Below are 212818 nucleotides of genomic sequence, written 5' to 3'. Positions count from 1 at the left end.
CCAAGAGCTCCCACGGGCCAGCCCTGGGATGTGAGCAGTGCTCTGGGCCCTTGTAAAACAATAAACAGTGCTAATGAGCAGCACGGAAATGTGCAGAGACTCGTAAAGCTGCTGCTCTGGAGAACGAGTCACCCTCTAGGGCCAGCTGGGGAGAGGCTCCCGAGGGACCCAGGGATGGAGATGGATGTGTGACTGCTGTGCTGTGGGCACATCCCGGGGAGGGCAGGGCAAACCCGGCTCCTGAGCCAGCCAGGGAGGAGCTGGGCACACGCAAATGAGTGCCCGCAGCGTGCCCAGACGTTCATCAGCGTTAATTGGCGGCAGATGGCTGATGAGACACGGGTGGGCTCCAGCAGCTTTTGTCTTTCTGCTCTGGCGCACCTGAGGTGACATTCCCAACCTGAGGTGACATTCCCAACCTGAGCGTGAGCCACTCCGGGTAATTAACAATCTGGGTGATGACCATGACTGTGGAGCTCCGAGTTCAAGGCTGTTGTTACTGTTTTCCAAGGAAGGCCGGACATTTCCTCTTAGCAAAAATCCGGTGAGCTCGGGCAATTAGTTTTTATTTCAAAATGACAGTGTGCGAGCAGCACGGGCAGCCGCAGGCAGGCACTTCAGGCACTCAGAGCTCTGAAGAGCAATCGGTTCCTAATTCCTGATCTCTCCTCGCTCTCTGTCAGCGGGAAGCCGCTCCCCTTGTCCTTTAAAATCCCTTTGTCCTTTAAAATGTGGATGTGGCACTTGGGGACACGGGTTAGAGGTGGCACTTGGGGACACACGTTAGAGTCGGCACTTGGGGACACACGTTAGAGTCGGCACTTGGGGACACGCGTTAGAGATGGCACTTGGGGACACGGGTTAGAGGTGGCACTGGGGGCACATGTTAGAGGTGGCACTTGGGGACACGGGTTAGAGGTGGCACTTGGGGACACGCGTTAGAGATGGCACTTGGGGACACGCGTTAGAGGTGGCGTTGGCTCTGCTGGGGGAGCAGCTGGACTGGCTGGTCTCAGAGGGCTTTTCGGACCCACGGGATTCTGTGATTCCGCGATCCCGGGCTGGTTCCGGGCCCGTTCCCGGTCTCTATCCGGGACGCGGTGCTAGAGGGCGCCCGGGGCCCGCGGACCGGCACCGGCACCGGCACCGGGAGCTGCCGGGGCTGCTGCTGCCATCGGGGGAACACTGGAGCAGCGAGACGGGAAAAGGAGAAGGAATATGGAGGAGTCAGGACTGGGTGACGGAGATGGTCCCTGTGGGGGTCACTCGGGGGGTGTCACTGCCCCATCCCCGGGGATGTGACAAATCCACGGATGTGGCACTGGGGACACGGGTTAGCGTTGGGCTCGGCAGGGCTGGGGGAATGGTTGGACTCCAGCTCCTCAATGGTTGGTCTTTTCCGACTCCTACTGATCAGAGTGATTATGTTTCTCAAGGAACTGGTAGGGTGGAAGAGAAAATACACTAAAATGTATTTAAGAAAATAGTTTATAAATAAAATGTTAGCTTAATTCAGCTGACTTGGCTAACACATACTGTAACAACTGTTTTTGATTTTTTGTTACAAAACAGGCTCAAAAATAAAGAAGCTGGTGCATCCTGCAGCTCTCATGGGTATTGGCACCTCCACGAGGTACAGTGGATGGGTGCTAGTGGGGGCAGAAGGCTCCCTGTCCTGGCTCCGATGCAATTTCCAGCTGTGCAGAGTTTCCCCTCCATGGGCAATGAACACACCTGGACAAGAAGGTGCCTGCGTGGCTGCTCATGGACCTGCACCTGGCGCTGTAGGAGTTTTTCCCTGTTTCCTGTGCTGGAGAGGGGGTGCCACAGGGCTCCAGGGCTGTCCAAAGCCATCTGCAGTGGTTTTGGCATCTGGAGGCAGCAGGGGCATTCCTGGTCGGCCACAGCTCTGTCACGTTTTGCTGAGCACGGTGTGTCTGGGATGTGCTGGGTGCCTGCATGCAGGACGGGCAGAATGAGCAGCCTCCTCACTGGGGTTTGGATTCTGCTTCAAGCAAACAGTGTTGGGAAACTCTCCTGTTCCCGCCAGGGGGAGGATCCAGCAGAATCCCTTCCCCATCACGAGCCCTTCCCAGCCTCCCAAGCCCAGAGTGCATTTTCCACTTCCATCATTTTCCCCAGCTGCTGTCTTAAAACCCATCCCAGCTCAGCGGCAAGACTTTCCTCCAAGATGAAAAATCGTGATTTGATGTGAACAAATGATTTTCTCGCTGCTGTGTCAAGGTTTTCTCTCTCCTTGCACACTCACTCAAGTATTTCCTTGCTCGCTGCCCTCATTACTGCTTGGCAGCCCTGGCTTTTGGGGGAGAGCCCTTAACTTCATTCCATCAGCTGGATTCCATTAGCCAGCTAATCTACTGATTACAATCCACACACAGGATATTTTCTCCTTGCTGTTATCTGAAAGAATATGGGCATCAGTACAAAAGAAAGGGAAAAGAACCCTACAAAAAGCAATTTACAATTGAGGGAGCGGAAATAAATATATCGTACTCACATGAGGAAATAGTAACCATGGAGCTATTTTGGGCACAATACATCATGCAAGGGATGATGTGTCTTTCAAGTACATTTCAAGCCCAACATTCAAGGCACAAAATGTTTTTGGAAAGCAAATTCTCACATACGTTAAGCACCATGCCAAGGAGGGGGGCTGGATGCTGTCAGGCTTTGCATTTCAGGTTTGTTCAGAGTTTGCATACAGGAAGCCAGAGCCTCAGCAGGGCGATCCCAAAGCTAAAACCACGCAGGTGCTGATGGATTCTGTTGGATCAGGACCATCCTGGGTCAATCCCACAGGGCAGAGCCAGAGTTGGAGTCTTTTCCAACTTAAATGATCCTGGGTGGGATTCACAGCCCACAGTGGATGCACTGCAGTGCTGAAGGGTCAGTCCCTTGTTCCCTAGAGAATCCCATATACCCAAAATCTCAAATGCCTTCAAAAATCCTACATGATTCAAACCCAAACCATCATCCTGGCTAACCCTTCTCTGTCCTGACTAAACAGGTGAAACACCAACAAATCAGAGTGCAATAATCAGCTGTCACTGCTGTTCCACCCTCTCCAAGTGGGGCTGGGTTTGGGGAGATGCCCTCTGCAATGAGGCTTCCTTTGGTTGAATGGAGATTTTATTTTAGTTATATTTTCAAATCAGAAACATTTCAGTTCCCTGGGAGATGTTGTGGGATGATGGATTGATCTCACCAGGTCTGAGGAACAGCCAGTGCCCGGGGCCATTGCAGGGTGAAAGTGACATTGAAACCTGACAGATTTGTTGTGTTTGATGCTAAAAAAAAAAAAAAAAAAGCACTGCAAAGTACCTGCCTCGTTCTTCCTCTCTCTCCGAGGCACCCGAGTTACCTGCTGTGTTACCTGGGGGTGTGACACACACCTTGCAGCCCCTACTGCATCCCACAGCACAGCCTAGGGAGGGCTCAGGTGGCCACACCGCCCTGTGTGCCCGGGCACTGGGACACAATTCCCCGCCGCATTCTGTGCCCTGCCCGCTGTCTGGGCTGCCCCCACGGGGATAACCCTTTGTTCCCGGGGATGCTCATGTTCCCCGGGATCCCCGTTCTCCCGGAACAGCTTTGTCCCGCGCCATCCCCCTGCCCTCAGGACACCCCTTCCCCACGGGATCCCCCTGTTCAAGGACACCCCTTCCCCACGGGATCCCGCTGTTCCCAGGACACCCCGGTTCCCCAGATCCCGCCTGCCCCCCGGGACACCCCTTTCCCAGGGGACCCTCCTGCTGCCGGCCCCGCTCGCAGTCCCGGTGCCCCGGGAGCCGCGCGGTGCCCGCGGTCCGGGCCGGAGCGGGGGCGGCCCGGGCTGGAGCGGCGCCGTGTTTCCGCCGGCCGGGAGGCGGAGCGGGGGCGGCCGCGGCCGGGCGGAGCAGCAGCGGCAGAGCCGAGCGGCGCCGGGCCGGGCCGGGGCTGTCAGCGCGGCGAGCGGGGCCCCAGCGGGCCGGGCCATGGCGGGCGGGCGCTGAGGCGGCGGCGGAGCGCGGCGGGGCGGGCGGCCGGGGCGGCGGCGGCGCGCCGGGGCCATGCCATGCCCGTAGGGAGAGATGCCTTTGGGAAATGGAGCCGCCGGAGCACCGCGCAAACATGGCGCCCCGCGGCTGCCGCTGCCGGGCTGGTGCCTGCTCTGCTCGCTGCTGTGCGGGGGGCTCGCCGCGACCCCGGCCCCCGCCTGCCGGCCCTGCGCCCCGGGCTGTGCCTGCGCCGCGCCCGCCTGCGCCCTCAACTGCTCGGCCCGCGTCGGGGAGAGCCCGGGGGCCGCCGTGCCCCCCGCCGCCACCGCGCTGTGAGTACCGGGCACGGCCGGGGAGCTGGGGATAGGCCCGCGCCGGGACGTGGGCAACCGCGTGGCCTGCCGGGTGTACGGAGCGGGGAGTTCGGTGGTCGGGAGTTTGGTTTGCGGGGTTCCGTGCGGGGAGTTCGGTGGTCGGCAGTTTGGTTCGGGGGGTTCTGTGCAGGGAGTTTGGTTCGGGGGGCTCCGAGCCGGAGTTTGGTTCCATGCCGGAGTTTGGTTTGGGGGGTTCTGTGTCGGAGTTTGGTTCGGGAGGTTCCATGTTCGGGAGTTTGGTTAGGGGGCTCCGAGCCGGAGTTTGGTTTGGGGGGTTCCACGTGGGGAGTTTGGTTCGGGAGGCTCCGTGTTCGGGAGTTTGGTTCGGGGGATTCCGTGCGGGCGGTTTGGGTTGGGGGGGTTCGTGTTCGGGAAGTTCTTGGGGAATAACGGGAGGAGGGTGTGCGGGAGCGAGTGTTTGAATAAATTGGGGGGTTACACGCGTTTTAAAGCCACCCCGAAAGACGCAGCTCACACGTAACAAGCCTTTCTCCGTGGCTGGGATGACAGATGTGTTCGTGTCTGGTTGTTGTGGGTAGGTCAGTGAGGCGCGTTCGTGAGTGGCACTGCAATGGTCCATGTGCTCTGTCACTGAAATCAGCTCGCTGCCTGACGCAAGAAACAGACGCAGGGGAAAAGTTTGGTTTTCCATAGGGAGCAGCTTTTCAGTTCTTGACGAGACAAAAGCATCGAGTGATTCATATAAGAAAGATGACGTGGGGCCTGGTGTGGTGCACAGATCTCACATGAACTAATTTCTGGTGGTATTTCGCTGCTTGAAGGGTCTGCTTCTCTATTTGGATATTCTTAGCTAAGCTTCCACTTTTAGTGTCAACACAGAGATACTGCAGAGGTTGTGGAGTACCACAGTAAACATACATTGTAGGTTTCACAGGCTGTGTCTGGATTAACTTCAGGAAAACGTGCACATCTCTAAATCCAGCAGCCAAGGTGTTTTCCAGCTCTTTTCTTGCTAGATATATTTAGACTTCTGCAAACAAACCAGCCATTGTTTGTTGCAGAAAGTCCCTAACTGGAAAAGACTGGTTTTTATTAAGGAGGTTCTGGATTTCTGTTATCTGTTGTTGCTTTGAGATGGGGCTCTGCAGCTCCCCAGGCTGCTCGCTGCTCACTGTGGAGCAGCCTCCTGAAGGCTGTGATGATCAGTCCTTCACTCGGCTTTTTGAGGATTTGGGGCTATTACAAAGTGTTTCTGTGGTTATTAATGTTGGTAGTAAGTGTTTGAGACTATGTTATTGTTGTTCAGAGGCGCTGAGTTGTAAAAGCTCCCAGAATGTTTTGGGTATTGTGCAGTGACAGATGGAAGTGGGACGTAAAGCTCTTGCAGGTGAACAAAGCCATGGGAAGGGGAAGTGCTCCAGAGCGATGGATGGTGTTTGTGGCACCGTGTTCTGATTGCAGAAGTGTTTGTGTAGGGCACAGAGCTCGAGTTTGGAATTCAGGCTGTGGAGTCATCCCTGTCAGGCAGCTCATCACTCTGTGTGTGCTGGCTGGAAATGTGTGCTGGTCCTGTTCTGAGGGCTGGGCTGAAGTGGGTTTCTTTCAGGTTTACTGCCCTGTTTGGCCTCCTGGCGATGGCAGAGAATGCAGGTGCACCCACTCTTGTTAAAACCATGAAGAGTTTACAGATTGATTTCTGTTGGGATGGAAGGGACTCTGCTCATGGCTCCATGAGGTTATGCAAGTGGTTTTTCCTAATAATTTCACATTCCCCTTGTTGAACACCGACAGATAAATAACGTTTATATATTCTCTCATTAGAGGAAAAATTATTTTTTAATATCTCAACAACCCCTTTTTAAAAAATTAATTATTCTGGAATGAAAGCAGCCTTTAGGAAGGCCGAGTTCTGAAAATTCCCAACGCCAGAATTCCCGGCCATTTGCTCGCAGCAGCGCTCAGCAACTGCGATTCCGAATTTCTGGCTGTGGCAGGGAGGCCTAGGAAATGAATTCCTCTTGTATTCTGACGTTTTAGACGGGGCAGCCTTGAGGAAATCAATGCCAACCGCGGCCGCGCTGTTACCAGGAGCACGGGGAAGTGTCCCATCCAAGGAATCACTAAGGAAATGGTCTCTGCTGCTCGCAGACAGCACATACCTCGCTGGAAGCGGTCTCCAGGCAGAGCGAGTGGGGATATTGGCCCCTTCCCATGGCCACAGTCAGGTTCTTGAAGTGTAACGCAAAGTCTGCCTGGAACCAGGAGCAAGGGCTGTTTTCCCAAATAATCCGCAGTGCGCAACACGCGGATCTGGACTGGGGGAGCGAGGCTTGGAGTGGCAGAGTTTGCACTTCTGAGCTCCTGCATCCCAGGAATGCTCTGATCCATCTCTGTTCAAGTGCTTTGCTCTCAGCGCTACTGGATTTTGTTCATGTTTATTTGAGCCTGAGCTGTTTCTTGAGCTTTCATCGCTTATTTCGTTCCTGGAGTGGAAATAAATCTCATCGAGGCTTTCAGACTTTCCCTTGCAAATGCTGATTTCTTCTGACACCTCTTCGGTGTCGTGGCGGGTTTGAAGTGGAAATTAGAATCTCGATCTAAAAGGATGAGAGTGGAAACTTCCTTTATTTTCCCCTCATTAGGATGGAGTAGTGTTTGTGGATAGGTGAGAAGGAGAAGCTGGGATCAGAGGAGCTCTGCTGTTGCCAGGCTCCTGCAGAAGTGGGGATCAGAACTCCCATCCAAAACCCAGTGGGGTTTTTTGTGGATTTGGCAGTGAGCCCTGGGGTTGCACTGCCCAGCCGGTGACTTCACCTAAATAAACCTTAAAATAAACAGATCCTGTGATTCAGGAACCTGCAGTCTGGAATTTTAAATTTCAAGGGTCAGCAGCGATTGGTAGATTTTGATATTATTACATGAGGCAGGAAAAGCCTTTTCAAGGCTTGGGGTGTCTTCAAAAGCCATGAGGGGACAAAAATTTCCAGTTTAAATTAAAATCTAATTCAGGTAAACCCACAGGCAGTGGAGTGTCTGTACAGTAATGTCCAGGCCACAAAAGCAAAATAGCTCTACTGCCGTTCCTAGAAAAAACGGAGACAGCCTGGAATGTCATTCTTGTAGGGAGCCATATCCCAGCGAAAACAAGGCTGCGTTTCTCTTTTGTGAGAGATTTTGGAAAGGGGAAAAAGGCCCAAATGAGGTGCTAGATAAATATTTTGCCAGCGAGATTCTTTCAGCCTGTGGAAGGGACCAGCCCCATGAGCAGCTCGTTCTATAGTGTGAGTGTGAACAAGGAGGCGATTCTGTGGGGTGGTGTCGGAGCAGAACGGGCTCCGCTGTTAGAGAGGGCTGGGCTGTTTATTGTGCTCCTTCCTAAAGCTCCAGAGAACTCTCAGTGCTGCTCCCACCACTGAGAAACTTTTTAAAAATGAAAACTTTTTCTTAGTGGTGTTTCAGAGTGTATTAAGAGAAATGTCCAGCTCAGGAAGAACAGGCATCCACCGGAGAGGCGGATTTGAAGGCGCTCCTGCTCTGTGGCAAAAGTTGCAATTGAATAATCCCGAGCAGCATCAACATGTCTCAGTTTTGTGATCTGTAGTGTGGTGTAGCCAAGCCTGCAAACCCCAGAAGTGACAAACCCCCACGTGTTAAAGAACTGTAATTAAACCTCTTGGAGCCCCACGAGGCAGGACTAGTGCTGGTGGAACTCTCTGGGTTTCCTCTGACACCTGGTGTGGTTTTTTTCCTGTGCACTGTTTACACTGATTTTTCCCTGTGTTTCCTGACATTTTGAAGTTTCCTGGTGGTCTCTTTCTGTGTGTTGCCTTTTCCTGGTTGGAGTGAAAGTGAGGGCTGCTCCTGCTCTTCTCCTGCTGGCAAGCCCCCGGCAGGTCTCTCTACGTCTCACTCAACTGCTTTCATTCTGCTCTCACAAAGAGTGGATTTGAAAGAAAACCACTCACTCAGAAGGTAGAACTCATATGGTTTGTTAGTGCTTCTCTGCCTTTTATCCCGTTTTAATGGGATTCCTTGTTTTATCTCTTGTCATGCCATGTTTTCCACGCTGTGGTTTCCACAACGCGGCTCGGCGTCATCCTTTCCCCGTTCCTCCAAGCTTTGTTGTCCTTTGATTGATTGTTGCAGTTCAGCTTGATTTTGTGTTTTATTTACTCCACATGTCCCCAAACATTTGTCTGAGTTGTAGTAAGTGAGTAGCAAAGTGAGCAGGGGAAGAAGGACAGCTCGGGAGCAAAGCCGTGCATTCCAGTGCCAGGGTGGAGCGGGCTGGGAGCTGTCTGCATCTTGCTCTTGATGTGAGGAAAATGCATGGAGCAGTGTGGGCAATAGAATGGATTTTGGGGGACACAGCACTTGTGAGTTAGTCCCTCCACGGCCAACAGCAGGATTTTAGGCAGTCTCTGTCAGGCTCAGAGGGAAAATTTCCCGTCTCTTCCCCAGTGGAAAGTTGGCAGCTCCGCTCCCGGCTGTGCTCACGGTGCTGTTGCTGTTCAGAGGAATGGCTGCTGCTGCTCACCAGCCCACCCTTTTCTCCCCCCACATCAAACCAGCCTCTTCTCCCTCCCCGCCATCCCTCCCGTCTCTCCAGCCCTTGCTGAAATGTGGCTCCAAGGCTGGAAAGCCGCGGTGGCTGCGGAGCTGCCGGCCACGCTCCCCTTCAGCCGCACAGATGAGCTGTGCTGAAGGTCACTGCCCTGCCCCAAAGGAGGGTGGTGGTGTCCCACCAGACCTCTCCAGCCCTCATTTCTCTGCCTTCCTTTGCAGTAAAGAATGAGCCTGTTTTCCATATCGAATCCCTGCTCTTTACGTAGACGCTGAAGCGAAGTTGGCATCTCTGTTTGCCAAAACTAAAAATGTCAATTGAAACATAATGTTAGTTTTTTTGCTTTGCAAAGGGCACAAAAAGCAAAACTCATGTGATTGCTGCCATTCACGTTTATTTAAAGGATAGCTGTCATCAGGAAGAGCATCAGAAACATGCAAGCTGTAGCATTTGCAGTGTATTTATAGGAACCGTGACCAATAAAGAGATTTTGTCATAGAATCACAGAATCCTGAAACAGTTGGGGTGGGAAAGGACCTTAAAGAGCATCTCCTTCACTCCTCTGCTGTTGGAAGGGATACCTTCCTTTGGACCACGTTGCTCCAAGCCCCAATGTCCAGCCTGGCCTTGGGCATTTCCAGGGATCCAGGGGCAGCCACAGCTGCTCTGGGCACCCTGTGCCAGGGCCTGCCCACCCTCACAAGGAGGAATTTTTTCCATATATCAAACCTCAGTTTTTCCTCTTTGGTGTGAACCCATTCCCACCTGTCCTGTCACTACAGGTCCCTCTCTGGCCTCCCTGTGGCCCTTTAGATACTGGAAGGTGCTGTGAGCTCTCCGTGCAGCCTTCTCCTCTGCAGGCTGAACTTCCTCAGCTTTCCAGCTCTTCCCTTTCCCTTGAAAGATCACATCCTTTTTGATGATGTGCAGATAAGCAAAACACATAATTAAACCAATTCCTCAGCCAGCTGTTTCTGCTGCATTAACAGCAAAATAGTTGCCCTCAGGTTAGGAGCAGGTAAATCTCCTCTCCTTCCTGGCATCAGGCCTTGGAGGAACCTCTCTGAGCTGAGCTCGGCAGAGAAGTTTCAGACGTGGCATATGGTCCTGTGTGACTGTGTTTAACCTGCTGTCATGTTGAATTCAATTAGCAGCCCGTGCTGAGGCAGTGTGATGGGCTGGGTTGTGACAGGACTGGATGTTCATTCACTCTGTGGTAGCAGATCTCCCACCTACGGCATTGCTGGGTGCTGGAGCGTGGCCCTGCCGTTCCTGCAGGCCGTGGGTGCCTCTGGGAGCTGGGGGGATCCCCATTTCTCACTGCAGCAGTGCTGGCAGATGCTCTGGGGGACCATGGGCTGTGCTGGCTGTCCCAGCAGCCCCAGCCTGCAGCAGCTTGTTCCAGCAGGGCAGCCTGGAGTGACACGGGGTCTGGATCCGAGCCATGACTCCACCAGCTTGTTCCTATTCATCCAAAATTGTCCCTGGCCACCACACCATGGCCTTGTTTCTCCTGGTGACAGCTGGCAGCTCATTTTGCGCCAGCCTGTGCAGACAGCTCCTCGTGTGGAGAAGCACTCTGGGCTCTGTATCATGCAGTTTGTGTGTCTGTGATGGAGTCAGAGGGTCTAACCCTGGTTTGGAAGGGACATATCCAGGGTGGGTTTGTAGCCTTCCCAGAGCCTGTGCTCACCTCCTTGGACAGAGCTCCTGGTCCTTCAGAGAGCTCCAGGAGAGCTGGAGAGGGACTTGTGACGAGGGCATGGAGTGCCAGGACAGGGGGGAATGGTTTCACACTGCCAGAGGGAACGGTTGGACGGGATATTGGGAGGAAATTGTTCCTTGTGAGGTTGCCTGGAGAAGCTGGAAATTACCCAGGCCGTGTTGGACAGGGCTTGAAGTGCCCTGGGGCAGTGGAAGGTGTCCCTGCCATGGCAGGGGTGGCACTGGATGGCTTTGAGGTCCCTCCCAGCCCAGAGCATTGGGTGATCCCCTGGTTCTGTGGTGCTTGCAGATCCCCAGCCATGGCCTCTTCCCAGCTCCATTGCAACATCCCTGGCAGCCCCTCAGCCCTGGGTCCCTCAGGATCCCTGTGGCTGCTCCGGGCTCCTCTGGCAGGGACAGCACCAGCATCCAGAGGCAAGGGAGAGTTTTCCCTGCAGGGACAGGCAGTGGCTCCTCTCTGTCCTGCCCCTGGCCTGGGGGATTGGCAGGGATGCTGTGGAGCCCTGGGACAGGGCTTGGGGGTTCTGCTCCTGCTGGGAATGGTCTCTGGTCCTGGTGGGAATGGGTTCTGATCCTCCTGGAATGGGTTAAGCAGGCTGCTCGGGGTTCTGTTCCTTTTGGAATGGGTTAATTGGTCTCCTGGAAATGAGTTAAACGGGCAGCTGGGAATGGGCTCTGTTCCTGCTGAAATGGGTTAACTGGGCTGCTGGAATGGGTTCTGTTTCTGCTGGAATGGGTTAAGTGGGCTCCTGGAATGGGTTAAGGGGCTCTTGGAATGGGTTCTGTTCCTGCTGGAATGGGTTCTGTTCCTCCTGGAATGGGTTAACTGGGCTGCTCGGGGTTCTGTTCCTGCTGGAATGGGTTTCTGTTCCTGTTGGAATGGGTTAAGTGGGCTGCTCGGGGTTCTGTTCCTGCTGGAATGAGTTCTGTTCCTGTTGGAATGGGTTAAGTGGGCTGCTCGGGGTTCTGTTCCTGCTGGAATGAGTTCTGTTCCTGTTGGAATGGGTTAAGTGGGCTCCTGGAATGGGCTCTGCTCCTGCTGGAATGGGTTAACTGGGCTGCCGGGGAATTCCGTTCCTGCTGGAATGGGTTCTGCTCCTGCTGGAATGGGTTCTGTTCCTCCTGGCATGGGTTAAGGGGCTCCTGGAACGGGTTCTGTCCTGGCTGGAATGGGTTAAGGGGCTCCTGGAACGGGTGCTGTTCCTGCTGGAACGGGTTAAGGGGCTCCTGGAACGGGTTCTGTTCCTGCTGGAACGGGTTAAGGGCTCCTGGAACGGGTTCTGTTCCTGGCTGGAACGGGTTCTGTTCCGGCTGGAACGGGTTAAGGGCTCCTGGAACGGGTGCTGTTCCTGCTGGAACGGGTTAAGCGGTTCCCGGCCGAGCCGTGGGAGTGGCGCTCCGCGGAGCGGGCCCGGGGTGCGGGCTGAGCCCTGCGGAACAGCTAAGCCTGGGAAAGCGGAGCCCGGCCGGGCCGTGTTGGCCCGAGCTGAGCGTTTCTCTCTCAAACCACGCCTCGGCCAGGGGTGGAGTGAGGCCGGGCTGGAGCTGCGGCTTTGGGTTTGGGGCAGGTTGGTGACAGCGTCTGTGTGCTGTCCTGGGACGTTCCTGCAGTGACAGCCCCAGGGTGGTGAGCTGGGGGTGATCCCTTCGTCCCTAAAACCGTGCTGGGAGCGCGTGGATCCCTTTGGGACCTGCAAAAAAAAAAACCCAAAAAACCGTGATCTTTTTCTTTTTCTTTTTCTTTTTTTTTTTTTTTTTTTTTTTGTATGTGTATTTTTGTAGCACAAAAATGCTGCTTGAAGAGGCACTCCAGAAGTGCCTCTTTTGGTATTTTGGTATTTTTTGTATTTTTGTACCTCTGTGCTCACCCGCTCGTCTCGCAGCTGGCTGGGTGTGTGTGTTAGGGCTTGAATGCAGCCTTTGCACGTGTGGTTTGGAAAAATCCAGCTGTTCATTCCTGCCTCTGCTGCCGGTGCTCCCAAATGCCACATTTCCAGGAGCAGGATGCCCATCCTGGCACAGGGGACCTGGTGAAAGGCTCTGAGCTCTGGCAGAGCCTGTGCAGGCAGTGTGGTACTCAGCAGAGTTGGGTTTCACCCCTCCCCAGATGAAAAAAAAAAGGTTTGGAGAGCTTTGTGGAAAGAGTGAGCTTGCAAAGGAGGAGTTTGGATAGGGAAAGAGCAATCAAGTGGCACCTTCCATGTTTCCTATTGCTGTACCAGCTCTGGGGTCTCCTGGATTGGTTCAGGCATAGCAAAAGGGCAGCTCTTACCTGAGACCTGATCCAGGCAATCCTGCAAAAGCATCAGCTTGGAGCATGGGCACTTGCCTTTGAGGCTGGCAGAGCTGCTGCCATCCCAGCCTCCCCAGTGATGCACAGTGACTCCGCAGGGATCTGTGTCCCAGAACTGCCCTCACAGCTGAAATGAAATATTCTCCCATTCCCTAAAGCCAAACACAGCTCTCATCTGAAATATGCTGCAGAGTGATTCCCTGGGAGAAGAGTTTCCATTGGAAAATATCCTGGCTCCCAGCCATGCTCTGTGCAGCAGTTGTGCAGGACAGCCTGCTGCTGCTACCTGGGTGATTTTCTGGAACAGGACTGCTAACACAAGCAAGAGTTGGTGGAGCCATTAGTCAGGATCCCTTCTGAGCTCCTTCACTACACAGCAAAAAGGAGATTCCCTGTCCTGCCAGCCTCTGGACACAACTGCAAACAGAGAGCCACTGCCATGAGGAAAGTGGCGTTGGCCAGAGATTCATAAGTAATGAATTAAATATGTGCAGAGCAAAGGTTCCTATTGGAGTGTGGGAACATTTTTACTCCTGCAGAGGGAAAACATGAAGTCAGTGGCTTTATAGGCTGAGCTCTGCCACCCCTGATTGCATGGATCGGTGCAAAGGCTGGATCAGAAGTCTTAAAAAAATTACTGTAGACAAAACTGAGGTGGGAAAACAAAAGCTGGAAGAAGCCAAGGGTTAGGCTTTGTTGGTCTCTGGGTTGTGTTAAGAAAATTCACTGTAGCTGGTATCTGTGGTGGGTTGTGTTCCTTCAGCAGTGAGGAAGGGCTTTATTGAAGGAAGATTAAAGGAAAGCTGCTTCTGTGTGCAGGAGAGCTGTGCAGGGCACAGCACAGATCAAGCAGCGCCCTGGAGACAAAGCTGGAGCTGTCTGGGTGGCACTCGAGGTTCTGCTGCGCTGACACAAGACAATTGCCAAGGTTTAATTGAGAGGGAGGACACACCCTGCTTTCTGCAGGGACTGCCAGGAGCATCCCTGGCTCCTGGATCTGGGTTTTGTACAACACAATAACTTCAGTAGCCCAGCAGCCAGACCCCGAGCTGCAGAGCCCTCTGTGTGCTCCCTCCTGTCCCTCCCTGCATCCCGTAATTAACCATTGCTTGGGAAGCTCTGAACCATTCCCTGGAAAGATCTGAACCATTCCTTGGAGAGCTCTGTGCCTTCCCAGTGCCTGCAGCACAGTGACCTGGCAAGGCAGCAGTGCCACTGGCCTTGGGGAGTTGAATTTCTGGTTACATGCACAGATTGCATCTGCCACAGCCACAGATTTAAGTGGCATTAACTTGGGTTTGCTGCGCTTTGTGTGTAGTGCCCTGTGCTGTGCAGCCAGTGGGAACATTTCCCTCTGGATCAGTGTCTTTGCAGCAGTTAAAGGGTTAATTACAGCTGGCCATCAGATCTCTCAAGCAAGCCAGCAGAGCCCACTGTTGTGCTCTGTGTTCCTGTGGATTAGCCAGGCACATCCAGGTCTTTAGCTTGAGCCTATCACTTCAGAGGGAGCTGGGAGAATTTGGGAATTCCTCTCCCAACATGGGAGAGTTTGGGAATTCCTCTCCCAACATGGGAGAGTTTGGGAATTCCTCTCCCAACACAGGAGAGTTTGGGAATTCCTCTCCCAACACCCATTCCTGCAGGACCCACAGCTTCCCCTGAGCTAGCTCCGCTCTGGCTGCTTGGGAAGGACATTCCAGAATCATCAGAGGATCTTTTCACAGAATCCCGGGGTCATTTAGGTTGGAAACACCTCTGATCTCAGTGAGTCCAACCTGTGCCCGCTCCCCCTTTGAGGATGGATGCTCCTCTCACAGGTGGGTGCTCTGATCAGCCCCTTCAGCTCCCTGTGCACACTGAGCACAGTTCCCCCGTTCCCCGGAGCAGCTCCTGGAGCTGCTGTTCCCTCTCCTGCTTGCCCTGCAGCAGCCGTGGGGGCTCCTGTGTGTGCCCTGGGTGCTCAGTGCATACCTTGGCTTGGCAGGGAGCCGAGCTACTGGGGGCAGTGTTGTCTAAGGGCTGGAGCAGGATTCCTGCTTTTGTTTGCAGCCTGACCCTGCTGCTGCTGCGGGCTGGGCTCTCAGGGTTCCTCTGCATCCCTCTCCTGACTGAGCCGTGGGCTGAGGCTCCACTGAGTATTGCCCTGGTTGTTGATGGGAATTGGTGCTCCTGGAGTGCTTCAGTGCTTGGCTGCCCTGGCTTTGTCATTCCTGCTTGCCTGGTGCTCTGCTCATCCTCCAGTGAAACATCCCCAGCAGCTCTTGGGAAGGTGAATCTCCAGCCTGAGCAAGGTGAGCATCAGGGCAGCAAAATGGAGATGTGGGCTCACTTTGACAGGATCACTGGGACCCTTGGTCCTGCCTTCCCACCCCTGCTTGGCCTTCAGCCTCTTCTTCCTCATCCTCTGCACCAAGCACAGCCTTGTGCTGGGGGAGCATCCCCAGTGGCAGGTCCTGGAGCAGCAGGGTCCTACTGTGTTCCCATGGCTGGAGAACATCAATTTTGCTTTTAAGGCATCTGGAAAAGAAGCAAAGATTAGTTTTCTGCCCAAGTTGTACTTTTTGTTCAGGGCAGAGCCATCAGTTTCCCAAACAGAGCCATCAAGCCCCAGCTGGGGGGTCAGAGCTGTGTGCAGTGCAGGGAGCAGCTCCTGAGGGGAGTGTGGCTGCATTTCAGTGTTCCCATGGAGTTTGGGATGGCAGGGAGGGCTCCCATCCTCCTCCTGCCTGCAAACCCACCTGTGCACTTCTTGGAGTCCTAATTCTGGCTGCCTCACAGGCTGTGTGGCAGGAGAGTCATGGAATAACAGAATTGTTAAGGCTGGAAAAACCCTCCAAGATCCCTGGGTCCAACCATTCCCCCAAGGCCACCACAAATCATGTCCTCAGCCTTTCCTTGGAGACCTCTGGGGATGGTGACCCCACCACCTCCCTGGGCAGCCCCTTCCACTGCCTGTCAGCCCTTTAATGAGGAAACTCCTGCTGCTGTCCACCCTGAGCCTCCCCTTCCTGTTCTCCAGCCGGGTGAGGCTGCAGGAGCCCCATGGCCAGGGCAGGGGAGGTGCCTGGGGTCACACAGGCAGTTTGTGTCCCAGCCCTGCCTCTGCTGAGGTGCACAGCGTGTGACAAACACGCGGGCTGGCACGTGGGGCCGCTGTGATGTGGGGTCCTGTGCTGTGAGGTGATGGGCTGGGGCTGCTCATGGACCCAGCTGGCCCTGGAGCATCCTCAGGGTGCTGGAGCTGCATCCCCCGTCCCATCCTGGCCCCAAGGAGGGCACAGCACGGCTGAGGTGTGGATTGGTGTGGAGGGGGAGTAGCAGCAGCTGCTCCCTGCATCCCTGTGAGGAGCTGGCCCTGCTCCCGTGTCCCTGCAGGTCCCTCTGTGGTCACCTGCAGGCAGCAGCACCCGTTTGGTGGCACAAGGTTCCATCCTGGGCCCGTGCCGGGGTTCTGGATTAGTCATTAGTGCCCTTAGTGGGTTGTAGCTGAGAGCCAGAGCCAGCACATCACCTGAGACCCTGCACAGCACTCAGGGGGACCATTTGGTGGCACAAGGGGAGCCAGAGGGGACCGTTTGGTGGCACAAGGGGACCTAGGTTCCATCCTGGGCCCGTGCTGGGGTTCTGGATTAATCATTAGTGCCCTTAAGGGTTGCAGCTCAGAGGCAGAGCCAGCACATCACCTGAGACCCTGCGCAGCACTCAGGGGGATCAGGTGCTGGCCCAGCTCTGCTGCCCAGCTCTGGGGCTGCCAGGAGGGAAAGGAGGCAGTGGTTAATTGGTAGGATGGAGTTAATCATCCACTGAATTCCTCGGCTACAAGCTCTCTCCTCAGTGTTTTTTCTGGTGCTGCTGCTGGAAAGGAAATGGGGCTATGTGGAGCAAAACCACACTTAGCAGCTCACAGTAGCCCTGGTGTGTGCAGGATTTCTTGCCTTGTGCTGAGGGTGGAGCTCCCCTCTGAGAGGAGACGCTTGGATGATCTGAGCAGTGCTGGGATATTTGATATATTTGATATATTTTCACCTTTCTCTTTGGGTGCCTGGGCCAGGCCCTGGAGGAGGAAGTGTCTGCACTTTCACTGCCTGACACCCAGGAAATATCTGTATTTTTCTCACAGTAGTCAATCCCCAACAACTCAGACAAAAGTGAGAGAAGGTATCTTAATTAATAAAATAGCAAGGATGCAATTTCTTACAAAAGTCCAGCTCTGGCAGCCCAAACATGAGTCAATTACCTCTCATAAATCTTGAGATTAAAATGAAACAAAAGAAGGCCCAATGCTGATGCCTTTTGTGGCTCCCATGTAGGAGACACCTGGGAGCATCTGTGTCTCACTGAGGAGATACAGAGCAATAATAGATTCCAACAAAATAGAAGGGAAGGAAAAAATAGAGATTATAATTTTTGTCATGATTCCAGGAGACAAGGGAACCCACCACTTCTTTTAGGACAAAACTGAGTGTATTTTCTAATTGTTTTTGGGGTAAGGATGAGTGATGTAGAGCCACGTACCATGGGACCAGGTACAGGAATTTGTCACATGTGAGTGAAAAATAACCCAGTTGCTGTTAGTCATGCTGCAGAATGTGTTAGCAGCTCAACAATGGCCTTAAACACTGAGTGGGATCCAATTTAAACCCATAAAAGTGAGGAAGTCTGGACTTGGAGCCCGTTCTTGTACCTGTGTGCGCAGCTGTGCGTGGAGTAGCTGTGGCATAAACAGCCCAGGATGGTGTTGGGATTTCTTTTTACTCCATTAAACAGTTGTCATTTGTTTCCAAGGGTTGGATTTTATTGCTCCTCCTGTTTCACACAGCAGGAAATTAAAAAAAAGCAGCCCAGCACACAAGAAACAAATGCAAATTCTTATTTGCTCAAATTCGGCTGAATGTAGGAGCTGGGGCTCCAGGTTGCTTCACAAAAATGTTTTAATGTCTGATGATTCTGAATGTGATAAAAAGATGTGAAGTCCATGCTCAGGCCTCTGAGTGGTGACTTAGAGGTCTAACCGTGGTGATTCTATGATTTGCCTTTTTGTGTTACATGGGAGCACCATCCGGAGCACAGAGCCCTTTCTGCAGTTCCAGCCCAGGCTGAGCATGGACAAAAGGTGGTGACCTTGCTTCTGGTGCCTTTCCTTCTCTCTTCCCACCCCTGGAGGTGTCCAAGGCCGGGTGGAATGGGGCTCTGAGCACCTGGTGCAGTGGAAGGTGTCCCTGCAGAGCAGCCCATGGATCGGCAGCACCGTGGAGGTTCAGTCCTTGTGCCTGTGTGGGTTACACAACCCCTGTGCACAGAGCCAAGGCAGCAATGTCCTCTTGGATCTGACAGGAAGAGGGGTGCTATGGAAACCTAGCTTGTTGTTATTACATGGGAATGAAATTTATTATTTCTCTCTTCTGCCTCGGTTTGTGATCACGCCATGCAGCAATTTTTAGCCTTGGCAAGAAGGTGGTTTAGCATCAGACCAGAGATGCAGCTTAACTCAGTGTCTGCTGCAAATCCTCAGTGCTGGGGCTGAGAGAGAGGGCAGATTCTCCTCCTGCTGATTTATGAGTGTCATCCTTCTGGACGCTGCTGTGGTGGCCAAAGTTTGCCAGGGATGTTTACCCAGAGCTTGCAGCATGTGTGTGGAGCTGAGGAGGGAGCAGGCTTTGGTGTCCTGCCGATCCCAGCCTGCTCTGGAATCCCTGCAGGGCTGGGAGCAGGGCACAGAGCACTCTGCGTGCCCTGGCTCCTCGGGGCACCCTGTCTGTGCCATTCTGTTTGTCTTGGCCTTGCCTCGGTGTTTCCTTGCTCTTCTTTCCCTTTTAAACAAAGCAGATTTGCTGGTGGTTTGTGTGTGCCGTGAACAGCCTCTTGCACAATCACCCTGGTGGCTTTCTGCAGAATAGGGAAGAGTGATTTGGGATTTAATCATTAAACTGGCACGGTCCAAGACAGTTACCTGAGCCTGAAGTGAAGCATCAGCCTTGGGCTTCTGTTTTAACCAGCATGAATCGAAACAACAACAACAAAATCAATCTGTTTTACTGTAGGAAAAATGTCCAAAGTTCCCCAGCACAGGCCCTGGGTTGATTCACCTGAACTCCAGGTGTTTACTGCTATAGATAAGTCCAATACCTAAAGTCTCCACACATCACACAGTGAAAAACTCACCAAGAAAGGGCACATGAACCACGAGAGACCCACCAGGGCAGACGTCCCTGGAGCTGACAGACTGGAGTGTGTGAGGTGTTCTGTACAGCAGTGTTTAATGGGATCAGGAAAGGGATCCCTCCCAGCAGTATTTGCAGGTATTAAATCATTAAGGAGATTAGCAGAGTTGCAAGACCTTTCTCTTTTTTCCCCTCTAGACAGTTTATTCCCCATACTGATGTTCTTATAAAAGGATTAGAGGCGTTGGTGCTGTGAGAGAAGGGAACAGGCACTGTGGTGATCCTCCCTTTGACAGATCCCTGACAGGATTGCAGTCTGAAGTGAATGGAATTATCCTTCCTCTGATTCCTCAGAGAAAAATCACAGAACAATGGAGTGCTTTGGGCTGGACCTTAAAGACCATCTCATTGAGGGACACCTTCCACTAGAGCAGGTTGGTCAGGCCCCATCCAGCCTGGCCTGGGACACTCCAGCTGAGAGAGAACCAGAAATGTGCATCACCTGCACGTGCTCTGACTTTAGAGCACTCTGAGGAGCAGATTTAGGTGGGATATTGGGGTGAAATTCCTCCCTGTGAAGGTGTGGAAGTGCCCAAGGCCAGGCTGGATGGTGCTTGGAGCACTCTGGGTTAGTGGAACGTGTCCCTGCCATGGCAGGGGGTGGAATTGGATGGGCTTTGAGTTCCTTTCCCACCCAAGCCATTCCAGGATTCTGTGAGCTTTACAGGGATCAAATGGTTTTCTGTCTCCCAGACCTGTTCTGAAGATCTCTAGAGGGGCAGCTGAGGCCCAGGCAAGCTGCTCCTTTCCTCTGTACCTACCCTGGGCCTCTGAACATCAGCGTTCTTGAAGCAGAAATATTCTGACTGCATCACAGAAGACTTCCTAATGCTGAAAGGAAGCAGCCCAACCACACACGTTATTAATGCCAGAAACATGCAAATGGCTTTTGTACGGGAACCAGCAGCTCTATATTGGGTTCTAATTGGGTTTTGTTTTCAGAAGGAAGATATTTAAGGTTCTATACTGAACATGCTGCAAAAACATTGAGAGCAGAGCCCTCCAACCCAAACAACCACGTTTGAAAAAGGCTGGGGGAGCTCGAATCAGGGATTAGGGGAAGCCTGTCCTGTGGCATCTCCAGGCCAGGTCCCTGTGCTCTGTCTGTCCCTGGCTCTGGGCTCTGCCCTGCCCTCTGATTTACAGCCCTGAGCATCCACCAGAGCTGCTGCTTAAGGAATTCCTCGAGTGTTTCTGTTCCAGTAGGGATTTGTGGGCCTGACTTTGAGTTATGGAGCCTTTGTGCTAGAGAGATGTTTACAGCTAAACTTGGAAGCCCTTTCTCCCTTGGATTCCTGGAAACGCTGTTATCTCAAGCTTCAGGAGGGACTTCTGCACAGAGACCACCCAGGACTCAGAGCTACCTGTCACCAGAGCACCTCCCTGCCCCTGGAATTGGGCATGGCTTGCACCTGGAAGGGCTGGAACAGCAGAGATGGAGACATCCTCACCTGCAACGTTTCTGCCTCATGTGTGGTGCCTTCAGCCTGGTGGGCAGAGAGTTCTGTGCTTGTTTCTGGGGGTGGAACATCCCTCCTGAGGGCCTGCAGGATTCTCCCTGGTGCCTTTCCTTCCTCCCTCCCCTGGAGCTGGCTCTGCATCCACTGCTCTTGGTGCTCCTGCTTTCCTTCAGAGGCTTTTTAAAATTTTATTTTGTGCATCAGTTGCATTGTTATCACATTTGCATCCTGCCAGCTAGTGATCACTGCACGAGGAGGGGACACCGTCCCTGTTCTGTCACCTGCCCCGTGGCCACGCCAGGTGGGCCACCACAAACCAGTTTAACCAGCAAACCAGTTTAACCAGCAAGCCTGTAGGGCCACAGTGGGAAGCAGCTCCTCTTGCTGCTGTGACAAATTGCTGCTTTTCAGAGGGGATGGAGAAACACCCCTGGTCTTGTCTCTCCTGGGATTTCCCTTAGCACAAGAAAAGGTTGGTCACCTGGAAGAAATGTGGTCCCCAAGGGGATGTCAGCAGTGGGAGCCTGGCTCTGTCCTGGCTCTGGGGGAGGGCAGGGGAGCTGGACAGAGGGATCTGATCAGAGCAGGATGGACAGGGGGATGTGGCCAGAGCAGAGCTGGACAGTGGGATGGGACTGGACCAGAACTGGACAGAGGGATGTGGCTGGAGCAGAGCTGGACAGTGGGAAGTGGCCAGAGCAGGATGGACAGAGGGATGTGGCCAGAGCAGAGCTCCAGGCAGGAGCTGGCCCAGCGTTACATAACGCACCAGAGACACGTTCAAGTGATTAATTTGAGGCTCTGGCAGCCGCTTCCCTGTAATAATATTTTAAACATGACTTTTCCACTGGCCCTTGCCAGCGATCGTTACTTTGCGCTGTGGAGGCTGTAAAATTTCACTTCAAGGATGGGTTTCACTCCCGTTACAGAATGTGTCTGGAATGTGCAGATGTTTCCTTCGGGGAATAGGGAGCCAATGGGCTCTAACACATCAGCCCTGCGGGGAGGACTCAGCGTGCTGAGCAGCCCTATTCACAAAATCCCAAACAAACACTCGCACACACAGCGCCCATGGAGGTGCCCGGCCCTGGGCATGGAAACCCAGGCTCTGCTGGAGCCCAGGGAGGTTCTGGGCTGGGGTGGTCACAAAGGGGTCTCTCGGAGGGTCCTACACAGTCCCACAGATTCCTGACTTCTGGAGGGGTTGTGCAAGCTGTGGCTGGCTGGGTGCAGATGAGGTGGTTTGGGATGATGTGGTCGCTTCCAACCCAAACCATTCTGGGTTCTGTTGGTTCTGAACTGGAACAGGGCAGGGTTAGATGGGAAGAAATCCTTGACTCAAAGGGTGATGAGACCCTGGCACAGGTTGCCCATCCTTGGCAGTGTCCCAGGCCAGGTTGGACAGGGCTTGGAGCACCCTGGGTTAGTGGGGAAGGTGTTGGGATTGGAGCTGGATGGGCTTTAAGGTCCCTTCCAACCCAAACCATTCTGGGTTCTGTTGGTTCTGAACTGGAACAGGGCAGGGTTAGGTGGGATATTGGGAATAAATCCTTGACTCAGAGGGTGGTGAGACCCTGGCACAGGTTGCCCATCCTTGGCAGTGTCCAAGGTTAGGTTGCACAAGGCTTGGAGCACCCTGGGTTAGTGGGGAAGGCGTTGGGATTGGAGCTGGATGGGCTTTAAGGTCCCTTCCAACCCAAACCATTCTGGGGTTCCATCATTAACCTCCCACAGGTATTCAAGGGTTGTGCATGTCAAGGACAAAGCAGCTGCTGTGGATGTGCCAGAATTAGAGAAAATGGGAAGATGGGGTTTAATTGCACAAAAAAATAGATTGCATGGAGAGCGGAGAAGGCTGAAAATTGCTTTTTATGGAACAGCTTCAAATTAAGGAGCTTCAAATTAAGGCTGTAACCATCCCTGAGGGATATGTGGTAGGGCTGGTCCTCTTTTAATAGGATGATACAGCAGAGCATTAATATTTTTTACTTCTCTAATTTTCTCTTTCCTTATCATCTTCAGTGCAAAGAAGGGGAGAACAAAGCATTGGGGCATCAGGTCCTTAAAGAGGAGCCCTTAAAGGGTCAGTGATGGACACAGGGAAAGCTGCAGAGGGACGTGGGAGGGCCAGGACAAGGGGAATGGCTTCACACCAGCACAGGGAGGGTTAGGTGGGATTCTGGGGAGAAATTCTTCCTGTGAGGGTGCTGAAACACTTCCAGGGCACATATTGCCCAGAGAAGCTGTGGATGCTCAAAACTCTGCCTCTGGCATTGTGAGAGCCTGAATAAGCAGTGGAAGCTCTTAGAGAAAATAGATAAACAAGATAGAAAAGAGAAATGTTGGTTGTGATGAGCATGGGCTCAGCTCAGGCCCATTGAACACTGATAAGCAAAAGAATCTTAAAGCAAAGTCTCTGTCCAGCAAAGTTGGGAAGAGTAAAGAGTTTTTCAATTATATTGGGAATTAAAGGAGATAGATGATACTGGTCTGTTAATAGATGAGCATGGTCAAGTTATCAATGAAGATACAGAAAAGGCAGCACTGCTCAGTAAATATTTCTGTTTTCTATTTGGGAAAAAGCCAGGTGATGTATTTGTATCATATGAGGATGATGAAACACTTTCCACTCCAACAGTAACCGGGGAGGATGTTAAACAGCTGCTATTAATGTTAGACCTTCTTAAACCAGCAAGTTCAGAGATTTTGCATCCAAGAATTTTAAAAGATCTGGCTGAAGAGTCCTCTGGGCTATTAAGGCTCACTTTTAATGGATTTTAGGGCCTCAGGGAGATTCCCAGGGACTGGATCAAAACAAACATGGTGCCAGTGTTAACAGAAGGTAAATGGGGTGGTACAAACACTCATTAGCCCAATGTCCTGATTTTCTGTCCCAGGGAGAAACAATGCTGTGCCTAGCATGGCATCAGCTAAAAATTAAAGGGCACGGTGTAATTAGTGGCAGTCAATGTGGAAAATCCACTTATGGAAAAAAGATCTCCCAAACCTCTGCCTTTTAAGTAACTTTGCAGATGGAGGAGCAGAAGATGCTGACGTTGATGTAATACACATCTGATTTCTGCAAGAAGTCAGAATTTGAATTCTGAGTCAAGTTTTTGAGTTTTGACTCAATGTCACATGTATTTGTGACATTGGAATGAAAAAAGGCAACACTACAGATGTTAAAGGGATTAAAACATTGGCTCCAGGATGTTTCATAGAAGGACAGACTTGACCCAAAGGATTGTTTGGGTTGGAAAACACCTCCAGGCCATCCAGTTCCAGCCCCCTGCCATGGGGAGGGACACTTCCCACGAGATCAGTTTGCTGCAGCCCAAACCTTCCAGTGATTCTCAGTGTTTATGTGGGATGGGAGCATCCTCTGGAAGGCTGGGGGTGCCTGCTGGGGCTTGGGCAGGAACAGGAGTGTGGAACCTGTGTGGAACCCAATGATTTGCAATATTTGAGCTGTTGGGATGAGCCATGGGTGGAAAGCACCCCTGGGCTGTGCTGTGGCTGTGGTTGGGGTCTGAACGTGCTGCACTTTTTGCTTTTTTTGCTCCCAGCCCTGCTGCTCTGGGGGTTTTCTGTCGCAGGCAGTGGCTGTGAACCCAGGGCTGTGCTCAGCCTCACACAGCAGCACCAGAGTTTACTTTGGGCTATTTTTAAACATATCAAGCACTAATCTGACGGCCCCAAATCCGTGAGTTTTCCCTCTGGGAGGAAGAAAATAAATCAGGAGGCTCATCAGCTCTCCAGCACAGGCTGTGCTGCAAAACCCTGCTCAGAGTTGGTTTCCTTTGCTCACAGTGCTCTGCCAGGACCTCAGTGGGTTTTCCTTCTTGTCCTTTTCCCCATCAGTGTTTAGGGAACATCCCATGCTGGAGCTGAAGGATGTTGGTGAGAGCCTGAAATGGGGAGCCTCTTAAATGAAATGTTGTTGGTAAAACAACATTTGCTGCTGTTTCTCTGTGTTTCATGAGACATTCCTGTGTTTCTGGATGTGTGTCTGCTATACCTGCCATGAGAGGCTTTGCTGCTGTTTCTCCTAAAGCCTCAATCCTTTCTGAGCTCCAGGGCTTGGAGCACCCTGGGCTGGTGGAAGGTGCAGGAGGTGGAACTGGGTAATCCTGAAGGTCCCTTCTCACCTAAACCATTCCAGAATCCCTGATCCCTGTGAGGGCTGTGTTTTGCTGCCTGTGCTTTGTTTTCCCTTTGTTTGTGCTGCTGGTGCATGACAACCACTGACTGCTCTGTGTGAGGAATGGCAGAGTTATTTCCCAGCTGTTTGAAGAAATGCCTTTTGATCTGAGGCTGCCTTATCAGTCTCACATTCCCTCAGCTGGGTTGTGCTCTGAGCCCAGCTCAGAAGTGGCAGGAAGGGTTTTGCAGGTCTCCCTGGGTTTTGGAGGGTCAAGCCTGGTTTGTGAATCTCATTCTGTATCAGTGATGCCCAAATTGCTCCCCTGTTCCTTTTGGGGTACAAAACACAGATACCCCAGGGGGTTTCCAAGGAAGCATTCAGACTTTAGCAGTGTTTGCAGATGGGATGTGTGCTTTGGAGAAGGTTCCTGGAGTTCTCCACGTCCCCTGGCTCCAGCTCAGTGTCACATCCCTGTGACCAGTCCAGCATCATCCCCAGCCCTCTGCATCCTGTGAGCCCCTGCCTGTGGCTCCTTTCCTGTGCACTGCAGAATTTACAGTGCTAGGGCTGGATAGAATTGGGGTTTTACTGTTTCTCACATCCCTAGAGGAGAGCTGTCCAAGGAAAAGGAATTATTCCAATAGAAAAGCCTCACTTACAAAAGAAATACAAATTGAGTCATAAAAAACCAGGATGCAAAAATTATCTACGCCATTCCCTGTCCCAGTGGTGAGTTAATATCAGCAATACCTAAACATTTATTGAAAACTCTTCACTTTGTGTAAGGAAGATGAAGCACTGAGTGGCTCAGCTGTGTAATCCCTAAATTACAGCTTCCAGAGGGCTCCCTTTTTATGGTGAAATCAGATGTTCCTGGGCTCCCAAAGGCTGATTTGGAGACGTGCTGGGTTCTCAGGAGGGCAGAGCTGGGCACTGGGGTTGCTGTGAGCTGGCACACAGGGCACAGATGAATTTTGGGGGAAGAAGTGTGACCTGCATGGAAAGCACTTGGCTTTGGGCTGCAGTAGCATCTGCTCGAGCTGTGCCACGTGTGCTGGGAAGATAGTTGGGTTTATCACATCTCTGGTTGCTCTGCAGAGTTTCCATGAGGCAGATGAGTGTTTGCAGGGCTGACATTTCCCTGGCTGGAGCTGCAGACAGCTCGTTTGCGTGCGGCGCTAATTGCGGACAGCGGCTTGATTGCAGTGTTTGGGTTCTGGAGCTCTCTGCTCTTCCCCTCCTGGCCCTGCTGGCACAGGGCTGGCTGTGCAGAGCTCTCTCCTTGCTTTGTGCCACCTGAGGTCAGCCCTGGGCAGAGAGGGCAGGAGCAGGGCTGGTGCCAGCCCAGGCAGTGCCAGCTCCTGGTGGCTCAGAGAGTGGCAGGGACCTCTCAGGTTGGTGCCATCCCTGTATCCCCCTCCCTGTCCCCTTCCTGGCCTCCCCAAGCTCTCCTGGTGATGCCCCAGTGCCCCTCTTGCCTTTGGCTCCCTTGTTTGACTGTTGGGGAGGCAGGGATGGCTCAGCTCAGGGTGAGGATGACTTGGAAGGAGCTGAGCTGCTGATGCCCCAGTGCCCCCCTCACCTTTGGCTCTGTGTTTGGGTGTTGGGGATGCAGGGATGGCTCAGCTCAGGGTGGGGATGACTTGGAAGGAGCTGAGCTGCAGGTCCTGGCTTTGGGATCGCCCCGGGCAGGGAGAGGGATGGAGCACAGGGTGCCATGGCTGCAGGACAGCGCTGCCAGAGCCTGACGTCCTGCCTGAGGCCACACATCCCTGTGTTCCAGGCTCCATCCAGGCTCCACAGCCTTATTTGGGAAGGTCTGCGGGGAGCTGCTGCCCGCAGGGCTCTGAGGAGTTGCTCCTGGAGCACAGCTGCTCTGCAGACAGCTCCCACCTGCAGGGAGCCCTTCTGCTGACCCTGCTGGGGCTGCCTGGCCGTGCTGGGAATGCTCCATCCATGGCTGGGACGCCCTGACCATGACAGGGGTGCCCTGGCTATTGTGAGGGTGTTCTGAGTGTGATTGGCATGCCCTGGCTGTGGCTGGGATGCCCTGGCTGTGGCTGGGATGCCCTGGCTGTGCTTGAGATACTCTGGCCATGACAGGGGTGCCCTGGCTGTGCTTGGGATGCCCTGGGTGTGCTTGAGATGCCCTGGCCAAGGTTGGGATGCCCTGGCTGTGCTTGAGATACTCTGGCCATGACAGGGGTGCCCTGGCTGTGCTTGGGATGCCCTGGGTGTGCTTGAGATGCTCTGGCCATGACAGGGGTGCCCTGGCTATTATGAGGATGTCCAGGGTGTGATTGGGATGCCCTGGCTGTGGCTGGGATGTCCTGGCTGTGCTTGAGATGCTCTGGCCATGACAGGGGTGCCCTGGCTATTATGAGGATGTCCAGGGTGTGATTGGGATGCCCTGGCTGTGGCTGGGACGCCCTGGCCAAGGCTGGGACACCCTGGCAGTGGTGCCATAGCTGTGATTGCGATGCTCTGGTCATGTCTGGGACACCCTGGCTGTGCTGGGGATGCCCTGGCTGTGTCAGGCTCTCACAGCCCCTTTCCTGAGCTGTGAAGAGCCTGAGGCCCCAGCCTTGGTTTATTCCTGCAGATCCAAGGGTTTTTGTTGTGCTGGTGCTCAGGGAGAGGCTGGAGCAGGGTGAGGCAGGGCTGTGAGCTGAGGGAGCAGCGTTGCTTCATGCCCTGCTCACGGTGATGGAGTGACCTGCTCGTGGTCCTGCAGGAGCTGGAGAGACCCCTGGCTCTGCTCCTGCCCTGAGAGGGGGCATTGGGAGGGTCTGCTCTCTTCGGGAGAGCACAGGGTGAGCAGAACATGGCAGAGATGCTCATCTCGCCTCGCATTTCCTATCAGCAATCAGGATTTTGCTGTAGGGAGAAAACCATTCCATTTTTAGATGAATTCTTGCGAAAAAGTTTTTTGGGGCAAATTCCTTAGAGAGAGCCGAGGACTTGGGCCAGCGTTTGAAACTCGTAAATTCAAAATGCACAAATAAATTGTCCTGGTGCTGTGACAGCCTTGGGGAGAGGAGGGAAAGGCCCCTCTTGGTGATGTGTGACAGTGTTCACAGGGGTTTTGGATGAGGGAAGAGATGAGGATCTGACTCCATGTTTCAGAAGGCTGATTGATTATTTTATGATACATATTACATTAAAACTATACTAAAAGAATAGAAGAAAAGATTTCATCAGAAAACCATAGAATCAGAAAGAATGATAACAAAGGCTCTGTCCGAGACAGTCCGAGCCAGCTGACTGTGATTGGCCATTAATTACAAACAAACCAACACGGGCCAATCCCAGATGCACCTGTTGCATTCCACAGCAGCCGATAATCATTGTTTACATTTTGTTCCTGAGGCCTCTCAGCTTGTCAGGAGGAAAAACCCTCAGGAAAGGATTTTTCATGAAAAGATGTCTGTGACAGTGCTGGGCTGCAGCTCTTGGGGTGATGTGTGGTGGACCTGGAATCCTTTTGCCTTGGAAAACCCGTTTCAGCATGAAACCAGTAACTGTGGGTGAATATCTCCATGTGCCATTTCCCTCCCGCCTGTGTTGAAAAGCAGAGAGCTCCTGGTGCAGGAGAGGTGTGAGGGTGTCCCTGTCCCTACTGCAGGAGCACAGCATTGCTCCCTGTGCCCAGCACACAGGAAAATCCCTGGTTTTCCAGATTTCCAGAGCCATTTGTGGAAATAATCTCTCTCATCACCTCTGCACACCAGTGCTGCTGCCTCTGCAGTGCTTCCTTGGAGAGGTGCAAGCCAAAAGACGAAGGGAAAAAAGGAATCTGATCAGCAAAAACCTGTAATTTTTCCTGGCTCGGGCAGGCAAAAGCACACAGAGTTTTTCCTGCTCTTTTCTGGAAAGTCTGTTCTGTGTGTCAGGCAGGATCAGCTCTGTGCTGCCTTTTGTTCCTGCAGACAGGCAAGTGCTTGCCATGGAAACCTGGAGGCGGCCCTGGGGCTCTGCAGGGCATCTCTGGGCAGATCTGGCAGGCCATGGAAGGCTCTGGAAGCTCTGGGCTTTGCTGTGCCTCACCAGCCATCCCACGTGTCCCTGTCCTTGTTCTCACTGCTCACAGGGTGTGGAACAGTGGCGGCCTGGCTTGTCGCAGGATCCTGCAGTGGTTTGGGTTCAGAGGGACCTCAGAGCCCACCCAGTGCCAGCCCTGCCATGGCAGGGACACCTCCCACTGTGCCAGGGTGCCCCAGCCTGGCCTGGGCACTGCAGGGATGCAGGGGCAGCCACAGCTGCATGGTGGGGTAAGAAATGGGAGCAGTGCTGGGAGCTGTGTTCCCTGTGCCCTCTGGGGCTTTGCTGCCCCTCAGGAGCCTCAGCCCTGCTGGCGATGTTTTGTGGAGATATAGCCAAAAACTCCACAACTTTGTGAAAGTTGTAAAGCCGGTATGTTTATTATTGCAGTGCCAGACGCATGCGGAGATTGCTCTCCTTAAAAGACGTGTGTACCTCTGGGGGCTTCAGGTCCCTTTTTATCCCCCTCTCAGATACACATGCATACAGTTTCACAGTAGGTTCATACATATTCATTTTTACGAATTTCAGGTGACATTTGCCGCTAGTTCTTCTTTATCAGAAAGAATTCCTGGGTCAGGTTGACCTGCTGTCACAGCAGTCTCTGTCTCTCTCCCCTTATCTCTGTCCTTCACTGAATCCCTGAGCCTAGGCCTTGCAGTCAGGCTACATAGCTATGTTTCAAACTACAGACTTAACTCAAAAATGTACATTTCACCTAAATCAAAATGGATTTCTACCCTGGAAAATTTTCCACTTTGCCTCAGTGTCTCTCAGACCTGGAGCCTTGGCCCTGCTGAGCTCTCAGCCCTGGGGCTGCTCTCCCTGCTCTGCCCCAGCCATGGGCTCCTCTCACTCAGACGTTCTCCGTCTCTGGATGCTTTTCCCATTACTGTTCTGGCAGGGCTCCCTGCACCAGAGGGGCTGGGGAAGCTCTGCCCTGCCTCTGCCTCCCTCCCTTTTGGTGAGATGGAGGCAGAGCCCACAAATGACATAATGAGAGCATGACATCAGCCTTGGCAGCGGGGCCGCCCGTGCTCTGCTGAGCATTCTGTGTTCCGTGGAAGGAGGGAGCAAACAGCAGTGCCCAGACCCAGCCTGGCCACAGCCCCTGGGCTGGCACTGAGGGGCTGCTGGGCGTCACTGAGGGATGGAGGGGTGCCACTGAGCCCTCCTGCTGCCCTCAGTCCTCTCATTCCCTCCCTCTTCCATTGGCACTGCAGCAGCTGAGAAAGGAGCCAGTTCTTGGGGCTTTTCCCCCAGAATTCCCCAATTCCATGGGCAGCAGTCTGGCTGGTGCTGTGTGTGCTGGATCCACCCTCACCCTCTCTGTGTGGCTGTGACAGCTCAGGGATGCACCAGCATCACACAGCGAGTCCTGGCAGGGCTGGGATGGAGCTGAAGGCTCCCAAGGCTCAGGCTGACGCCCTCATTACTGAATATTCCCTTATTTCCCAAAGCTTCACCTTCCTCACTAAAGCACCTCCCTTTTCCAGAGCGTTTGAATCTCTGCCTTAGCTGGGCTGGGAGTGGAGCGTGGCAGTGTGGGGAGCTCTCAGTGACACAGTTTGTGCCCTGTGCTGTGGCTTGGTGAGTTCTGGTGCCCCATGTCCCACAGAGTGACATTGCATGGCTCCATTTGAGCAGCTGTGACTCGTGGCTGCCCTTTCCAGGAGGCGCAGCGTGTTCCCCAAGCCCCCCAAGCCACAGGAAAGGACATTTTTCCCTCTCCTCGTGAGGGGGGCGTCAGGCTGTGTGTGCAGGGAATGTCAATGGAGAGCCTTGTTTGCTGCTGGCTCCAGCTCTGCCTTGAACCTGCTCTGAATTTCCTCTGGCCTGGCAGTGGGCTGGGAAAACACAGTCGTGGCAGTTTGGGAGCTGCGTCCCACAGCCTTGCCTTGCCTTTCATTGCTCAGGGTTTCCTGGTTTGTGTTTTTCTCTGCAGGCCAGGCACCTCTCCCATGCCAGGGAGGCAATGATGGATCCTTTTCCATGCCTGGTGCAGAGGGAGCAGGGGGAGAGGGCAGCTCCTGGCTGGAGGTGGCTCCACCACCATTCCACATCCTCCCAGCTGTGCTGCCACAGCAGCTCTGCTTCCCTCTGTACCCAGCAGGTCAGGGAGATGAAAACTGAGGGGGTTTATAGCAGTTCCTCATGGCATCGTGAGGGCAAGGAAACAGCAAGGAGGTGCCCTGGTTTGTGGGTACCAGGGGGTGCCAGCCTGGCCTGGATGGGGCTCAGCAGGGTCTGGAGACAGGAGCTGGGGATCCCTGGGCAGCACCTGAGCTGGAGTGACAGAATGTCAGGGTTTGGGTTAATTGCAGCCTCCAGGGGTTCAGCCAATGGAGCTGAGCCCAGCTCTCCCCTGGGAGATCTCTGCACGCTGGGCTCTGGCTCAGAGTGGTCTTGAAGAAAATGTTGGTAAAACTTACTGGAGATGAAAATCAAGTGACAGGCAGGGCTAAAATAGACACAAAACTGTTTTTCCTCAGCAACCACCCAGGAACCTGGAAAAGTTGCAGGTGTTGGAGGGGGCTGTTTGCCCTGAAGGTTGAGCAGATTGGGGCTGTCAGCTCTGAAGGCAAAGGTTTGAGGAGCGTTACCTGCCCTGGGAAGGGGCAGTGCAGGTCTGGGGTGATGAGCTCAGCTCATCACCGATCATCACTGATCAGCTCATCACCGATCATCACTGATCAGCTCACCACACCTGATGCCAGCAGGGAATGGAGGATGTGCAGGATGCCATCTGACATCGCCTTTATCAGCAGATAAAGGACAGCAAGGCACAGGAGCCCTCTCCAGCTGTGAGCCACAGCAGTGCTGCCTCCCCAAACAGGATCCCAGTGTCTGGCACCTTCCCCAGCTCCCCTTGCCCCACACTCCCCTGCAGCCAAGGAGCACCTTGGAGGAGGCTCTGGGACATGGCAGAGCCCTGTTTTTGCAGCAGCTAAATGGTTTATTTTGGAGGTTTTGCTTGTCTGGGCGAGGAGCAGGAAGGCATCTGAGCTGGAACTCCCATTTCTTTTCCTTGGACTTGAGGTGCTGCCTGAAAACCAAATGGGTGATTTCCAGGTATTTCAGAGGAGAAGGGGAGTATTTGCACTGCTCTCCCTGTAGGGTGGCTGTTGGGATCGGGTCCTTCCCCACATGGGTGCAGCAGGGCCAGAGGGGTTCAGGGTACAGAAATGCTCAGGGGAGATGGAGCTGAGGTGTCCCCAAGGAGGGTCTGTCCTGGCTGGAGCACCTGGGTCCAGTCCCAGCTGTCTCTGTGTCATCTTCAGTGGGAGCTGGAAGCAGGTTTGGGGTGGCTTTGCTGTCCCTGTGCAGAGTGGGGCTCAGCCAGGGGTGCTCTGTGCTCCAATCACTGGCATAATCTAATATTTCTATTAATGTCCTTTTCTAATGTATTTACTGAGCTGGTGTTTTGCACATTTCTTGGGCTTCTGTATTGGAGTTGCTGGTGAACTCCTCTGAATCCAGCCTCAGCTTGGCAAATAAGTCCCAGACAGCAAAACCAGGGAAAATAAACCTTTCAAAGAGCCATCCATCCCTGTCACTTATCCCCAGTTTCCTGGAATCGCACGTCGTTTTCCTGCCAGTTTGGCAGAATTCTTTTCATTTGGATAAATGAAGTTTAAATATCAGATCAAACCAAGAAATAATTGATTAAGGGGTAGGAATAACAGCTGAGACAGCCAGGAGAAGCGAGAGGAGGTGTTTGTAGGAAAAAGGTGAGGAAGGAGATGGCAAAGTGTGTCCAGCCCTGTGCTCGCCGGGGAGCTCAGCCAGGAATCCATGAAGGGTCAGAACCATTCATGGGCTTGGAGGAAGGGTTTTGGTGCTGCTGAAAGGAAGTTTAGGCCAAAGGAGTTTTTCTGAAAACGAATGGTGATGCTTATTGGGAACAAGTGGAGATGATGAGCGAAACTTTCATTTCTGTGAGTGACTTTTAAATGTGGGGAGGAAGATGATGGGTGAGGAGAGAGCTGGGCTGGACAGGGACATTGGTTTGGATGAGCTGAAGGCTCTTGGTGTTACTGGGAGATTTTTTAAGCAGTGTTCTTTTAGAATGACAGTCTGTCCTGATTTCAAATGGAAAATATTCTTTATTGCTGCTTTTTCTTCCATTTTAAGCTTTTCCAAAGAGAGACAAAAAGTTGCTTAAAATGCAGTTGACGCATCAATTGTGTAATTACTGATCAGGGTTTTGGCATGAGAAACACACTTGGAAGTTCATAATAAATTTGTCTCTGAGTTAATTACTGCTTGAGTTCTAAAGTACTTCTTAATGACTTCTTTGAGCATAGATTAGACTTGAATGTCTTTTGAGAGGATGCATCACATTCGGTACCACGTGTGGCATGGTGTAACTGCTCCAGGTGTGCTGCAGACTGGGGGCACATCCTGAGGCTCCTGGTCTCTCTTTACAGGTTATGTGAGCAGCAAATGCTTTATGGTTTTGGGAAAGGTGTTTTCTTTGGCTGGGAAAAATGCTCTGCCTTGAACACATCCCGTTTCCAGTCAGGATTCTGGCTGGGGTTTGGAGAGAGGCTCTTCTGAGGTCTGCTCGTGGAGGTGTGACAAAACGGGCTTGAATGAAGGCTGAAAATGGATTTTTCTTTTTTTCTTTCCCTAGGAATCTTTCCAATAGCAGGATCAGTGGTTTAGATGTTGAGCTATTCAGAAGCCTGACTTCTCTGGCAAAGCTGTAAGTACTTGCTGTTCCCCCCAGTCCCCCCAGTGCCCCCCAGCACGGCTGAGCTGGGTCTGGCTCGTGTTGCACTGGTTCGCTTTGTTCTTGCTCCACCTCATCTCCCCAGCCCCACGTGCCCCTGTCCATGGGCTCCTTCCCCGAGGCCTTGAGCTGCTCACTCCAGGGATTTGGGAATTATTGGCATTTGGAGCTGGGCAGGGTTTGACCCTCTGCGCTGCTGGATGGAGAGGAGCTCAAGGCCAGAGAAGGAGAATTCTCACAAGATGTCTCTTGGTACTGGAAGGGACCTTAAAGCCCTTAAAGTTCAACTTCCACTATCCCAGGGTGCTCCAAGCCCCATCCAGGCTGGCCTTGGGCAGTGCCAGGGATCCAGGGGCAGCCACAGCTGCTCTGGGCACCCTGTGCCAGGGCCTGCCCACCCTCACGGGGAAAAGCTGCACTGATGAGGAAATTGCTTGTAACATGATGAACTTTTCTCTCTTTTACAGAGATATAAGCCACAACCAGATTTCTACATTAGAAGATGGAATATTTGATAATTTATTTAATTTAAGTGAAATGTAAGTTCATCTCCTTTGTTTCCCAGTTCTTTACTTAGACCTTTCCTTGAAACATCCCTTCCTTTCCTGCTGTGGTGTGGGCTGTGCTGGCTTGGAGAGATATTGGGCAGGTGCCCACCCCAGCAGCTGCTTTTGGGGTGTCTCCAGTTCTTTTCCCAAGCTGTTGGGTCCTGTTGTCCTCCAGTCCTGACCTCCTCCTTGCCTCTGCCTCTGTCTCCTGGTATCTCCAACCTCTGCTGCTGCCTTCTTCTCTTCCTGGCTCCTCTCCCACACCAGCTCTGCTGAGGTTCTTGTCTCTGCTCATGGGCACACTGTCCTGTTGGCGTGGTCACACCTTGGGCCTGGAGCACCCAGTGGTTCCTGCAGCATGGTAGGTCCTGACTGAGCTGTCCAAGTCACTTAGGAGGTTGTCCTTAAGTGATTTGAGTTTTGTTGTTTAATTGAGGTCTTTTGATGCTAAGTGAAGGGAGGTGAGAGGAAGCCACACATCTCTGGGAGGGATCCCTGAAGTCACAGCACAAGTGGCAGTTCTGCCTCTGGATGAGCCAGGACTAGGATTAACCCCAGGATTAGGATTAACCCTGTGCAAGCCCTCCTGGCAAGAGAGAGGAAAGCTCAGCCCCACGCTGTCCCTGAGGACAGGACACAAGGGGCATCCTCAGCTTTGCACTTTGGCTCCCCAGTGGCTCTGGAAGGACACAGACCCCAGGGCTGAGTCCCAGGGAGCTGTCCCTGCTCAGCCTGGTGGCACAGTGCTGCTTTCAGCCCCAGGGTGCTGCTTTCAACCCCTGCTGGCATCAGCTGCACACACAGCTCCAGCTCTGTCCTGCTCACAGCTGAGAGCCAGAGGCTCTAACTTGGATCAAGCTTAGCTACAATTAAAGTTTCCCTCTTTTCATTGAGCTGCCACATGGAAAGATTATCATTGACTTTGCATTTCTTTTTTTGACAGATGAATTTTATTCTCTTAGCTATTTTTTAATGGGGCTGTAAATAGTCTCCCTGAGCAGGAGAGGCTGCTCTCATACCCTGGGGCTCTTGCATGGCAGATTTTTTTAGATATATGATTGTGTCTGTCATTTGCTTCTAATTGCAACAATTATTTGTAGAGTTAAAAAAGTACTTGGAGTACTTGCCTAATTCTAGCCTCTAGAAAAATCACGTTAATTATTGCTTGATTCCCTATTCATTAACTCCTCTCCCAGTTATTCCAAAGCCTTTCAGTGGAGTGGCACAGATGGGAGCAGGGAGGGCTCGGCACACTGCTGTAATTAAGGCTTAGCACATGTCACATTAATCCCTAACTTGTTCTGATCTCCCTCTGACAGAAACTTAAGTTGGAATCCATTTGTTTGTGACTGCAAGCTGTCCTGGCTGCCCCGCTGGCTGGAAGACAGGAGAGTGAGAGTCCTTGAGGCATCAGACACGAGATGTGCCCACCCCCCCGAGGTGGCCAACCTGTCCCTGTTCGATGTGCTGGTCCTCAATGCCTCCTGTGGTAAGGAGGGGCTGGGATGGGGCTGGCTCAGTGGGACTGGGGGGCTCGGGGGCACCTGGGGCCTCCTCACACCTTCAGTGACCAGATCTGATCTAATGAATCAGGTGTCGGTCACACAGGCTGTGCCCCAAGGACCAGGGCAGCCACAGCAGGGCTGAGCTTGGCCCTGAGCACAGAGCAGACACCACAGGAGTGGCTCTGTGACCTGCAGCCCCAGGCTGTCATTGTCCAGGGTTTGAACAGGCTGACCCCCAGCACTGGAACCTCATGGGAGGTGATGGCACCTGGGACAGGCTGAACTGGCAGGGCTCCACTTTGGGAAGGAATGAACACTGCCCTGACCTACAGCCACTGCTCCAGGGGCATTTTACTGACTGCTTGGCCAGAAGAAATGTCAGGCAGTGATTCTCTGGGAAATGGATAGCCTTAAAGAAACTAATCCTGCCTGGATGCTCGGTTATTCCAGAATAAGAGAGAGGGAGGGAGAGCAAGGGCTCCCTGTGGCAGGCAGCAGGCATCTCCTTTAATTTGGGGCTGTGTGACAGGAGGATGCAGGGATGAGGACCCAGAGCTGTGTGGCAGGAGGATGCAGGGCCGAGGCTGAAGGACCCAGCTGAGGCTGGTGGGAGCCAGCTGGGCTGCCTGCTGAGGCATGGTGTTCCCCAGGACCGAAATCCAGGTGGTGATCGTTCCTCTTCCCCCAGCAAAGCTTGCAGCATCTTGCAGGAATTATCAAAGGGAAAAACACTTGGCGCTGTTGCTGCTCTTGATAATTAGTTGTTCCCTCTTGCACTTCTTCAAGCCAGTGTGGAAACAATAATGTGAGGCTGCCTTCTGGGTAATTCAGTGTAATGGGAGTAGGCTGGGACAGCCTGCCAGCCCCTGCCAGCTCTCAGTGACCGGCAGGGGATGAGGAATGGCCAGGCTGGTGGTGGAATCAGAGCAGCTCCCGTGCCGTGCTCCTCTCCGGGGACTGCTCTGAGGAGAAGTGGCTCAGCATTTGCAGGAAGGCCGTGGAGGAAGCTGGACAGCTGGATGGGTTTGATCTGGGAGGATCACAGGGGCTGGAGCTGTTGGGATGTTTGGGGGAGATGTTGTAGCAACAGCAGCGCAAACGTGGCCGGGCCACGTGGGCAGAGGGCGAGGGAGAGAGAGGCCCTGCCTGGGTGTTTGTGGCAGGGAAATGTCCCAGCCCTGCAGGCCAGGGGACTGAGCTGTTCCTCTGGGCCTGGCTCTGTGTCCATGTGTGTCCCTGCTCCCTGTCCCAGCTCGTGTTGTTCCCGTGCATCCTTCCCATGGGCATCCCTGGGCCTGGCATTGCCTCCTCTGCAGTTCCACATTTTCCTGAAAGGAGGGAGATTCTTGGCTCTCCCCATGGAGGAAGGTGTCTGGTGGAGGGTCCATCAGTGTCTCCCCACTGTGCCACTGCCCAAAGGTGTTTGGTTTTGGGTTTGCTGCTGGAGGTCCCAGGCAGCACATGGTGAAACGTTCTGCACCGACCAAGCCACCAAAGGACATCCTTTTGTCATGGTCTCACTTGGAAACAAGTCCTGTGGGCTCCTCTGAGTGCCAGACTCAGTGGCTCCATGTCCCATGGGAGTGTCAGGCTCTCCAAAGCCCCGTTTTATTTACTGAGTGCTGCTGCTCCATAAATCTGTGTGACTGGCTTGTTATTTCTGTCATCGCTAATTAGCATAAAGAGTTTGGAAACTGTTGCTGGGGGATTAAACACTTCCCAGGCAAGTCTCAAAAAGGAAACACTTAGAGTAGGAGCTGAGCAGGAGAATTCCATTCCCAGGAGTGTGGGGTGGTTCTCTTGGAGGGTCTCACCAATCCATGGCATCCCAGAGTCTGTTTTGCAAGAGGATCTTCTGTTCTGTCCTGCAGGAGCTCAGTACATCACGTGCCTGACAGGAAACTACACCGAAGAAGCTGAGCTTGTCATCCTCTTCACGTCTGTGCACCCTGGGAACCTCACTGAGGAGACCTGCAGTGCCCTGTGTTACTCCCAGGACCAGGAGTACGGGGCTTTCAGCCCCCAGGGGCAGTGTTTGTGTGGAACTGCCCACGGAACGAACTCTTCCTCTGGCTGTTTGCCGTTTTGCACTGAGCATGTGTCTGGGCAGGGCTGTGGTGGCCCCTCGCTCGTCCCCTCGCCCTTCCAGGCCCAGCTGCCTGTGTCTCTCACGGGCCTGCAGCCCCGCTACAGCCTGCAGCAGCCCGTGCTCCTCAATGTCAGTATTCCCATCGCTGCCAGCACTTTACTGTGGGACTTTGGGGACCGCACCGAGGTTCTCAACACCACTGCGCACTCAGCCGCGCACAGCTACGCCTTACCCGGCCGCTACAACGTCACTGCCACGCTCCTGCTGGGCTCCAGGCTCCTGCAGGAGCAGGCAGAGGTGGAGGTGGTGGCTCCACCCCAGCAGCTGGAGCTGCTGTGTCCTTCCCTGGTGGTGGCCAACGAGAGCCTGGACATCCGGATCCGCAACAGAGGAGGCACGGGGCTGGCTGTGCTCTACGGGATCACTGCGGGGCCTGGAGAGCTGGCCAGGGGTGAGCAGGGCTCCTGGGGGGCTGGGGCAGGTGGCTGTCTTGGTTTGGAAAGACAGGAGGCTGCTAAGGAAGGCAGGAGCCTCCCCTGCAATGGAAAATGGAATCCCTCCCCATCTTTCTGAATTGCTATGAATTTTAAATTAAGGGGCTCTCAGGCAAAGATATGGGAGCAGGAAATAACAGTTCTTTAATAGGGAAGAAAATAAAAGGATAAAATAAACAGTGCAGTACCCTAGAACAACACTGCCAGAGTCAGAACCCAACCTGACACCCTGTGGGTCAGGGTGTTGGTGGCAGTCCCATTGGAATTGTGGCTCAGCCCTCCTGCAGTGTCAGAGGTGGTTCTGTTGGAGCAAGGATCCTGTAGGGAAGGATGGATTCTTCCTCTGAAGATCCAGTGGGAGAAGAGGCAGCTGCTGTTCCTCTGTGGAATCCCATGGAGAAAGGCGTGCTGGTGTCCCAAAACCTCTGGATTATATCTGGGCAGCAATGCTTGGCTCTTCCCTCTGGGCTCACATCTCCCAGTGGGATGCTGTAGTTCTTATCAGCCATGCAGTGACATTCAATAGCTGTTATCAGCTATGTCCCCTCCCGAGGGAGGTGTGAATGTGGTCACTCAGAGAGATAAGGCAAACTGCCCACTTGACCAAAGATAATCTGCCATACAGATGGTGACAGAATCCTGCCTTGCAGTCTGGAACAGTGGCACTGCCTCCTGGGTCCCCTCTGCCTGCAGTCCCAGTGAGGGCTGGCTCCTCTGGGTGTGCTGTGTCCCTGGCTGAGCTGTGTTCTGTGCTTTAACAGCAGTGGTGGGATGTGTTGGCTCCAGGGCTGGCACATTCCATTGCTGCGTGGCCCACAGAGAGGACATCACCCCTGTGTCCTTTCTGCAGCAGTTCACCCCATGTGCCCCCCTGAGGGGCTGGTTTTCCCGGGGAACAACCACTGCTACCAGCTGGTGGTGGAGAAGGCGGAGTGGCTGGAGGCGCAGCGGCACTGCCAGGAGCTGGGCGACGGGGACCTGGCCTTTGTCAGCAGCCCCGACATCCAGAGCTTCCTGGTTGCTCATGTCATCAGGTGAGTGAGCAGGGCAAGGGCTGGCATCACCTGGGCACGGGGTTTGGCTTCCTGAGGGCAGAGGGGTCTGGGTATGAGGAGATGGAGGGGGTGAGGCTGCTGAACACGGAGGGGGAATGAGCAGAGCTCGAGCCCTTCTGGACTTGGATTCTTTCCTTAAAGGCTCTGGAGGGAAGAAGAGGAATGGGAAGAATCACAGCTGGGAATTGAGGGATTGGAGGGCTTTGTGTGCCCTGTGTTTGTGCCTGTGGGTGCCTCTGAAATGTGAAAAGGGATGCTGTGCCCTTAGACACGGCTGCAGCCAAAGCCCAGACCCTTTCCCCTTCTGTGTCTCGCCCTGGGAAGCAGCAGTGCTCCTCTCCAGCAGCATCTGTTCCACCTCAGCACTGGCCTTTATAAACAGGGAGTGCTGCAAGTGTCAGCCTGTGATTAAACCCACCCCTCGGAGCGCCCTTTCTCCAGCCAGCCATTCCGGGGGAGGGAGCACAACCAGCAGAGCTCTCACAGCCCTTGTCAGCGCTCCCAGCTGCAGCTGTGCGAGATGGGCTCCTCACAAACACATCCCAGAAAGCACATGGAGCGCAGCAGCTGCGTGTGACGTGGGCTGTGGGCGCTCCGGCTCCAGGGCTGGCAGCTCCTTCTTCCCAAACTGTGCCCCTGCCCTGTTCCCTCACACGGGGCTGCAAACTCACATTGCAGACGTGTTCTCTGCTCTGGGGAGGGAGCCTGTCCCTCAATGGGTGAGGAGCTGGCCATGGGATGTGGCAGGGAGCTGGCCATGGCTGCTGGGATGTGACAAGGAGCTCGGATGTCACATTGAGCTGGCCGTGGCTGCTGGGATGTGGCATGAGCTGGGATGTGACAATGACCTGGCCGTGGCTGCTGGGATGTGCAGCAATCGCGTGTGGAGCTGCTGGAACCACCAGGCTGTTCCCCAGCTGCTGCCCCACAGCCTCTGCTCCCCAGCCCCCTCCAGCCCATGTGTTTATTTTATTAATCCATGCAGATAAACATGGGGGAGGCAGCTCCAGGATGTGATTTCCCTGCTGATAAAAGGCGAATGGGCCGAGCTGCAGGCTTTTGGAACATGCAGCTTCTTCCACAGTTTCTGATGGGAAGATGGCAGAAGCAGGAGACTGTTTCCCTGTTTTAGGGCACTGGGCAGGTCTCCTCTGCCTTGCTGCTGGAGTGGACTGCCCTCCCCATGTGCTGGGCTGGTCCCTCCCTGCCTGCAGAAGCAGAGGATGGGACCATGCAGGGCACCCCACTCTCTGGGCAGCACTGAGAGCCCTCCCAAGCCTCCCCAGGCTTGTTCTGCTCCTCCTGCCCCAGCAGGGCAGCTCAGTCCTTCCCCACAGGCAGAGGAGAGCTCACATCTTGCTTTATAGAAAGATTATTCAGAGTCCTCCTGTTTCCCCTGCAGTGCAATGGGCTGGGCAGTGGGGCAGAGTGGGAGCCAGCCAGCAGCTTGTCTTTTAGTTATTCCTTTCTTTCTTACTTTTTGATTTTATTTTTCTTTTTTTCCTAATGACTTGCAGTTAGATCATAGCTGGAATTAGAAGAGAAAAATCTCCGCTGAGTTTTCCTGATGGCAGCAGGCAGGCAGTTTCCTACCCTGCTCTCCCTCATTCCCTGCCAGTGGTTCAGGAGCAGAACACAGCCCTTATTTATTTTTTAATCTCATTTGCAGTGAAAACTACTGATTCATGGAACAAGTTATTTTTGTCATCGTTTTTCAGCATGACCTCATGAATCATTTCATCTGGCCTTAGCCTGGGGGTGGAGAGGCACCAGTTAGCACCAGTTATCTCCCCAGTCTGCCTTGGTACCACCCTGGGAGCACTCTGGGGCAGGCAGGGGCAGGGCTGGATTGATTTCCACCTGCAGGAGGGAGCGTGGAGGAGCTGAGAGCTCGGGAGGGCGCAGGGTGTTAATATGGAGAAGTTAATAGGAGTTAATATGGAACAAATGCTTCCCTTTCTGCTGGCTGAGATTAGAAACGGCTCTCCAGGCTCTTTGTGGCCATGAGAGACCTTTCAGCACTTTCCACTGGGTCTGTGCTGGGATTGAGCCAGTTTCCAGATGGGGCAGGGACATTTCATGTCTAAAGGAGCCTGGCAGTGTGTGAGGGGTTCAGCTGCCTGCAGTGCTCCAGCTCTGCTTGTCCCCTCTGCCTGCTGCTTTCCATGGTGCCTGAGGAGCTCATAATGCCCAGGAGCTGCATCCAGGAGAGCTCCTAGACCTGCTGAGCTTTAATCTTCAACTGGGGCCAGCCCCACCTGCAGGGGAGAATGGGCTGGTGGTGGATCCCCCAGGTGTGCACAGGAAAAGCACAAATGTCCTGAGGGATTCAGCTGTCCTCAGCTGTCCCAGGCAGCTCTGTGTGACCACATCATCCCTCTGGGGTGGTGACTCAGGGCAGAGTCTGGCAGGGACATTTGCTGACAGAGAGCAAGTCAACCTGAGCCATGGAATCATGGAATGGTTTGGGTTGGGAGGGATCTTAAAACTCATCCAGTTCCACCCCTTTCCATGGGCAGGGACACCTCCCACTGTCCCAGCTTGTTCCAGGCCCTGTCCAACCTGGCCTTGGACGCTTCCAGGGATCCAGGGGCATCCACAGCTGCTCTGGGCACCTGTGCCAGGACCTGCCCACCCTCACCAGGCTCTTGGGGAAGGCTGGAGGAGAGTGATGCTGTGCAGCAGAGGGGCAGTTCCTGAGGTCCTGCTGGTACAGTGGATATACTGAAACTCTTCAGTAATTAAAAGGCTCCATGAAACACAGCCCATGGCACCCCGATGGAGCTGCCGTTATTTTGTTAATATTTTTAGAGAGAACCATAGATGGCAGCTGTCCCAGCTCTTTCTAATACTCATGATTTCCTGAAATCCACCCTCCCCCTTCTCTTTTTTTTTTTTTTTTTCCTTTTTTGCAGGAGCCTGGATGTCTGGATCGGATTCAATGATTTTGCAAGCCCTGGAGCGCAGCAGAGAGGGGAAGGATTCAATCTGGAGAGCTGTCAGAACTGGCTGCCTGGAGAGCCCCATCCCTCCAACGCCGACCACTGCGTGCGCATGGGCCCCACGGGCCAGTGCAACACCGACCTGTGCATGGCCAAGCACAGCTATGTCTGCGAGTACAAGCCACCAGGTGGGCTCTGCTGCTGCCCCCAGGGCTGGCCAGGGCTCCCCTCCCTGCCTCTGGCGTGCAAAAAGAGGGGAAAAGGGGGATATAGAGGGATAAAGAAGGATAAAGAGGGGTGCGTGGAGAGGCTCCTCCAGAGCATCACCACAAAGCGAGTGTGACTTGCAGCAATAGTCCCAAACCCAACTTCTAGAAACCCAACTTCAGCCCAAAATGAAGAGTTTGGCTTACTCCCATCTTTGCCATGAGCAGAAGGAGACAGGGGAGCAAAGTTCCAAAAGGAAGAGTTTGGCTTGCTCCAGTCTTTGCCATGAGCAGAAGCAGAGAGGGGAGCAAAGTTCTGAGGCAAAGCATTGGAAATAGCTTCTCGCTCTTACTTAAGCAATCTCTGCTGCTGCCAGGATCTGAGGCCGTGCTGCTGCCTTGGTGGCTTGGTGTCCCCCATTGTGTATTTTGGGAGATGTTGGGGTGGCTCAGAAGTTGATTAGGTGAGCTGTGATGTGCTGTGGAGGTTTGTGGTTATTCAGCTTTCCAAATCTTCCACACAAGTAAGAAAGAGAAGTAGGATGGACATGAAACAGGGGAGAAGGTTTATTTAAGAAGGAAAAGCCGTGGCCAGAGGGGCAGCAGCAGCTGGCCAGTCCCCAGAGAGCCAGCAGTGTTTGGAAAGCAGTTGGTTGTGGCCACATTGCCCAAGAAGTGCAGGGGCACAGGGAGGATGAGAAGGTGCACCTGGTGCTCAGAAATTCCAGGCAAATAATGAGTTATTGGAAGGGAGAATTACTTGCACAGTTCCTAGAAGTTAAAATTGCTGAATGCTGCAAGTGAAAACGTTATTTGTGCTGGATGAGAGAGAAATCAAGATACCTGTAAGGAGAAGGAGGGTACAGGATTATGGAGCTGCTGCTCTGCTGAGTGGTCCAAGCCCTCTGCAGCTTGACAGGGTGGAGGGAATGGCCTCAGGCCCTGCTGAGCCTCACAGCTTTGTCCCAAATCTCCTTTGCAAACAGGAGTTCTCCTGAACGCCGAGAACTTCTTTGAGGGGGACGCCGCGCTGGCCCCACGGGAGGCCCTGAGGAACGTGAGCGAGGCCGTGGCAGCAGAGCCGTGGCAGGCTGAGGAGGTGAGGGGGCTCTGCTCCTCCTGGGCTGCCCGGGGAGCCCTGGGGGCGCGGGCAGGTGAGAGCTGTGCGTGTTCTGCAGGTGCTGGAGTTCCCAGAGCTGCCCTTCAGGCACCACGGCTTCCTCACTGCCCTGGAGTTCGCGGCACAGGAGCTGCACCAGCCCGTCCAAGTGAGGTTCCAGCTGCACAGACTGCTGGATGGAGAAGGTGAGGATGCTCCTCAGCTCCTGTGGGGCTGGTGGAGGTTACACCATCAAATTTGGGCTGGCCTTGTGGCCCCTCTGCTCCTCTGACCCCTAAAGTCTCAGAAGTTTGGTTCTGTTTCTGGAGGAGATCGAAGTGTGGGACCCACAGCCTTGGGGCAGTGGTTATCCTGGAGAAAATAACAGGGAGAAACCTCTCTCCATGCATGAGGAGAGTGTGAGGACCATGTGGAGAAGCTCATTAATCTTCTGAGCTGTACTTTTTGCTTTGTGAAGACACATGTCAAATGGGGAATGTGTTCTGGTCCATCTGGCCCCACGGGTTAACAAGGAAGAACATTTTCCTGAGCCCATTTCTTCCTGATGGATGAGATAATCTAAAAAGCCTTTTATTCCTTGTACAACAGCTCAACAGTCACAGTTTTGGCAACAATTAATTCTGCAGCAGAATGTTTGTTGTAGCCGTGGGGTTGGCTGGTTACTAAAGGATCTTTTCTGACACTGACAGGCTGATACTTTGACATAGAAACATTAACTTCAGAAAAGTTGCTTAATGTGTTTTCAATGTCAAGGCCAGCTCTTGCTTTCACTTGGACCGGCTTTCGCTGTAGCACTGATCCTTTCAGATTGCAAATTGGTACGTTCTCATTGGAAAAGAGACAACTTTGGGTTTAATGATCTTGGTGGATTTTTCCAGTAAAAGAGGACATTTATGTAGCAGCAGGATGTGCTGCAGTTGCAGCTTTTGCTAAGAGTGGAGCCATCACCAAAATGGAAAAAAGGGTGAATTATGAGGAGAGGAGTGCATTAGTAGTGTTACTCACCAGAGCGGCTATCACTGATTTCTCTTTCACTTCTTCCAGACTACCAGGAGGAAAACAATGCCACAGAACCATTCCCCAGTGCTCAGGATGATGGGAACTGGACCCTGCTGGAGTGTCCTCCTGGTTTCCAGTGGTGTCCTTTGACAAACCTGTGCTCATCCCACAACAGCTGCTGCAATGGGACCGAGTGTGCCAACAGCTCCTTTGGCAGCAGCCCTGCCCCTGGATCCCTGCAGCCCAACACCAGCCAGCCCAGCTATCAGCTGCTCAAGGAGTTCCTCTTTATGGTGCCAGCTGGGCCCTCTTCCCAGTACCAGGTCAGTGGTTACTGCTGGGACCAGTGGGTGGGTGAGGCAGGTTTCTCCTGGGGGTTTGGGTGAGTTTGGGTTGTTCCCCTGTGGCAGATGGAGCCACTCAATCCGAGTCCATTGGATTGAAAGAATGTGCCCATTGGCACAGGGGCTGTGGGCTCCCTGCAGTGCCCTGCTGTGCCTGGGGTGCTGGAGGGTGTCCCTGCCTATTCAGGGGGTGGAACAGGATGGGTTTTGAGGTCTAGGATGGGTTTTGAGGTCCCTTCCCATCCAAACCATTCAATGTTTCCATGTCAAGGCTGTGCAGATTCTACAGGCTATTCCCATGGCATTAGCACAGTGGAGATGGAGCATAAAGCTGATTTCCCTGCAGGCACATTTGATTCAGAGAGGCCAAGGAGGGTTGGATGGTGACAGGTTTCCCTGTGCTATGTTGGGATCTGCACCTTTTCTGTTGGTCCCACCTGGCAGGAAACCCAGCACTGTGCCCGGGCAGGAGCTGGCTGCTGACTGCTCTTAACGTGAGCCATTAACCCAAACCCTCTCCTCTCTCTCTGCAGGTCCCATTCAGCAATGAGAACATCTTTGTCAGGCCTGGGGACGTTTTCAGCATCCGGCACAGCGCAGCCCCGGGCTCGTTCCTGCAGTGCCAGCGCAGTGCCAGCTCCGTGGCCGGCAGGAACTCCTCGGGGTGGGCCCTGGGGCCGTCCCCCAGCCCCGTGGGTGCCCCCAGGGCTGGCAGCGCGGCATGCTCCGTGCGTGTGCGCTACGCTGAGGAGCAGCTGGTGCCGGTGCTGAGCCCCGGGAACGCGGGGCTGGAGCAACCCGGGCACTACAGGCTCCGTGCCAGCGTGGACAACGGGCTCTTCCGTGCCAACCTGTCCTGCTCCTTCCGCGTGGCCTCGCGCGTGTCCGGCCTGCGCGTGCTGCACCCGGCCCCGCAGGGCTCCAGGGTGTACCTGCCCACCAACCACACCTGGCTGCTGCTCAGGCTGTCCTCGGGGACCAACGCCACGGCCAGCTGCCTGGGGGACAGCCGCAGCAGCGTGCCCTTCGTGGCCACCTGCCCCGCGGCCGTGGCCGCGCTCTGCGCCAGGGAGAACAACGACACCTGGTTTGCTGTGCTGCAGCTGGGCGGCCTCGGCGAGGGCCTCAGCACCCACGTGCTGGTGGCAGAGAACGCCGTGAGCTCGCAGAACATCACGGTCACCGTCAAGGTGGAGGAGCCCATCCGCGGGCTGAGGGCCACCCCCGACCCCGAGAGCAGAGTGCTGCTGAACACGAGGGTGGTGAGTGCTGGTTTGCTGCTGCTCTGGACCCTTCCCTGCCCTGGGGGCGTTTGTCCCTCCCCTGGGGTGTTTGTCCCTCCCCTGGGGGGTTTATTCGCCCCTGGAGCTGCCAGGGTGTGTTTGCCTCGGGGCAGGGGGCACTGCTTGCTGCTAAGCTGCCAGGCCGGGCGCTGCTGCAGGCACAGCATGTGGCACCTGCACTGGTGCTGTCCAGCAGGAGGGCAGCTCAGCTCACCTGTCCCCCTGGAGCCCCTGAGGCAAGGCAGGGCCTCCTGAGAGGGGTCACTGCCTGTCCAGTGCCCCGGGACACTAGGGACCTTAGGAGAGGCCAGTGCCTACTTTGTTTTGCCTTGTCCAGATAGTTGTTCCTTGAGGTGTTCAGATTTGCTCTGCTTAATCCTTACAGCAGCTGGCTGAAGCTGTAGAGATGTTCCACCCCTCCAAGTCTTGGAGTTTGCAGTCTTTTTTTTTCCAGTCCCCCATCCCCAGAGCTACAGCCTGGGAAGCTGCTCAGTAACTGCCCCAAATGCTCTGTACAAGCTCTGGCTGCTTCTGGCAGATGCTGTGCCTGCACCTCTTGGTCTCACCCTTCCTGCTGCCACAGGCTGCTCAGGAGGCACTGCTGGAGTGAGGAGGGACCTGCCCCATCCAGCCCCTTCAGTCCTTGGGTCAGGCACCATCCCTGGACGAGGGTCAGAGGCTCAGCTTACAGGTGTAGCTAAAGCCAGACTCTTTCTGCAGAGATTTTAGAAGGTTTTTTAGTCAGCAACAGGGACCTGATCACAAGAGCAGAGTGCTGGGCTGTGGGAGCAGGGAGTGTGGGGTCTGCTCCCAGCTCTGCTGGGGATTAATGGAGTCAGGGTCTGCATTTCTCCATCAGCAGCAGAGCCACAGATGATCTGTCACCTCTGTGCCATGCCCTGAGGGCACTGCAGCTGTGGGAGCCTCCCAGTCTGGCTCTGCTCCCTCTCCAGTTCAGCTGGAGGTCTCTGGGAAGTGCTGGGCATGCTTTTCTCTTGCACTAGTGTGAAATGTTCTCGTGCCTTTCAGAGCTACATCCCTGTGATGGAGGCTGGCTCAGATGTGACTTTCCGATGGACAGTAGATGATAAGCCATCTTTCACTTTTTACAATGTTGTCTTCAACGTTATCTACCAAAGCCCAGCTGTGTACAAGCTCTCGGTAAGCCAAGGCCTTTCCCATGACACCATTTCACCCCTGGCTTTCCATCCCATCCCACAAACTCCTCAGGAAAAGCAGCAGGGAGAGAAGGCAGAGTTGAGTTGAGGTTTTCACTGTGCTCATTTGCTGTTTCTCATGGAGCTGCTCTTGCAAATGCAAATAGTTTCTTGTACTCCTACATTGCTGTGCTGTGCTCCTCCTCTGTGCTTTCTCCTCTTTTCTCCAAGCTCCCCTTTCTGTTCATGGAGTGTCTGTGTTTCCCCAGCAGGAATGAGCAGGGAGCCCCTGCTCTGGCAGGCAGGAAATCTGGATTCAGAGCCTGGCAGAGGCAGGGTGCATCATGAGACTTCCATAGGCAGGCCAGAGCTTCTCCCACGAGCTGCTGTGTTCTCTGTCCTGCTCTGTTTCTCCTGGTGCAGACTGCAGTGCTGGCTTTGCCACGGCCCCTGAAGGAGGGAGCAGAGCCTGGGCCAGGGGAGCTGTGTGTTGTGGGGCAGGAGCTGAGCTCTGGCCAGCACTTTGTGTGTCCTGCCCTGCTCTGGTGCAAGGTGCTGGGTCTGCTCTCAGGGTGTCCCTTGGCCTCCTGAGCAGACACCAGCCCAGCCCTGAGGCCATGCTTGCACTAATTTGCTGGGTGCAGCACTAATTTGCTGAGGGCAGCACTAATTTGCTGGGTGCAGCACTGTGCTGAGGGCCTGGGCTGCTTTCACCTGCAGAGCTGCCAAGGTGCTGTTGGCCTGGGGGGCTCTGGGTTCAGTGCAGCACATCCACAGCAGCCCAGGCACGGGCTGCTCCTCCCTGCTGGGGTAGGAGGTCTGTCCCAGTGGGTTTGAGCCACTCAAACCAGCAGCTCAGTCCTGCTGCAGGTGAGAAGGTGAGGCTGCTCTGTCGGTGTTACATGCCTAGAAAACCATGAGGATTCTGCTCTATTTCTGTCATGTCTCTTCTTGTGTCTCTTTCCCTCCTTTGCCCAGCCTCTGTCCCTCTCTGTGCCCACCACACCAGGATCCTGGAGCTGCCCTTGCTGTGCTTGGTTTTATGAGCCTCTCCCCTCCCTGCTCTGTGCTTGAAGCCATTTTCTGCCACTCTCCTGAGGAAATTGGGTGGCTCCTGTCCCCTTGGTGGCAGCAGGTGCCTGTGCTCAGCAGCTGGAGCTGCAGGGCACATTGGAGCAGGCAAAGGGGCAGCTGGCACGTTCAGAGGCAAAGGATGAGAAGCTCCTCTCCTTGTCCTCTTGCTGTAGCACCAGCCCTTCCTCAGACTGGCTGTAGAGCTGAATACGTGGCCACTCTCTCTGCCCTGACCTGCTCACTTCAATCTAGCAAACCCCACTCTGAGGGCAGCAAGGGGACCCCAAACCCGTTCTTTGTCCCTTGTCCTCTCCAGCTCACCGCCTCCAACCACGTCAGCAACTTCACAGTCAACTACAACGTGACGGTGGAGATGATGAACAGGATGAGGAACCTGACCGTGGTGGGGGCCCTGCCCGTGGTGCCCCAGAACAGCAGCGTGGAGTTCAGCGCCCGCGTTCACGTGGACTCGGCTGTGGAGGCTCTGTTCCTGTGAGTCCTGTGCTGCTTGCCCAAAATTAGGATCCTTCTGTGCACATCTAACCTTTCCTGCACAGTTTCTCTTCCCAGGGCCAGCTGGTCCCTCTCAGCTGCTGTTTAGTTATGTGAAATCTCTGTGAGTGGGGGTCAGTCACACACCTGTAATTCAGGCTGAAATCGTTTCCATTTAAAGTGTTACGACACTGCTTTAATTTGGGTTCTTCCTCCTCCTCCTCCTCTCAGCACAGCTGCTTGGTACTTGGCATTCTGTTTCCTGTGGTTTTTTTGGAGAACCCAGTCCTGACCTGAAAGACAAGCCAGGATTGCTCTGGGATTTCTTGGATTCTCCTGTTGTGCAGTGTAACGTGGTTTGCTTGTTTTTCCAGGTGGGATTTTGGAGATGGTGTCCAGGAGACATACCTGTTCAAACCTCCCTACAACAAGTCTTTCCTTGTTCCTGATCCCAGTGTCCATGAGGTTGTCATTGAGCACAACGTTTCACACATCTACCAAGACCCAGGTATGCTCAGCAAGGCTCTTTGGGGAAGAAGGGGCTCAGGCATTTTTGGTCTGAGGGGTGTGTACAAGACACTTCCAAAACACCCAGGGCTTGTAAATCATTGCCTGATTCCTGAGCAGACAGCCAGAGTGACTGAGTGTCTCCAGCAGTTGCCATCCTCTCTAACCCTGTTTCCCAGGGAAGTTTGGCCATGCTGTAAGCAGCAGGTCCACCACACTCAGCCCCTTTTTGGGCAGTCTCAGCAGAAGGATGAGGGGCAGGCAACCCCCAGGCTGGTGGGGTGGGTGGGCAGCAGGAGGGGTCAGTTCTGTGGGTGAGCAGTAAGAAAATCTTTTATCTCTACCTGTTGGACTGGCTCCTTTCTTGATGCTGGTCCCCATACACACGACCTGGTGTAATTCCTGCTGGTTCTGGGCTGGAGCAGGACAGCCCAGAGTGTGCACAGCACAGGAGCAGAGTGTCCCCTGCAGCCCCTGTCACACTCCCCACCCCATGACAGCACTGTTGTCAGGCATGTCCTCACCCTGCCCTCGTTCTGCTCTCTCCCAACGCAGGAGAATACGCCCTGATGGTTGTTGTGTCCAACCAGTACGAGAACCTCACCCACCTGAGCGCAGTGCAGGTTCACAGCCCCCTGGTTGCCGTGCAGGTGGAGGCAGAGCAGGATGTTCTGGTGGTGGGCCGGCCGGTCACCTTCCGAGCCACCGCCCTGCCGTCCCCGTACGGCGTGGTGTACACCTGGGACTTTGGGGACAGCTCCTCGCTGCTCACAGAGCCCCAGCCCACAGCCGCCCACAGCTACCCCCGCCGAGGGGTGTACAACGTCACCGTGACAGCCAACAACACCGTGAGCAGCGTGGGCACCGTGGAGTGCTACCAGGTGTTCGAGGAGATAACGGGGCTGCGTGTTTCTGCTGACGAGGCTGCAGAGCAGGGGGCACCTGTCACCGTCAACGCCTCCGTGCACACTGGGGACAGCATCACTTGGATATTCGACATGGGCGACGGGACAGTGCTGAGGAGTCAGGTGCCAGTGGTGGAACACGTGTACATAAAGGACATCAACTGCACCATGAACGTGACAGCCGTGAATCCTGTGAACTCCGTCTCCCAGGCGGTTCCTGTCCGGATATTTGTCCTGGAAATACTCAAAATAGAGCCTACTTCTTGCATCCTGGAGCACCCCGACGTGCAGCTCACCGCCTACGTGACGGGGAATCCTGAGGAGTACATCTTTGACTGGACTTTTGGGGATGGCTCCTCCAATGTCACAGTCAGCGGGGACCCTGTGGTGATGCACAACTTCACCCGGAGTGGCACGTTCCTGCTCACCCTGACCCTCTCCAGCAGCTTTAACAAGGCTAACTACTTCACCAGTGTCTGTGTGGAGCCAGAGATCCTCAACGTCACCCTCCTGCCCTCCAAACGCTTTGTGAGGCTCAGGGAAGAGACCTCCTTCCAGGTCAGTGCTGTGCCTCCCTACCAGTACCGCTACCGCTGGGATTTCGGCAACAACGAGTCCACCAGGTCCAGTGGCACTGAGGTGACCTACACGTACAAGAACACAGGGGTCTTCCTGGTCACAGTGACCGTCTCCAACAATGTCTCTTTCAACAATGACACGGCCTTTGTGGAGGTCCAGGAGCCGGTTGGGGTAGCAAAGATTGAGTATAACGGGACGGATGTTCTGGAGCTGAACCAGATCTACCTGTTCTCTGCCAGCATGAATGGAACCAAAGTGAGTTACTGCTGGGACTTTGGGGATGGCACTGTCCAGCCTGGGCAGGTGGCCACCCACTCCTACAACAGCACAGGGCGCTACAGCATTACAGTGATGGGGCAGAACGACGTGAGCTCCAACGAGACCACCATTGATGTCACGGTGAAGCGGCGGCTCTTTGGCCTGACTGTGAATGCCAGCAGGACGGTGGTGCCACTGAATGGCTCGGTGAGCTTTGTGGCCACCCTGGTGGCTGGCACTGCCATCCGCTACTCGTGGATCCTCTGTGACCGCTGTACTCCCATCCAGGGCTCCTCCACCATTTCCTACACCTTCCGCTCTGTGGGCAACTTCAACGTCATTGTCACGGCCGAGAACAAGATCAGCTCACTGCAGGACAGCATCTTTGTCTGCGTCCTGGAGCAGATTGAGGGCCTGCAGGTGGCCAGCACCGACCTGGTGGAGGACTTGTATTTCCCAACCAACAAAACACTGCATTTGCAGGCCGTGGTGAGAGAGGGCACAAACATCTCCTACAGCTGGGTGGTCCAAAGGGATGGCAGTGCTGTGCAGAACTTCACTGGGAAAACCTTCCCCTTGAGCATCCTGGAAGCTGGGAACTACACTGTCTACCTGAAGGCCACCAACATGCTGGGCTGTGCCACTGCTAACAGGACACTGGAGTTCATTGAAAGCCTTGGTGTCCTAAAGCCCTATGCCTTCCCCAACCCAGCTGCTGTTAATGCCTCTGTGAACATCAGTGCCACCATAACCAGTGGCACTGGCGTCATGTACGTGTGGTACCTGGAGGATGGCTCCTCTCCTGTCACCTCTGAACCCTTTATTATACACTCCTTCCAAAGCCCTGGGATGATTGAGGTCATTGTGGGAGCAGAAAACAAGCTGAATTCAACCAATGCCACTGTTTCTGTGTGTGTGGAGGAGGCCATCGAGGGGCTGAGTATAGGGACAGCAGAGCTGGACTGTAGGTATGTCTCCTCAGGCTCCACGGTGGTGTTTGAGGGGGAGCTGCAGAGGGGCACTGAAGTGACCTGGCTGTGGGAGGTGCCAAATGGCACACTGAGTGGCCAGTCCGTGGCAGTCGCCTTCCCCACGGCGGGGTGGTACACGGTCCACCTGAATGCCTCCAACGACATCAGCTGGGCTCTGGCCAGCAGGAACATCTCCGTGCTGGACAGGATTCAAGGTCTGGAAGTCGTCGCCAGCAAGAAGGTGGTGGAGCCAGGAGAGCAGGTCACCTTTGAGATCAGGATGCTGTCAGGTACCTCTGTGAACTACCTGGTGAGCATTAGTGGCGACTACTCTGTGGTGCTCAACAGCTCCAGGTACAGCCACGAGTTCACCAAGAGCGGCGATTACCTGGTGACCGTGACCGTGCAGAACCAGATCAGCATCGCCCACGCCCAGGTGCTCATCTCTGTCCTGGAGCCCATCCAGGGCGTCAGGCTGCTGAACTGCTGCGAGGAGGGCATTGCCACGGGCACGGAGAAGAGCTTCAGTGCCCGCGTGGGCAGCGGCTCCCGCGTGTCCTTCTCCTGGCAGTTCTGCCTGTGGAAGGAGCGAGGCCGCTCCGTGGTTGCTGCGTCAGGAGACAGAGTGTCCTATGCTCCAGAAGCTGCAGGGCTGCTGGAGATCCACCTCACTGCCTTCAATGATCTGGGAAGTGTCAACATCACCAGAACCATCCAGGTGCAGGACCCCATAGTGCAGGTGTCCCTCAGTGCCACCAATGCCTTTGTCAACAGGACGGCGCTGTTTGAAGCCGTGGTGCTGCCCAGCAGCAGGAGCGTTGAGTTCTTGTGGAGCTTTGGGGATGGCTCTTCCACTCAAACCACCAGGGTTGCAGTGGCCAACTATTCCTACCTGAGCCCTGGGGATTACCTGGTGGAGGTGAATGCCACCAATCTCATCAGCTTCTTCATAGCCCAGCTCACTGTCACCGTCAAAGTCCTGGAGTGCGAGGAGCCCGAGGTGGAGCTGGCCCTGCCACCACAGGTGGTTATGAAGAGATCCCAGAGGAACTACCTGGAGGCACAGATTGACCTCCGAGGGTGCTTCAAGTACCAGACAGAGCACCTGTGGGAGATCTACCGAGCACCCAGCTGCATGAACCTGGATGACTCCAGCAGGATCCGGCTGCCCAACGTCGACGTGAACAGGCCCCAGCTGGTCATCCCAAAGCTCGGCCTGGAAGTTGGGAACTACTGCTTCATGTTTATTGTCTCCTTTGGAGACACCCCGCTGTCCAAAAGCATCTTTGCCAACGTGACTGTGATCCCGAGCAAGCTGGTCCCAATCATTGATGGGGGCTCGTACCGTGTATGGTCCAACACCCAGGACTTAATCCTGGATGGGGAGAAATCCTACGACCCGAACCTGGATGATGGGGAACAAACCCCCTTGTTGTATGAGTGGTCCTGCACATCCTCCTCCAAGGTAAGAGCAGCCTTGCCCAGCCACAGTGACCATTTAGGAGCTCCAGCTCCTCCACAAACATGTCTGGGGTGAAATGGTGTCGCGGGAAGCTTTTGTGAGCATCTCTAACAGAGCTGCTCTGGCAGGAGGGTTGCAAACGTTCAGTTCCCAGCTCAGGATGATGATACAGAAATTGGTGTGAGGTGTGGTGCAGTGCAGTGCCCCTGGGCAGGGCAGAAGGGCTGGCTCTGAGAGGGAGACATGGGCATTGCTGCTTCCATGGCATTTTCCTCTGGTCCCCGCTGTCACTGATGCTGTTTCTGTGCACTGAGAGTGTTACGGAGCTGCTGATGCAGCCTGGGAGCTCAGGGCTCTGGTTCCTCTCCCATTAACAGTTAAATGTCTCTAATGCCATCAGGGGACAAAGTTAGACTTTGGAGAGGTTGAGTGACCATAGCTTGTGGTCACTAGCAGGTCACTGTCCTCGTGCTGCAGTGATCTGACCCTGCACTGATGGAAGGGCAAGGGAGACCTGCCTGGCAAATCCCCATGGGAATCCACCTCAGCAGCATTTTTGATTGAATGTGGAACTCTTTTGCTTGTACAATGTCATGTTTTCTATCTTTGTCTCAAATGTGAAGTGTGTGGGGGTTGGACTTTTTGGTTTAATGTGAGCTTTTTGTGTTGCTTGGCAATGTTTGTAAGGTATTTAATGAAGAATTAATTGCTGTAAACTACAAATGTGAAACTCAGATGAAATACAGGAGTATTCCAACTACTGTTTACTAACCTGAAGAGTAGGATAATGTGTTTTATTGTCCACACACGCCCTGTTTCTCCCACCCTAGTGGTGGCACTGCACAGCAAGGTCTGTGACAGTGACTCTGTGTGGACCTGAATGTTTTGGCTGTGGACTAACCCGATGTGCACCCTTACCAAGGAGGGTTTGAAAGTTCTTTTCTCCTTGCAAGCAGAGCTCGGCTGCAGGGTGCTCTCTGAATTTCAGTGCCAAGGAAGGAATTGTCACAATTTCCAAAGCTCTATTAGAGGCAGATGTGGAGTACACATTCGACCTCACCGTCAGGAAGGAAGGGATGAGTCCCGAGGCCACCAACCAAACGGTACGTACCACACTCAGCTGTCACCTTCTCTGTGTGGGACAGCCACCTTTGAGGCACAGAGTCTGGGATGGTTGGGGTGGAAGGACCCTAAAGATCACCCATTGCCATGGCAGGGACACTTTCCACTGTCTCAGAGTGCTCCAAGCCCTGTCCAGCCTGGTCTTGGACACTGTCAGGGATCCAGGGGCCGCCACAGCTACTCTGGGCACCTGTGCCAGGGCCTGCCCACCCTCACAGGGAAGAATTAGTCCCTTTCCCAAGGAAATTTCTATAGACAAAGGAAACTTCCTATCCCACTCTTCAGCATTCCCAGCTCTTCACATGCTACAGGCTCTGCCCTCATTTTACCCAGAGAGCTTCCTAAGAGCCAGGGCTCAGTTTTACTGTCAATAATTCCTCTCTTCTCACCTTCCAAGCTCTTTTAGGGGAGGGTTTTTTCAGGGCACGTTGTTTGTGTCCCACAAATCCCAGGGCTGAGCTCACCCGCTCAGTTCTGTCGGGAACATCCATCGTGGTGCAGTTGGCAACTGGAGATGGACTCAGGCTGGAAGTGGAAACTCTTACAGCCCGGGTTTGAAACCAGAGCTGCGGGATGAAAAGAAAAAAATGAAATTGATAGTCTTTCAAGGACATTCCGTACTATCTGGTTTCCATGCAGGAGCACAAAACAACGCTCCCAGTGTCGCAGGAAATGTGCAGATACTGGCGGGATGAGCAGGGCTCCAGCGCAGGGCTGGGGAATATTCATCCCCTTTTAAGGGTCTGCCATGTTAAACAAGGTCTTCATTACTGTCTTTGAATTCATAACACTCATTATGCCAGGGCAGAGGGCTCAGTCCAGTGCTGGACAAGCCCATTTCTTCAGGGATTAAAGGAATTTAGACAGAGCGCAGGAGTCAGAGTTCAGCTGCTGTTGTGTCTGAGCCACCGGTGCCTCTGGAGCTCCTCGAGTGCTCTGCCAGGAAGGTGTGGTGGATGTCTGGAGATGTGCAGTCGGATTCCAGCTGGAAGCCTGGAACAACGTGCTGCTCCCTGGAAAAGGTGGTCCTTCCATCCCCACCTGGCAGCACAAGCAGGGTTTGCTGGGAATTCAGCACCAGGGACCAGAGGGCCATTTCAGAAGTCATTTATGTTGTTTAAAAGTGTAAATAAATAAATCCAGAATAACCTAGATCGGCCCAACTTGGTGTTGGGTGGCCCTGGCAAACCACTCATGGAACTGGGCAGTGTGAGAGCGGAGATGCAGCTTAAATCTGACCCCAGATCCTTTGGGAATCCCTTCCTGCTGTTCCTTAGCACAGACTGGGCTGGTGCAGAGCAATTCGTCCCTGCAGCACCAGGTGCTGGGGTGTGTCCTTACCTGTTAGGTGTGTGTGCTTTGGTGTCAGACCTTCTGATGGAGCCTCTTGCCTTCCCAGGTGTTCATCAAGAGGGGAGGAGTCCCCATTGTGTCCCTGGAGTGCGTTTCCTGCAAGGCTCAGTCTGTCTACGAGGTCAGCAAGAGCTCCTACGTGTACCTGGAGGGCACCTGCCAGAACTGTCACAACGACTCCAAGCTTGGGGTAAAGTCACAAGGCTTTGCTTCACCTCTGGGGGCTCTGGGAGAAGGGGTAGGCAGAGGTGGAGAGGGAAAGAGAAGTGAGGTCCTGGACCTAAATTGCTGTGGAGACAAGGAGGGGAAGCAATCTCTGGCCACAGGCAGCAGCAGGTGGGCCTGGCTGAGTCCTTGTGGAGTCATTCTAAGCCAAAGCCATGAGTGACCAGGTCTTTCCACACAAAAGCCACTTTTTTTTTCCTATAAGAGATCTGTAAAGTAGTTTTTCTCCCTGCTGATTGGCATTTTGCCCGTTATTCTGATGGTTCAAGCAAAGGTGGTTCAGTCTCCCCTCTTGTGCCCTCCTCTAATTCCAGCTTCCCCTGCAGCCTGTGGAGTGAAGCAGTCTCAGAACTGGAAGTCCTGTTGCTCCCAGAAAGCCCAGCATGTCCTTGCTTGGCATTTTCTGCTTGGTTATCTCACTGTTTCTCCTGTTATCACAATTGTAGGTTTGTGCTATTAACAGTAACCACCCAGGCCACGTTCAGCTTGAAGCACATAAAACACGGTATCCCGTGGAGACTCCACCAGCCCTTCATTTATTTCCTGTGTTTTGTACTCTGTATTATGAAATATTCTGTTGGAGGGTGATGTAATTCCAGAAACTGAAGTAGATCTCACAGTGGAAATATTCCCACCAGACATTTTGGAAAGGTTCCAGTTCTTGTTGCTGTAGCACACAAGACTAAAGCTGAATTATCAACTGCAAATTTGGCAGACGCTCCCACTAGAAATCTGTTACTTTTTATAAAAGACTCAATCTGAAAACATTTTAAGGACATGACTTGAGCTTCAAACCGAACCTCTGGTGTCTTTCCCCCTGCAGAGGTGGGCAGCTCACAGCTTCAAGAACAAGTCCCTCATCCTGGACAGAACAACCACTTCCACCGGCGACACGGGCATGAATCTGGTGCTGAGGCCAGGAGCCCTGCGGGACGGCGAGGGCTACACCTTCACCCTGCACATCACAGACCTCACCACGGGGGAGGAGGGCTTTGCCTCCATCGACCTGCTGCCCAACCAGCCCCCCGTGGGGGGCTCCTGCCGCCTGTCCCCCGAGGGGCCCCTGCGGGCGCTGGAGACCAAGGTGCACTTCGAGTGTGCAGGTGAGAGCCCCTGCTCCTCAGCACCCCCTGCCCCTGCCACAGAGGTTCCCTTCACCCCAAACTGCTGCCCCGGGGTGCTGCTGGCCAGGGCTGGGCTCAGCAGTGGTTTGGACCATGAGCAGCTTTGTGTGCCCCAATTGTGGAGCTCCCCAGAGCAGGCAGGCAGTTTAAAAATTCCTAACCCACGTAAGTGAATGATGGTATCCAGGCCAGGCCAGTTCTTGTGGAAGGGACTGGGTATTTCAGTGCAGGAGAATGAAGATGGTGCCCAAAACTGAGTCACAGTATGTGGGAAGAGTCAGAAGATGAAGCAGTGGGGCTGTCTCTGCTGTGTGGGCTGGATGTTCCCACCAGAGCCACCTTCCCAACCAGCTGCAGAGACAGCAGCAGCGAGCCCGGCGTTGGAAAAGTGGCCTGGCCGATGTCCCGTAGCCTTGGGCCAAGGACTAAGTGCCTCTGGAAACCAGATTTCCCCAAATGATCCGTGGTGGAGATTAGAGCTGTTTGTACACAGTGCCGGGAAGCCACGCTGGGAGGGGATGAGCCCTGCTGCCTCCAAGGGCTGGGCACCAGACTGGGGGAGCAGCAGAAACGTGTTCAGGGTTTGGGGTTCTAACTTTGGTGTGTTTTGAGCTATCCAGAATAACCCTGGAATCAGTTCCTCCTTGGAATGGTGGGGATTTCAGCTCTTAGTGATTGTTTTTAAGCTGAAGTGACAGACGCAGTGGCAGTGCCGGTCTGGGTCGCTCCAAACCCTGTTTGTGCTGCGGGGCTGAGCAGGATGGGACCCTTCAAGCTGTGAGAGGCAGGAGCTGGGACAGGGGCAGGAGCAGGAGCAGGGCAGGGGCAGGAGCAAGGACAGGAGTAGGAACAGGAGCAGGGGCATGGGCAGGAGCAGGAGCAGAAGCAGGAGCAGGAGCAGGGGCAGTGCCAGCTCCTCTGGGGCAGTGCCTGCAGCTCCTCAGGTCCCTGTCACAGCTCCCTGTGTTCCCTGCAGGCTGGCGGGGCAGGGGCAGTGCCTGCAGCTCCCCAGGCCCTGTCACAGCTCCCCGGTTTCCCCCGCAGGTTGGCGGGACACGGAGGACGCGCAGGCCCCGCTGGTGTTCACGCTGCTGGCGTCGCGCCGCCGGCCCGGGCACTGGCAGGAGCTGTGCGTGTACAAGGGCAGCCGCGCCGAGCACGGCGCCTTCCTGCCCCCCGGCTTCCACGAGAGCGGCTTCCAGGTGTCCGTGGCCGTGCTGGTGCAGGACCAGCTGGGAGCCACCGTGGTGGCCGTCAACCGGTAAGGGACGGCTGGGCGGGCTGGGCTGGCCCTCAGCCCGTGCCCGACCTCGGATCCCCCGTCCCAGGTGAAGGGGATCCCTGTCCTGGGTGAAGGGTTGTGACAGTGATCACAGGGGTCTGAGGATGAGGGAAGAGACGAGGATCTGACTTCTCTTCTGATGTGTCAGAAGGCTTGATTTATTATTTTATGATATATATTATATTAAATCTATACTAAAAGCATAGAAGAAAAGATTTCATCAGAAGGGCTAGCTAAGAATAGAAAAAGAAAGAATGATAACAAAGGCTTGTGGCTCGGTCTCTCTGTCCGAGCTAGCTCAATGTGATTGGCCATTAATTAGAAACAACCACATGAGCCAAAGATCCACCTTTTGCATTCCACAGCAGCAGATAACCATTGTTTACATTTTGTTCCTGAGGCTTCTCAGCTTCTCAGGAGGAAGAATCCTAAGGAAAGGATTTTTCATAGAAGATGTCTGTGACAAAGGGGTGGCCTCCTGGAAGAGGCTGTTGGCAGGAGAGGGAGGGGAGGCTCAGCAGAAGTGCACACAGAAAATCTTTGTGGATCATTTCTTGACAGGGAGGTTTTCGCACTGCTTTCATAGATTCATGGAATTGTTAAGTGGGAAAGACTCCTGGGGTCATGCAGTCCCAGGGCTGGGTCAGAGAGGAGCCAGGCTGCAGGTCCATGGTGTTTCTCATGCAGATGGGGCACCAGGGCAGCAGCAGCAGCAGTGCTGCCTTTGTGGGTCACCCCCCTGCCTCCCCTCCTGTCCCTTCCCAGCCCAGCCTGCACTTCACCCAGATCCTCTTTCCCTGCAGCTCCATGGAAATCGGCCTCCCCGAGGGCTTCCCCAGCCTCTCCCACTGGCTCTACAACCAGACTGACACCGTGCTCCAGGGCTTGGTGAAACAAGGGGACCCTCAGCAGGTCATCGAGTACTCCCTGGCCCTCATCACCATCTTAAATGAGGTAACACAGCTCGTTCTGCCCAAGAGGGGCCTCCAGAGATCTTTGCAATCACCAGGAGAATTTTTGGGCCAGGTTTTGTACAACGATCTCTATAGGCAGGGCAGGAATTCGGGGCTATATTCCTGTTTCCCTGCCCAGGAAGAGGCTGCAGTACACCTGGAAGCCAGGCAGGGATGGTCCCCCTGGGCACAGGCACCCTGCTTAGCTGGATAAGGACTGCACTGCAGGTACTAGTGAGCTGCTGAGTGCCAGGCTGTTCAGATAATTGCTAGGAGAGCAGAAGTGATAGTGAGGAAGTTCTGCTGGAAAACCAGCTCGTTAGATAGATCCCTTTGGGGAGAAGCAGAGGCAGGAGATGTGGAGTGCAGGGAACAGGCGACTCCAGCTCAGCTCAGCAGCCTCTGAAACCACTCCTCACTGCAGGAGCATCGGGGGGTAGGATGGTTGGGACGGATGGACACGAGAGATCTCTGCAGCCAGGTCGTGGAATTTGGGGTTTATTGCACAGGGCCTGGGTGCAGGGCCCTGCTGGGATTTGGGGTTTATTGCACAGGGCCTGGGTGCAGGGCCCTGCTGGGATTTGGGGTTTATTGCACAGGGCCTGGGTGCAGGGCCCTGCTGGGAGCTGCCATAGCTCAGAGCAGGCCCAGAGAAGAGAAGGGGAGAGAGGATGAGAGGGTGAGAGAGCAAAAGCATAAGGGAGTAAAAGGAGTAAGAGCGTGAAGTTCCCGTTCCAATACAATAAATCTTCTGTGCTGAATATTCTCATTCTCACTAACCAATCTAGTACAATATACAAATCCTACAGCATTTACATACAGCCTGTAAGAATCATTACATTACCACACTGTGTTACATTTTAAACCCTACAAACTCCTCTTTGGGCCCCTTCTGCCAAGCTGCAGGGTCTGCTCTGACCCTTGGGCCTGTCTGCAAGCAGAGGGTGTTGTTCCATCAAAAGGGGATCACCTTCAGCTGGCCATGCCATTGTTTTCCAGTTGTTCAGTAACCGAGGTATCTCAAGGCTTGCTTTCATTTCAATCTCACTTATAGTTTCCATATTCTCAAAATCTTTTGCCAGGCAATCATATTGATAAGGCTTTCCTGTTCCATCTTCCCCAACACTCACTGTGTTATATCCTCTCCTCCCTGCTCACCTCCTGCTGCTGTTTCCACCCCCAGTACGAGCGGTCGGAGCTGCTGGAGCCCGAGGCTGGGCAGGAGCTGGAGCTGCGCACCTGGACCCGCAACACCATCACGGAGACGCTCAACGCGCTCAAGGTCAACACGGTGGATGACATCCAGCAGATCTCAGCTGCCCTGGCCCAGTGCACGGTACGGCCACCCCACCTCTGCTGCAGCTCCTCAGGGCTGCTGTGCTCACCTGGCTCTGCCCACACACACAGGGACAGGTGTCACTGCCCGGTACTGTGACGGTGGTCACAGGGGTCTTAGGATGAGGGAAGAGACGTGGATCTGACTCTATATTTCAGAAGAAATACAGAATTTCTTCTGAACAGAGAGTCCTGAGCTGCTCCCTCCCCACTTCTGAGCCTGCAAACCTCATAAATCCCTTCTTTCTGTGGGTGCCCGGGTTTGGGGTTGAGCACATCCCATTCTGTGCTGGAGCAGTTTGTTTCTGCCTCTCCCACCTCCTCCTGCCTCGTGACTTGGTTTTGCTGTGGGAGCTTAGGGCTAGAAATAGAATTTTTATTCCACGGGGAAAGCTGACATTCCAGCATTACTCTGTGCTCTGGGCTGGAATGAAAAGCTTAGGAAAACAGAACTCCAGAAATTCCCAGGTGGCTGGGACAAGTGGAGCTCACACATTCCTGCACAAGTGTCCATCAGGGCTGGTACATTCTTGATTTTACCTACAAGGGAGAAGAAAAATCAGAATTAGTTTCTCCTGGAGGGATAAAAAAGGAATCTTGGACTTTTTGGTTATTTCTCCTCCCTGAGTAGGAGCTGCCCTTGGGTGGTTCCTCCCCATAACCCAGTGTCATCCCCACCTCCCTGATTCCTGACTCCAATTCACACAGTCTGTCCTGGCTTCTCAGAGCTTACAAATAAAGCAGAAAAGGGGGAATTCAAGACCTGCAGATGCTGTTTTGATTCTTCACCAAAACATATGGTGAATCACGGCTGAATCCTGTGATGATTAAAAGAAAAAAGATGAATAAGAGCGAGGAAGGGGGTTGTAACAGCTTCCATGTGTTCCTCAGTCCCTCCCATCCAGCCCTGGAGAGTGCAGGGAGCTCCAGGCCATGGCTGGAACATTCTGTTTCTTGGACACATCTGGGAGCAGAGGGAGGGACATCCATCATGCCTGAGTGGCAGGATTCCTCCCACAGCCTTCAGGAGGATTTGGACACTGAAATGGATTTGGTTGTGGCTAAATCCTGCTTCCACTGGAGGTCGTGGAGGGGATGGAGGAATCCCATGCAGCTCCTCCTGCTTGGTTGCTGTGTGTGGTCCCAGAGAGGAGGTGTGCACACCAGGGAAAACATGAATTTAGAATCACAGAATCCTGCAGTGGCTTGGGTTGGAAGGATCAGGGTGCTCCAAGCCCTGTCCAACCTGGCCTTGAACATTTCCAGGGATGGAGCAGCCAAAGCTTCTCTGGGCAGCAATTTCCTCCCTTTATTCCTCTTCCCAACCGAAAAGCATCCTCTGCCTGCCTGTACACTGGCACTTTGGAGTGTCGTGGGGGGCAGGTGGAAGAGTCTTGGGACCACCAACAGGTTGCTGACAGTGTCAGTGTGAGAGGGCAGCCTCTGCTGGCCCCTGCCCAGAGGGAAAGCTCTCCTGAGGGCAGAGCCACTCCCTTCCCTGGGCTGCTCCTGCCCTGTCACACCCTGGTCCCTTTGCAGGTGGCGAGCAAGGAGCTGGTGTGCAAGTCGTGCCTGACAAGGACCCTGAACAAGCTGGAGACCATGATGACCATTCTGCAGGGGGAGACCACGCAGGGCACGGTGACCCCGACCGGCATTGCCGACAACATCCTCAACATCACAGGTGAGCCTTGGCCTCTGGTGGGGACAGGGACAGGGTAGGAGCAGCCTGAGGGAGCTCTCAGGCTCCCTCCTCTGCCATCTGGGCTTTGGCACAGATTTTTAGGAAGTGGCATCTGCCATTTGGAGTGTGGCATCCCAGCCCTCTCTGCTCCCTGCGCTTTTCCCAGGGCTGTCCTGGCTTTGGCAGCTGCTCTGTGGACATTTCCATCTGACAGTTGTTAATATAACCCACTAATACTCCTAATAAGCTCACTAATACTCCAGGGGATTCTCTTTTTAGTAAACAATGAGTAACAGCTATGGCTTCCAGATGCCTGTCTTCCTGGTTGGAGTCCAAGGAGGCTGTCAGACCTCACTGGGGCATCTGGGAGCACTGTGTGGAAATTCCCACCTGGGTGACCTGGGGGAAGCAGAGACACCTTCTCTGCACCCCTGGTTACCTCTGCACTCCCTTCTGAGCGTTGTGCACTTTATAGTGAAGAAGCTTGGGAACATATGTTTCTTTTATCCATTCCCTCCCTCTTTCCTGAGCTGTGGTTCTCTTCATTACACAGGAGGGAAATCAAGCGTGTGGTGATTAAGTATTCCTCACCAAACCTGGTAGATTAGAGAGGCTGCAGGAGCTGCTGACAGCTTTGCTTTTAGCTCTGGGCTATGAACACTCCAGTGAGGAAGGTCATGTGCAGAGGAACAGTGAGAAGACAGCAAGGAAAGCCTTGTCTGATTGCTTTGGAAAGGTGTCAGGGCTTCTGACTGTAGCAGTTATCCAGGCCATTTACCACCTCCTCTTCATGTCTCTCCTGGCAGGTGACCTGATCCACCTTGTCAATACAGTTTCACAAGAATCCAAGCCCCAGGAGCTGCTGGCTGATTCCCACAATTTGCTGCTGGCTCCCAAAGCCTACAACCTGTCCTCCAGCCTGATGCGGATCCTGATGAAATCCCGGGTGCTGAACGAAGAGCCCCTCGAGCTGGTGGGAGGAGAAATTAAGGCCACAGGCAAGAGGTCTGACCCCTTTAATCTGCTGTGCTACGAAAACACACCAAACTGCCAGTTCTCCATCCCCCAGGCCTTCAACTCCACCCTTTCCAACCTGACGGATGTCATCCAAGTCATGTTCCAGGTGGACTCCAATCCCTTCCCCTTTGGCTACATCAGCAACTACACCGTGTCCACCAAGGTGGCCTCCATGGAGTTCCAGACACACAACGGGGTGCAGATCCCCATCGGGAGCCTGGACTCTGAGAAAGCCATCACTGTGATGGTCTCAAACAGCACAGAGCCCGACAATCTCGTGGCTGGCACTGAGGTCATCGAGGCGAGATCGTCCGTGAACCTGATTGTGATCATGGAGAGCAACAACAGGGAAGCAGGACTGCACTTTCAGCTCACCTACAGAGTCCTCAATGGTAGGGCAGACAAATCCATCTCTTTGTTGGTCCTTCCTGAGGGAGGGGAGGGCTGGGTGTGAGGGATAACCAGTGTGGGAAGGATGCTGGGTGCCAGCAGCACGTTTCACTCTGCATGGTCGAGGTTCTGGTGTCCTGGAAAATCTCCATGCCCAGTGTCATCCTTGCTCGTGGGTTCTGGCCCTGAGAAGCCTTTTGCTTTTCCCAGCCCTTCTGCTGAGCCACATTAGCCCTGGAAGGCATTGGGGTGCAGGCCCAGTGGTACCCAGTGCTCAGGGATCCCCTGAGGTGCACACTGAGGGAGCACAGTCTGGAATACCATCTCCCACAGCTCTCTACATTCCTTCTTCCCTGAGCCCCAGACCTGTGGCTGAGCCTGCCAGAAACGCCCTTTCTGTTCCTTCCCCTCCCCACAGAGCATTACCTGGCCAGTGAGCCCGAGCCCTTCATCATGGCCTATCTCCATCACGAGCCCGAGCCCAACGAGCACAACTGCTCTGCCTCCAAGAGAATCAGCCTGGACGCCCTGGCTGGAAGTGACCACAAGCTCTACACCTTCTTCACCTCACCCAGGTGGGAGCAGCCTCCCTGTCAGCCTCAGGCTGTGCTGTGGATGCGTGTGAGGGGTGCTCAGGTGGTCTGTGGAGCCCCTGAGTACCTGCACAGCCAAAGGGTGTGAATTACACCACGTTCACTGGGCTTTTCCTCCTCTCTGAGTGCATCCCTGCCCCTGTGGCTGGAAGCTTTATGTGGTCACACCTCCACCAGAATGGGGCTGGTGTCCCTTCAGGAGGCAGGGGAGTAATCTCCTTGCTCTTTCCTTTCCCCAGAACGGATGACCCCATCCAGAAATACTACCTGAACATCACCAACCACTTCAGCTGGTCGGCAGTGGAGGTGACCCTGGGGCTGTACACGTCCCTGTGCCAGTACTTCAGCGAGCAGGAGAAGCGCTGGAAGACAGAAGGAATTGTCCCCCTGGAGGAGACCAGGCCAGACCAGGCCGTGTGCTTGACCCAGCACCTCACAGCCTTTGGGGCCAGCCTGTTTGTGCCCCCAAACTCTGTCCAGTTCATCTTTCCCGTGAGTACAGCAAAGCAGAGGCAGTGCAGTGCTGTCACACATAGGACAGGTTGTTGTCACCTGGAGCAAAGCCATAGGCTCCTGTTGGTTTCACGTCCAAGCTGGCACCAGCACAGGCATCTGGGAGCCTTTGGGAGGTGCAGATGGGCACAGCTCAGGAGAAGCTGTGTCCCCTGGTTGGGAATCCTGGCTGGAAACAGACCTTTGCAGATGGCTTTAGTCCCCGGCCTGGACACCTCACGCTGTGCTCCCATCCTGGGGAGATGCCAAAGGTTCCTCCCAGCTGTCACCCAGCACTGTTTGATCCCAGGGAGCTGCACCTGCCAGCTGCTCCCTGCTTCCCAGGGGCATCCAGCCCTACCTGGCTGTGTCCCTGTGACGTGAGCAGGAGCAGGGAGCTCCTGGCAGCTGCGGGGCCGCGGCTGTGAGTGGGGCCATGGCCAGGAAGGAGGCAGGGAATGGGAATGGGAACGGGATCCTCCTGGGCTGGCCTTTCAACACTTCTCTCTTGTGCAGGCTCCAGGCCCAGGGCTGAACTACATCGTGCTGCTGACGTGCGCCGTGTGCTTTGTCACCTACTCGGTGGCCGCGCTGATCGTGCACAAGCTGGACATGATCGACCTGCACCGCGTGGGGGTGATCCCCTTCTGCGGCAAGAACGGGATGTACAAATACGAGATCCTGGTGAAAACGGGCTGGGGCAGAGGCTCAGGTGAGCCCACAGCCTGCTCCTGTGTCTGCTTCCCAAAGGGACACCTGTAGCTCACCTGAGATCCCATCTCAGCACTTCACACTCCCTGCAGGACCGAGAGCTGCAGCTTCAGGCCAGGGCTCCCCACAGCATTCCCAGGGTTTATTGTGTGATGATGGGGCAGGTCAAGAGAATGGTTTGGGTTGGAAGGTTCCTCAAAAACCTTCTGGTTCCAAACTCCTCACATGGGACACCTTCCACTAGCCCAGGCTGCTCCACCACTGGCCATTGTGGTGGGACAAGCAATTGCTGCTGGAAGGAACCACCCAGGAGAGAAATCCCCCCATCCTGTCCTCCTTGACTGGGCTGTGGTTGCAGAGGCAGAGGTTGTTCCTCACTTCTGACCCTCTCCTGCCCAGCTGGCCCTTTGCACGGCTCCTTTTGCTGTCCTCCAGGACCCATCACTTTGTTCTGAATCCTTCCCAACAGCAGGCAGGCACCAAGTTTAGCTTCCCTTCAGGGTCTGGTTTGTAGATAGAGCTGTCACAGGCAGGGCTGGGGAGCAGCTGCACCTCGGGTGGGCTTCCCTGAGGGAGCGCCTTCCTTCCCTGCAGGTACCACGGCCCACGTGGGCATCGCCCTCTACGGGGTGGACAACAAGAGTGGCCACAGACACCTGGATGGGGACAACGCCTTCCACCGCAACAGCCTGGACGTGTTCCAGATCGCCACGGAGCGCAGCCTGGGCAGCGTCTGCCGCATCCGCATCTGGCACGACAACAAAGGTTGGACACGGAGGGGCCTGCACTGGGGCAGCTGGCCCCTGGACTGGGGGCACACTCTGGGGGGACTCCTCACTGACTGGCCAGGTGCCACCCCAGGCACAGAGGATGCACTGTGCTGTGCACTGTGACCATAAATGTCACCTCAGGGTGAGCGTGAGGTGGCTGTGCCACGCTTCCCTCGTGGGTGCTGTGCGGTGCCCACCAATGATAGTCATGTCACTGTCCCTGTGACAGTGCTTATAGCTTCACGGGCTTACTCAGGGAATGTGTGCCATGCAGTATTTCCTTTGTGTGCCCCCATTCAGGCCTGAGCCCCTCGTGGTACCTGCAGCACGTCATCGTGCGGGACCTGCAGAGCAGCAAGAGCTATTTCTTTCTCGTGAACGACTGGCTGTCAGTGGAGAGCGAGGACAACGATGGCCTGGTGGAGAGGGAGGTGTTTGCTGCCAGTGAGTGCCCCACACACCCTGGCTTCATCTCACCCCTGCTGCCTGGGCCCCTCCTTTTCTCCAGGCTGAGCCCCTTTCCAGCTCCCTCAGCTGTTCCTGGTGCTCCAGCCCCTTCCCCAGCTCTGCACATGCTCCAGCCCCTCCAGGTCTTTCCTCTTGTGAGGTTCCCAGAACTGACCCCGGGACTGGAGGTTCCTCAGCAATGCCCTGCACGAGGGACAGGCACTGCCCTGGGGTGCGAGCCAGGTGCCATTGGCCTCTTGCCCACCTGGACACAGCTGAGCTCATGTTCAGCCCATCACCCCCAGATCCTTTTCTGCTGGGCAGCTTTTCCAGCCCCTCATCCTCAGACCTGGAGCCCTGTGGATGGAGTGTGGGTACTCTGGAGCTTCTGGGATGGATGTGGCCAGCTCAGCCACCCTGAGCGTGTCCCTCTGTCCCCAGGTGAGAGCGAGCTGAGGAGCTTCTGGCGGATCTTCGTGGCGGAGCTGCAGCGTGGCTTCTTTGAGAAGCACGTGTGGCTGTCCCTGTGGGACCACCCGCCCCGCTCCCGCTTCACCCGCGTCCAGAGGGCCACCTGCTGCTGCCTCCTCATCTTCCTCTTCCTCTGTGCCAACGCCGTGTGGTACGGCGTGGTGGGCAGTGTCCATCTCAGGTGTGTGCAGGGTGTGGTGGGCAGTGTCCATCTCAGGTGTGTGCAGGGTGTGGTGGGCAGTGTCCATCTCAGGTGTGTGCAGGGCGTGGTGAGCAGTGTCCATCTCAGGTGTGTGCAGGGTGTGGTGGGCAGTGTCCATCTCAGGTGTGTGCAGGGTGTGGTGGGCAGTGTCCATCTCAGGTGTGTGCAGGGTGTGGTGGGCAGTGTCCACCTCAGGTGTGTGCAGGGTGTGGTGGGCAGTGTCCATCTCAGGTGTGTGCAGGGTGTGGTGGGCAGTGTCCACCTCAGGTGTGTGCAGGGTGTGGTGGGCAGTGTCCATCTCAGGGGTGTCCCCAGCCAGTCCCACCCTGCCTGTCCCCTTGGGGCAGGACACATTTTCCATCTGCTGGGAAGAGCTTCCTTGCTTGGGTGTGCCCTCTCCATTCTGAGCACTCTGGGACCAGGACATGGATGATGGATGACCCAAACCAGCCTGATTTTGGTTTCCAGGCCCGTTTCCTCTGTGCACATCTGGAATTCCTGGTTGTGCACTGTTGTCTGCTGTTTGCTTGCCGGGCAGCCCCAGGGCTGCTGCTGACCCTGTCTGTGCTCCCTCCCTGCAGCAACGTGGCCGTGTCCAGCCTGCTCCCTGTCAGTGTGGACACGGTGGCTGTGGGCCTGGTGTCCAGCGTGGTGGTGTACCCTCTCTACCTGGTCATTCTCTTTCTGTTCCGGATGGCTCGTGGCAAGGTAAGGAGGGGGGATGGCTGCAGGCTGCTCAGGTGGGTGGGAGGCACCAGGTTGAATTCTGCCTTTCCTGGGGCCTTTCTCCTCCAGCTGAGCTCTGCACTTGCCTGGTTGTGCTGCTCCAGGGCCAGACCCTTCCCTGGCCTCTGTCCCCTGAGCTCAGATCACTGCTGGCCTCTGTCAGTGCCCAGGCACCAAAAGACAGATTTTAGAAGCTGTTTAGGCACCCAAATGCCTGAGGCAGGAGCCAGGAGCTGCTCAGTGGAGCCTCTCTGATGCCTGCCCTGGGCAAAGCTCAGCTGGGCAGGGATTAGCTGGGGATTTATTTACCGACTAGTTAAGCACAATTAGCAGCCCCATTAAGTATTGCAGCCAGCTGCTTGGGGGCTGGTGAGCAGCTCATGGGGCTGATGCTGCTGAGAGCGCACAGGGAAAGCTCTCAGACTCGGGGCTTGTAGCTGGGACAGCCTGGGTGGCCCTGGCTGTGGCATGTGTGGTTGCAGGTGTCTGGGGGGCAGAGGAGATGGCATGTGGCTGGTCTCAGTGGCAGTGTCACCTCTGTGCCCCCTGTGTGCCCTGCAGGTCTCCATCAGCCACACCGTGACCCACTCAGACCAGCAGTCCCTGGAGATCGACAACTACCTGGACTCCTCAATCCTTGACAGCTCCTTCCCCACCTTCCCCGGGCTCCAGGCAGAGGTGAGTGCTTCCCTCCCCGCAGCTGGGCGGGCTCCTGGAGGGCTAGGAGCAGCTCAGTGACCCCTGGTGTTCCCAGCCACTGCTTTGACCAGGCACACACCTGTGTCCTGCTCCTGAAACCTTCCTGTTCCCCACAGGCCTTCTCTGAGCAAACCAAAACAGATCTGTTCCTGGAGGACTCCAAGAGGTGAGTGGGTTTCTGGAGATGGAGCAAGCAGGGCTCCAGTCTGTGCTTTGCTGGGCTGGGTTGGGCTTGGCTCCCACAGCTGTTTCTGCAGTCCCACCAGGTTCCTTTCCTCTGCTCCCCTCATTCCTGACTGTTCCCATTTCCCCACAGCCTGGTGCCCTGGCCCTCCAGCGAGGCCCTGCTCAGCTGGCCAGACCTGCTGAGTGACCCCTCCATCATGGGCAACACCATCCAGAGGCTGAAGAGAGGCCGGGCCAGCCGCCACCTGGGGCTGGAGGCGCCCCTGGCCCCCGAGGAGGACACCCTGTCCCTGGGCATCCACCACCAGGGCCAGCCCCGCTACTTCTCAGCCTCAGGTGAGCCCCTGGCCCGGGCAGAGCTGCTGCATCAGCACTGGCTGCACCCCAGAGGGCAGGGCAGAGGGTTGTGTCTGCTTTTAGTCTGGAAAAACAGAAATCCTACTGGGCAGCAGAGTGGGAGCCAGGAGAGGTGTGTACCCATGGGAATGCTGCGAGCAGCCAGCACTGCCTCACTGGTTTCAAAGCCACAGGGTGGCCCTGAGGCTGTGGATGAAAACTTGGCCTTCTGAAGCAGCTCTGTCTGCCCAGCTCTGTGGGCGAGCTGGGATGGACAGGAGCTGGAGGACAGGGAGCAGGGGAGGGCTGTCCTGGGGGAAGGACATGGCTGTGACCCTCCTCCTCCTCTTCCTCGTCCCCAGCTCCAGCAGGTGCTGAGCCATGCCCTGGGGTGGTGCTGGGGACTGAGCTCTGAGCTCCTGCCAACCCTGTCTGTGCTCTCTCTTCCCAGATGAGGATCTGATCCGCCAGATCCTGGCAGATGGAGCCAGCGGCATCTCCCAGGACCTGGGGCCGTACATGAGGGCAGAAACAGATCTGATCTCAGGCCTGTGAGTGTCTGGGGAGCAGAGCCACATGGGGGCTGAGCTGAGCTGCCTTTGGGATGCTCTCACGGGTCACTCTGTCCCTGCTGGCCATGGCTCCTGCAGCCCCCACAGCCACAACTCACTGCCACCCTTCCAGGAGCCACCTGGAGCCTCCCCTAAGGCCACAGCTGTGTCTCCAGCAGTGTTGGGCACAGTGCTGGGATGAGGGCTCCCTTCGTGGCACTGATGGGAGGGAGAAGGGAATTCTCCCCAAATCCCTGTAGTGTTACCAAGCCCAGGATACCCTGCTGGGCACCCTGACCAGCACCCCCAGGGCTGGCAGCCCCCAGGCACTGCAGAGTGGCCAGCCAGGGGCGGGGAGGGACAGTCAGGCCCTGTCCATGAGACGCACAGCAGTGTTTGTGCCCTGGGACGTGTGTGATGTCCCAGCCCTGGTGCTGGCGCTGGCATTCAGCCCCCCTGGTGCCAGCCTGCTCAGCACAGGGCCAGCAGAGACACAGCTCTCAGCAGTTCCCCCTGTGCCTGGCAGGTCCAGCGTGTTTGGGGAGAAGGTGGAGGCTGTCATGATGCAGAGGCTGAACGACAAAGGGCAGAGCGTGGCACCTCCTGCCAGGGAAGTGAGCAGATCAGCCAAGTCCACCTGGACAGGTACCAGGGTGTGCCCTGGGGTGTGAGGGGACAGGGCCCATTCCGCACTACAGCTCTGTGGGGTAAATGGGAAATAAAACACAAAAAGAGCCTTGGGAAGGGCTGCTCCCTGCCTGGGATATCACTGCTCCTGTCAGCTTCTCTTGGAGCCTGGATCTCAGTGAGGCCTGGGCCAGCACCGTGCTGTGCCAGTGCCTGCGGTGTCCCTGGGGAGCTCTGCTCTGCTCCCTGCAGAATGCGTGGGCTGGTCCCTCCAAACCCTCCCGGGCTGGTGGCAGCTCTGTGCTGGGATGAGCGCTGAGCCCAGCCCCTCCTGTGCCCACGGGCCCTTCGCAGTGATGCTCACACCGCTCTCCCTGCTCCTCCTGCTGCCCCCAGTTGCAGAGCAGACGTTCAGGAAGCGCCTGCTCCCTCCCTGGTGCTCCCTGCTGGCTCATGGCATCAGCCTCCTGCTCCTGGCCGCCGCCGCGGGCGTCTCCGTGTGGATCGGGGTGGGCTTCTCCTCCAGCGTGGCCCTCATGTGGCTCATCTCAGGGATATTCAGCTTTCTGGCATCGTTCCTGGTCTGGGAGCCCCTGAAGGTGAGCGTGGCACGAGCGCACTGACCTGAGTGTGGGATTAACTTGTCCAGCTGATGGTCGCAGTCATGGAATTGATGAGGTTTGAAAAGCCCTTTAAAGTTACCAGGGCCTTCAAGCACCACCCCCGTGTTCGCCACTAACCCATGTCCCCAAGTGCCACATCCATGTGGGTTTTGAGCACTTCCAGGCATGGTGAATCCACCACAGCCCCTTCCAATGCCTGACAAGGCCTTGCACAAAGAAATGGGGTCAGAGTGGGCACTGAATGGTCTCTCCCATCCCTGCATCCCTCAGGATGGGTGGGATGTGGACACCAGAGGCAGAGCTGGTGGCAGGGCTTGTGGCAGGGCTGGTGGCACGTGGTTTTGAAGGTTCGGGTAGGAGCTGTGCCGTGCTAGCTGTGCCAAGGGAGCTGCTGCTGGTGGCCCAGCTCCCTGCAGGCTCAGCTCTCTCCCTGTGCCCCAGGTGCTGCTGGAAGCCCTCTATTTCTCCCTGGTTGCCAAGAGGCTGCACCCAGAGGAGGATGACACCTTGGTGGAGCAGCCCTGCGTGGAGCACGTGTCCGAGAGGATCAGCAAGGTCCGGCCCCCGCAGGGATTTGCCCTCTTCCAGGCCAAGGAGGAGGCCAGGAAGGTCAAGCTGCTGCACAGGATGCTCAAGGTGGGACATCTGCTGCTGCCTGGTGCCCAGGGCTCAGACACATCTGAGTGTGGGCCCTCCCAGTCATGCTGGGATGCTCTGAGTGCTTGGCTCCAGCTCCTGCCTCAGTTTCTCAGCCTCTGGGTCTGATCCAGTTGCATTGCCATTGAAAGCACTGCTCTGCTGCAGGATGGGGATCCAGCCCTTCCATGCCATCCCATTTTTACCCTTTGCTTCCCAGAATTTCCTCATCTACATGATGTTCTTGCTGGTGGTCCTGCTCACCAACTACGGGGACGCCTCCCGCACCAGCCGGGCCTTCCTCCTGCAGAGCTCCATCAAGCAGCAGCTGGGCAGCAACGACTTCCTGCTCATCAAGAGGTGCTGCCGGCCCCTGGGGGGGTCAGGGGGGTCGGCTCCTGGGCTTGTGCTCCACACTCTGTCCCTTAGGAGGTTCCTTGGTGCCCATGGGGAGCTGGGCACTCTGCAGCAGTGAGCAGCTCCTGTTTGTCTCTGTGGTTCTGCTGCTCCCCTGGAGAGCAGAGGGGCCTCTGGGGATTGAGAGGTTTCATTTCTCTGAGGTTTAGTGGTTTCCCCAGTGGGAAGGGGCTGTGGGAGCTGATGTTGATCTTTCTGGAGCTGCTCTAAAGCACAAGAGTTTCTCTGTCTCCAGAATTTACAGCCACAAGAGCCAGAAATGGCATCTTGGCCAGAGTCTGCCTTTCCTCACTCTGCACATGAGTTTAACTGGAATCAATATTCCCAGCTGATTTTCCACAGCCCTGGGAGCTCCCAGTAGCCTAGCCTGGCACTGGGATCGCTGGGCTGAGGCTGTGCCCCTGCAGAGCCCTGGGCTCTCAGTGCACATCAGTGTGGCTTGTTCATGCCCTAAAGCCCCTGGAACTTCGACTCAGCAATGTCACACCTTGCCCCTGCAGGTCGGATCAGTTCTGGGTGTGGATGTCCCAGGTGTTCCTCCCTTACCTGTACAACAATGGCTCTGGCCAGGAGAGCCACAGCACCACGCTGGGGACGGCCCGGCTGCGGCAGCTGCGCCTGCACGGAGGTACCAGGGAGGGAGGGCAGGGCAGGGAGGGTGGCACTGCTGTCACTCTGCCAGGTGACAGTCCTGCAGGGACAGCTCTGGGTGCAGTGGGGCTGAGGGAGGAGCACAGCTTGGGCAGGCAGTGGTTCTGCTCTGCACACATGAACTGGGACAGTGGATCATGGAATGGTTTGGGCTGGGAGGGACCTTAAAGTCCATCCAGGGACACCTAACACTTCCTGGCCTTGGGCACTGCCAGGGATCCAGGGGCAGCCGCAGCTGCTCTGGGCACCCTGTGCCAGGCCTGCCCACCCTCCCAGGGAAGATTCCTTCCCAATATCCCATCTAACCCTGCCCTCTGGCAGTTTGAAGCCAGTGATGTATCCAGAGGTCAGGTCCCCGGTTACCCAAGGCCAGTTGGGATGTCTCTGTTTTCCTCCACTTGTACCCAGCTAATCCACTCTGACCTGGAGGCATGGCTGTATCATGACTCCTAAATTGGACATCTATTTTTATTATTAATATCCATCCTTTCCTGAATCCCTGACTTTGTGCATGCCCATTCCCTCACCCTGGGGCACTGGTGGGGATGGGTTTGGAAGGGTTGGGAGGGAAGCTGAGCTCCATGCTGGGCTCACAGGGTGGTCTCATTGCAGCTGAGTGCCAGCAGAGTGCCCAGGACATCCTGCAGGGCATGGGCAGTGCCCAGAGGAGCTGCACTGACCAGCACAGCTTTGCCACTGCTGACTATGGTGTGGGCTGGGAGAGCCCAGCTGGGAACGGGACGGCGGCGTGGGCACACTCAGCGCCCGACCTGGCAGGGTAAGGCTGCCCTGTCTGCTGCCAGCCCTGCTCCCAGCCCTGCTCCTCCTCCAGGGACCCTTGCACACCTCTCCAAGGTCTTTACAATGCCCTGAGTTGTTCCCAGCCCTCACCTCAGTCCCTGAGCCTGGCAAAGGGGGGATGGACACGGAAATTCTGAATGGCCTGAGCAGCTGCGTTGTGCTGTTCTGGGGCCCAGGGACGGGGGATCAACTCTGCTCCTTCCAGGGCACAGGCAGGGCAGGGGAAGCCAGCAGCCCAGATTTCTGCTCAAGGGGTGACAGCAGGTTGTCCTTCACCCTGGGCAGGACATAAATCACACTTGGTTTCTTCTCTAGTTTGTCCCCAGAGCCATCATCTCCATGCAGCTGTGGGCCACCACAGGGCTTGGGGCTCTTCTGGGGTTGGGAGCACTGAGGTGGATCAATGCACCCCTGTAATCTGTCCTGTGAAATAAATCCTGAGGGGCAGGGTCTGCATCTGCACACCACATCCTGGCCTGCCATGCAGGAGAGCAGCCAGTGTCCTTCAGCCTCACCCACAGCTCCTCTTCCTCTGCAGGATCTGGTACTGGGGCTACATCTCCTTCTACGACAGCAGTGGCTACGTGCAGGAGCTGGGCCCTTCCCTGGAGGAGAGCCGGGCTCAGCTGGAGTTCCTGCAGCAGCACACGTGGATCGACAACATGTGAGTGAGGCAGGGCAGGGAGAGTGTCCTGCTGCCACCTGGGCTCTCAGCAGTGGTGCTGGGGTGTCACAGGGCCACAGGACCCGTGTCCCCCCCAAGAGTGGCCCCTGAGCTGGTGCTGTGCCCTGCAGGAGCCGGGCAGTGTTTGTGGAGCTGCTGCAGTACAACCCCAGCGTGGACCTGCACGTGGCCCTGACCCTGCGCCTGGAGTTCCCTGGGGCCGGCCAGGCCATCGCCGCTGTCACCATCAGCCCCTTCCCCCTGCTGCGCCTCAGCACGGGGGTCACCCTGCAGCTGCTCATGATGGTCAGTGTGGGGCCTCCCCTGCACCCCCTGCCCTCTGCTGGGGGGCTCTGGGGACCCTCACCCAGCTGGGCACTGTGGGCTCGAGCTGCTCTGCCTGTCCCCATGTCTGTCACCCTGCCTGGGTGGGTGTCAGCAGAGCTCTCGTCCCCTGGGTGCTGCCACCCTGCCACAGGGCCACTGGGTCTGGGCACTGGGGGCCTTCAGCAGGGATTGGGGTGCTGGATGAGCGAGGAGGGCAGGGCAGGATGCAGGGGGTGCCCCAGGTATGCAGTGGTGGAACTTGGCCTGGTTTGGGGGGATTTTGCTGTCCTGGGTGCAGTACAGCAGTCAGGGCTTGTCCTCTCATCTCCTGTTACCTTCCCCACTCCTCTTCTCCTGGTCATGTCTCTATCACCTCTCCTGGTGACCTCTCTGTTCTTCCTCCAGGTGTTCCTCATGCTGTTTGTAGTTTACTTTGTGGTGTCAGAGTGTCTGGCCATCAAGAAGGAAGGCAGAGCCTACTTCACCCTGTGGGGCAACTACAGCCAGTGGCTCTTCATCCTGCTCACCACGTGCACGGTGCTGGTGCACCTCAGCCAGGCTACCCTGGCTGACCAGCAGTGGCTCAGGTACCTCAGCAACCGCAGGGGCTTCACCAACTTCTACCAGGTGGCCTTCCTCAGCTCTGTCTTCAGCAGCCTGGCCGCGTCCCTCCTCTTCCTCCTGACCGTGCAGGTACAGCGGGCTGGGGGAGCTGCACGTACCCGGGTGCTGGGTGCTTTGGCCCTGCTGTGCTTGTCACCCCTGCACAGCCCTGCCAGGGGAGGGGGTGGCAGGGAGGCCACTTGTGTCTGTGCTGGGCACTTTGAGTCTCTGAGCCCTTGATTCCCTTGGGGAATTCAGTCAGATGGTTCTGTCTGCAAGGAACCTGCAGGCTGGGGTGTTTGTGCAAGGAACCCTCTGCTGGGGTTTGGGTTTCTCACGTGTTTCTCACCCTTCCTGGGCTGGGGGTATGTCTGTAACTGCCTCCTCTCCCCTCCCAGGCTGCCCAGCAGCTGCGCTTTGTCCGGCAGTGGTCAGTGTTTGGGAAGACCTTCCAGAAGTCCGTGAAGGAGCTGATGGCTGCAGGGGTGGCCTTCGCCCTCCTCCTCCTGGCCTACGCCCAGCTCGGCTTCCTGGTAAGCACCTCTGTCCTCCTCCCTCACAGAGGGGTTGCTGGTGCTCCTGCTGCCCCTTTTCCCTGGCATGACATGAGCAAAGCCCCTGGGCCCCCTGGGCACTCTGTGCCCGTCCTGCCGCTGGCACCTTTGGCCAGGGGCTGTCCCTGCCCCAGCCCATTTGTGGGCCACCCCTCAGGACCCAGGTGGGAGGGCATATTGAAGGTCAGGAGAACACTTTGCTGTGCTCCCTTCTCACACATCTCCTCTGTCCCTCCACAGCTCTTCTCCTCCTCCTCCGAGTCCTTCCGCAGCGTGGGCAGCAGCCTCCTGCTGCTGCTGGCCCTGCTGCGGGGCAGCGCCAGCCTGCGGCCCTGCCTGCCCGAGGCCTCGGGGCTCTGCTGCCTCTTCTGCACCTCCTACGTGGTGCTGGAGGCGTGGGTCGTGCTGCGGCTGCTGGCGGTGGTGCTGATCCACAGCTACCGCGAGATGCGCTTCGAGCTCTACCGGCCCGCCTTCGAGCCCCAGGACTATGAGATGGTCGAGCTGTTCATGCGCAGGCTCAAGATGTGGATGGGCTTCAGCAAAGCCAAGGAGGTGAGGCCAGCCTGGGGGCTCTGTGGAGAAGGGGCATGGTGGCACAGAGCAGCACCCGCCATCCTTAGCCTTTTCCTGCCTCTGGCTCCTTCCTGCAGATGGGTTTCTCTGGCAGGCAAGGGTAGGAGCAGTGGCCACCCCTGGGGGCCCAGGAGAGATGGGAACTGCACAGGCATCAGCTGCCCATTCTCAGCCCCACAGTCCCACGTGGCTTTGTCTGGGATCCAGCCCGTGCCTGTCACACCAGGAATGGCTGGAGCAGCCTTGGAGCTGTTTGGAGTGTTCCCCCTTCCTGCCGTAACGCTGCCCTTTCTCCTCTCCCCCCCAGTTCCGGCACAAGGTGAGGTTCGAGGGGATGGAGCCGCTGCCCTCGCGAGACTCCAGCGACTCCAAGTCCTTCCGTGGCCCCACTCCCAGCGCCGCCTCCGACAGCTCCAGGACCTCCACGTCCTCCAGCCAGCTGGACGGGCTGAGCCTGGTGCTGAGCGCCCGCGACAGCCTGGAGGTGGACGCCGACATCCAGCGGCTCCTCTCGCTCTTCGAGATGCTGCTGGTGCAGTTCGACCGCGTCAACCAGGTGACGGAGGACGTGTCCCGCATCGAGCACCTGCTCGAGTTCTCCCGCAGCCGCCGCGCCCGCAGGAGGCACCGCGGGCCCGAGGGGGGCCCGGAGCAGGGCCCGTCCCCGGAGGCGCCGGGCACGGAGCCGCTGTCGCCGCGCTGTGCCGGGGCCGTGCCCGTGCCCGGGCGGCTGCTGCGGGCCAGCCGCGGGGTCAGCGCGGCCGCGGGCACGGCGGGCAAGCCCTGCACGGCCAGGAGGAAACGGCCCCTGCGGGCCAAGAACCGGGTGCACCCCACAGTCAAGTAACCGGGGTGTGGGAGCGATGCCCTGGCAGGGCTTTGTTGGGCGGGCTGTGCCTGCCCAGAGCTGCCGCGGCGGCTGGGCCGGCCGGGCACAGGGGGCTCCGGCCACGCCGCTGGCACGGCCACCGGCCCTCCAGAAACGGCCCCAGGGAGCGTTCCAGGGGGAGAGACGGATGGGGAGAAGGCCGAGCCTTTCCCCGGGGCGTGAGCAGGTGCAGGAGGTCCCTGCTGGCTCACAGGGTGTTCAACGGCCCCGGCTGCAACCGGCCACAGGTGGGACTGGGGTGGGCACAGGGGGACGGGATAAAGCTCCCCCCCTTCCCTGCTGGCTGTGCCAGGTGGGAAAGGGAAAGGAGAGCCCCAGGCCTTGAAGGTTTGAACCAAGTCTTGGATTTTTGTCGACCAGACGCACTGTGGAGGAAAGCGACAGCTTTCGAGACGGTATTTAACCCTCCTTGTTTTTTAAGCATAAATAGATATATAGAGAAATGCTATCTACACCCAGAGCAGTTAATTTCCAGTATTGGCTACTTTTATCCTCCAGAAATTGGTACTATTATTTGTATTTAAAGAAATCCAATATTTAAAACAAAGGACATTGCAGCGAGCTGGGGACAAGAGACCCCTGGGCTGCCTCAGCCACCTCCGAGTGTGGGGTTCCCAAACTCCCATTGTGGGGTTCCCAACGTGCTGGTGTCACTGAGGTCCCCACCTGCCCTGTCCCCCCACTGTGGCCCCGGGGTGCAGGCGCCGCTGGCTGCTTGGCTTCTCTAACCCAAGGAATGTATTGCCCTAAGTATATGTATTTTTTTTTGGTTTACTTGTTCCTATGTACTGCCCAGCACTTTAAACAAGGCTTTCCTCGGCTACCAGTGACACGTGCGAGCTAAGAATGGGATAATATATCACAAAAGCAGTATTTTGTTTGTTTAAATCATAAACTGAAATGGGCAGGGAGGAGGGCAGCGCAGCCCCAGCTCGGGCAGCAGTGCCAGCGCCTTCCCTGAGCACAAAGGAGGCAGGTGGAGCCCTGAGGGAGTTTTTTTGGGCTCCCTTCAGCCCTGCCAGCTGGGATTCACCATGTGCTGGGCTACAGCTGCTGGGCTACAGCTGGCCTGTGCCATGGGGCCCCCCAGATCTCAGCCTGGGGGTGCCTGAAGCCCCCCAGGGGCTGCCTTGCCCTCCTTAGCCCCATTTCACCTTATGGCTATTGTAAGTAATTTATACGGGGTTTGTTTGGTTTTTAAATGTATATATTTTTGTATGTTTGCTATATTTTCATAGCATCGGTACCGTGTTTGAAACATGTAGATAGGAGACAGAACACTATTGTCAGAGTTATTTAAAGGATGTATTAAGTGCTTCTTCCTGGGAATGTCCCGTGTATATAAGGATTGGGTGTCTGTGTGTGTGTGGTGTGTGTGCTCTCCTGGGCTGGCTCGGGGCAGTGGCCACAGGTGGATGGGGAAGAGCCCCCAGTGGGCTCCTCTGTGTGTTCCAGAACCTGCTCCATGCTTTGGACAGTGAGATGGTGGAAGGAAGGATGAGGGGGCAGAGCTGCAGGGCAGGGGCCTTGGGTTCAGTTGCCTCTGGTGCTGGTGGGCCTGGAAGCACCTTCCCAGGGCAGGGAGACTTTTCCAGGTGGAGAGAGGGGGCTCCTAAAGCACTTCCATTGCTCCATGGCCTCCTGAGCCTCCCCTCCAGCCCCCAGCTGTGTTGGATACTTGTGAAGATTTCATTCCAGTGTCCCTGTGCTCCCCTGGCTGTGTGAGTCAGGGTGGCTGCAGGGGACACTGGCGGCTCTAAAGTGCCTTTGGGACAGGTCTGAGTTACCTGTGGAAAGCTCAGGTGCTGTGCAGGACGGATGTTGTGGAAAGGTTGCAGAGGGATGAGGGCAGGAGAAGACAAATGAGGTGGTGCTCGGTCAGCATGGAGGTGTTGGAGAGCAGGGAGCACAGAGAAGTGGAGTGCAGAGAGGGGAGAAATGCAATCCTGGTAACCAGGACAAGGGGAGAGAGGACAGAGAGGGGCCCAGAAGGCAGGAGTGGGACAGGGAGGTGCCTGCAGCAGGCAGGAGGCTGAGCCCAGGGCTGGGACCAGGTGCTGGTCAGCTTTGTGCTCAGAAAAAACCCTGGTTTTCAAGCCACAGATAGAACACTATTTGCCTTGGGTTTTTTGTTCCTTTACCTTCCCAGGCAGCACAGCACGAGGCTCATGTCCATGACTCCTTTTTGGTGACAGGGCCAGTGCCATGTTCCCAGAGCAAGGCAGTAAGAGGAGCAGTGGTGAGGTGTCCCAGAGAGCTGGGATGTCCCCAGAGCCCACGCTGGAGTCTCTCCAGCTCCAAAGCTCCTTTCCCCACAGCCCTGCCCTGGCACAGCCCGTCTCACCTCTATGGAGCACCAGGGGTGTAGATTCAGCCACCCCACGGGCTCTGTGGGAATATTCAGTGATTGAAACGTCCCAAATAAACCAAGCAGGTCTTGGAAGTGTCTTGAAGAGCCAAAAAGTTCAATTCCTGATGGTCAGTTCTCAGCCGGAGTATCCTCATTAGAAGAGGTTGGGAGCAGGAGGGGCCAGCAGGTCCCAGATGTTTCCGAGCAGCCCTTCCTGAGCTAAGGGGCAGCTGGAACAAAGATGCTCCCCAAATCCATCTGGATTTTTGTTCCCAGTGCCTGTTCCCTGCCCTCTGTGTGTGTGTGGGTGTGACTCGGTGTGTGTGCCTTTCCCAAGTGCTCCTCCTGATGCCAGGGGAGCAGGAAGGGATCAGACAACTGCCCTACTTCCCTGAAGTACGGGGAGCAGCTGTGCCCCCACAGTCCCTGGAAAAGCCCAGCCCTGCGTGGTGGGCAGCACCCACAGCTTCCAGCACTCTCACTTCTGCTCCAGCAGCTCCTGTGCCGGCTCCAGCAGGGTCCCAGGCTCCCCTCCATGTCCCAGCTAAGGGGATTCAGCCATGGAGTTACACCCTCACAGCAATAACTTTGACTCAAAGCCCATCAATCCCCCGAATGTATATTTTTGTGTCTAGTCACCGAGAGATGGTGTCTTATTTATTGCCTTGAATCTCACAGTGATGTATCAGGATCAAGCTGCTTAAATGAAAAATGAGACCCCCATCCATTCGTTCCAAGGGAGAGGGAGGGACTTCTGTAAGTGCCTTATTTTTTCTAATTTTTGTTTTTTTAAAAGAACAATGATTGTGACCAAAATGCCAACAGTGCCTGTCTGGTCAGCATTTCACTGCAAACAAAAATGGTGTATTTTGTAACTGTGGGGATGTTTCTTACAAAATGACAAAGTCAAATAAACACTTGACTGCTAAAACCTGGCTCAGGTGGTTTTGTCCTGCTCCAGCTGCTCCTCTCCACCCCACCCTCATTCTCTCTGCATGCTTAATTTTAATTAAGGTCTCCTGCACAGCACAAGACATTTCCTAAAATCCTCCAGCCTGTCAGGGCTGGTGTTAATGAATGAGCTCACCTGTGGTACTGGGGGTGGCACAAGGACAAAGCTGACAGAGTCCCCTCCCCAGCACAGAGGGAATATCCCAGTCCAGGACTGGAACACAGCCAGGAATCCGTGTGTCCAACACTGCGAGGGGTAGGGGGTGGTCCATGAGCAAACCAGGCTGGGAACTAAACCACGATAGGAGGAAGGATTTATATGGAACTTCCCCAGGATATCAAGACCGCACTGATCAGACAAATATTTTATTTCCTGTATGACTCATAAACACTCAAACACAACGGACACTTGGTGTTCCCACACACCTGCACAGGTGAGGGCTGTCCCTCTGTCCCTCACCTGTCCCTTCACAGTCCCACTTTGTGCACATTGCACTTCATCTCCCTGCTGGCAGCCATTCCCACAGCCACGCTTCCCCCTCATGGAGCAAGCAGGAGATGAAGTTCTCACAGTATAGTCCAGCTTATGAGGTGCCTCCCAGTTGGGTGCTGTAGTGTCTGGTGCCCTCCTTGCCTCAGGATGGGCTGCAAGTCCCATTCCAGCTGTGCCCACCTGCCCTGGAAGCTCCAACTGAGCTGCTTCAGCCTCCCCTGAGAGCCTCCCTGTCAGGGAAGAGGCAAAACTCGTGGGGAGATGATGCCCAAGACTTGGCAGCAGTCAAAAAGGGATTTATCAGGTGCATGGGGATGGGTGAGACACCCCAGCATTCCTGCAGCCAGGGAAATTCTGCAGATGGCCAAAATGAAGACAAATCTTGGGAACTTAAGCAGCATTCTGAGCAAGAGAGAATGCAAATTAACTCTTTCCAGAGCTGGCAGCAGAATGAGTCAGAGCCTGAAGAGTCCAAGTGTTGACAGCCCTGAGATTCAGGGAGGAGCTGGGATTCTGGGGTGCTCAGAAATAGCAACTGGATTTTCAATACTTCATATTTAATTCCCAATAAAGTCCTCAAAAATGCCACAATTCCTGTACCTTCACATGAGGATCTGCAGAGGATCATCCTTTGTCTGCTTCCACCAGGAGCTGCTGTGGAAGGAGTCCAAGGAAAGGTTCTGCAGGGAATTTCCCAGCAGAGAAGCTTTGAAACAGCTCAAATCAAACCAAACACAGTGGGTTGGTCCTCTGGGAGCTTCTGCTGGGAATCCAGTGTCATCCTCAGGGGCACTCAAAGCTCCTGGCAGGTTCACTGCCAAGTCCACATGCAAGGAGCAGCCAGGCTGTGCCTCCAATCCCTGTGTCCATGCAGGTGCAGGGATCAGCAGGCAGGGAACACAATTCCATGGCCCCAGTGTCCCTGCAGGGACACCCTGAGCCTGGCCCTACACAAACTCAGTGAAGTCATCCACGGAGGAGATCAGCCTCTTCCTCTGCCCCGTCTCGTAGCTGGGAGGGGGGTCCTGGGGCATCTGGGGAGGGGGCTTTGTGGGGGCAGAGGGGTGCAGCTGCAGGGGAAGGCCAGGGCTCTGGTACTGTGTCTCTTCACGGAGCTGAAAGGCAACAGAGAGCAGGTGAGCTCCATTCTCTCCAAAATTCTTCCAAATCTCCATCTGGGCAGGGCAGGTTACCAGGACACTGTGGCAGTGCCACTCTGTGTCCAGGTATGGGACACCAGGAGGAATTTCCCCATGGGAAGGGTGGTCAAGCACTGGAAGGGGCTGCCCAGGGAGGTTCGGAGTCCTCAGCCCTGGAGGTGCCCAAGGAATTCCTGGAGGTGGCAATCTCTAGGCTGGGGACAAGGTGGGCATTGGATATCCATTGGACTCAATGGGTTTGGAGGGCTTTTCCAATATCAGTGATTCTGGGATTCCAGGATAAAGCTTCCCAAAGCCCTTACTGCCAGTGAAACTGTTTGACATTGCCACACTTGAACTGGATGATCCTTAAGGTCCCTTCCAACCCAAACTCTGTGATTCCATGACCAGCTGGATTCTAAGCTCTGTACACACAGCCCCCCTGTCACTCTGCCAGCTCTGACAGCTGGTTTCACCTGCCTCAGCTGCAGGCAGAGGCTCAGTCCAGCCCAGTCCCACCCTCAGGGCAGCTGCACTCACCCGGTGCCGCAGCCTCTTGATGTGGCGCAGCCTCGCGATCCATTTGGAGGGGTAGGTGTCCGTGGGGTTGGATCTGCTGTGGTGGACCTGGGAAGCCATCTGGGATGGGAAGGGTGGGGAGAAGCAGGGAAAGAGAGGAGCCACATTAATGTAATCTCAACAATAAAATTAATCAAATTTTTCAGAGCAGTTTGACAGCAACTGCAATCAGCACTGAGTTAGGACTGCTCAGGTGCCAACTCTGGCTTCAAGGTCAAGTGGAAAAGTTGTTTCTTTGCTTTAGCAGGCCCTGCCTGTTTCCCTGGAAGCTGGTGATGGGCCAAGAAGCTCAGGGAGCTGGGGGTACTCACGTTGGCATGCAGGGCCATCTGACGGGCCACAAAGGGCAGGTTCTTGTCAGAGATGATCTTGGCAACACTCGTGTCCACCAGACCCTCCATGTCTTTAGTTTAAAGGAATAAGAAAAAAATATTGTAAGACAGTTAAGAAGCAAAAGGTTGCCAGTAACTAAATATCTAAGTCAAATAAACCTGAGGAATTGTATCAACCAAGTACCCACAACCTCCACAGCTCCCGCTCTAACAGAACCTGCTCTGCAGTTTAACACAACTGGCTCTCAAATCCTGGCTGCTCCATAAAGGTTTGGGGAGAGCCTGTGAGCTCTCACATGAGCCAAGTGTGGCCAGAAACACCTTTGGTAAAACACCTGCACCAGCACTGCTGAACCCCCCATGTCCTCCAGCATTCCAAAGACCTGCTGGAGGGAGGGATCTGCTCTGCTGCTGGCACTGGGTCCTGGGCTTGAACACAGCATGAGCAATCCAGAGAGGGTACGTGAGCAGGGCAAACCCAGATCTAACTGGGCAAACTGGTTCCAGAGAGTTTCTCCTGGAAGTTTTAACTTTTACAACGCAAACCCCCAGCACAGCAAAGGCTGAGGTTCACTCCCACCTTTCCGGCACTGCAGCGTCACCAGGTTACAGTCGTAGTCCAGGGGGGTGATGATCACATGCACAAAATTGAACTGCCCCTGAGGAGAAGCCAATGCACCAGTCAGAAACATTTCCCTGGCAGCATCATGGTTTGAGAATGCCATGAACACACAGCAGTGAACCCACCACAGCCAACAGCTCCCCCCATAATCCCCACACAGCTTTTAGGGTAACACCCACACACATGAGGGTACAACCCTGTGCTCCTGCTGTAACACACCCACGAGGAAAATCCCCTACCTTTATTGTGCCCAGCTTGAAATCCTCTCCAGAATCGTTGTAAACAATGGAAACAAAATCATTCCCCAGGTGCCTCTTCTTGTCACAGCGGTATTTATCCAAATCCTTTGTGGGCATCAGAGTAGCAATGTGGAAAATGGCTGGAGAGGGAACACACAGATCCTTAGGCTGGGCTGGGAAAGCAGCAATGGTCACATGCCAATAATAAAAATACAAACTGTGCTCCTTCAGTAGGTTTGTCCCCGTTTGTGACAGCTGAATCCAGTCCCACTGGATGCTCCAGCACTCTCTGGAGCATGGAGTGAAGCAGCCAGTGGGAAGGACCACAGCAGCACAGGGAGGAGACCCTGGTTAGGGAGGAAAGAGGCAAAAGAGCTTAAACCAGAACTTGCCCTAACTGACCCTGCAGAGCCCCAGGAGGAACTGGACTCCATGTGATGAGCAAAGAGCTGTGCTGAAAAATTTGGGAAGTTCACCATATCCTGCTGGATCCTGGATGATCTCTGCACTGCTTGGTGCTGCAGGAGCTGGGTGACACTGCAGCGACACCCTCTGCTCTGAAATACTCTTCAGTGAAACACAGCAAAACTGACACCACCCTCAGTGAAGAGCTTTTACAGCAGCTGGGGACAGCAGCTAAATCTGCAAACCAAACCCTGCCAGCCTTTAAAGAGCTGATAATTTCACAGATTTACAGAGCAGATCTTTTCACAGAGCACAGTGTTTTATAGAGCAGACCATTATAAACTGGTGTGATGTTTTTTTGTTCAGTAAGGCAGGTATGTTTCGGCCTGAGCTTTCTCACATGGCTTGCAGAGCTACCAGAGAGAACAGGAGGGGATCAGAGCCCAGCACATTCTCCTGGGAAGGAACAGTGAGGATGCAGGTCAGTTAAGGTGAGGAGACACAAACCATCCCTCCAGCCCACCTTGCATGATGTCATCGTGCCAGCAGTAGGTGAACTGCCCATCCTCCCCACACACGTCCAGGCCACCCAGGTAGATCTTGTCAGGCTGGCAGTCCTTGAGCTCGATGAGCTTGCCCAGGCCCGTGAGGAACTCGGTGTAGCGGTAGGAGCCGTGCTCGTTGGACAGGATGGCGATCTCGTTGTTGCTCTGGGACACAGGGACATGCCACGTGTCACACTCAGTGCCAGCAGCACTGCACCAGCACCAGAGACCCTTCCTGGGATCAGGTGACTGCCCCCACAGAAGGGTTTCATTTTTAGCACAGGAAATTAAGGAAAAGGAAGGCTGCTGCAGGAGCAGGGCACATCCCACAGCTGGAGCAGGGAAACCCCACAGCTGGAGTGGTTCCTAACACCCCACAAGGATCCAGACCCCTACACACACTCACCTGGCCCTCCCCAACGTAGAGCACTGCAATCTTGTGTGTGTCATAGGATGGGATCTGATCCAGGAGCTGCACCGACCTCTCAAACGTCTGCAACCAAACCAGAGACCCCACCTGAGCAGCCTGAGAGGTGCCTCCCAACCAAAACCATCCCAGCATTCTGCCAGCTTTAAACAATCCCCTCCACAACCCCAATACAGAGATCTCCCACCTGTGGCACTGCTGGTAGGAAACACCTTTAAACTACAGCACCTGAGCTGGATATTTGTAATTATCATCCGCATTCCAAGAAAGTTACGAGGTTAAAAAAATTAAGGATTTATACAACTCCTTGCCTACCTCATTTGGCAACAAGAGGGGTTTGTTGTTTTCATCACCAAAGAAGGGGGAGTGGTACAACTGTAAAAACACAAAGCTGGAGGAGAGAAGGAGGGAAAAGTCTGTTACCATAAAAAATAATGTCAGTTTTGATCTGTTGGAGGTAAGAACGTTATGTACAGCAGAAAAAATGGGAGGAATTAAAATGCTAACAGGGTATTATTCATCTTTTAGAGACACTCTGAGTGCCTGGACTACCTGCAGTTTGCAACAGACCCCTGTCAGAAGAACAATGCTGCGTCAAACAGCAGCAGCCACACAAATTCCCTGCTCAAAGGCAGGGAATGGAGGAGCAGGAATGCCCTCCACATCTCTGGGGACATTTCTAGGCTCTCAGACACATGATTGTGCAGACATTTGCATTTTACCTGCCCTCAATCAGATGAAAATTGTCTCATCATGCAATTTTGGACAGCTAACAATACCCAGGTTCTATTGCAACCCTTCTTTTCTTTCTTCTTAGGATTTTGCACATTCTATTTGTCAAAATGCAAAACTAGCAATCCACATCATTCACAGCAAAATTAACTCTGTGTAACCTATGGTCAAACCACAGCCCCTAATTAAGTACATTAAGAACAGGAGGAAACTACCCATCTATTTCTTTCACCATTTTGGAGCTCTGTCTCCTAATCCCTAAGTTCATTTCATGGTAGTGTGCTCAACAGGTCTGTATCAGCTCCTGAATAAAGCAGGAGCTTTATTCAGACTAGCACAGGAGTGGCATTCAGGTGGCATGGGCTACTTAGCTCCATATACCACAAATTTTTAGTCACAGAAGTGTTTATGGAGAATAATTTGTTTATTTTAAGAGGTGAGAATTTGAATGATTAATTATTTAATGGGATACTGTACAGCCCCCCGAAGGAGCCGTGATGGAGCATCAGGGGCTCTGCACCCACCTGGGGTTTATCCCAGGGACTTTCTCCGTGTTGGACGCCGCTGCCCTGCCCTTGAAGGCGTCTCTGTCGATCCTCTTGCCCCTCCTGGACGGGGCAGAGTCGGAGATGGTGTAGCCCCGCGGCCGGTGGCCCGAGGGCGAGCGGGGCGAGGTGGCACCCGCGGTGCCGCCGCCCTGCCCGGCGGCCCGGCCGTCCTCGGCCCGGCCCGGCCATCCGCCCAGGCCTTCCCCTTCCAGGTTCCCCGACTGGGATTTGGATTTCACTTCCGTGCTCAGCCTCCGCGGCACCTCCCGCCCGTTGGCGTCCTTGAGCACCTCCTGCAGCGTCTGCAGCTCCGGCGAGGAGCTGGACTTGCTGAGGGGCTGTGAGGGCTGGAAGGAGAGCTCCTCCAGCGCGCGGCCCTCCTCACGCCCGATGGGGATCCCGCCCTCACACAGCTCCTCCGAGCGCAGCGACTTCTCCTCCTGGCTGGACGTGGAGGAGGACTGGGGGGAAAAAAATAAAATAAACAAAAAAAAAAAAAAAAAAAAAAAAAAAAAAAAAAAAAAAAAAAAAAAACACAAAAACAACCAAAAAAAAAAAAAACCCCCCCCCAAAAAAAAGAGAGAAAATATTAACAGTTTTCATGCAATCAGAGAACGCCCGAACGGTTTGCGTTGGGATAGACCTGAATGCTCTTTGAAAAATGCGTATTTTATGACTGGCATTTCGCAAATATTGAATTGAATATTATACGTGTTGTGTTAGAAAGTAATGCTGCATTGATTCTCTTAAATAGTGTGTTAAATATAGTTTTGGGTTATAACAAAATATTAAAATAGAAACTAGGCTATGCAGAGTACTTTTTTAAAAGAAAGGACTTGCAGTGAGATAGCAGCCACAGAACATATCAATCTTTCAGCAAAAAATAATTTATTGCCCTCTTTCAAAAGAAACGAACTTCTTCCCGCCTTGAAGGCACTGTTAGGATTTAGAGGAAGAAGCTGACACTGACCAGACAGAATCCTGTACTTGAATGGAATTTATGCATCATGTATGAGGTGTATGAATATGCAACAGGCTGTTGTTTTTAAGGGTTAATCCTCTGTTAACCTGGAGCCTTTTTTGGGCTTGTGCTGCCCAGAAAAAGGTACCCAGATGTCCATAACTCTTTGTCTCTATTGCCTCATATTTTCCTAATTAAAAATCTCCAAATTATTATTACTCTAATTGTATTACTATTTTTACAACCATTTTACTACTATTAAACTTTTAAAATTTTAAAAACAAGTGATTGGCATTTTTCACACCATGGCTGCTCCAAGCCCCAACGTCCAACCTGGCCTTGGGCACTGCCAGGGATCCATGGCAGCCACAGCTGCTCTGGGCACCTGTGCCAGGGCCTGCCCACCCACCCTCACAGGGCCTGATTCCCTCCTTCTCCTGACAGCCAGAATAAAAGATGACAACAGCAAGGCTCAAGGCACACCAACACTTCCAAGGAAAGGTGTTTGGAAGTCCTTGATAAATGAGGATTTTCCCCTGAACGCCCCCAGCGCCATCAGCGATCAGTTCCTGAGGGCGCCATGAGGGAGCCCATGGCCAATCCCCCCCTGGCTGTCTCACCCTGGGCCTGTCCTTACCCTGCTGTACGAGTCCTGCGCTTTTCCAAACCTCTCCTCGCTCAGCACGTGCTCGGAACACGAGGTCTCGGCGTCCTCGCTCTCGGGGGACTCGGCAGGGGACTCGGCCTCCCTGAGCTCCATGTCCATGCCCGGGCTGCCCTCCTCCAGCACCACGGCCGATTCTAGGGAGACACGGGCACGGCAGCTGAGAGAGGGACACGGGGACAGGCCCCCATCTCTCCTCTCCTCTCCTCTCAAGCACCAGCCTTTTCCCTAAGGGATCTCAACGGAAGGCCATGCCCAGTGAGTGCCCTGGCATCTCCTGGCACGTCAGACTCGCTCCTGGCTGCCCTTTTTGCAGGGAATAAATCACCTCTCCCTCACAGCCTGCCTTTTGGGCCAAGGAAGTGCAGCTGTTTTTTCCAATTTGTTGCTGATGGACAACAGGGCATGGGATGAGGAAACGGGACCTTGGACGTGGGTTACCAGGACAGACAGGAACTACAGAGGTGTAGGAAAGTACGGGATAAAAGCTCACTGGAGACATCAGCTCTCAAAGGGAGCTTTCCTTGTACTGAAATGCAACGCTCCCAAGCCTCGAGGCCTACAAGGAGATCAGAAATTTTCCTAGGAGCCATTTCCTTGCAGTTTGGCAGCTTTCCTAGAACATCTCAGGAGAAGCAGAACAATTCAGCCCTGAACATGTGTGGAAGGACGAGAGCAGGGGTGACAGGGGCACCGGTGGCATCTGCTCACACACACAGAGAGTAGAACCACACTGACAAAAAAGCTCCATGGAAGCCCTGCCTACGTGGAGGATTTAACCTTGGATCTACTCCAGGCACTGACCACAGGGATGAGTCTGACCAAAGGCTCCTCCTGGCCTTGCTTTTTGTCCTGAGGAAAAGGCTGGAGAACAGGAGGCTTCCCATTATGCACACAAGGGACTGGAAGACCAATCTGAAAGGCCCAAGATTTGTTTTCCAAAATAATAACGATAAAAGTAATAAAACCAAAAAATTAGCACACACAAAAAGTATAAAGAAAATCAGCAAAATTAAAAAAAAATATACAAAGAAAAAAAAATCACTAAAGCAGCTTTTCCTGGATTGATTTCAGCTCGCAGGACCAAAGTTATTTCAAAGAAGCAATTAAGAGTTAGCATTGCACACACAAACCTTCTAAAAATACAAAACAAACCAAAAGGAACCAAAACAACGTGCTGATCTGGTTAGCTGTCCAAGCCAGAACACACCTGCAGATACCCAGTGCTGCCAAGCTCCCCTCCTACACCACTGCCAAGATTGCTGGTGCTTTGAAACAGCCCAAGCACTAATTATTCCTTAGGTGGGAAGAGAATAACAGGAACAGGGGGAAGTACAGAAAAATATTGAACTGCAGCAGCTTTGTGTTGCTTTGAGAGGCCTCTGACAGCAGCCAGCAGCAGCTCAGAACACCCCACTGCTCTGCTGGGAGCTTTCCAGTGAAGGAAAGAGGCAGAAAGACATTTGAACCCTCTAATTAAAATCACAAAGCATTGCAGGTTATCAAAGCAATGCAGGTGTTGTGCTCATAAAGTGTGTAATTTGATCTCCACTTCATTTAATTATGAAATAAATTTTACTGAAATGGAGAAAGATTTGACGTTATTGTAGAGCTTCTGAAAGGTAAAATTTAGCAGATTTTCTGCTGAAATATATTTCTTTTTTTATTTAAAAAGCTCTTAACCAGGCTCCATGCTGGCTGAACATTATCCATATATGAAATCTATACATATTATCAGCTGCTTTTATCTTTCTGTGCCCAATTCTGGCAGATCCCTGTGGGCTGAGCAGCTCCAAGGGGAGCCTGTCCTGCAGCACACGCTGCTCTCCTCACAGCTGGGAGCTTTTCCACTGGGCACAACACAAAGCCAATTGGAAAATGAAGCTGCAAATGAAGGATTAATTAACCCAGCCACGTTTTGACAGGTCATTTAACACTGGCCTCATGACTCACAAGCCACCCCAGCTAAAAGTTGCTTTGAGGAACTGTCTGCACTTGCAAATGTTGGATCTGGCTTGGACTTCTTCATGCTAGTCAAGATCCCATTTGTTGAGAGTGATGAGACTGGGGACAGACAGGAGACATGGAAGGGGAAAATGAGGAATGAGGGATACATTTTCTATGAATCAGAGGTGTTCTTCTATGGCAATACTGTTTGGTTGGTTTTTTCCTTAAAGATATATAAATATACCTGCCCAGGATATGCTCCTGTGCAACTTCCCTTGACAACTGGACTGGTACATGGAAGAGAAAGAGGCCACTGCAAAGGGAAATCAAGTGAGCAGCTACATCAAAAGGAAGGAGAGACTATATGAAAAAAATATAAAAAAATTAAAAAGCACAGAGTTTAAAATGTAACCAAGAGCCTAGTTTAAAACAAACAAATAAATAAATGAAACAAAGGAAAGAACAAGCTGGGATAAGCTCACCAGATGCCAAAGGGATACTTTAAGGGCACGAGGTCTCAACAAGAATAAGGAGGAATAAACACATCCAACAGTGCAGGCTCCAACTGCTCCCTTTGCAGAATGCATTTTGTCAGGTTTAAGAACAGAAAATCCCTTCCTGATATCCCAGCACACACAGGAAACCAGGCTGAGCCCTTCCTGACCTGCACAAGGTCACTTTTAAACCCACAGAAGACTCTGAAAAATCTGGGTAGAGACCCACAGAGGTTTAACCTCTAAAGGGGCAGAACAGGCATGTGACAGTGGGACAGCAAAACTTCTTCCAGTCACTGCCCAGCCAGCTCCAGCAAGTCTGGTTAACAAGGATGGGGCCCAAATGACTCCCAGACTGGCACAGGAGTGGCATTCAGGTGGCATGGGTTCAGCTCTCCACTTAGCTCCACATACCACAAATTTTTAGAGTCACAAAAGTGTTTACGGAGAATAATTTTTTTGTTTGTTTGTAAGAGGTGATAATTTGATTTTGGCTCCAATTTTGTGTTTACATGTTCTAAAACACTAAAACACACCCTGCCCTGCTTAAAAGAAAGCTGAAAACTGGCATTTTAACCAGATTTCCAGACAATCCATCCCATTTTCCCCAGCAAAGCCTGGTCTGCTGGTACCACTGCTCAATTCTGATGGTGCCTGCAGTGCTCAGAGCCTCAGTGTTGGATATCACTGGTAAGAGCTCGAGCAGGGACTGCAGAAAGCTTTAAAAACTGCAGCTGTTGGTCAACACCAATCTCCCAACATTAACAAGTTTTTAAGAGGAACTAGCACCACATTAAATAGAGTGAAAATCCTTGGCCACTGTGTTAAATCAAGCCAGCAAATGAAACTCGAGTGGTTCAACTGCAGGCTGAACAGTCCTTTCCAGAGGTGGGTAAATCCAAGAGGATTTGCATTCTGCTGTAAAAGCCAGAGGCAGCCCACTCCTCCTGGCTGCCAAGGGCTGGGACAGGCCATGCCCCAGGAAGCTGCAGCTCCAAGTGCCCGACACAGACTCCCAAACTGAAGACAAATGGAAATGGAAACACTGCATGGAAAGATCCATCCACAAGTGGGATGCCCAGATCAGCCCCAAACAAGTGGGAGAGGGAACAGATCCATGACTTTGTTCATTTTCATTTGGGGAACACACCAACCACACGACTCCTCCAGAGCAGCTCCGTTACTCCCCAGCCTCCTGCTCCCCCACACGCCAGCAGAAGCAAAGAGGAAGGGAATTTTTCCCTTCTAGGGACAAGAACCGCTTGCCTTTCTCAGTGCTGGCCCCCCTGACACTCCCAGGTGCTGTGGCAGCCCCGCAGGGACCCAGCAGAGCCCGGAGCTGGCCCGCCCTGCCCGCAGCCCCCACCTGTGTTGGAGCGCTGCAGCAGCGAGGGCTTGGCCGTGCCCGTGGCCAGGCTGGAGGAGGGCACGGACAGGGATTTGTACAGAGCCGTCTCCCGGTGCTCCTTGAAGCGCTCTGCGGCCATCAGGGCGTTGGAGAGCTCCTGCAGGGGCATGTTGTTGATGTCTGAGGAGAACGGGCTCAGCGGGTTCTCCAGGCTCATCAGCCAGCTTGTGTTGCCTGCACCAGACAAGGGGGGAAGTGTCACAGACATCTTTTCATGGAAAATCCTTTCCTTAGGATTTTTCCTCCTGGGAAGCCAAGAGGCCTCAGGAACAAAATGTAAACAATGGTTATCTGCTGCTGTGGAATGCAACAGGTAGACCTTTGATTAGCTCATCTTAGATATTTGTAATTAATGGCCAATCACAGTCAGCTGGCTCAGACAGAGAGCTGAGCCACAAACCTTTGTTATCATTCCTTTCTATTCTTAGCTTACCCAGCCTTCTGATGAAACCTTTTCTTCTATTCTTTTAATATAGTTTTAATGTAATATATATAATAAAATAATAAATCAAGCCTTCTGAAAAATGGAGTCAGATCCTTAACATAGACCCCTGTGAACACAGTCACAGGGAAGTGGTCAGTACTCCCAGCTCTCCCAGCTCCTGTTGGAAATGCTCACATTGTTCTGGAATACGCAGGTAAAAAATCCAAACAGAGCAAGTTCTGGGTTCTTCACCAGAATAACTCAATTAATTTGCTACTGCAAGTGCTCTGCACTTCACCCCAAGCTCCTCAAAACCCACCCTGGTAACTCACTGCTACAGCAGATTCCCAAAGCCATCCAAAACACTCAGGTGTCCTAATTAAGACCAGGTCAGTTATTTTCTCATGAAACAGCTTTCACTTGAAACAGACAATTCCTGTTAATCTCGTGGAACACATTGGTGTTCAAGCATTTTGACCTTGAACAGGTTGTTGTTCCTTTCCTAAGAGCAAACACAACTGAGCTGCCCAGACTTGTGGCTGCCCCTGCATCCCTGGCAGTGCCCCAGGCCAGGCTGGACAGGGCTGGGAGCACCCTGGGACAGTGGACGGTGTCCCTGCCATGGCAGGGGTGGCACTGGATGGAACCCATCCCATGGTTCTACAGTTTCAAAAGGCAGTAAGCCATAAACAGATTCATTTACAACTAAATGTGGATTTTTCTCCTTCCCCCAGGCTCTGGTCTCTCCCCAGGATCCAGCCCACACTCAGGTACCCACCTGTGGGCCTGCGCACCAGGATCTCTGCCCAGCCCTGGGTCAGCAGGGGCACGTAGGCAGCCAAGTTGGCCTTTTCCTTCTGCAGGGCAGTCTGTGGAGCAGGACTGGCCTTGTCTGGGCGGGCTGCAGCAGGAGCAGGGCCCTGTGTCCCTTGGGATGTTGAGCCACTGGGAAAGTGGGAGGCTGAGCTGTCTAAGGCACCAACACGTAAGGCATGACCACCTGGCAGGACAGACACAGTTCAAGGGAGAGACATGCTTAGTTAGCCCCAAAAGTATCTCAGGAATGAGGCTTTTAACCTCTTCTATCAGCTGCATACACAATATACTGGTTTTATTTCCCTTGTCATTACAATTATTATTGTTACTATTATTTAATTTTAATTATTAAACTTGCCCTTCTCTCAACCCACAAATTTTCTTACTTTTCCCCTTCCAACTCTCTCCTCCATCTCCCTGTAGGGGACAAAGTGAGCACCTGGGTGGGGCTCAGCAGCCAGCTGGGGCTAAACCACAAAGAGAATTTGATGTTCCATGTGTTCTTTATAAACCAGTTTATGTGATTACCAAAGGTCTCCTGCAAAGAGAGGGGAGCAGGAGGAGCCCCACCACACCTGAAGCCAACAGCTCCTGCTACCTGCTCCTCATTAAACACCAGACAGCTCCAAATCTCCAATTAGCTCAGACACAGGAGGCACCCAGACCTTCAAGCTGTGGCAGGGAGAGAGCCCAGGATGGGAACTCACCCGACATGGATCGGACTCTGTTGCGGGAGCTCCTGCAAACCTGCTGCCCAGGCTGGGATTCCAGCTTGGCTGGAGCCTCCTTGGTCTGTCTCACTTGCAAAACAGGGTCTGAGCTGTAGGAAAGGAGATACTGGTGATGTTGAGGGAGGAATCAGGCGTGCTGGACAAATAAAACATTCCTCTTATGCTACAAAGATTTAGCAGTGGTTTAGGTGACTTTGTCGGGTGGAGATTTCCAGAAATGGGAGCAACACCTACCTCGATTCTGGGGTGCTCTGGAATTCTCCAGAGTCCAGGCCAAGCAGGGACCTTGTTCCTGTTCCAACACTTGTAGTGATGGTCACCAGCTTGTTACCAACCAGCCAGGTCTTGGTCCTTCCTCCAGCCAGCAGAAACTCCCCCACGGGAGACCTGGAAGCACATTTGGGATGAAGATTCCTCAGGAGGCAGAGAACAGAGCTGGTGCCATTAACCATGCAGGAGGTGCTGCCTGCTCTCCTTGACACAGCATTTGTGCCACCCCCCCTGGCTGCCCACATCCCTGTTATCCATCAGGATGATGGATGAGCTGCTGCAGCACACGGGGATTATCCTGCAAGGACAGGGAGCAAAGCCCTGCTCCAGTGGATTTGACAGAACCACAGAATGGTTTGGGTTGGGAAGAACCTTAAAGTCCACCCAGTAACACCCCCCCCCATGGCAGGGACACTTTCCACCATCCCAGGCTGCTCCAAACCCTATTCAACTAGCCTGGAACACTTATAAGAATGGGGCATCCTATGGGAAATCCATTCCAGGGTCTCACCACCCTCAAAGTGAACAATTCCTTCCCAATATCCCACCTATTCCTACCCTCTGGCAGTGCGAACCCATTCCCTGTGTCCTGTCCCTCCACCCCTTGCCCCAGTCCCTCTCTGGCTCTCCTGGAGTCCCTTCAGGGGCTCTGAGACCTCACCACAGCCTTCCCATCTCCAGTCTTCCCTCATCTCCTCCTTTTTAGCCAAGATTTTATCAGTGAGGAAAGGCTTCAGAGCCTGAGCCTGCCACAATCCCAACATTTTCCCACCAATGAAGTGAAAAATGAACCTGAATCCCACCCGTGCGTCCCTGACTGACCTCTTGGGCACAGCGGTGAAGTTGGAGAAGACGTATCGAGCCATCATGTCCAGGCACGTCTCTGTCAGCTCCAGGTGCAGGTTTTTCAAGTTGTCATCAGCCTGAGCCATGGAGTTTTCATCTGCAGAGCCCAGGCTGGAGCTGGTGATGGAGGTTTGGATGCGGCTGGAAGAGAAAGTCCCCAGGTGCCCGATGAGATGGCACCACGTCCCTATGCTCACAGACGGTGGGATGCAGCCCCTGCTGTGCATGCATGTGCCAGCCAGCACACCCAGGCCTTGGGAAACAGATTTTGGGGTCAGCCTGGTGCTGTGCTTCCCAGGCTGTCCTTGCAGCGAGTGGGTTTTCTCTGAGAGATCCCAGTGCCAGCGCCCTCTGACGTTGGTGGCCCATGGGCAAGTGCACCAAGCAAGGAGAGAGTGGCAGCTTTGAGCTCCTAATCTATGCTGAGGGCAAGCACCCCATGACCAGCACCAGCTTCCCAGGCAGCAGGTTGCCCATGAGCCAGAAACTGGGGCACTCCACACTTCACTTTACAATCCTGTGCTTTGCTGTTTTCTCTGTTGCATCTCTTCTGTATATTGTTTTTTCCCCTCCAAATTCAATAGCTACGTAAAACCTAATTTAACTTGAAATAGGAAAAAACATTGCACTCTGAACAGGAAACTGGCACAAGAATAGAGAGAAGGTCTGCCTTCAAATCAGCCAAATCAGCAAAGCCGTTTAAAACCATTTCTGTTTTAGGTTGGACTGCAATATTTTATAAAGACAATTCCTCATGTCATTGTAATACAAACTAAGCTGAGGCACAGCCAAAATTGTTATCACGTGGCAACTTCTTCGGCTTCATTAAGGGCAATTATCTGAACTTTTTGTTGCTACCCTTTACATGGAAAAGCAAGAGAAGAAAATCACCTCATGATTAATGGGGAAATCAGAAAATCCTGGAAGGGTTTGGGTTGGAAGGGACCTCAAAGCCCATGCAGTGCCACCTCTGCCATGGCAGGGACACCTTCACTGTCCCAGGGGCTCCAAGCCCTGTCCAGCCTGGCCTTGGGCACTGCCAGGGATCAAGGGGCAGCCACAGCTGCTCTGGGCACCTGTGCCAAGGCTTCCTCACCCTCCCAGGGAAAGATTTTTCCCATAACATGAAGTGTCAGAACTAGAATTGCAATTCAGTCACTTCAGCCTCTCTCCCCCAAACACTACATAGAGCCAAAAATAAAAAAAAATAAACCAAATCAAGTTTCACTGACAGCAATCCTACAGGTTAAGGTACAAATCTTCAGGTTCAGCAGTTTAACACTCAAGAGAAGTGATCCAGAAATATGTTTTAAAAACTGGCATCAATTATTTCAGATCTTTCATTGGAGCAGATCAATGCTTGCCATCAAAACCTGTCAGTCAATCAAATCAATCTCTGAAATCAAATCTTGTTTTCCTTAGCTGTGAAAGCAACAATTCATATGGGCTGAGCACAGCCCTCACTGCTCTCTGGAAAGACAAATCCAGGTTTTTCATGGCATCATTCCTGAGACCAGGAGACTTCACCAGCTCCTTCAGAAGAACAAATCCTAAACTGAGGCCAGAACTAGACTGGAAGGAAGGCTCTCCATGACTCTGCAGAGCTTCCAGAGCCTCTCCTGAGTCAAACCCCTGCTTGAGAGGCTCATGTTTTAGTGAGCTGTACCCAGGATTCTCACTTGTGCAGAATGCAACCTTTTTCCTTTTTCTGTGTGTGGGTTTGTTTGGGGTTTTTTCCCCTTCACTACCTTTACTTTGAAAACAGAATTTTTGATTGCCAAAGCACCAGAGAACGTGGCCAGGTGAGCACAGACACCCAGGGTGTGACGTGGCCTTGGGAAGCCTCGGGATGCTTTCCCAAAACCCTCGCCTGTGCCCGAGGCCAGCTTTTCATGGGATAACCAAGTCATGCAAGCATCCCACATGCAAATCCACCCTGCTTCCACCCACCCTGGCAGCAAAACCTCCAAGGGCCCAGCTGCTCTTGGATTGTCCCCATCCAAAGTGCCTCTACCTGCGGACCACATGTTCAGACACACTGATGCTGCGGGATCGGAAGGCATCAACTGCAGAGGGTTCTTTCAGCTCTTTCACTGGAGGAGAGTTATTCAAGCCTTGCTTTGCATTTTTGGCTAGTCTTAAACTACTATGTGGAGAAGCACCAAGCCCCAAAAGAGGTCACAGAAGGGAGGAAACCATTGTAGGGATGTAGGTTGAAAGGTCACAGTCACAGGGTCAATATTGGGGGATCCCGGAGGGTGATGGAAAATAAAACAAATGCCAAAAAAAAAAAGGGAAACAAAAATTAAAACATACAAACAAGCAGAGCTGAAAGCTTTAAAAAGACAAACCACATTTTGAAAACAAGATTTTAAATGTGCTACAAAACAAATGAAATTAGTACAAGTTAAAAGAAAAAAACTGGTTGAAATGAGAGTTGGAATACTGGGCTGTTCAGCAAAGGCAAGGGCACCTGAGGGCTCCCTGGCACAAATTCCTCAAGGCTGAGGAGTTTTGTGCACTTCAACCCCCTCTTGTGTTGCCCCAACTCACCATGGCTCAATACCTGAGGGCTTCCACAGATCCTAAAATGCTTTACCTGCACTAGGTCACAGCAGTTTTTAATAAGAGACAGGGACCATGACACCCTTCTCTGTCCTCACTAAGCCTGGCCCAAAGCTGAGCTCTCCCCCAAGTCACAGCACACCCAGGGCCTCCCAGAGGTGTCCTTTAGCCCAGCTCGAGGCCCTGGGGACACTGAGCCCCTGTTCCAGACCCTGCCACACTGCAGAGCCAGCAAACAGCCCTGGGGATGCTCCTGTGCCTCAGCCCGGGCTCCAGGGAACCCCCTGGGCTCTGGGCTGGCACAGAAAGGAAATTACTGTGCACACTGGCAAGTGCCAGGAACACGTGGGAGATGACAGCAATTAAGATCCAATTAAGATCCAAGAGGCACTTTAATTAGTCACTGAGATGCACGCCAGGCTCGGGCTAATTTGGGCAGAACAGTTGGTCCAGCAGCTCCCATCCCCAGGGATAAAATGCAGGCACTAATTTAACCCTTCTGGCTCTTTCTAAGCACAATTTGTCTGCCATCCTCATCTCAGTGAGTTCTTACATCTCAGATTGCCACCTGCAGGGATCAGAATTTCTTTGTCCTTCTCCCAACAACCTTTCCCAGATAATTTTGGCCACAACTGCTGCAGAGAGCCCAGGCTCATGTTCAGGCATCATCCCCTACACCAACATCAAGACACCCAGCAGCCCTGGGAACTGCTGGGATCCTTATCCCTTGGAACACCCAGCACCTCAGCTATGGCTGGGAAACCTTCTTTGGGCTTCAGGACTGAAAACCAAGCTCAGAAACTTCTCAGGAAGGAAACTGGAATCTGCTCCAGGCCTTTCCTCTGTGCCCTGGCCAGAATCCATGCTCAGCCAGGCCCCGAGGCAGTGGCATCCTGCCATTCCAGTGCTTTGGGCACTGCCTGAGTACAGCCACACTCCTCAGCAGAGATCTCTGTGGAAAGTGATCCAGCAAAAGCCTTTAGAGACAGTAGTATTCCAACCTGGTAGAATTTAACAGGTTTTTTAAGGGGGAAATAAGAAAAAAAAAAAAAAGATTAGTTGGAATTCTAATTGGAGAGATGAGTGTCAAAAGCCTTCTCTTCCAAGTTTCTGGATGAAAGAGGAGGAGATGGGAGAGATGAAACACAACACAAGGCTTACAGCTGCAGCAGTAGGGCAGGGATGATGTTTCTGCATTGCAAGACTGCTGCAGCCTTGCAGCTGAAGTAGAGGCACTTTCCCCAGGGCTCAGATGCCACCATGTGCTCACTGCTCACAACACTGAAGCAAGTTAAGTGAACCAGTTTAGGTAACCCCTGCAGGTAAAAGGACACTGGAGAAATCCTGAATGCCTTCCAAGGAATATCTTTGTCCCCTGGCAAATGTTACTTTGAATGACTGCTGGCAAGAACAGCTCTGACTTCTGAAGGCTTTGCTTAAAACTGTCATGATGGCTTCAAAAATTCAAAAAATAAAAAAGGGATTGGACAGAAAGCAGCTGTGTGCCAGCCAGTGCACTGACCTGGCTGGGAACACCATGGAAAAACACAGTACTGGCTCTCTAATTTATCCAGGTCGTTGATCACAACCATTTCTCTGGCAATCATCTGAAAATGACTCGTTACAGATCAATCATCAAAAGGAGCTCACACAATCCACATGAACATGGGATTCTGTTATCTCTGGTATCACCCTCTTCTCTCATCTCTGCTAACACTGCACTGACACATCCCAACCTGACACAAGTGTTGATTTTCAGAAGTGAGCACCAAAAGGGCTGCACAGGCCTGCAGGACAGGCAGTGCTGCCTCAGCTGCCCCACCAGGCTGCCAGCCTGGCTGGATCCCAGCCTCTCAGCAACCCCATTAGTCTTTGACCTAAAGAGGTTTACTTTGCTTGCTTACTGCACTGCCAGACGGGGATCAGTACCCAGCCTCCCTCAGGGACACGCAGGGCAGGGCGTGAGCACCAGAGCAGAACACCAAACCCTGCTGGGCTCCAAGAGAATTTACCTCTTTGGCCTCTCATTGAGGCTGGTGCTGCGAGCCCTGAAGCTGTCCTTCTCTGGGGTGTCATCAAAGGACAGGAGCACGTTGGAGCGCAGGCCCTGTGTAGGGACAGGAGGTGACAACATGAACAACGTGTGGCTCAAAATCTGCAGCTCAAAATCTGCAGCCCAAAATCTGCAGCCCAAAATCTGCAGCTCAAAATCTGCAGCTCAAAGCACGAGAGCTCACAGAGATGCTGACAAGAAAACCAGAATTCTGCAGGCTTCAAAGAGAACCTTCAAAGATCTCAGCTCAGTTTGGATCAGGTCCCCTGAGTGCTGCTGGGCTGAGCAGTGCCATTACCTTGGTGATGTAGGGGACAAAGTCCTTGCGGAAGGGCAGGCGGCAGCGGATGAACCACATGGCGATGACGTGGTGGGCCAGGCAAACGATGTACTGGTTAAACCTGCAGCAGCAGAGACACCCCAGCTCAGTGTGCCCTGCTCACCCTGGCACACTGAACTGCTCCTTCACCTACTCAGAGTGTAAAGGAAAAAAAAGTCCTCAAAAATTCTCTTCAAGAAAAACAGGTTTTTGTCCAAGGTGATGATGACCTAGAATTGTATCACGGAAATTACAGAATGGTTTGGGTGGGAAGGGATCTTAGATATCATCCAGTTCCACCTTCCACTGTCCCAGGTTGCTCCAAGCCCTGTCCAGCCTGGCCTTGGACATTTCCAGGGACCCAGGGGCAGCCACAGCTTCTCTGGGCACCTGTGCCAAGGCGTCCCCACCCTCACAGGGCAGAAATATCCCTTCTTCAGGAAAAGCCTGGTGACACCAGAATGAGCAATATCCTATGAATAACCTTGAACTAAGAACTACAAGAAAAGGCTTTCCAAGCTCTGAGTTTCACAGATGACAGAAGCACATTGCTGTGGCCTTACTTGGAGGGGTTGGTGTAGGGCAGGGAGATGGCGAAGACGCTGGCGTACTGCTCTGCCGCGAAGTTCCGGTACAGGTGAGGCAGCCTGGCCAGAGCTGCAAGAGTCCAACAGCAAAACCAGCACAGGTGAGCCCTCAACACAGCCCTTCCACACAACCCTTCAACATCCTAACTCAGTTTAATTTCTAAATTTTTTGTTTTTTCTGAATGATTAGTGACATGGAAGTTAAATCACATCATGCAAGAAGAAAGCAGCTGGTATTTCTGTATGGCTGCACAACACAGAGTGTGTTTCTCTCTTCAGAGCAAGAGCTTCATACAGAAAACTTGTAACAAATGAGGTGATCCAACATTTATAACCTGAGCAAGGGCATCACAGTGCATTCCATATGACCAACATCCCCTCATTCCACACAGAATCCACAACTACAGACACCGAAAAGAAGAACATCACGACTTACTTGACAGAAATTCCAGCAGAGGGATTGCCATGTTGGCCGTGGCAGAAATGTGGGTGAGTTTGACAATGAGGACGGGCAGTGCCTTGATGATGATGTCGGGCATCTCCACGCTGCAGACTGACAGTGCCACCACGCACTGGTTGGCACAGCGGTAGATGAGCCCGTGCTCCAGGCAGTACACGATCTCTCGCTGGCAGGGCAGGGAAACACTCAGCACACCAAAGAACACCCTGACAGCACCCCCTGACTCCTGGCAGCACCCCAGAACACCCTGAAGGTACCTCTGCTGCAAGGTACCCCTGCTGCAAGGCTGGGTGACACAGCCAAGTGCTAACACTGAGCTTTAAATAACGCTGCAGATACCCCAGGCCAAACTCTTATCAGGGAACTCAAATCAAGTAGGTAGTTGAGACTTAAAGTTACTGATTTAACAGAAATTTTGTGTTTATAAGAGGGTAGAATCACTCAGTGACCTGTGAGGGGGGAGAGGTGAGGAGTGAACCCACAGTTAATCCTACATGGAGTCACCAAAGTGTTTTTTCACCAACAAAAGGCAGTGTTACCTTGCACTCCTGTCTCCTAACCAGCTCCAAGGCTAAACCATGCTGTACAGGCTCTGCCCTCCCTGCAGCCTCCCGTGTCCCCACACCTGCTTGGCTTTGTCCAGGTAGTTGTGGTAAGATATCAGTGCTGTCAGCACGGGGACCACAGCCAGGTGCAGATCCGTGCGGGAAAAGCCTTCGGGGGTCCCGTGGAGCCTGTCCGTGGTCTTCTTGTCTGTGAGCTGACAAATCACACAGCCAGTCAGGGCACCTCTCACTAAAACACCCTCTGAAAGGCAGCAGAAGGCACTGCCCACAGCTCCCCAAGACCTGTGTATACCTATATCCATACACATGCATTAAAAGAAACAATTATTACCTATTCTGTACCTAGAACAACCCTCATAAACAAGAGGGTGAGTAAGGATTGACAACCAGCCTGCTAATCTTTAAAATATTATTCTGAAGACAACAAAAAACCACTCAAAAATCCCCTCCAAGCAATTCCCAAGCAAGCCAAGGAGCTGGGGACTGTGCTTCAGTGGCATTACCATGTAGCTCAGTGCAGAGGCCAGCTGGTCTATGTTGCAAGGAGAAGTTAAAAATAGCACTTTATAGCGGAGGGACTCGGGTAATTTGTTGAGAACCAACTTCAGCACCTTCCAGTCTGTCTCCTGCAAAGACAGGAAATGTTAAGCTTGAAAATTTTTGCATGATTTCACTTGAGTTTGGAGGATCAATCAAACTGCAGACAATGTGTCATTTCCTAGGCAGATGTAGGCCTTGTCGTGGTTGATACAGAAAAAGAAGTCACAAGTTTCTCCCTGTCTGTCACCCAGCTCGAGGTGCAATATTGGCACCACAAACTGGAAGAGGAATTATATTGAGATCTGACAGCCAGAATCCAATTCTCCAAAGCACCAGCAACAATTAACTCCCAGAGCAAGCCAAGCCCTCAGCACAGAACCGTGTCCAATGCCACCCTCAGGAACAATTCCTATTTACAGTTTATTGCTGATAAAACATACACAAATCCTCAAAACACCTCACAAACTCGCAGTGGAGAGGTTTTAATTCCAAATGCCCTTTCAGAAGCAGGATGGCCTCTTGGATCTTGTTTAACAAGCTCAGCTTTTGCCCTTGCCTGCTCTGAAGCAGTGCAGGGAAAGCTGTGCTCATTTTCTGAAGAGCTGCACTGCTGCTCCCACTGGTGGCTGTGAAGCTGCACAATCACACCCAGATTTTGAGCAGGAGGAGCAGAAATTGCTTTACAGGATTTATTTAAGATCTCTGGGCTGGAATTTGACAGGCAGCTGGTGCCAGGAGGGGACAGAAAGACGCCAGGAGTGGACACAAGGATGCCAGGAGTGGACACAAGGATGCCAGGAGGGGACAGAAGGATGCCAGGAGGGGACATACCTGCTTCAAACACTGCAGGAGGACCCCAAAGACCATGGAGTAGGGCAGGTGTCCCACCCGGACGGTGCCACCCTGGGAAGGCACACTGGGGCTGCCTGAAGGTGGGGACAGGGTGCCAGGGGGCTTTTTCTCAGAAGCCCTTTTCTCTGCCTCTCTGCAGCACAGAAAGGGAGAAAAATACAGAAAAATACATGTCATTTTTACAGCTTATTCATGTGACCTACAGCACCACCCTGTTCGGGAGTCAGGTTAAAGACTGAACAATGTAATCTGCATTTTCAATTTTAAAAAGCACAGGATTGCTCAGCAGACACACTGCAATCAGCCAATTTGATCAATAAAGGATTTTTCTATCTAATTTAGAAAGATAGCTTTTGGGGTGTGTTACACAACTTTAGACAAGCCATAAAATTAAAACTAGCCAGATTTGTACAAATCATTGAATCAAATTCAGCATGGAACTGGTATGAGGCAAAAAATTGCACATTTTTGGGGGAAGCTTTGTGAGCAGGAACTTAAATTTCATGTCTGAGATTGAGAGCTCTGCAGGTAAGTGATTTGTAAGAACAGTTCACCAATGCCTTACTGGTTCAGACAATCCTAGTCTGTAAATACAGACTGTTCTTGGATGTGGAAGATTTAGAAAAACTGCAGATTGTTACTGATGGAACATTGAGCTCAGCACACAATTTAGTCTGGAAACACAATTTAGTTTGGAAAACAACATTTTAAAAATAAAAATAAATTAAGAAGTGTCCAAGGCCAGGTTGGGTGGGGTTTGGAGCAGCCTGGGACAGTGGAAGGTGTCCCTGCCCATGGCAGGGGAGGCACTGGATGAGCTCTAGGATCCCTCCCAACCCAAACCACTATGTGATTCTTTTGCTAAACACAATGAGAAACCTACACAAAATCACAGAGGCAGTAGGGGCTGAACCTCACTGCTCCATCCTTGTTGGCAAGGCCCAGGCGGTGCAGGGAGTCAGCTCGGAGCATCAGCAGGAAATCAAACACCTGCAACAAGGAACACACTGCAGTCACTCAAACCTCAGCCACTGTAACACTCTCCCACCCCTACATTATATTTTTCCTGGTGCAGAAGGATTTTTAAGAGATGCCACAGCTTGTTCTGCAGGAGGCATCACTGCTGGCATCACATCGCATTTACACCCATGTGAGCCAAGGAACATTAATTCTACTTCTTGCAAGCCCCAGAGCACCCAGTCCCCACCTCTACCCAGGAACCCAGCGGGTTGTGCAGCTCTGGGGGCACAGGGGCTGATCCTACCTGCAGCCTGATGCTGCTGGCCACGGGCAGGCTGTAGCAGAACTTGTAGTGGCGCTGCACGTGCTGGATCAGCATCTCGTACACGCGCGTGGCGTGGCTGGAGGGCAAACTGTACAGCTTGGTCTGCAGCACAGAAACACAGACACACAGCCCTGTCACACCCCTGGGCTGCACTGCCACTTCCAGCAGAAATGCAGCAAAAGCTTCATCCTCGCTGTATGGCTCTGGAAGGAACATCTGCAAAGATCCAGAGCTGCTCCAGAGAACAGCCTGCCCTTCAGCACAGCCCAGGACATGCTGCCCAAACACAACAGATCTATTAAATCCATTCAAGGTTATCAGCTCCTCCTTTCTGCTAATTTATGGCCACATCCTCCCTCCAAACAGGAAAATGTGCTGGGTTGTGCAGTGGGAGTTAAGAAAATACAACACTCAGCAAACAGTTTCACAGCGCTCAAAATCAAAGCACTCACCAAACAAGACTTAAAACATTAAATAGTTAAAAGTCAGAATATTTAGAGTGGGAGAAGAGTTATCTAAAAAGCCAAGTCTTGCAGAAGAGTATTAGGAACAATCTGTGTTTAATGCTCTGCAGCATTTACCTGAAGAATTATCAGGAGCCCAAGAACTGCTGTCTTGACATCCTCCAGAGAAGCTGAATATGACAGCAAGTCCCTCTCTTCCAGTTCAGACGGAGATGACAGAGAATGTGCAGCCACCTTTGAAAGAGAAAAGCAACACGTGGTTGAAACCTGCAGCACATCCTTTCTCTGTTTCCATGCTGGAAGCCTCAGAGCCTCAGGAAGTCACCCCTGCTGGGAAAGCTGCCAGCCCTGGAGGTTGAATTCACCTTCTCAATGATGTCCAGCAGGCTGTTGAAGTGGTGAGTGTTGCAGCCTTCAGCCAGGTCCACCAGCAGCTGAGTGGCCAATTTTCGGACCTGGTGGTCTTTGTCCTCTGGGATGTGAGCCAGCTGGGAGATCACCACCAGGTTTATCAGCTCCTCCTGCAAGAGGACAGACCCTCCCAAGCTGTCAGATGTTCAGCACATTAGAGAAACAATTGCAAACAAAAGAACTCAGCTATTCTGGCAGCAGGCTCGCTCCTCCACTGCTTCATTCCTTCACCTCCCCTTCCATCCCACAGCTATTTCTGTCTGCCAGCCCTCCAGATATTTGTGACTCTATTGAACTTTTCAGTGCTTTAGGTGTTGTCTGTCCTAGAGATCTGACAGCCCAGGCTCACACAGACAGGGATTTCTAGGCCTTTGTTCTTTGAGAGAGAGAGGAAACTCCAACAGCTTCATGTTTTCACAAATCTTGAAGGAACCCAAGGAGCATCTCTGCCCCTTCCTGCCCTCTGACACTTTGGGCACATCCTGAGGAGATCAAGATATCCCTGGATATCCCCAACTTCTCTCTCACAGAGTTTCCATCTTGGACAGCAATTAAGCTGCAAGCACCAAGACCAGTCACTGCCCAATATGTCCAGTTCCCATCCTTTTACAAAGCTTTTAAATCAGCTTTGAAACTCTGTCATCGACTGTCAATTCTTCCAAAACAAAACAGACATGGATTTAACAGCCTTAAAACAGGGAAGCCAAGACACAACAAGGTTTGTCCTCAGAACCCTGCAGCTCCCACTGCAAATTGCACATTTCTGTATCCAGCTAAGGACAAACAATGGCAAATCCCCTCACAAGCATCCCAAAGAAACAGCTCTGTGTGGGATTGAGAGCCCAGGGCTGTGCCTTCCCCACGGGCAGAGGGGACCTGAAACCCCCAGTACAATGTTCTACCAGAGGCTTTCCCACCACCTGAGACCTCACCTGGCCCCCAGGCAAACACACCTCATAGAACTGTCTGTTGATGCTCAGCACAAAGGACAGCACATCCAGGACCTTAATCCTAACAGCACTGCGGCTCTCGTTCCTAAAACAGGAAAAGCAAATCCAAAATTAATAAAATAAGAGTTGTTGGTATTTAGGGAATGGGGAAAAGTAAAACTAAAGGAAAATAAGAAACTTTTTCAGAGTTGGAGCAGTAACTGTGAGAGATCAGCTGAGCCCTGAGTTAATGTCTCTACACCTGAAATCAGATTCAAGAACAATTGGAAATTCAAATCCCAGGTCAGCTTTCACTCCTTCTGCAGACCTGTAATTGCACTTTCCCATTTCCAATCCAAACTAGGAAGCACATGTCAGAAGAACAAGTGCTCTGGTGAGCGAATTTAAAAGCAAACACATGGCACTGAGGAAGAGCTGCTCTTTGGCAGCATTTCACAGAGGAGACACAAGTTTGTTATTGCTCTGGGTTGATGTTTCAGAGCACAGAATCCCTTAGGGAGCACCAATTCAAAACCAGATAACTGGAATACTGGATAACCATATGCAACCCTAATGCTTAACAGGAAAATCTTGTTTGGTGTCAGAACTACAAAGTGCTGTGGAGTGGAACACAACTGCCTAAGCTAATTGGAATAGTATTGAATGGAATGAAAGAGAAGGAGAAAAAAGCAGCATAAAGAACTCAGTGGAAAGATTTTCTTCTGTTAAAGAAGTCCTTTCATGTGCTCTGCCCTGGGACTACCACACTTCTCAGCAGCCACTTACTGACTTAGAACTTCAGAACATTAGAACTTCAGAAAACAAAATTATCTAGCATGACAAGGTGGCAAGAAACACTTGAAAGTGCTTCTTAAATTAAGAAGTTCCCAAAGTTATGACTTCCTACCTGAAGAATCTCTCCATTAGGAGCTGCAGGTTGTGGATCCAGCCATCTTTGGCAGGGTGGATGGACTGAGCTCTGTATGTTATCAGGTTTAACACAGAAGATTCCTTCATGGAAAGACCAAGCAATGTTTTTATTGCATAAGTAAACATAATAAATCCATTTCCCCAATCCCCATCCATGGAATAAGGCTCATGGAAGTCCTTGCTGGGGTTTTCTGACCATTTCCTATTTTAGGACTCTCAAATTTCAGCTGTAACAGAACAAACCCAAAAGGAGGACAATAATAAAGCCTTACTGGTCTCTCATCAGCACATCTTTCCACCAGCTCAAAAAATCTCTCTTCAGAGCCATGAAAATCATTCTGGTCACAGAGCTCCTCTACTGTGGTCAGAAGATCGTGTACAATGGACTTCAGTTCTTGGCTCTCCAGAACCTGAACAGAGACAAAACCATTCCTGTAAGAGTTCCACCCTGCCAAAAAGTGCTAATTTTAAACACAAACAGAAAACTCAGAGAACCACAGCAGTGAGAACCGGGCTAAGCCTTTCTCAGCTCCCCTTTCCCCAATGCACAAACAGATCAATTTGCAGAAGGGTTTACGGCACAGCCCTGGCACTGAAAGCACCTGCAGGCAGGCCCAGCACGCACCTGCAGCTGCTGCAGCAGCCTCTCCATGATGTCCAGCAGGATGTCCCAGGTGACAGCCTGCAGCCCCTTGCCATACTTCTTGATCAGGCGTGTGATGGACAGAACGATCTCGTAGGACACGACGGCGTTGGGACAGGTCATGGCCTGCAAGCAAAGCCCTTCATCAGTGAGCAGGTGGGGAGCAGAGCCCTCAAACCCTCTGCACCCAAATGCAACAAGCCTTGTTAATTAGGGGATCAGCCTGGAGGCCTGAGATAAATCCATTTGGGTCCCTGCACACACAGCACAGAACCACCTTCTCAAAGCAGTTCTGCTCTCCTGCGAGCAGCTGTGCCTCCGATGGCACACACAGCCCCATCCTACAGGCAGACAAGGGGATTAAAGGCAGTAATTCCTGCTTGAGGCACCCAGATGAGGAAATTTTGAGAGCTCTAAGGCTGCCCCTGCAGACAGCCTCCCTCACTTTTTGTACCACCCACTGGGAAGAGTGAAAGCTGTTGCTTTGTATTTTATTTTTTTAAGGTAAAGTACCCACAATGTAGGTATTTGCTAGAAAGGATTCAGACTTTGCTTTTCTGGCCAGAGATGTGCAAGGAGAAGGCCTCAGCTACAGACACAAATCCTCTTGTTTTATTTGTTTTACTGCTTCACCCCACACCAAATTTCTTCCTCTCGTCCTCCAGTCCTACAAAGATCTCCTTGGTGTAGGGGCCCATGGTTTTGGTTTGAATTTTTCCAAGTAATCAAAAAGTTGCCCCAGCATCCCATCCTACCTTGAGGAATGAAGGCAGCACTGAAGTGGGGGAGTTCCTGAGGGAATTGAGGCGATGAGCCCCCCACAGAGCCATCCCAACAAAGAACACAGCTCCTCTCAGCAGGGCTGCATCTGCCATGTAGGATCTAAGGACAGGGGGGAGGCAAGATGCCACAATTATTTCAGCATACAAAGTCAATAGGAATATGCCCTGTCCCAACAGGAATTCCCAGCTGTTACACATCAGGGCCTTGCACAGCAATGGACAAACATGAAAAGCAGCAAATCATTCACCACAACTTTAAACAGAGGGAAATTAAATTCAGAAATGCCCTAAATGAGCACTTCAGCAGAATAACTAGAAAGGGAAATTATTCCTAAGCACCAGAACCTTCAGCTTGTCCTGCTGAGGTTGGTGACTCCCCATCCATCTCACCAGGCCCTTACTGAGTTCCCTGGATTTCAGGATGCTGCTCCCTTACCTGTCTTCCATGATCCTGCACATGTTGTAGATGGCACTGTGTCCCAGGTGGGTCCCCAGGAGGTTGCGCATGAGCTGCAATGCAGAGAGAACACCTCAATCCCCAGCTGTTCAAACACTCAGTGCCTAAACATGCATTAAATGGCCATGCTTCTGAGTAAACATGACCTGCCTTTCCCTGCCACAGCAGCTGAAACCAGGGGAGAATCCCATGGACATAACACAACTTGCACTAACGAGAAGCTGATCCCTCAGTACTTCAACAAGTTTTAATTTTAATTACTCTTCAAACCAAGCTGAAACTGGCGGCAAATGTGCCCAGGTCAGTCTGGCACCTCATCCAGGGGTGAATTCATGAAAGCAAGCAGGGTTCCTGACCTTCCAGCAGGGCTCACAGAGCTCCTTCACGTTGATGGTGCGGCACAGGGTGATGATGAACACGGGCAGGTTCTCCGAGGGCAGGCAGTTGTAGCAAACAACTGCATCCAGGACTTGCAAGGAAATCTTTGGGAAAGACAAAAGTCAATCAGCTGGGTCAAATCCACACCTGGCACACCCAGAAAATCTTCTGGAAGTCAAAATGGATGAAGATATTTTGGGGGTTTTTTCCTTTCTAAAAAGCACTGTCGATTCGTTTATCAAATTGATTAATGCTCTGTTTGCTTTGGAATAAATTGTTGGTGTATGAGATTTACTGGCTTACAAATAACATAATATTGCATCAGCTCTCTTGAAAGATGAGAATAAACCCAGAGTCTGATGATCTGATTTTGTTTGTAGAAGTTACAAAGAACTTCAAAGAGTTCTGCAGTACTAAAAGAAGCTCAGATCACTGACCTCTATGTCCATAGATGATGAAGTCTGAATGCACAAGAGGCAGATCTTGCTGTTAAGAAAGAACATTTAATTATAATTGTTTGCTCCACATGATTTCAGGCAAATTACAAAGAGCCAGAGCAGTCAGGTTAATTGCCATGCTATGTAACTCCTCGCTGCCCTTCCTGGGGCAATGGTGGTGACAGCCCAAGGGACACTGAGCTCTGCAATCTCTTTTGTAAAGTCAAAGGGAGACTTAAATGCAGCTCAGGTAATGCAACAGCACAGACCCTTGTGAGACTAAGCAATGCAAACAGACCCACCCCATGGAATGGGAATGGGAGAAGCACATTTAGTTAAGCTGAAACAGACCTGAACACCGCAAGAACTGAAAATCAAATATTTGTCAGAAATCACCTAGGATGAAACAGATCCAGATGGGGACAAAAATATCCCAGTTGTCTGTGTATTGATCTGTAACTTTCTCTCTGTAATTTACCAGGAATAAGCAGGTAGGGGTTAAAAAACCCAACTTACTGGACCATGTCAGCTACGTAGTCTTCCAGGTAGCAGCTATTGAATTTCACCAGGTTCACCAGAACCAGGAGGAACTCAGACGTCAGTCCAACATCCATCCACTGTAGCACAAAATCAGCTAAAAAAGGGAAAAAACCCTGTTACCTTCTACCCAGGAGTGACACCGCTACTTTTTGTGTTATCACTGGGTGTCTCTGCCTGGATTTTGCCCCCCAGATTGAAGAGGAGCTGGGACAGTGCTCACCCAGCTCCTCCTCCAAGTAGGTGATGTAGCGCCCGTTCTCCGTCAGAGCCTTGAACACTTCCAGCCGCTCGTGCACGTCTTCATTGGAGGGGTAATCCTTAATAACCTTAAAAAAGTGGGCTCTGAGGATGCCCAGCCTCTCACCCTGGAAATGAAAAAAGGGAAGGGGTTAAGGCCTGGACATCAGCAAGGTACACCTCAGTAACCTTCATGCTTTAAATCAGCTTTTTGTTGAATCGATGCCTACTCCCTTCATAAGCACCCACCCCTGCTTTCTCAGAACACTGACAATGACAAATTTGGGCTGATTCAGCCCCATGTTTGTGCAACACGTTGGGAAATCTGAAGAATTCCTTGTGTGCTGAACTTGGCCAGGCTAGAAGTGTCTCACACAGAACCCCTTGCATACCTGAAACATCAAAACCAGCTGCAAACTGGGACTAGAAGGTCTGGGCAAAGACCACATAAAATCTGCTGAATTATGCTGAACTTAACCCAAAGTATTTCCTCTTTCTCAAGAGCGTTACCCCAAACCAGAACAGCTTTCTGTGAGCTGTATGAAAAGCTTTGCTGCGAGGTCAAACCAAGACTTAAAACTAAAACGCTTCCTCTTCTCATTTATGAGACGCAACCAAAATGACAAATATGAACATTTGTAGAGAAGAGCTCCCTGGTGCTTCTCCCATTTTCCCCCCTGCACAAAGCCCAGTTCAGGTCAGTGTCCCCTGCCCCGTGGGGCTGCTGTCACCTGTCCCTGGACGATGGACTTGAGCAGGTGGAGCACGGCGTGCCTGGCCTCGGCGGGACGCTCCGGCTGCAGCATGTCAGCCACCACCTTCCACACGGCCTCCACGGCGTGCTGGGGGCACAACAAACACCAAAACCACGGCAAAAGCATGAGGCAGGGGAGCTCAGCTCCTCCAGGAGCTCCAGCCAGCAGGGCACAATGAATGATGGCAATTCATGACCAAGATCCAGGGGTTCCACGTGCGGGGCTCTCTGCTCTGAGGGACACTCACCCACCTGGTCACACACTCAGACCAACCCCAGGAGACCCCAAATCCAGCCCTACACCCCAGGAACTGCAATTCCTCATTCCACACTCAATGCAAGTGGGAATATTTGTGCAGAAGCCTTCACCCAGCTACAAGATGAGTTAAAAACCAAGTGGGGGATGCTTATTAACAAGCCAGGAGATAAGGAAATCTCTCCAAACATCATCTCCCATGAGCTGTCCTGAACATCCCCAGCATTCTCCTTCCAGGATGATGCAGGAAGCCCAACAGCTTCATCACCTCTGCCGCAGAGCTGGAGTGTTGGGCAGACTAATTCCCTTTTACAGCACAAAGCAGCCTCTGGGATCACCCATTCTAAAAAGCTTTCTAAACAACAGGAGTCCCTTACGATAGTCTGAGAGCTGCTGCTTACATTTCCATCCTTCCAACACTCACTGAACACTTTGGAACTCACCTCTTCAATTTTTTTGGTTTTTGCCACTTCACAGATTTGACTGATTGCTCGTATCCTGTTACTCAATCCACACTCTATGCTCAGTTCCTGGAAAGAAATGGAGAAATAAGCTAACAGTTTATCTTACCAGAAACACTTTTCCATTTCTCCAAGGGGAGAAGGAATTCTGGTCTCCTTCTCCCTTTTTTTTTGCATTTTCCTCCTCATGTGCCAACGATTCTGCTTAAAGACTTGTGGTACCAATTACTGGAATCAATTATTTTATTTTTCATTTCCACAGCACTGTAAGGTTTCCATAAAACAGAAACAGTTCCCAGCTTGTGGAAACTGCCACCACAGAAACTTCATCAAGCTCAGACCATAAAAAATTGAGGGGTCAGGGAAATAGCCTGTAACCCAACATAACAAATATCTCCAAAGCATTCAAAGAGGGAATAACTCAAATGCTGGAGCTTCAAAGTAGGTGAGTTCTACATCCAGCTCACTAGAGAATCAGGAGAGGGAATCATGGAGAGGAACTGAGTGCCAAAAAAACAGGAAAGGAGCGGGACCCCCTCAGCTGAGGCACCCCAGGCACTATCCCCACCTTCACTCCACTCAGTTCTCACACCTTGAGTATTTCTGCAGTGATGATGAACTCTGTCTGCTTGCCTTCTGAAGACTTGGAGCTTCCCCGGGATGTTCCCAGCCCCAGGAGGTTCCTGAACTTCTCCTTCAGCCCGGAATCCTTGCTCTGAGGCTTTGCCATGGCTGCCCAGCGCTGAGGCCCTGCAAACACAGAACAGGGCTCTGGTAAGGGATATTTCAGCAGGAAAACCCCAATAACAGCATCACACCAGGCTTCTTCAAAGAGCTTGGGTGCCTTGAGCCTTTTCAAACATGGGAGAAGCCCAACACTGAGGAAACACAAGGAGCTTGTGCTGCTCCTGCCTTCAGCACCTGCATCCCCCATGGAACAGGGACCTTTGGGACACCCTTTACTGGGAGCTCTGAACACCCAGCCCAGCACACAGGATGATTGCTGCAGCATGTCCATGTGCACACACTTTTTGGAGGGTGTGAGCGGGACACTTGTTCCCCAAGCAAAGGACAAGCACACTGTGCTGGGCTGTCAATGTGGAAGTGAGGAAGGACTCACAAATCTGAGTGCTGGAACATCCAAGTGCTGCCAGGCAAGGGAAAGATGGGGCAAGAACAGGGATGGCATTACAACAACAACTGCAGAAACTGCCTCTCCCTGCCCGACCCACTGTCCCCTGGGGAACCTGGCCCTGGGCACAGCACCCTGTACAACCCCAGAGCCCCATGGACATCCCATGGCCTTCCCACAGCCTGGCACAGCAATCGCTGCTGCTCCTGGGGATGCATCACACAGCCTGTCCCTGCATCCCGGGGCACATGGCATGGACCCAGCCCAGTGTGACCAGGGGACACGGCACAGACCCCAGCCCAGTGTCACCAGGGGACACACCATGGACCCCAGCCCAGTGTCACCAGGGGACACACGCAGCCCCCAGCCCTCTGCCCCCAGGGACACTTGGAGTACACCTCCCTGGGGACCCCCACAACCCTAACCCACTCCGGGCGATAGCACATTGTCCCCCACGACCCCTGAACAAGCCCGAACATGCCACATCCCATCCCAAGCCGGGATATGCCACATCCCACCCCAAATCCAAACATGCCACAACCCACCCCAAGCCAGGATATACCATAAGCGCTTAGGGACACACAACGGGGGACACATCCCAGACCCCGAACACAAGGGGAGTCACACCCCAGACCCCAACAAACACAACGAGGGTCACACTCCACGTCCCACACATACCGGGGGCCACACTACAGATCCCAAACAGACCGAGGGTCACATGCCAGACCCCAAACACAAAGGGGGTCACGCCCAGACCCCAACAAACACAACGGGGGTCACACTCCAGCCCCCGAACACACCGCGGGTCACATCCCATACCCAAACAAACACACCGCGGGTCACAGCCCGGCCCCCGGACACGCAGCGGGGACACAGCGCGGCCCCCAAAGCGCGGTCCCCTCCCGGGGCCGGCTCCCCCGTCACTCACCCCGAGCCCGGCCCGGCCCGGCCCGGCCCGCTCCGCTCGGGGCCCGGTGCCCGGTGCCCGGTGCCGGCCCCGCCCCGCGCTGGCCCCGCCCGTTCCGGCAGCCGCGGTGCGCCCCGGGCCCGGTAGTTCGCGGGGCCGCCATGAGCGCGGCCCGGCCCGGCCTGCGGCGGCTGCGCTCGGCCGGGGGCGGCGCGGGTACGGGCAGGGGACGGGGTACGGGACAGGGGACAGGGGACGGGCAGGGGATGGGGTAGGGGCCTGGGAATGGGGTACGGGCAGGAGATGCGGTACGGGACTGGGGACGGGCAGGGGATGGGGTACGGGACTGGGGATGGTGTGTACGGACAGAGGACCAGGGTGTGGGCAGGCGATGGGGGTACAGATAGGGGATGGGGTATGGGACAGGAGATCAGGGTACGGGACAGGGGATGGTGTACAGGCTGGGGCTGGGGTACGGGACTGGGAATGGTGTACGGGATAGGGGATGAGGTACAGATAAGGGATGGGGTATGGGACAGGAGATCAGGGTGCGGGACAGGGGATGGGGTACTGGGGAGGGGATGCGGTACGGGACTGAGAATGGGGGTACGAGACAGGAGATTGGGGTACGGGACTGGGGATAGGATACGGGATAGGGGATGGAGGTACGGGTAGGGGCTGGGGGTACGGGCAGGGGATAGGGGATGGGGTGTACGGACAGGGAATGGAGAGTATGAAGGAGGGATCACGGCTTCCTGGGGTACGGGAAGAGGGGATTGGGGACATGGGGTGTGTGGGAGAGGGGGAATCGCTGGTACGGGAAGGGGGGATCGGGGTGTGCTGGATACAGGGAGTGGCTGGGGCTGCACCAGGCCCCGGCATGGCTGTGACAGGGGCTGGGTGTCCTTGTCACGTCCCCCTTGGAGTGAGGGATGTAGTTGTCTTGGGCTGGGGATGCACCTCCAGCAGCCTCACCTGTGTTTGGGACACTGTCCCCACGGTGTGACATGTGACCCCACTGCTGTCACCTGTTGCCATTTGTCTCACAGGTCCTTCCATCCTCCCTCACGCTGTGCTGGCTCTGCTTGGGGCCAGGGGATGCTCAGTGTTTGGGTTGGGACTCAGGGCAGGGAACTCGCCCTGCTCAGGGTCCCCTGGGCGACTGGTGGCACATGGGGCTGTCACCGAGCTCTGTGCAGGCAGCTCTCCTGAACCTGGAATCTCTGCCATCCATGCAGGGAGCCAGCTCCGGGGCACGCCCGCGGTGCCGAGGCAGAGCAGGAGGAGGAAGAGCGTGGCCATTGCCTATGAAGCAGGGCAGGGCGAGGGGGCCGAGCCGCGCTGGGAGCCGCCGCGCTGGCGGGAGCAGCTGCAGCGCATCCGCCAGATGAGGAGCGGCAGGGATGCTCCCGTGGATGAGATGGGAGTGCACAGGTGCTACGACACCAGCGCGCCTCCAGAGGTAACCCAGGCATTCCGTGGGGGCAGCATTCCCACAGGGAACAGCATCCACGGGTCACAGCATTCCCACAGGGAGCAGCATTCCCACAGGGAGCAGCATTCCCACAGGGAAAAGCATCCACAGGTGACAGCATTCCCACAGGGAACAGCATCCACGGGTGACAGCATTCCCACAGGGAACAGCATCCATGGGTGACAGCATTCCCACAGGGAACAGCATTCCCATAGGGAGCAGCATTCCCACATGAAGCAGCATCCATGGGGAACAGCATTCCCACGGGTGACAGCATTCCCGCAGGGAGCAGCATCCACAGGTAACAGCATCCACGGGTGACAGCATTCCCACAGGGGACAGCATCCATGGGTGACAGCATCCATGGGTGACAGCTCTGGCAGGCACACGAGAATACAGCCTCCCTCGTCCTCCTGCTGCCCCTGGATCTGTCCCACTTGGGATGTTTCCAGGACAGAAACTGGATCAGGATCAGGGCTGGGATTGGTCCCAGAGGATGTGATGAATGTGAGGGGCAGTGCTGCTTTATGGAGCAGGCTGGCAGGGCATGAAGCCATGTTCTTATTTTCCTTAAAAATCTCTGTAGGAGTCCAGCGAAGGTATCCAGCAAGGTGGCTGTGGAATGCAGAGGAATGTGTGGGGCAGGCTTGGAGGGGCAGTGGGAGGCACTGGAGTGGGGATGTGGGGATCACAGAGTCCCAGAATTGATAGGGTTGGAAATGACTGGAGACTGACTAATCCAACCCCATGGGCTTGGAGCAGCAGGAGCCTCTGGAGTGGGAATCATCCAGAGGAGCAGTGGGACGTGCTGGGCTCTGAGGGAGGGCTCTGGAGGACACAGCTGGACAGCCCTGGCACAGGGAATGCTGTCCTTGCTGCTCCCTGGGGAGAAGGACGAGCTGTGACCCCGGACCAGGCAGCATCGCACGCTCTCAGCCGCGTGGGCTGGCAGCTGTGGGACCACATGCAAATAGCTTCTCTTCCCTGGGGAAGCTGCCTTGCTGCTTCCAAGAAAAAGTGGATGTTGTAACCCTCAGCTCCTCACACCATTTCTCTGTACCCTGACATTATCCTGTTTCCACACATGCAGGGATTTTTCCTGGTGCACCTGGTTTTGCAAACTTTGCAGGAGAGCTGGAGCGAGAATTGTGTCCCACGTTATCCAGGGTCATTGTGGGTTAGCTGCATCATCCTCCTCACTCTGGTGGGATGGAATCACATCTGGGAAGAAAGAAGTGGGAAATAGGAGGTGATGGCCTGGCTAAACCCTTCGTGGCAGCAGCAGAGGAATTCCTGGGATTTGTCCTCCTTCTCCCAGTCTCTGTCATCCCAGTTGTTCAGATTTGGTTCCCTGAGGAGCTCACTGGAGCCAGACACCAGTTCCTACTGCAGCCTGCTGGGAAAGGGTTGGGATTTTCAAAAGCTGCTTAGAGCAGACATTGCATGAAAAATCATTGGCTGTTTGTGCCTGTGCATCCTGTGGCTCTCCTGGGAATGCCATCCTCAGGGAAAGCTATGTCCAGCCCTTTGTGGCTCAGCACTGTCTTAGGAGTATTCCAGCAGGCAGAGCTGCTCCCTGCCCTCTCACAGGTACTGACAGCTGAGCTTGAAGGTGTTTCTTTTCTCCCTTTATTGTGTGGTGGAATTAGAAGGTTATGGATTATTCCTGTTGGTTATGGATTATTCCTGTTGGTTATGGATTATTCCTGTTGGTTATGGATTATTCCTGTTGCAGCCTACCAGTCTCTTGGAGGCAGACTGGGCTGAAGAGTGGGAGCACACCCTGCCCTGAGGGTGGTGCAGAGCTGCTGGATCCCCCCAGGGTGTGTCAGTGTCCCCTGTGTGCCCTGTGTGCCCAGGTGAGGCGGTACCAGGTGCTGCTGGCCCTGATGCTGTCCAGCCAGACCAAGGACCAGGTGACGAGCGCTGCCATGGATCCCCCAGGGTATCTCAGTGTCCCCTGTGTCCCCGGTGTCCCCAGGTGAGGCGGTACCAGGTGCTGCTGGCCCTGATGCTGTCCAGCCAGACCAAGGACCAGGTGACGAGCGCTGCCATGCTGCGCCTGCGCCGGCGCGGCCTCACCGTGGACAGCGTGCTGCAGATGGATGAGGAGAGCCTGGGCCACATCATCTACCCCGTGGGCTTCTGGAGGGTCAGTGCTGTTCTGATCTTTTAGGGTTTTCTAAGCTTTTTGATGGTTACATTCGTGTAACGAACTTTCTTTCACATTTCATGTAAATAACGTATTGTTTTCTATTTTTTTATGGAAGAAATTTGATGGATTGTTGATTTGTCTAGTGTCATTGGAGAGGTGGCACTTTCACCCTCCAATCCACTATCACTTTTAGAAGTCTATAAATGTTAAGAGTCAAAAATTAAGTCTCTTTTTGCCTTGAAAAGAGCAGTGTGTCCACACTGTATTATTTCATGTCCTGTAGTGACAGGTGAGTGCAGGATTGCCACACAGACACAGAGCCCCTATGCCCTCCTCTCTCCCCTGGAATCAGGCTAGACGCTGGATTTGACACCAGTTTTGGCACTTTGTATTGCCAGCAGGATGGGATTGTTGGCTGCAGGGCCTGTGCAGGAGGAGGTTGGAGCTCCCAGCTCTCAGCATTTTCATTTCATGTAGAAGCCGAGGCTCTGTCTCCTCCACAGCTCCCATGTGTGGCCTCACCTGTAACACACACTCAGGAATGGTTGCTTTCCTGGGCTGTGGGTCTGTTTTCCCTGTGTTGCAGGGCAGCTTGGACTGCGTGCCTCTCCCCTTGGCTTTGCAGAACAAGGTGAAGTACATCAAGCAGACCACGGCCATCCTGAAGCAGAAATACGGAGGGGACATCCCGAGCACTGTGGAGGAGCTGGTGCAGCTGCCAGGAGTTGGGCCCAAAATGGCCCATCTGGCCATGCACATTGCCTGGGACAGCGTGGCTGGGATAGGTAACCTGTGCTTCTCCCATCCCTCTCCTAAATCCCAGCCCATCCCTGGGCAGAGGGGCAGCACTGCAGCCCCAGCAGCCTGCTAACACCCCTTTGGTTCAGTATCTGGCTAAGGGAGTGATGTGACCCTCAGCACTCACCCAGGGAGCTGCAGGATGTGAGCAGCTGCTGTTCCTCCCCACATCTGATAACAGACATCCCCAAGGGAAGTCACAGCCCTGGGGAGCTGGTGCCAGATGGGGCTGGACCATCACCTGCAGGTCCTGCCCTGGGGCCCCTGGGGACAGAGGAGTGTTCCAGAAGGATGGGAGAGCCCTGGGAAAGGCAGGAGGAGCGGCTGGGTGGGAGCTGGAGCCTGCAGCCCCAATGGTGACCATCAGCTGGACAGGCTGTGGCCCCTGCCCTGCATCCAGCAGCCCTTGGGGTCTGTCGTTCTCCTGCTGTGGGGGAGGGAAGTCCAGAGGCAGCCAAAGCAGCCAAGTGCTTTCCAAATAATTGTGTGCTCGGGTTTGATTTGGGAGGCAAGGCTCAGTCTTCCTGTTTACAGCGATTTCCTGGGTTTTGCCCAATTAGCCCCAGAGACAGGTTTATCACCGCTGATCTAACAATAATACACTTTGCATGCAGAGCTTTTGAGCTCAAAGCACATTATAAACACTGCTTTAAGCCTCCCAAGCCCTCTCTGCTGGTGGGTATTATGAAATGTGTTTTCCATGCGGGCAGAGGAAGGGGCAGAGAGCGCAGTTTGCGTAACTCAGCTGAAACTCTGGGAGGATGGGAACGTGCAGAGGGAGCAGGGGCCAGGCCTGTGCCTGCTCCATGGGGCTGGGGAGCCTTGGGAGAGGCTGTGTGAGCCTGGGGAGGGACAGACAGACACCCACCCCAAATGCTTTTGGCTGCAGGCCTGGGAAGAAAATGTTTGTTCTTGGAGTGAGCCCCCCCCTGCCCTGTGCTCTGTCCCAGCTGGGTGCTCTGCTGCCCCAGGGCCAGCCTGGGGGCTGTGACAGACACCTGGGGCTCTGCTCTGTCCTTGTGTCCTGGGGGCTGTCACAGACACCTGGGGCTCTGCTCTGTCTCTCTCTGTGCCTGCCCCAGCTGAACTCTGGCTCTCCCTCCCCAGCTGTGGACACCCACGTGCACAGGATCTCCAACAGGCTCCAGTGGGTGAAGAAGGAGACCAAGAGCCCCGAGCAGACTCGGGTGGCACTGGAGGAGTGGCTGCCCAGGTGAGGCCCCGTGTCTGCACACAGCCCTGCTTGGGGCTGCATTTTGGCTCCTTGCTCCTTTCAGGCTCGCAGTGTTTCCCCTCTGCCCAAGCCACAGCAGCAATATCTCACCTGTGTGCTGGCTCTGTTGTTATCAGATGGATCAGGCACCACCAGTGCAGCTCTTGATCCCTCATTTTTGCCTTGCCAGGTTTACCATGACCCAGGCCAGGCGCTGTTCCTTGCTGAGCCCAGTGGCCAGAGCAGCAGGGCTGGATGCTGGCCTCACTGGTGGTTGTTGTTCAGTATCAAACACAGCTGGCACAGAGGGGCAGCCCCACACCTGGCACGTGCCTGAGCACAGGCACTGCTCCCCCCAGCCCAGCAGGACCAGGAAGGGTTGGGAGGGCTGTTCCAGCAGGGATCTGGCAGGGCCGGCAGGGTTGGGACTCACCTTCAGAAGGGACAGGCAGAAAGGAAAAAGGATCCCATTAGCACCACAGGCTGTTCTCACCCCTTCCAAGCTGCATGGCAATGGTGCTGTTTGTCCCCCCTCTGCAGGGACCTCTGGAAGGAGATCAACTGGCTCCTGGTGGGCTTTGGGCAGCAGACCTGCCTGCCTGTGAGCCCTCGCTGCAGCCAGTGCCTCAACCAAGACATCTGCCCTGCTGCCAAGAGACCCTGAGGGACCATCCAGCCTTGGCAGAGCCACAGAGCTGCTTGGGCCTGGCACAGGGCTGGCAGTGTGGCTGCAGGGACAGGAGCCTGCTCAGCAGCTCCAGGAACAGCCCCTGGCCATGGCTCAGCTCTGCAGAGGGAAAAGGGGCTTGGAGAGGCAGCAATCCTGCTGGGACACAGCTGCACGCTGCAGCCTGGCTGAATGGCTGAGCACAGCCCAGCTGTGCCACTCTGAGTCACTGCAGGGAAAAGCTTTGTCCTCAGGGAGCTGCTGCTGCTGCTTGTAAATACTGTTTAATAAAGGTGGTGAGGGCTTTTTGCACCCACGAGTTTGCTGGCATTTGTGTGGCACTGGCTGAGGGGAGGAGAACGTGGGTGACCTGAGCAGGGCTGAGCCATGGCAACCCCGCCAGGCTGAGAACAGGGAGCAGAACCTGCCCAGCCCTGCCACAGGACCTACCACAGGACAGGAGCTGGGCCAGGGGACATCCAGGGTGCACAGCAGCAGGAATTCCTTCATGGGAAAGGCTGTTAAACACTGGAAGGGGCTGCACAGGAGGGTGGTGGTGGAGCTCCCATCCCTGGAGGTGTCCAGAGCTGGATGTGCACTCAGAGCTCTGGGGATGGGGACAAGGGTAGGGATGGGGACAAGGCAGGGATGGGGACAAGGTGGGGATGGGGACAAGGGTAGGGATGGGGACAAGGCAGGGATGGGGACAAGGCAGGGAATGGGGCACAGGTTGGACTTGACCCTGGAGATCTCTTCCAGCCTTGGTGATCCCAAGGTGCAGCTGGAGCCTTCCCAAGCCAGGAGCAGAGGAATCCCTGCTGGATGAGCAATCCCTGGGTTCTGGGTGATGCACAGCATCAGCAGTGCCACTCTGTGTGTGCCACGAGGGTCACACAGCCACGGGAGCCAGGCTGTGTCCCCAGGAGCTGGCAGGGACAGCACCACCCCAGCGTTTTGTTCTTCAAAGAAAGGGCAGTGCTGACTTCATTGTGGAGCTTCAAAGGGTAATTCCAGCTCCTCTCCGAAGAGGAAGCAAAGTTTACAATGTGCTGGAGGGCTGCAGTTCCGCCCAGGGCTCCCTGAGCAGCTGAGGAAGGAGCAGATAAGTGCTGGGTACATGGCAAACCAAGTTTATTACTGACATTACAGCGTACATATGGGTTTGCAATGCTGCTGCCAGCCTTAGACTTTATTGATTTTTCTTTTCCAAGTTAAATGTACAGGAACTGAATAATTACTACCGAGCTACAACAAGATGTCAGGAATGCAGTAATGCTTCAACCAGGAGCAGTTTCCTTGCACTGACAGATTAAGATTTGCAATCTTACCAACACGGATTTGCACGCCTGATTTCTTTTGATCTACATTCAACACTACACAAGGTTTTTTTTTTTCCTTTCTCCCCTCAAGTCCAGCAGTCTGGGCTGAGGAATGGGGCGTTGACACCAGGTCTGTGCTCTCTGATGGGCACCAGGGTGTCCTGGGGCTGCTCTGCCCTGCACAGCCCGGGCACTGCCGGGGTTTGGCAATGTGGGCACAGCATGGGAAAGAGGGGCTCCTTCCAAACATCACCCAGACAGAGAAAACAGTATTTTGGGGGGTCAAAAAGAGAGCAGGTAGCTTGAAGTGGGATGGGGAAGAGGTGTCTGGCTAATGGCAGAGCCCCAAGGGGAGGCAGCCTCTCCACATCCCCATCACCCCCATGTCCTGTCTCGTCACCCACAGCCAAACCTGCACCAGCTCCTCTCCAAAGCCATTATTTGCAACCTGTTCAGCCCATCGACAATCCTCAAAGATCACTTTCATACAGAGAACTCATCTCCTTCACCCCTGAGGCTCTCCACGCTCTCCTGCCAGCAGCACAAGGCCAGGGGCACCAGCTGCTGCCCAGGGCAGCCCAACACCCTGCGCTGAGCCCCAGCCCCTGCTGAGGACAGCAGAGCATGGCATAAGGCACCTTTAGCTCCACAATTTGGGGATTCCTTGGGAAATCCGTGCAGAGCCATTCCCACACCCACAGCACCCTGCCCAGCCAGGGGCTCCATCCCAGAGGGGCTGAGGGAGGCAGGGCACAGCTCTGTGCTCAGCCCTCACCCACTGATCACTGACCCCAGCTGGGAACAGGGGCTCTGTGCCCCCCGTCCCTCCCCAGAGCAGGGCTGGGGTCCTGCAGGGGCAGGGGAGCAGTGGGGCAGCCCCTGCCCTGTAACCCAGCTCTGCTCCCTCAGCTCAGCTGGGCCACCTTCACCCACACACCCAGAGGGAACAATAAAGAGATCAAAGGACTCATCTGTAGTGCTTTAGATACACTCTGAATGGCCAGAGTGGGTTTGGAGGAGGCCAGGGGTGCTGCCCACGCCATCACTGCAGAGCCTGCTCCACCTGCAGCCCCAGGGACACCCCGGGCTCTGGAGGGTGTCCTGTGGAGGATTCCTTTGGAGGGTGTCCTGTGGAGGATTCCTTTGGAGGGTGTCCTTCCCACGGTGACACTGCCAGGCTGGGGACACCAACCCAGCTGCATCTCTGGGCTCCCTCCTGGCAGCAGATGTGGGCTCAGCCCCACTGCCAGGCCTGTCCAGAGGGGTTTGTAGCATCTCGTGGTTCTCATCTTGGTGCTCCGTGGGGCAGGGCTGGCCCTGCTGCTCCTCCTTCTCCTGCCACATCCACGGCTGCAGCTGGGGAGAGCTGTGCTCTCAGGGTTTGGGGCTTGCTTTTAAACCCTCTCCCCTCTGCAGAGATGCTTGGGATGAAAATGGGCTTTTAATGGGCTTTTACTGCCTGGGCAGGAGCTGCTGCTGAGGGGGAGGCTCCTAAACTAACTGGAAACACATGGACTTCATTAAAAAACAACAAAAAAAAAAACCCAACAAAACAAATATTTTTGCTTCAACAGCAAAGCCAACGAGCACTTTCCAGCCACAGTCCATTTTCCCATGGTGGGAGCAGCTGATGCTGGGGAGCTGGGGAGGGGGTTCCTGGCACCCCCACCAGGAGCCATGAGATGCTTCCACAGGGGCACTGAGCATCCCACGGGGCTCAGCCTGGGACACCCACAAAGCCAAAACACCCCACGTAAAAAGCAAAAAAAAGAAGTAACAGAAGCCTAAATGCTGCAGGTAAGAAAGAAGAGTTAAAATTCTTCCAGTCCTTTCTCATAGAACAGGGACGGCAGGCAGCCGGAGCCAGGCTCAGAGCAAGCAAGAAAAGGAGCTTTGGTCACATTTTTCTTATGAGAATCGCTGGTGAGTAACAATAATAATAATAATAATAATAATAACAATAATAATAATAAAAAATAAAAATAAAAAGGGCTTTAAAATACGCCTTGTAAAAGCAACCAGTGAAGAGCAGAGCACAAAGCATCTCACGTGGACACCGAAGGACAGGCGTAGGCACCTCAGAAAGGTCCGAGCTGGGCGGGAGGGAGGGCTCAGAAATTGCTGAAAATCTCCCGTTTCTTGTTCCAGTCCATCTGCGGCGCTCGCTTCTTCACTCGCTTGGCCCTCACCTTCTCCTTGGCCTCGGCCGCCGTGGGGCTCAGGCTCAGCCCACTCTCCTCAAACGGGTCCTTCTTGTCCGTGTCACCGTCCTGGAAGGGACACAGCTGCCAGCACGGCCAGGCACTGCTGTGCCCAGGGCCCCTCGGGGCACCAGAGAGGCTGCAAACCCCCAGGATCACCAGCTGTGCCCCATGCCATGGCACTGCAGTGCCCAGGGCCCCTCGGGGCACCAGGGAGGCTGCAAACCCCCAGGATCACCAGCTGTGCCCCATGCCATGGCACTGCAGTGCCCAGGGCCCCTCAGGGCACCACTGAGGCTGCAAACCCCCAGGATCACCAGCTGTGCCCCATGCCATGGCACTGCAGTGCCCAGGGCCCCTCGGGGCACCAGGGAGGCTGCAAACCCCCAGGATCACCAGCTGTGCCCCATGCCATGGCACTGCAGTGCCCAGGGCCCCTCAGGGCACCACTGAGGCTGCAAACCCCCAGGATCACCCCATGGCACAGCACTGCAGTGCCCACAGCCCCTCGGGGCACCACCAAGGCTGCAAACCCCCCAGCTGTGCCCCATGCCACAGTGCCCACGGCCCCTCAGGGCATCCCTGGGACTGCAAACCCCCCAGCCGTGCCCCACACCTGCAGCCCCACATTTCTCCTCACAGACAAAAGCAAGGCACACCTTCCCAAGAATATTTCTGGGGTTCACTTTCTCTGAATAACAGAGCCAGCCTTGCTGGGCTGAACCAACCAAACCGAGCCCAGGAAAGCCCCAGGGACAGCCAGGACAGCCCTGAGCAGCCCCAGAGTGTCCCCATGGCAGGAGGGCACCAGCACAGCCCATTTTCCACCCTCTCCACCCCAGGGACCCTGACTGGGGCTGCAGTGACCCTGCAGCAGCCCGAGGTGTCGCAGACATCTTTTATGGAAAATCCTCTCCTTAGGATTTCTCCTCCTGAGAAGCTGAGAGGCCTCAGGAACAAAATGCAAACAGTGGTTATCTGCTGCTGTGGAATGCAACAGGTGCATCTGGGATTGGTCTCATGGGGTTGTTTCTAATTAATGGCCAATCACAGTCAGCTGGCTTGGACAGAGAGCCGAGCCTTTGTTATCATTCCTTCCTTTTCTATTCTTAGCTTAGCCAGCCTTCTGATCTTCTAAAAATCTTCTATTCTTTTAGTATAGTTTTGATGTAATATATATCATAAAATAATAAATCAGCCTTCTGAAACACGGGGTCAGATCCTCGTCTCTTCCCCAATGCTCAGAGCCCTGTGAGCACGGTGACAGCCAGGGTGGCTCAGGGGACACACACAGGCTCCCCAGAGCACAGGACACAGCCTGGGTCTCCCAGGACACAGCACTGCAGCAGGCCATGCATTATTCACAGGGACAGGGGCAGATTGCAGGCGCCTGGCACAGCTGCTGCCCGAGAGGCTCTGGGTGCTCAGAGGCCACCTGAGCACCTGGGGCTGGCACATTGCTGCTGGGCACCTGGAGGGACGCTCTGCTCTATTTATAGCAGAACATTGTGCTGAAGACAAATTTCTGAGCACTCTGCAAATCCTCACTTCTTATTTTAACAGGAAAAAAACCTGCTGAATTATTAACGCCTGAGAATGCCAATCTACGCCTTGTGTTGACTTTTGGTTGCCACTTCACCTTGCCCAACAAGTTTTGCCCCTTTCCAGTGCTGAGCCACACCACAGAAACCCCTTCAGCCCAGCCTGGCAGCAAAAACAACTCCTCCCTTCATTTAAACACTGTGATAAATTCTCTGTGCTCCAAACTAAAAAAAAATTATAATTTAAAAATATTAAATAAAGCAAATTCTGCCTTTTGTCCTGCTAGCAGCTCTTGAACCTCACAGCTGTGTTCCTTATGGGTTCCCAGCTTTGCTGTGGCTCATCAGTGTAATTAGCTGAGACCCCAAATCCTGCAGACATCCCTTCACCTCCCAAACTGTCCAAGCAGGAATCAGTGCCCAAGGAGCTGCCAGGGAGCCCCCCAGTGCGAGGGATGAGAGGAAAGCCTGGGTGGGTACAATGAACCCAAATCTGGGAGATAAACTGGAACCTCATCACTGCACAGCCCAGTGGGGCGGGATGGAGGGGACACGAGGTGTGCAGGGGACAGGAGGTGCTGGTTTGGGGTTCTTACCTCGGATTCCTTCCCAGGGCTCTGCAGGTCGCTGTGAGATGAAGATGTGGATCCCCCGTTCAGCTGGAGGAAAGGAAAATGTCAGTGTGGTGTGAGCCAGGCAGAGCTGGACACAATAAACCCCCGGGGAGGGGAGGGGAGGGGATGGGATGGAGCTGCTGAGGGGTCCCTGCACACAGGGCAGCCCCTGGAACCCCACGGAACCCCCCAGCCCCAGCAGAACTGGCACACTGCACCTCCTCCTCTCCCCCTGGGACTAAATGGGGCTGGAACTGGCCCGGTTCAACCCCTGAATGGAAGCTGCAGTGGGCAGTAATTAAAAGCAGGCAGCAATTAAAAGCAGGCAGCAGTAAGGCTGAGCTAAACGAGCCCTGGGGACCTGAGCATCAGCAGGGACAGCCCCTGATCCCTCCTGCCCTCTCTGGGGCAGGTGAGGACTCACCTGGGTCTGTGCAGATCCGTTTGTCATGGGCTGGGGTGGCACACCTGGGCACAGCAAACACACAGAGCACACAGTGAGCCCCCCGAGCAGCAGCACCTGGCACCCACCCACCCCTTCCTGCCTGCCCAGCCACCAGCTCACCCTGTCCCTGCACTCTGGGCTGTTCCCCAGCCCACACAGAAGCCCTTCCCCCCTCCCGTGCCCTTCTACAACCACATCCCCTGAATTCACTCCACTTCACCCTTTTGATCAAAACACCTGCCAGGAGGAGGAACAAGTAACCTCCTTATAGAGCCACCATCCTGCCCTTTTCTCTTTTTTTACCGTTAGTTTTTTTTTTTTTCATAAATTCTTTATTCAAAAATCTTAAAAGCCAGCTCAAAAACCTTCATCAAAATCCCCATGATGGTGCTGCCACAGCAGTGTCTGCCACACAATCCCCTCTCCAGGCACTCTGGAATTTAATTTTTTTTTTTTTTTTTTTTTTTGCTCACTTCCAATGATTTACTCTAACAATAGCCCACACAATGGCGATTTCATGCATTTAAGCTGCCAGTCACCACGATCAAGTCACTGCCCCAGGCATTACCGTGTCTCTGTCCCAGACTAACAGATGTGTTAATTGGGACAGGATTAATAACTGAATCATGTCAAGCATGGATGCTTTCCCTAGGGACTGACTGGGGGCTGCATCGCTGCAGACTGCAGGAATTTCTGGGGCAAAGCAGAAAAATAAACCTAAATTGTGATTTTTGAGAGTGTGCTGGTGCAAAAACCTCTGTGTGGCTTTGGGATCCTTAAATATTTTATTGCAGTGAATGCTGGACTCGTGTTTAGAGCAGGATAAGCTCTGAGCAATGAGCATCAGAAGAGTCAGCTCATACAGATGTTTATGTCTCTGGTATCATAAGTAGCTAAATTTTAAATTATTTAAATAAAAAGCTTCAGATGACAAGGAATAGAAAAGTGGGATTGGACTTCAAAACCAAATTAGCCACATCTAGAAATGCTTCATCTAAAAGCCTCTCATTTGGTTAAAGGCTGAGGTGCTCAGGGTGAGCTGCAGGGCTTGGGAAGTGTCAGTGTGAGGTCAAAGCAGCTCAGTTCAAGAGGATAATAATAATAATAATGTTAATAATAATATAATATATAATATATAATATATAATATATAATATATAATATATAATATATAATATATAATATATAATATATAATATATAATATATTATATATTATGTATTATGTATTATATATTATTATTTCCTCTCACCCTGCAAACAGCAGAATTTCCCAGAGCCCTTTGTTACCTGGCAGGTGCCAAACTCTGCTCCCTGTGAATGCTGGAGCCCCCAGGCTCCCTCCCCTGTGCCCTGCTGGAACAAGGGCTCCTTTGTGGCAGTGCCAGCAGCCAGTCCTGCTCCTCCTGCAGCATCTGACACCCTGTGGCTCCCCAGCAGTGCCTGACCCATTTCTGGGGACAAATCTGCCCATTGAGCATCCCGGGGCTCAGATAAGGAGCAGCTGTACTGGGAAACAGAGCTGGGCATTGAGCAGGGCACGGCCAGGCTGGGCAGGGGATGAGCAGCTTTCCCTGCCAGGTTTCTGCAGCCAGGAGAACGATTCCTGCCCCAGCCAGGAGAACGACTCCTGCCCCAGCCAGGAGAACGATTCCTGCCCCAGCCAGGAGAACGACTCCTGCCCCAGCCAGGAGAACAATTCCTGCCCCAGCCATGCCCTGCTCAGCCGGCGTGGAGCCCTTCCCTCTGCACAGGGACTCTCCAGTGCCCCTGGGCTCATTCACTGGAGCAAAGAGCAACAGAATCACAGAATCGTGGAGTGCTTGGGGTTGGAAGGGAGCTTAAAGCTCACCCAGGGACACCTTGCACTGGAACAGCCCTGCCCTGTCCAACCTGGCTTTGAAGGGTCCCCCCAGCGATGATGATCAATCATCAACCCACCAAATTTTACGTTCTCATAGCTGATAAAAATCATGACACTGAAGATGTCCACACACCCAAGGACAAAGGGCTTAGTCCTACCCTTACTGTTAGTTTTTGCTGGGTACATCCATGCAAGTACCCGCGCTCCAGTACCCCAAAGCCCAGCACACCTCAGTGCCTCGGAGTTCCAGAGTTAATTATTCACCGTGTAAAAGCCACAGAGTGTTTTTTGGCAGGGGGAGGGTGTATTCTCAGAGTTTATAAATAGCTGGGTGGTTCTCAGGAAACCACTGAGGGATGAGGCAGGAGGGAAATGTGACTGTGCTGGGATCTGGGATCCCACCGTGAGTCACCCTGGCAAGGGAAGGGAAGGTCTCACCTTTGCTGTGCTCCTCCGTGGGGGTCACCCCCAGCTTCTTGAAGTACTCGTCTGTCTCGGGGTCCACCACGAGCAGCCTGGCCTCGCTGTCCCTGGCCTTGATGTGGGACACCACCTCCGAGTGCCGCAGCCCCTCCACGTTTATCCCGTTCACCTGCGCAGGGACGGCATCACAGCCCAAACCCGGCCCACAGGGCTGCTCCTGCCTCCCAGAACCCTCCTTCCCTAAGGATTCCTTTCTTTACTCCTGCTGGCATTGTGGCATTTTCCTTTCTCTCCTCCTGTGGGGATGACAGGGAGGCTACAGGCTTTTCCCTTCTCCCTCTCCTAAACCCCCCCAGAGCATCCTCTGTGTTACCTCACACCTCTGGCTGCATCCCAAACACATCCGTGTGCAACCAGAGACCCCAGGCTGCCCCCAAAACCCTCTGCCTGCCCCCTCTGGCGCTGCCAAGCCCAGCCTTTCCCTTGGATGTGCCCCAAATCTCCCCGTGGGCACAGGGGGCTGGGGGCACCCCCGTGTCCTGGGGCATCACTGTGCCACCCTCCATCGCTCTGGAGGAAAAACCTGAGATTTCTGTGCCCCTGATGGGCGAGTCCCTGTGCCTGGGGCAGGGATTCATCCCTCCCTGCCCTGCCCTGCCCTGCCCTGCGTGAGAGCCAGGACCTCCAGGGAACCCGATCCTGATTGTTCCTGCAGGAGGGGACAATGGTGACTCAGGACATTGTTCGGTGAATGAATCACCCTTTGTCCCACCGGGAAGGGCCCGACAGCCTCGGCATGACCCAGAGCTGCTCCTCATCCAAAGGGACGAGCAGAGCCTGGGCTCCACACTTGGGGTCCCCTCTGCAGGGAACCAGGCTCCCCTGCTCCCCAGGGCACAGCTGCAAGGCTGGGGTGAGAATAAACCCCTTCCAACCCCTTCCAGGCTCTGCCCCTCATGCCAGGCGCTGCCAGCCTCAGCTGCCAGCTCACAGCCCTGCTCCATCCCTGTCCTGCCACTCCAGCTCACCCCAATCCATGCCAGGGCTGCTCTCCCCCACCCTGGCACAGAGCTGGGGGCATCAAATATTTATCCCAGCCCCAAAGAGCAGGCAGGGAGGGGATCGGGTTTCTGAGCTCACCCCGAGCTGCTTTGTGTGTGCCAGGCCCCGGGCCAAGCCCATCAATAAATAACGGGACCCCTGGATGTGACACCAGCCCGGAGTGCCACCCGTGCCCGGCCCGGCCCCACGCTGTCCCAGCATTAAACTTTCAGCTGCTGGGGACAGGCACAGCTCCCACTGCCTGGGCAGTAATTCCTCATGGGGCTGGAGAGCAGGAGAGAGCTCTGCCCGCAGGATTATCCCAGCTCACACTCTTGCAGGGGTGCCAATCCCATTCCTGCTGTGAAGGCCACAGTGAGGTCCCTGTGGGTGGTTTTGGGGTTCAGCCCAAGCAGGGAATATCCATGTGCTCCCACAGGGAAAGGGGGGATGGCTGCTGTGCCTGCCCCTCTGCCCACACAGGCAGCTGTGGATGGGGGCACCTCCTTCTCCAGGAACAACTCAACACACAAGCCAAAGAGAGGGCAATTCCCAGCCCTGCCTTGGCAAGAAGTGCTGTCCAGCACGTGATAACCAGCGAGATGCTTCCAAGAACACTTTTTCCCCATCTTCCATAATTTTGTGTCTTAAAATCTCTGCAAAGCCTCTTCCCCTATGTTTCCAAGCACTCCCTGGCAGGGCATCAGCTCAGCTGGGCAGCACCAGCCTGGCCCTGTGCCCACTGTCCCCTGCCCGACCCTCCCTGTGCCAGCCAGAGCCAGCACAGCACCTTGGGGACACACAGCTGGGGGATGGCAGGACTCAGCAGTCTTGGAGGGCTTTTCCAGCCTAAGAACAACCCCAAATTTCTACTCTGTAATCCTCCCCAGAGCTCCCACTTGGAGGAGAGGAGCGAGCACAGAGCCGTGCCATCCCTGGCACCCCAATCAGAGCAAGACAGGGGGATCAGCTGGGGAAGGTGACGGGCTGGGGGCTGTCCCAGCTCGCCCAGGGTCCCACCCTGCTGCTGCCCCCTCGCTGTTACCTCCACCAGCCGGTCCTGGGGCCGCAGCCCTGCCCTGGCTGCGGGGGAATCGGGATCCACGGAGCGGATGAACTGCCCCGGCCGCGACTTCTCGCTGTGCAGGTTGAAGCCGTAGCCATTGGGGCCTTTCTTCAGGTGGCACAGGCGTGGGCACAGCTCCTTCTGCCCGTTCAGGTCCTGCTTCATGGAGGACAGGGTAGGGGAGACAGGGCACAGGGGTTAATGGATGGATTTGGGGTGGCTCCAGGCAGATGTGACCGTAAATAGAGCCCCGAGGAAGCGCCGTATCTGCCCCCCGTCCTCAGCCTGGGGACAGCTTAACAAATGGATTTCCTCTCATTGAGTCTATTTTCGAAACCCAATTGTCCAAAAGCACTCCAGAAAAACGAAAACAAAACAAAAAATGCATTTCCTTCTGCAGGAGTGGCTCAGATTCATCCACCCATAGGCTGGGACCCTCCCAGCAGCAGCCAAGCCCTGGCTCTGGGCAGGGAGGAACCAAGGCCCAGCTGTGCTTTGGCCAGACCTGGGATTGACCTCAGTCAGGTATTTAAGGCAGGGCCACTCCCTTGGTCTCGGTGACACCAGCATCACCCACCGGTGGCACCATCCCAGTCCCTCCTTGCTGGGAGGGGATGAACCCCAACATCCAAGAGCTCCCTGCAGCTGGGGAAGGCTGAGCTGGGCAGGATGAACAGCACAGGGGCACAGGAGGAGCTCAGTGCTTCTCCCCATGCCATGGAAAATGCTTTATGGCTCCTCAGGGCAGTCAGGGAGAAACAACTCCTGGTTTTCTGCAGCTCCTCAGGACCCACAACATTCCCACCAGCAGCTCCAGCTCCTGGCACCACATCCCTGCCAAATGCACCTCAGAGATCCAGCGTGCTCATTTTCACCCAGGCTTTAAGGAAAACTTCCCCCCTGGATGAGTTTTAACCCTCCTCAGCAGGAGCAGCTCTGCTCCCTGCCTGCCCACGGAGAGGATTGGTCTGGGATCACATTCCCAGGGAAATCTCTCCCAGCCTTTCCCTCCAAATTAAAAATCCAGGCAGCAATTTCCTCCTCCTTCCTCCCTTGGCTGAAAGGCACCATGAAACTCCAAACCTCCCAACTCCTTCACCCCCTCAAGGAGGGGTTTTACAGAGGAGAACAGAGTGGGGTCACACAGAGGGATCTACCAGGGATCCCTGTGCTGGGGATGGAATTTGCACAGAATTCCAGAAGGGGTGGAAAAGATCACCATGTTCAGTCCCCTGCCATGGCAGGGACACCTCCCACTGTCCCAGGTCCCTGTCCAACCTGGCCTGGGACATTGCCAGGGGTCCAGGGGCAGCCAGATGTGGATCAGGGCTCCAGATGTGGACCAGGGCTCCAGATGTGGACCAGCCCAAGCCCAGCATCCAGGGAGAATCAGGGATGCAAAATGAGCAGCCTGTGCACACAGGATGGCTCAGGAGGGAAGGAACCACTGAGAGTCGTCCAAATCCAATCTCCCTGTTTGAGCAGAATTCCCCAGATCCCATCACTCAGGATTGTGTCCTTCCTCTGGCACAGGAGGGGCACCTTACCCACCAAATTCCTCAGAAACTGCTCTGACACGAGGGTCACCACCAGCAGTGCCCATCACAGGCACGGGGGCACACTCAAAACTGCTCCTGAATTTTACAGAGATTCCTTCACCAAATGAGTTCTTCACTAAAAACCAGCTGGTGGCGTTGGCATCTCACCCCCAGATGGGTTCATAAAGGGGAATAAGGATTGTCTCAGTGACAGCCCAGCCAGGATGGGGCTCCAAGGCCCTCCTGTGCCTGCTCACACCAGGGCAGCCCTGCAGCCCCATCCCCTCCCCGTGCACCCTGAACCCTGATGCACTTTTCCCATGGCCCCAGAGCAGGCAGTTCACCCTATCTGCAAACATTTCCAGCCTGCCTGGAGCTCCTCAGGCTCTGAGGAAAACAGGAAATGATTCAACTGCAGTGACCTTAAAGGACACACGGGGCTCTGTGTGCAGGACGAGGGCAGCGCCTCTGGGGTCACCAAAGTGCAGCTGGCATCGCCAAAACCCACCTGGCATCACCTATTCGGGTCCAAAAAGGACCTTTTAATGCCATTTTCCTCCTGCTCCATCCCTGCAGGGTCAGAGCTCCGGCAGCAGTGTGAAAACACAGAGAAATCACTGAGAATCACCCCAAAATCTGGGCTGGAGGTGCTGTCCCAGCGTGGGGATCCCTTGGGGACACCCTGGCAGGGTCAGTCCCTCCTCCTCCTCCTCCAGGGATCAGCAGTGAAATCAAATTACTCACTAAACCAACCCCAGAGGGAGGGAACAGCTCCACTGCAGGATCCCCAGGCTGGGAGCTGCTGCTTTGTGCCACGTCCTGCGTGGGCTTGTGCTGCTCCCACTGCAAAATCTTCAATTTAAGGCCCTTAACTGGAACGAACCCAAGACGTTTATTTTTAAATACACACATATAAAAAAAAATAATCCCAATTCAGCATCTGTTCTGGGCAGAAATCCTCAGGGAAAACTGCTTATCCACCCGCAGAGATGATCCAGGGCTTTGCTGGGCTCTTAAACCTCCCAGCTAACGCAATCCTTGGCTGCTGGAGCAAACAGCTTTTGGAGCTGAGCTCTGCAAAGCCCCTCTCTGGGATTAGGGGCTGAGCCCCTGCTCACACCCCCAGCTCTGGAACAGCCTCTCCTGCCAGCTCCTCTCTTTATTCTCCTTTTGCGTTCCTTTCCCTGGCTGTGTTCTGGGGAGGTATTTCCATATTTCCCCATTTCCCGGGGCATTTGGCCTCTGTGAAACCCGAGTTTTTGTGGAAGAGGTGTGTGGTTATCATGGGGGCTCCGCAGGGTCCTGCCTGAGAGGGGCTCCAGGGGAGGCTGCGCCCCTCTCACAGCCAGTGCTGCAAGGGGTCCAGTTACAGACACAAGCTGCAGAGAAACTGAATTCGACTCCGGGTTTTCTTGGTCTCAGAAAGCCAAAAATTGCCCACACGCCAAAAACAAACAAACAAACAAAAAAAAAAAAAAAAAAAAAAAAACAAACAAAAAACCCAAAAAACCCCAAACCAAACAAAAAAAAAAAAAAAAAACCAACCAAAAAAACCCCTGCAAAATTAAGATTATGCCAAAAAAAACCCCCCTGCAAAACGAGGATTTTGCAAAAAAAAAAAAACCACTCTGCAAAATAAAGATTTTGCAAAAAAAAAAAAATCCTGCAAAATGAAGATTTTGCCAAAAAAAATGCAAAATGAAGATTTAGCCCAAAAAAAAGCCCTGCAAAATGAAGATTTCGCAAAAAAAAAAAAGTCCTGCAAAATGAAGATTTTGCCAAAAAAACCCTGCAAAATGAAGATTTTGCAAAAAAAAAAGCCCTGCAAAATGAAGATTTTTTGAATTTTTCTCCAGGAATCCAGGCCCTTCCAGTGAGTGCCTGAAGCAGGGCCCACTCCATCCCTGTCTGTGCCATGCCCAGGGGTGTCTGTGCAGGTAAATCAGGTAAATCCTCCCTGCATGGCGATCTGCGCTCACACCCAGCCCTGGAGCTGCTGCATTTTCCAAGGAAAACCTTTCAGAAGCTCAGCTCAAGCCGCTCCATTTAAAAAAGCACAAACAAGACATTAAATAACAATGAAACGCTTCCAGAAAAAAATTTCAAAAACCCCGATTGGGTGTTGCCAGCTCTCACAATCTCACGGCAACTCTTTGCAGCATCTGATTTTTGATTTCCCCTTGGAGTTCTCAGCGCTGCTGATGGGAACCGGGGTCCCTCAGGGGCTCCCCTGGGTGCCCCAGCCCTGGCTCTGTGCCACCCCTGCACAAATGTCACCAGCCCTGATTAACGAGGGGTTCCACATCATTAATTAGCACGTGGCAGCCTCCAGGAAAGCAGAATCCACTCCCAAAAGGAGCCAAATTCCCCTCCTGGGTTTGAGGGGCAGCAGAGCAGCCCCCAAGCTTTGGTTACCCAACCAAATCCACCTGGCCCTACAAAAACCCTTCCCAGCTCAACACCTCTCACCCTTTCAAGATTTTAAGGTTTTTTAAGATTTTCTCAGCCTTCTGATGTTGAAGTGTAGAGAATTTTCTCACACACTTTCTGTAAATAACTCACTGTTTTGCATTCCTTTCTAGAAGAAGAGAAAGTTGATAAACTGTTAGTCGGACCAGTGTCATTGGAGAGGTGTCATTGTCACCCTCCAATCCGCCTGTCACTTTTAGAAAACTATAAATGCTAAAGTCAGAAAATAAACTCCCCTTTTCCTTCACCTCAAAAGCAGCAGCGTACACTGATTTTCTTTCGGATCCTATAGCAACAAACCCCAGTGCCAGGAACCCTCCTGTGCCACTGTGAGCCAGCCCAGCACAGGGATGTCCCTGCTCCCCACAGCCCTGTGTCACCACTGTCCCAAAGGAAAAACCAACCTGCACCTTCACACCAGCCCAGCCTGACCCTGGGCAGGGACGGGAATAAATAAAATGGACATTTCAGAGCCAGCCCAGAAAGCTGCAGGAGCACCCAGGGTCTCTCCACACCCAGGGTCTGGCTCTCCACACTGGCGGCCGGGTGCCACGACTGTCCTCAGCCCCTCTGCCCCACAAAGGGCTAAAATGCTTTGAAAGCCACGGTTTGGGGCTTTATTCCTAATAAAAATAAAATAAAAAATAGGGGTTTATTCCTAAACAAAAATAAAATCAAAAATAAAAAATAAAATAAAAAATAAAATAATAAAATAAAATAAATTTAAAATAAAATAAATTTAAAATAAAAAATAAATAAAAAATAAAAAATAAAATAATAAAATAAAAATAAAATAATAAAATTAAATAAAATAATTAAAATAAAAATTAAAATAAAAAATAAAAATAAAAATTAAATAAAAAATAAAATAAAATAAAATAAAAAAATAAAAAATAAAAAAATAAAATAAAAAATAAAATAAATAAAAAATAAAATAAAAAATTCCACACCAGTGCCAGTGTGAACACCGGGTCTTCCAGGAGAGGATGAGGAAGAGGGGGACACAGACACACACAGAGCTACTCTAGAGGCCGAGGCCAGGCTGGTACCATCACCCTGGGTCCTGGTGGCTCCTGCAGGCTGGCAGGGCAGGGTGTCCCTGGGGTGTCCCAGCAGCTCCAGCCCTGCTCCTGCCCGCAGTGGGATTTGCTGGAACTCCACCAAGCTCCTCTCCTGGTGTGCCACAATAATCACAATAATTAGGATCAGGGCTCCTAATCAGCTCAGTCCTGCCTGGGACCCCCTCCCCTGCTCCCTGTGCCCACCCCAGGGGCTCTGCCCACAGCTCCAACACCCCGGCAGGAGCTGCACTGTCGCAGACATCTTTTATGGAAAATCCTTTCTTTAGGGAGCTGAGAGGCCTCAGGAACAAAATGTAAACATTGATTATCTGCTGCTGTGGGATGCAACAGGTGCATCTGGGATTGGCCCATGGGGTTGTTTCTAATTAATGGCCAATCACAGTCGGCTGGCTCGGACAGAGAGCCGAGCCACAAACCTTTGTTATCATTCCTTCCTTTTTCTATTCTTAGCCAGCCTTCTGATGAAATCCTTTCTTCTATTATTTCAGTATAGTTTTGATATAACATAAATGATACAATAATAAATCAGCCTTCTGAACCCCCGTCACCCTGGGACCCCCGTGAGCACGGTCACACTGCAGCACCTGGATGCACTCCAGGATCACCCAGGACAGGTCAAACCTTTCCATCCCTGCTCGGCAGGGCTGCAGAGAGCCCAGGCAGGAGCACTCCTGCCTCATTTACATTGTTGACACACTTTCAGCCAGCAGCCGCGGCGTTTCCTCTCCTTTCCCTGCGGTTTGGGTCAGAAAGTGGCAGAACGGCTCCTCTGCTCCCTCCAAAACAAACCTCACTGCAGAACCCACCAGGGCTGGGGACGTCCTGAGGGGACAGAGGGCACTGCTCAGAGCCCTGGGGTCCATCCCCACCCCCAGATGGGACTTCTGGGAGGGCTCAGGGCTCATTCCATCCATCTCGCCCTCCCTCCTGCTGGCCACACGCTCTCGCCCATCCCCTCCTCCAGCTGCAGTCAGTCTCAGCGGGCTCAAATTCCAGATGTTTGGTGAAATGCTATAAATAACAGAGGGGGGAGGGGAGACTGGGACGCCAGCCCCACCAAACACCAGCAGATGTTCCTGCCCTTCCTGCAGGGCCAGGGCTGGGAATGGGCAGATCCAGCATCCAGAGACACCCCCAGGCAGGGGGTGCGCACCAGCCAGGAATATTCCCATTTTGTGCTCCTGCCCAGGGATTCATTCCCATTTTGTGCTCCTGCCCAGGGATTCATTCCCATTTTGTGCTCCTGCCCAGGGATTCATTCCCATTTTCTGCTCCTGCCCAGGGATTCATTCCCACTTTCTGCTCCTGCCCAGGGATTCATTCCCATTTTGTGCTCCTGCCGCAGGGGATTCATTCCCATTTTGTGCTCCTGCCCAGGGATTCCTTCCCATTTGCTGCTCCTGCCCAGGGATTCATTCCCATTTTGTGCCCCTGCCCAGGGATTCATTCCCATTTTCTGCTCCTGCCCATCCAGGGGCTGCACCAGCACCCACCCAGTGCCCCCTGGATGCATCCCTGCCTCCCTCTGGATGCTCCATCCCTCCCTGCCTCCCTCTGGATGCATCCCACACGCCCTGAGCCAGCAGGCAGCACAAAGGCAGCGGGTGAGGATGGCAGGGAGTGACTCCAATTAGCAATGGAACACATCCAGCCTGGGCTCCTCAGCAGGACACACGGCCAGGCTGCAGCTGATAGGGCAATTTGGGTATTCCTGGGATAATTCCTGCTAATTCGGATATTCCCGGGATAATTCCTGGGATAATTTGGATATTCCTGGGATAATTCCTGGCAATTTGGATATTCCTGAGATTTCTCTGATTTTTTAGGCAGTCCCTGAGAGGAGGAGGAGGATGATGAGCCATGCCATGGAAAACCCAGACTCACAGCACAGCTCCCTGCATGGAGGGGAAGGACGATGCCCACAGTGGGCACCATCCTCAGCCTCAGCAGGGTCCTGGACACTTCCCTGAGCCCTGCAGCCCTTGTGGGCACAGCTGAGGGCACAGTGGGGGTGCCAGGGTGGTGCAAAAGTCACCACAAGAGGTCAGTGAGGCCCTTCCCCATCCCGTGCCACCAGAGCAGCAGCAAGAGGAGGTTTGCAGCTCCCTGTGCCCCCCACCCAGTGCCCAGCTCACTGCCAGGTGCTGCGGGAGGCAGAGCTGTGCCAGAGCCCCGCGAGCCCAGGGAAGTGCCAGGCAGGAGAAAACAGGGGCAGGAAGGACGTGGAGGATGTGGAGGGTGGGGAGGTGCAGCCCATGGCGGCAGCACTGCCAGGCTGTGCCAGGGCACCGCTGCCAGCCCAGCCCTGGGAAAAGCCCTGCCCTCCCAGCCCCACAGGGCCCCTCTCCAGACCCCTCCTGGCAGAGCAATCCCAGCTCAGCCTCCCCTCGGTGCCCCGGGCTAAGCTGGATCTGCCCCTCTGCGACATCCCCGCGGCTTTGGGGAAATCCCTGGGCACAAAGGGGGCTCTCAGCACGGCCACTCCCGCCTGGCACCTCCTGTGCCCGTGGGCACAGCCCCAGGGAGGGCCCCCGAGGGGCACAGCCTTGATGTGGGGACACCGGCTCTGCCCAGCCCCACAGGGTGCGGCAGGGATGGAGCTGCAGGGACGTCCCTGTCCCCATTCCCTGCAGCCCCACAGCTGCCAGGCAGTTTCAGAGGGTGCAGCAGGGATGGAGCTGTCCCCTCTCAGCCCCACAGAGTCCACCTGATGGCACAGCAGGGATGGAGCTGTCCCTGTCCCCTGGCAAACCCACAGGGCTCAGCTGATTCCCCAGCAGGGATGGATGTGTCCCCATCCTGGGCAGTGTCAGCCCCAGCTGTGGGAATCAGCATTTTCCCCCCCTGTGCTGGAGCAGGAGCAGGCTGAGGCAGCAGAGCACCCAGCAGTGCCCCGGGCAGGGCTGCAGCAGCAGCAGAGGCTTGGCTGGAGCAGGGAGCAGCTGGGCCAGCCCAGGGAGGGATGGAGGGAGGATGGAGGAGGCAGCAAGCGCCACGTGCACGTGTCTGCATGGACACAGAACGCTTTTCCAGCTGGCTCTGCCAAGGGAACACACGGCCAGGGCACCGCAGAGCTCCTCTGCTCCACGGGGAGCAGCTCCAGGCTGATGCGGGGCACAAATGTGGGGCCTGGCAGGATGGGCTTTGGCCAAGAGGAGAAATGTGGAATCTCTGCCCTGCATTGAGAGGGATCTCAGCAGATCCACAGGGATCTGTTTTCTGCTGGGTGGGAGGGGAAAGAGCAAATGGGAATAAATCCTTGGATTTATTATTAATAAAGCCTTGGTCAGCAAGCAGGGCTGGAGCTGCTGGAGCAGGGGAAAAACTCCTTCCCACGCTCAGCATGAACCCCCGGGCCAGAGGAGGGGCTGTCTGCACAACGGGAATGGAGAACGATGCTGGGAACGAAATTCCCCAATCCCACAGCGCTCCCTCCCTCCCTCCCTGCCCTGGGGCTGTGCTGCAGCACAGAGCTGCTGTCCCACCCTGTGACACCCTGAACAGAGCAGTGCCATCCCCTCTGTGACACCCTAAATAGAGCAGTGCCATCCCCTCTGTGACACCCCGAACAGAGCAGTGCCATCCCCTCTGTGACACCTCAAACCAGAGCAGTGCCATCCCCTCTGTGACACCCCGAACAGAGCAGTGCCATCCCCTCTGTGACACCTGAACAGAGCAGTGCCATCCCCTCTGTGACACCTCAAACCAGAGCAGTGCCATCCCCTCTGTGACACCTCAAACCAGAGCAGTGCCATCCCCTCTGTGACACCCCGAACAGAGCAGTGCCATCCCCTCTGTGACACCTGAACAGAGCAGTGCCATCCCCTCTGTGACACCCCAAACCAGAGCCCTGCCACCCCAATGGCACACCCCAAACAGAGCAGTGCCATCCCCTCTGTGACACCTCAAACCAGAGCCCTGCCACCCCCTCTGTGACACCCCAAACAGAGCAGTGCCACCGCAATGGCACACCCCAAACCAGAGCAGTGCCACCCCAATGGCACATCCCAAACCAGAGCTCCTGTCCCCCTCTGTGACACCCCAAACCAGAGCCCTGCCACCCCAATGGCACACCCCAAACCAGAGCAGTGCCCCTCAATGGCACACCCCAAGCAGAGCCCCCTGCACAGGGCAGAGCCAGGCACGGCTCCCAGCCCAGCCCAGCCCTGCTTTCAGCCAGGTCTGTGCTGGAACCAGGCACCTCCAGGCTCTGCCCAGCCCCTCTGGCCTCCCCAGCTGTTTTGGAGGCCAGGCCTTGAGCAATCACAAACCCTGGTGGAGGCTGGCCCCATTCCTGTCCTGCAGTGCCCCGGGGTCAGAGCAGGAATCCAGTCCTGCAGCTCTGGGCTCCCAGGAAAACCCCGGGACAGGGAGGTTTTGGGAAAGGAAAGGTTTTTTCCCAAAGACTGAGGCTGCTCAGGCTCTGTCCTGCTGCTTTTCCCCGTGCCGGGGCTGTGGCACTGGGGTGACTTCACAGCAAACCCCACCAGGGCCAGCACCCTCTGCTCAAACCCACCAGGACCTGCCCTGAAGGCTGAATTTTAGGGACAGGGCGCAATCCTGCAGAAAGCCAGCTGTTAGCCAGGCATCTCATACAGAATGGGGAGAACTGTCCTGCACCACATTCCAGCAAGGACACAAAGCCTGGTCCCCCCAGGAGCCCCCAGAGCCCAGAGGAAGAGGCCGTGGGTGCTGCACTCAGCCTGGCAGAGCCCACAAAGCACAGGCAGGGTGGAAAGGAGGCACAAGGCATCCCGCTGTCCCTCTGGGGCTGGTTTCCCTCCTGCTCTGCCCCCCTGGCAGTGAGGGGTGCGCTGGGCACGGGGCAGGGGGACCCATGTGCGCCCCCAGCCCGGCCCCTGCCCCAGAACAGGCTCTGCTCTGTGAGTGCTGGGCCAGGGAAGTTCAAGAGTTTACTCCCAATATTTGTCTTGGCCGGGCAGCCCAGCTGGCTGCAGGAAATGGGGCAGGGGGAGGGCTCCAAACATCCTCTGCATTCCTGGTGAGAGAGAGCAAAGGCAGCTCAGGGCACCCCCCTGGGGTCACCCAGTGTGAGAGGGGCCCTTTGTGCTCAGAATCCCTGCAATCAAACATCCAGGGTGCCATTTTCCAGAATTGGGGGGTGAGGGGCCTTGCTCCCAGCCCTCAGCTCCACACTGAGCTGCTCCCCTGTCCCAAAAACCCCCAAATGACAGCTCCTGCACAGGATCTGCTGGGCTGAGCCTCCCATGACCTCCCCAGGCATCCCCCAGCCCTGCTGGGACACTCCAATCAACCCAGGATCAACCCAAGTGATCCCATCTGATCAGGTCCCAGGATCAACCCAGGACCTGACAGGACCAAGGACCATCAGGGCTCCTCTGCCAAGCTCCAAAAATGACATTTTTTGACCCAAGCTCCTTAAAGATGAGGATACCCCTTGGCAGGGAGCTGAGCTTATCTCCAGCTGAGCAGGGCAGGGCAGATAAGGGCTGGGCTGGCCCCTGGAGCCCTGGGCAGAGCACACACAGGTTCCTGGGGCAGGGAGGATCTCTGAGATAACCCCAGAGCCAGCACCAGCTGCTCCTGCTGATAAGCCTGGGCTGCAGGGGGTGCCAGGGCCAGTGCTGGGGCGCTGGGCACGCTGCCATCCCTGCCTGTGCCAGGGGGACACAGAGCCCCCAGAAAGGGAGAACAGCCCAAAAACGGTGCTGGCAAACCCAAAAAAGGGCTTTGGGTGCCCAGCACAACCCACCAGCCCCTCCCAGGGGACTTCATCCCCACAGCCCAGCCCCAAGCAGGGTCTCACATCCCCCTGGCTCAGCCCAGCTGCCAAACAGGGGCAGGGAGCCCTTCCAGGCAAAGCCGGCTGCTCACCCGCTTACAGCTAATTAGGGCCTGTCTTAATTAAATCCTGCTAACCATGAACAGCCAGAGTGAACTGATTCACCTGGGATGGCCTCGGCTGCTGGTGTGGTGGGCAGGAGCCACACAGGGCAGGAGCAAGTGCCAGGGCTGGGCAGAGCCCCTGCCCAGGGCCCAGCAGCAGTGAATTGAATTCCCTGGCACAGCCCAGGCAGTGCCAGCTCAGCCAGGTGCCAGGGCCACGTCCCCAGGGGTGCTGGGAGCTCAGCCTGACAAGGGGGATCAGCCCTCCCTGCCCCCTGTGTGCTGCTGGGGGCTTTAGGGGGATTAGCCCCTGTAATGCCATGAGAGGGGTTAATCACAGAACAGCCCAGGGGCAGCAGGGCAGGCTCTGCCTGGGCAGGCAGCGACCCCACTGCCAGCACACGGGGATGGAGAGGCCCTGGAGCACATCTGGGCGCACATCTGGGCACCCAGGCACTGCTGCTCCTCCCTCAAGCATCCCTGGGACTGCTCAGTGCCAGGCTGGAGACCCTCCCAGGGGAAAGAACCACAGCCAGGCAGCCCAAACTGTGCATCCTGGAGAGGACAAGGCTCCAGAGACACCTCAGAGCCCCTCCCAGGGCCTGAAGGGGCTCCAGGAGAGCTGGAGAGGGGACAAGGGATGGAGGGACAGGACCCAGGGAATGGCTCCCAGTGCCAGAGGGCAGGGATGGATGGGAGATTGGGAATTGTTCCCTGTGAGGGTGGGCAGGCCCTGGCACAGCTGTGGCTGCCCCTGGCAGTGCCCAAGGCCAGGCTGGGCAGGGCTTGGAGCACCCTGGGATGGTGGAAGGGGGTGGATTAACTGACCTGCCCCTTCCAGAAACCATTCCAGAACTCCCTGCCCACTGAGCAGCCTCTCACACTTCCACAGCACTGGCACCTGCAGGGAATTGTCTTTCTCCCCTTCCCAGTGCTCATAAAACAACTAAAATTTGGCTCTCACAGGCTCACCGCTAAACAAACATCCCACACCAGCTTATTGTACCTGGAAACAAACTCCTGCAAAGCTTTAGTGGGAAAAGAGGGACACTGAGCCAACAGAATCCAGCTCCAGGTCTGGATGTGGTCTGAACGTGCACAGCAATGGAACCAAAACATTCAGGAGTCCAGGCAAAATGTAATGAAATTAAATTACAATATGGATCTTGCCAGAAAGAATTATGTCAACAGCTTGAGGTTCAATTCCTTATTTATAGAGACCTGTGGATCTGCAGAAAGCCTCCACTGATTGCAAGTTTAATTTTTGCTCTCCCATATCCCAGCCTGGAGTCCCCCACCAGCAGTGCCTGTAAAATCTCCATATCCAGAGCAAAGGACTGGGAGACAAAACCAGCTCAGAACAGACCTTCACTGCACCCTGAGCAATTCATAGTGCTGGGTGCATCATTCCCCCAGCCTGGAGGGCAGGAATGACCCACACAGAGGTGATGCCACATTGCCAGGGCTGAGAGCACCCAAGGAATGGTTAAAGGGAGCTCTTTGGAACCTCTTTAGGCAGTCAGGTGTGTGTGGAAGCCTTGGCCCCCTCCAGCCTGGGGGCTCACACTGGAATCAGCAGCACTGGCACCTCTGCCCCCCCAGTTTCCACTGCCCACCAGCAATCCCACAGCCCCAGGTGGGAGCAGGAGGAGCTGGGACTCCCCCACAGCCACAGCATCCCCCAGGACCACATCCAAACCCCTGGGACGATTTATCCCTCTGGGACAGCCCTGCACAAACAGCTGGGAACCAGCAGCACATCATCCCCTTCTCCACAACCGGCTCTCAGGAATAAACAGAGGATCCAAAAGAAAACCCAGCCCAAGCCCGATATTGTCTGAGGGTTTCCTGTGCCATGTGGAGCCCCCAGGGCCGAGCAGGCTGGAGCAGCTCCAGGGATGGAGCAGAGGCACAGCAGAGGCTCTGTGCAGCTGCCAGGGCACACGCACGAGGCCCCGCCGCTGCCAGAAGATTTTTTAATTTATTCTAAACCATTTAATAGCTCTGCCATTGAACAGAACCGTCCCCAGCTGGCCGGGAGCCCACTGGTGAGCGGGGCTGGGTTTGAAGGAAAGCTGCTGGAGCCCATCCTGAGAGCCGAGGGGGCTGGGGAGGGATGGAACTGCACTTCCAGCAGCTCCCACTCAATATCAGAGGGAAAGGTTTTGATTACTGGGGGATGCAGAAGGGATCAGCACCGGCTGGACCACCCTGAGCATCCCCATTCCGGGCTGGGGCAGCATCCTCCCCTGTCCCGGGAGCTGGGGGGTCCCGGGGCGACCCCACCATCCCCCGTGGCTCCGGGAACAAAGGCTCTTGGCAGGGCACGGCTCCTCCCGATGCTAATCTGCCTCCCGCCCGCTTTGTGTTTCGCTAAAAATACCGCGGGGAGGAAGTTCGTGCTGCGGGGTGGATGCTCTCCTCCCCGGGAGGGGCTTCCTGCAATGCCCCGGCACAGAAATAGCCCCCGGCCCGCTGTGCAGGGCAGCCTGGAGCGGGGAGAGCACCGAAATAGCCCCCAGCCCGTTCTGCAGGGCCATGCTGGAGCGGGAGTGCCTGTCCAGCCCTGCAAAGGGAAGCTCTGGGCATCCATGCCCGTCCCGCAGCACCAGGAGGATGCGGGAGCCGGGGCTCGCCCTGCCGGGAACCTCCAGCCGCATCCCCTGCGGCAGGAGCAGAAAACGGGAATGAATCCCTGGGCAGGAGCAGAAAACGGGAATGAATCCCTGGGCAGGAGCAGAAAACGGGAATGAATCCCTGGGCAGGAGCAGAAAACGGGAATGAATCCCTGGGCAGGAGCAGAAAATGGGAATAAATCCCTGGGCAGGAGCAGAAAACAAGAACAAATCCCTGGGCAGGAGCAGCAAAGAAGCTGCTCCCATTTCCATGCAGCCACAGCTGTAATTACCACCCACCCCATTCCCAGGAGGTGTTTCAGCTCTGACACCAACGGCCAGAAGAGGAAAACCTGCCAGCACTGCCCCAGCACACGGGACCTGCCACACTAACCCTGGTCAGAGCATTCCCAGCAGGATTGGGCTCAAATCTCTGCCAGCACCTCCTTGGAGTGCTGCAGTGATGCCCAGCACACGCTGCTCATCCCAACACAGCTCCAGGGATTGCGCTGCCAGCCCCAAACTCACCAAAACCTGCACCACAGGGAAGGGGGACAGCGCACAGGGACAGGCACCAGAGCCGGGGCTGCCCCACCCCACAGACCCCCTCAGCAGCAGCACCCCAAAACCATCACAGAATCCTGGGATGGTGAGAGGAAGGGAGGATTTGTCTTCACAAACCAGCTGTGGGTCTGCTGGTGGACAAAACCAGCACTGGGAGATAAAAGAAACAATGGGAAGGATTCCACTGATTGATGAATGGAAAAAGATATTTGCTTTTATAAATAAACTTTCGGTTTGTTGATGAATGAAATTAGACACTGAAAGATGAAATGGGGAAGAAAAACCCCTAAATTCCATAAGAATTAAAAATTAAAAGGGAGGGCTCTACATTAGAGGGAAATCTTTAGTATCAGGTGTATTGGGGAGTCTGAACCTCCCAAGTACCTCAGCCAATGGGGAAAAACACCTAATTCTGTGAGAACTAAAAATTAAAAGGGAGGGTTATACATTAGAGGGAAATCTTTGGTATCAGGCGTTTTGGGAGGTCTCAACCTCTCAAGAAATGGGGAAAGAGAGAAGCGAAATGTGGCTGGAAATTGGGATAAAAAGGAGGCTGAGTCCTCCAAAAACTCAGGAGATCCTGGGAAATGCCCCATGGCCTCTCCCTTCATTCAAGTAAAGTAAAAGGACTCCTCTGTCTCCTTTTTGGACACAAACCTCGGGTGTTTGTGGATTAAGTTTCCTAACAAAGGAAGGCAGCTCCCAGTCCATCTCATTCAGACACCTCCATTATGTCCAGCCTGGCCCTGGCAGTCCCAGGGATGAAGATGAGGATGTGCATCCCCAGGGACGAGGACGAGCATCCCCAGGTGTCCCAGCCCCCGCTGCGGAGCTGGAGCCGCTCCCGAGCCCACCCCCAGCCGGTGACACGCGATGCCACAGCCCGGGGACATCAATAATGCAGCGGGGTCAGCAGGGCGGCCCCACAGCCCCGCCCGACTGCTGCCGCTGCTGCTCGGGATGGAGATCCCAAAAACAGGGAGCCCTGTGCCATCTGGCTGAGCTCCCACCAAGGCAAACCCTCAGGGACACAGGGGTGCCCATGGCAGGGACTGTGGGGCTGGCAGAGCCTCTCCAGGCACCTTCCCTCCCTCATCCATCCCATCCACGTCCTCAGCCAGGGGCAGCTCCACGCTGCAGGCGCACAGTTGGCTTTGCAAAGTGTTTTTTTAAAGCAAAAATGGGCAAAGTCCCGAGAGTGGCACATCCCTGATGCCCCCAGGGTGGCACAAACACAGCTTCCCCTCATCTCTGCCCTCTCAGACGCACAGCATCCCCAAAAGCAGCTGCTGTGGGAAGGGCAGGGATGCACTGGGACACAGAGGGCTCCCCACAGCTCTCCCTGCCCAGCAGGAGCCTCACCAGGCCGTGCCAGGGCTGGGCTGTGCCAGGGCTGAGCTGTGCCATCCTTCCCACCTCTCCCACAGAGCCCAGCCTGCCGCGGGCAGTGGAAGATGCTGCAGGGAAGCGCTTTAATTCAAACCATCCACTTATTTATTTTTTTTTAAATTGCATAATTGCTGCAGACATTTCTGCTCATGTTTGGTTTTATTACATCTCTGTGGTTATTCTACAAGCCCTAAATTTTGGGCCTCAGCTGAGCTGGCAAAGTGCTCCAAAGACATCTGTGCTGAGTTATTCCCCTCACAGAGCTGGGGCAGGACACATCACAGCACTGGGGTTTGTTTGCCACAGACACAAGCTCTGACTCCTGGCCCAGAGAGAAGGGTAAATATTGACTGCCTCGAGGTCAGCACTGACCCCACACCTGGTCCTTTGTCCTTCAGAGAGCAGCACAGCTGTCCCCAGGCACATGCGGGGCTCAGGAGCTGCCACCAACCCCTGTGTCACCCCAGGGACACCATCCTGCTGCCCCCAGCTCCTGCCACCACCCCCTGTCACCCCCAGGGACACCATCCTGCTGCCACCACCCCCTGTCACCCCAGGGACACCATCCTGCTGCCACCACCCCCTGTCACCCCAGGGACACCATCCTGCTGCCCCCAGCTCCTGTCACCCCAGGGACACCATCCTGCTGCTCCCACCCCCTGTCACCCCAGGGACACCATCCTGCTGCCACCACCCCCTGTCACCCCAGGGACACCATCCTGCTGCCCCCAGCTCCTGCCAGCAGTGATCCTAAGGTGCCCCATCCCTCCCCAATACAGCACAATCAGCAACCAGCCACTAATTCCTTCCCATTTCAATCCCCAGACTCAACAGGTTGGAATCCAGCAGCTCCAAGATGTGGGTCTGTCCTCCAAAGGATAAACCCTGGAGAAGTTCATCCTTCACAAGGATTGTAAAGGTCCCTTTTCACACCCACCCCCTGCAGACCAGAGCATGAAGGAAGGCAATTGCATCACCCCAACGTCTCTCTGGCTTTGCTGCTGTTCTTGTTTCTCCTACAAACACACCTGGAGAAGGCAGCGAGTCCCAAGGACATCCCCAATGGCCATAACGGGGTCCCAGTGCCCTGCAGGAATAGGACAGCAGGGCCACAGCCCTGCAAAGGTGCCACCAGGACACCTCTGGAACGAGCAGCAGCACCCAGGCGAGGTGCTGGCAGCCCTGCAGCTCCCCTGCCTTTCACACACCACCAGCCCCGGGGTTTATCACAGCCTGTCGTGGCCCAAAGGCACCTCTGCCATTAAAGCAGCTCACAGCCAGCACCGAGAGCAGCCCTGGCACGCTGGGACCCCCAAACTCCACCTGTGCACCCCAGGCAGGGCACAGCCAGAGCCCTGGGAACCTGGCATGGGGGACACGCTCCCTGCCAGGGGACAGAGTGGGACAAGCCTCCCCAGCCCAGCAGAGACAGGAACGGGCACAATGCTGCGGGTCAGGGCAGCCCTGGCTCCCTGTGCCACCACAGCCACGGTGTTGGGGACAGCAGGGCTGTGACGGGCACAGCTGCTGGCTGCCAGCCCTGCCGAGCTGCTCCCCGGGCAGGATTTTAAATACGTGCTGAATTATTCATGGCACCACCGAGGTTCCTGCAGCACGAGGTGCTGGGCACAGCTCCCTGCCGGGGTGCACGGTGACCTCCCCACACCCAGGGCAGCTCTGGGGGGTGGCAGGGCTGTGCCCACCCTCCTGCTCCATCACCACCACCAGATTTCCCTCCTCGTTCTGTTTCAGCTGCTCCTCTCCTCAGGCTGCCCTGAACAACCCCAGCCTCAAATCCAGGAAAACTCCAGGCTTTCTATAAACAAACGCTGCTGACAAAAATGCAGCTCCCTGGAGCAGCAGCCCCAGCTCCCACAGGGACAGCTTGGGGCCACGGGTCTGCAGGGGGAAGGAGCTGCCTCCTCTCCTTCACTGCACACCTCCAGGAAAGCTCAGAAAAGCCCTGAATCTGGCTGGGGAACAATCCCTGGGTGTATCCCAGCCTCACTGCAGCAGCAGCAATCTCCCGTATCCAGGAGCTGCACATTGCAGTGCCTGTGAGCTGCTGGGTCAGGATCAGGCTCCAGCTGCCCCATGGAGGTACACAGGGCAGGGCAGAAATCGGGGTCCAGCACCGCTTCTGCTGCTCTGGCAGCCGGCAAGGGGGACACAGCAGCCAGAGCAGGAGCCTGGGGCAGGTTTCACCACCTTGAGTCAGGCAGGATGGCAAGGCCCAGGAGCGGGATGCAGGTCCTGCTGCTCCAGCCACCCCTGGCCTCACCCCAGAGTCACACACGGCTCCGGCATGGAGAAACGACCTTGGCAGCACAGCTGGCAGTGCCCAGCTCTCCTGAGAGCTGCTGGGGCAGGAACAAACCACCCCAGGGTGCTCAGCAGGAGCAAACCCATCCCCACAAGGGGGGTATCACCCCTAGAACCAGCTCCCCCGTATCCAGCCCATATATCAGGCCTGTGTCCAGCACAGCGAGCACTGAGTGCCCAGGAACAGCCTCTCTGGGGGGAACAGGGGCTCTCCTCCCCCTGCCAGCCCTGCTCTCCCTGTCCCACCCTCTCCTCGGAGGAGCCACAGCCCAAAGGCCGGAAAGGACCGTCCTGTTCCCCGGCCTGACTTCCCGTCAGCTCCCGCTGCTGGAGCGCGACCAGCGCAGGGAACAGGGCAGGAAATGTCCCTGTGAGAGCCACCCTGTCCCTGGGAATGGCTCCTGTCCCTGTCCCGGGGGGCTGCAGCCCCAGGGAAACAGAGCCAGCAGCACCCTCGCACACACACAGCTTCAAATCAGGCACTGAATAAAGGAAAATAAAGGGAAATAAAGCCCAGCCTCCCGGGCTGGCCCAGGGAAGGGGGAGCCTTCTCTGCAAGGCTCCAAACAGCTCCAGAGGGAAGCACCAGGGGTGGGAGCCCCTCTCCTGCCTCACACCAGCATCACCCTTATCTGCACGGGGGGTTCCTGAGGACACAGCACCTTCCCAACCTTCCCATGGATGTCCTCCTGGCAGCCCAGTGGCCACCTCTGGGCCAGCACTCATCCCCCGTGCGAGGGGACAGAGACCAGGCGGGCAGTGCAGCCCCTGCAGGGCCCCCAGAGAGGAGGAGGAGGAGGAGGAGGAGGAGGAGGAGGAGGAGGAGGAGGGGATCCCAGCAGCTCCGTGCTGCAGAGGCTGTTGAGCAGCCCAGAGCAGCAAGGACAGGACAGGGGACAGGGACGGGAGGGCACAGATGGCCGTGGAGCAGGGCACAGAGCACCCAGCAGCTCCTGCCAGCCCCGCTATCAGCCCCGCTCCTGCCGGCGCCGGCTCCAGCCCCGCAGCCATGGAAACTGGACCTGTTCCACCCCGAATTCCTTCCCTTCTGGAAAGGAGTTTACCAATAAAAGGCACTTAGTGCCGAGTCCCAGGCCAGACCCAGGCCGCTTGAAAAGAGCCAATTAACTTCCCATTTCAGCAAAAAGCTGCGAACACGTTCAGCCCAGATGTTCCCTCCCTCCGGCGAATAATGGAGGCAGAGAAGCTCATTCATGAGCTCCAGCTTGGCCACAGCCCTGCTCTGGGCAGCCTGAGACCCAGGCTGGGACACCAGCCTTGGCTGAGGCACCGTGGGGTCACTGTCCCCAGGACTGGCAGCCCCCCAGAGCCCCCCAGCAGCTCAAGACACCCTCGGGACACCGGAGGGAAGGGAATGTACAGCCCCAAACTGCCTGGAGTGAGAGATTCCACAGGGACACTGGGGGTCCCCAGGACGAGTCCCACACACAGAAGGGTTTCTCTGATGGGACAAGCCGTGCCCAAGGAGAAAGGAGATCCCAGGGGTCCCATGCACTCCCCACAGGCCCCCTCACCTTCCTGCTGCCGTGGGAGGAGAAGCTGTGGGAATGCCTCTGGAGGCCGCCCCCGCTCAGATCCAGCTGCGGCTTCCAGAGCTCGCCGTTGTCGCTGGGCAGGCCCTTGGCAGGGGGCACTGCCGAGCCCAGCACGATGCCGTTGTGCACCATGTCCTCGGTGCAGGTGAGCCGCAGGCTGCACAGGTACTCGTCCGTCTCCTTGTCCACCACCAGCAGCCGCGTCTCCGACTCCACGGCCTTGATGCGCTGCACGACCTGGGGACGACAGGGACGGCTCAGATGGAGCCATGGGGACGTTCAGGGGTGGCACCCAAGGGCCATCAGCTCCCCCCGAGCAATGCAGCTCCGCTCTTGGTACAGGGCTGTGCTCCCAGATACAGGTGATGGGGCAGAAAGGACAAGGACACAGCTCTGGGAGATCCCCGGGGATCTCTTCCAGCCCAGGTCCTGCAGCCATACAGCAGCTCTGCCAGCCAGGATCACCCTGCCCGGACACCTGGGATGGCCTCCTGCTCGGTCAGGAGCTTCCAGAGGCTGGCACTGCCCCTCGAGCATCAGCAACCCTCCGTCCCACCAAGCAAACGCCCTCATCTCCTCATTGAGGAGATTCCTCAATCCAGGGTGTCCTTCTACTCCCATACCCAGGGCAGGGCATGAGCCAGGGGGCACAGGAAGGCTCCAAGCACCAATGAGGGCAGTCAGGTGCTGGACTGTCCCCACCACACCATTGTGCAGGCTAGGGGTAGATTTAGGAAGCAAACAGCCCAATCCATGCACCCATCCCCAGCCCGTGCTGGGAAGCGGCAGAGAAGAGGGGAGCCAGTGCTGGGAGCGGGAGATGAGCCCGTCCCCGGCAGGATCCAGCTCCAGCAGGGCTGAATGGGGACATTGTCCTGCTGTGCCCGGCTCCTTTGCAGGATCAGGGACTGGCAGAGGCTCCGACAGGCACTGACACTGCAGAGAGCCAGGAGCAGCTGATCCCACAGCCAGGCAGGGCTAAATCCCACCAGAGCGGGATGGAAACAGGGAAAACCCAGAACATCCACAGGGAAACCAGCTCCAGACTCACTGCTGGCAGCTGCCAGGGCACCTCCTCCCTGCACAGGCCTTCATCCCGAGGAGGAGGAGGGGTGGCATTGCTCCAAGCGCTGCTCAGCCACCATCCCCAGCCATGGGGCGGCCCTGAACACCTCAGACATGCTGGGAACCCCCCAAAAGCAGCCCGGGGCTCCTTGCAGGGCTCCTGCTCTGATCTAGGTCACAGCAGCCAGACACGCCAAGGTTAGAGCGACAAACGAGCCTAATACGCAATTAACCAGCATTTATTTACTCCCCGCGAGCTCCACTCAAGGTCAACAGAGCCGGTATCTGCAAACAAGAAAAAAACCAGCCTGGAAGAAATGCACAGGCTGCAGCCAGGGCTGAACCAACTCATCCACTGCAGCCCCTGCCCGCACAGCAGCGATCCAGGATCCCTCCTGGAACCAGCCTGGAGGGTGCTGATCCACCAGGCCCACAAAATCCATCTGCTCCCGTTCAGATCCATTTACATCTGCCATCAGACAGTGCTGCTGACACCAGCAGAGCCTGTGCAGGGACACTTCTCCCAGAGGGGACCTGGCAGCAGCAGCAGCCAAAGCACGGCAGCAAAGACGGGGACGGGGAAGGTGCTGGCCCTGCAGGGACATCCCCAGAGCCTGCAGTTCGGGTTCTCCAGGCAGAACAGGGGATCACAGGGGTCCCACAGACTGCAGAGAAACTCCGAGGGTCCGCAGAAGGGTCCAAAGCTGGCATGGAGCAGTGCTGGGCTCACCCCATGGCCGAGCCCCCCAACAGCAACAGCAGCCATGGAGTGAAGGTCCCACAAGCGCTGGGGGCTGAGCAGGGATGGAAAGTAGCACAGAGCAGCCCCTTGCCCCCTCCCTACCAGCAGGACGAGCAGAAGGGGCTGCGAGGAGCCCCCCAAGGCAGCAGGGGCTGCGAGGAGCCCCCCAAGGCAGCAGGTGTCCCTGGGGGCAGAGCAAAAAGGTGGGAGGCAGCTCCTGCCCAGCGCCATACCCGCTTGCGAGCCATGCTCCCAGGCTGGAGTCCCGCAGCTTCTGGAGACAATGCAGCCTGCCCTGCTCATCTGGGACCTCCTGAGCACCCGAGCCAGCCCCACCATTTCCGCAGCCCCACCCAGGCAGACTTTAGCCCTGAGCCAGCAGCACCAGCCCGGCAATGCCGGCCCCGCCACCCTTGCCAAACAGCAGCGCCCAGGAAGGACTCACGGTGCCACCAGCAGCTCCCACAGAGGTGCCCGTGCCCTGCTCCATGCTGCCAGGCTCCCCGGGCAGCAGGAGCCTTTCTGTGCCCAGGAGCTGCAGCTCTGCCCGGTTCGGAGGAACCCAGCATGCAAGCCTGAGACAGAGCATGCACTGCCTTAGCTCCTTGGGCATGGCCAAAGAAAAAAAAAAAAACAGAACAAAGACAAAAATGCTGCCAGCTTCAGCTGGAAACACAGTTACACCCAACCAGCGAGGCCTTGTGTGCTGCGGGCTCCCCTGTGCCACAGAGAAGTGTTACTTGTTCAAGGCTGGGCAAGGAGCAGAGGAAGGGCCACAGTGAAGTGGCTGCTCAGAGCCATCGTGTGACCCACCAGGGCATCGCCCGCACCACGGCCCATCAGTGCTTTGGGGGAATGAAGAGGTTCTTGTGGCATTGAGGCAGGAAAATGGTGATCCCAGAGCAGGCAGGTCTCCCACCACTGGCACTGTCACAGATCCCAGTGCCACAGCAGCCAGAGTGGCACCGAGCTCCTGGACACCCTGGATGGGACACCCTGCTCCAATCACTGCTCTGCAGCAGGCAGTGCCAGCGCTCCATGCTGCCGCCAGCAGCAACAACAAAAACAAACAACAACCAAAAAAAAAAAAAAAAAAAGGAAGAAAGAGAAATTTCCCCCTCCCATTTCACTTGACCTACTGGGAAGCCCCAGCACGGTTCAAAGGCGCAGCTGGCTCCGCTATCGCCCGTCCCCAGCAGCCCAGCACCAGCAGGGAGCTCTGCTGGCTTCCAAGGCACCACAGGAACACAGCCCTCCTTCCTGCCCAGCCACATCAAAGATGGGGATCCTCCTTCAAGGGGTTTGAAACCGCTCTCAGGACAAACATCGACTTTCACACGGCTGGCTCAGAGCATCAAAACAAGCTCAGTTCGCCACCAAACCCCACCAGGCTCATGGAGAGGAGCACACGGGGCTTTACTGGAGCCACCTGGAAGGATCAGCTTCACCTTCAGCACAGCAACATCCACACCTGGGGCGAGGTCTGGGGACACAGAGCCCCCCAAAACTCTGCAGGGTCCAGGCACATCCCATTTCTGTCCCCTGCAGTGCTGGCAGCGGGGCTGAGCAGATGTTTTAAGTTACTAAAACACCAAATCCTGCAGAGCCCCACAAACCACGAGGCAAATTGTGCCCCTGCCAGGCTCCAAGAGTCCAGCAGGACTGGAGCAGCTTGAACCTCACTGCTTGTTTGTTTTTGTTCTCATTGCTTGTTTTTTTCCGCATTTCTTGGGTTTTTTTAGACTAAATTGTTTGACAAATGTAAGTTTCAGTTTTACAAGGAGAAAATGCCAGAGCCTGAAACAAACAGCTTCTGTTGGAGCAGAAACAGCACCCTCGGAGCTGCCCGGTCCCAGCGTGGTCAGAAAGAGCCAGGGCTCCCCTCCGAGCCCTATCGCTCCCTGGCCAGCCCAACCACTGAACATCTGCACAGCTCTATCTGGAGATTTTCAGGCATCTTCCTACACTCCGAGCTGCACAGGCAGGCGCAGCTCGCCTAAAGCAGCCAAGAAAACCCACAGCAGAGCCGGAAATAAAGCCCGGGTCTCCCCATTCCTTTCCACCACCGATTGCATAACGCGGCAGAGCCCTGCCCAGCCCCACACACACCTTCCTTCGCCTTCCCCACCTCGACGCGACTGCAGCGCCCGGCGCCGCGACCCCGCACGGAGCTGCGGCTCCCGGGCCACGCAAAGCCCGGCCCTGGCATCTCAGGGGGCATCCACCCCATCGGGGCACCCACCCCACTGCGGTACCCACCCCATCGGGACACCCACCCCACTGCGGTACCCACCCCATCGGGACACCCACCCACAGCTGCAACAGCCCCACCGCCGCAGCCGCCCCACCGCAGCCAGGCCGGGGATGCTCCGGCGGGGATATTTCGGGATATCTCGGGTGAAACCCCCGCTGGAGCGGGCACAGCCCGGCTCGGCCCGGGGTGCCCCGGCCGTGCCCCCGCTCCGGGCCGCACCTGGTGATGCGTCTCCTGCTCCACGTTGAGCCCGTTCACCTCCACGACGCGGTCCCCGGCGCGCAGCCCCGCCGCCTCGGCGGGCGAGCCGGGCTCCACTTTGCGGATGAACTGGCCGCTCTTGCCCTTCTCGCCGTGCAGGTGGAAGCCGTAGCCGCTCTCCCCCTTGAGCATTCGGCACAGCCGCGGCTTCAGCTGGTCCTTGGCCATGGCCGGCGGCGGAGCGGCGGCGGCGGCGGCGGAGCTGGGCGGGCGCGGGGCCGCTTTTATGGGCGGCTCGGGGCGGGCGCCGAGGGGCGGGTCGGGATCGGGACCGGGGCCGGCGCCGGGGCCGGGGCCGGGGCTGGGGCTGCGGCCGGCGGAGGGAGCGGGGCAGCGGCGGGGCTCGGGGCCGGGGCGATGCGCAGCTCGGCCATGCTGCGGCTGCCCCGCGGCACCGGGAGCGCGGCGGGCGGGGACGGCGGCGGGACGGGAGGGGACGGGGCGGAGCCGCAGCGAGGGACGGGGCGGGACCGGCACCGGCGCTGGAACCGACACCGGGACCGGCATCGGCACCGGGACTGGCACCGGCACCGGTACCAGCAGCTGATGGAGCCCCGGAGTTAGGGATGCCCGGTACCGGCACCGACACCGGGACCGGCACCGACACCAGCAGCTGATGGAGCCCTGGGGTTAGGGATGCCCAGCACTGGTATCGGCACCAGCAGCGGAACCGGCACTGACCCCGGCACCAGCGGCTGATGGAGCCCCGGGATTGGGGATGCCCGGCACCAGCATTGGCACCGGAACCGGCGCTGACCCCGGCACCAGCGGCTGATGGAGCCCCGAGGCCAAAACCCTCCCAGCAGCGGCGATCTGGTGGATCCCTGTGGCACAGGTGCCCACAGAAGCCGTGGCTGCCCCTGGATCCCTGGAAGTGTCCCCAGGTTGGACGGGGCTTGGAGCAACCTGGGACAGTGGAAGGTGTCCCTGCCCAGGGCAGGGGTGGCACTGGGTGGGTGGCACCGGATCTTTAAGTCCTTTAAGGTCCTTTCCAACCCAAACCGTTCCAGGATTCGATGACTCCTGGTGGGAAAAGGCTCCTGCTCCATCCGGGCTGACCCTTGGAGGCCACCCAGGTTTCACCTGGGCTGAGTTTGTTTAGTGAAACACAGAGATCCCCATCTTCACCTTTCTGCATTCCTCAGCTTCATTTCCTTGAAATCTTTTACAAGGAGGACACGACCCAGAGCAGCTGTCACAGTGATGGCCCTGAGTGTCACATTCCTTTGACACATGTTCTCAGGCCTTCTTCTGCAGCTTCTCCTTCCTCAACAGCTTTCCTACCAGATTTTACAGGGCTGAGCAAACACAGCAGCCAGCTGGAGGCTGGAAATAAAAGACTCCAGAAATTAATATTGATTTACTTTTAATGTGTAGTTTGCTTAAAAATCCTACTTCCACTGCAGCTATGCATAAATTCACCCTTAAAAACCCTGGAACCAAAAACATGCTTGGAGACTGTATCTTGAAACATCACAGCATTATTTATCTCCATTATGCCAGTCCTTCCCCCCTCATTCCCTGCAGGCAGTGTGGCTCTGGGAGCTGCAGGGGCTGGCTGGGGGCACTGGGGCTGTCCCTTGGGGTGTCTGTCACTGTGGGGTGGGAACGGGCTCAGCCCTGGCTCCAGACAGGTCAGGGCAGCCTCAGCTCCTCAGGGACCTCAGCCATGAGGTCCCACCAGGAGGATGTGATGTCCCACTAGGATGACGTGTGTCCCGCCACAAGAATGTGATGTCCCACCAAAGCTAGATCTGATGAACCACCAAAGGAGAATGTGATGTCCCACCAAAGTTGGATGTGATGTCCCATCATGAGGATCTCATGTCCCACCAAAGCTGGATGTGATGTGTGTGTCCCACCATGAGAATGTGATGTCCCACCAAAGCTGGATCTGATGTCCCCCCAAAGTTGGACGTGATGTCCCACCAAAGCTGGATGTGATGTCCCCCCAGGAGGATCTGATGTCCCACCAAAGAAGGGTGTGATGTCTCACCAGGAGGATGTGATATCCTACCAAAGTTGGATGTGATGTCCCACCAAAGTAGAATGTGACGTCCCACCAGGATGACATGCGTCCCACCATGAAGATGTGATGTCCCACCAGGCGGAGGATGTGATGTCCCACCAGAAGGAGGATGTGGTGTTCCCAAAGGAGGATCTGATGTCCCCCCATGAGGATGTGATGTCCCACCAAGGGAGATGTGATGTCCTCACCAAAGCTGGATGTGATGTCCCCACCAAAGCTGGATGTGATGTCCCCCCAGGAGGATGTGATGTCCCCCCAGGAGGATGTGAAGTCCCACCAAAGCTGGATGTGATGTCCCCCCAGGAGGATGTGATGTCCCCCCAGGAGGATGTTTTAGTTCCCCCGGTGACAATGCTCTGCCTCTCCACTGCCTGTGTCACCGCAGCAGCGCCGAGCTCAGCGCAGGATCCCGGGTGACCCAGGAGAGCTGAGAGCCTGAGCCCGTTTTATTTGCTGTACAACACAACTGCTCCCTCGAGCCTCTTTGTGGAGTCCTGAAGCTTTTTATCGGGCTGGAGGAGTGCGAATAATTGATTTTTCCACTCACTGGCTAAACCAAAATGCTGGAGGGAAGGGGGGAGGAGAAGGAATTGTTTCAAGTTTATTTGAACCAAAAAGTTTTTCTTTTGATTCAGCGCAATAAAAACACGGTGGGAGAAAATCTTTCGGGTGGTCAGAGTGAATATTTAACCCTTTTGAATATCTTTTTGAAAGCATTTGGAGCATGAAAAACTTTAAAAAGATAATAAAACAGAGGGAAATTATTTTGAAAAGGGGGAAAACCATTTGAATTTTTAAAAAGCTCTCTTTTCTAAAGTACAAGCATTTTTTAAAGTGTGCTCTGGATTTACTGATTTTTTTCAACCTCAGTGTCTGCAAAAGGCATTCCTTCCCCCAAAAAACCCCATCTGTTTATTGTAGAGAATGTAGGGGACTTGGTAGAGCCCTGACTCAGCACTGGATCTTTGCCTGAGCACCTTGTGATCCTAAAATCAAACATTTATTTTGTGATCCCTCTGCTTTAGGAGCTGTGGTTGTACCCCTGGCACACAGCCTGTGGGCTGTCCTGCCTGTCCTCGGACACAGCCTGTGCATCCCTTGGCACAAACATGGATCTCAGGGAAATCCTGCCTTTTTTCCCTGCAGCTGATGGAGAAGGAGCTGGAAGGAAAATTAAAATACATTGTGCAAATGTGCATCCTCACAAGCTACAAAATCCCTTTGGTTCTGCCCATCCTGCCTTTTCCCATCCTCCCAAGTCTCACTGAAAGCAAAATGAGAGAGCACAGACAGGTTCCTGCACCCTGGAATGGCAGAGCCTTGGTAAATCCAGCAGATCCTGCTCAGGCAGAAGTTTTCCATTTAAATTTCTGGGTGTTTTGATTTGGGCAGATCTCTAAGCCCAGACTGGGGGCAGAGGCAGCCCAGGGACCTGTGAGCTCAGTGGCTTGGAAGGGTTTGGAGCTCTTTTTGGCCAACATCTGCTTCCAATTCCCTCCCTGCACGTGGCTGAGCAGTGACAGAGAATCCCACCTGTGTCCTGCTCCCTTTGCCTCAGGCCTGATGCTGTTGCAACACTAATTTAAAATACAGGTGAAGACTTTCCCAGTTACGGAAATCAGAGTCACCCTCCAGGCTCCCTGGCAGCTCCAAGTGGGGATTTTGGGGAGCCACAAAGTCCATCCTCATTCAGAAACTGGAAATCCTCAGCTGACCCCCCAAGCCTGTTCAGTCAGGTTTGTCCCTGAGGCAGTGGGAGGGTGTTTGAGGAGCTCTTTGAGGAGGAGGATGGTGATGATGAAGCTGCTGGGCTGTGCCAGAGCTTCCAGAGGGGTGAGAGGTTTTCCTGGCGCCTTTGGGTCCTTCTGCACACTCATTGCTGAGATGCCATGAGCCCTGTGGTTCACTCATGGCTCCATGAGTGGCTTTGGGCAGATCTGGTGGCATTTCCATGTCCCGGGATGTTGGTCACTCCCTTGAGCTCATCCTGCTCAGGGCTGGGATCTTTGCTGGCCCAGGGCAGGGCTGGACACTGCTCCTGCTCTTCCTCCTGCTCAACCTCCTCCTCCTCCTCAGTGCTGGTGTTTATCCACATTCCAGCTTTCCACCCCACAGCTGGAGCTCAGCAGGCTCCACTTCCAGCACTCCCAGCACCTTCTGCTGGCTGTGGAGGGAGCTCAGGGCTGCTCCTCGTGCTGATGGTCCCTGCTGGCAGTGCAGAGCCCGTGCCACTGCAGTGATCAGCTCTAACTGGGAATAAATGAACTCCTGGGATTTCCCACTGGCCTGGATGCTCTGTGCTCATTCCTCCCTTGTTTCACCATCACTCAGCGTGGGGTTGCTGGGCCTGCCTGCTCCCAGGGGACGATTTCAAAGGGGATGATTTATTTGTGCTGCCCGAGGAACCAGGAATGAGAGGAGAGCTCATAAAAAACCCCATCTCATTTTCTCTGAGCCTCTGTGTGTGGCACTATTGAGCTGTAAACATTCCCCAGGTTAGATTGATGGGGATAGAAGGAGAACCGATCATTAGCACAATTAATTACTGGTTTTGTGGGTTGTGAAAGTCCAGAAAGTTCAGCCACGCCGCTGAGAGCCGGGAGATCCATCTTGCACAAGCTGGCAGCTCCTTTATTATGTGCAGGAGGTGGCAGAGCTGTGGGAGCTGAGCTGTGGGAACTGAGCTGTGCTGAGCTGAGCTGAGCTGAGCTGGTGGGGCTGGTGCTGCTGGATGCTGTGCAGGCGTGAGCTGGCCACGGGCCCAGCCGGGCTGGCCACACCTGAGCCTCCACCTGGGGATTCCAGGGATGCTGCTCCCACACCCAGAGTCCCCGTGGGACAGACACCCACGGCCTCTGCCAGGCAGGACACGCCTTTCCCTGCAGGAGCTGGGATGTGTGTGGTGGTACGGGAAAGGCCCGTGGATAATGGAACTCCAGAGGGACTGGCTCCTGAGGAGGCTGGTGCCCACAGGGCCGTCTGGGGCCATTGCAGGGACCATGAGGACAGCCAGCTCTGTGCAGGGGATTTCCATCCAGAGCCAGGGATGTGCTCAGTGCTGGCCTGCATCCCTGAGGAACAGCTTCTGAGCAGGCCCGACGCTGGAGGAAATTCCTTGGGGAGTTTTCTTCCTCCTGGTACCCGCAGGGGCCATTGTGTGTGCCCGGGCCAGCCCAGCGTGAGCTCACAGCAGCTCCCCCGGGCCCGCCGGTTCCTGCCCGGCCTCTGCCCTTCCCAAACCCCCCCTGGCTGCTGCTGCTCCCCTGGGAGAGGCCGGGGAGCCGGGAAGGAAAGGGAGCTGCCCCGGCTCGGGGTGGGACATCTTCCTGCCCGCCACAGCCGCTGGGATTCACCGCCCTGGGCCTGGGACGGAGCGCCCGCTGGCACCGGGCACCGCGGGCACTGCCAGGCCCTCTGTGACCACGGAAGGCCAAGGCAGCCCTGGGCATGGACCCGGGCCACATCCAGCTCCGTAGGAGCAACGGGGGTAGGATGGTTGGGATGGATGGAGACGAGAGAGCTCTGAAACCAGGTTGTGGAATTTGGGGTTTATTGCGCAGGGCCTGGGTGCAGGGCCCTGCTGGGAGCTGCAGCCACAGCTCAGAGCAGGACTGAGAGAAGAGAGGGGGAGAGAGGATGAGAGGGTGAGAGAGTAAAAGGGCAAGAGAGTGAGGTTCCTGTTACAATACAATATCTCTTCTTCTGTGTTGAATATTCTAATTCTCACTAACCAATCTAGTACAATATACAAATCCTACAGCATTTCCATACAGCCTGTAAGAATCATTACATTACCACACTGTGTTACATTTTAAACCCTACAAACTCCTCTTTGGGCCCCTTCTGCCAAGCTGTAGGGTCTGCTCTGACCCTTGGGCCTGTCTGCAAGCAGAGGGTGTTGTTCCATCAAAAGGGGATCACCTTCAGCTGGCCACACCATTGTTTTCCAGTTGTTCAGTAACTGAGGGATCTCAAAGCTTGCTTTCATTTCAATCTCGCTTATAGTTTCTATATTCTCAAAATCTTTTGTCAGACAATCATATTTATAAGGCCTTCCTGTCTCATCTTCCCCAGCACAGCTCCAGAGCCCAGGTGTGCTGCATGGGCACCCTGAGCAGCCTCATCCCTGGGCTGCCCAAATCCACACACAGGGCAGGGGCACAGCAGAGAGCCGGAACATCCATACCTTCCAGGACCTGTGGCCTTGGCTGGGGCCACGCAGGCAAAGTGGCACCCGCGGGGGCAATTCCCTGCTCTGCAAGGGTGCAGGGATGGGGACGTGGTGGCAGGGCTGGTCCCAACCTCCATGGTGGCTGCTGTGACCACAAGAGGGCCTGGGGAAGGCACCGGCTGTCACTGCACTCCTGGTGGCACCTCCTGTCCACCTCCCCACAGCCCCCAGGACATGGTGGGAGGGAAGGGATGGTTGGTGCCACTGGCACTGGATGATTCTGAGCCCCCCCATCCCAAAGTGCCATTGGGAATTGTCCTCCTTGGCTGCAGTTGTCCCTGCACAGCTGCTCTGGGGAACAGGGAAGGACCAGGACCCTGAATGGGGCCAGGGCCAATGCACTGCTGCAGCTCTGGGCCTCTCCATGCTCCTCTCTAAAGCTTTTGTCCCCTCACTTTGCTCCCAGCTGTAAATCCCAGATGTTGGCACTCCCCCTGGGCATCCCTGTGGCTGCATTTCATTTTGGGGCATTCACTGGGGCCTGGACAGGGCGTCCCTGTGGCCCAAGCCATGGGATCTTGGCACGCAGCCCCTCCGAGCGAGGGGATGTGATGGGGAAGAATGTGGGATCTCCCTCGGGATCAGCGTGTGAAAGGATCAGATTAACATCCATTAGGGATGGCTGGGTCCTGCCCTGAGCTGGGAGGGTAATTAAATGCCTTTTTAAGCCTCCTTCCTTTTTATTTGGCTCATTGACCCCCAGGGAAGGCCCAGATGTCTCCAGAGAAAGAGCAGCACAGAGGAAATGATTTTACAGCCCCAGTGGGGAATCAGCTCGAGCTCTACAGGAAAAATGATTTTCCAAGGTGAGGAGTGAAGGGTTTGTGGTCTTTGCTGAATGTCTCATGGGTTCGCTCCAGCAAGTGGCACGTTCAAGTGTTTGCTGCCAACAGATGAGGGTCTCTAATCCCATCACCCTTCACCCTCCTGGGCACCCTCCTGTTCAAAGCAGAGCTTTACCTGTTCTGCCTCATTTTATCCCTTCTTTTCCTGGAGGAATTGGCCTCATGGCCACTCCAGGGGCTGCTGGCTCCTGCCAAGGATGGATTCAAGTGCAGCAATTGTGTCTCATCGGGCCCATTCCAGCATCCAAGGGAAGGAGTTGGAAAATCGTGGGAGGGGGGAAGGAGAGGGGACATGGAGGAGAAACTGGTGGGGAAAACAACTGGGAGAGAATGATCCTTCATGGGTTACAGCCCCAAAATCCTCCCTGAGAGCCTGTGAAGGGTGACAGAGCCCCGGGGTGAGGGGAGCATGGCAGGGAGGGTATGGCCTGGCATTGACATGCCCCAGGAGGGGATTTTCCTTCCAGACCCCAACCAAAGGCAGCACAAACCTTGGCAGGAGCAGGGGGTTCATCTAAAAGTGGTGGAAATAAATGTTTCTTTTTGTCAAATTTTCTGCAAAATCTGCTGGCAGGTTAAAGCTCAGCAGTGCCAGACTCAGCCCCCTAAACCTCAGTTTTCCCTAAATCCCAGATGCCACCCGCTCCAATGCCCCTTCCCCACATTCTCCTGCCCAGCCCTGAGGTTTCTCCCTGTTTTAATGGGGATTGACATTTATCTCCATCAGTGGGAATATATAGAAATCAAACCGTAAAACACAAGCAGAGCAGTGAGGGCTCACAGAGCTTTTGTACAGCCCAGTTGAGGAAATATCCCAAAATTTTGTCATCTGAGCTGGCACTTGGCCTGGCAGTGACTCCTCAACAGGCAGTAAGAGATTTACTGTAAAACTACAGAAAAAATTGTGTCAAGGAGTTAAATCATGCCAGAAAAATCTGGGAGTGACCCAACTGCTGATGTGTCTGCCCCATGCAGAGCTGGACCAGGTTCTGCTCTCAAAAAATCCCCACCAAGACCCTGCAAGAGCACCAGAAAGCCAAAGTTTCCTTTGATCACATCTCATTTTAATGAGGGCAGGTTCCGAGGAAGCGAACAGTACATGTTTCTGTAAGATTGCAAACAAGCCAGTACAGAAATGTAAAAAAAATAAACAAAAATAAATATCTCCCCTGTTTCTTTCTCCCCGAGTTCATAGCGCAGGGCTGGCCTGGAGACAAGATGGATTTACCGCTGCAGCTGGGCAGCGGCTGTGAGAAATCAGAGTTTTGGGATGTCAGTGTCTGTGTGGTTTCAGAGAGGTCAGAGTGCCCGCAGATCCAACGAGGAGAGCCTTCCCTGCCAGCCAGGTGAGCAGCTCCCAGCTGGGGCAGCCAGTGCTCCTCTGGCACAGGAAGCATCTCCACCACTCTGTCAGCGGCTCAGAGCCAGGTCCTCAAGAGGGAAGAGCTGGAAGGAGAAGAGGAATTGGATTATTTTGGAGTATCCAGCTCCAGCACCACCTCCCTCCCCACGTGGGACCCCGTTTCAGTGCTTAAAGCACAGCTCCATTCACAAGATTCATTAAATCTCCTCCTCCACAGGCTCAGATGTGACCTGCAGATTCCCTTTCTGCCACCGTGCATGCAGATCAACCCCACGCAGATAAACCCCACGCAGATAAACCCCACGCAGAACCAAATTCCAGGTTTGGACCTGCCCACAGGGTTCCCAGTGGGGATTTGGCTGGGAAATCAGAAGGATTTAATCAAGGGTGTACCCAGGTCAGAGCTGTGGAGCCCAGGACAGCACAACGTATCCAGGGCTGGGCTGACCTGTCTGAGCCTTCCTAAAATGATTCTTATCCCAGATTTCCTCCAAAAAATGAAGTGGGGGAGGAATACAGCTACATGTTTCAGGGGCTGATCCAACAGCTAAAAGCCTCGGTGGATTTCAGCTGGATGTTGGCTCCAGCTTTACATAAGAGGAAAGAAATGTAAAGGCTGGAGCCGGCCCCGAGGCAGTCCCACGCAGCCCGGCTGAGCCCCGAGGGGGCAGGAGAAGGGTCCTGAGAGGGGGAGGCCATGCTGGGAGCATCCCGGCATCACCGGGCTCCCAGCCCCATGGATACCCCATGGACACCCCATAGATACCCCAGGGACACCCCATGGATGGATACCCCATGGATACCCCATGGACACCCCATGGATACCCCAGGGACACCCCTCGGGCACGGGCAGCTCGGTCCCACAGAGTGCAGGTTTGTGATGCACCTAATGGGGGACACAGAAATCCTACAGTCCTGGAATGGTTTGGGTTGGAAGGGACCTTAAAGATCCCCCAATTCCGCCCCCTGCATGGGCAGGACAACTTCCACTACACGAGGTTCCTCCAAGCCCCGTCCAACCTGACCTTGGACACCTCATCCAGACCTTTTTCTGCCCTGAAGGCAAAGCACAGCCCCTACAAACACTCACTTACCTGGTGACACCCCTCCAAGCTTCCTCGAACCCCAATTTCCTGCTGAAACCCCTGCACGGCTCCACACTCCCCACAACCCGGTGACCCCCAGCACCCCGGGAGCCGCGGAGTGACCGCAGGATTTCATATCCCGTGCGCCCCTCGAGCGTCCCGGAGTGACCGCAGGGCTCCCCATCCCGCGGGTGGATCGCGCCCCTCGAGCATCCCGAGCACCGCGGAGTGACCGCAGGATTCCCCATCCCGTGCTCCCCTCGAGCATCCCCAGCACCGCGGAGTGACCGCAGGGCTCCCATCCCGTGCGCCCCTCGAGCATCCCCAGCACCGCGGACCGGCCGCCGCCCCGCATCCCCCGGATCCCCGCGGTGTCCCGGGCGTTACCTGAGGCTGGCGGGGCGCGGGCGGGGGCCGGGCGGGGGCCGGGCGGGGGCCGCCCCATCCCCATCCCCGCCGGAGCAGGCGCTGCAGGAGGCGCCCCGGGCCGGGCGGCGGCGGCGGGGCCGGGGCGGCGCCCGGGGGGCTCTCCCCGCCGGGACGGCCCGGGGCTGCCGGGGGGCTGTCCCCGGCGGGGCTCCAGGGGTGCCGGGGGGGCTCGGCCGGCAGCTCCCGCCGCCACAGGTAGGGAGAGCGGCGGACCCCCATGAGCAGCCCCGAGGCGCGACCCACCGTGTGGTACCGGGGGCTGGCGACGTGCTTGTACCAGGCGCCCGCCGGGGCGGCCGGCAGCATCAGCCCCAGCAGCACCAGGGCCCCCCAGGCGCCCCCCGACAGCTGTCCCCTGGCCATGGCGCGGGGCACGGTGCGGGCAGGGCTGTGCCCGGCCCCGGGCACCCCAGCGACGGCTGCCCCGCGCCCGCGCCCCGCCGGTTTATAGCGCCGTCGGGAGGGGCCCCGCGGCTCCGCCCCGGCAGCCCCCGGCCGCCCTCCCCCGGCAGAGCCCCCCCCCGGGATGCCGGCACCCTCCCCATGGCCCCCGGCATCCTCTGAGCATCCCGAGCATCTCCCTGCAGCCCGCAGCATCCCGCGCACCCGTCAGCATCCCCATTTAACATCCCCCTTAGCATCCTCCCCATGGCCCCGAGTATCCTCCGAGCATCCCGAGCATCTCTCTGCAGCCCGCAGGACCCCGCGGACCCATGAGCATCCCCCTTGTTGCCTTCTCATCCTCCCCATGGCCCCCAGCATCCTCTGAGCATCCCCCTGAAACCCCGAGCAGCCCGAGCGTCCGTGAGCAGCCTCCCCGTAGCCTTCAGCACCGTCCCCATGGCCTCGAGCATCCTCTGGGCATTCCCCCGGAGCCTGGAGCATCCCAAGCATCCGTGAGCATCCTCGTGGTCCCTGCGGTGAAGTGCTCAGGGCCATTTGCAGTGGGTTTGCCAGGCTGCTTGCCCTCCTCTTCTGCCACTCAGATCTTAAATACGATATCACCATCCATTCTGCCTTTGCAGTCAGCTGATTCCCCCCTCCAGATTCCTTAATGAAACCAAGCAGGTCAAGTTTATGCTCAGCAGAGAGCAATTCCAGTTCCTCTTGTTGATTAGGGAAGTTCTTTATATGCTGAACTAGGACTAAATAATTTCTGGGGTTTTTTTCAGGCCACACAAAGATTAATTTTAATCTCAGCATTTTAGAATTACAGAATGGTTTGGTTTGGAAAGGACCTTAAAGCCCATCCAATTCCACTCCCTGCCCTGGGCAGGGACACCTTCCAGTAACTCAGCATGCTCCAAGCCCTGTCCAACCTGGCCTGGGATACTTCCAGAGATGAGGCAGCCTCAGCTGCTCTGGGCAGAGGTTGGAATTTCTCCTTGTGGATTTCATTTTAACACAGTCCAAAGGAATCCCATCCAGGCTGCTTCCCATCATTGGGATCCCCCAGTCCTTCACCCTCCAGCCTCCTCTTCTCCCACCCAACAAGCACAAGTCCCCAGTGGAAACTTTAACAGCCCAGCCTGCAGTTGTTGGTGTTCTGCACCCCTCCACTCTGGGGAACGTTTTTCCAGGCTCACACTGGGGACAGAACCACACTGGGAACCCCTCAGAGTGTGGGATCTGAGCCAAGCAACATCCTGCTCCTGTAGGAGCCAGCCCCTCGGCCCGGCAGGGATCAGGGCATGTGGGATGGGCAGCGTCAATCTGGAGCCTCTCGGTTGTCCTCTTCTGAGAAGGCTGGGAGTGAATGCAAATCCCAGCCGGTGGGAGGGTGATCCAGCCTTTCGTGAGAGGATGCTGGAAGTTACGTCTGTGCAGAGCACAACTCGTTCCTGTAATGACCCAGAGCAGAGTCCAACCCAGGCACGGCCTGAGTTCTTGGAAGCGCCCAGGTTTACAGTAAGGATGTGGCTGCTCCCGTCTCACTGGGAGCCAATCCTGGCTGAATGGGCTATTTTGGTCACCCCTGAGTGCTCTGGACATTAGAAGGCCTCAGCACTTTGCTGTTTGCTGGAGCCATTAATGAATGGCAGCAGTACAGCCCAGCTCACGGAGCAGCCCAGCGCATCCCCGGTCACCTGGCACAGGACACGCTGCCTCCAGGGCTCTGCTCCCTCCAGCTAAAGCCATTACACTCCCTCCTCCCCACGAGGGAAGGATCGATTCAGGAGCACCTGATGCTCCTCTTGGCTCGTCCTGCACCTGCCCTGTGCCCAAACAAAGGCAGGTTTAGCAGCTCCTGTTTCACTGCAGCCACGCTCCAACGTGGGCTCAACCTTCCCAGGCAGGAAAGGAAGATTTTCTCATTCCCAGAGATCTGCCTGAAGTGTCTTTTCTGTGTGTTTTTGGTGTGACTTGGGTAACTTGTCACCCTGATAAACTCTCCATGAACTGAACTCTTTCCTCCCGGGAATGATCCCTGCTGACAGCCAGCAGCTCTGTCCGCAAGGCCGAGAGCCTTGGGATGCAGCAAGGCTCCGGATCTCCAGCAGAGTGCACGTTTCCTCTCCCAAGTATTTTTAAATATCTTTCCAACGAAACAGCTGATAAGCAATTTGTCTGCTATTTATATTCTAAGTAAGTAAAGATAATTTTAGGATTCTTCTTCCCCTCACAGAAGTCGATGCTCTGCAAATACCGTAGCACGTCAGCGGGCACATGGCACCGAGCTGCTCCGGGGTGGGCTTGTGCCAGGAACTCCCCCAGAGGAGCAAAATCCTGCTTATTTTTGGGAGATAAAAAACTTTTGAAGAAGTCCTGGTTCCTATGGAAGTCTTGTACAGACTCACAGGAATAAGAGATTTCAGCCTCTCGGGTAATTTCCATAGCTGCAGGTGTTTATCGACCTCGGGCAGGGTCCAGCTGACCCCAAGCCCTTTTGGAAATCCCATTTTTATGTTCATATTTAAACCCTCAGATTTTGGCTCCAGCATCACATTTTCCCAACCACACAGACACAGCTCCCAGTGCTGGGGTTCATCCCAGTGCTCAATGAACCTTTAATGATGTCATTCCACATTTGCTGAGGGGAAGGGGAATGGGATCATCACTGAATCACAGAATCCTGGAGTGGTTTGAGTTGGAAGTGACCTTAAAGCCCATCCAGTCCCCTCCCTGCTGTGTCAGGGACACCTTCCACCATCCTGGGTTGCTCCAAGCCCTGTCCAACCTTACCTTGAACACTTCCAGGGATGGGGCAGCCACAGCTTCTCTGAGGAACCTAACCATAGGGATTTACCACATGTCTCTGCTGCTGAAAGGATTTAAGGTTTTCTTCTCTCATTTTGGAACAAAATCCCTCTTTTTGTAAGAGGAAGGCTCTGCTGCAACCCCCATCCTGCTGGATGCTCAGGTTCTCCAGAGGGTACCTCCAATTTCTGCACTGCACCCACCATCTCCACCACAGCTCCAGAGCACGAACTGGGGCTTGTGGAAAACATCCAGAGGGACCCCACAGTGAGGGGAGAGAGGGGTGAGCAGCTGGAGGCACCACATCTTCACCCCTGCAGTAAACGCAGCCCAGCTCTCAGAAGAGCCTCTCCACCCGATTTCATTCCTGCTGTGCTCTCACCTCCCACCACACACATTACTGCAGCCACTCAGGATTTGTGGCTTTGGAGAATGAGCTAAATGAATTTGATGTCCCAGAAAGAGGCACTTGAAAGCGAAACCGGTGGGGTTTAATGACAGCATTTTCCACATTTTTATGATAATGACTCTGGTGTTTATTGGAAGGTTAGCAACTCAGCGAGCAGGAAAACAAAGCAATAGGAGAGGCCAGCCCTGCCATGGGGCCTCTGCACTCTTGGGCATTAATGCCTGCTCTATTCATGACATTTTTGGGCCATTTGGGCTCTCCAGCATGTCCCTGTGGGAGTATCAGAGGATGGAGGTGACATCACTTGAGATGAAGAGGAACAGAGCCTGCCCTCCTGCACTCTGCAAACTCATCCAGCTCTGCTAATTGGGATCATCCTGTCCTTCAGGCTGGGAAACTGAGGCACAGCATTCAGCACATTGCCAAAGACCACCCAAGGAACAGCAGTTTGGCCTGAGTAACCTGGAGCCTGCTGCTCCGAAGGCCTTCACTTGGCCACTGCCCAGCTCTGCCTTCCTGTGCAGGCTGGCCTTGGAGAGATGGACACAAATCAGCCAAAAGCAGCTTCACCGCTGTGAAATCAGCTGGAGGCACAAAAGTGAAGTTGGAGGTTGGAGAAGGGATGAGTTTTGCTGCCCATGCCATACCAGGCAGTGCCAGGCAGTGCCCAAGGTGGAGCACAGCCAGTGCTGCTGTGAGGAGGTGATTTCCAGACAAGGCTGGAAGCTCAGCAGCTGAGCGAGCCGGGACAGCAGGCCCCACTCAGAAATGTCACATTTTTGTCACATTTGTGTGAACACCCTGCTGCCCAGGTCGCTGCTCTGATTCCCCAGCCCTGCCCAAATTCCTGCACTTCCCCTCCTTTCCCACATTCACATCCCTGCTGCCTCCTGCATTACTTCAGCCTGGGAGTGAGCAAAGTCTTGACGGCAAGAAAAGGACATTCCCACACGTGTGCTCAGTAAATCCTGGTGTTTTCCAGCACCCATCCCAGTGCTGAGCTCCAGGGCAATCAGAGCAGGGTTTGTGTGGGGCTGGGATGAGGCACTCAGCCAGGGGGACCCAAACAGCCCCTGTGCCTCAGGTGCTGTGCTGGCAGCACACCACAAAGCCCCAGCAACAACAACCTTTGCCATTTTCTCACATCTCGAGTGTGTCCTTGTGTAACAAACTCGGATCACGGAGCAATTCCTGCCCCCGGTGATTCAGAACGTGATTAAATGCTATTTGTCTGTTCCGCTGAAATAAAGGAGCTGCAGTTGCTACAAACAAATTACGGCTTCAAGCTGTGAGGTAAAACACACCTTGACTCCTGAGAAAGCTGCAGCAGGCTTTGGTGGCTCTGAAGAGAAAGAGGAAACAAGGGGTGTTTCCTACTGTTGCAGATCTTGCTAAAGTGCACTAAATTAATTATTTGACTCCTAAGAAGCAACTTATTCCCCACTATTTTTAGCCTCACGCACTATTTTAAGAGGTTTTGTCTTCAGGGTCCAGTCACGTGCAAGTTAAACAGAAGGCAGTGAAGTCTCCAAAGGATAATAAACTATCTCAAATTACTTTGCTAATGGAACAAAGAGTACTGTAAATGTCACACAGGATAGAACAGGAGCAGGAGAAACCTTTACACGAAACAATGGATCCATTAGCACAAAGGTAAGGAAAAAACCCCACAGGCTTGCGATGCTTGTGCAGAGCTTCACGGAGCTGCTGCTCCAAGCCAAGGGAATTGGTTTCCTCTCTTGGATTCTGTGCTGAGCTCACACCACAATCACCCACACTCTCAGGGCATTGATCCTTCAGGATTTCAAAGCCCTTTACAGACAATAGCTAAGCCCCAGGTGAGTCAGTGGAATTATTTCTGCTTCAAAGCCAGGTACAGAGAGGGAATAACTGAATCACTGATGGGAGACCAAAACCAAACAGAGGTCCGGACTCACCAAACCCACCGAGGGGTCCTCACCTCCAGCTTAATGAAGTTGTCCATCACCCTGCAAGCTGCAGGAGTGACCCTTCACTCCTGGCCTGACTCATCAGCTGGAGAGCCCAGCTCTGGTGGGGCCTCCTGGGTGAGAGGATGGACTGTGAGACACCATCACCCATCCTGCCCTGTATTTTGCCTCTCCCGCGCTTGGCACAAGATGTCTTCAAACACATCAAGGGCTGCAGCAGCAGCATCACAGAGTGGTTTGGGTGTGAATAACACCACGGAGGAACCGTGACGAGAAATTCCCCACCATGGGGGATGACAGTGCTGCCTCAGGAAAGCAGCAAAGACAAAAACTCAGAGAAGCAGGGAAAAGAGCAGGGAGGAAAGATGCCATGGCTGCTGATGTCTGAAATGTGAGCAGACCCTCGGCTCCCTCCAGTCCACGAGTCAGGCTTTCTCCTGGAAGTAATTCCCAACTCCACCAGAGAGTTAATACCCAGATGTGTGAAGTGCAGAGTACATTTGGCTCTGCTCTGCAGAGTTTGCTGTGAGGAGAAAGAGCTGGGAGATGAATCTTTCATTTGACAGCCCTGAGATCTCCTAACCAAAGTGCACACCGCTCCCAAGAGCTCTCCTGTTCTCCTGAACTGTAATTAGCTGAGGCTCTCCAGCACACACGTGTGAGATGGCTAGAGGGCTCGGAGGGGTGTAGATGAGAATAAATCTGCCTTCAGGCAAATCTGCACAGGTTAAGGTTGGAGAAGTCCTCTAAGATCCCCTTGTCCAGCCATCAGTCCGTCCCCTCCTCGTTCACCCCTGTGTCCCCAAGTGTCACATCCACACATTTACTGAGCAGCCCAGGGACCCTGACTCCACCCCTGCCCTGGGCAGCCTCCGCCAGGGCGTGACAACCTTTCTTCCATGAAGAAATTTTCCCTAATATCCAACCTGAACCTCCCCTGGTGCAGCTTTGGACAAGGGCCTGGAGAGCCAGGACAAGGAATGGCTTCCCCCTGCCAGAGGGCTGGGTTAGATGGGATTTTGGGAAGGAATTCTTGACTCAGAGCGTGGGGAGGGTGCCCAGAGCAGCTGTGGCTGCCCCTGGGTCCCTGGCAGTGTCCAAGGCCAGGCTGGATGGGGCTTGGAGCAGCCTGGGACAGTGGAAGGTGCTGGGATTGGACTGAATGGGTTTAAGGTCCCTTGCACCCCAAACCATGCCAGGATTCCATGCAGTGAGGTACCTGTGGGAAGCCACTGCTCAGGGGCTGGCTGAGACTCATTTTCCTTAAAACAGAACGCTGAGAACATCATCACTTTCAGCAGAAACTTTATCAAATGAAGACAAATTTCCCCGTTCTGCACTAAGAGCCTTGGCTACAAATGAGCCGTGTCGGCACCAGGCTGGGAATGGGAAATTAATCCAAGGCTCAACCTTTGGTTCTACACTTGGACAGGATCTCAGAGCTGAACAATAAATATTGGGTCTGGGGCTCTGCTGAGTGCAATGGGCTTGTTGTGCTCATCTCCAGACTGATCAATTATTCCAAAGGGTATTTATTGCTGATGAAATGACTGGAGAAGGCCTTTCCCTGCAGTTATTATGGGATATTTAGTGAGTAAGCATGGAAATCAACTATCCCAAGTGTCAATATTAACCCTTTTTCTTGGGAGGGAAACATTACCTGCCTGCCAACACACTGAACTAAGCACCAACTAAGATATTTAGAACCAAGTTAATTCTATAAAATTTTATTTCTTTATGTTTTGGGGTCACACTCAGTGCTAAGATCTGACTCTCATTTGCAATCACCAGAGAAATAAACCGGCATCTTTAAATCATCAGCAAAGAATGATTCAATCCTTTCAAACAGGCTTATAAAAACCTCTCTGCGCCACAAAATAAATGAATCTCAACACATGACTCACAGGCACCAGCAGGATGGCTCTCCAGAAGGGTGAGGAGCTGGAAACAGGATTTGGTGAAGTTTGAAGGTTTCAGTGTTGGCTTTTTAGCAATTCTTTGTGCTGCTTGCTGATGGTGGGAATGCCAGGAGAGTGGGAATATCTTGTATGATGATGACAAAATGGAACAGAGAGGGTTTTTTTTGGCATTTTACAGCTGTGGAAAGATGTGTCCAACTGCTGGAAAAGCCATGGTAGCAGCAGAGCTGTGTTAGCAGGATATGGAGCCATGGAATCACAGAATCACTGAGACTGGAACAGAGCTCCAACACCACTGAGTCCAACCGTGCTCCCAGCACTGCCAAGGCCACCACAAAGTCATGTCCCCAGGTGCCACAGCCAGGGATGGGGATTCCAACACAGCCCGTTCCATGAGGGAATTCTCCCAATATCCCTGAAGGTTCCCTGGTGCAGCCTGAGGCTGTGGTGCCATGGAAGAGCTGCTCCAAGCTGCTCCCTGCCATGCTGTGGAGGAAGAGCAAGAGGCAGTAGTTCAGGACACCCAACTCTGGCAACGGCACCGTGCCACAAGTAGGATCTGGGCTGGGATGGGTCATCCCATGGAGGGTGTACAGGTCAGGGATGGATCTGGCCTCCAGAAGGAACTCTGGAAGGAGCACAGATGATCTGTAAGGTTCCTTCCAGCCCAGGCCATGCTATGATGTCCTTACATGGGTTTTGTGCCAAATGAGCTCCCTGGATCTGAGAGCTGAGGATGGGATCTGACCTGGCAGGAGCTGTCAGAGCTGGGGGAGGTTCACCTGCACCATGAAGGGACATGGAATCTTCAGTGGTTTCCCCCCAGCCACTGATTATAACAAATATCATCCCAAAAGCAGAAAATGCCCCAGCTGAGGAGCTGCTGCCTGCCTGGCGAACGGCAGGACCAGGAACATCACACCCTCCTCGGGGCAAACCACCCTGCTGTGGACACACTGTGCAGGATCAGGGCTCTGGATCAGCTCCTCGGTGCTCCTGGGCTGGTGGGAAGTGATGTCACTGCCTCTGAAATGTCCCAGCTCGTGCTGAGTGTCCCTGTCCCATTGTCCTGGCAGTGAGTAATGTCCCTTTCCAGGTGTGTTTATGATCCCGAGCCACGGTGTCACTGCCCAGCCAAGTGACACTCAGGGCAGCACATCACTGCCAGCAGCCTCCAGCTCATTTCATGCTAATTGCTCTCCAAAATTGGGTGATGCAGTTGGGGCACAAAAACATTTTCAACAGTGTCATTAATTCGGGGAACATTTCCTGGAGTAATTACAGCCACCATCACCAGTCATTCCTAATTATTCCACGCAGCCCCACCCAAACACACTTCAGCCTTGATTAGCAAGACGTGTGTTATCCCACTGCACGTTGAGAGGGATAAATGGGGCTCTCTAGGAGAAAGTAAATATTACCTGTTGTACCCAACGATCCAAATCGTTCAAATCCTTCATTATCTGCTCCCAAACACTTAACAAAGCTATTACTTAATTTATTTGATGGCACAGATGTCATTAACCGAGGCTGGTGAACATCATGGGATTTTTTAATTATCTGTTTGATGAGTTGCTTTGTCCTGAAATGATTGTTTATGGCTCAAAGAAAACGAAGAGCAACTTTTTGACTCAAACGACAAGGAATTCAGGGAAAAGAAAGGGACCATAGAGGTGCTAGTCAGACCTTCCAGGAAGACCCTAGGAATTCAGTAGGAATTTCATCATGGAGTGACAGGACAAGGGGGAATGGCTTCCCACTGCCAGAGGGCAGGGATAGATGGATATGGGAAGGAATTCCTGGCTGTGAGGGTGGTGAAGGGGCTGGGATGGAATTCCCAGGGAAGCTGTGGCTGCCCCTGGATCCCAGAGGGCAGGGATAGATGGATATGGGAAGGAATTCCTGGCTGTGATCATGGTGAAGGGGCTGGGATGGAATTCCCAGGGAAGCTGTGGCTGCCCCTGGATCCCTGGGAAGGTTGGACAGGGCACAGAACACCCAGGGACAGTGGGAGGTGTCCCTGCCATGGCAGGGGTGGCACTGGGAGGGCTTTGAGGTTCCTCCCAACCCAAAGCATTCCAAGGTTTTATGACTCAGTGATCCCACGCTGGTCACTTAGCAGGGATCTGTGGGGAAAAAGAGGAGAGAGGCTGCAACCTTTGAAAAAACTTCCTGTGTGTTCCTCTGTGCTATCGCCAAACAAGCTTCTATCCTTTATTTTTCTTGTTTTTTTTCCTTTTTCCCCACTTCCAGAGGAACATGGCTGCTGTTGAAGCATTTTTCCCTGCTCCTGGAGCACCCTCTCCTGTCCAAGCAGCAGCAATTCCCATCTATGAGAAATGCATATTATCGGATTGGCTCTTCACAAATACTAAAATTAATACTATATGTGTTATGTTGGAAAGTTATGTTGTATTAATATTTTTTAGTAACGCTGTATTAATATTTTTAAGTAGTGTGGTAAGTATAGTTTTTAGGCTATAGCATAATATTAAAATAGAAACTATGTGATGTAAAAATACGTTTTGTAACTAGTTCAAGGAATGGATAACAGAAATTCTTCAAAGAGAAAACAGCAACAAGACACCAAGATCTCAAGAAAAGAATTATTACCTCCTCAGACTTCGAGTAGCCAAGAAAATTGATTTACAAGATGAAGGGAGGAAGTAGACATTAAGCAGAAACACCTTCAGTTTTGGATCATGTATGAGGTGTATGAATATGCAATAGGCTGCTGTTTTTAAGGGTTAATCCTCTGTTAACGTGGGTCCTTTTTTGGGCTTGTGCTGCCCAGAAAAGGTACCCGGACTGTCTGTCACTCTTTGTTTTTATTGTCTCATATTGTCCTAATCCTAATTGTCCAAATTTGTATTACTCTAATTATATTACTATTTTTATAACCATTTTATTACTATTAAACTTTTAAAATTCTAAAAACAAGTGATTGGCGTTTTACACACCTGGGCTGCCTCTGCACAGGGGAAAGTGTGTGGGACTCACCCCCTGCAGCAAATAAAGATTTATTCGTGTTACATACACTGAGCTCGTTTGCGTTCCTGCTGTACTGGATATCAAACCCCAGTGTCTGCAGTGCTCCAAGAACGTTTTTAACGCTTTTATTTCCCCAGTCGCCCCCGGTTTACTTGGGAAAACGCATGGCTGGGTTATAAAATTTAAAATGAAATCAAGCAGCGGAGCTGGCGATGGGATGAATCCATGGAGGATCTGCTGGCACCCCAGAGGGGGCGTTTGATCTGGGAAAATGCCACATCCATCAGCAGCGGGGCACGGGGATGGGCTCAGGGCCCCGCGTCACCACAGACTGAGATACCAGGAGCAGCCTTGGGTCCCTCATGTCCCCACTCCCACAGGTGGCAGGAGCGGCCCTGGGTCCCTCAGACTGAAGTGCAGAGTCCGAGTCCCCATGTCCCCACAGCCAGGAAGGAGCTGCAGACCGCAAAAGTGCCCGAGACCGCAAACGCGTCCGAGACCGCCGACCGCGTCCGGGGTCCTCCTCCGTCTCAGAGCCACCACCGAGATGGAACCAGAGCGGCGCAGCCGGGGCCGCTCCGCCCCGCGCATCTCTATGGTCACCGCGCTGCGTCTCTACGGCCGGCCGCTGGAGGACCGCGCGGTGACATCAGTATGGCGGCGCTGTGGCCCTGGGGGGGGGAATCAGTTCCGGTAGCGCGGCGGCGCTCTGGGCGGAGCTCTATGGCCGCTGAGCGCTGTGTGAGCGTGCGTCTCTATGGTGGGGCGGCGCTCTAGCCCGCGCTCAGTGGTGCGGGCGGGGCGGCGCGGGGCCGAGGCCGCCATGGCCGCCATGGCCGGCGCGGGGCCGGGCCCGGCGGAGGGGCCGTGCGTGCTGTGCTGCGGGGAGCTGGACGTGGTGGCTCTGGGCCGCTGCGAGCACCCCATCTGCTACCGCTGCTCCGTGCGAATGCGGGCGCTCTGCGGCGTCCGGTACTGCGCCGTGTGCCGGGAGGAGCTGCGGCAGGTGAGGCCGGGCCCGGGGCTGGGGCTGGGGGGCCCGCGGGCCGGGCGGGGCAGCTCCGGGCAGGGCCGCACCGGGAATGGGCCGGGTGGGACCGACGGGGACGGAGCGCCCGGGTTATCCCCCTGTGCCCCGCTCCCGGGGGTGCCGCCGCCGACTGGGCCAGTGGGAAACAAAACGTGGAGAAAATGGAGTTAGAGCGAATGTTTATGGTGTGAAGTCAGCGGGGCTCGCCCTGGCAGCACAGAATGGAGCCTTTGCTCCCTGCTCCAGGAGGCTGCAGCTCTTAGGGGGGATCATGGAATCGTAAAATCCTGGAATGGTTTGGAATGCAAGGGACCTAAAGCCCATCCAGTGCCATGGCAGGGACACCTCTCACTGTCCCAGGCTGCTCCCAGCCGTGTCCAACCTGGCCTTGGGCACTGCCAGGGATCCAGGGGCAGCCACAGCTTCTCTGGGAATCTACTTCTAGATTTCTGATGTAGCTTTTGCTGTAAGAACTGAAATTCCTTGCTGTATCTATGTCTCAGCCTGTCTGGGCTGGGGCTGGTGACTCCAGCAGCAGTTCCCGGGCTGGCAGTGGGAGCTGCAGTGCTCCGAGCCCGGGGGGCAGCTGGCAGCAAGGAGATGCCCTGAGAGGGGTGTGCGGTACAGGTGATTCGGGAGGTGCTCTGTGTTTAGCTCCTCGCTTTCCTGGGAGTTAAGGGAACACGAAACGGTGCTTTTTCCCTGCCAGCCTTAGACACTGAGTCACCTGGACACTCCCGGTGCCCGTGCGATGCCCAGGGAGGAGCCGGGGGCAGGGCTCCTGGCGGGCATTGGCTGTGGCAGGGGCTGTGCTGCTGCGGGGTATTTACTCTGCGAACAGCTGTGCGAGCAAAACACACCGGGAGCGTTTCCTAACCCCGTTCAAACTCCACAGGCCACGCTGCGCCAATCCCTGGCGGGTTGATAACATGTCCCGTGGCCCTGCTGGCAGCAGGGGACAGTGCCCGAGGGAGGTGACAGCTGAGGCTGGCACAGGGCTGCGGGCGTGGGCAGCTCCCCGAGGCCGTGCCTGCTGCAATGCCCACCCCGGTGCTGTTCCCACAGGTGGTGTTCGGGAGGAAGCTGCCCTCCTTCTCCTCCATTGCCCTGCAGCAGCTGCAGCATGAGAAGAAATACGACATTTACTTCATGGATGCCGAGGTGTATGCGCTGTACAGGTGAATGTCCCCGCGGTGTCCCCAGCACGTGGTGGCGCACCGGACGTGGCAGGAAGTGCCTGCGGGAGGGCGGGGTGCCCCGCTCTGCTCTCCTGGCATTTGGGCAGCTCTGAGTCACCTGTGCAGGTGTGCTTGGCGAGGTGACAGCTGGAGCAGGCACTGAGCACTCAGCAGCTCCTGGGGCTGCAGTGTTGGATTCCCCAGCACAACGCCTTTGCTCTCTCGATAAAAATCCCTTTTGGCATCTTTAACGGCAGCAGAATGGCTGAAAACCTTCCCATTCCTTGTGTGGCTGCTGTGGAAATTGATAAAGACTTAATTACTGTTGTAATTACTGCTGTGCTGAATAAGGACTAACCAAAGCAAGGTGTGCCAAGTATTGCATGAAGAGTAACAATGTCTTCACACAAAGATCTTAAATCTGAATGGGAGGGAAAAAAGGTGAAGTGAAAAAAACAGTGCAGAACAAAAACGTGGCATTAGCATCATGTTCTACAGATATTTTTCATAACAATCCTAATTGGGAGGGCTTGAGATAATGGAAAGAAGAGTGTAAAAGATGCATACAGACAGCGGAGCTTTTTCCTTGGAGAATTGGGCATTATTTTCACCCTGATTTGGGCTGAGAATGTAACTTTGGGACATTTGCAGTTTTGGCTTGATACTTGTGGGAATGAGGGAGTGGGAGTTCTCCCAGTGAGACCAGTGCTCATCTCTTCCTGGGAGCCACTGTGTGGTGGGGTTTTGGGATGGGTTTTTTTCCCCTCCTTTCCTAATACAATTCTTTAATTTCAATTTATCTCTCCCCACTGTATTCTTCAGTTTCTGACAGTGGGAAGTGTACTGGAATTGGATGTGACCCATCAGGGGAAGGGTTTGTTTCAGTTTACTCAGTTTTGCAGTGAGTTTCTGCTGTGGTTCCTGCTTCATGGCTGCTCAGCTCTGCTCCAGCAGTTGGAACCTCGGTGTAGTTTGGTTCCATCCTGTTCCTGCCATCCAGCAGAATTCTTGCAATAAGCAATTCTTGAAGTAAGCAGGTCACAACCCTCCCTGCAGATTGCAGGGGCAGCCTTAAAGCTGGAGCCTTCTGCCAGGGATGGAACATTTGTGTTTTGCTGAAGGTGTGGGGGTGCTGAGAGGGAGTTGGGTCATTTTTGGGAATCTCTCTCGTCCCTCAGGAAGCTGCTGCAGCACGAGTGCCCCTTGTGCCCGGATGCAAAGCCCTTCAACACCTTTGCAGATCTGGAACAGCACATGAGGAAGCAGCACGAGCTCTTCTGCTGCAAACTCTGTGTTAAACACCTAAAGGTGAGCTGGGCCTCTGCTTGGATGTGTGGGAAGGAGGGAGTTTCCCTCCATGACCTCCAGGAGTTCCTGGGAAGTGGGAAGGCAGAACAGCAAGGATTTATGTAAGTTCCCTCTTCCTGCAGTGAGGCCAGTTGCTTTATTTTAAGCCTTTCTTCTTCCATAAACTGATTAATGAAGAGGGCCTGGAGGTTCTCCAGGTTTTAAATTAAACCCCACGGTGGTGGTGCCACAGTTGGTTTGTGCCAGGTGAACTGGAATTTGCTGCCAAAAGGGATGGGATCCAGGAGCGAACAGGTTGACCTAAATGAACCCTAATAAGTTTGGGAACTGAGCTGAGTCTTTCCTGTGGTCTTGGAATTCCTGGAGCTGATTGAAGGGAAGTGGGAAACGAGGGCAGGACTTCCTTTGGTTTCTGGTGTCCTTTGAGCTCTGGTGAGGTGCTTCATGCCCAGGGTTCCCTCAGCACTGAGGGAACTTGTTTGCCATTTTCTCTCACATACAACATTAAAACTGTTGCTTTTTAATTTCAGAATACTGTAGAGATTTTTATTTCAAAGAAAAAAGTCCCATCTTACTCATACCCACTGAAAAGAAACTCCTAAACTCATGAAAGCTTCAGTCCATCAGCCTTGGCAAAGCCGAACCAACATTTTGCCAGAGCAATTTCCCAGTCCTTATCTAGGCCAGAAATAAAGGATATTCTGTTCTCAAGGCTGGGTTGATCTTTTTGGCATCTCCAGAATCCTTCCTACCAAAACAGCTCACAAGGCAGTGGGGACAGAGGGCTGGCTTAAGATACACGAGTTGTTCACTGAAGTGAATCCTCTGCGTGCAGATATTTGGGGTGGGTACTGTGAGAGGAAGGTAAAACCGGTCCCTTGGGGTTTCTAAATTTGAGAATGCAAAATACTGTTTGTTGATAAATACATAGTTAGGCTTTTTCCACTCCAGAGATTATAATTTAAATTTGTTACAGCATAAAAAGATTCCAAAGGGAAAAAAGTGAATTAAATTCATTCCCAGTGTTCAGAGAAATGCAAGTTAGATTTAATTTGAATCCATGAGTTAAATTTTACTTCCTGTCCACCAAAAATTTTAGGTGTTGGTGGTCAAACTGCATCTTTTTGAAGCAAATCTTCCACTTCTACGGATGGAGAAGTTGGACACAGCCTGGCTTGTTCTGTTTAGTTCTGTGTCCATAGGAAACAGTACAAATCTATAAATACAAATCCCTAAATACCAATGCATTAACACAATCCCTGCCCTCCAGATCTTCACCTACGAGAGGAAATGGTACTCCAGGAAGGACCTGGCCCGGCACCGGATCCATGGGGACCCTGATGACACCTCCCACCGGGGCCACCCCCTCTGCAAGTTCTGCGACGAGCGCTACCTGGACAACGACGAGCTGCTCAAGCACCTGCGCAGGGACCACTACTTCTGCCACTTCTGTGACTCTGAGGGGGCTCAGGAGTACTACAGGCAAGCAAACATTACTGATAGGAGTCCTTTTCCCGGCTTAAATTCCCCTTTTCTAGCTTAAATTATGAAGTAGAATTCCTTGAGTGTGCTATGAATTTAGGGGTAAGTAGTGTTTGAAAGCAGAGTGGAGGAGTGGCAGCAGGTTAGGTGCAATTCTGTAAATAAGTAGCCAAAATATTCACTTTGAGTGTAGTTCATGCTTTAAAATTTTCTTCATTAAATAAAGTTAATTTTGCAGCCTGACAGCAGCTGTCTGGTGTGTTACCTCTAATGCGGGACAGGATGAGAGGAAGTGTTAAGTTGCATCAGGGGAGGTTTAGATTGGATATTGGGAAAAATTCCTTCATGGAAAGGGTTGTCAGGCACTGGAAGAGATTAGCCAGGGAAATGGTGGAGTCTCCATCCCTGGAAATGTTTAAAACCAAGTGAATGTGGCACCTGGGGACACAACTTAGCGGTGAACATGGTGGTGGTGCTGGCTGATGGTCTTAAAGGCCTTTTCCAACCTTAATTCTGTGATTCCTTGGTCCTGCTGCTCCAAGGTTTGTGTGCAAGGGGAATAGAGGTAACTTTTTTGTTGTATGCACAACTGGATGTGCTGGGCATCTGTGGGTTTGGGTTAACATCTGGATCATGTGTTGGCTATACAGAAACAGGGTCAGCTGGAAAACATCCCTGGGATAAGGACAAATGAACCACCAGGGCTTGTTCTCACTTCCCCTTGATGCCTTGAGAGTCTCCCTGGAACAGGCTGGGTAGAGCTAAAGGAATAAAGCAGGGATTTATTAAAAGGCCTCAAAGGATTCACCTTGGGCAGTGCAAGGGCCTGGCTGTGGCTACACCCAAGATGGACAATGGGTCAGGAGTTCTCACACTTTGATAAGTTTTGGTCCATTTCCATGTTGGGGTTCATTGTCCAATTCCAGCTCAGGTTGTGCAGTCCCACCCTCCCAGACTGCTCTCGGTGTCCTTGGTTCTGGGGCTGGACAAGGATTGCTCTGTGTGCCTGAGCTGTGAGGAGAACTGCTGACACTTTCTGTGGAGTTCAGAGTTATGTACCAATGCAGGGAATTCCCAAGAATCTGGGAAGTGGGAGAGCTCAACCTGAAGACATGACTGTGTCAGAATGAGAAGGCTCAGCTCTGTGCTTTCCCTCCGCAGTGACTACGAGTACCTGCGGGAGCACTTCAGGGAGAAGCACTTCCTGTGCGAGGAGGGCCGCTGCAGCACGGAGCAGTTCACGCACGCCTTCCGCACCGAGATCGACTACAAGGCCCACAAGAGCGCCTGCCACAGCAAGAGCCGCGCCGAGGCGCGCCAGAACCGCCACATCGACCTGCAGTTCACCTACGCGCCCCGGCACCCGCGCAGGACCGACGGTCAGCCGGGCTGAGGGGCAGGGACGGGCAGGGACGGGCAGGACTGACGGTCAGCTGGGCTGAGGGGCAGGGACGGGCAGGGACGGGCAGGACTGACGGTCAGCCGGGCTGAGGGGCAGGGACGGGCAGGGACGGGCAGGACTGATGGTCAGCTGGGCTGAGGGGCAGGGATGGGTAGGGACGGGCAGGACCGACGGTCAGCTGGGCTGAGGGGCAGGGACGGGCAGGGACAGACAGGACTGACAGTCAGCTGGGCTGAGGGGCAGGGATGGGCAGGACTGACGGTCAGCTGGGCTGAGGGGCAGGGACAGGCAGGACCGACGGTCAGATGGGCTGAGGGGCAGGGATGGGCAGGGACGGGCAGGACCGACGGTCAGATGGGCTGAGGGGCAGGGACGGGCAGGACCGATGGTCAGCTGGGCTGAGGGGCAGGGACGGGCAGGACTGATGGTCAGCCCAGCTCCCAGGGCAGGGATGGGCACCCCACCAGGGTGGGCAGGCATCACTGCGGCTGCTCCAGCCCTGGAAGCACCCTGGACAGGCCTTGGAGCAGCCTGGACTGGTGGAAGGTGTCCTTGCTCTGGAGCAAGATGTTCTTTAAGGTCCTTCCACCAACCAAACCAATCTATGGGTCTCATTCTCTAAGAACGCCTGGTGAATATTTCATAGGTGTGAAGATTCTTCCCAAACAAGGTAGACAAGCCCTGGAACAGGACCAAGAGCTTGTAGACTTTGAGAAGGCCTCTCCAACCTGAGGGGTTGCAGAGTTTGAGAAGGCCTCTCCAACCTCAGAGGTTGCAGAGTTTGAGAAGGTCTCTCCAGCTGAGAGGTTGCAGAGTTTGAGGATAACCAGAACTTGCCCAGACAAAACCCTCTGATGTAGTTTTAGAGCTGGCCTTGCTTTGAGTAAAGGGCTGGAGCAAGTGATATCCAGACATCCCTTCCTGAATTGTTATAGGATTTTTTTCCCTGTGTATGAGTTTAATGAGGACAGGTAATTCTAGAACTGCTGACTTGGTCATCAGAAAGAAATGAAGATAATTTATTTGTACCAATATGTTTTTGCATTTTTCAGGCACAGTGTGATGCCCACACTAGAGAAATAACTGAGAGTAATCATCCTTCCCCTCTGTTTTAGGTGTTGTAGGTGGAGATGACTATGAGGAGGTTGACAGGTTCAACAGGCAAGGGAGGGCGAGCAGGTTGAGCAGCCGAGGCAGCCAGCAGAACAGGAGGGGCAGCTGGAGGTACAAGAGGTGAGTAGCACAACCTTGTGGGGAGTTTTACTCCAGTTTAGTCTTGGCTTTTATTTACCAATTCACAGTATTTTGGTGGATTAGGAGGAAGGAAGTGATACAAAATTCGGAAGCCTCTGTGGTGAATCCTTAGCTGACAGCTTCCAGTCCAAGCCTGTGTCCTGGCTATGTGCTCAGTCATCATGGAGTTATTTTGTGTGAGGTTTCAGCTCAGGAAGCAAACAATGTAACCCTCAACTTTTGAGTCAGATAAACTCAGAACCCTGAATTAATTCCAGCAGCTGTTTTTATGCAAACTTCTCTAAATAGGATTTTCTGAAGTAGGTGACAAGTCTGTGCAGGTTTAATGGAGTTTTTGGTCTGAGTGGTCATGAAATTCCTGTTCTAAGGACCATGCTTTTCATTGAACTGACAGATCTCTGTGTGGCCAGACTGAGTGCTTTGGAAAAGAAAGAGGGTTAAGTATTGAAATGAAACTTTCATTTCTATGTGTCTTCATCCACACCAGACCCGAATGATTTTACATCCTGCACATCTTATTTTCTTCTTTTTCTGGCTGGACGGGCAGCTGGTTCATTACTGATGATTCCACTGGGGAAAAAACTCCATCCCAAAGCACTCCTCTGTTGGTGTCACATGTGGGTCGTGCATGTGTTGAGAGTTCATGCCCAGCCATGCCTCAAGGAGTTCCTGTGGCCTCCAAGAATGATTCCATACATTTGGAAATGAATGGGAGAGACAGGTGCCCCCTGCATCCCTGGTACTGTCTCTCCCAGTTCAGCCTGGTTTCTTCTGGCCTGGATTGTTATACCCACACATGGAACTTGGAAATCCAGGGTGGATTGGAGTGGTGGGGCTGGTTTGGGTTTCTCAGCAGGTGGCAGCACAAGATCAGGGATGTCACCAGAGCTGGCACCTCAGAGGTGACACTGCAGCGAGGCAGTGCTCTGTGATCCTTGCTGTTTGACCAAGTGAGTCCGCCCTGTCCTGCAGGGAAGAAGAAGACAGGGATGTTGCAGCAGCAGTCAGAGCATCTGTGGCAGCCAAACGGCAGGAAGAGAAGAAGAGGGTGGAGGACAAGGAGGAAGGCAGCAGCAGCAGGGGGAGAAAGGAGGATTTGAGGGATCCCGACGTGCTCAGCTCCAAACGTGTGCCAAAGTCTTCAAATGATGTCACAGGTGAGTGTTGGACAGGTCCTGCAGCTGCAGGGCATCTCAGTGTCTGGAAGGTTCCCTCAGAAAGTTCTGCCTTAGCCATGATTTACTCATTTAAAGCATCATGGATTTCCTGAATGCCACAACATAATGGGCAGCACAGTTAATTGAAGGAAATAGTGATGCATGGATTTAAATTGTTCTTCTGGAATGTCAGTTAATGACATCACCAGCTGCTGAAAATAGGCCTTGGTGGTGCTGCAGTCATGGCCATTGATAGCCCCTGCTCTGGAATGAATGGGTTTGGGTTGAAAACAATGTCTTTGCTCTTTCTGTCCCTGTTCCAAAAGAAGCAGCTGCTAACGGAGTGCTCAGCCAGGAGGACTTTCCAGCAATCGGCTCTGCTGCAGGACCTCTCCCAGGGTGAGTCTGCAGGGCTGTAGCAGGGACAAAGCACGTTTAGAAGCTGATAGATGTGTTCTGCATATCTGGGGAAAATAATTTTCCAGATCATTTGATCCCTCCAAGGTTTCCCCTGCCCCGTCCCCTCCTGCCTGGAGCTGTTTCTGTGCTGCTCACCAGCATGAGCAGCATCAGCTCCTGGCTTGATCTTAGAATCATGGAATAGAACCATGGAATATCCTCAGCTGGAAGGGGCCCCTGAGGATCATCTGGTCCAATTCCTGTTGTGTCACTCTAAGTGACAGTCTGAGGGAGTGTGGAGAGCTGTGGGTTTGTGCTGTCCCTTGGGGTTCTGCTGCCTCAGTAACTCCAACCCTCTCCCTTCCCCACAGCTCTGCCCAGCCAGCTCTGGTTAAGCTTAAAGATGAAGATTTCCCAAGCTTGTCCTCCTCTGCAGCTCCCAGCATCTCATCAGGGCTGTCTCTGATGTACACAGCCACTGCCAGGAAAGCAGCCTTCCAGGAGGAGGATTTCCCAGCCCTGGTGTCCAAAGTGAAGCCCACCAATAGGACAGTAACTCACATCACATCTGCATGGAACAATGGTTCCAGTAAAAACGTAGTCAAAGCCATGTGCAACCCCTGTGTCAACCAGCCAGCCAAAAAACCATCCTTGAACACCTCCAAAGGAAATAAGAAGAGCAATAAACTCTGTGAATCGGACGACGAGGACGGCAGCGGTGGCCTGACCACCCAGGAGATCCGCAACACCCCGACCATGTTCGACGTCTCATCCTTGCTGGCAGCTTCTACCTCACAAACTTTTACAAAAGTGGGCAAGAAGAAGAAGATGGGGGTTGAGAAGCAGAGCCCATCATCCCCACGCCCGCCCCAGGAGCCACCATTGCCCAGGCCAGGCACAGAGAAGCCCCCGGAGGCCGAGCAGCCCTGCAGGGCCTTCCCTGCTGCCCACGGCCCCCTTGTCAACGGGCACTCGGAGAAACCATCAGCTGGCTGTGCTGCACCCAAAGAGCCCCCCGGCCTTAAAAAGCCCCCAGGGACTAACAAATGCCCTTTACCTCAGGAAGACTTCCCAGCTCTTGGGAGCTCAGGATCAGCCAGGATGCCCCCACCACCAGGTGAGCAGGGAATGAAGCTCAGAGTCGTGGAATGGTTTGGGTGGCAGGGATCTTAAAGATCATCTCATTCCACTCCCTGCTGTGGGCAGAGGCACTTTACACTAGAGTAGGTTGTTCCAGGCTGGCCTTGGACACTTCCAGGGATGGGGAAGCACTGCTGAGCACAGCCAGCTTTGCTTGGGGAGAGCCCAGAGAACACATGGATGTGTTGTGTAAGCTCCTGGCTCTTGTGTGGTTCTGCCACCAGCTGACAGGTAGAGTCAGCCTAGGTGTCACAGGGGGGCTGGAATGTCCTCTGGGACTCACCTCTGCCCCACAGCTGGAGGGGTTTGCTCTCTGGGGGTGGCTCCTGGATGTAGAGCTGGTTTTTCCCTGTCCCCAAGGCTGACACATCCGTGTGCTGTGCTCCAAGATCTGCCTTGGAAGCCGCTGCGGGCAAAGGGAATCTGGCTGTGTCCTGTCGCTGCTGGCACTTGTCACTTCACTTCCTCCTGTGCTGGCAGAGGTTTCCTGCCGTGCTTTTAGCCACGACCTTGTGAAGGCAGGGAGACAGGAACAAAGGTGACCTGGAGTGGTTTTCATGGCAGTGGGGTCACATCGGGAGGCGCCAGCACCGCTGTTTGTGCAGCCCCTGCTGGGAGAGGCCAGGCTGGGTCTGCTGCCTCCTCCCGTGGTTTGTGTTCACTTTAATAATGCAAAAGTGTTTCTCATTGTGACTTGGAGTGGGCTTTCAAAATTATTTTCCATTGAGAAAGTAAATGAATAATTAAAGCACTTTCTCTGTAGAGGAACGTCAGCCACTCTCAAGTGCTTCTTGAAGATTTTTTTTTAGGTTTTCTCCAATATAGTGATGTCTGCACTGCAAACTCTGCTTGGTGCTTCTGCAGAGTGTGTCAGGCTCTGGTGTGGGTTTTAGCCAGGGGTCTGTGGGCGCGCTCTAATTCCTGTCTCTCCCTGCTTCCCTCAGGCTTTAACTCCGTGGTGCTGTTGAAGAACCCTCCTCCGCCTCCGGGCCTGTCGGTGCCTGTCAGCAAACCCCCCCCGGGCTTCGCTGTCATCCCATCCTCCACCATCTCTGAACCCGTCACTACAGCTCTGAAAGAGTGAGTCAGGGGCCTGCCAGGGGCTGTGGGACACCTCACACCTCCCTGGTGTCACAGGGCTTCAAACAGCACACGGGGGGTGACTCTAAGGGATCAGCCAGGGGAGGTTCCCATTGGGAAGTCCCAGGGTGCTGGGGGTTGGATTCAGGAGAATTGCATAAAACAGCTCTGTGTAAGTTACAAGTCTGAGGAACTGCAAACCTGCACAATGTTTTGGCTGCTCAGACCTTGGTCTATCCTGGATTTATTTGGGAATCTGCAGCTCCAACATATTCCTGTACTTCTCATCAATTCTGTGGGCGTCCCAGCAGGAAGGTGCTGAGGTTTATTCTCCTGGTGACCTTCACTGCTCTGGACTTTGAGGATCTGCTCTCTGGTTTCTTCTGGGACAGAAAGAGGAGGTTTTGGGAAAAGGGGAGGGAAAACTTTGTGTCAGTTTCATACAGAACCTGAATTATCTGTTGGTTTATTCACAGTGAGGTCTTTGCTCAGATCTTTCGAGTGCACCCAGCTCACAGAGCAGCTCGTCAGGGCCATGTTAAACTTGGATTTTAAACATTCTGTTTGTGTAAAGCTGGAATCTGATATGGAAATCCCATATTTTATTATCCTGACAAGACAGCTGTGTGCTGCTTTTGTGTAGCTGGGTGGAGGAAGGACGTGCAGCTGTAAACCATAACAGCCTTGTGATTTATGTCCCAGAACCTCTTTGTGTGACACAAACCAGTGTCAGGGTCACTTCTGGTCTTTTCCAATACAGGCCAAAATCCTGTCATGGATCATACTTGATACCTGAGAACTTCCAGCAGAGGAACATCCAGCTCATACAATCCATTAAAGAATTTCTTCAGAGCGACGAGTCCAAGTTCAATAAATTTAAAACTCATTCTGGGCAGTTCAGGCAGGTGAGTGGCTTCCCAAAGCCTCCCTTTCTGAATTCCAGTGGGATTTTTAATAGATAAATACTCATTTTCCTCTGATTCTTGCCCTTCCCTGTCCCCTGCAGGGGCTGATCTCTGCAGCTCAGTATTACAAAAGCTGCCGGGAGCTGCTGGGGGAAAACTTCAAGAAGATTTTCAAGGAGTTGTTGGTGTTGCTGCCAGACACAGCCAAGCAGCAGGAACTGCTCTCTGCCCACAACGACTTCCGGCTCAAGGAGAAGCAAAGCTCCAACAAACCTAAAAAGAACAAAAAGAACGTTTGGCAGACGGACTCCCCCGCCGACCTCGACTGCTGCATCTGCCCCACGTGCAGGCAGGTGCTGACCCAGCAGGACGTGGTGACCCACAAAGCTTTGCACCTGGAGGATGAGGAGTTCCCCTCGCTGCAGGCAATCAGCAGGATCATCAGTTAGCTCTGCCCAGGGCCAGCAGCCGGGCTCTGGCTGTGGCTGTGCACTTTGGAACGAGGTTTGGCAGTAGCTGGGGGCTGGTGCCCTTGAGGCAGAGAGGAGCAGGTGATTTGGGAAGCCCTCCTGGGCACAGGGGTCAGGGCAATGTGCCAGAGCTCGTCCCCACCCTCTGTCTGAGCTCCCAAAGCTGGGCTGGGGTTAGGCTGAGCTGCAGGGGGACAGGCAGGGCTCCTTCCTCCTGGAACATGCAATAGCTGGGAATCCTTTTGGATCTGCAGAATGACGGGGGACTCACTAGGGGAATAAGCTTCTGGTTTGGGGGTTTCTTTCTGGTTTGGGGGTGGGGGAAGTTTATGGATCGCTGAAATGAATGGAGGTGGCTTCCCTTATAACATTCTGATTTTTTTTGTGCTATTTCAGTGAAGATCACACTAGTCAGGGGTGTAAAAGGTGCAAGAGAGAGTGCTGCTCCCTGGGCTGTGTGACCAGGGGAGCTGCACACACTGGGCTGCAGAGTTTCCCTTTCTGCAGAGTCAGTTCTGCTGCTTGGAGAATTGGGCCGATCTGTGCAAGATTTGAAGTTGCCTCTGACTTTTTCTGTAAAGTTCTTTCAAGAAGCTGATTTTGTAGCCCTGCATGTACAGTAACAGCATTAAGGCTTTACTCTCCGTAAAGCACACGGAAATTTTATTTAATGACTGCCATGTTTCTAATTTCTTGGATGTATTACTGGTGGGAGCTCCCAACAGCATCCTGGGACATTAAATGCTGCTGATTACTGACCATGTTTTCTGCAGTGCCTTTAAGTGCATTTATCTGTTTACAGTAGTCTGACACCTGCACCTCCCTGGGTACCACCGGGCTGGCTTTGCTCCTGTTCCTTGGCACCCCCAAATTCCACCCCAGAGGAAGAGGGGGATCTCTTCCTCCTGTCAAGTGACTCCTCCAGCAGCAGCTCTGAGCTGATGGAGTGCCAGGAGTCCCCCCTGGCTGTAGTTCAGTGTCTGATTCTCTCCCAAATCCAGGTTTAGTTATTTCTGAAGTGTAGGAACAAAGCTCACATTAAGTTATGTAATTTGTAGTGATGAAAACACAGCTTTTCTAGCATCATCATTTCTATGGAATCGAGCTCAGAGTATTACCCACGAGCTACTCCTGCCCACAGCCACTCTTCCTTGCCTTACATGTGTTATTTTTGCTTGCTCTCAGGCTGCAAAGTGCTTTGGGTTTCTTTTCTTGAATATTTAAGACTGTTGTGACCACCTGTGCACGTTGGGTTTGGCCCAGAAGGGGCTGGGGAGGGTGATTTGGGTGCACGAGCCCCTGGCAGTCCCTGATCCTCACTCAGGATCCTGGAGGTGATCCTGGTCCCTGAGGAAACCGGGTGCTGCCACCACTTCCAGTCAGCAGCTGTCCCCATTTGGTTTGCAAAGTTCAGGGAGTGAAATGTCTTCCCTGGAGGAGCATCTTGTCTTCCCTTGGGTTTCAGTTCCTTCTCCATCAGCAGCTCTGAGTTCCCTGGGAGGTGCTGCTGGGAGTTCCCTCGAGCTGCTGCATCTCTGGGGCCTGATGTTGCAGTTTCCTTGTTCCTTGTGCTCACCTGATTCAATAAAGTTATTACCAAATCTTTTTTTTTTTTCCTATTCATTTTTAGCTCTTTATTGAAAATAAGTTGCAGTTGGTTACACAGACACCGAAAATACAGAATCACAGATTGTTCTCTCAAAAGATATTTTTATATATATAATATATACAAAATTGTAAACATTTTAAACTTATTTCCATACACAGTCCACTTTATACTACACTGCACAGAGGTTAGTGACAACTGCAACTCCTGGAAGCGTCTGCTCGGACAGAGGTATTGGCAAAGAAACTGAACCAGCAGCCCCCAGGTGGGAGCTGTGGAGATTAAAACTCTGAAAGGAGCTGAGGTTTGAATGTGTATTGCAACAGAATCCAGGCAGCTGAACTGGGGCTTCAAGTTGAGGCAGCGAGGGCTGGGCCTCACTGAGGGGGAGAGGGGCTTGTGACAGACATGGGGACAAAATGGGACTGAGAATGGGACCGGGGGGACCAGAGCCACCTCTTGGGGAGGGGTCTGAAATGCACGGCAGTGTTTATTGAGAGAAATTCCCATTGCATGGAACAGTGATGGCAATTCCCAGGGAACAGAGGGCAGAGCCAGGAGCCAGCGCTGTGCCAGGGAGGGACAGGACAGCCCTGGGAGGGCCTGATGGGCAGAGAACAAACAGCACTGCTGGGGGCCACTGGTTGTTTTGGCATGGACTGGTGGGAATCTCATCCCAAGAGCAGTGAGATCCCAAATGCTGCCCTGTAAAGGGAGGGCTTTGCTCTCAGGCTCTGCTCCAGCCCCTGACACACAGCAGGTAATGCAGGGGGAGGATGTTTCTTACTGAACATCACTAAAGCAAAGCTTCCACCTTTGCTAGGAACAGCTTGAAATGTTGGCAAAAACTCCAAACCTTTTAATATGCCTGAATGCACAGTGCACGATGGGGTTACCTCAGTGCTGAGGAACAGCGGTGCTGTGACAGAGCCTCCTGGAGCAAGAGGCTGGCTGGGGCAGAGTGCAGCTCCAGGAAGGGCAGAACGCTGGAATTCTGCTCTTCACACCCAAATTTAGAGCTAACACCGTGCAGAGGCTTTTGGGCTGGGCTGAGCACAGCTGAGCCCTCTGTGAGCTCTGGGGAGAACAGAGGGCTACAAACAGCCTGTGAGGATGGCAGAGCCCTGGCATGCTCAGCACAGTCCTGGCGCGCTTTTGGGACAATTCTGGGACAGCCCTGGCACCCTCCTAGGATGTGGCCCGGGTGCTTACAAGGGGGTGAGTGCTGCTGTTGCACAGCTGGCAGAAAAAGAGGAGAAAAGAGGAAAATTGATGTTCCAGATCCCTGAACCCCCAGCAGCCCAGGGTTACTGCAGCCATGGCTCTGGTTCTCCATCCACAGCCCCTTTGGGGTGTGTTTGGTGACAGCACTCCCTGCACACCCTGATGGGCACACCCAGGGCTGCCACCGGGACGGTGACACCCAACACTGTGGGGACACTGTGGGGACACTGGGTGAAGGCTCCCACCACAGTCAGGGAGTTTGGGGCTGTCCCATCCTGCCTGGTGACACGGCCTTGGCACAGCCCATGGGACACCAGCCCGGTGCCATTCCCTGGAAAAACGCTCCAGCTGTGGCTCCTGCCTGTCCCAGTGCCACCCCAGCAGAGGTGCCACCCTGCCCTGCCTGGCACGGGCACTGTGGGTGCAGAGGAGCAGGGCTCGCCTCCCTCCAGGTGCCTGTTGAGTGCTGAGGCTGACAGGTTATTTATTCCATCTCTGCTTTAACCAGGGATCGGGTTATTTATTCCATCTCTGCTTTAATCCAGGAGCATCTCCTGTGCTGCCAGAAGCCCCCCAGCCCTTCCTCCTGCCCTGCCCAGCACAGCAAGGAAAAGGAAACCCTGGGAAGCTGAAACGAGCTTTGGGAAGCACCAGGAGCGGTGCTGGTGCCATCCCCGTGCCCCTGCTGCTGCTCCAGAGGCCACAGCGTGGTGGGATGTGCGTGTGGGGGCAAAGAAAGGCAATGCAGGCCTGGGGGGACATTCAGAGCGTGATATATTCAGCAGGGGGCACACGGGACGTGTCCCGCAGGCAGACACAGCTTTAGCTCTGTACGGTTACACGGAAACTCTGCAACGGTTATATCATAGTTAGAAAAAATACACTGTACCCAACGAACATTGTCTCACGTACAATCAATTTAAACATTTAAATTGATTATAATTTTGCTAAAATATTAACACAAGTACTGTTTGTGCTGCTAAAGTTTCAGTGTTCCCTCTAAGGAAAATATTGCTACAGTTCTACCGTACCCTGTATTAAAATCCTCGGGGTTTTTATTTTCTTTTCTTTCCCAGCAAATCTGACTCCACAAACCCACAAAGATCCCGGAATCCCTCGAGGCTGAGGCTGCTCTGGGCTGGGTGTTCATGGTCAGGCACCTGTGAGGGGCTGGGCACAGCCAGGACCTGGAGCCAAGGCAAGGAACGCCACGGGCAGTGACCTGGGCATGACCGGCTGTTAATTAGTGCATTTACCTGCTGCTCGTTAATGAGCGCTCTGATCCCAGCAGCAGGACGGCAGTGACCAGGCCCTGTGGCAGGGAGGGGACAGCACAGGGGTGGCTCTTGCTCCTCTCGAGGTCTCAAGGCAGTGGTGGCTCTGGAGGAGCCCCCAGGGATGGAGCTGCCACCCCCGGGCTGGGAATTCAGGTTTCAGCCCTTGGTGACACAGCCTGGAGCAGCTGCCACACGGGCAGGGAGAGCTGGCAATGGATGTTTGACACATTCCCTCCTTTCCCTTGCTCTTTGCAGCTGATCCCCCAGCCTGAGCCTCCCTCCTGGCTGCTTTTCACTGACTCTCCCCACACCAAACACAGCGTGAGCCCACACGGGGTGGATGGACTCCAATGGCCTGTGCTGCCTTCCCAGGTCCCTGCCTGAATAATCCCTCGTTTCTGGAGGCTGCAGGGTGACACACGTGTCCCCACCTGGGTTCTGCTGCAGCTGGCAGATGGTGGCTGCTCCCAGAATAAAAATACAAGTCCAATATTGCTCCTAATGGCCCTGGATGTGGAGTCTGAGCCCCTCATCTCGGTCCTCACCTCTCCAGGGTGAGGATGCGACAGCGCTGCCAACCAAAAATTCCTTAGGAATTTACGAATTTCCCAATCCCCCACGAGGAAATGAACCACAAAGTGCCACATTCCCACTGATCACAGGCTATTCCCAGTTAGCAACCAGCTCCCGCTTGTTTCCATTTCAAACAGCAACTTTTTAAATCCTCCACCAGAACCTGCTGAAGCATAGAAGCCCTCTGGATACTGACCCCAACCCCGGCCTGCTGTGCCTCTAAACCAAGTTGGGAAACACCTGTTTGGATATTTGCTTTGTACAGCAAGTATATACAAAGGAAACAACACAGACAGCACTGATTTCCCCGTGGATTTGGCGCTTCCCTGGAACCTGGGCTGGGAGCTCCACACTGGGAGCAGCCAGGGCCAGCTCTTCCCACCCTCCACGGCTTCTGTGTTAGCTCTGGAAGAACGAGATAAGAATTCCTCAGCTGCTGTTTGCTGAGAGGAAAAGGCATCCTGGGCTTTCCCAGCAGAGCTCGGAGGGGACATTTGGGACATTTCCTCCTCCTCCTCACGCACAGGTGTGCACTACCAACCTTCCTTCCTCCCGGCTTAGAGGGAACACTGCTCTTAGAAACCCTGGGACAGGTAAGACAAGAACCAATACCACTGTACAGAATTCACTGCACAACGAGCTAATAAAGGGACCCGGCACTGAGCGGCCACGGCAGGGGGACGGGGCTGGGGACAGCGGGGCGGGACAGCGGGGCGGCCCCGCCGCGGCCCCTCAGTAGGCTGGCACTTGGTAACCTTTGGGGTTGGCCTCTAAGCTCTCGCTGAAGGGCGGGCTCTGGTAGGTCTCGGAGCTCTCCACGCCGCTGCCGCCCGGGTAGCCGGGGTACGAGGCGCTGGGCTCGGCGCCGAACTGCTCGGTGGCGAACAGCGACATGTCCGTGCCCAGGCGGTACCGCTGCAGCGCCCGCAGCGCCAGCACCACCTGCGGCACCGCGACACACGGACGGAGGGACAGAGGGACAGGGAGGGACAGAGAGAGACAGGGAGGGACAGGGAGGGATAGAGGGACGGAGAGAGACAGAGAGGGACAGCGTCACACGGGGCAGGGCTGCGACCCCACTGCGCCCCAGAACACACCCCAGGACCCCGTGTCCCCCCAGCATCCCGTGTCTCACCAGCATCACCCCAGGACCCCGTGTCCCCCCAGGATCCCCCAAACCTCGCATCCCACCAGGACCCCAGGTCCTCCCAGGGTCCCCAAATCTCCAGGACCTCAAATCCCACCAGGACCCCATGTCACCCCAGGGCTCCCCAAACCCAGAACCTCGCATTCCCCAGGACCCCATGTCCTCCAAGGACCCCCCCAAACCCACAAGACCTCAAATCCCACCAGGACCCCAAATCTCCCCGGGACCCTACAGCCCTCCAGAGCCCACATTCCCCCATCACCCCATTCCCCCATCATCCCTAATCCCCCCAGCACCCCACATCCCCCATCACCCCAAATCCTCCCAGCATCCCGCATCCCCATCACCCCACATCGCCCATTCCCTGCAGAGCACCGAGCCCACACAGCACCCCACATGCTGCCACCCCACCCTTGCTGTACCCCAGAGCCACCCCAGCCCCAAACCCCACGGGAACACTCCAGAGCTGTTTCTGTGGGGCAGGGGGACCCCCAGAGCTCTGCCCGGGCTGGGGGGCCCTGGCCGTGCACATCTGGCACAGCTGGCCCAAATAAACACATCTGCTGTGGGGAGGGGGAGCTGCCGAGAGCCAGCCCAGGAAAATAGGTCAGTTCTGCCGAGGCTCCTTCACCCCTTTCCAGGTTGCTGGAATTGAGGTTGGGAGATGTGGGCGGCAAAGCCGGGAGGGCCCCGAGCTCCTCTCCTTCCAGGAGGACTCATTAACAATTCAATTAGTTTGTAAATGACGTTCTGATGAGGCTGAAAACGCCTGCAGAGGCCGGGAATGGCTTCCCAACCATCGGGATGGGACAGGGTGACAGCAGTGTCCCCATGGCCCTCCAGGGTGGGAGCAGATGCTGATGGGATGGGGAGTATCCCTGGCAGAGATGGGGAAGAGCTGGGATTAGAGGAGATTTATTGGGATAATCACAAAGCAGGGAGCAGCTAAACTGGGGAGAACTGGAGCGGGGCTTGTGCTGGAAAGCCTGCCCTGGCTTTGCCCCAGTTCCTTGGAGGCAATGTGGAATTAGGGCACATCCCGGGGCTCTGTGCCCTGGGGAAGCTGGGGATAACCCAGAGCCATCCCTGCCTCTGCACACACAGCTCTGGGCTGGGATCCCCCCGGTGCACACATCTCCGCTGAAATTCACCTGCCATTTTCCTGCTCTGTAGTGACTTCTATGAGATCCTTTGGTGTTTCCTCATAGCTGACCCTCATCTTTGCCAGACTGCTGTTCGGCCCTTTTCCAAACTGTTCATGGATATTTTGAACATAAGATTCCTGAGGACTTTGGTACCTTTGTTTGTTACAATTTCTCCTGGTTGATGCCAGACATGCTGGGATTTCCCTTTGTCTTTAAGAGGGCTCCCAGGTGATTGAACCAGAATTATGGTGTTCACCATGCATTGAGGTGCCATTGTGATGTTCTCTCTTCTTTATTCTGTTTTCCTATGTTCTGCCTTTCATGTTGTTTTTTGACTGCTGGTGAGAACCTCAGTGATGTTCTCATGGGTCTAGCTATGATAAACACCAAACATCTCTAGGTATTAGTAGCCAGCCAAGGGCTTGCTGTCATGTGTATAAAGTTAGGATTGCTCTGTCTGAGGTGCATGTGGGGTCCACGTGAGCTTCTGGCTGGAGTCCCCCTGCCCAGGTGGAGCTGGAAATGGGATCAAGGGGGGTTCCTAAGCCCCTTCTCCAGGTGGACAGGCTGGTGTGGCCCAGGAGGAGCTGAGAGCTCCCAAATCCCCCAGGCACCCATGGAGCTGCTCAGTGCAGAGATCTGCTCAGGGGGCTCCCTGCCTCCAGGGAGGCCCTGAAATGAAGGCAGCTCGTGCCTGGCCACACGTTTTCAACAGGAACAAAACCTCCCAGCCCCGGGAGAAAGGGAAGCCTGGGGTTCCCCAGGCAGAGGAGGCTGAGCCGAGCTCCCCAGGTTGGAAACCACCAGTTCCACGTGTGCAGGCTCCCCAGTGCAGCCCCTCTGCACCCACCAGGGATCACTTCTGCAAAGCCAGCCCGCCCCAGCACCTCGGGCAGGTTTCATTTCTGCCGTGGCCCCCCCAGCCCCTCACCCAGATGATGATGGAGAAGAAGGAGAAGGTGATGGCCGCCCGCGCCGCGTCCGCGCCCTGCGCGAAGCCGCGCGTCAGCGTCGTCCTCTGCCACTGGTTGGCCAGGAAGCAGAAGGCCACAAACCACAGGAAGGCCAGGAAACCTGCGGGGGAACACGTGCTTGGTGGAGATAATCAAAACTCTACAACTTTTGTGAAAGTTGTAAAGCTGGAATGTTTAGTACAGCGCTGGACGCGTGTGGGAATCGTTCCCCTAAAATGACCTAAAATGACGTGTACCTCTGGGGACTTCAGGTCCCTTTTTATCCCCCTCTCAGATACATGTGCATACAATTTCACAATAGGTTCATACATATTCATTTTTTACGAATTTCGTGTGACATTTGCCGCTAGTTCTTTATCAGAAAGAATTCCTAGGACAGCACATCCCCCCCGGACGCGTTGGAGAGGGACTTTGCACAAGGGCACTGAATAACAGGACAAGGGAGGGTGGATTTATATTGGATCTGGAGGAGAAATTCTGTCCTGTGAGGGTGGGGAGGCTCAGAGCAGCTGTGGCTGCCCCTGCATCCCTGGCAGTGCCCAAGCCAGGCTGGACAGGGCTGGGAGCACCTGGGACAGTGGGAGGTGTCCCTGGGACAGTGGGAGGTGTCCCTGGGACAGTGGGAGGTGTCCCTGCTATGGCAGGGGTGGGATGAGATGGATTTTAATGCCCCTCCCAACCCAAACCATTCTGTAATTCTGCGATTCCAGGACACGTGAGAGCTCTGCTCATCCCTGCAGAGAACCCCCCTGGGCCTGTGGGGCTGAGCAGGAGCACTCTGGTGATTATTTGATTATTCCTGCCTGGAAGCAAAGCTGGCTGAGCAAGATAGGGCTGCAGCTGCCCTAATTCCATCCCTAGCCACCAGCCCTGCCCAGTGCCAAGCAGCTCAGGGCACAGCCAAGGAAAAGCCAGGAGCACACAGGGCCAGCAGCAGGGGTGTGCTCCAGCTCTGCAGCACCTGGACCCTCCCATGGTGCTGCTTTCAGGGTCCCCATCATTGCTGATGTCCCAGATTCTGGGTGTCAGTGCACACATGGATGTTGGGAGTGCTGAGCTGCCCAGCAGCCCCCAAGGATCATCAGCACAGGAGGGTCAGCAGCCAGGCTTTATTCCTCCTTTAAACCTCTCTTTATTCCCATTTATTCCCATTTCTCTTGCCAGTTTTCCCTAAACATGCCATAAAATGCCTGGGAGCATCCACACCAAGTGCTGGGGGTGCAGGGCTCAAGGCCTTAATTCAGAATTTGCCCCTCACTGCACTTTCAGACACATTCCCTGTCTCCTCCTGCATGGCTGGGCCTGGGAATTCCCAACACCAGTTCTGGCCATGGAACGAATCCTCCCCTCACAGGGAGTGAAGGTTTGGTTTCCTTTTCCAAATGACAGAACCTTCACCAAATGCAGCCAAGCCTGTCACCAAACCCACCCAAATCTCTGCATGAGCATTTTCACTTCCCTTCAGCACGGTGCCTGCTTGCCAGCACTAAAGGGCAGAGATTTACTGGGATTTTCTCCTCAAAGGTCACCCTATAACTCAGGGATATTTTCTGTTCCTGCTGTTCCAGGGGGGCTTCGCCAGCAGCTCCTCCCTGCAATGGGAACCAGCCCCAAAACCTACATTTGTACCTCAGCCACTGCTCAGAATCACACTGGGGAAACTTTGGGAGTCAAAAACCCTGAGGTGAAACAAGAGCAGCTCCCAAAGGTTAATAATTCCCACTGTGGGAGCAGCAGGAGATGGCTCAGGGACAGGGCTGGGACACGGGGATGGCACAAGGGACATGGGGCTGGCACAAGGGACATGGGGCTGGCACAAGGGACGTAAGGATGGCACAAGGGACATGGGGATGGCACAAGGGACGTGGGGATGGCACAAGGGATGTGGGAATGGCACAAGGGACATGGGAATGGCACTGTTTAGGCTTAGGGACAGGGCTGGGGACACAAGGCTGGCACAAGAGACTGGCACTGGTTATAGTCAGGGACAGAGCTGGGGACACAGGGCTGGCATAAAGGACATGGGGCTGGCACTGTTTAGGCTCAGGGACAAGCTCTGGGACACAGGGCTGGCACAAGGGACATGGGGCTGGCACTGGTTGTAGTCAGGGACAAGGCTGGGGACACAGAGCTGGCACTGGGGCTGGCACTGGTTGGGCTCAGCAATAAGGCTGGGGACACGGGGCTGGCATAAAGGACACGGGGATGGCACCGGTCAGGCTCAGGGACAGAGGGCTGGCACAAGGGACTGGCACTGGAGCTGGCACTGGTTTGTGGAGGGGAAGCTGTTCCTGTGTGAACCCCTGGACCCAGCGCAGCTCGTCCTCCCTGGCACCGCTCCCCTGCCCACCGTGCGTCCCCAGCGGCACCCCGGGCTGTCAGGGGTTAAAATGACATCACGCCCAGCCCGGAGCCAGCACGGCTGCGCTGGGAACTGCAGCTGCCACACCAATGCCTCTGCAGCACCGACCTTCCCTGCCCATGCTGGAGCCCCAGCACCTGCAGCAGGAGCGCTGGGCAGCCCTGCTGCCTTCCAGAAGCTTCTGTGCTGCGGGGACCGGCAGCCCTGGGCAGCAGCAGCAGCAGCACGGCCCCAGTGCCACGGGCAGGGATGGGGGCGCTGCCAGGGCAGGGATGGGTCGGACACGGCCAGCACTCCAGAACAGCAGCCAGCATAACCCGTTTTGAGCGCCCAGTCCCTCCCAGTATAAACCAGTAACAGCAGCCAGGTGCGGGTGATGCTTGGACAGGAATTTTAGAACCCTCGGAGAGGGCTGAGCTGGCACCGTGGGTGAGGCTGAATGTGCAGCCCCAGCTCCTCTGCCTGCAGCACCCCGGGAAAGGAGGGCCAGGAAGCGCCGCGGGAGATAATGATCAATTAAAGGAGATAATGATCAATTAAGGAGATAATGAGCATTTAGGGGTCTGCAGACGGAGTGCAAACAGCCGGGATGTGTTACCACCCTAATCACGGCTGGAATCCTGCACACCCTGTCCATGGGAACAGCTGGAGCAGCAGCTGGAGGAGAAGGCTGCAAATGCTGCTTTCAGTGTGGCCCTGAGGCTGTGAGCCACCCAGAGCCACCAGCCAGACACTGCCCAGATGCATTTCAGGAATCAGTTCTTCCCTGGGAGGGTGGAACAGGCACAGGGTGCCCAGAGCAGCTCTGGCTGCCCCTGGATCCCTGGGAGGATTGGACATTGGAAGGGTTTAACTGGCTTTGGAGCACCCTGGTCTAGCGGAAGGTGGAGCTTTAATGTCCCTTCCAATGCCCCTTTAAAGGTGAGCTTTGATGTCCCTCCCAAAAAACCATTCCAGGATTCCAGGATTCCAGGCTGGTTCTCTCCTTTCTCCTCCCGGTGGATCCACCGCAGGGACAGAGGGACAGGAGGCAGGGTGTGAGAGCAGTGCCAGCCCCGTGGCTGGCAGGGAGCAGAGGCTGCCAGGGTGAGAGATTTCTTTCTCAAAACCCTCTAATTTTATAGATCCCAACATCCCCCTTCTGCTGGAATCCAGGATTTCAGGAAGGGGCTGTAAAATTCATCTAACAAGGGCTGGGTGCTCCAGCACCATGGAAATGAGCTTTGGAGCGAGGAGGGAAGGGAAGGGAAGGGAAGGGAAGGGAAGGGAAGGGAAGGGAAGGGAAGGGAAGGGAAGGGAAGGGAAGGGAAGGGAAGGGAAGGGAAGGGAAGGGAAGGGAAGGGAAGGGAAGGGAAGGGAAGGGAAGGGAAGGGAAGGGAAGGGAAGGGAAGGGAAGGGAAGGGAAGGGAAGGGAAGGGAAGGGAAGGGAAGGGAAGGGAAGGGAAGGGAAGGGAAGGGAAGGGAAGGGAAGGGAAGGGAAGGGAAGGGAAGGGAAGGGAAGGGAGACCCAAGCAGGACAGATCAGGGTACCTGAGAAGCCCAGGTCCAGCAGCACGGCCCGTTTGCGGTCCTTGACGCTGCTGATCTGCTGGAAGTGCAGGTCCAGCACGAAGAAGAAGATGCAGCCGAAGAAGGCGATGACGCCCACGGCGATGCCGTAGCTGCAGGCACTCTCATTCTCGTTGAAGATGCAGAGCAGCTCGGGGTGCTGGCTGTCCTTGTTCACGTAGCACTCGTTGACGATGGAGCCGAACACCACGATGGAGAAGATCTGCAGGAGCAGGCACAGAGCACAGCTGGCTGCTGGCACTGAACTCTGCTCCCCAACAGCAGTGACAATCCCATCCTCAAATCCCAGCCCTGACTCCATGGCAACGTGGCATTTGTCAGACACATCCCAAACGTGGCATTTGTCAGACACATCCCAAACGTGGCATTTGTCAGACACATCCCGGCTCTGCTCTGGTTGGTGGCTCCAGGCTGCACCTGGGTGTTCCATCCTGGAACCTCCTCCTGCCTCCCAATGCCCTGCTGGGCACAGTGGGGCAAGGCCCTGCTTCTCCAGACACGCTGGGGAGGGAAAGGATACCCACATCCCTGCAGGGGCTCTGTGCTGTGCTGCTCTCTGGGCCCCACAAAGCCCCTGGTGTCCCCAGGGACAGGGGACAGCTGAGCAGCTGAGCCAGGGAAGGGCTGGATGGCGGCTGGAGGGGACAGGGGACATGTGTGGGGAGGTGGCACATCTCCCTCACACTGGGAGCCTCTGATCTCATCCCTGCCAGCACCAGCAGCGCTGCTGCCTCCCTGCTGCTCCCAGGCATGCAGGGCAGAGATAGGAGGCTGTGCCTGCAGGGACAGCACGACCAGCACCAGTGTCACACAGGTGACACTGTGTGAAGCCCAGCTGGTGGCTCTCACAGTCACCTGTGTCACCTCCTGCAGCTCCCAGGGCGGCTGTGTCACAGAGCAGGGGGAATGGAGCAGAGCCCACAGTGGGCAAACCTCCCCCAGGGTCCAACCACCCTCTAACATAGCACTGGGACAGATCTGCTCCTCTTCCTCCTCTGGGAGTCCAGCCATGGCCTGGGGCCCTGTCCCACACCCATCCCTGGCCCAGGTCAGTCCTGAGCTCCAGCCACGAGTCAGGGGCCACCCACGTCACCCTGTGGCACCTCAGGGGCCACCCACGTCACCCTGTGGCACCTGCACCCTGCTCCTCCTGGTGCTGTGCTTGGGGAGCGCTTGGTGATTTATTAAAAATATGGCAGCATCATCATCATATCATCATCATCACCATCTTCATCCCCATCATCATGACCATCATCACCCTCATCATAATCATCACCATCACCATCATTGTCACCACCTTCATCCCCACCATCCTCATCCTCGTATCACCATCATCCCCACCATCACCATCCTCATCCTCCCCATCACCACCATCCCCACCCTCCTCATCCTCACCCAGGAGGGGCCGTGTGTAAGGCACAAACAGCAACAAACAGCCCTAATCGTTTTCCCAGGGCTTTGGCAGCAGCTGTAACATCGGCAGTTGTAAAAATCTGCTCATAAATAATGCAGAATTGTTATTTACCATCAGAAATAGCAGCAGCATGGATGGAGCAGGCCCTGGGAAGGAGTAATGTGATTCTGGAAAGCATGAATAATTGAGGAGCTCTGATTCCACACCATCACTGCTGGGGCAGGGCAGCAAACCTGAACTCAGCTGCTCTGAGAGGTTCCACTCATTCCCCCCAGGATTATCAGCCTGCTCCAGGCTTGTGGGGACCTGCTGCAGCCCAGAGCTCTGTGAGGAGGGGGAGCTCCCATAAATATCCCATAAACACAATTCAGGATGGCCCAGCACAGGTGTGGGGTGCCTGCACCAGCTTTGCACACCTGGGGCTCTCAGTGTTGATTTTTTTTTTATTTTAAATGATGTTTTATCACTTAATTTCCAGTTCCAAAGGGTTTTGGAAAGCAGAGCATCCTTCCTGCTGCCAGACAAGCCAAGTGGCTCAAACCATGAGACACAAGCACATTTTAATGTACAAAACACAGCACAGGCAGCTTTTCCTTGGGAGGCCAAAGGAGCCACAAATTCCAAGTGCACACATTTGATAGAGGAGCTCAAACCATCAGCACTGCCTGGAATATTCCTGTCACAACGTGCCTTGCCATGGGTTACCTCTCCCTCACCCCAGGATTGTTATGTTATGGTTTTTCTTTAAAAACCCACTGGTGCTGGTGAAACGTTTTAATGAGAATAAATTTGGTGTTGTCTTTCTAAGTTTGGATGAAAAAGTGCTTTTATTTTAGGAAAACGTGGGTAGATGAAATAAATGTGGGCAGGGAAATAAACCCCCTGTGTTTTTTCTGAAGCTCCCACAGTACAAGAGCATTTCCCCATCACCTTCACAAACCACAGCGGCTCAGAGCCCCAAGCAGCTCATCAGAGACAGAAAGGGAAAACACAGGGTCAGATTTTCCACTGTGAGCGAGGCTTGGTGGCCTGAGCAGCATCTCAGAGGATTTGCCTTCACAGGACACTTCATTTTCCATCTGAACAACCCAACTCCACCAGCAGCAAATTCTGCTTTTCGTGGCTGAGCCGGTGCAAGTTTAAAAAGTGTGATTCTAAGCAAGAAGAGACATCTCTGCAGGCCAGGCAGCATTTCTGTGACACAGGGCAGTGGGACAGACAATGGGACAGGACAGTGGGACAGGACAGGGGGATAGAACAGTGGGACAGTGGGACAGGAAATGGGACAGACATTGGGACAGGACACTGGGATGGGACAGTGGGACAGGACAATAGGACAGTGACACAGGACAGTGACACAGGACAGTGACACAGGACAGTGGGACACTCTCTCTGCTCAGAGGGTGGGCAGGCCCTGGCACAGGGTGCCCAGAGCAGCTGTGGCTGCCCCTGGATCCCTGGCAGTGCCCAAGGCCAGGCTGGGCAGTGGGAGGTGTCCCTGCCATGGCAGGGGTGGCACTGGATGGGCTTTAAGGCTCCTTCCAGCCCAAACCGCTCCAGGATTCTGCTGGATCCATCAGAAGGAGCCCAGGGTGCCCGGGTGCAGACACCTCTCAGTGTGGATGGAGCTGGAGCTGTGCCTGCCCTCCCTCCAGCCCATTTTGCCATCTGGAGGATGCTGCTGCCCAGCCTGCCTGCCTTTCTCCTGGGGTTGTGCTCTGCAGATCCCCATTCCCCCTGAAGCTCCAGCAGCCTGCACCCCAGCACACAAACAGTTTTCTCCCTGTTGCTTTCAGCTGTGTGCAGCCCATCCCCTAACATGTGCTTCAGGAGATCCCTCAGCCTGAGCAGAGGCAGGCAAGGGAAGCAAGCAGCATCAGCACAGGGGAGCAGGAGCTGGGAGCTCCGGTGGGAGCTGTCAGCCATCTTAAGGTGAGCATTTCCCGCTGCTCACGAGCTGCTCCGGCACTTGGGGCCTATAAAAAACACCAGCAGAAGGTGTGGGGTGGCAGGAGACTGCAGAGCCTGATTTTGGTTACACACACAGATCCTTGTCAGCATGGAGGAGATGGAATCCATGAGAACAGCCCAGAGCTCATCTCCCACCGGTGCAGAGAGCCAGGCCAAGCTCTGGAGATTCCTCAGTGCCCCTCAAACCCCTCCTGAGATCCCTCACTGCCCCCCAAACCCCTCCTGAGATCCCTCACTGCCCCCCAAACACCTGGAGATCCCTCACTGTCCCCCAAACACCTGGAGATCCCTCACTGTCCCCCAAACACCTCCTGAGATCCCTCACTGCCCCCAAACCCCTCCTGAGATCCCTCACTGACCCCCAAACACCTGGAGATCCCTCACTGCCCCCAAACACCTCCTGAGATCCCTCACTGTCCCCCAAACACCTGGAGATCCCTCACTGTCCCCCAAACACCTGGAGATCCCTCACTGCCCCCCAAACACCTCCTGAGATCCCTCACTGCCCCCAAACCCCTCCTGAGATCCCTCGCTGCCCCCCAAACACCTCCTGAGATCCCTCACTGTCCCCCAAACACCTCCTGAGATCCCTCACTGTCCCCAAACACCTGGAGATCCCTCACTGTCCCCAAACTCCTGAGATCCCTCACTGCCCCCCAAACCCCTCCTGAGATCCCTCACTGCCCCCAAACCCCTCCTGCTCCGCTCCCTGCCCATCCCAGAGGGAAGGAGTCCCCACCAAATGGGAAAGGAAAACAATTCAGGTCAAATTAGCAGAGGCCAAATCCTGCTTAGCAGCGGGTGTTTCCCTAATTCCCTGTAAGCCCCGGGCAGTGCACGGGCCTGGCACGGATCCCCTGGCACAGATGGCCTGGCACAGATGCCCTGGCACGGATCCCCTGGCACGGGGGGCACTCAGCCCCTGCTCCCCCTGCAGTTTATCCTCACAGGGGTTTCCAGCACTGGTCTGCACCATTTTTGGGGGCTGTGAGACCAAAGCTCAGCTTTAGGCCCTGCAGATCTCCCACCATGGAGATGCCACCAAGAGAATGGGTTCTGCCACAGCAAGAGAAGGGCTGATGCTGCCTGTAATGGGTTTAGGGCCACCTCCACCAGGCTAACCAGCTTGGGAGGATGTCTGTTGATGGCCACATGACTGATTTTTCCTGAATTACTTTTTCTGATGTGGTAAGGGATGCTGGCTGAGACACGGCACTCATTCAAGGCTCCCAATCTCGCCCTGCAATCGGAGCACATAGCACAGCAGCAGGGCTTGAAACCAGAGATGACAGAGCATGACAGTTCAGAGCCATTCCAAGCTCAGATGCAGCAGAGCTCCCCCATAATTCCATTACCAAAATGTTGAGTTTAAGTTCTGCCTTTAATCCACAGCCTGCAGAAAGAGAAAATTAAGGCAGAAATCTGATGACCCTTCTGAAAAGTGGTCAGGACTGGAGTGTGAGGCTGCTCAGATCATGGTAATGGCTCTGAGCACTGCTGGGGCTCCTGGAGTGCCAGGGCAGCCTTGGGGCTCTTCCCTGAGAGCCCTGAGAGCTCAGGAGTCAGTGAAACCCCTGAGGAACCATCCAGAGCCCATCGCCTGCACCTCTGCTGAGCCCCAGGGAGGCTGGGATGGGATAATGGGATCCATGGGATGGGATAAAGGGATCCATGGGATGGGATAAAGGGATGGGATGGGATGGGATGGGATGGGATAATGGGATCCATGGGATGGGATAAAGGGATGGGATGGGATAGGATGGGATAAAGGGATGGGATAATGGGATGGGATGGGATGGGATAAAGGGATGGGATGGGATAATGGGATCCATGGGATGGGATAAAGGGATGGGATGGGATGGGATGGGATGGGATAATGGGATCCATGGGATGGGATAAAGGGATGGGATGGGATGGGATGGGATAAAGGGATGGGATAATGGGATGGGATGGGATGGGATAAAGGGATGGGATGGGATAATGGGATCCATGGGATGGGATAAAGGGATGGGATGGGATGGGTGAGTCAGGAGGATGAGGATGCACTGTTGGGACCCAGCACTGAGCTTCTCCTGCTGCCCTGCATGGAATCACAGGAATCACCGAAAAAGTTTATTGCTGAAAATATTTTCCAAAAGTGCTTTTAAAAAGCAAAGCTAAGCCTGTGTTAAGCGAACAGTTGCCCTGGGGAGCTGAGTGGCCACTTGAAAGGCTGGCTGGCACGGGCAGGGACAGAGACAGGAGCTCATGGTTCTGCAGGCAGCCCTCGTGAATATCGACTCTGTTTGGCTGTGCAGAAAATGTCTCAAAAGGAAACCACAAGAGCGATCACATCTTCATCTGACAAACTGCATCAGACAGAGAGGGAACAGATGAATGAGGAACTGTTAAATGGTTCTTTCCAGCTTTTGATTTCGCAGCTCGAGGCAGGAGTGGTGTTTTTCCCCCTCAGATACTCAGAATTGCTCTCTCAGGGGGAGGCAGAAGCAGGAATCCCCTTTGGGCACCGCTGACATTTGGGGATTTCTGTGCTGGTCACTGTTCACCTGCCAGCCCCTCACATGTCTGCCAGCACAAGGCAGCCTCTGGAGCTCCAGAAAAGAGAACTGGACCTTCCTTTGGTGCTGGGAAGCCCCAGCAGTGGCCATCACCCACACCAGATGGGGTCACCCACCTCGGGCACTGGGGCTGCCCCAATCCTGTGGGGTTTCTCCATCACCCCCACCTAACCCAGCCCATGCTGGCAGCCCTTCCTTCCCCAGGAGAGGCTGACCCCACACCCAGAGCAGGGCTGTGGGATCCAGCTGTGGGATCCTGCTGCTCAGGGTAACCAGGGCACTGAGCTGCATCGCCGAGGCACAGAAAGGAAAACCACGTGAGAAATCCCACCCCAAAGCTGCCCTGAGCCCAGCAAACACCCACCGTGGCTGCTCTGTGCAGCTCATCCCCCTGGGAGGGCAGGCAGGGAGCCCTGGCAAGGTCTGGCAATCAGGGATGGCACCTGGGCATCGGCTCCAGCTCCTGCCCTGCCTCCAGCACGGTGCCACCACGTGCCACAGCGCTGCCACCCGCCCAGGACAGCGGCAGGAAGGCAGCAGGGACCCCAGCAAAGCTTTGGGTGTCTCTCCCACCCAGTTTCTCTGTGCTGGCACGGGTTTGGGCTGGCACAGGGCACAGCAGCAGCAGGGCTGTGCTGAGAGTGCAGCCCCAGCTCACACTGGGCAGGATCACAGATGCTGAACTGGTTTTACACACGGGAAACTGGGCTGGGACACCAAACTGGGGCTCTGAACCCTCAGGCTGGATAAACCCTGACCCTGATAAACCCTCCCCCAGCCCACTGCAAAGGGCAAAACCTCCCTTTTTGCTCCATGGGCTTTGGCCAGCTCTGAACGCTGCAAACGCTTCTGGGATGGCAGCACGGCAGCGTGCTCATCCCAGTTTGTGCACACTGCTGGCCCTGCACCTGTTTGGAGTTAAGCTGGTGCATTTCTGTGGCTGTGAGCACTCGTTTGTCACTGATTTCCTGGGAGCACAGAGCCAGGAAAGTGGTGATGGGATTCAGCCCTTCACCCCTCAATAAACCACTGAGTATATACAGGAATATCTCCTAAACTGGGGTTTTTATTTTGTACCTACATTCCATACTCTGGTCCTGCTTCCCAGCAGTGTCCAACCCCCTCCATCCAACAAGGACGGGGAGCCCTCTGGATGCAGGGTGACACATTTATTTTAGGATTTTAGGGGGGGCTGAACTCACCAGACTGATTTAACTGTACCCAAACCCTACAGCACTGCCAGCAAGGAGGATCCAGACCAAGTTTTCTTCTAGGAAACAACTTCTACCCTGTGCCTCAACCCTGCCCAAAATGCCCTAAGATCCACACCAAGATCCACACCCCATCCATGGATCTGGATGCCCCAGATCGATCCCTGGCCCCGTTTTCCCCCATCAGTGGAGCTGTGGGCCTCCTCCAAGGCCTGGGAAGGACAGCAGCTCCCATCAGGCTCACACTGCAGCGTGTGGTTCGGCTCTGAGCATGTGACTGCAGCTGGAATCGCTCATGTGCTGCTGCTGGGGCCTCTCCCAGGGCAGCCCAGGCCGCAGAGCCCCTCGGTGCCTGGTGGAACAGGGGCAGCTGGGCATGGCTGCACCTCCCAGCACGGCTTGCTGAGCCCCCTCCTCGGTGACACGGTGACACAGGGCCAGCACAGGTGTGACATGGGCGAGGACGAGCCCCAGGCTCAGCCACAGCCCCCAGCCAAGCGCTGGAGCCAGGTGAGAGCCGGGCAGATGGCACATCCTTCCCACAGCGGGGTTTTTGGGAAGGACCTGGCATTCCTGACCTGCCAAGGCCCTGCACACCTGCAGATCTCAGCGAAAGCCAGGCTGGGGGAGGCAAATCGGGGGCTGTGCTGAGCCCTGGGCATCGGGGCACCACGGCCCCGGGGGCACCCTGGGCAGGGACCAGCACAGCCTTCCCTCAGGCCTGCACTGCCCATTCCACCTCCTGCTCACACCGGGAATTCACAGATGGGAGCGTCCAACGAACACGACATCCTCTGGGCAGCACGGGGGAGCTGGGCAGGGCCGGCTCCCGGATTTCTGTCACACACACGCACGCACGGAGCGTGGAAGGCAGGAAAATGTCCTCTGCCCGCGGCTCCGAGCCGCATCCTCCGGCACCGCACGGCAGCGGGGTAGCGGCGCATCCCGGCCCCGTTCCCGGGGAAACTCCGTGCCCGCGGGGCCGGGCAGCGCCCGCCGCACCGGCACCGCCACCGGCACCGCCACCGGCACCGGGAGCGCACCGAGCGCCGGCAGCGGCACCGGCAGCGCACCGAGAACCGGCACCGGCAGCGCCCGCCGCACCGGCACCGTACCGGCACGGGCAGCTCACCGAGCACCGGCAGCGACACCACACCGGCGCCGCACCAAGCACCGGGAACGATGCACCGGCTGCGATGCACCTGAGCTGCCCATGGCCCCGGCAGTGCCCATCACCCGGAGACTGCCATCATCCAGGCACTGCCCGCCGCACCGGGCGCTGTCCCCGCACCGGGCGCTGTCCCCGCACCGCCGCTGCCCATCCCCGCGCTCCCGCGGCCGTTCGGCCTTACCCAGGTGGTGACCCGGAGCAGGGTCTGCGGCTGCTTGAGGAAATCCACGGGGTCGATGGCCGCCCCCGCCCGGCCCGCTCCGAAGGACGCTCCTTCCATCTTCCCCCGCTCCGCGCCCAGCCGAGCCCCGCCGCGCGCGCCCCGCGCCGGCCGCGCGCCCGCCCGCCCCCCCCGCGCCCCTCCCTCGTGGGCTCGTCCGCAGCGCCGCGTGCGGGCGGCGGGAGGAACCACCCGTGGGGTGAGGGGGGGGGGACAGGGGCACGGGCAGGTGCGCGCGGCCGGCGCGGGGCGCGCTCCCGGCGCTGAGAGCCCGAGCTGAGACCCCGACACCGGGATGGGGCTGTGGGCACTGTGACAGTGAGACAGGCACTGTCACTGAGCTGTGGGCACGGGAGAGGTGACACTGTGACAGCCACTGTCACCAGGATGGGGCTCTGGGCACTGTGACACTGTGACAGGCACTGTCATCAAGCTGTGGGCACAGGCACTGTGCCAGTGGGACAGGCACTCTCACCGAGCTGTGGGCATGGGAGAGGTGACACTGTGACAGCCACTCACCGGGATGTGGGCACGGGCACTGTGACAGTGGGACAGGCACTGTCACCCAGCTGTGGGCACTGTGACACTGTGACAGCCGCTGTCACCCAGCTGCGGGCACGGGCACTGTGACAGTGGGACAGGCACTGTCACTGGGATGTGGGCATGGGCACTGTGACAGTGAGACAGGCACTGTCACCCAGCTGAGGGCATTGCCACCATGGCACAGCTGTGCCAGTGTCACTGTGCTGTGGCCACGGTCGCCATGCTGTGGCCGTGTCACTGTGCCATGGCTGGGGACACCACGGAGCAGCCAGGACACCTTGCCACTGCCAGGGTCACTGTGCTGTTCCAAGAATTACCATCCTAGGTCATGGTGCTGCTTTTGGGGATAGCAGGGGTGGGGTGTCCTTGCCCGGGTCACCATGGCACGCCAGTGTCACCAGGCAATGGCAAGGGCTCCCTGTGAGCAGCTGGGCTGTTGGCAGGAGGGCAATGCCATGGCCTAGAGCACAGGGAGGTCACCACGCTGCGCAGCTCACCTCTGCTGTGGGCACTGACCCTAAAATAAATCCCTTCTGTGTCCAGACCCCCAGAAAGGGCGGCTGTCACCCTTTGGGGACCCTCAGAGGCCCTGCAGCCGGGAGAGCTCTCAGACCAGGGCCAGTGGCTGAGAGCAGAGGGCGAGGTTTGGCTGGTTTTGCTCTTTGCTGTTGCACATCCAGAGCTGCTGCAAGAAAAGGGAAGTGAAAATGGATGGGGCTGACCTCTCGCTTTCCTCATGCACGGAAGGAGCCGCCCAGAGCTGCCGTGGGACAGGAGGAGGCCAAGCCCCATCCCTGCTCCCTCCCATGGACACCAGCAAGGAGGAAAAGGAAGCAGCTCAGAGGGAAAGCCCCGATCAGTGCGGATGTTGGGAGTTCCCCCCGCGGCTCCAGGCCCGTGTCCCGAGCTGGTTTTGAGCGATGCTGATCCCGGTTCCATAGCTACCGATGCCATGACAACCCTGACATCATCCCTGCTCCGGACGGGAAAGGCGCAGCCGGGAGGAGCCACCCGCCCTGCTGGCGCCGGCCTCTGGGGCTGGGGGCTCTGGGGCTGGGGGCTCTGGGGGCTTCTCCTGCCCCCACACAGCTTCCCCGACCCCCTGCAGCCCCATTCCCCCGGCAGGGACCCTGTCACTGCCACAGCACACGGGGTACCTGTGGGGCAGGTGTGTCACACCCCTCACACACGATGCAGCCACAGAGCCAAGGATTCCCGGCTGCTGGATCCTGTCCCCAGCGCCTCTTGGCCCTTTGCTGCTTTGTCAGTGTGTTCTTTCTGGCAGGTTGGGATCGGGGTTTAACTGTTGAAGCTCATAATGGTGCCACGCAGTTTTTCTCAATTACAGGTGAGTCATCGTCTCTCCAGGTCTATTTCTGACGCGCAGCAGGAAAAGCAGAATTCAGGCCTTCATTCCTCAATGTCACCAGCTCAGGAACCAGCACATTTTTCTAGGCAAAACCACAATGGCCATGAAGAAAATGACAGGTTGGTCCCTCCTGCTTTCTGCTGGCAGGATGGCTCGTGGAGCTGGCCAGGGATGGGAGCCCAGTGCCAAGAGCATCACTGCCAGCTCATCCCTGAATTGCAGGGCAGGAACAAAACCAAATTAACTTGAAGGGATTACCCGAGGTGGGGTTTTCAGTCAGCCTCAGCAGTTTAGGAGCAGCTGTTTCAGCATCCTCAGAAATCCTTTTCATGCTTTGGGCACAAGCCATCCCAAGCCCACCAGCCCAGAGCTCCTGGCATGGCACGGGCTGCCCTGCTCCTCCAGGGTGGCCAGGGCCAAGGAGGCTGCTGTTCCAGGGATGCTGCACAGGGAATCAGCTGGACCTCTGGGCTCTGCTCCTGATTTTCTGATGATGTTGGGAAAACCACTTCTTTCTCTTTCTAACCTGTCTTGCCCAGCTCATCTGTCCCAGCTGGAATTGTTGGACAATGCAAAGCCCAATAGAGCAGGACACTGCCTGGATCTTTGAAATGTTACCCTGGAACAAATCATGACCATTTCCAGACAGGTATGGGCTTTATAACCTTCCAGGCACTGAAATCTCTGCTCCTAAACTCGTCCTTTCTTTGGGGTTCATCCCCCAACTTCTGCAGCGTGCAGGGTTTAAACAACCATTGCCCACATCGTGGGGTGCCAGTTTTCTCCCCCTGCTCCAGCTCAGACAGAGCACAGGAGCTGTCTCCAGCCCACATACAAACTGTCTTTCTGCCTCGCTTCCTATTGCTGCAGATCAACAGATACACAGAGCCAGCCAACAATGGGGAAGGATATTGCAACTTCCACATTTTCCCCATCAAAGAGAGAACAGCAGTGTTTGGAAATGGCCCTTCCCAGAGCATTTGTTTGATTTGAACAAGTTTTGTCTCTGTTTACCATTCCCACTGGATTTCAGGGACAGGGAACAAGGACAGGAAGCAAACAGAGCAGCACACAGACAACTGCCCAAGAGCTGCCCATGTCTTTATTTTACATGAATTTAATGAAAGGTAGTGGAAAACCTCTATTTTTCTGCTTCTTCTGGTCAAGCCAACTTCTTATCTTTGTCTCTATCACAAAAAAACACATCAGGTTTTCTCAGGGCTAAGTATGTGGACGTGAACAACCTGGAAGAGACAAGATGTGGGGCTTTCTCCTTCAAAACCTGTTCCAATGAGCCCAATACCCTGTAGGATACCCTGGGAGGGGCTCCAATGAGACCTTGGAGCCTTCTCTTCTCCAGGCTGGAGAGCCCCAGCCCTCCCAGCCTGGCTCCAGCCCTGGGAGCAGTGATCCCCACAGATCCATGTTTTCCTTGTGTGTGGGGTCCCAGAGCTGGACAGAGTGCTCCAGGTGGGAAAAGCAAGGTGAAACCGCCTTGCTCTGGGAGCAGCTGCCCCAGAGTGTGTTCGGAGTGAGCAATCCCAGCGTGCAGGACACAGCCTGGCTGCAGAGCCTGGACAAGGCAGCTGGGCAGGCTCTGGACACGGATTCCAGCAGCTCCCCACGGTCTGAGCTGGCCCTGGCGCGGGCGTGGGTGGGAAAACAGCTTGTCCTTCACATTCCCCAGGCAGCAGGCTTGCAGCAGCACTTTGAGAGATGCTTAGTTGTTGCTCTGAAATGCTTTGCTTGCCCTTCATTAGAGCTTGGCTGATGCTGCTTTCAGCCATCAAATGAGAAAATGAAAATGAGTTGATGGGAGTATTGAGGAGAGCTTAGAAGCCCATAGGGCCCAGGGGCAGGGAGAATGGGCTCCTGATGAGCAGTACCTTAGCCCACTGTCATAGAAAGCTCTTCATGCTTTCCACACTAAAAATATCTGGATCATCCATTAGCTGGTTACTCATCTGCTTGTGAAACATTTCTCAGGTGGGATTCCGCACTTACTGAACGTGGATAAACCCGGGATAAGAGTGCCAGAAAAACCTGTGGAAAACTTTGCTGGCTGAAATCACTGAAGGAAGGTTGGGATAACAGAGCTCAGTGAGCTGAGGCAGCACTGGCTTTGAACAGGGGATTGGTGTCTCAGTGCTTGCGTAAAACCCAAACTGAACCCAACCCCAAAGGATTTCAAAATTCCTCTCAGGGGTGCAGCCGTGGCCTCAACATCTCAGGAGGGAACTCAGCCTCTGCTCCCCCAGCATGAAAATTTTGGGGCT

The 212818-nt window shown here is 54.7% G+C and overlaps 7 protein-coding genes across 10 annotated transcripts; 3 read left to right on the top strand and 4 right to left on the bottom strand.

Annotated features, from left to right (window-relative positions):
- Positions 1–4091: 4091 nt before the first annotated feature.
- On the top strand, positions 4092–80791 carry PKD1 (polycystin 1, transient receptor potential channel interacting). Its single transcript, XM_058815662.1, has 46 exons — positions 4092–4330; positions 33418–33489; positions 33984–34055; positions 35384–35553; positions 37441–38109; positions 39003–39186; positions 42123–42337; positions 43342–43454; positions 43534–43660; positions 44520–44797; positions 45352–46080; positions 47131–47262; positions 48649–48824; positions 49199–49332; positions 49887–53509; positions 54463–54609; positions 56028–56171; positions 57030–57309; positions 58375–58591; positions 59416–59566; positions 60749–60901; positions 62440–62584; positions 63391–63993; positions 64410–64566; positions 64824–65076; positions 65593–65788; positions 66382–66552; positions 66858–67001; positions 67446–67656; positions 68259–68385; positions 68965–69081; positions 69219–69268; positions 69419–69624; positions 70076–70175; positions 70702–70820; positions 71199–71401; positions 71867–72061; positions 72282–72421; positions 72979–73106; positions 73742–73907; positions 74469–74594; positions 74726–74900; positions 75327–75614; positions 75923–76057; positions 76319–76633; positions 76962–80791. Exons 1-46 carry the CDS (start codon positions 4092–4094, stop codon positions 77499–77501), a joined length of 13035 nt encoding a protein of 4344 aa, XP_058671645.1. The 3' UTR covers positions 77502–80791.
- A 429-nt stretch (positions 80792–81220) lies between these two features.
- On the bottom strand, positions 81221–114494 carry TSC2 (TSC complex subunit 2). Its single transcript, XM_058816059.1, has 42 exons — positions 114433–114494; positions 112965–113122; positions 112355–112441; positions 111633–111743; positions 110885–111029; positions 110641–110758; positions 110125–110173; positions 109666–109791; positions 109289–109362; positions 108826–108952; positions 108053–108196; positions 107700–107837; positions 107405–107508; positions 106522–106603; positions 105523–105678; positions 105275–105391; positions 104673–104795; positions 104292–104398; positions 103388–103541; positions 102520–102642; positions 102076–102210; positions 101427–101616; positions 100967–101060; positions 100383–100485; positions 100044–100138; positions 97481–97609; positions 95443–95607; positions 94585–94737; positions 94327–94439; positions 93582–93803; positions 92338–92553; positions 90722–90790; positions 88504–88667; positions 86882–87366; positions 85941–86016; positions 85605–85691; positions 85177–85363; positions 84249–84388; positions 83968–84046; positions 83367–83458; positions 83017–83115; positions 81221–82452 (listed from the first exon to the last, which is right to left on the bottom strand). The coding sequence occupies exons 2-42, from the start codon at positions 113100–113102 to the stop codon at positions 82285–82287; spliced, it is 5484 nt and encodes a 1827-aa protein (XP_058672042.1). The 5' UTR covers positions 113103–113122; positions 114433–114494; the 3' UTR covers positions 81221–82284.
- A 63-nt stretch (positions 114495–114557) lies between these two features.
- On the top strand, positions 114558–121016 carry NTHL1 (nth like DNA glycosylase 1). Its single transcript, XM_058816096.1, has 6 exons — positions 114558–114627; positions 115650–115873; positions 117867–118037; positions 118666–118825; positions 119946–120051; positions 120592–121016. Exons 1-6 carry the CDS (start codon positions 114573–114575, stop codon positions 120713–120715), a joined length of 840 nt encoding a protein of 279 aa, XP_058672079.1. The 5' UTR covers positions 114558–114572; the 3' UTR covers positions 120716–121016.
- A 2561-nt stretch (positions 121017–123577) lies between these two features.
- NHERF2 (NHERF family PDZ scaffold protein 2) lies at positions 123578–155240 on the bottom strand. Of its 3 annotated transcripts, none has more exons than XM_058815745.1 (7): positions 154914–155240; positions 150613–150870; positions 131210–131386; positions 129139–129292; positions 126818–126861; positions 126376–126438; positions 123578–124307 (listed from the first exon to the last, which is right to left on the bottom strand). In XM_058815745.1, exons 1-7 carry the CDS (start codon positions 155121–155123, stop codon positions 124149–124151), a joined length of 1065 nt encoding a protein of 354 aa, XP_058671728.1. In that variant the 5' UTR covers positions 155124–155240; the 3' UTR covers positions 123578–124148. The 3 variants fall into 3 exon arrangements, with proteins under 3 accessions (XP_058671728.1, XP_058671730.1, XP_058671731.1); XM_058815747.1 differs by lacking the exon at positions 154914–155240 and adding an exon at positions 152674–152703 and having other exon boundaries at positions 131210–131389; XM_058815748.1 differs by lacking the exon at positions 154914–155240 and adding an exon at positions 152674–152703.
- An 8230-nt stretch (positions 155241–163470) lies between these two features.
- On the bottom strand, positions 163471–165300 carry NPW (neuropeptide W). Its single transcript, XM_058815704.1, has 2 exons — positions 164896–165300; positions 163471–163506 (listed from the first exon to the last, which is right to left on the bottom strand). The coding sequence occupies exons 1-2, from the start codon at positions 165298–165300 to the stop codon at positions 163471–163473; spliced, it is 441 nt and encodes a 146-aa protein (XP_058671687.1).
- Positions 165301–176160: 10860 nt separating this feature from the next.
- On the top strand, positions 176161–189797 carry ZNF598 (zinc finger protein 598, E3 ubiquitin ligase). 2 transcript variants are annotated; one of them, XM_058815897.1, is made up of 12 exons: positions 176161–176409; positions 177499–177611; positions 178790–178919; positions 180190–180401; positions 181563–181780; positions 182919–183036; positions 184030–184214; positions 184541–184613; positions 184985–185730; positions 186698–186833; positions 187594–187738; positions 187840–189797. In XM_058815897.1, exons 1-12 carry the CDS (start codon positions 176161–176163, stop codon positions 188185–188187), a joined length of 2673 nt encoding a protein of 890 aa, XP_058671880.1. In that variant the 3' UTR covers positions 188188–189797. The 2 variants fall into 2 exon arrangements, with proteins under 2 accessions (XP_058671880.1, XP_058671881.1); XM_058815898.1 differs by having other exon boundaries at positions 176210–176409; positions 184544–184613.
- SYNGR3 (synaptogyrin 3) lies at positions 189750–208690 on the bottom strand. The gene is made up of 4 exons (XM_058815899.1): positions 208592–208690; positions 200047–200287; positions 196112–196254; positions 189750–193830 (listed from the first exon to the last, which is right to left on the bottom strand). Exons 1-4 carry the CDS (start codon positions 208688–208690, stop codon positions 193621–193623), a joined length of 693 nt encoding a protein of 230 aa, XP_058671882.1. The 3' UTR covers positions 189750–193620.
- Between the last annotated feature and the right edge of the window lie 4128 nt (positions 208691–212818).

The sequence above is a fragment of the Ammospiza caudacuta genome, chromosome 17 (genome assembly GCF_027887145.1).
Source record: "Ammospiza caudacuta isolate bAmmCau1 chromosome 17, bAmmCau1.pri, whole genome shotgun sequence".
NCBI lineage: Eukaryota > Metazoa > Chordata > Aves > Passeriformes > Passerellidae > Ammospiza > Ammospiza caudacuta.
The sequence above is the reverse complement of the archived record's forward strand: the minus strand, read 5'-3'. Positions and strand labels throughout refer to the sequence as shown.

What these genes read in the sequence shown, in the direction of transcription:
- NHERF2 (XM_058815745.1), bottom strand. Translation starts at nt 155,123, where the DNA reads ATGGCCAAGGACCAGCTGAAGCCGCGGCTGTGCCGAATGCTCAAGGGG. An exon ending in CCTCCCACGGCAGCAGGAAG is followed by an intron (nt 131,387 to 150,612) that starts GTGAGGGGGCCT and finishes TCCATGAAGCAG; the next exon opens with GACCTGAACGGGCAGAAGGA. An exon ending in GCCCTGGGAAGGAATCCGAG is followed by an intron (nt 124,308 to 126,375) that starts GTAAGAACCCCA and finishes TGTCCCTTCCAG; the next exon opens with GACGGTGACACGGACAAGAA.
- ZNF598 (XM_058815897.1), top strand. Translation starts at nt 176,161, where the DNA reads ATGGTGGGGCGGCGCTCTAGCCCGCGCTCAGTGGTGCGGGCGGGGCGG. An exon ending in GAGGTGTATGCGCTGTACAG is followed by an intron (nt 177,612 to 178,789) that starts GTGAATGTCCCC and finishes CTCGTCCCTCAG; the next exon opens with GAAGCTGCTGCAGCACGAGT. An exon ending in GGGGCTCAGGAGTACTACAG is followed by an intron (nt 180,402 to 181,562) that starts GCAAGCAAACAT and finishes TTCCCTCCGCAG; the next exon opens with TGACTACGAGTACCTGCGGG.
- TSC2 (XM_058816059.1), bottom strand. Translation starts at nt 113,102, where the DNA reads ATGGCAAAGCCTCAGAGCAAGGATTCCGGGCTGAAGGAGAAGTTCAGG. An exon ending in CTCAATGAGAGGCCAAAGAG is followed by an intron (nt 97,610 to 100,043) that starts GTAAATTCTCTT and finishes TCCACATAGTAG; the next exon opens with TTTAAGACTAGCCAAAAATG. An exon ending in CCCTCTTGTTGCCAAATGAG is followed by an intron (nt 85,692 to 85,940) that starts GTAGGCAAGGAG and finishes GTTTGGTTGCAG; the next exon opens with ACGTTTGAGAGGTCGGTGCA.
- NTHL1 (XM_058816096.1), top strand. Translation starts at nt 114,573, where the DNA reads ATGAGCGCGGCCCGGCCCGGCCTGCGGCGGCTGCGCTCGGCCGGGGGC. An exon ending in CTCGGCCGGGGGCGGCGCGG is followed by an intron (nt 114,628 to 115,649) that starts GTACGGGCAGGG and finishes CCATCCATGCAG; the next exon opens with GGAGCCAGCTCCGGGGCACG. An exon ending in CTGGAGGAGTGGCTGCCCAG is followed by an intron (nt 120,052 to 120,591) that starts GTGAGGCCCCGT and finishes CCCCCTCTGCAG; the next exon opens with GGACCTCTGGAAGGAGATCA.
- PKD1 (XM_058815662.1), top strand. Translation starts at nt 4,092, where the DNA reads ATGCCTTTGGGAAATGGAGCCGCCGGAGCACCGCGCAAACATGGCGCC. An exon ending in CTGCCCTGGCCCAGTGCACG is followed by an intron (nt 60,902 to 62,439) that starts GTACGGCCACCC and finishes GTCCCTTTGCAG; the next exon opens with GTGGCGAGCAAGGAGCTGGT. An exon ending in GTGGGCAGTGTCCATCTCAG is followed by an intron (nt 67,657 to 68,258) that starts GTGTGTGCAGGG and finishes CCCTCCCTGCAG; the next exon opens with CAACGTGGCCGTGTCCAGCC.
- NPW (XM_058815704.1), bottom strand. Translation starts at nt 165,300, where the DNA reads ATGGCCAGGGGACAGCTGTCGGGGGGCGCCTGGGGGGCCCTGGTGCTG. An exon ending in CCGCGCCCCGCCAGCCTCAG is followed by an intron (nt 163,507 to 164,895) that starts GTAACGCCCGGG and finishes TTCTCCTTCCAG; the next exon opens with CTCTTCCCTCTTGAGGACCT.
- SYNGR3 (XM_058815899.1), bottom strand. Translation starts at nt 208,690, where the DNA reads ATGGAAGGAGCGTCCTTCGGAGCGGGCCGGGCGGGGGCGGCCATCGAC. An exon ending in GCTGGACCTGGGCTTCTCAG is followed by an intron (nt 196,255 to 200,046) that starts GTACCCTGATCT and finishes GTTCCCCCGCAG; the next exon opens with GTTTCCTGGCCTTCCTGTGG. An exon ending in TCTTCTCCATCATCATCTGG is followed by an intron (nt 193,831 to 196,111) that starts GTGAGGGGCTGG and finishes GCGGTGCCGCAG; the next exon opens with GTGGTGCTGGCGCTGCGGGC.